We start from the raw sequence: 288,358 nt of genomic DNA, 5'->3' as shown, positions 1-288,358 counted from the left end.
ATACTTATTTACATTATTGTCCGGCCAGGTATCAAATATAAAACACCAAAGAGTATCTAACTAAGTACTACATCTCTACATCAGCTACGCCCTTAGGATAAAGTTGAAACTTTATCTCAAAAGCGCAGCTTTAGGCGGACAATCATATAAATGTTACCTGCCTAAACCTATCAGAACTTTACCTACGCACGGAATTAACAATAACACGTCCCTTACAATGGGATAGTTAACGATAACATGCGTAGTCAATGATTTAATTGTGCCATGTTGCACCACAATAACGCACGTTAGCATTAACTCGCACGCAACAAAAACCGTGCGAAAAAGATGCGTGGCGTGTTGCTAACAGCAAAGGATATTCAAAGTGAACACCCGTCCTGAAGGGATTACCTTTCAAACAAAGAAAAACTCTGTATTGACAACTTACAACTTCGCCGGACGCTAACGTGTCAGATGAAGGGATAAGTCATCGTTATCAAAGTTTCTCACCTATCGTACATAATTAAACATCTTATCCAATAATTATTTTTTAAAATTTTGGAATATTAAATAATAAATAAATCAAATATAGGGATCATAAATCTTCGGCAGAAACCATTGTGTCAAGCAAACACTCTTCGCGAGGCTATGCCCCTTATTGCGAAGTTGATCTCAACCTCAATTCACCATCCAAAAATTTTTTTTCTAAACCAAATCAGAAAATAATTTTCGGATCAGATTTACAGAGCAATGTTAAAAAATTTATAAAAATAACACAAGCTTGACCACATTGGTTATCTTCATCTTCCTTCGTACTGAAGATGAAGTAGCTCTGCCGTGGACATCATCTTATCCCTTCACCGGCAATGCTCGTACAACTCGTTCCAGGTAACATGTAATTACAAAACAAGTATTAGAAACATATACCACGGCTACAATCACAAATCTATTACCATTCCTCGACTTTCTAAAAGGACCTAGTATGTCTATACCTATCTTTTCCATCAAATGGTTTACCACTACTGGCTGTAATTGTGCAACACCTTTTACCTTCTTTCGTTCCTGACAAACCATGCAACTCTTAACATATCTTTCAACCTCCTTTTCCGCATCTTTTATAAAATATTTAGTGTAAAATTTCGTCAAAGTCTTTGCTAATCCTAAATGTCCCCCTGACCATGGGTCGTCATGTAATTCTTGTAGTATACTTGGTAATATTTGTTTCGGTACCACAATCAAATTCTTTATTTCATTAAATCTCCTCGCTTTCTTGCTCAGCACATCATTGACAAATCTGAAGCTCTTATACTCTCGTCCATCATTCTCACTGATTTTATCTGAAATTTGCCTACACCGTGCCGTGGCCCTGGTACATAAAGGACTTTAAGAAGGAACATGGCAGGTTTAGGTCAGTAAGAATCTGGCACACCCTCACACAGCATCCACAGTGGGAGGGGTCATTCTTGATTTACAAGCAGAAAAAAGGCATAGAGATAGAATAATTATCGCTGTTCTTCACTTGTTTCTCCCGGTCACGGTAGGTACTTAACTCTCCCGGAAAATCTAAGCAGGCACCATATATTATAGGAACAGCTAGTATGTACTTAAATAAATGCCTACCTACTTACCTTTATATAGGTTGTTGTCTGCAATTAAATAGAACGTGACAAAGTATCAATTACGTGCCGTATAGTTGTGCAGATATCAATTGTAACTATATCTGCTATGTGTCAACATAAGCAATAATCTAAGAATAAGTAGGTAACTTGTTTATTAAATTAACTTATATATGTATACTAGCCGTTTTCCCGCGGTTTCACCCGCGTCCCGTGGGAGCTACTGCCCGCACCGGGATAAAATGTAGCTTATGTTACTCGCAGATAATATAGCTTTCTAATGGTGAAAGAATATTTAAAATCGGTCCAGTAGTTTTTGAGTTTATCCATTACAACCAAACAAACAAACAAAGTTTTCCTCTTTATAATATTAGTATAGATGTAATTCTTATGTACAGGAACTATAGGGCAGTAAAAAATAAGGTGTGGGACCTGTAATTATGGAGAATGGCTGTGGTGCCAACCATTCTCTTTTAGGACTATTTATATTTGTGGTTAGTAGTCTTTTAGACACACTTAGGTACCTATTATTGAAATTCGTAGAATTATCCTTCTACAATTTATTTTAAACGTAGGTAAACATAACAGTTTTAAGTTACCTCTAGATTAGAGTGTTTAGAGGTGTATCTTCGCTGTCAGAAACAATTTATAAGTAGGTATTATTATATAAAAAGTGTAAAAAAATCTTGGTTCTCTTGATTTCAGTGGGACTAACCTACTGAAATCAAGATTAGCAACAACGTATTTATAGCTTTACCTTATACCTTACCATAAAAATAAATTAAATTATATCTTAACATTAAATATAGTTTTATGATATAAGAAGATGAAAAAATAAGAGTTTGCTTTTCTTCTACATTTCCAAAATCATATTTCAAGGCTCCTTCCTGATTTCCTGGTAGAGTCTAGACTAAACATTAGACAGCTCAATGCCTGCCTAGCCACGAAAGAGTTGTAACTAATTTGTAATCAAAGAGCACGTGGCCCAATTTACTCAAGGCCTTTGCGTAAGTTTCTTGTATAAACAAGCACAACATTTCTAGTTTCTAGTCTCGATATTTTTAGATATTTTGAATTTCGAAGATGTACAACCTCTCTAGCGGTAAAATAGAGGTTGCATGCAGAAAAGTCTCAGTATTTTTAAATATTTCGAATTTAGAATAGGTTCTGTAATGTTTGAAAATAGAAGCTTGTTGACTTAAATCTTCTAAACTTAAAAAAAAATGCTTCAATCTTTGTAAGGACTGTTAAGGTATCTTTGGCTCGCTGGATGTTTATTTGCAAATTTTTTTTTATTTTTTTTTTTATTTATCTTATTTCACAAGGTAACCATCTTATGTGCTAAGCCCCACAAAACCGTTACAATGGTTTGACTGTGGAATCAATGAGTATATAACTCTACTAATTGGCTACCATTACATTTTCGATGACATTACAAAAGCAATAAGGAATTGTCAAACAGCTCATTTTGTGGGAATATCGAAATCAAAATAATCCAATTGACATTTTGATTCGTAAATATAACTTATTTACATTTCATGAAAGAACCAACAAATGCTTTAGAATTCATTTATTCAAATTATGCCACTTAGATGACGGAATGTTGTAAAATGACAAATATTTATGTTTAACCAATAATGAGATCTAGCAGATAATCAAACTTTTGCATCTAGATTTGTGATTAATATTAAATACTTATTTACTTGAAATAATTTTCATACAGTTCGACAAGCTGGAATAATCTCGACGCAGAATCTGAATTGCATATGCACCGCCAAAAGCGCAAACACATGCACAGGCAAAAACGTCATCTGATGTTATTGTTCCGACTGAAGAAGAATTCCTGATCATGCAGTTTGGTAACATCGTCTGTTAAACCAAATAAGTAGGTACCTACTCACTTACGTACTTACTTTCATTCTGTCACGTTATGTTTTTATTCCGATCAACTAATTATTGAGACCTTTCTCATAGGTTTCCTTGTCTATTCATCTCCATGGGATCCACTTATAGGCGCCCTCATTTCGCTTTTAATAGAAATCACCAAAGGACTTGACTTTGACTTATGTAGTAAAAACCCGGGTACCTGTATAAAATCTAGTTTATTTTTTTATAAAACCTGTGTGACTAATTTATTGTAGCATACGCATACTTAGGTACGTAATACTTATACATAACTACACGTATTGTGGTGTCACTTAGCAACAGACAAACAACCACAGAAACCGGAGGTCTATTATTGTCTACTTACAATTTAATTAGGTAATTATCTCATTCAATATTCAAGCATTTTGTTACAATTCTGTAACAGAGTCACGCATTAAAAAATAAATGCGTCAAAGTTTTGATTTAAATCATCAAAAGTTGCGTGGACAAAATATTTCATAAAATAGAATAAGTATATATTTATTTGCTAAGTAGGTATATGTCACTAGCCGTTTTCCCGCGGTTTCACCAGCGTCCCGTGGGAACTACTTACCAACTGCCCGTACCGGGATAAAATATAGCCTATGTTACTCGCAGATAGGGCTGCCATCTCGAATTTCGCCAAACCCGGACAAACATTTAAAAAACCCGGACATTTGGCGTATATCGCATTTTTCCCCCGAACCTAATTTGTAATCCCTTTACTATTAACATATACTTAAATTCAATGAGGTGCTTCCTTACATGAAAAGTGTCCGGGTTTTCCCCGGACACTTCTTGAAACCCCGCCCGGACGGCCCCCGGACGGCCTCCAAACGAGGACAAATCCGGGGAAACCCGGACGGATGGCAGCCCTACTCGCAGATAATATAGCTTTCTAATGGTGAAAGAATATTTAAAATCGATCCAGTAGTTTTTGAGTTTGTCCATTACAACCACAACAGTGTAGCAAGTATGTCTTGTCACAGTAACAGTGTATTGTCGACGAACTAACCTTCTATATGTATATTACCAATAGGTAAATGAAATAAGTATTATTTCCCAAATATCTCTAAAATTATATCCTAATTGTACTAAATGACTCGTTTTGGCTAAAATACAATTTGCAATTTAGATTTATCAAATGGAGAACAGTGTCCAAAGGCATTCAAAGTGCGTTATTATTGCCCAAGTCACGAACAAAATAAGCAAACAATTTAGTTACAACTACGTTGCTATGGTAACAAATAATAATAGTGAGAGGTATAATTAAAAGACAGAACAGACAGGCTTTGATAGAACTAAATGGATTATCAATCTGTTTTATTTATCAAATAATTCGACAACGGCTAAAAGCCTGATTAAATGAAAAAAAAAATATAAACCGCACCGTAGGTAGCTTCCTACATCTGTTTTAAAAAAACTTTGTAGCTTTTAAAATCACTCTTAAAATCACTCTGTATCTTAAGTCAAAGTCAAGATGTTTCATGGTGTCTAATATTAATTTCCACTGAAGTCTTGAGTACCTATCAATAGTTCCTGGAACTCACGTCATGCGTATGTAATATATCGTAACATGTTAAATAATTTTAATGATTTACGTCTAGAGATGGCTTTCTGGTATCAAGAGTTTCTAACCATAAATTCCTGAACATGTTTTTACCTTAACATTACCGACAGATTTTCTTTATTATTGGAGTGTAATATGGTCCCATTTCTTGTGTTGATAAGTTAGTCGATTAGCGCTTATCTCGATTGCCAACCCGGTGTGTTACTAAGCTAATTCATATTAATTGTAGTTCCTACGCACCCTGAGACCTTGTTGGACCTATTTCAATAACAAACGATCATAATTATAACTGTTGACACAAACTAGGCTCGATAAAATACATGCATAACTATTAAATGTCTATTAGCGCATTGTGCGTACCGAGTTTAAATTAATAGCTAAATCATACATCTTGGTGTTGAATACATTACCTATATTTGTGGTCACGGGCTGTCCTGCTGGGTTGACCCAGCAGTAATTATGAGATACATAGGTACATTTACCTATAATAATATGTGGCAGTATTATAATATTTGAGCGGCTGTCAGACCTTTCTTTCTTCTATGTAACTCAGTGGCGGATTTACCAATAGGCCAAGTAGGCCAGTGCCTAGGGCGGCAGATTTAGAGGGGCGGCAAATTTTGCTAATTTTTTTACAGTTTTTTTTTGTATAATTATACGAGTACACAATCCATATATAAATAAACGATTAATAAACGCACTGTAATATATGCTTAGGTTTATGTGATCATGAATTTTAAAATATTCCAATAGCATTTCAATAAAAATAAATTGAAATCAAAATTCAAATCCGCTCGCTTCGCTTGCGGTTCCTTCATCATTTCTAGTTTATTCTGCGCTCTTTGAGTCCAATCTAACAAAAAGTTAAAGCACTGAAGTAGCAAAAACAACTGACGCTCTACGCTGAGGGTTTATAAGCTGTTCAGGAGGTGGAGGACTTTTGTGTCCCAAATAATTTCGCTTTTGTGTCCCAAAACTCAAAAAATTTCGCGCTCGCTACGCTCGCAACTTTTTCACTTTACATTGGTTTTTTTCAAACTTGTTTGAGTATTTTTGTGTTCCAAGACTCGAAAATTTCGCCTTTCACTTGACAGTTACTTTTTTCTAATTTCTTTACATATCATTGCGTCCCAAAAATCACAAATTTCGCGCTCGCTACGCTCGCGGCTTCTTCTCTTTGCAGTGGTTTTTTTTCACACTTGTTTGGGTACGTTTGTGTCCCAAAACTAAAAAATTTCGCGCTCGCTAGGCTCGCAACTTTTTCACTTTAGGCCGGTTTTATAAACTCGTTTTGGTACTTTACTGTTCTAAAACTTAAAAAATTTGCGCTCGCTGCGCTCGCGGCTTTTTTTACTTGACACTGGTTTTTATAAAACTAGCTAGCGCTTTATAACTTTGCAGTGGTAAGACTCCGGTTTCTTTATGTTAAACCTAGCAAAAAGCACCATGAATGATTTCTACACGATTTTTAAGTACTTCAATTACAATTTTAGTCCGTGATTATATTGTGTCGTGTTTTTTTGGGAAGTGCTCAATAGGTAGTCCACCCCGGGTGCCATGCCACCCGATGCGGCGTACGCCACCGATCATAGTACCCGAACGAATGAACCGATTTCATTTTTTTTTTGTATTACAGGTGTTTTACGGGCGAGTGTTCTTAGACATGTTTCATGAAAATCAATTGAGCCGTTTAAAAGTTACAGAGGTTTTACGCTTTAAAGTCGCTGTCAGAATAAACTTGTTAGGTCAACATTAAACCACAGATTATATAATAGTTACTACGTAACAGATAAATCACTCCATACAAAAAAGTCCATACCTACTGTTATAAGCACCTACAAGTTCCCCAACTACCTACAAATTCCTATCTGCGTTATAAAATGAACCTTAAAAGCTCGAGCGCTTGATTGTTATTCCAATGCGATAGCGCACAGTTCAGTGACCGCAACCGTGCCGTGGCCGTGCTTAGGGTTGCTTCTTACAATTTATTAATATTTAAGTAGGAAAACAAAGTAACGCTTATTTTAAGAGAGCCATTTTTAAAACTGAGTTTTTAAATAAAAAGTAATATCAAGAATATTTTTCTTTAGTTAACTATTGTATTGCCTACTAAAATGGAGTATGGGTATATATTACTAACTAAATATTACCTAATACGTAAGCATAGGTAAGTACTTATATAGTAAAGCTTTCGTCAAAATCAAAGGCGGTTTCCAACTATTTTTCGAGCACAAGTGCCATACCCCATATGGTACAACTCCGTCGAGTGTGTTGATACATACCTAAAATTGGTTTCTGCGTAGCGACACGCGTAATGTTCCGAGTTGTCATTAAGTTGGAACTATACCTACTTACACTCGAGATGTGTTTTGAGCTACAAAACTCACAATACAGTTCATATAACTAAGTAGGTATCTAAAGTAAAATAAGTACCTAATGATCTCTGTTGTTAAAATCATAAAGTAGAAATGTATTAATTTATAAAAAAAAATAGAATTACTAGATAAGTTCATACATATAAAATGTTTCTAAATCTTACAATAGTAGCATATAAACCAACACAACTCAAAATAATCCATCAGTTTGTGAGGTAGCTTAAAAAACCTAATAAAAACCAACAGCATAACATGCCATGAAATAAAAATAATAATATTGGAGCGCGCGCGGCGCGTGTGACTGTTGTGCGCCCTGAGCCGCGTGGGGCTACCGGTAACCCAGCGAGCGGTAGGCATTTATCGCGCGCAAGTACCGAGAGTGACAGAGCCCTGCCTGAGCCGCGTGGGGCTACCGGTAACCCAGCGAGCGGTAGGCATTTATCGCGCGCAAGTACCGAGAGTGACAGAGCCCTGCCTGAGCCGCGTGGGGCTACCGGTAACCCAGCGAGCGGTAGGCATTTATCGCGCGCAAGTACCGAGAGTGACAGAGGCCTGATTAAACTCCTCGTTACATAGCGGGTTGCAAAAATAATCTAGTAACTGACAGAAATATCACTAAGTTCACAATCATTAGGGGCGGCAAAAATTGAATGGCCTACTAGCGGCAAATTTGTAAATCCGCCACTGATGTAACTGAAGACCAAGTTTACCAACAGCAAAACTTCAATTTTCTTGCAACATGCTGCAAGTTTACATATGTTGTCAGTGAACATGGGCGTTAATATATTAGCCAATTAAACGCAGAATCACGTATTTGCATTGCTAACTATTAATACAGTGCAATCTATACCAGCACATAGATCCTATCTTAAAGCGGAAATCTAATTTGTTGTATCTATAAATTTTACGGCCAGATAATTATTTATTTTAAGTGATAGACCGATAAAATATAGATCATGTTATCTGAAGCTGGATTATTTGCATTTGATTACGAAATTAGATTTGCAACTATATCAACTAAACATTTGCAAGAAAAATTATGTTTAGCTTCCTTATTTTTTTGGGGCATAAACAAGACTGCTGACGTTATTTGGATCAATAACTAAAAAAATCCGATACTTGAATAGGTTGGTTTTTGGGCTCATTTATGCCTCGGATAGAGTTGCTCTAAAACCACCTAAGACATATTGATAAATCGATGACTATTTTTGGTTAATTTTCGTCTAAAATAATTACAAGGTTATTGTTTTCCGAGTTACAAAGGACTTTGTCACACACGTATGAACAGTTTCAGATCTATAAAAAGATCACTTGAAAATAAGGGCCCAGAACCTTTCACCATGGACAAACAACCTGGAAGATTCATCATCATCAAGTTAGTGTGATGAGAACTGATTAGTTTCAAAGAATATTCATGACGTATGCCGACAAATAGAACATAATGGAATGACATCACGAAATGTGGTACATGACGTGTCATTTGCGTTCCAGAAATGACATCTTACACCAAGAGGAAAGGATGACAACAAATCAATTAAGAATTATTGTCAACTAAGTCCCATTGCGCATAAACTTTAACTAACGTGTCGACTTCCTCTTTATTTAGGTAACACACAATAATAATACTAATTTACAAATATGAATATTTAGGGAACTGTAAACCCAAAAAAATCTCAGTACTCGTGTGTTTTCTATACGGTTCAACTGCAGCTTTAAGTAGTACCGTCATTGAATATCAGTATCAATCATGATTTCCCATTTTCACGCAATCATCACTTCCCTATGCATGCAGAGATGAAACCCTACCCGCTTAAAGCTACAAACAAATCTACTTTTTATCACACAGTCATTAAACCCGCTTAATATTAGCATTTTATCTGCACGATCTAAGGTGTTATCAATGACCAATTTAAAAATACAATTATATATCTTGCCGGAAACAAAAGTATAGACACCTGAGGTTCAATGCTATAAGAAATGCCAATTACTTGTCTTTGGGCGTTAAGAAATGGCATTTGGTCTGTGATCAGTCATTTATCTTTCTTTGCAAATACTTTTGACAGGTAAGTATTAACTTCCTAGTGTGATTCAGATGTCGTATGGATAATTTGATTGGCTGTCATACAAGGTTAAGCTGTCTAGTGTCTTCGGAGCTAGGTCATTTAGCACGTGGTTTGTGTACTCATGTTAGGTTTTGGAAATTCTTGGTACTATTGTGATTGCGAAAGTTTGTTTTGTGTGTTATGCAATAACGCAAAGACTGCTAAACCGATTGTGATGATATTAGGCATGGAGCGGAGATAGGCTTTTTTCGGGTACTAGATGCAGTTAAAGGCCGGTGCATTTAAAAATCACGTTGATCAACCAAAAAAATTGCACAGGCTTTATTCATAAAAATAAAATAAAAACAAATAAATGTCGTAGTTCGCGATAAAAGTGTTGGCACAGTTCTCCACACTGCATGATATAGAGTGCTTTCATTAACTTTCTGCATGGATGCTATACAGCAACAGCTTATATTGTGAGCTATAGCACCAATTTGTAAGGTTCCGCACATAATAACAAGGTAATTAATTGGAATTTGGAGCATACATGGGCATGACTACTATGTCAGGAGAATATGAATGGGAGGAATAATCTTCGCTCATACGTGATTGATAAAAATAAAGGATTACTTATTCATATTGATAAATTGTCGAAGATAACGGATATGAGGATGATGACGATGATAAGTTAATTCTGATTGCATTTCCTATATGATAATGCAATAATGTAATGAAATTATATTAAGACCTAAGACAAACAATACATGGTTGAAAAAAATGCCACTTTGATATCACATACAGTAAGTACCTACAAAGAACAGTATATAAATAGAACATAGCCCAGGGATCTCTGAAGTAGTGCAAGCGGCACGGGGGATGTTTTCACAGCGCTCGACGATGCAAGCCACGTGAAACAGGGAATGTAAATGAGAAAACATATACTGAGAGCTACGAATATTTTGATGTTGCTTTTTTGAAATAAGGTGAAATAAATAAAATAAAAATGACAGTTTCAAGTGTAACAAATCACACTGTAGGTGTAGGTATATTTCATTTCTTTTGTTGCCACTTAGTTAATGGCTTTTGAGATTGATAACTTTAGCTTTTTTGTATTTCACAAAGACATAGCCTTCATTTTTTTTTTATTTGAAAATTTCTTCAAATAACTAAATATCCTGAAAACAAATATTGCTTAAGTTGAAATTGCAATTACGATAGACACTGGGTTGTATGTCAACAACCACCTTAATGTTATAAATGCCCTCAACTTTGCGTCTGAATATCACCAACATCCAGCTGATCAAACCGTCATCCATCTTAAAACAGTGCATGACTCTACACGTGAGAACCTATTCTCAAACGTAGACACTCTTTAATTACCTACTCTTTAAGAACATAAAAGACTTGAAACAAACGGTGAACTCTATAACTACTTAGTTATAAACCTTTAAGGACCTTGTAAAATAGCAACAATAGCTAATGAGACGAGATTTCCTATTGAAACGCGCTTGTATCACGGAAGTTTATTGTGAGCATGTTAAGGCAGAAACATGTACGGTCTACATACAACATAATCAATCCACACAAAATTACAGAACCTTAAAATCCCTCTCCCTTACATAATGAAAATACCTGGATGTCGGAAAATTAGCTGTGGTAGAAAAGTCGCTAAGACAGCTTTGGCATTTGAGATTTTTGTGTTCAAGTATTTTGTAATTTGATTGTGTTGAAAGACCTTAGAAACACTGCCAACTTTTATTCGCCCGATAAGTAGTCGGTTTGGGCTTATAAATCAGTATGGTAATACGCACGTTATAAAGATATCCCTCTCAGACATTTAGCCGGTATCAGTCCGACTGAAAAATTTTGATAGTAATCAAGATTTTCTTAAAAAAAAAAACTGCCAGCCATCGAATAAACTGACGACTTTTAGTGTGGGTTACAAGGTTTCTAGCAGTTCATAACTTGTTATAGACTCTTACTGACTCTACCGACTTTAACATAAACGGATAGAAAATATCAATTATTATTATAGATTACAGGTGAATAATAATGAATAAGGCTAGACCGTGTAAATGCCTGAGATCAGATGAGGCATAAATCTTAAATTGACATGTTTATCCTTCCGTCTTCCGGAACAACAATACATGGTGGAACAATGTCATCTAGTTGTTTTTTTTTTATGAATTATAGAGTAATGAAATTATGGAGATTGCTTCATACATAGGGGCATTGCCTAGGTGTCTAGCCTATTCGACTGGTATCTAATCAATCAAAGTTGTACACGTGGATTATTACGGCTATTTGTATTTTAAGAAAGAAAGAAAGAAAGATAATTTATTTTTACGCAGACGCACACGTATATGTTTTCCAATTAAATCAAATACAAAAAAACAATTGTATCACTTATATTTTTATCTTATTTTAACAATTGTAAGTCAACAAATTAATAAAAATCGCATTAATTTATTCGTATTAATTCTTAAAACATAAACAACATAAATTTTTATTTAGCTTTTTTTTATTTTCTAACGGTAACCCTGAACATTCTTGGCGCGTAATCAGCATTTAAAATGTTGTTTATATTTTTTTTCTATTAAATCAATTTAAACTATTAAAATGGTGAAAAAGTGTTGCTTTTATACTTGTGAAAGTGAATCCTATGGTGGTTGCAATATATCGTTCCACAGGTAAGCTAATAATAACATTTTCGGAAATCAAACAACTAGGGTGCCCATGAATTCCTGTAATGAGTCAAAATATGGGTGATGGATTTTAAAACTGTTGTACTATTGTTATAGCTTCCCAAAAAATGTATAAAGGTGATATAAATGGCTCAGCAGTCTATATGTGAAGCAAAAATACAAAAAAAATAGTCTGCACTTCGAATCTTCCTGTTTTTATTACTGCTAATTCCCGCTAATTATTAAAAGCCTATATTAGTATTTTAATGTCACAAACTGCGTAAGTTAAAACTTCAATACCAATCTGTGTTTCATAATCTTAGCAAACTCGGATTGGTCTCATATAGCTTAATCTCATAGTTACCCTATTAGAAAGGGACAGACGGCCTCCGTACTAACTGTTTCACTCGGCTCGTTTTTTGGTTAAAGGTGCGCAGTCCTGTTTACTATATTATGTCTATGATCCTATCACATAGATTTTTATTATCTGTGGACCATACCTGTAAATGTCACTGTCACATAGATAACAATAACCATAAGATACTAAGAAGAAGAAGAAAAAAACTTATAATTAATACAATTTAAGTCATGCTTAATTTTATGGGGAGTTCTCAACACATGGTATTAAGACGATTCCAAATATATATCTTCTTTTTACTGTTATTGTTACTATAATAGAATATAAGAAATATAGGTACCTACGGTTTACGGTCGGCGTTGATGCAACACATATTATAATAGGCCAACCTAAGATCTGACCAATCGCCCGATTTTGACACATCGAATTTTACCTACTTTCAATACCTTTCGCAAACCTACAAAAAATAGAAAAGGTATAATAAAACCATTGTCTTTACTGTAATTTTATTTTATTCGTACCTCTTTGTCACAGTAGAGTGAGGTGAAAGGGGTCGGGAGCGCTTTCAACGCGATGAAAGAGCTTTCAGATAGCGAGGGATACATAGTATCACAAACATAACAGATGAAAACAAGTAATCTACTGACGCTGGCAGTTTTAAAAAGAAAATGAATTGATTTTGAAAATGAGCAGTTGAAAAAAACGTTGTAGCTTGAGAGGTAGGAAATATTCTACGAAAACTGTCAAGTTACCTATAGTAAAATTTTGAAGAATTGATAGACTTTGGGCGAGTAATTTAACGATCAAAGTAAACCGCAACATTGCAAACTGCATAGATTCATTATGGGATCTGTGTTTTAATTGACCGCTGCAGTTTCTCGTTACTGTTAAAGTTCATTGACTTTTACAACTGTCAACAATGAGCTCTGTTTCTAGACTCCAAACGCAATAATTAATTGTGTTGTCATTTATTGACAGAGAATAAACGATTGTCAATTGTTTTCGTCATTTTGGTGAATTTTTTAAAAAGACGTGTCAATGTTTACAGCAGCAATTGTTTCACGAACGCAGTTCTAGAACACATTTTCTTAAAGATTTTGACGTTGTTATTTCATGATTCAGCATGGTCATTTTACAGTCAGCTAAATGGTCATTATTTTTGTGACTTGCAAAAATAATGATTGACTTTAAACAGGCAGTTCTAATCGATTTAAACTGGAATAGGTACTTAATGTTTGTTGTCATTGCGTAATGTCCAATTAATCTCTTAACACAGAAACGATAAATTGATTTAGTTTAAATCACAAGTTCACTGCCAATCCCATCGAGATTTTTGTATATAAATTACCGGACAAACCCTCTTTCAGTAAAAACTAATTTCTCCTAGGCCATACTAGTTTGTCCTAAGCCCGATAGGATAAACTAGTTTAGCCTAGGACAAATGAGTTTGTCCTGAAATCATTTTTACCCGGTTACACAAAAAATATGTAGATAAATTATAACTGTTTCTCAATACTAGCCGAAGACAAGACAATTATGATAATTTGACTGAAAATATTTTCTTTTATTGTCTAGAAAATCGGAACACCCGTGGGAATTTTTACAGTATGGCTTCCCATTCAATTTCCTAGGATCTTTTATTCTGGCCATATTACCTGTTTTAAGACATAAGTTGTTCTTGTACTTGTATTACTGGTTTTTAGGGTTCCGTAGCCAAAATGGCAAAAACGGAACCCTTATAGTTTCGTCATGTCCGTCTGTCCGTCTGTCCGTCTGTCACAGCCGATTTACTCGGAAACTATAAGTACTACAGTGATGAAATTTGATGGGAATATGTGTTGTATGAACCGCTACAAAAATATGACACTAAATAGTAAAAAAAAGAATTGGGGGTGGGGCCCCCCATACATGTAACTGAGGGATGAAATTTTTTTTTTCGATGTACATACCCGTGTGGGGTATCAATGGAAAGGTCTTTTAAAATGATATAAAGTTTTCTAAAAAACATTTTTCTTAAAGTGAACGGTTTTTGAGATATCAGCTCTCAAAGTCGTAAAAAGTATGTCCATAAGCATGCTAATTAACTCTTTCAACGATTTTTGGTTTGATCAAAGTATCTCTTATAGTTTTTGAGATAGGTTGATTTAACTGTAATTTACGGAACCCTTCGTGCACGAGTCCGACTCGCACTTGGCCGGTTTTTTTTTTTCAAATATAAGGAAAAAATGATAAACTTTTTGGATAATTTTTGATTACGTTTTCTTTCCTTCAGTTTTCTTTAATTTAAATTTAATTAAGTTTTAATTTAATTCTAATTTCTTCAGTTTGTTCGAAAGAGATACCGCGGCCCTGGTACATAAAAGGCCTATGACGGAACACGACGGTTTTTAGTCAGTAAGAGTCTGACACTCCATCACCGCTGCTAACCCACAGCGGGAGAGGGGTCATTTGATGATTTTTGACGGCGGGGAAAAAAAAAAGTATTCCTTCAGTGTCTGAAAGTGTTGGGTGCCTTATAGTGCCCTTATAGTCACATATTATGAATCTTTAAAAAAATAAAAAATAGTACTTTATTTCAAATCTCTAATTGATCATCACTTTATTTTATTATTCTTCATTCATACCTATATTTATACCGACTTGGTTTCTTTGAATCTTAAGTAGGTATCTACCTAAATTTAGTATCTAAGTAGGTACCTATAATTACGAAGAAACCCAATTTAGTTATTATCAGACTACTTTAGTTTTGTTTTTTCTTGCGATTGTATAATTCCATGATATATAAATAGCCTGGGACTTGCCGGTATTATTTAATTGTTGTAAGAAATAATGCATAAGGAAAATTTTATTTAGGTGCGTGCGGTCCGCTGCAAAATACACCTGAATTAAAGTAACTTGTGTAACTAACAACGAGCTGGATTCACTATTAATAAATACAATGCATCATTAATAATTAATTTACTTAAATAATTATTTTACTAGAAAAATTAAGTAGCTGCCATTATGTGTCGATTGCAGTGTTCAAAAAAATGGTGAAGGATCACTATCTGGCTCAATGACTACTGTCGCTGTATTGTTATTCTTTTATCTTAATTTTTTCTACTATTATTACATGTATTTTATATATTTTATCGTTTATTGACTATTTATTTTCTATATCTTTAGTATTTATCGTACATTTATCAATTATATGTACACCCTAAACTACCCATTTTTAAACTATTCTGCAGATAAACTCCATCCAAAGGTTGTCTGGAAGAAATTGCTGATTAGCGATAAGACCGCCATTTGTACTCTTCTTTGTGTATTGTGATGTCCTGTGTTGTAAATTTTCTTTTTTCTTGGTGTACAATAAAGCATAATCTATCTATCTATCTATCTATGTATTCTTTTGTTTATTGAGAATTCTAAGTTACGAGTTTTGGTTAATTTATGTTTAATTAATATCATGTCAAATGAGTTATGATCACTATGACCCTTTTTTAACTCAGCAGTACCTAGGTACCCATAGAATATAAAGTATGTAACCTGTCAACTACGTATAGGTACGTCACTATCGACTATATATATGTCGTTACCGAAACCACAAATATAGGTGCCCGTGCCAAAGCAAAAGCACTCCACCATACCGCCTCGGTGTTCGAATCAATGAAACACCTTATTTCACTTAATTCACTGGACACTTAACTGCCATAATTAAATTAGTACAATAATACCTGCCACAGCTCAATAAAAGTTTGTTAACCCCATACCTATTCCCCGGCAAACCGCATCGTATAGGTAAGTAGGTAAAGCAAAACTTTCCGTTGCAATCAAAGATTTATGACATTTCATGTTCTGATGGAATTTTATAAATAAGAGTGGGAACTTTGTAAGTAAATAAGACGTTAACTGAACAATACCTAAGCATTCCATTAAACTTGTAAATTGCCGCTACTTCAGAATTAATGGTGATAATGATTAATTTATTGTTAATCAAAGAACAAACGACAAATCGTTAAAGGAGTTAATACAAAATAATTGTTATAGGTACGGCTAAAAAGTACAGTACCTAGGTACCGTACAAAACATCATCATCATCCTCATGTTTTTTCCACTGTTGAACAAAAGCCTCCCCTATTGATTTCCAAGGAAAAAAGGAGGTTGGTAGCGGTCTGCTTCCAATGTCTACATTTGTCAGACCATCTTCATGACTCATTTATCATCTGTCTAGCTTTTTCCCAACTATGTTGGGGTCGGCGTCCAGTCTAACCTAATGCAGCTGAGTACCAGTCAGGTACTCAGATAGGTCAGACAGTCAGTCGCTCCATTGGCAATTAGCTACATCTGGTTAGGACTGGAAGCGGTCCTGAATAATTTGGGAAAATGCTGGGCATATGAGATGACCGGTCATACAGACATACGAAGATACATAAGGATGGGGCATCATATTTCATCTTTTCCCATTTCATGAAGACCATTCTTAAAACTTTTTATACATACTTTTTCTAACAAGTACTAAGTTAGAAAAAGTATGTATAAAAAGTTTGTATTGCAATTTAAGTTTAAATTATGACACATACTTTACATTATATTTCGCAAGTTCTTATTTATTATTATTTTGTAGGTAAATAGTAAATTGTTTAATTAGATTTATATATTACAAAAGTGCAATCGCCTGCCGTTAATGTTATGTAAATTTGTAATTATTTATTCATAGCAAGCAAAGCAACAAACATGTTTAAATATAAAGCGTTTTTATTTTAATAATTTTAAATTAAATATAAATAACAATTATGTTAATACTGCACTTCGTAGATATAGTAACCCGGCAACGTTATTTATTCTAGATTAATATGTTTTTTTTTTTTTATAAAGAGCAAAGCGTTGATTATATAACGACAGTAATTCAAAATGCTACTAGTTCTAGTAGTCAGATAGTTGGATTTCATGACGTCTGTACTTCTTTACATATTCATTAAACTAACACCTCCTCTGCACCTGTCTATATTCTCATAAACGAATGTAAGTGACGTCCAGATGTGGTTCTCGAAGGAGAACAACCAGCTGTTCACAAATGTTAAATTTGCTCAGGCGCAGACGCAAGTGCACTCTCTATTCCATCATTCAATCACTCTCATAGTCTGATGACACTGCGATCCCACAAGATCGGAGGGAATCAGTCGATCGACTGGCTTAACGTCATCGTAGCGAGTCACAGGTGTAGAAAGTCTACACCACCAACTTTCAGACTCTGGTTTACGTGGTATTCTTTTTTAAATCTCCAAAGCGATATCTTCCCAGCCCTCAAATTCAATTGCAAACGTTTTAAACACTAAACCTAGGACCAGTAACTCAAAAAGTACGGAACGGATTTCCACGCGGTTTTCCTATTTAGGACAGTATTGTTCGAAACCGAGCTGTGGAAAACTGTAGTTTATAAAGTATTCAACTTTTTTATTCGCTCAGCTGTTAAGCCGAACACCAGACCACTAATTGCGATTTTTATTTTAATATTCAATTATAATTGCTGTGAAATAAATATGCTTTATGATCAAATTCAGGAACAAGCATACAACAAGCGTACTGAACAGGTATTACTAATTAGCATGTACATAGTATTATGCACAGATGTATAATGTTATCGCTGGATGAGGCACAACATTAATAAAGAATTTTATAAACAAAGTGCACCCAAAAATAAAAATATTTTAAGATATATTTATCATTAATTATATTTAAAAAATATATTTTTTTAATATTTTTAAATATATTTTTCTAACTCCACATTTTTGTGAACGTAACTCTTTTCGCTTAAAAAAACGTGTAAGTAATTAATTAAAATTAATTGAAAAAAGTAAACAAACAACCAACTAAAATCTTAAATGGAATTAAATAGATATGTATTTAAAATGGAATATATTATATCTTTATTTTGTATTAAAAGTATATTAAGTCAGAAATATATATTTAATTTATTAATAGAAACACAGTTTGCTTATTAGAAGCACAATTTCATAAGGATACTTATTTTACGGCGTAACAGACTTTTCATTAGGTATGTATGTACCTAAATATTTTTTGTAATCAAGGAAAAGACAACTTATGCCCATGAAAATCGAATTTAAATACGTATAAAAACAATAAATGTTTGAAAACGACAGTAAATTGGTACTTTTAGATAACACATATATTGAATTCTTATAATCCTAGGTCAAAATTGTAACAACATGTATTATATGTAAGTAGGTCAGATACGAATTAAAACCACGGACACTTTGTATGTACATACTTAATTAGGAAAATGCTTTTGTATTTTTCTTAAATAAATACATTTAGAATTAATATAATTTTTTAGTTTATATATCAGATAGATATCTGAAAGCAATTTAATAATTTTGTATATTTGTCGATTTTACCTAAGCTAAGGAAAGATTCCACCAAATGCAATTTTATTACACATACCTAAACACTGCATTCAGTAAAACCAGACGTGCATACTGATATGGGTGAAACCGAGAGCAAAATACTGTACCTATACATATTTCTAAGATATCTATAGACATAGGTACAGTCAGCTGCAAAAGTAGCTGATCAAATCTAAATTTTCAAAACTGCTAAACACTGTGTTCTCGATAACTTAACTCTCTTAACTCTATTCCAAGTTCAGGAGGTTAAGTAAATTTTGGCATTTGTGATGTTAAGAAATTATTATCCTTTTAGTTTTGAAAAAAAATAGTTGTTGAGCTACGTAGGTACAGTCAGCACCAAAAGTCGATGAACAGAATCAATATGACAAAACACCTGTTCACAATAAAATGCCATAAGTTATCGTCGCAACTAGGAAACAAAATAGACTGTACACCAGAAACTTACAAAAGTCGTTAAACACGAGTATTTCAAAAGTATCTGTGCACTAGTATTCCTAAAGTCGCTGTACCCCATCAATCCAAATGTCGCTGAACATCATTGTATCAAAAGTCACTAAACAGCAGTAAATACAAAATTAGGTTAACAAAGTATATTTTTAATGTTGCCGTGTGTTAATGTACCTTTGACTCTTATGTTGTTCAGCTACTTTTGGGACAGTACTTGCTTGACCTTAATAATGTATGTTAACACGTTAGTATCTATTTCAATAATTTTAATAATTATTTTGGAAATACACTCTTTTGCAAAAAAAGCGGGCACCTATACGAAATCTTAGTTTTAAGGACTTTACGTGTATTTCAAAGGGTTTTAATGATTGTAGTATGTTTCTAGCATCAAAAGGGTTAGCCAAGCATGCGTGAGAGTGTATTCTAAATTTGAATTTTGTACAATTGCTAAGAAATTGGTTAAACCTTGTTTTGGACTAATTGCTGGCAGAAAGTTCGTCGGTGTTTTGAAAAGTTTTTGAAGTGATTTTCAGAAAACGGATAATGCAGTCTTAATTAATGTACCTTTTTGTTAGATCAAAACATTTTTGAAAAACTATGCGTATTTGATAAAATTTTCACCTGCTCTAAATGGGCTATACTGATGATTGATGGCAATGTTAAGAGTTTCGGTATTTTAGTGCAAAGCGTTCTTCTATTTAGATATTATACCCACGTGTTTTAAAATATCGCTTTTTCATAATTAAACACTATTTAGAGGAGTATCAGTACATTGGGCTGCGACAAAACCAATTTAAAGTAAGCAGTGCCGATCACAACTCGTCTCCTTTCGGACTTTAACATTTTTAAAAATCTTGAAATTCTACAAAATACAGAAAATAGCGCATAGATTGTGAGCACGAGGTCTTAAGGTCTCGTAATCACTGATTTTCAAACAACCTCGTCTCTTGGGAAACTCCGTAGACCTCCGAAGATCTATGAGTCTGAGCGTTCAAATACCGTGTTTTCATCCCACTGACATTTTATTAAATAAACTTGCCTGCACCGAGATTTCCTAGCACTTTCCTGCTTAAATCATAACAATAATTGGCTATCTGCTCATTTCTTAAGAAACTTACGTTTGGTTTATACCTTTGAATTCTTGACTCCCTTTCAGCGAAATCATCGTTTAGTAACCCGACCTATGGAGTTATAGAGAGCTTCAACGCGGCAATAATTAGACTTTTTAGATAGCTTAAACCCTCTTCATCATTTTTCATGTGGTTAATTTTAACATTTATCACAAAAATTGGTATTTTGTAATGTCAAAGTACGATAGGAGACGAGTTGCGATCGGCACTGCTTACTTTAAATTGGTTTTGTCGCAGCCCAATGTACTGATACTCCTCTAAATAGTGTTTAATTATGAAAAAGCGATATTTTAAATCACGTGGGTATAATATCTAAACAGAAGAACGCTTTACACTAAAATACCGAAACTCTTAACATTGCCATCAATCATCAGTATAGCCCATTTAGAGCAGGTGAAAATTTTATCAAATACGCATAGTTTTTCAAAAATGTTTTGATCTAACAAAAAGGTACATTAATTAAGACTGCATTATCAGTTTTCTGAAAATCACTTCAAAAACTTTTCAAAACACCGACGAACTTTCTGCCAGCAATTAGTCCAAAACAAGGTTTAACCAATTTCTTAGCAATTGTACAAAATTCAAATTTAGAATACACTCTCACGCATGCTTGGCTAACCCTTTTGATGCTAGAAACATACTACAATCATTAAAACCCTTTGAAATACACGTAAAGTCCTTAAAACTAAGATTTCGCATAGGTGCCCGCTTTTTTTGCAAAAGAGTGTATTTCCAAAATAATTATTAAAATTATTGAAATAGATACTAACGTGTTAACATACATTATTAAGGTCAAGCAAGTACTGTCCCAAAAGTAGCTGAACAACATAAGAGTCAAAGGTACATTAACACACGGCAACATTAAAAATATACTTTGTTAACCTAATTTTGTATTTACTGCTGTTTAGTGACTTTTGATACAATGATGTTCAGCGACATTTGGATTGATGGTGTACAGCGACTTTAGGAATACTAGTGCACAGATACTTTTGAAATACTCGTGTTTAACGACTTTTGTAAGTTTCTGGTGTACAGTCTATTTTGTTTCCTAGTTGCGACTATAACTTATGGCATTTTATTGTGAACAGGTGTTTTGTCATATTGATTCTGTTCATCGACTTTTGGTGCTGACTGTACTTTCGATATTGAACATCCGGGGCTGCGGGATTGTTCGGAAGAGTTACCGCGGCCAGCGAACATAAAATGCCTAAGAAGGAACATGATGGGTTTTAGTCAGTAACAGCCAGTTTCTTCATCAAAAGTTAAAGCCAAAGTAAAAGTCAAAGTAATGTCTAAAGTAAAAGTAACGGTCAAATTCAATTTTTCTATTAGTTTTGCTGTCACTTTACCCTGGAAAAAACGAATTTGACCGTTACTTTTACTTTAGAAATTACTTTAACTTTAACTTTTGATGAAGAAACTGGCCGTAAGAGTCTGACACTCCCTCACGCTGCTAACCCACAGCGGCTTATTTGATGATTTCCTATAAAAAAAGATGTTGACCATACCTAGTGGTAGTTCTATTTGCATCTTACTGCGTAACTATGAATGCCTCTGTTCACATATCGATTAGTGCATTTAGCGATATGTTAACAATTGAATAATGCATGACTAACATATAACCATACTATGTCACGGTGCGCGCATAATATATGCAGATATGCTTTTCTTCTATTCATCTGATTTCTATACAGGCATCTTGGGATAAAAATATTATTTTAAATTATGCTGTAGGGAGTCCTACTTTTTTTATCAATTAAATAAGACCATCAATTATGTCCTAAAGTCAGTTAAAACTACTTTTACGGATTTGATCTCGGTTATATTAATATTTTTACACGCTTTTTATTAGCTTCACCTGTATGTTTGTAACCGACTTCTTTGGGCGCGATTTTGACCCACTTTAAACGGCCAGATTTCGTTCAAACTTTGTAGATTTATTGAGGACCGATGACAATACACTAATTTGATAAAATTATTCCATTTTTAACCGACTTCCCAAAAAGGAGGAGGTTACACATACACATCGATTACTCCGAGGTTTATAGACCGATTTACGTGATTATTTTTTTGTTCGACTCGGAATAGCTGCCAGTTGGTCCCATAGTCATCAGGTCAGGATCTGATGATGGAAACCCTGAGAAATTGAGGGCAACCTTCAAAAGTTGTAGGCATACATAGGGTAAAAACTTAACACTCAGGTGTACGCCTAAAAGCACTATTCAACTGTGAAGATTTGGAGCTGACCTGATGATGGAGACCAGAGAGGGTCGAGGGAACTCGACAACTGAATATGTAAACTACCTCGTGTTTGGGCTTAAATTATTTGTATTGACAAGACCTTTGCCACAGTGAAGGTTTGGAGCTGACCTGATGATGGAGACCAGAGAAAGTCGAGGGAACTCGACAACTGAATATGTAAACTACCTCGTGTTTGGGCTTAAATTATTTGTATTGACAAGACCTTTGCCACAGTGAAGGTTTGGAGCTGACCTGATGATGGAGACCAGAGAAAGTCGAGGGAACTCGACAACTGAATATGTAAACTACCTCGTGTTTGGGCTTAAATTATTCGTATTGACAAGACCTATGCAACAGTGAAGGTTTGGAGCTGACCTGATGATGGAGACCAGAGAAAGTCGAGGGAACTCGACAACTGAATATGTAAAATACCTCGTTTGGACTTATATTCTTTGTATTGATGAGAACTTCCCACTTGTATGGATAGTGACAACTATTCGTATCACTGAAAAGCTTTAAATAAATAACCTTTTTACAAAAAAATTAAACCGACTTCCCAAAACACTAAAAAGCAAAAAAAAAAAAATTTTAGGTGCATCGGCCTAGAAGTCGGTGGCAAAATTAACTTAGTACCATCCATTAGACACCGACTTCTAGGCTTTTCAATTTGCAAAATATGATTTTTGTTAATTTATATAATTTTCATCTATAGTCGATAAGGTAAGAAAATTAATTAAAATTTTCTAGAATTTTTCTCTACAGTTGATAAGGCAGGACTCGATGTTAATTTTTATTTCCAATAATTATCTTTAGCCGTTTTCTCCAATATTGTCAAATTTTTGTATACTAAAGAGAATTTTAATTCTACAAAACAAATAATAGTTTTAAAACAAACTAAAACGTAGAAAATAAATAATAGTTTAAAAAAACTAAAAAACACGCTTTTTATAGAAAAACCAACTAAAAAATAGACAATAAATTTTAATGAATTTAAATTAAGAAAACAGTGTTAAAAATTTCAATGAATATAAATTAATAGTGTGAATACAAAAAAAAAATATTTAAAAAAAGCGTGGGGTGCTTTTTAAGATATTATCGAAATGAAAATCACTGTACTCATATCTGTCAATAAAATATTTATAACTATTGACACCATGCACCCCACGCTTATTTTAAATTTTTTTTTTTGTATTCACACTATTAATTTATATTCATTGAAATTTTTAACACTGTTTTCTTAATTTAAATTCATTAAAATTTATTGTCTATTTTTTAGTTGGTTTTTCTATAAAAAGCGTGTTTTTTAGTTTTTTTAAACTATTATTTAATCCGGACGTTTCGGATCCTTTACAGCATCTATGGTCTGCCCGTGACCGTAAAAGTAGCTTTATTGTACCTACATATACATTTATACAAAATGTCTAATATTTGTACAGTTCTTAAATTGTTGTGGAAATTGTAGGAATGTTTAATTGTGTTAATGCACTTAACACTTATTTCTTGTAAAGAAGTAGACCTTCAAAAAAAGGTTAGAAGCGTAAATTATTGGCGATTATTTTTCTTCTATCTAGGCACCTAGACCAATACCAGCAAGAAAGCAACATGCAGCACATTTTTTAATTGGTATATTCGGTCTGAAATGACACAGAACAACTAATAAGAATTTACGTTCAACTATTTTCCAGTTACGTAAATGAAAATTAAGCAAGTATCTAGATTGGTTGGCTAGCACTTAGGTACGTTTTGTCAGCCTATAATTATAAATTAAAACATTTAACAAGCAAAAGATATTTTTACGTGAGAACTTCAATTAAGTTTATTTTGTAACAATTTGCGTGTAACGCTGCATTAAATCACAACACCGATGCAATTTTGTAATAAATCCCGCTTTGAAAATTAATAGGTATCAGAATAAATTCTATTCAATGATATTCATACGTCAACGGAATAATTACTAAAACAATGCATTTGGGTCCAAAAGGATAAGGTAAACGTACCAATACTCGTCGGATTTCGGAAATCACCGACTTTGAAGCGCCACTGTGTGTTAAATATTCAATAGAAAATGAAAATTTTTACATGACGTGATAGAGTATTTATTCGTTATTCTAAGTAATTAATGTTTTTTTAATAATTTTCATGGGTTTATGTAGTTATTAAGGCAAAAGTAAAAAAAGGGCGATTTGTACCAATAGTCGTCTGATTTGTACGGATACTCGTCAAATATTCCCAGTACTCGTCAACTTTTAATGCTAATGTAAACTCTCTGCTCTTGAACATAAGGTTCAAGTTATTTACATTTTTTTTTGTGCTTGAATTTGTTAAGCATACTTATGCCTTTTAAACATTAGGTAGATAGATAGAAAACCAAACCCCTATTTAGAATAGCAGGTCATAATCTGTTAGAAGAGCAGGTATTCAATAAAACAGATACATAGTTGCATTTTAATTAATATTCCTATCTATCAAACGCTTGGAATCACAAAATCAGTCTATAAATAAAATATATTTCGTAATGTCGTCATGTGCATATGTAGCACGAGTAAAATTATTACTATTAAAATATTTAAGAAAGAGTTTACTTATACTGTCCCCCACCTCCGGCCGGCCCCGGAGTGAAGCATGACGGGGGATAGGTCTCCCGTCTCTTGGCTTGCCTTCATTGGCCGACCAGAGTGGAGTCGCTAGAGCAGGGTTAGCAGCCCTGCTCGGAGATTAGGTGCCTCGTGGTAAGTGGCGAGTGGGCCGGTGGTGCTGGACCCACTGGGAGCGCGTGATCTGCATTTAAAGTCCGCCGCGGTATCCTCACCCTTCAGCCGCTCATGTACCTGTTGCCCTCTTGTTGCTATTCAGTGACTGATTCCCGGGGGCCCAGTAAGTGAGCTGGCGAGCCTCCACCTGCCTTTTAACATATATTTTATACATTTTCATCGGCAGGTGCCATAGTTCCTATAGTTTCCTATATCCTAATCCACTAACATCTCAATGCAATAGCCTTGTCCTTGGGTTCATTTCTATAGTATATGTATACAGGGATAATCATCGGTTCAAAATTACGATCATGCAATGACTAGGTACATACAATTTTAAATATAAAAATCTTACTTAAGATTACTCTTTACCCATCAATATCGAATACGACAAGCAAAGAAGTGACAGAGATGGAATCTATGTCTTAGTTTTAAAACTGATTTTAATATTTTTTGTGTCGAAACTAGTTGAATGACATAATTTTTATACAGTCGCTATTAAGGCACGTTAGGGAGACGCGGTACAATACGCGTGACGACATGCAGTTATTTCGAACGAAAAGCGTAGTGTAAGACAAGTCTATTTTTGCTTGCCACAAATTGTAATCCAAGCGTAGTAGAAACAAAGGCTAGTGGTAGTTGTACCCAAAGCGGTAGATGTGTATCGCGTGTCCTTAATCGAATGGCGGAGGCCTACAGCGGCCAATATATACCTAAAAAAAACACTCGTAGAAAGTGCATACTTATAGAAAACAGGGGATTTAGCCATTAAGAAACATATTAATTGAATCGAATAACATGACTGTGTACGTGCATCTAGAACCAGCAGAGTAAAATGTACCCCTAAAAAAAAGCTTAAAAGAAACGCAGTTTTATCAACAAATGTAGTCTAAACCTTAAATATGTTTGTTCTAGAGAGTTAACAATTTTGTAAAAGTCCCGATATTAGCTATTTATTCGCATTTTGTACTGTAAAACACTAACCGTCTTACCACAAAAACTTTTTAACGTCAGTTTATGCCTTGTCTAAAAAAATGTCAAATTATGACGTTGACATACGGTTCATTTTGCAGCTAAAATTTTATTAGAAAAGTGTAAAACAGGGGTTAAAGTTTTTGTAGTAAGGCCAAAAATATCCTCATTATGACGAGTTTAGGTGCAATTTTTGAGCACGTCCCAGTAGTCGTCATAATAATTCTAAAATTGACGGGTTTTGGGTCAAATGGGAGTTTTAAAGTACCAATAGTTGTCACATTAAAAAAATATATCTTCTATGTTAAAAGTATTCCAAATTGCATATTACATCGTTAGCAAATAAACTTAACTATCTAATTAAACAAAGAAACATACCACAGACCCCACTGGAGTTATGTAAATCAAAACACAAAACCACGTGCTGAGTTTCACTTTTGACAGCTGAACTTCACGAAAAAACTTTTTTGTTAGGGCACACACGTTTCGAATAACATATCTTGGACGCCATGACCGTTAAAACCCCGTATTGTCATTTCAATTGTGCAATATATTATCAACAATATGTTGACATATAAACCAGCCCATTTTAAGTTCAGTAGAAATAATAAATAAAAGTTTTTAGATTAATTGACGACTATTGGGGCATGACGACTTCACCCGCGTTTACCTTACTCGCTATTATAAGTTACTTAGTTATTTTTTTGTTAACAGACTGCTTGATTGTCTATGACTTCAATTACACTAACATTAATTATTGCTTATTGGCTTTAATTCACTTGTTTTCTAGCACTGTACTATGAGAAGGTACAAGACTTGGGGCATGATCCTTTTTCATCTTCTAAATGTCAGTAATAGTTTTGTTGTTCTAATCTACTTAAATATTCATTTGTTTCTATTTTAAAAATCAACAGCGCCTCATTTGTCGAGACATAAAATAAATAGGTGCGCAGTAAACAATTAAAGAATGACTAAGATACCATCTCAGTAATCCGATGTCTCACATTTCAGTACTTCCAGACGTATCCTGTGCACGCTAGCTTTGTTAAGATAGAACAATAGCTGAAGTGGAAAGAGGTCGCGTTCGCTTGCATACTCTGTGCAAAGTGGAGAATGAAAGGACCAAGCGCGGGGGCGCAACCATGTCTAGCTAGAACGATACGTACAGCTTTTATATAAAAGAAGCGTCGAGTTTCGCAACCATTCGAATTTGGAATCTCGGCGCGAGGGACGCTGGGACACGGAACGCACCCGTATTTGCGCGCGAAAAGTGACAGATCTAATTGTTCTATTTTTTTTTATTCACAAAAACGTTTTTAATTAATAATAATGGCTCTCACAAGTGCTAGAAATATTGTGAATTTGAAAGAAAAAGGACATTTCGAACGGGAAAATGCGAGGATCGATAAATATACGGTGAGTTTTACTGATGAAAATGAATAAAATTGTATGAAACACCCACACAACCTACTCACATTGTATATGCTAAAAAATATTTCTGAAAATTCATTGTTTCATAATTTTTCAAAACGAAGAACTACAATTGAATTCATAAACAATGAATCAGAAATTTAATTTCTCACATCTACCCCCTTTCATGTTATATTTTTGGAGCAATAATTTTTTGTTGTAACAAAGCCTATCCTTATTGAATTTTTCAACAGCACATTTTAATTCCATCATTGTAATACTGTAATTAATTAGCCCCTTGAGTATCTTTCTACAGGTTTTTTTAATCCTTCCTGGACTTGTAAAAAGTCTTGTTCATAAAAAGGTTGCATATCCAAGCAGTACAATTATCCAGTATTATTATTACAATTGTTTCGCCTTGATGTCCATTGAATTTGTCTCAAGATAATTTATCTAATATGTCTATCAATAACATAATAATTGATAACTAGGTCAGTGTTATGACTGGGCTGAAGGCATCATCAATTGTACCTCTATATAGATAAATCTGTGTTACCTACATGAGTAATTTTAATTTATTTCTTATGAAATCGTAACTATTGGCGTACCTATGTAATAAAAAATATAACCCCACAGTATCACCCACGTCCAGGGAGACTTCCCGCAACCGGGTAAAAAGTCGACTGTCTTTTGTCAGGCTCTAGACTATTTATTATCATTTAATTCGTTTCAGTAGTTTTGACGTGAAAGCGCAATAGGCAGACAATTGTTTTCCCATTTATAATATTAGATATTAGGAAAATATATTTTTTTTTTTTCATAAAATGACATTTTAATATTTATTTACGTACTTTCCTACATACTTGCATATTTTCTTTATTGTTTCATTCGGGTACGTCTAAAAACTGCACTATTTGGCGCCAGTCAAATATTTGTTCGTATGTGAATATGCAATAGACAGTTATCTATCTGGGACATTTCTTTTTATTTTTGGAACAATATTATTGGAGAATTTCCCATACTTATTACTACTTGAAATAGGTTTATTTACCGGCAAAAATAAAGCGCAACGATAATACTTATTCCATATTAACGTGTAACTTTTAATGCTTTCATATCTTAAATATTGTATAGTCTAACGAGCCATTTTTCCCCGGTTTCACCCGCCTCCCGTAGGAACAGAATTTATCAAATCGGTTCTGCAGTTTCAGAGCCTTTAGGGCACAAACAAACAAATGTAGGTAAGAACTACCAAGACTATTGCAGTAGGCCGCATATTTTATAATTTTATTTCTTAAAATTAATCTTGTTGATTTCAAACTGTTCTATGTCTTCAATATCTAAACTTTATTCAATAGTTTTACAAAATGATCTTATTATAGGGAAATATTAGAACTAAGTATCAAAATATTCATCCGCATCGCTGTCAGCTGGGATCGTGCCCAAAAGGCTGGCTGCATTGCCACGCTGGATGGCAATGCATATCCTTTGACCGAAGTATCTTGTTTATTTTCCTATTAAAACACATAATTTATTTTCTTTTTAAAATAAGTAAATTATACTTAATTGTTAATTTCATTTGTGGGTTAAGTATTTTTATTTTATCTAGGAATTAACCTTGTTGACTCATCGACGTTACAATGCATGTCTGTTAAACCGAATTTTATGCGACATCAGTATCATTGTGTAAATAATTGGAACTCAAGGATCCTTTCTTAACTTGAGAGTTGTTTAGATACACTAACATTTGAATATATTGAAGGTTTAAAAACAGGATAACAATAAATAGGTGTACTAGGTATCTATTAGAAAAAAACACACACACACGAAATCCGAATTGAAACCTCCTTGATTTTAGGAAGTCGGTTAAAAAAACTCGGAAAATTTTTGGGGCATACAAAAATTCAATGCGATCAAACCTAAATCCCCTAAAAGATTGTCAGAACCCATAAGAGTGTTATCTGACGCATAAATCAATATGGCTGACATCATAGAGTGCTTATAGCTAACAATTGGCATACATATCTTCAGCTTTCCTGAACTAGTGGCCTTGGGATGCAGATATCAACTTCGTGACAAGACAGACAATCCGCATAATTGTTTGTATGACGCCGTCTAATAAAAACGCAGTTCTTAGTACCTAGCGTCGGCAATCCGGTCCGATTTATTACCAGTTCCGGTAACAATGGAAATGTGTTAACACATTAGATTGTACATATAAGTTATTTATTTGATGAACTTGCTTAGTTACAAATGGTCCAATTACGGTGGAAGACATTTTCCAGTTTGGAGGTCCATAATTATGACAATTAAGTATGGGTACTTAGAAAATTGCTCATAAAATAAAAGCAAGACCTAACGAATAAATAACCTCTGCGTTTCAAAGCGAGAACATACATAAGAGTATTGAGATCCTGCCGGTTATAAGTCCCAACTAAATTAACAAAATGCTTTTTCAGTCTTATTGTCGTTCTAGGATATTAAAACTATTTTTCTAATTAATTATTTTTCAGAATCTGACTCCTATCTTATCGAGCATCTAGCATTTGGGTAGTCGACCCCAACATAGTTGGGGAAAAGCTAGGCAGATGGTGATTTAGGGTCATGTAGTATCGCAACCAGGTCTGTGCGTGTTCAGCTGTTCCATAAATTGATTGTACATAACATTGAGGTAACTTAGGATACTCGAGTACCTAGGTAGGCGTCTATAAGGTATAGAACTCGCCGACAGTTGTACCTACCTAAATTCATTTATTAGTCGGGACGGATAGAATCCGGTTTTGCAATGTATTGTGATCTTATAGCCCGTAGAATATAATCAAAGAATTTAGATTTGCAAATCTACATTGCAAAGGCTCTCTTGGGCTACCTTAAGTATGTAATCAAATTTATGAGAGTTTAGACAAAGTCTATAATGAATAATAAAAAAGACAAAGTTTGAACACTTTAGCGCCCTCCTTTCGCGACATGCCAATGTGCCGTACAAAAAAGACGCCGAAAGTACTACTAACTACGATATAATTCTCATTAAAAATCATCAAATAACCCCTCCCGCTGCGAGCTAGCAGCGGTGAGGGAGTGTCAGACTCTTACTGACTAAAAACCGTCGTGTTCTGTCGTAGGCCTTTTATGTACCAGGGCCGCGCTAACTCTTTCGAACAATCCCGCAGCCCCGGCAGTTCTCTTTAGAACCTGAAATAGTTTCTTTCAAACACGGCATTATATTAATAATATTGCACTTCCTGTACTTCGAAGTTGTGCAGTATTGCAAGTTAAGTCATCTGTGAATATTTAATTGACAGATTAATATAACTGAGTGCCTATACTTAGACTTATAAGTTCTGACAAACACAAGGTGTTGTTTTCTGCAATTTTTCATCAAAGAAGAATTTCCTTTTACATCTTCATGTTAGAAAAATAATAGTCCCTTGAAGTTAACCCCGTTAACCCCTTTTACTATAACAATAGGAAATCAATCAATGATGTTATCATTCATAGTTTTTAAAATCGGTCAAACCGACTTTCCAAGCATACAAATCAACAAAATTATCCTACATTAGAATAGATGTGAGCCGACACCTGCAGGAAACTATAATTTAATACTACTTACGTGATATGCTTAACGCATTCCACTTGATTTGCCATCACGGTCAAGTTTACCCCAGTAATGTAATAAAACACTAGCTTATTCAATAAGTATATAAGCTATTTCAATAGCGATTTAACGATAGAAATACTAACTTCCCATAGCCCGATAAAAAGTGACTAGCCGAGTAACCTATGTTATTCTGATAAAGTATGTTTAGTTCTTGTATACTATTTTTTTGAATTTTGTACTCTCAACATATTGCTGAAACAGTAAACATTCAAAAATTCAATTAAATATATAAAAGATAATTACGATAACTAAGTAAATATGTCAACTCAGGATTTACTTAGAGATACAGTTTTTATCCTGAAATGTTCCAAACTTATGATAATTACAACGTTTAAGCGAATCTCGGAAATAAGTGTTACTTTGGAGGCCACAGTAATAATGTACAGGATACTCTAGTATTGCTGTTAACTAAATGTTTTATGAATAAATAAATAATAAACATGCACTAATTGTATTTGTTCAGCTCGTGCAATAATATGCAACACGAGTAATCTCCCTTCCTTGAAGCGATTATCCACGAAATTAAGACATTATTTTCTATACTTTACCATTATTAACCGACTCCAAAAAAGCAAGTTCTCAGTTTGAGCTGTATATTTATGCGCGATCATCTCTCGTTTGGCTGCATCGCTTTTCGTGCGGTTTTCAGCATAGTATTTAATCAGACTTAGGAGAGTGGTTTTAGATTGACGATCGTTTTGAAGTCCGTGTTGAAGACATTTTATGTAATATATGTACGTACCTTGTATTTGTCACACATTTTACCATCAGAAAACATGCATACCAGTCTTTAAGAAAATTGTACTATCGACAACCCACCATGAGCTTATTTGCAGACTTGAACATTTCCGATATTACAACGTACCTATTTTCGTGCTTACAACTACATTGCTATAGTTCGGCCGTTCAGAGAATGCGTTCCTGACACATCGCGATTGAACTGACGACGTAACTTTGTAATGGCGTTGCAGTTACGATAAAAATTTTTTGCTGATTGTTTACCGTTTTAACAATTGATGAAATAAATTTAAAACAACATTATTATATCAATAATCAATGAATGTTATAATTTTGGTCCAAACTGAGTGTCAAATAACTTGGTAAACAATATTTTTCTAAATCTATACTGCGCAATTACAAGGTTATGTCAGCGCTTTATATTTGTAGTGCTGTGCTAAAAATAACAGGCAAGTATCGTAATCAGTTCTTTTACAGTTATACTTATATTATAAAATAAAAGATTTGTTTTTCTTTTTTAAAATTTGAAAATAATGGACTATAAGATAACTTTTATGAATTTAATACAGCTAATTTCAGCTAATTATTAAAAGCTTATATTAGTATCTTAAGGTAACAAACTGCGTAAGTTAAAACTTCAATACCAATCTGTGTTTAATAATCTTAGCAAATTCGGATTTGTCTCACATAGCTTAATCTCATAGACACCAATAAGTAAGTAGTATAATATGTGCGCAGTCCTGTTTACTATATTATGTCTATGGTTTTTATTTGATTATCCGGCTTATGTTTAATGGACTTGTAGCGACATGAAACGCATACAACCTTTTCGACTCGCAACCTTCAATAGTCATGAAGAAAAATACAATGAAGTTCAAATGTCAAATTCAAAATTTTAAATTTTCAAAATCAGATTTTCGTTGTCGCAGGCGTACACATATAAATAGGGCGCCGCCCGTATAAATAAATTATTATAACAACAAAAATAACAATAAAAGACTGACGTATTCGATTCTATATTTAAAATGTCATTTACCATGCATTCATGTTATGTAATGACAAAAAAAGCTGGCCTGAAACACATTTTATAATTGCGTGGAGCAATTTTCTCTGCGCGCGCGTCGGTGAGCGGACCTTGCCCACGTTCAATACCAAGGTCCAGAGTTCGATGATCGCTTTTTCGCTGAACAACTATTGATGTGTTTTGGTAGCTTACTGTACTTACTTAGAAGCTCTAGTTCTTTCTCTATTGTTTAGGCAGACTTACTTTAAAAAAAAAAAGGTTGTTCGTTGTAATCGAAAAGGTACACTATCAACTCTGAACATGGGCTATGTTTTATCTGGGTACGGGAAGAAGTTTCCCCGCGAACCGCGTGGAACAGCTAGTGAAAGATATAGCTTGAGTTGGTATGCATCAGGATAATATTAATGGTCGCTCGATGATAGGCCCTGAAACGAAATAACTTATATGGGAAATCAAAGAAAATATTTTGTGCTAAGGTAAAGCTGATATTAAGACCGGGTGAGAAAAATCGTAATGCTCATTTTTGTTGCATTTCTGAATAGTGAGGACAACGGCTATTGGAAAGTTATAGTTATCACTTTCCATATTTTATTAGTTTTCTGTTATCATACTACAAAAATGTTCTTAACGCAGTAAAAAGTATTCTCTTTGTTTTGTTTCTAGATATTTCGTTGCAATTGTTTAGACTTCCACGTTCGATTATTAAAATCTGAATGCCAAGTTTACACTGCGTTATGTAACAGTCGTCTCAAGGCCGATGAATTGATCGGAAGATTAATTTGCTCTTTGACTGATGCTGGGTAGATAGTGATAAATTGCAATGTTCTGCGCTTGAATTAATAAGGTAAATACTTATTAATGACATTGATTAACCCAAAAGGAAGGAAGGCTTTTAGTATCTTGCGAAAAGTATTTTCTTTAAGAATAACTTTAGAAAAAGAATAATTATTTAAATTGGTTCATGGTTTTTAGGTTTCTTTATTTATACTTATTCTAGTTATACTATCTTTTTTCGGTAACTGAACCAACAATTGATTCAAGGATCAAACATTTTTGACGAAAAAGAATTAAGTTAAAATAATTTATAAACAGAACACGCTTAGAGTATCCGCATACAAACTGTAAGTCGACGGATAGTTTTTAAGGGCTCATAAAATCAGTATGAAGATGAATGGTAGTACACACGTAACAACGGCCACGTATTAAGCTCGACCCAGACCGACCACTTTGATTGAATTCACGATTTTCTTATATATTTTTTCCAACTATCAGGCCAATGTCGGCCAACTGATTAGTCTGCATTATGCGGGTACTCTAAATCGCATTTCAGGTTCCTGTTACAGCCTTTTTTTGGTTTTTTATCGTCCCACTGCTGGGCACAGGCCTCCTCTCACACGGAGAAGGATTGAGCATTAATCACCACGCTTGCTCAATGCGGGTTGGTGATTTCAGACTATATAGTCCAGGTTTCCTCAAGATGTTTTCCTTCACCTTTTTTATCAGCCATTGGTGTCCAAGATATACTAAGAAAGTACATACAAACTTAGAAAAGTTGCATTGGTACTTGCCTGACCTGGAATCGAACCCACACCCTCATACTCGAGAGGTTGGTCCTTTACCCACTAGGCCACCACGACCACGGCATTTCAGGTTAAGTATAAATTAAAATATATGGACCAAAAAAATCTGTTAAATTACTCCAGATTTTTTGTTACAAAATAAATAAAGTTACGCGGAACCTAAATAAACAAATGTTTGTACTAGTTCTATAGCACATAGTGGCCAAAATGGCAAGTTTATGTTGATTTTAGTGTCACTTCTTACGCAAAATTTACACTCCGACCGGTATAGTAAGCTGTTTTTGTTGTTATTTTGTTTAATGGTGGCTAGTGTTCAATGCGGAAATAGGCTGTTAATTAGTGTACATTGAAAAAGTGCGGTCTAGGTAGGTTTTTTGTTAAGACATATGACACCACATTGACCACGTGTAATCGTTACGGAAGTTATACTTGCCTGTCCATTCTTCAATCATTCGTTATATAGAAATGTCTAATCATAGCCTAGATTTAGATATGCAGGAATATAATTCTAATATGAATGCTAGATTTAGAATACTAATACAGCTCTGAAGTGGAAAAAAAAGTGTTTTTTTTTGTGAATATAGTTTGAAATTATATTGAATTGTATAAGTTGTAATTTAATTATACCTAACTGAATTGTAATAGACAGCTGTGTTGCTGCCAAGTTTGTTCTTCACCACTTCTTCTTCCCAGCCATAACACTAGGAAGTGGTGAATGGGGGGCGTTTTGGGGTGCTGTCCTTTTGTAAATTTGACGTGAAAAAGTGCTAAAAACTAGCTTAGTTTCAATAAACATTTTTAACTTTGACTTTGAATATTCAAAATGCGAAAGTAACGCTGTTTGATTGCCGTGCTTCTTGCGAGATTGATTGATTGTTATATAAGTATAAATGTTTCGTACACAGGTCTACCTACATAAGTCTGAAAAAAGACTTGGGTAATTTTGGCCCTTTGTGGTTAAGGTTTCTTCGGTATGTGAGTGGAACCGCGTACGGCGGCGTAACACAGAACACAGTTTAAGTATTTTGAATATTTACCGAAAGTAGTTACAAATACGTCATATGTAGAGGTATAATAAACTGCATTTCAGTTTTAACAGGAAAACAAATCGTTGGTATGATACAATTTACGTAGGTATGCTAAACAAGTATAAAAACTTATGTTTAGTGTTCTAAAAACGAATTAAATAAGTTTGGTTCCTAATTAACCTCAGTGCTAAAAAAATTTATGGTTTATAATTTGACGTAGTAAGTGAGAACAATAAAATTTAAATTTTGATTGTGTTCTAGAATGGTGTTTTATTTTTAAGTAGGTATATAATGATTATACCTAATTTATTTTTAGAAAAAAAAAAACACTGACCCACTTTTTAAATTAATCAACAGAACTTACCTACAACATAACCTATTATTGTAGTAAATAAAGCGAAGGCATACCTACATTCTAGAGAATTTAATTATTTTGCTTAATTATTTGGTATCCTTATTAATACTTCGTGTAACTGGAGGGGGAAATTTAAATATAAAAAAAATATTTTAGATATACCTATTACCTAAGTTAACATAAGAAATGAGGCATGAGAGAAATTTAAATAAGTATAAAAAAGTATTTTGGATATACCTACTACCTATGTTGTGTACCTAAGAAATGAGGCGTGATCTTATTTATATTTCACATCTTTCCATTTGCGGTAATAACACCTCAAGGTAAAACTTGTGAATTTTAAGAACTTTTGGAGTAGGTTATAAAATGACATAAAAATCACTTTGAAGTACCTAATTAGTACCTATCGTGAGTGATATACCTACATTAAATTTAGCGATTTTTTTAACAGTTACCTATATGCTTCACCCAGTTTCACCTCTTTCCTCGATAATTGATCTCAATACTAAAACTGATACCATACTACATAAACTACCAAACAAACAAACCGCATTAAAATATAAGTAAATAGATCTATGCCAAATCCTCACTATTTCTGCTCTACATGCAAAATAAAGGCATTTCCATACTTATCGGCGCAACGTGAGCGCGTTTCGCAACGAATTGACCTTGACTTAGAAACGCATGGCGTGGCAATGACTGCGACCAAACATTAGATGTTCCGATTTGCTTGCAAGTAAGTGTAATCAGCAATCGGATTGATGTAGCGTGACATTAGATGCTCCAATTTGTTTGCAAGCAAGTGTAATAAGCAATCGGAGTATCGGATTGATGTAGTGTAGCGTGTTCAAAATTTGCGTTTACACTAGTTTTTTTTTTAGAACAATGTTAAATAAGGCTAGATAAGATTTTTTAGGCTCCAAAATTCAAGTTAATTTTGTATTTTTATGTAGGTGGGCTACGAAATTGCATTTTAGTAGAACAGTGGACTGTAAAATTTTAATTACTTAATTAAATTATGAAATAACAAGATTTATGGTCTTTGTGTACAAGAACGATGTAGAAATAAATATATTTTGAATGTTAGTAAACGAGAAAAAAACAACTAACTAAAAGTATTTCCTTCCGCTAAATTGCATTTTTTAACATCATTGCATTTAAAAAAATAAATTAGCCACGCACCTACCGAATTAATTGTTTTTAAACATACATGTTAATTGAGAAGCCTCCAATAATAATAAAAATTGTAATTGAATAAACACTTAAAACATTAAACATAGGTCTATCAATAAATGTATAAATTAATTATTCCATAATCGTTTACCTACTATATTATGATTTTATTACCTTTGCTCAGCTCGTAACTACTGATGAATAGTTTTATAATAAAACTCGTGCTATGAAAAATGTAAAAATGCATTACAAACGTTTATGAGAAATGCAGCAATCCTAATTTTATGGTAGAATATCTACCAATACGATTAAACAAAGTGAGGAGGTCAGTCACTTCATATTAAACACTAGTACTTACCTACTCAGCTGCATCCAGCTAGACTGAAAGCCGACTCCAAGATATCTGGGAAAGAATATGCAGATGACGATGGCCTACCCATACTATAGCAGATTCTGTCACGGGCATAGATAGAAGTTTAAACATTGTTCTTTATGTTCACGCTAATACATTTACCTTTCACTACAATACAATCAACAAATTCAATTAATTAAAACAACTTCGTACCTATTGTTTTTTACACGTACCACATAGAACGATAATATTTTCCTGATTGTGTCGCACGATACGGAAGTGTCGGTCCATTACACATTGTTATTATTATGTGGCTAAGATTATAAACTATTTCTAAGCCACAATTTATTAACTAGTCTATCCTTTATAAGGTGTTTCAATGGGAGTGCAGGCTTATTTCCGGGACATGTCACTGCCGCATTTCTGGTAGATCGTGATCGAAGCTGCTTCCGTGACTTTGTCAATGGTAGATCTGATATAGATAGCTAGCTTGCTGTGATTTTGCGGATCTTACCGGAACTTTATCATCTGCCTAGCCTTTTCCCAACTGTGCTAAAGTTGGCCTACAATCTCATCGGATTCAAATGAGTGTCATACTCAAAGTGTTGAATGGGAGAGCGAATGCCTCTCCGACTTCCACAGAAAAGAAGTCGGATCGCACGATACTTGGCAGGACTGATCTTGGAAAGAAATATGTAGGTATACAAAATTACCAAATAAAATTTTTGTTAAGTACATGCTTAAATAACAATACATATATATAACAATTTTTCTGGGTTGCCTGGGTAACTAGGTTGAGGAGGTCAGATAAGGCAGTCGCTCCTGTTAAAGCGCTAGTACTCAGCTGAATCCGGTTAGACTGGAAGCCGACCCCAACATAGTTGGGAAAAGGCTCGGAAGATGATGATGATGAATTTGACTGAAAACTGAGTTGTGGCCTCTGCTTCCCATGCAAAGTTAACGCAACTTTAGATTTAAGTTGAACAGTTACAGATTAATGTACCCATAATCACGAAATAGAATTGCTTTATTCATGTAGTTGCAATTCATTAGCGTCGAAACACTATTAGCAGTAAAATACGGTCTATAAACATGCACGCTGTACAATGCAATAGGTTCAAACAATGGAATCGTTTAAAAAGATTTTTTTGTACTAAGTATACTGAATCATCAATAATTTACTATGACTGTGGACGAGTTAACATTTCCTGAAGATGCCCCGTGGAGGGGCGAAATACGTGTCGAGAGTACAGTCGATTTATTATCTCGTACAATTAACGCTATATATTTTTCCGATAATTTTTTACTTATATCTGTAACTGCTTCTTGCTGGGGTGTCAAAATGTTTCTTAAAACCAAACTTCTAATTCTCCGTTTAGTAAAGGTAAGCGAGTGTACTAAACAGACAACGGACTACATATTACGGGCTATTAAGGTACAAACTGTTACTAAGTGCAACAAATAATTACGCCTTTAGCCCAGTAGGTATAATTAAGAATAAGAATAAGAATAATTTATTGTTTATAAATTACAAGCAATTGTTTTGATTCCTGAAACTTACACTAGGATTCCCTGTGTCGTAAGTTCCAGGCTCATTCGTTGTCACTTTTACAATTCATGTACAGATTTTGAGGTACTAAAGAGTTAGTTAGAGTTACAGTTATGTTATTCCATTGTCCTGCCTACTGCCGGTTAAACGGAAAATAACTGTGATTTCAATCTAATATTACGCTACAGGTTATCTGCATAATAAGATACTGGGACACCTTGGTTATTATTAACCTTTATTATAATATCGATTTATCATTCAATGCTGGAGCATTTTTGCATTGATGCATTCAGCATTATTTAAGTAGATATGTAGGTACATTTACAATGACATTGCTATTGTAGAATATTTTTACTCCCCTGAGTCCTCCAAATCTAATCTCATTGTTTTATGGCTATAGGTATGCCTAGTTTCTGTAGCAATGAATATGATCTGCCCTTATTTTATTTCCGTATCCTTTCCTAAATTAGAAAGAACCACTTCAGCGCGGCAAATTATTTGCCGACAACTGTATTAGATGAAATTTCAGTTCACTTACACATTTACTTCACATCATGATCATCCTCTTGCCCTTATCCTAATTTTATTTGGGGTCGACGCGACGTATTTACTTCTTCCACATTCTTGGATCTGCCATCACTTTACAAGTGACATTCTTTCTATAGACAATTTAAGTCATCCATCGTTTCTTTGGTCATCCCCTTCAATGAGACATTATATCGTTAATGTAATCTGTTGTTATTATCCTGTACAATCCTATTACATGATCGGATATAACTGTCAATGCGACGAAATACATCCGTTCACGAATTGCTAATTGCTATTAATACTTTAATTGCCACAACAAGGTTGTTACAGATGATTTTTAGCTGTCTATTTCATGTCTAGAAGTTAAACGGGGTTACCTATTTGGGATAAGTTATGAATAGCAAATTAAAAACGTGTTAATGCGTTGTGTGATGTGTTAACAAATGATTGTTGCGTTATATAAGTAGTTCTATGAAGATTGAGAGAAATACAATTGTATTGAGTTCTCTCTGAAGAAATATACCATCGATCGTCTTATTAACATTATTGTGAGGGCTCAGTCTTCTTCTTCCTTTCCTGTTCCCGATTTGTTCGGGGTGCGCGCAATCTGTTTTGCAGCTTCGATTGCTCTGACCACCGTCGTACTGAAATCCACTTTCTAAATTCCCTTATGCCAATAGATCTCTACAGCGCTTAATAATAAAAAATCCTACCCTAAAAACTAATCTCTTGTCCTGCAAAGATATCGATGTATTTATGTATTAGAATGACTATATGTACATATTATGTATTAGAATGACCTACCTCGGAACATTAATAAATTGCAACAATGCGTTTACAGTCGTTTATCGTGACAGTGGTCGGAATTAACTATTAATTCACAAACAAATGCATTTAAATCAATCCTTTACTAACCATAATATTATATAGGTACCTACGCAGATATTTATTTTGCTAATAGTTCACCTTAATAGCATAAAGGTGTGCACATAATGAGATATATGTTTTAGTTCTTTTAACAAACTTATAATTGCATTTCCATCGCTACAGCCTTTTCATCGTCCCACTGCTGGACACAGGCCTCCTCTCACATGGAGAAGGATTGAACGTTAATACTTACATTTCCATATATCAGATAAAAAAATATATTTTAAAACATTTAAACATTTGTTATGCCTCAAGAGACTACTGATCAAATTAAAAGGGGTACAAAGACAGTACCAGAATTTGAGAAATCACACAAGGTAGGTACGTTTCACCGGTTGCTGAAAGTTCTTCAGAGTTTTTTTAGAAACGTGGGTGAAACCGTATTGCACCTAACGTATAAAATAGATTCTGTATTATAGTAACATTTATGCCACTATGACCGCAGCTTAGTTCAGCTGCACAAAGGTTTAACATAATTTTATTACGTCTAACTAAGGCGACACAGCCGGATACAATACACTATGCAAAAGGCTGATATAATTAGTTCACAAGAATAAATATTCCTACTCATAAAACTGCACGGTAAAACCTCTAGGTTTATTCTTCTCCTAACTTCTGAAAAAAAGTTTAATAAATGTGATAAACTTTTTATGTTGGTTCATCTTTCCTGTTTTTCTATTCTTATGCAAATCCCTATTTTAATGGTTTTTAGAATGTTCATTTAAGCACGTTCACACTATCGGATTTTCCACCCTTTTTTCCCAAGCAGATCGTACCGGCCGCTGTCAAACAATTGACAACTACAGATTCGAACGATGACATGTAAAACCGACAACAGGTTTTTTTTTGTCGCCCGTAAAAAAACCGATCCGGAAATTCGATGGTGTGAAAGCACTGTAAAGCATTCAATTCAGTTGTTTGAAATAACACAACAATACCAACAAAATAAAGTTATCTAAATAATATATGAAATGAACGCCAGAATGCTTTGAAACCACATTTATTTGATAAGAGATATTTCGGTCCAGCACGTTACTTTATGCAATAAATATATTTTGGTGCACAAATCAGTGCAACTAAATATTTCAGTGTATTACAGCTTTTGCCATTCCTAGCATTGGCAGTTTACCAAAACACGTGTAGAACGGCTATTTCGTTTTAGAAATTTGTGTGAAAATAAATGTGTGTTTGATGATGCTGTTTTCAATCTCAGCTCCAGGCATACATAATAGGTTTTACATCACTTTTTATCGGGCTACTAAGGTCCTTTTTAATACCTACAATACAAACTTTTAAAAATAGGTAGGTTATTATATATTTTTTAAATCATGAAAGGATTATTTTAAAAACAATATATTTTGCTAAAAATATTAATATACTTTTATATATACTTTAACGATGAATTTGTGGATCGTAATTATAATCTAAATGTACAGATTGTACGTACTCGCCGCCCTGCAAGGCTTTCGCAACAAAACGGTCGCATTTAAACGATTTATCTATTTAAATCTAGACTCCACACCTTGACATTCCTTGGTGTGCCTACAGCTTTATAAAACAAAGTCGTAAATAAAACAATCGCTATTTATATTAAGACTGAATTCATTACTCCTTATTGACATCATACGGTGGATCTTAGGGCATATGCACACCACGTCTTTGAAACGCGCCGTCGACGCGCGTTTCGGGAACGCGCGTCGCCGGCGCGTTTTTATCCTGCAGAGCAGTTTGTTGTCGTTTGTATCGATACAAACGCGCGTTTGCATCGATACAAACGCGCGTTTGCATCGATACAAATGCGCGTTTGCATCGCTACACACGCGCGTCTGTATTTATACAGGTGTGCAAAGGTCTACAGGCTGCGCACATACGTAGATTTGACCAATTTAGGCGGCCAAAAATATTTTACAATGTATTTCGTTTTTTCTATCTTTATTTTATCATTATTTTATTATTTATTTTATTTAAGCATTGTATTTTGATAATAAGCATGTTTTATTGAAAAAAACCGTAAATATTTTTTTTTTAATGTAGAGTATCATATATTTTCATTTTAAAAGTAGTTATGATATTTTTTATTATATATTTAATGTAGTAAAAAAAAAATTAATATTTTTTTATTCCTCACTTTCTGCCTCTGATATATCAGACTCTGTGTTTGATTCAGCTGGTAGTAGCATATTTTATTGTTTCAGGGCAAAATAATCTTGTTTTGATGTTTTTTTTTTGTTGGTCACATTTCTTCAGTTTCGTATTTCTTTAGTTTTCCTTCGTTTAGTCCTCTCACTACAATCTTTAAGTGATTTAGATGGCCGCCCCGGTCGATTTCCAACACTTGTCGGGCGTTCAAATGTTCTGCTTAACCAATTCTCATTAGTTTTAAGGATTTTTTTTACAGTTTCAGTTTTTTACTTTCGTAGCTATTTTAAAATATGCAAATCTTTGTTTAAAACTGCTTATATTATCAGGTGTGTCACCCTAATAGGTCAAAAGTTAGTTTCCTAGGTAATTTAGTTTTTCTTCCAAATTAGTCAGATCTTGCTATTGTATTTTATTGTAAATATAACGTAGGGTCACTATTTTTACGCCAGAGGTACTCAAAACAAAAAAAAATGCACTTTGTGACATTTTAAAGAAAAAAGTATTTTATTTTTGTATGAGCTTCAAATCTTAAAAAGCCTGTAAGTCGGACATCCGCAGCTATCCGCAGCCAAAAAATATGTCGTAAGCTAGTTTAATATGTCAAATATCTAAAACTAAAAAAAATGTTACGCGGTCGAACGCGATAATATAACAAAATTGTGTTTAAACAAGAAAATTACTAAAAAAATATTTTGCTTACACACCCTCTTTTAAAATTAAAATAATACTATAAAAAATTAAGTGATCACACTTAAAATATATTAAAATATAATAACTGTTACCTACACAACTCGAATCCATCATAATAGTTGCTTAATATCAATTAGATAGCACAAAAATAATTTTTCTTTAATACCGTCTACCGAGATCTCTAAAAACGTATAACGTAAAATTTGCACTAAGGTCAAGTTCCAACTCCTGGTGCAAGCGCATATCGCATGTTTGGTAGGTAGATGTGGTAAATTCTTATTGCTGGGGTATTCCTCTTTCCATTTTACCCACAATTTGATGATAACCTTTATTTAAAAAAAAAAGACTTTTGGCCAGCTAAATTGCTCAAATCTACGTTAGTGCTGCGTCTAACTCGCGTGCGTATCGCGTCTGTATCGATACAAACGCGCGTCGACGGCGCGTGTAAAAAACGCGGTGTACATAGGCCCTTAAGGAACTTATTAACACACCATTTTTTCATATTTAAATAAATAAGACACAAATGTTCTCTAGTTTATTGTTATGAGATTAAAGAGAAAGAATTGATATTTTTATACCAAAGGATAAAGTAATTTCTGTAGAAAATAAATATTGTTTCCTCTTTCTAGCTTGCTGATAAACTTCCAGAGCAAGTGGCAGAGCGAGGCATTCAGAAGAAGATCGAACCCGCGTACCACATCCAGACAATCTCTCCTAAGGATAAGGAGCGTACCCTCGAGTTCCTCAGGAGGTAAGAACTGTAGAACGAAGAGTAGGAATGTAAATGCAAATATCATTGTCATCAATGTCAGCAACAATAAATAATCAAGAGAAGTTAACTTTTCTAAGAAAGAATCAATTAAAATTAAGTGAACAAATAGATAGATGATTGATGCAATAAAAACAGCAACAACTTAATCTTGTAAAAACAACAAGTATTCAGTGATAATCAGATTAATAAGTCGTATTTTTAAATAATTTTGCATCAGATTCTACGTTGCTGTTATATCATTTTTGATCGTTTGTTTGTCTATGTTGTAGTGACTTCAAAACAAGTTTCTTTCGATCAGAAAACCCGTCAATCTATAGTAATACTATACTAAGAGGAAAACTTTGTTTGTTTTGATGGTAATGGATAAACTCAAAAACTACTGGACCGATTTTAAATATTCTTTCACCATTAGAAAGCTATATTATCTGCGAGTAACATAGGTTATATTTTATCCCGGTGCGGGCAGTAGCTCCCACGGGACGCGGGTGAAACCGCGGGAAAGCGGCTACTAATAATAAAACTACCGTTTCATCTTCAGACTGGACTTTGTCCAATCTAAATAAAGCAACACCATCGTTATAAACTGCATCTGTTGACTTAATAAATGTCATTGAAGTGTCATCAAATTAAACTATGAACTGCCGCTCATTACACTAAGTATTTCATATTAGATTGATGAAAGCTGTCCTCTAACAGGGTTAGGGATGATTTATATTAGGCCGGGCCGTGTCCGGGGCGTGCCGTGTACGTGGCTCGTACGGGGCACGGATGTGAAACGTTACATACATTTTGTATGAAGCAGTTTATTCCACACCGTGCATGATCCGTGGCCCGTCCGGGCCACAAACGACGCTTGTTTTTAGAATTTCGTAAAAGCCCGGACACGGCACGGCACGGCCCGGCCTAATATATAAATCAACCCATTACGTTTTCTTCACTTAATTTTCATTCGGTGGACATCGTGAAATGTCAATTAAATTAAATTCAAAATTTTAGCAGCAATTTACTAAACTTACCGGCTATGATCCATTTGGTCTTCAGAACTCAACTGGTACTTTTCAAGTACATCATCAGATCAATCATCATCAATTTTAGTGAGTAGGTTGGTTGGGAAGGGCTAGGCCGATGATTTAGATTTACTTTTGAAAGTCACAGTCAGTTTGAATGGAGACAAAATAAATATATCGTTATAGTTCACTGCCCTTCATGATGAAACCGCAACCAGGAACTAAACTACAGAAATCTTCCAGATTCTTCTTCCGCGACGAGCCGATGAACGTAGCGGTGAAGCTAATAGAGTCTCCAACCAGTCGATGCCATGAACTAGAAGAGTATGCAGCCAGCTCGCTAGACCAAGGAGTATCGGTGGCCGCTGTCGATGACAATGGAGAATTCGTAGGAGTCATCATAAACGCACTCATTCACCGAACGGTAAGAATAATTGCTTTGAAAGAGATAGTACGAATTTTAGTATGTTGTTATTTAATTTAAGTACCAACACACATTTTATTATGTAATTTAAGTACAGCTGATCCAATTCTTGTTCCTCGAAGTACAATAACAATAGTTTTTTCAATGTTTCTATGGTCTCGTCAAATATGTTTGCCACTCCGAAGCTGGCAACAGACTTCACGATAGTCAAAATCAAACTGTGAATACTCGGATGTTGGTAGTTATTACCTTCTCATAAAGCAGTGGATGCCAGTTGCTGAAGATCGAGCAAAGTAGCGAAACTTGAGGAGGCCTTTGTCCAGAAGTGATATCTTTCGGTTAACACGACCATCCCATATCCCCAAGTGCGAACATTTCATATTTTTATTAAATAATGGGCTTGATTGATGTTACGATTAATCTGTTTCATAAGACTTATGGAGCTGCGTTCTTATTTTTTATTTGATGTCATATTGTCGTCTGCACACTGCATATTAACGAGGATTTGAGGATTGAGGACCATACCGTGCCCATGCCTTAATTGATCCTCATTGTACGATTATGGTTCGAATAATATCATGACGTTCGTGATACATTTTTAATTAGTGCAGGTGTTCCATCGTTTGTATGCTACCTTGTCAATGTTACCATTTCTGAAGGAAACGTTACCTCCGCTTTGATTTGTAGGCAATATCTATACTCTCATTTATACGTATAGCTACAACTTTTGTTATGGTTTTTTCTGGTAAAAGGCTGGATCAACCAACAGTGAAAAAAATAAACACAACTGCGTAAATTAAAAGTTTAGCTTCCATTATTGTACCTAATATATCGTAAGATCCATTAACTTACTTGTGCTTTAGAAAATAAACAAATTCAATAACAAAGTTTGTTATTTGTTTGAAATGTTACAAAACTTTTGCATCATGTTTCGTTGACGAAGGCGAACACAATGAAAGCTTACTCTCAAGGAAATCCGCTTAACAAAGTGTTTCAATATTAAATTAATGTAACAAACTTGCCCGTTGTTTTTGTTTGTTAACATTTTATGGCATATTGATAGATTAATACCATGTGCTTCTGTTTTTAAGACTATCTAAGAAAGTCTTGAGTACTTGGGAAACATTATTTTTAAAGTGTTGACGTTAATTTATCTAAACTTTAGGTCCTAGAGTATATCTCAATTTTCACAACTCCTTTCAACAATAATTTAATTCAAATTAGTACTTAAATTCGTTAATGTTTTTGCGCATGTTATGATGCAGTTATGCAGCAAAAACCAACATTTGATTTAATTTATTTACCTCTCAATTCATGTTCCCATGAAAATAAATCTTCTTGTTTCAAGGAATGATCTAGATTCCATCTAAATGCCAATTAATACCGATCCAAGGGCGAAAACGAAAGGGTTTCGCATGACAGGCAAGCACGATCTAATGACTGGGATATTTAAATAAGATTCGAATAGTCTCAGTGACATCGGTATCACGAAAAAATGCGGAAACTATCCTTTCACTTTAACCTTTGCCTACAAAGTCAATGATAGATATTTGCATAGGGCGATTAATCAGCAATATCATGAGTACGATCGAAGCTATCATAATGATTGTTAGATTTACACTGTAGTATATCAACAGACATTGTAATAGGTACTCTAGCAAACTTCATGATCTTAATAGTTACTTCTCTCAAAAAAACCGACCGAGTCGGGCTTTGCACAAAAAGGCAATTGTGTATGAAAAGGCCAAAAATCATGTTTGCTCCTTTTCAATAGGAGCCCACTAAAACATTTATTCACGGTTCATAAGGTCTGGTGGCAGACGGACGGAGTAACTGACGGACAGTGTCTTAGGAATAGGGTCCCATTTTTCCTTTGAACCGAAAACTGGCATATTTTCTTATACTAAGTGTCTTGATAATAGGGTTCCATTTTTCCCTTTGGATACGAAACCATAAAAATGGCATGTTTTATTATACCAAATTCAAATGTCACCTTTTACAACAGGACGAAGAAGAACCAGACAAAGTAGAGAGTTGCCCAAACGAGAAGTTCAGGCGCATACTTCGAGTCCTCCAGCATTTGAACGATGAAGCCCGCATTTGGGAGAAGGTTCCAGAATCCTGCAAGTCCATGCTAGAAGTGAGGATCGCGTCCACACACTCTGAGTGGCGAGGGCGACGGATTATGAAGGTCTTGGCTGAGGAGTCAGAGTGAGTAGAACAGTTCTTTTTTTAATAATTAGTAGAGGAGAAATTGGATTAGGGAGACCTTGTAACTTGTCACCCAAAAGTCAAAGTCAAATCATTTATTTCATTTAGGCCTTATGAATGTCAAAAATATAACTAAGTTTGATGATAAAGGGGTGATACTTTCACGTTAACGATTTTTCAATTGAATATTTTGTATTTATTTTGTTATTTATGCTCTGTGGTCAGGAATTCTAGCTACCTACATAAAAATGTGGTATTTCTCCAATCAAAACAGAAAACATTAGGTACTTTATTTTACTTAAAGTTTTCAATAATAGTTGAATATGTCAACTTTTTCAGACGTCTATTCTAATTTTTATGAATAGCAAAAAAATACTAAGTACCATTTTGTGCATCGGTCCCGTTACAACGTCACGAGCTTATGAACTTTTAAAACTAGGTGTAGTCTAATTGACATTTAGATTTAGATCGATTACTATCTTTAAATATATAACAAAAAATATGCATTATTGCCCACGCTGATATGCACAAAACTACCTGCTTTAATGTTGAATAAATAGACATTTAATTATCTAACGAGTAAATAAAATGCTTTTTTTATCTGAACATGAAATAAGTTGCGATAAGAAATTAGGAGATAATATTCAGTTACATACGTAATAATGATGAAAAATATTTTAATTTATGGAAATAGATTTAATTCACTTCTTGAAGTTAGCCGTGAGAAAATTCTGCTCGATTTTTTATTGAGACATTAATCTTTTCTGAAAAAGGAAATACCTACCCTGCGACTTCTGTTTTACCAAATTTCAGTTTAAAATACAGCCGCCATTTCCAGGCCACTGGATTTAAATGTCGATTCTGCTAAAGATGTCAATGATTCTAAAGCTAAATATTCTTCTCTTTTAAAAGCAAAATGTTTTTCCTCAAAATGGCGTATGTATTATAAATACATCTTATCTGTTCTTGACAGACACAAAACTTGAGTCGTCAAAATGTGTCACCGAAATTATAAGCTTCGCAACTGTCGAGAGCTCTAGAACTTTGCGTCTAACAAGTTCTTACTTATTGTTAGAACTTTGTTTCTGATATGCGCGAGTTGAACATTGAATGACAGCTTTCAAACAGCCTTTAGAAGATAATTTGGAAATTGAAACTAGAGAAAAGATATTCCTTCTATGTGACCGTAAGCTTTTTACTATCCCAATTCCTGAGGGCTGATATAAAGTGATAACGGGTTTATGTGATTTGATTACACCTGAAGGTACGAGTTTCTATATTTACGCAATGGTTTTTTTCATCCGCGCGCCATTTGGCCTAAAATTGTACTTTTCAAACCACTGTTTTTCATTACCTAATTAATGAAATACAGAAAAACGTGGCATTTTGAAAGTTAAACAAAATATATTGAGCAAAAAACCAAAGCAATTTTAGTACTTACATATATTATCTAAGTAATAATTAATTAAGTACCCGTTTTTTTAGCTTTATGTAAAGTTCAGTAGGTAGATGATTTTGACTACCAAAAAGCCTTTTTTACATGATAATTTTAATGTAATCGTTAACCCGTCGCGTCGTACTGTTTTTTATAGTTTTATATATTGCAAAGCCTTGACCAGATTTTATTGTTTTGCTAATTAAAATTATATAAGGCGCTAATAACAATGCATTTTGAAATACATAATTTAATATTTTATTCTTGTGTTTAGAATTCAGAAAATACATCCGTTGTTGTTTAGACATACTTATGTAGGTATTGAAATTAACGGACTAATAAAGAAAAAATCGCACATTAACTACTTATTCGCCCCATTCTAAGTCACATTATTTAATTCTACAACCTTAAAATGTCATTGACCACGTTTGCTGACGAAAATGTGCATTTTACAATTTTTTACGTCAAGTCAAGGAAGTTCAAAGTCTGACTGAAATAAAAATGAATTAAGAATAAAGCTGAAGAATTTATGTGCAATACTTACATATAGGTACAGGAAGGAATTTTATTCAGTGCGCAAACTTTGTCATACTTAGCCTTAAAGCTTATTCATTGCATTACACAATATAAAACTGATTCGTCCCCGTTTTTCTGTATCCTTCCCAATGTCAAATCTGTACAAATATATTGCACTCGTACATAAAATGCTCCTTTAGTTTCAAACATGCAAATAACGTTAATAGATTTATAAATAATGCCGCATAGTAACAGCATCAATTTGTTCCAGATCTATCTTACAAAAATAGACTAAAAATTGTTAAAATTATTGTAATAACCTCAATTTTGTTTTTATGATATTCAGTTGTGTTGAATTGAGCGTGCTTCACAAAAAATGCATACGTTTAGTAATCTCAGATTAACATCTAGAAGAACTAGTTCCATTCCAGTCTCATGTCTGACTCAAGGTCTGCCCGTCAAAAATGTAATATTAATTGTTTAAGATTATTCATACAAAGCTAAGTACCTTAAGTATTCATAGAGAACTTTTAAACAGCGCTTTTACATTGGTACATTTTTGTCATGTGAAGCAAAACTGTGCGTAAATGCGCGACAGATTTCAGAAAGAGCAATTTTTATTTATTTAAACATACACACTAGCATTATAGTTGTCCAATACAACAGTGGTGTCTGTCGCTTGGGTTCAAAAGTTATCTTTGCACTGGTAATTCTAATTTTGAATTGAATTGTACAAACCGAGCGATGTCGCTCGCAAAATCCTCCTGAGAAAGCGCTGTAACATTGCATGAAAAATGCCGAGACTAGGAAAAATAAACAAAACAAAATTGAGCGCAGTTTGCAGAAAACCTAGATTTTTGCCCATTGCTGCTTTATTAAATCAATTAACTACTTGTAATTCGAAAGTTGCAGAAAGCAGAATACTTAAACCCATCTTCCATAACAAACCATCTCCCATGTATTTAGAAATGAAGGTCCTGAAAATGCCCTGTATTGCTTGCTTACATAAGAATAATAATGATAGAATCGTTAAAAAAGCTTTTGCCCTACTGACACAATAAAAACAGTCGGTATAAGTAATACAATATTCTCGAAGGATCAGTAGGCGGTTGGACTGAAGTTTTTCTTACAAGCAAAAAATAAATATCTGATTGATTAAGTAATCATGTACCGGAACTCTTGTCGGTGTCGAATGAAGTTCATTTAAACTGAAAAAATATCTCAATTGATTCAGATAGATCTAATTTAAACTTTTTTGTTTAAGTGTAGGTAGGTACTCTTTTTTCCTGTACAATTTTGAATATTTACATAGTTTTCTGCCAAAGATATACTTACCTAATAATATTTTCATGGAAAGTAACCAAACCTAACGAAACGAAACAAGGTATTATATATATTATATATTAACGTTCAATTGTATTTGGGCACCTGACAACAGTTGTAAAAAACTTGAAATTGATAGTGTCATAAAAAGTGTTTCAGCTTACCTATTAAGTTATTATGAATCATACCACCTTCGTCTGCTGACCTATTGTTTTTCAAACAACTCGTTCATATTTATATCTATAAAAAATATAGACATCTGATATAACTAACAACCATAAAAGACCATTGATTAAATACTTTTTGATTAATTCTAGCAATAAAATAACGATGATTCAAACTGCAATCTCAATAACACATCATTCTAAGAAAAAAACTTAAAGGATATTATGCGGCTATTTCCAATCATTACATAGGTACGAGTATTATTGGTCAATCACAATCATAATAAAACGAGATGTTATTCATGACAGAAATAGAACAAATAAATATCAGATTTCAATAGGACTGACAATCATGAATATTTAAATTTAAATGCATATGAAGCACCTATAGAACCCCCTAAGACTGCAAACTTTTAATCGACCGGTAGTTTGATCGGGGTCTCGATCAGGGGCCCGATTCTCCTAAGTTAATAATGTCAAAATCGAATAGAAATCGAATCGCAATATGATCGCAATAGCAGTTTTAACCATATCGGGCATTCGGCTACTAATAAAAGACCAATCGTATTCGATTGACATTTGATTGGTGTGCGATTGGTCTGCTATTTTGGTAATTTTGGTCTATACGGTAGTTTGCTGTACAATCATTTTGCAATCGTAAATCATTTGCAGACAAAATGATTCATTATTGAATGACAGAAAAGGATAAAAACGTTTATTTCAAAGAAAAAATAGCGGAATGCCACATACGCTTCAATCGTAATCGAGTCGGGATCGGCAGGCCCGCCGTAAGCGGGCGTGCAGCGCGTGCACAGCACGCGGGCGGCACGTCCTAGGGGGCGGCAAATCTAGCGAGTTATCACGTAATATTTAAAAAATACAATATCTTTTTACTTATGATTTGATTTCAATATTTCCGAACACAGCAATAGCGCTAAGAACTTACTTACACTGCCAGTTTCAGTTAGGTACATCTGTTAAAAGGACATTTTCAAAATAAAAGATTCTTAACCAGTGGCGTAGCGCGCGGCAAATGCTATTTAGGGGGCGGCAAAATTAAACCAATAAAATTTCGGAAAAAGCCGCCCTAGCTTTGGTCGTCTCCTATCAATTTTGACTGTTTCACCCTTTGCATCCCCAAAAAAATTCGCGCTCGCTGCGCTCGCGGCTCCATGTCAGATTTCGCATTTTATCTTAGTTTAATTGTTGAGGCATTCAATTCCGAAAAAATATTTTTCGCGCACGTCCGTTATGGCTTTTTATGATATGTTTACTTCAAGAAAACTCTAAGGAAAAAATCGCGCTCGCTTCGCTCGCGGCTTTTGCACTTCACTTCTGTGAATTTGTGTCTTTCTGTTAATTTACAGTGGTTTTTATTTGTTTTGTGTCCTTAGACTAAAAAATTTTCGCGCTCGCTCCGCTCGCGCTTCCTTACATATGGCATGTGTCTTATAAGTTGACTTTTCAACGGGAAACCCACCAAATAGCATATTTTACTGAATTTAAACATTGTTATAGATATTTAAGTGCGTTAGTTTAAGTTAATCACAATCTTTCAACACATAGAGGCCACTTGGGTAATGATTGCACTGCATTGATGCCCTAAGCAATTGCTTAGTTTGCTTATGGGCTAACCCAGGACTGCTTAGGTTACCTACTCTGAACATTTCAAGTACTTAAATAAAAAGTTATGTGTAATGTATGTTATGTATTGCAATAGTTATTTATCTAAAAGTAGGTGGGTTTTCTGCAATCAGAGCGGTGCATGTACATATTTTTTTCTGTTGGACTGTAACATGGATATGAATGGGCGGAGGGGGGGGGGGGGTCCGGACCCCCTGTATCCGCCATATTTTTTGACAAAACGTATGTAGTCGTAGGGCGGCATAATCAGTTTTGCACGCGGGCGAACAAACAGCTAGCGGCGGGCCTGGGGATCGGATATCAGTCGAATCGAGTCGAACGTGAATCGTATGTCGCTTAAGTAAAATTAGGAGAATCGGGCCCCAGCATAGAAATCAGATCAGGTAGGTACGTATATGGTACTTTACAATGATCATCTAAGTACTGACTACGAAGTTTGGTGGGTTTCACTATTACCTTCAAATTACCTTTATTAAGTATGTGTGTGTACGAAAATTTGTAAATAAATAAACTAACTTCTAACAATCCACGAGGGTCCTTCCATTTAACATCTATCAGGAAATTGTCCATATAAAACTTCCAGAATATCATAGAACAAAACATTCCAACCAGAATCAGCTTGTCATATCTAAAAAATGTGTCGCAGACGATGAATGCCATTATAATTACGAATACAAAGAATCTATCTGTCACAGCCACATCAGTTGTAATAGGATTGTTATGAAGACGTTATATAATAGCAGTCACAAGTAATAGTTGCGTAATTTTAGCAAATTACTATTACGTAAATGAAGACATCTTGACGCATTGTCATTGAATCATAATGACTTATCCGTTTTCGTAAGGCATGTGGTGCATATAAAGATACCTACTTATTTATTCATTGATCTGTGCTCCTTATCAATGAAAGTGCAGGAAATAGTTTTCACAAACGATTTTGTTATCAATCTCAAAGTATATTCGTATGAAATCTAGAATGTATAAAATCATGGTTACGCCTGGGGTTATTACTGCTTGGCCCTTTTTAATTTTCATAGCTACTCACATAGGTAAATCAGAGAATTTCAACAAACTGACAGAGTATTTGTGAATAAACGCGGAGTATAAAACCCCAGACACTTAGCGTGACTCCTGTTTTATTTCATAAAGGTTGATGAATAAATAACCCGCCAACATATATATCGATTTAATAGATGAATTAAGTGGCTTGCAGCATAAAAAAGTAATAACATTTTATAGCGATTTAATCGGTTACGGCCCTAACCTCTATCAACGATACTGCACGCAGCAAAAGGATGCAGGAATTGAATAATATCTATATTATTTTCTAAAAGAAACCTAAATATCTACTCCAAAAATATTGAGCAAAATATATAATACAATTTTATATAAGTTTCAGTTTCATAATAAAAGAGTACCTATAGGACAAAATATCAATAATTTAAATATAAATTCATCATGCCAATCTATAGAGCAATCCAAATGTATTTATTACTTATTCGAAACAAAGCCCTTACGTTAATTCATATTTCCGGTATCTAGGTTACTTATCGACAATTAATATTTTTCAGAATTTTTTTTAGCGCAATTTATTAAGCTAATTATATTTGTAAAACATAAATCAAACATATACCTACTCTAGCAATTTATTTCTTGGAGTTCAAGGCTTACAAGCAAAGCCACGTGGACGTTTCGGTTAGTCATCGATTAACAGTAGGTAATTAATTTTAACTATTTGCTAGAGTACATTGAATTCCTTCCGGCACTAACCATTTACTTATGCGCAAAAATGTAGTTTATTACCATAAGCGTGTCCATGAATATCTATACTAGCATAGTAAAGAGCAAACATTATTTTCTTCGTTTGTAGCCAAAAGGCTCCGAAACAGCTGAATCGATTTAAAAAATTCTTTCACTGTTGGAAAGCTACACTCTTCCCAAATAACATAGGCTATATTTTATCCCGGTACGGGCAGTAGCTCCCACGGGACGCGGATGAAAAGTAAGTAATATGTATAGCCTTAAGGCGACGAATTGGTAAACAATAATTCCATAACCGGCACGCGCACCTAAGGCGCCAAAAGGGGTCGGAGCGTCTGAGCGGGGCGAGGATAACAATACGCGCGCTAGCTTATAACTAAAAGTCGTAAGCGTCAAAATGGTTTTGTAATTTTATTATTTAGAAATGATAATTTGATAAAAATTCCTTCCACAATTTTAAAGAGTATGTATATACTCAGCTACTAAAAAAGTTAAGAGGCTTAAATCGGTCCTGTTTGCCCATAATATGTGAATCTCTTTTTAAAAAGAGGTATGTTTGATATATTTTTCTCTGTTATAAAAGTTACCTAATCATGTTTTGAAGTCTAGCAAAATAAGGTTTATATCATGAACTTTCAGGTAACCAAGTTGTATTTTGATCCGTTTTGTATTTACTGAGAAAAATTTAGATCCTTGGCGCCAAAGTTTCCAATTCGTCCTCTTAATAAGCCTTATACGGGTGTTTCATAAAGATAATGTTTAGGTTTAATTGGCAGTCATACCTACTTTATGTTGTGTCTAAGTCTATCAGACTACATTTAATGCATTGTATGTGCTTTTAAATAACTCCTCAAATAAAAAGGCCTTATAAAACAAGGGTAGTTTTTATAACGTGGGTAACGAAAAACAGACAGTGTTTCAACGATTTTTCCCGCGCGACGCCCGCGAAACCCTGCAATCAATCATGTAGTTGTTAATGTACACAGATAATGCAAGTCTAACATATAATTTGTTTATCAATATAGGAAGTGTTAAATAAAGCGTTCACTAATATAGAAGGTTAATCAATAAAGCGGGTTCTATATTGCAATCTAGTAGTTTCTAATGGTTTCGATTAGTTACATTAATGCACCTGTTCACACGTACCAGGTGCGAACGAATTAATGTTAGGAATAATGCATAAGATTAACCGATTACATATTTAACATAAGTTGAATTTATCCTAATTCAGAGTTTACATCTAGGAATTCTCCCCAACGATCGACAGAAGGCGCCTAACACCTAAGAGAAATACTATTCACTCACATTCACTTCCCTCGACGAAAAGTCTAAAAACCATGAAAAAAGTCAGATTGTGTTTTACTATCTACTGAATACAGAAAAAATCAGTTTAATATGATCCGGTAACTACGCTACTAATTTAATTTCACAGTGGTAAGTATGCGTATTGGTATAATTCGTCAATTTTTAATGGAACAACATTAATTAATTGATTTATTGCACTTCAATTAACTGAAGGAAATCATAAAACAAAATAGTGCACCTTAACAAAATAATATCCATTTGAAATCAGTCATCCTTCACAAATAAAACATGACATTAAGCTTATTAATACCAGTATGTAAATGTATCCTAGTAAATACTAAACAAACAGAAACTAGATCGATTCAAACCCCGAGGCAAATTAAATAATAACAGACAAAATCCTACAATTTAATTAAGACAAAATATTCGTTTACATACTTGATACAGACCAAATTAAGTTATTAATTACATACCCATATAGGTATCTAATTATAATTGTAATTTTACCGAGTACAAGTAGTACAAGTTTGTAATGACAGGGAATATACACACAGGGACAAGATATTATATAGATATTAAATTACAGTTGCTCAGAGTAATGCCATAACCTATCAAAACAGTTGATAGGCGAAAATGGCCAGAAAGCACGAATGCATCGACAAAGTAAACGTCAGTTTTCTAGCTGTTTATTAAAATTGTTTAATGTAATTAATTTTTAAGTCCAATTTTAAAAGCACACAATTGCATTCAGAAAAACAGCCGTTAAGGTTATCAGTGAACTTAAGTCTTGACTACGTATCTCAACCATATAGCAATCTAATCTAAAGGTAATAAAATATGATCTTCGTTAAATCATCATCATGCTCGTGCAATTAATTGTTCTTAGCTGAGTCAATACATTGGTACCACATTTATTGGACATAAAATATGTCTACTTACCACATTTATTTAACGTAAAATGTTTATGTCTTTATAATGTGTTAAGTAAATCGATTGCGATAAAATAATTCTACCTTTGTTTTATGTATAAAATACATAAATGGAGTCGTTATTCAGTATGTAGTTCCTTGTATTAAACGTATTGTCAACAGCTCTACGCGTTCATTGCGCAAATTGTTGCAGCATCACAAGGACTGAATCGTCACGAGACCGTTTCATTTGTTGACTAACATGCTATGGTATCTACTTTCTGATACACTACAGCTAAGTATCTAGTAATGGCGTCTCGAAAATTAATGCAATTACTTGAAACTTTTATTTCGTAAATATCTACAAGCCAAGCCACGACATGATTTGGAACGAAAGCGCAAACAAATGAAAACACCTATTCGGCCCTTCAAAGAAGCTAGACATTTTAATATTATCATAACTGGAACAAGTAGTACCAGCTATAAATATCTGAACTAAACATGCATGTTTGTTGACAGAGCAATTGAAATAAATAGGACGCTTAAAATGATTGCGATGTAATAGTCCCTCACAGTGTTTATAAACACAACAGTTAAAAAGATTTCTTAAGCGATATACCGCATATATTGATTAATAGCATTTTCACACTAGCGGATTTTCTGCTCGGTTTTTCAGCAAGGGAAATCTGATGACTACCGGTTCAAAGGGTGATACGTGAAACCGCGCGGAAAATCCGCTGGTGTAACGGCCCTGTAAATCATGAAATCTGAAACCATAAATGAACCTAGGATTTTATCGATCAAACCTATGTCTAAAAGATCTCAACGAATAAAAATATTTTTAAAAATCTCAGTAATTTCAGTACATCGGAAAATTGAGGATTGTTCTAGATTTTGTAACGATATAAGTACAAAGTTTTGGTCCCATGAACACAACACGTGTGATATAATATTCTATTGTAAATAGTTCACAAGGAAATCGTCCCTACTAGCATGTCAAATCGCGAATAGGTTGCGACTACTTAGACGTAATTACGTGTAAGATTGCTTCCTTGACTGTTTGTGATTAAAAAATATTTTGTCGTGTTCGCTTCTACCAGGAAAAGACTAGCCAATCTAATATGTCACAAAAGCTAAACTACTATACGATGTTCTTTGTACGAATTGCCTATTATTATACTTTTATGAAAAAATATTTAAATAGGCTTATTTACGTAATTCTTATTGCATGTTACATAAAAAGTTGTATTACGATTTTTTCCACATAAAATCATGGCCGAATTGATAACCGAGTGTTTTGACCTATCAATCACTTGATACAACTAGCCCCTAGTTACAATGGACCCCGATCGCTCTTTAATTGTTCCTTTAAATGTTCCAGACGTATCGCGAAACAAAATGGCGCTGGCACCATTCGCATGGACACAACTTCGGCTTTCTCAGCCCGCGCGGCTGAAAGACTTGGATACAAGAGCGTTTACTCCATCTTGTACGCGGATATTCCCGACGGCCCGCAGCCCGAAGCCCCGCACTTCGAAGCTAGCGTCTACCTCAAAGATTTGTAAGGTAAGGAACTCTTTTGTGTTCAGGTAATAGATACCTACACACATGCCAAGTTGAGCACCCCCACGAGCAAGGAATCATCCTCAACAACGAAAAGTTAACACAATGTATTTTCTTCAGAAGTTACCCTAACCTGAAATCTCATGTATCATGTTATTTCTAATTGTTTTTGTTTACTTCGGCTTTACCACGTTATGTTTACATTATATTCAAAGCTTCATATTTTATTTTCTGTACTTAAACAATATTTTTTTCTTTTCAGACTCTGCAAGAAGAAAATTCACATCGTCAATATTTAATATTCTATGGTGTCGAGATCAATTAGATAAAAACTACTTATTCACCTTACTATGCTCGATTTTACTCAAGCACAAAAATTGTAGCAGTAGTTAAAGGTAGTATGTGTATGAAAATAATAAAATTATATAATGACATGTATAATTTGTACCTGGTAAGTTTAAGGCTCATGAAATTGTGTTTCATACTTTGACGCGTTTTTATAATGATCATAGATCGATGGAAAATAATGTAGGATCGATGAGGCAGGGTATGTAATTGCTTCGCTGTTTGAAAATATAAGAGAAACTGCACATGTATAGTAACAGATTAGAGCACAAATAATTATGTGAAAATCTTAACATCTTAAACACCATGATACAAAACTGTAACAGTAGAGCAGCATTAATTTATTTCAATTTATAAAAATCTTTTGTCTTCCAGAATTATCTTAAAGCTTTAGTTTATATTTTTACTACACGGGCATCGCAGTTCTTCATTCCATAATTGGACGTAGTTATGCAGAAACGTTCCAACCCACAAGTCACCCGAAATCGAGTTATTGAGATTGAACAGCCTAAAATTTAGCATATGGTTATCTAAACTCAATATAATTCAACAATAAAACCTCTAGTACCTTTACTAGTTAGAATAAAAAAGAATACAACTGAAACGCGTAAATGCTTATATCTCAAATTCAAGTTTAATTTGAGATATAAGCATTTACGCGTACAGTGGGTTGGAACGTTTCTGCATAACTACGTCCAATTTTAGTTGATAGATTAGTTTTGTGGTGCCTTGTAAAATATAATAGCAACGTGCTTACCTGCAATAATATTGTAACAAAAGCTTTATTCGCGTATGTAGCATGTGGTTCTCTATCCATTAACTATATTAGTTATAATGATCCTAGTACCATGTTAATAAATATTTTTTTCCAAATTATTTATTAACATGGTCAGTGATAAATACCCAGTACCTATGCAGATGCTTCTCAGGAGCTAAAAAAAACATCTAAGGCCCAATGATTCAATTAAATAATATCTGTTATTAAAAATATATATATTTAAGGAAATAGATTCTCAAATTACATATGACATAGCTACATACCTTTATTTTTTTTAGATATCTATACTGAATATTAACGCCTACTCAGAATCTATGCAACAGCTACACAGAAACGCTTAACTAAACGTAGCGTTTAATTCTTACGCAGGTCCTGTTTTTTTCTACTTTGTTGTAATAAAGAAAATATTTTAGTACCTACATGTATTAGTATTCTGCATATTTTTCTCTAAACTATAATCTCGATTACCTACGGATTATAAAGAGAAATCTATCGTATTTACTACATCTTAGCTTTTGGGTAGGAGCACTTACATGGTAGGACTTAATTATATTGCAATGCAACTCCATAGTGCGCCTACGAGTCAATATTTCGAAGTAGATCGGAATTTAGGGTCTCATTAATGTAATTAATTATAGCAGGATTTTGAAGAAAAAAAAAATGTAATTTTAAAGAATAGAATGGTGGTCTCATTGAAAAATAGAATCTCTTATAATATCGACTCTCTCTTTAATCTTCTTGCTTAGTCAAAATAAATGTATGTCTAGATTGTGATGTATTCTGTAAATATTGTATCCTATCGCAATAAATGTAAATAAATTATTTTATTTGTTTTATTTACCTCATTAGGTACACCCACCTCAATTAATTGGACATTTCCATTAAATAAGTGTTACGAAAAAATGTTAAGGAGAGCTAAAATCTCCCTAAAATTATGCCAAAGACACACGCTAGCTCATAAATACACTTAAGAATTTTATATATATATATAGTCAAGAATTATGAACATTGAACGGTATGTCGACCAGATGTCGTCGAGATAAAAAAGTTGAGACTCAGCATATGGCATCACCAGTCAACGTTGTAACTATTTCATCTGCTATGGAAGCTTAAAAGATGAATATTTTCGAAAGACAATAACTCAACTATCACAAATTGGCTTCCTTACCTATTGAAAGCAAAGCCTGAAAGGTAAATTCTACGGAGTTCAGTATTGATGACTTTTTATGTCATCTTCATCTAGCAAAGCCTCCATCGAATGTACTGAATGAGTACTTTTTCAAATAATTAAGCTCTTAAGCGTCTTTATTTCTGTATATTTAACCTTTACCTACTATCTTAATCTGTGAATAAATTAATAAATGAAAAATAAATTAAATATCCTATTCTACGTATCTGCTGAGAAAGAGAGCTAGCTTTGAAGCAAAATTGCAACCTCGAACCTCGTGACAATGTGTCAATTTATATAATTCGATACAAAATAAAAACGAATAGAAAAAGCACATTATAATCACATCATACATTCGTACAACAAAATTGTACTCCCAAAACATTGTTATGAGTCATTGGCTTAAGGTCACACCAACGGTCACGGTGTCCAAATATATTTGTTCTGTCATAGCTAGGGTTACCACCGTCTCGTATCCGCGTTACACGTGAAGAACCTCAAAAATATGTCTAGAATTTGGGAGGGGTCCGTAGAGCCAAAGCCTAATGGGTCTGCGAGATTGTTATCGAGGCTCTGTTTTCTGGTTCACAAAGGGCTCCTAAAGAACATATGTGAGTTTTTGGTGAAAAAAGGCCCCGAGTCCCAGAGGGGGAAATCATTTGATGATTGGGACCTATGCATCATCACCCGAGCCTTTTCCCAACTATATTGGAGTCGGCTTCCAGTCTAACCGGATGCAGCTGTGTACCGGTGTTTTACAAGGATCGACTGCCTGTCTGACCAACTCAACCCAGTTACCTGAGCAACCCAATACCCTTGAAGACTGGTCGTCAGACATACTGGCTTCTGACTACCCGTAACGCCTGCCAAAAATGTTCAATGACAGTCGGGATCTACTAAAACAAAATAATAAGTGATGACCCTACTCTGTGTTCAAAAGGATTAGTAAACATAGCGACGCCGAATGCCAAGTTACGGTCGTCGTGACCGATCCCCACTCTACCGGTGCATCTTAAGGCTCCTTCAATCTTTTCAATTACTTTTACTACCAGTATTTCTGCAGAAAAGTGTTCATTTCAGTTAATATTTGTTTGATTTATGAAAATTCTATTAGTTGTTTGAAAACTTCTCCGCTCCGCTCTGGCGAAGTCTAGGCTTAAGTTGTTTCATAAGAGGGATGAGAGGTAACTAATCCAACCTAGGTACGGCTAATCGTTAAGACAATGCACCATTAAAATGCAAACATGTCAGTTTGATTAAGATTACAGCTGCAATATAAATAATTCAAGATCGGTTTATTGATTAGGTCCTTAGTTTCTTGTTTAAACGCAGAATAAACATTTTAATAAAATCTACGATTGTATTTATTGGATCTGCAAGTACGTAACTACTTATTACAGGATAGGTACCTGCCTCAGTTAATTTTAGGTACTGATAAGTACCTATCGATAACTAGGTAATGTGAATAACGAGTTGAGATAAGATTAATATAATACCATTGAAAACATACACCTTACTTACCGAAAAGACATGCTTTAATTTCTTACCATATTTACGTATTATTATGCCCATGTTCAATGAGCATCGTCATCATCCTCCGAGCCTTTTCCCAACTATGTTGGGGTCGGCTTCCAGTCTAACCGGATTCAGCTGAGTACCAGTGCTTTACAAGAAGCGACTGCCTATCTGACCTCCTCAACCCAGTTACCCAGGCAACCCGATACCCCTTGGTTAGACTGGTGTCAGACTTACTGGCTTCTGACTACCCGTAACGATGAGTATCGTGTGGTCATTTAAAAATACCTTAAGCAGAATCCGCAATTTATGATATCACTATAAAAATATTACTTTCCATAATTGACCGATAAGTTAAACAAACAAACGGGCGTATACGCCTTAAATATAGTATTTTTATCTTTCACCGTTAATATGTTAATGTGTCCGCGCGACGTTCAAAACATTATCTAGCTGCGCGCACGCCGTACGCTACAACCGATTTGTTTTTACATAACAATATAATCAATTTATTCAATTTTATTACGAAGAAACACGTTTCTAAGTGCCGAGTTTTTTAATTTATTAATCTATTATTAAACTGTTAATGTTTATTTAAGTTGTTAAGTGTGTAGTGAAACAAATGTGCTGTGTTATTTATATCTCATAAGTTAAAGTTAACAGAGGTAAGTTATGAGGCTAATTAAAATCTATAGAGGTTCTATTGCTTGCATAGTTGCCATATTAATTAAACCTGCGAACGATTAATTTATAGCTACAGTGTAGGTTTGTTGATGTAATATGTATTTAGAGATATCCCAGATGTAAGTAAATGGATTAATTCAGTAGCAACTTTGTAAAAATAATGTGATTAAAATATTACCGAACGATAGGCATCCTTATCTAATCTGATTTGGACCGAATAGGTACTTGCCTTTTATAAGTATCAAGTAGGACTCTTATTACCTATAATTTATAGACATTATCTGTCTAATTAAGTACCTACCTACTTCAATAGTGTTTATGCACTTGTTGCTTTCGAATGCGGGGACTTTGCGCCCCACCCAACCATTTTTTTAATGGGATTTTATCAAACGACTCCTCCCCGCTGTGGGTTAGCAGCGTGAGGAAGTGTCAGACTCTTACTGACTAAAACCCATCATGTTCATACCATCATACTGTAACTCTTTCGTACAATCCCGCAGCTCCGTAGCCCCACCGCCCGGGGTGATATCACTTTCTGATCGTCAAAAAACGCTCTTCATCCTTAGTTCCTCCAGGAGATTTACTAAGGTACACCATAAAATTTACCTCGAATCGGAGATCCATAACCACATTTCCCTGTTGAGGCACCGACATGCAAACATCGGAAACTTTGAGAATATAGCAAATAATGATGTACTTATCGAAAACTTGTTCTTGGTAAAATCCCCAACATAGGTACTCTTGCAAAAACGCTGATTGAAGTGAGTATAAAAAGTTTCCCAGAGACTTGGAAAATGATCTACTCATCATAATCAGTGACTAAGTAGGGTAAACTGGGTACGGTTGTGCCAGGGTACGGTAGTGACAGTCGCAATTGTAACGAAACTATACGTAATACGGGGGAGGGTGTGAGGGAGAAAGACGTGGCTCACAAGCCTAAACACGTTCCCCAATATTGCGTTAGCCGGCGCAGGACGTTGACGTAAGCAGGAGCCCACATTGCTTTTCAACAATCAAAAGTAAGTATTTTTGTTCGATTTCTTTTCCTAATTACTGTTATTTTTATACATAAAGATTATCTTGTTATTTTTTTCTTTAAAAGTTGAACATTAACATTTAATTACAAGTGATTTCTTTTTACGTAAAGTATTTGGCAAAATCATGGCGATTTTTTGTTTTCAAAATGATGCGTTGGGTACGGTTGTGACAATTTTTTGGGTACGGTTGTGACGAATATCTATACATATAATAAATCTCATATTATTATTTTTTGCTTTTAGATGTCCAGAATACGTTTGTGGAAGACCGAAAGAGTGCAGTGTGATATCAAAAAATATAAAGATGCCGATGAAGAAATGAAGCAAGGGATTTCGTATGTGTAGCTCAAGCTACAAGCCTTTCTACAGCTACAAGTTTTAACACAGTAAATGTTTTTTGTTGATTGTTAAAATTATGTTTGTAAGCTTATTATGTTAAACATTTCTACAATAAAAGATATTATAGACCATTTTGATATATGTTTATGCATGTCACAACCGCCCTTGGTATGTGGCCGGTTGTGACACTTTCCCATTTTTTTTTAAATCGATCTTATGGGTAAACCATAGTATTAAGGAGCAATATATTAGTGTTTTTACGTACACAAATGTCTAAATTTCGATACAAGTTCCTTTTTTGCGAGCTAATTAGTAAAATAACAAAATTATTGGTGATCAAACGAAAATTGGCACAACTGTACCCAATCTACCCTACCTACCTAGCCTGTACAATATTAGCTCACACTATCAGGTGAGCCTCCCATAAAGTATGTCGTTTCGCAAACCACTCTTGTACTTAAGACTTGCAATTTGTTAAAGCACTCTTGCTTTCTGCATATCATTACTGCACTTTTCTGTAAGGTACCCAGTATCTACATAATATGTATATCTACTCTTGGTGGGGCTCTCAAGAACCCGTTAGTGCCAACTTTCTAACAATCGACTCTATTGAGTTGGTTGAACATTGTTTCAGACGAAATGTATTTCGTTTCTCTCGATAGTGTGTGCTATCGATCTAGTTGGCTATCATTTTTGACACAAGTAACGACTTAATTCATCATTAATGATCCCATCAGGGAATAAGTATTAAGTTTTAACAGGTAGCCTTACTTATTAAAAGTATCACATTAATTTCCAGATTGCGTGCAAAAATGGCTCAACCTGGTTATGAAATTAAACCGATTCAAGCAGCGGACACTGAAGATGTAATGAACTTGTTGAGAAAGTAAGTTGACTTCGTCAAGCCTTTTTGCGCACTTCCCCAACCATTTATATAAGCAGATGCCAAAGCAGTCTTTCATTGTTCACTCGAAAATATTTTAATAGATGGAGATAGAAAGATCACTCAGTAGTTTGGCTTCGACAGGCCCTTTTAATGATCCTCATAGTCATTACGGATATCTTCTTGAAATTCCAAGGGCCAATTTTATGTCCCTTAAGTGAAGACCAATGCAGGACGAATACCAATAAGCTCTTTATCTTATTCTAGAACATTCTTCATCGACGAACCGATGAACCTAGCTGTCGGGCTCTGCAGTGAAGGGACATGCACCGAGCTAGAGAATTACTGCAAGAAGGCCTTGCCAGGCGATGGTTGCTCCTTCAAGGCAGTTGACAAAGAAGGCAATATTGTTGGAGCTATGGTTAATGAATTTGACACTTTAACCGAGGTGGGTAACCTATACCAATGGCACCTAAAGAACTCTAAGTAACTCACTCTCAAGTAATTCACTCCATAAGCATGCATTGAATCATTGCTGGGCATAGACCTTAGCTAAAGTACAGTTTTCACCAAATAACTTTGCCTTTCCCACGGTAGCTAGTGGTAACTTCAAACTTTATGATACTTAGACAGAATGTACCAACGGACAACTTAAAGGGGACATAGATGGTTTGCCGAAGCCTCTACAAAAATGGACTAGAACCTATGTGGTTTAAGCACATTATATGTAGACTCAGTTTCAAATAGGACTGATGATGATTATGTACTATGATCCAATATCATTTCAGGGAGATAACGGCAGCGGCTACTTACAAATGGCAGAAAACTGTGCAAACCCTAAATTCAAGAAGATTCTCTACGTGTTGGCGAAGCGGGAGGAAGGTGCTAGGCTCGCGGAGAAATTCCCCAATGATGACAAACTGCTGGATGTGAAGATCGCGGCCACCGACCCTAACTGGAGGAAGCGGGGCATCATGAACGCTTTGTTGAATGAAACAGAGTAAGTGTTGAAAACCGTGCACAATCTTTGAAGCACAATTACGTAGAACTGCTGCCTTTGTTTTTTAATGTGATTTGCATAAAAACAAGTCAGTCAACACGTCAAATCTACCACAAAACTGAGTATAGTGGCAATCCGTAACCGTTTCATTATGATGTAAATTAATGTTAACACCAGCTGTCAAACAGCATATAAGTTCTGGTTAAGTACCCCGCATTGAAGGACAGTTATCTATACATATAATAAATCTGTAAAAAAACTGTGTCTGTACATTGAATATATTAAAAAAATAATAATTGGGTGGGGTTTAGAAACAGTAATGGAGCACAAATCCAAAAAAAAAATTCTGTCTGTTTGTCTGTATGTCTGTATGTCTGTATGTCTGTATGTCTGTTTGTTTGTACACGCTAATCTTCCGAACTACTGAACGGATTTCAATGATTTTTTCTTTGTTGTATCAGTATTAGGCCTGGTCAACATATAGGCTATAATTTATCTTCGAAACTTGAAGACCTGATGCAGAACTCCAACAGACCAATAAAACTATAAGAGATACAAATATGGTGCCGTGGCAAAAATTGTTTCATTTGATGAGCATTTTCAGCTGAGATTATAAATTTTAAGATCTGGAACACCTGATGTGGAACCCCAAGAGCCCAGCTTCTCTGTACCATATACAGGTATGCCGTTTTAGCAAAAGTTGTTCAATTTGATAAGCACTTTCTATTGACTTATACAAATTGAAGATCTAAAACACCTGATGTGGAACTCCAGGGGCCCAGCTAGACTATAGCATATAGAGGTATGACGTTTTAGCAAAAGTTGTTCAATCTGATAAGCACTCTCTGTTGACTTATAAAAATTGAAGATGTAAAACACCTAATGTGGAAACCCAGGAGCCCAGCTAGACTATAGCTTATAAAGATATGACGTTTTAGCAAAAGTGGTTCAATCTGATAAGCACTCTCTATTGACGTGTAAACATCGAAGATCTGGAACACCTGATGTGGAACTTCAAGAGCAATACTACACTTGAAATGTATAGAAATGAATGTTATGAAATAGGTATAGTGAATCAAAATAAGTAATTAGTCCGTCTTTTAGATAACCCTAAAATAATGGACACGCATTTTTCTTTTCTCTCTCTCACAAACAAATAATAACGAAGATACAACAACGCTTGAATTTCGTGTTAAGTCACTGCTTAGTACAAATTTTACATACCTAGACGTGGCGTCACGAGCCTCCACTCTCTAACTTTGTTGCGTTTTATCTTCATTTTTATTTTGTATATCTCTTCCAGACCTCGGGACTACAGAGTTCCAAATTTTTGGAAGGCAAACGTGGGGTCGAAGCCAACACGCTGAAGCCCTTTTGAGACAACTTTAATGAAATGGTGACACAAAACCGACGATTATCCCTTTATACACTATAGAAATGAACCCAAGGACAATCCCCGGTGGACGTCGTTAAAAAAAAGACAATCCCCGGTTCTGTGCTAAACTATTGCTAACTATGGAGGAAAACTACTTGGGCTATTTTGATGGGATGTTAGTGGATGACAATGTATTAGGTACATGTAAAAACGGCAGGTGGAGACTCGCCACCTCACTTACTGTAACCAGTCACTGAATAGCAACAAGAGGGCAATAGGGACATGAGCGGCTGAAGGGTGAGGATACCTCGGCGGACTTTAAACGCGGATTACGCGCTCCCTGTGCTTACCATGAGGCACCTACCCTCCGAGCAGGGCCACTAATCCTGCTCTAGCGACTCCACTCTGGACGGCCAAGCCAAGCCAGAGGCGTGAGACCTACCCCCGTCATGGTTCACTCCGACCGGCCGGAGATGGGGGACAGTATACTCTCCCTGGAGAACTCAGTATATATAGCCCCGCGGGGTCGCTACTCCCCGTCATCAGCCTCAGATGTCTTGCGGTGCCTATATCTCATTATTATTGTCGTTATTATCTCAAGAGCCTTTGTCCCAATTATGTTAGGGTCGACTTCCAGTCACGATGCAACTGAGTACCAGTGTTTTACAAGGAGCGACTGCCTATCTGACCTCCACAACCCGGTTACCCCTTGGTAAGACTTACTGGCTTCTGACTACCCATAACGACTGCCAAGAATGTTCAATGACAGTCGGAACCTACAGTTTAACATCCCCTCCAAATAACGGTCATTGGTATCCAAAATATACGTAGAAAGTACATACGAACTTAGAAAAGTTGCATTGGCAGGCACTTGCCAGACCTGGAATCAAAGACGCACGCTCATACTTGAGAGATTGGTTCTCTACCCACTAAACCACCACGAATTCCACTAAGTCACCACGACTTTGTCATCTATTTAATGTTTTTTTACGAAATAATACCTACGTGTAATATTTTTGCCACACACAACTTAAATGCGGTCTAATTAGAATCACTACTTTTATCCCTATGGTCACGTCTATTGCGACTATTCAGATCTTTGATTTTGCTGACCCCATAGTCGCTGGCATAAGGGACAGGATCCGCGTACGAAGTCGCGGGCAGAAGCTAGTCCAGAATAAAAATAAAAAATCCTCCTAAAAGTCAATCTATAATTTCAGGAAGCTAGCAAAGCAGCGCGGAGTTCGAATTCTCCGAATGGACACGTCCAGTGCCTACTCAGCGATGGCCGCAGAGAGGCTCGGCTTCACCTGCATGTACTCAGCACCATACAACGAGATCAAACTCGACGGTCGCCCCCTTATCGTGCCGGAACCGCCGCATGTCGACGACAGAGTCTACATCAAGATAATGTTCGATAAAAACAACTAACAACAAATGTATTGCGACTGAAAACTCTTTAGATAAGTTATTGAAACATGTGACATACCGATAAATACGTAACTGTATGTATTATGAAATTTTATTTCATCGAATTTTATATCTCGAAGTTTTTTTTACCTATTTTCCTCTTTAGAATAATCGAGTTCTTAAAACTGGCTACGTCCTATTTCTGAAGTTACTGCAGGCCTCTGTCACTCGACGTACTTGCGCGCGATAAATGCCTACCGCTCGCTGGGTTACCGGTAACCCCACGCGGCTCAGGGCTTTCAATAGTCACACGCGCCGCGCGCGCTCCAATATTATTATTTTTATTTCGTGGCATGTTATGCTGTTGGTTTTTAGTAGGTTTTTTAAGCTACCTAACAAACTGACAGATTATTTTGAGTTGTGTTGGTTTATATGCGACTATTGTAAGATTTAGAAACATTTTATATTTATGAACTTACTAGCTTTTGCCCGCGACTTCGTTCGCGTGGAATAGTGACTTCCGGCAGATTTTTGGTTTTACCCACATAGTTCCCGATCTCGCGGGATTTTTGAGAAGTTCCCGCTCCCGCAGGATTTTTGGGATTAACGCCATCTATCTACGGAGCATAGGAACAGCTCGACATTTGACCAATAGATGGCACTGTATGTCCGTAATAAATTTTATTTTTTATTTTTATTTTTTGTAATAAAAACTATCCTATGTCCTTTCTCAAGTTTCAAACTATGTCTGTACCAAATTTCACACAAATCGGTTCAGTAGTTTAGGCGTGAAGAAAAGACAGACAGACAGACAGAAAGACAGACAGACAGACAGAGTTACTTTCGCATTTATAATATTAGTTTGGATCTAGTAATTCTATTTTTTTAAGTAAATTAATACTTATCTACTTTATGTTTTTAACGACAGAGATCATTAGGTACTTATTTTACTTTAGATACCTACTTAGTCATATGAACTGTATTGTGAGTTTTGTAGCTCAAAACACATCTCGAGTGTAAGTAGGTATAGTTCTGGTCCAACTTAATGACGACTCGGAACATTACGCGTGTCGCTACGCAGAAACCAATTTTAGGTATGTATCAACACTCGACGGAGTTGTACCATATGGGTATGGCACTTGTGCTCGAAAAATAGTTGGAAACCGCCTTTGATTTTGACGAAAGCTTTACTTAAGTACTACTTACCTACCTATGCTGTAGTACTTACCTATGCTTACGTATTAGGTAATATTTAGTAATATGTACCCATACTCCATTTTATATAGTAGGCAATACAAAGTTAACTAAAGAAAAATATTCTTGATATTACTTTTTGTTTAAAAACTCAGTTTTAAAAAAGGCTATCTTAAAATAAGCGTAACTTTGTTTTCCTACTTAAATATTAATAAATTGTAAGAAGCAACCCTAAGCACGGCCACGGCACGGTTGCGGTCACTGAACTGTGCGCTATCGCATTGGAATAACAATCAAGCGCTCGAGCTTTTAAGGTGCATTTTATAACGCAGCTAGGAATTTGTAGGTAGTTGGGGAACTTGTAGGTGCTTATAACAGTAGGTATGGACTTTTTTATATGGAGTGATTTATCTGTTACGTAGTAACTATTATATAATCTGTGGTTACTGTACCAATAAAACAACGAATTTATAAAATCGATATAATTCGACTTTACGTTACATTAATCCACAAAATATTTACAGGACCAATTTAACCTTAATATGTAGTTTAATTTGACTAAAATACTCGTTGATTTCAGAGGCCAACTTTCAAAAAAAACGTCACATTCCTGGCACCATCAATTTGTTTCGTGTTCGGAATAGTTATTCTTCACAATAACATTGACATAAGTTTTTTGATAAAATTTTGTAGTGTTTCATGTCTGGTTGGGTGAGACCAATCGTCTGATGGGTGAGGATGTGGCGACTCCGATAAACCGAGTTCCGAGACTAAAGCCTCCGTCGAGTTTCTGCAACGTTATCATTACTGTAAAGAGAACTTGACAAGTTTAAATAGGGCCAACTGGAATTCAAGTACCTACCAAGAAAAAAAAACATATAAAGAGAAGAGTACTACAAAGACATTAACGTTTGGCAAGAAATGTTTCTTGGAACTACAAGGAGGATCCTAGCGCGAAACCAATTCTTTAACTAAAACTTATCCAGTCTTTACCCATCTTTTCAAACCCTTTAAATAATAAAAAAAAGATTTTCCTATTTGTATAATGAATTATCCATTGCCACCATTTTGGTTAAAGTAGCGGAAGAGTGGTAACACTGGCCGTAAGAAAATAGGTAGGTACCTAAGTATATTCATCCCTACTTTCTGACAAATATCAGCGGATAGAGGGGGCCGGAGGAGTATCAATACCATGGGCGGACTTGTGCTCGGAATTTAGTCACGGAATGACATCCAGGGGCCCGATTCTCCTAAGTTAATAATGTCAAAATCGAATAGAAATCGAATCGCAATATAATGGCAATAGCAGTTTTAACCATATCGGGCATTCTGCTAGCAATAAAAGACCAATCGTATTCGATTGACATTTGATTGGTCTGCTATTTAGGTGATTTTGGTCTATACGGTAGTTTGCTGTACAATCATTTTGCAATCGTAAATCATTTGCAGACAAAATGATTCATTATTGAAGGACAGAAAAAGATAAAAACGTATTTCAAAGAAAAAATAGCGGAATGCCACATACGCTTCAATCGTAATCGAGTCGGGATCGGATATCAGTCGAAGCGAGTCGAACGTGAATTGTATGTCGCTTAAGTAAAATTAGGAGAATCGGGCCCCAGTTTCACGAGAACTGTGCCAGTCCATAGTGACACCTCTTAAAGAAGTTAACCAGCAGCCCTTCGTTTGGACCCAATTTTGGATTTAGAATAGAATACCTACGTGCGCTTAAAAAATATATATTTTTACCGCGAACCTAATAAAAATTAACAGTAATAAATAAAGCCTAGCTTAATCGTGAAACGCAGTCTTAATTGTGTGAAATTGTTTTTTCCTGGTCTACACACGTAATACATGAGCTAATTATATGACAATTACCTATTTGTACGCAACACGGCATACTGCCTTACAAAATTCTTAGCTATCCTGAAGGTACCAGAATTTGCTCAAAATTTATTCAATACAGTAAGCAGGGGCCCGATTCTCCTAAGTTAATAATGTCAAAATCGAATAGAAATCGAATCGCAATATGATCGCAATAGCAGTTTTAACCATATCAGGCATTCTGCTACTAATAAAAGACCAATCGTATTCGATTGACATTTGATTGGTGTGCGATTGGTCTGCTATTTTGGTGATTTTGGTCAATACGGTAGTTTGCTGTTCAATCATTTTGCAATCGTAAATCATTTGCAGACAAAATGATTCATTATTGAATGACAGAAAAGGATTAAAACGTTTATTTCAAAGAAAAAATAGCGGAATGCCACATACGTTTCAATCGTAATCGAGTCGGGATTGGATATCAGTCGAATCGAGTCGAACGTGAATCGTATGTTGCTTAAGTAAAATTAGGAGAATCGGGCCCCAGACCTTGCAAAGTACGTACAACCTGTGCCGATAAAGAATGGGATTAGAAATCGCGACAGCTGTATTCAACTCTCGCTCATGTGCTATAGTGTATGAGCGAGAGGTAAATATAGCTGTCGCGATTTCTAATCCCATTCTTTATCGGCACGGGTTATATCGGGTGTGTCGTTCACAATCACATTAAATTCTATCACATATACTATATGATACTCTATGGCGAATTGTAAAAAAAATAACCTAATCCATTCAGTGGTTTAGCCACAGGAGTCATTTTTCGTTTTTATAATTTACAACATCATGTGTAAAGCAGAGATAAAGTTAGGAGTATCGAATGTTTTGATCAGTTGACAGCTGTCAGTTTTCAAGGGAGAATTACAGTTGTTTGTAATGACTGACTTTTATATGGTGTTCTAATTTTCGCACATTTTTATTCTATTTACTTTGTTTGAAAAATTCATTTTTTTTTTTTACGTATTTTTCTTTTTTCTTTGTGTTAATGGACATATATTAACCAGTATATTAACGCATTTCATTTAATGTGATTATGAACGACACACCCGATATATGGGTGGTTGAGCGGTTGGTTGTGTTTTATTAGAACCATTAAAATAATAACTTTCTATATTAATTATTCCCATAACATTATATAAGAGACTACTAATGAAAACTAATGAATAATTTCTGTATAAAATATATTGTATAGTACACAATTCGAAGTCTACAACAATTATTATGTACACGTCAATTACGGAGGTAGTTCAAACAATATCAATATAGGTACATACAGCGACATTGGTAAAAAGTCAAAAGATTTACAAAACATATAACAACTTTTACTCTATATTTACATAATGTACACTGCAGTAAAACTAATTATAATTGTACTAAATTGATAATAATTGTACTAAATTGATGATTCGATTCAAGGTACCTATTAGATTGGTTCCTGTTCTAATTTAATCATTCGCATTGAAATTGAATATCACCCCAAAGAGGCCGAATGGGGATTTCAACTGATCTTTGTTTGTCTAACCGTCAAAAACTATAATTAAATGCGTTTGTTTTATTTTTACAATATTATGATGACATTTGATTTGGGTATAGAATTATTGGACAGTTTCAATAATAATTGGCTGCCAATCGATTCTTATGTTTTTGCCACTTATACTTTGGATGACGATAGCTCTCTCCAATCCCCAATTTTTTCGAAGCTGTACTTATCCATCATCCTCCGAACCTTTTTCTCAACTATGTTGGGGTCGGCTTCCAGTCAAACCGGATTCAGCTGAGTACCAGTGCTTCAAAGCTGTACTATTTGCACAAAAAAAATATATCGAGGAGCTTGCGTATGAAAATGATTATCTAACAAAATTAATCTACATCAGGAACCAATATCAAACTCACAATAAATTACTCAGAACACTACATTTGCAAAGAGGATTTATGGACTCCTCAAGTCGCGTCAAATTTTACTAAAAGTTTACGTCAACTCTATGGTCTAATGTTCTACTTTTAAATGATAAAAGTGGAAGTAAATCACTTCTTTTCGCTCGCCAGTGCTTGTCCCAGTGACGCTGTAGCGACGGTCGGGTTCGCCGCTGTCACGATCTTGTCGAGCAAAAGGCGCGTCTGCATCTGAAATATAATTAAATGGAGGCTACAACTAGGTTCTATTTTCAAAATGCGGGTGTTCGGGGGATGAGGAACGTTACTAGCTCCGCCCTCATACGCCTTCTTCGGAATTCGTTCGTTTTTTTTAACCAAATCACCGATCAATCAGGTATAATCTTTGACCGATGTCTTAAGGAACCCGAACGCCTTACTAATTGACTAGTAGCTGATTGTTTGGTCACGCTGACAGTACGTATTTGGCCTACAAACAGGCGCCTGACCTACCTGCCTTATAGCCTCTTCGCTCATCGTTCCTTCCTCCGTGGAGAGAATTAATCGACAGCCATCCTGAACACCCACCGTGCCATTTTAGTTGATTTTACAGCCGTATGTTCAATTCAAAGGAGAATACATATATTGAAAAAGAAAATCTAGGTTTTAAAAGCGATATTAAATCACAAATATGTATAATTATGAACAAAAATATTTAGTATGAAAATACCTCGTTTCCATTAGTATGAGCGGCAGCCCGCACTCTATCCAATTCTTCTGCAAGACGTTTGGTCTTCTCTTGAGCTCGCTGTCTTTGTGCTACATACAAATTTCTGAAAACAATTAAACAAATCCTATTAAGCTATCTATACTAATATTATAAAGCTGAAGAGTTTGTTTGTTTGTTTGAACGCGCTAATCTCAGGAACTACTGGTCCGATTTGAACAATTATTTCAGTGTTAGATAGCCCATTTATCGAGGAAGGCTATAGGCTACTTTTTATCCGGGTTCGTGCAGAGGTTCCCACGGGATGCGGGTGAAACCGCTGGCAGAAGCTAGTACTTAATATACAAATCCGAGTACATAAAAGTCTATTTATAAATAGGTAACATAAGAAATAATGTTGACAACGTGTTGTTGTAGATGATGTCGCGTCGCCAAAAATAATTATTATTGCAAAATCGAAATGGATGGCGCGCAGATAGGATAGAAGCGTGTGATGCTGACGTTCTGATGTGTATAAACAACATGACTGTGCATTTGTCTATTTTTACCACTTTCACAATGATAAGCATAAATGATTTAGATGGGATTAGGTTTAGGTACGGTGACGGATAGCATTTTGGGGATGCCTTTAGAATTAGATTCTCCAATTGATAATCCACACCACCAAAAATCATGAGAAACAGGTACCGATACAAAATCACATATATAGGTACTATAGGATAAAACAATCCTCTGAGAAGTCTGTGTATTTTTGCAAAAAACTCAAAAACGTAGTATATGGAGTTTTCGTGCGAGTTTCACCAATAGAAAAAGGACTTTTAATACATATGATAAATGCAAATGATTAGGGCCCACTTTCACCAACATAACAAGCAATTCTGTTTTTCAGTTGTTTTTGGAAAACTGCTATTACGATTATGCTGTTGGTGAAATTGGGCTAAATAGGTATGTTAATAAATAATAAAAACACAAATAAAAACTGACCTTATTACAAACACTTGCAGTAATATCCCGATCAAGGCGACCCCGGTGCACATTGCTATAATAACGTAGTTGGGCAATTTCTTTATACCAGTCGACCCATACGTTGCATTTTTACTATCATTCGCATTGGACGATCTGGTTTGGGATTCATAGTAGTAGCTGTAATGTGGGTTGTTACGTAAACTGGAAATAGGAAAAACAAATAAGTTAGACTTAGGGCTGATTGTTCAATCATCAGTTAACCTCTATCTGAGGAATAAATATGGCGGTTTGACATATCTTCTATACAAAAGCTGTCAAAACTTCAAACTTATTCGTCAGATAAAAGTTATCTGGTGATTGATAAATCAGCCCTTATAATATTGAGTTATTTTGCTAAGTTATAACATGAGTTGGGATATAGTTTTATCTTTCAAATATGTATGTGAAGATAATATTTTTTTGTCGAAAAATCCAGAAGGCAGATTTGTGGCTAAAAAATTAATTGGATTTCAACCTTTTTTGATATCATGGCCTTCAAACAGAATTAGCGTAAAAGAAAATTATAAATTAAACTCTTATGATAACCTTTTACATCTATAAATGAGATAAAATAAACTTCCTTACTTATAAGGCACATGTGACCTATACACGTACGAGGCCCCACCGTGATCGGAAGTTTCTATCTCGGTCATGCTGTCATATCGAGCGCGACTACTGGGCTTGCTCAGTACATTGTACGCCTCCACAATGCGAACAAACTTCTCCTGTGCTCGTGCATCTTTATTTTTGTCAGGATGATACTGGAATATATTAGAAATAACATTAACCCATTTATAGTACAGATATATACAAAACACAATTGATTTTCTATTGTTTTATAGTAAGCGGCTTACAAGCACTTAAGGGCCAAGCTTGTCTGAATAAGTTTATATTCATGTTCATGGCATACTTGGACCTAAGAATTAATTAACATTATTCCTCATACTCATTGACAATTTCAGTCATCTACTGCATTCGCAGAAACACATTTCTAATCAGTAACCTTTTCTATGTTAAAAATATACAGTCGACTCTTGTTAATTCAAACCTGCGATATTTCAAAGTTATCACGAGTTCCCTATAAAATCTCTTTATATTTCGAACTAAATCAATACATTTTGTTGCACTTGGTAATTCGAACGAAAAAAGCATTGCTATATAACAAAAGGACGCGTTAATTCGAATTCTTAGTCGTCCAACACTCGAGAATTCAGAGTTGCAGAGAGGAAGAGGCGGAAAGATTGTAAGTCAGAGCCAGAGAGCAGTCTGAGTAGCAGCAATCTGCTTTGAAGCAGTATGACGGAGCTGTTTCAAAAGATTAATTAATTCACATTATGAATACATGTATGCATGTCGACTGTACATACATATGTAATACCATCCACTCCTTTTCCTTTCTCTCAAAGATTATCCTGGTGTTACAGTATACATTCAAACTTTTTAGAACTAAATACATTTATACATTCCAAATGTTCACCTGACTCTCTAAAATAGAATTTCTACAACATAGCCATTGGCAGCCATTGCTAGTAACTGAATGACTCTGAACTGCTTTTTATAGCTGTGAGCTAGGGTAACACTGAATGTTCTTAGCATCCAATCTAAGGTAACTTTAAACAGTAACTAATATTTTTCCCAGATTATATATTATGGGCACTTACTAACTTACTCTATTGTGCAATATTGACTTTAAAATATCACATCTGGAAAATATAATTACCTAATAGGTAGGTACTTACTTACATAGTTATCAATAACTATTTGCACTCACCTCTTTGCTCATTTGTATGAACGCTTCCTTGATATCTTTATCTGAACAATTTCTTCTCAGATTGAGTACTTCATAGTGATTTTTTCTATTTAAACTGAAAGCATATTACGCATACAAATTAGATGAGATTCCTTGATCCATAAAATGTTTCATTCTTAGAGCGAAAGTATTTTACCTGTAGCACCTCAGCAACGCCTTAATTGCTTTGATGTCATGAGGTCGTTTAAAAAAAAACATAACGATGTGCACGATTAAAATTTATCTAATATTTTGAAAGTAGTTCATGTTATTATTTTGCAATTTCCATTTTTGATCCCGACTCCGATGGAAATGTAATTGTCAAAGTTGACAGCACTGGATCACAATTGCCATAAACAAACGAAAGAAAAAATATAACAAATACGTTTTATCAGTTATAGATTTATGTTATATTTCCCTGGCTATGAATTCCTGACTATATAATATTGATTTGTTCTATCGTACCCATTTCCGCTATTAAAACTACAGACAGAACGTACAGAATCATATTTGATTTTTCAGCCTAGCAACTGCCACATGAATGTCAAATCAAATATGGCGCGCAACGCAAACATGCAAAATTGCAAACACTGTTTATTTTGTTGCAAAACAGAAATGAAAAATTAAAGCTTATGACTATTGTAACTTAAAATTAAAATTTCAGTGTGAAATATTGCTATATGATACAGGTACCTGTTAAACTTACCGTGGCTTACCTACGTTTTATGGTGTGTGAATTCTTCGGTACTGTTCGTGCTGTTTATATAGAAAGGATTAGTTCTCAAATTTTTGAGGAATTCATTACCAAACTGTGAAGAACCTTGAACAGCAATTTCTCCACAGAAAGTAAGTCAGTAAAATGTCATATAGTTCTTATATATAGGCACTTCCATAGCAAAAAGAGATCATGAAACTGTACCTACAAAGTAGTTCATAAGATAAGAACTTATTTAAAAGTCAATTATTCGCCTAAATATTTTTACATACCTACTCTCGTGCATGGCAGAGACATAGGTACCGACTTATATTATAGACCTTCCTACGCTTTAATTAGCTTGTTTATTTTTTGCTCGATACAATCAGCTAATCATTTTGTTTCGGTAATAATTAATCTGTTACCTAGTATTTACAGTATTATCATTTCTGGCGCTATCATAGTGCCACTCATTTCCACAGGGAACTGTTTTCTCCTGTGTCGTAGTCATAACGTTGTATGAACCTGCCGGGCACAAAATCAACGCACGGCACGCAAGTACGACGGCGCGGCGCGGTGACGGCGGCGGGCGGCGGTGGCGTCAAGCGGCAAGCCGGCGGCGTTCAGTGTACGCGCGTCAAATAACGCGAGTGGTCGTACGGTCATGCGAGAAGCGGCTGGCAGAATGGCCGAGCTCGAGTTCGAAGCGCCTCTCGCGCAAATCGAGGAGGCAGATGACTGCCTTTCTACTGCTGACTACCCACAAAAAACCATTAATGGTAACGACATTCGTCTTAACAACATAAAAAATATCAAAAGTGAAATGGTCAAAATGAAAACTGACTCCAACAAAATAAATGATAACGAGGAACCTAAACCGGTGAAGTGCAAACAGGACAATATGCAAAACGGTGAAGGAGATAATTTTACGGAGACTTTCTCCGGTTCTCTTGAAGATTTGGTGAACACTTTTGATGAGAAAATCACCAAGTGTTTCGGCAACTACGAGGAGAGCGTGGAGAAGCTGGCACCAGTACAGGTTCGGACCCAGGAGGAGATCATGAACGAATGCCAGTGAGTACCAATTACCATCCTACTAATTAGAGCATGCAATTAGGAATTATGGTATCATATGTGAGATCATCTGCTTCAAATATTTTCCAAACATTGAGTATATATCTTTGTTTTAATAAACATGCTGATAGTGAGAAGCCGGCAGGAAAAACCTTTCAAGAAATATAAAATTGATTATCTAAAGAAAAAAGAAAATATAAACAAAAAGGGCGGGCTTTGCGCATGGCATTTATGGCAGAAGGATCGATCAATGTTTTGGGGCGAGGGTGCGCAGGGGGTGCGTGCCGGAGTGGCCGCGATGACGCATCGCACTCCTGCCCCCTCACCCTCTTTGTTTCCTACCCAAACTTAAGGGAGGCGAAACGACACGCGACCGTAACAAGATTGAATTTATACTAAACGAACTTAATTACCTTACTTATTAGCATTATGCATAATACCTGTTAAATACATCTCTTATGTTTATCGTTGTATCAAGTTACACTACGTGCTATATATGCATCCATAAAGGTATATCAACATATCTACATGATATCTCAAACATCAATCACAAAGAGCGTAAAGAATTTTCCCGAGCATCTGCGTTTTATATTCTCATGACTCGAGTCTGAAGATAATAGTAAAAGTCTCTCACATAGCCTATTGTTTATAGCGAAAATGAAAAAGCTTTTTCTATTCAGCCTGCTGGATCCCTTTGAACAGTATGAGAGTCTGATGAGTTTCAATTATTCATTTCATTGTTGCGTTTTTTCTGTCTTTTGTTTTAATCATTTCTTATGTGAGACCATTGTACATATATCGAATACGGTGACGATCACACAGGCCATGATTTCATTATCTAATTAAATAAAACAATGGCTACGAAAGAAACCATTTTCTCCTGTCAACTGATTCCTCATAACTTCCAACTAAATCTGTTTTACAGTCTTTTTGCAAACACAATATTTTTATGTGTCAAGCTAAATCTTTTGGAGTTGATCCAGATGACCCAAATGCCAGAAGGCCGGAGAACACGTAAAATTTAAATGGGAACAATTCGCAAACTGCTCTTAAGAGGTGGGCTGAATTACTGTTTATTGATAACCTGGTCTAATCAGATGATATTAAAATATTCAAGAGTGTTTTGTACTTATACCCAGATAACCCAGAAAAATCATAGTAGCTGAAATAAGACTGTACCTAAACATAATTTTTGCGAATCGGAAAATCAAACTAACAGACCGAGACTTATTATTTTATAGCTACGGAGCAATGAAGGTACCTAGGGACAGTGCATTCTCCGTTAGATCTTAACACTTGTTGCATTCTTACCTATATTTTTAAGCAATAAAGGAATCTTGACAAACCGATAGTACCTTCACAACTGATTATTAAAAAAAAAAACTTACAAAATTTTCTGTCGGGGGTTAAAAAGGTAGTAAGCTGCGGTGACAGGTGTTTGCATTGATTCTGCCGTGATTCGACCGCAAGTGGCCGCAGATGTCTGCCCACCTTGCGTTTTGGACACAATAAAGGAACACCTTGTTCGAGTTTTTTTGAATAACATATGGCGTGCTTATTCAAATCAGGTCTTGCTTCCTTTTGGATAGGTCCTTCAATGTAGTTTATTTATCCTAAATTCAATACAGTCCGAATCTTTGAAGATTTCGTTTCCAAAAGTTGGGTAGTTAAGTTCTGCTTTACAAACACCAGCACTTTTAAAAAGTGGAAACCCTTTTGTGTACCTGCGCCGAACCCTGGCGAATAGCGGTCATGTTTTTTTCGGACTAATAGCTCATTACATTATGAATCTTCATTGACATTCATTACTATGCTCGTGAGTCCCGCTGTGAGTGTCCAGATCCGAAATTAATGGTGTAACAATTGATTATATCGTTTAAAATTACTTTTCTAAAATAATGTAGACGAAAATGAAGGAATTGAATATTAAAAGCAAATGTTTTTACTAATACATGTTCAATTCACATAATTAAAAAAGATTTCTTGCAACTGAAATTTTACTTTAATTAAGCTGTTTTGAGACCTTATTTACAAGCTTTTCTCTTTTCGTAATCGATATAAACTCTCACGCGCATAATAATGCAGCCAATATTATTGAAACCGTTTAAAATTCTGTCAGACTTCTTATTCATGACGAATCGTAAACATCTTCGTATCGACAGTGGCACACGACGCACGTCCGTCTCGAAAACTCGTCGTTTGGAATACTAAACAAGTTATGACTTAGATTGGACCCCTTTTATATCCTTTAATCTGCCTTCATAATTGCAAAATTACTAGGCAAATAAGAGAAAATGTCTTGCAATCTTCCAATCAAAGGCTCATTGCTTTCGATTGGTTATGTAATTGCATCGTTATGTATGGCATGATTAATGAATACAATAAGTGCATTGCGTGTGTAACCTGTGACCTTACGCACATTTGCGTGCACGAAAAAGGTTTCTTAACCGCAACCTGTTTGGAGCACCCCGACTCAGTTTCCAAACTGACTTTAGTTTGCGTGTCTATCTTAATCGTAAGCGGTTAATTGAAGTGGCCTTCCCAGAGCAGGCTTTCTAAAAAATAACAGCGTTTTAATAACTAATGTGCATTTAATACAGCAAGATATGTATTTAATAACAAGAATTTGTAGGAAACTCATGTTACAAACTTGGAAGTCGTATCATAACACGTCTCTTGGTACAGAAATATCATTCGCAAGTCAAAAATAAAACTAATACCAATGTACTCCAGATGTTTCAAACTTGTGTTAGTTAATATCATAACCAAAACATTCAACTGTCGTTATGTTTGCAAAATGCGTCACCATTTGCAATTTTATCTACTCTTCCCCAGAGGAAATGTGGCCTAGATCTAGCGATGGAAACATTGAATTAGCATACGGTCTGTCTACTGTAAGCCGCCTGCTATTTACATACGACGACACTTTGCCGCAAATTAGCTCCACAAACTGTCTCCAAGTTTCTTTACGTACCAGTAGAAGTTCATAAGGTATAGAAGTTGAGTAACTAAATATCAGCTACTCATTTGTATGATGACGTAAGGCTTTTATTTTATAGGTAGAAGTAGAAAGTAAATATAGTTTAGGCGTACATAATTTTCTTTCATTCTTTCTGTTTACGTTTTGTAATGAAAATTCAATTTGTTGTGCGTACTCGGAAATATTTATAAATACAGCAATAATATTAAAACCTAGTTTCTCAGGGCACCCACACATACGGGCACAAGGCCAATGACCTGCAATTCGCAACTACCCACATAAAGCGAGCGCCCCTTGTAACATCGCAGTTAGAAGAGGAAAAGCCCCTCCTTGATAATCTATAAAGGCATTTAGAATGATTAATCGTGTAATCCATATTTTAACAACAAAATCCTTTTTAAAATGCACGTTATTAGAAAGTCAAACATGATTTCTCACCTCATGTTATCCAGGTATATCCAAATGTTTCCAAACCAACTACACCATAAAATGTAAACTTTATTTGAGCCGCTCTCTGTGTTCTTTGAACGTTAGTTTTAATTGGTGCACAGTTTATTGTCAACCAGTTCTTTATGTGCTTTTTATAGTTTTGAGAGAAGTAAGGTGTATCCATTAAAGAGTCGCGGTGGTTGGCGCCGTCCCCAGAGTTCATCATTAATGTGTTAGGAAATTATCTTAGTAGCGTCATCTTGAAATGATTTCATAAGTATATTTTAAGGTCGTCTTCATTAATCTACCCGTATAAAGCACACGTGGTACATCATCAATCACATGTTCAGCAAACAAGCTGAGAGCCCATCTGGCCATCTATAAAGACAAATGATACTTCGTCAGAGTGGACATTAGCTATGAATATTAATTGCATCTTCAAAGTTAGTCTAATTTGGTTGCAAGACTGTTCTATTATTTGAAGATCTAGTTATGCCTTTAATTCATTTATAGCACATTTTTAGCAGACTGACTTCCTCAACAGTTGACAATAATCATAGTTATCAAGTTTTTAACATGAATTTTATATAATATATTTAATTCATGATTCAAAGTATACGCACGTGGGCGAACAACTAAGGTCTGCATTTTATAGAAGTTACATGGCACCTCTGATAAATGCTCGAAGAAATCTGCTTTCAAATGACTGGCATGATGATTATCTTGGTCTTAGGCTTGTTATGAAATAACCTTATGTAATTAAAACACATGGTCTTGCTACTGAAGCATATTTTACATCATCGCTTCATATTGTGACGTCAGGGCTTGTTGTCTTTAAAGCATATGCGAACGTTGCAAAAAATATTGTTCCACGGCACAGATTTACCACATCGTGAAGATTTTTATGAGGTCGTCTATAAAAATCCATTTATCTATTAATGACTATGTTGCAATACTAAGTGATTACAAGCGCACAACTTAAACAGTTCTTGTTTGTGTATACCCATCCATATCCTTGACAATGGCTTCATTAGCAAGTAATACAGCCACAAAAACACTAGCAGGCGTAGGCAGTACAATTACACGGTCGAGTAAACCAGGTGCAACGACCATAGCTTTCAGCGTAGTGATTTTGAATACAATACCATAATTGGCCACTTGTTAATGGATGGGTTCGAAGTAACAATGCAAATTCGACCGATTCATTTGTCACGAGTTTTTATTGATAGCTTTAGTACTTTTACTTGCGTAAATCAGTCATTGTTACCAGAGAGTACCTAAGTAAGTCATACATGATAATACTATACAAGTACATGACTTATAGGAAATTGATACCAAAAACAGAGCTCGGAATAGATTATTATAAAAAATCATAGTTGAGTGTCAAAACAATCATCAGCTGATTAATATTAACAACAGATGCTAGTTTGTCATTGTTGTGCGTACATTATTATAAAAGCGAACATTTAAAATCAAGTGACTCACCCATGACATAGCAAAAATGAAATTTGAAATTGTATAATAATTTAATCGCCAGTCATCAATTAAATTGATGAAGTAAACTCTTATGTGGAGAAAGGAATCCAGATTGTTTAAATTAATTATTACGAGTACCTAAGTAGAGTTGGAACATACACGATTACGTAAGAATGTAAATTACCACGCTCCAACACATATTATAAGGACCATGATATAATTTTTCTTTCCCAAAGTAAGGTAAGAAACTACGCTTCACAGCCATATAATAAAAAGTCTGTAGACCTGTTCTATCCTCCAGCACTCAGTACCAATTATGACGTAATGTCTCCTATGTGCCTACGCGCATATATAAACCATATTCTACAATGCCTACACTGTACTATATTATCAGGCAAACCAGAGTTTCGCCGTATGACGCATCCCAGGCCATATGTCGCAGTTTCCTTGAATTCGCCAACGCAATACAACACCTCACAATATGGCTGTTTCGTGCAGATTTGATTGCCGTTCAGCTATTTATATAATCGATACAAGTGCTGAAATGGAGGTCTTACTGACACCGACTTTCTTGCCTTCGAGCCATGTGCTCCCTTTCCAATCCATTTCTTGATCAAAAGCAATGTCATCTGAAATCCATATCTAATGAGCAGGAGATACTTTTCATATTTCATAAAACCTATCCCATGGTTTAATATACTTATTTTGTAACTGTCACAAAGTCTTTCTTGAATAATTAGCTCAATATTTTAGGCGTCAGCGTCGTATTCACTGCAACGCGCTCGTCTCTAATTTAACACAATATGCACGACGGTACCGGTGTTCATTTCAATACGCTGACCTTCCATCAATTTAAAATAGATTATACTACTGTCTGCTCACACTCACACGGCCCACGTTGTTGTTTTGAGGTGATCTCACGTAGTATTGGAGTAGAAATTTTGCCTACCTGCATTTTGTATAAATATATAAGACATTTAGGGAATCTTCGGAAAAATAAACGAATGTGTTGCTCTGAAAAAACATAGTTTTATTTTAACATAAATTATCACTTTTTTAAGCACTATAACAATAGAAATTACAAATTACCTGAAAAAACATAGAAACGACATTAAAAGTTTATTGTTCACTGCCGATTCCTCTTCCTATTATATTATTTAGTTTAAATTATTTACGTTACGTTTACTTAGTCTCGCCATATTTCCAAACCACCCGTCTGCTTTATTCACAGTACCGCCATCTAAAGATAATGTAGGTAAAACAGGAACTGTTTTACCCACAGACATAGCTTAAAGAAGTTTTAATTTCCTTACAAATATTTATCAGCACATGTTTAAAGACTTGAGCAGTCATGAAGGAAACAAGGAAACTATTTCGATATTTCTATAAACAAAATCTGAAAACGCTTTAACTAAATAAAGGTATTTTAATGAAAATAACTTTTCGGTAATTAAAATTGCATTATGAAAGTTCTCTGTTTTCTCTTCGATAATGGGACGATGAGTCCATGTAGAAAATTGATTGATGATGATTACTAGGATGCAGTGCCCACACGGTAGTTTTTCGCACAATTCCCATTATACTGGTCCCAATAAACCGTTGCATTATGGCAATAATACTGTTATAACAGCCTGGCATCACGAATAATCACGATGGCTTAGCCACAGTAAGTTATAGAAAATGACTAAGTCTTCCCTCGCCAGATAAATAATAAAGGTACCTACCACATAACACCTTAAGAACAAAAAACTAAAATACTTTCTGAAGTTTTAACAACACAGTGCTTCTCGTGCACGAATACCAATAAAAATTGTTTATACACCGGGTGTGTTTTTAAAATCCCTTCAATTCGGAATGGTTCTTTTCCATTGCGGTGGATTACTTCACACTATTGAACGTTGTTTATAAATATAGCCCTCGCCTTAAGATTATTTTCGCGAGATTCACGTCATCCGGTCCTGGATTGTTTGTATGACTCCGTGTATGACTAAACTGTAACTCATTACCGGTCATACCAGTGAGTAATGAGTTTGGGGAATTATTAGCAGCGCAATAAAAATTGGAATTCCGAATAAGTACTGATTTCAGGAGCAATTAAATCGCAAGCATCAGCAATTCAGCATACATCAATACATTTGGCGTAGGTATCAATTTTATTTACTTATATCTTGACATAGACGGCATAATAAGAATAAACTGTGACGATGCGATACACCCGAGACGAGACACGTAACCTTGCCAAAACAAGCTCTTTCAAGGACGGGCCCTGTCGTCGTTCCATCCGGACCTCTTCAAACTCCCCCACCTCGCTTCCATCCGCTCTCCTTGAGACCCGCGTTATACGCATGCTCCTAACCAGACATATAAATACTCTACCTATACACATACAGGTTATAGACACGCACAAAGACTTCAATACAATCTTCAAAGACGCATGATTTATAGCACAGCTGTTAAACTCCAAGTGTAACTTATTCCATCCATGACATAGGGTACGATTTGAAACGCCTATCGATTTATGTATCGCGACAGTCCGCTTCATCCTCGGCTCGTAAGAACGGTCACGCATAGTTGCCTATCCCTTTTACTCTTGAGACCCAAAGTACTCGAGAGTTCGTCTCCTCTTATGAGTTGTAAAGATAAAGGTGCTTTTGAGACAGCAGGACACTGCCAACAGTTTCTGTCTCACACACGGCTTTGAGGTAGTTGAGGATAAATCAGAATGGCGTCATGTACTTACAAGGTACATTTTCTAATTATAGTGTAGGTACCTACTGGTAGTTGTGTGTAAAATAAAACCACATTTTGACATAGCAGCAAGCTTGCCGCACTAAAACTGGCCACGCTAATCACGTCTTCCCTGAAATAGTCTGGAATTTCCTTGCGGCGCGATCAATACCAATGTCAGTACACGCTATTTTTAATTTACTTGCACATTGAATCATAATAAAGGAATAATATGAAGTAGGTATAATGGAAAAACAGGACACCTATTTTTTATTCTAACCATGTGTCATCGTATCAATTGTGAATATCCTTCAAATAAGTTGCTATTAAGTAACTAGAACTAGCATGACATAGCACAGCACTATAATAGCCAAAACAACAAAAATGTCCTAAATTCAATATAGCTTCTGAACACGAGGAGCCACTTTTTGAATTTACATTTATAGTAACGAATTTCCTACGTCGACGAACGTTGTGACTATTATATCCGCCGCAGTTCCACTGGATACATAATTTGAATACCTCACGACGACCGAGGATATTTTCGTGCTTACAACATGTTAGCGGTTGACGTTCCCGACAAATTGAGCATTTAAGGTGTTCAAAAGGTTAAGATTTAAAGTTAGCTGTATTAGGTGCTAAAGAAAGTCAGGTCGAGTCGCTCGAACTGGATTGTAGTACATTCTCCGACGGCGGACGACGACCGGTTTAACCGGCGCGAATCCTGGCGCTAACACTACCCATATACCGACCATTACGTTCAAGAAATCAAGATAAAACAGTTAGGTGTTACCTAGCTACGATACCTATATACTTTGTTAACTACAAACGCATTTATATTAATTGCAACACTTGCAATATTGTTGGAAACGGAGCAGAATATTTATGTAACTCGTACGATAAGGTCAGGAACAATTTATTTATACAACACGTGTGAACAAAGCAATTCATATTTTTGAAGAAAGCAAATGGCGTAATCTTAGTCACCTGAAAGAAATATTGTCGGTCAGGTGTTGTAATTTCCTCCCGTCTTCCACATCCACACATCAGAAGGAAATATGAAATACGATTTATATAAAAAAAAAAAAAACATAATCATTTTGTTGCGTCAGCGGACATTTCTGGTTTGAAATGGACGTCTTATATTGTGGAGCGGTGGGCCAACTCATCGTACGTCTTCACTAATGACTATTTTATAATGGTAATAGTGGTTTGATTGACGATGATATTCTTGCGTAATAGGACCATCAGTTTTCTCCGTTCATTGTAATAGTTCAATTTAATGCGCCTTTAGGGATCACAAATCTAGGACAGCATTGTCTACGCTGATGTAATACATAATAATAAATCCCATTGAGTAGTAGCGTGTAGCCAATGAAACACTGCAACTAAACCTGGTACTTATCACATGCGTTGGTGAAGCCTCTGAAGTGCTCTAGTCTGCCGTCATAGGTACCTACGCACTGATTGGAGCTCACATGACTTCATACTATACTTACTACAATGCTTTTGCGATAGCATTATAGAATGTGAATTGATTTATTTTATGATAGAATTTAAATCAATCTACATAGTAGTAGATCACAAAACAAACAAGATAAAACCGACAGTAGACATGATTATTCTGTCTATTAGATCAGTCACAAGTTTACTAGACCAAAGAAAGATTACAAACGGAACATTAACGTTCAGGAAATCCTAATTGGTAATTGTTTATCATGAAGCCAATACGATTCCAAAATAGATCTGCAATTTCAGAATGATCAGATCAAACGCAGGAAAATAATCAGTATGCCAGACATTCGCCTGTATCGTACATTTCAGCTAATTTAAGTTCGTTTCCAATGAAGTAGTTAACATATCAGTAAATAACATGATGATGTTTATAGTTTTTATACGGATGCCTCTGAGTTGCGAGAATTACTAGAGTACCGTGCATAAAAGTAAAGTCAAGAGTTGTGCAATAGGTGCTTGAAGCAGAAATCTTTAAAAATATTTTTAGCCTTTTCATAGCCCTAGTTTGTAGAGATCTGAGCCTTCCAGACAATACGTGCTCTGGTGGAGTACCGGTCTATTGTTTTTTTGCCCATATTGAACCAGATATAAAACGATACAAGCAGAAGGGTTTTAAATCTGGAATTGTGATACTTTCGAACTGAAAGCGAAAAGGAATATAAAAATAAGGCAAAACGAAATTGTTTTTGGAGAAATCAACAAGACCTTAAATCGCCAAGTGTTCGTGACATTGTGCGATACAAACGCTAGATCCAACATAGTTATATTATGAATGTGTCTTTAAACAACTTTCGTTTTGGTCGATAAATCTGCCTCAGCGTGGCGGGTATTTGATAGATGTTCGTCACGTCAGTCAACACGTGGAGGATTATATAGTACCTAAACAATAGAGAGAGTAAAACAAAGATGAATTGCTATTCATAGAATAAAATAGAAAGATTTTTGTATAACCACAAACAAGCAAAAAAAAGCGAAAGGTCGGTAGGTAACATACCTACCTAGGCTAACTATTATGTATTCTGATTACGCAATACTGAAATAATTCCCACGCGCATCATTTTACATATTTCTGCATAAACTTCCAATTACCTTTTCTGACAATTAGATAAAGAATTACGAGGTTGTTGCTCCCATCACCTTAGCGATAAAAGCCTGCATTTCTAGTTCCATTTCCTTTGTTCGCTAAGCGATAACGATATCTCTTGCTAAAACGACATAATCTCAATGAATACTGCAATTTTAAAGCAAATAAATAATTCTAGTTTCATTGTGTTTGACGTGACTTTATGCATTAGCCGTCTTACCACAAAAACTTTTAAACGTCAGTTTATGCCTTGTCTAAAAAAATGTCAAATTATGACGTTGACATATGGTTCATTTTGCAGCCAAAATTTTATTAGACAAGTGTAAAACAGGGTTTAAAGTTTTTGTAGTAAGGCCCTAAACATTTAAACGGGTTTTATAAGTGGATTTTCGTTTACGGAAACTCGGAAGCTAAACTAACAAAGTTGCTAAACGATAGAGAAATGACGGGCTACAAAAAATGAACAAAACACAAATTGATAGATTCCCCTCATAAAGTTTAACGATTGTACGAAAAACACTAACCAAAAGAAGAGACTTCAGTAGGATTAAGGTACGTGTCTTAAAACTAAACAAGCAATTTGTTAGTGAATGTTTATAGATAAGATTTCAAAATGTTCACTAATGAATAACAAATATGAGGCGCGCCAAGGGCGGTACTCCTACACACTCGATATCGCGTCCATACAGCAGATAAAAGCAAGCGCTGCGCACACGCACGCATATTTAAATGCACGATCGATGTTCCACCGACTTGACGCAACTATGAATGTCAATCAATAGTCCATTGATACACTGCAACCTCATTATAAACAAAGCTACAAGTGATTTTGTTTATTTGGTGCTTGTTGAACCGATTGAACTTTGTAACTGTGCTTTTTAAAAAATTCAGGAAAGTACATTTTTGTGTCGTCTCAAACGAAACAAAAGCTAGTTACCTAATAACCTCTCAGTAAAACTTCATAGGTTCCTTTCTTACGCTGATTTATTAAATAGTAAAGACGTTTACATTTTACTCAGCATAAACGAAGCTTCGAGTTATGTCAATGCATTGTTCAGCAAAATTGACATTGCTATGGGAATTGCAAATCTTCGCTGGTTTCCTTCAGTAAAATACGACTTTGAGATTGTCAGTCTTGGCGTATTCAGCTTTCAAATTCATTTTGTAATTTATGACTGTCTGTTTTAATGTTTAGGAAACTGTGGCAACAAAGTAGTTAATGATGTTGACAATAACATTTTCAGTGCCTAGTTTACGAGCACTTACAGGCGTACCTAGATACTGTAGGTACTAACCTTCAGAAGCATCGACCCCATTTTGTTTATGTGCCTCGCTTTAATCAAGGTAATTCATTCGCTGTTAGACATTATTAAAGGTTTTATTACATATTGATATTGTTTATGGATTTGAATGGCCCAGGGTTCCAGAGGGCCCACTTAAAATAAACGGTGTAAATAACACAGATTATAATCATCATCATGTCAGGCTGGTGCCGTTCACTGTTGAAAGTAGGCCTCCTCCGAAGATTCGCTCTCGCACGTGATGTAACGAAAATTCTTAGATAGGTAAATCAGGTATTCACATAGAATTTGGATTGATTTAACCTCAGTTTGAATATTTTAGATCTTAATCTTCTTTGAAACTCACTCACATTGTACCTACCTACAAGCACATCAACTTCAAAGTAATATCTATAAGTGCCTAATACTTATAGGTAGGTATATATGTGAAGGTTTATCTAGTCTGCCTCCTATAGGTAACCTCACCTTAACTTTCAAGTATTTAAAATTAGTTTGCAAAGTAAACTGAACTAGGAAACATCTATAGTTCCCGGCACGTAACTTGGCAAGAATCGTGAGATGAAAACAAGTCCTATTTTTTTCAAGCAGACATAATCGCCACTAAAGGATGTCAATAACCATAGAATAATGCACAAGCAATAACAGGGACCAGTTTTTTGTATAATTTAGTGCACTATGTGCGAGCTCAAACTTATTAAAGGTCCCAAATCCTTGCCAAGTATACCTAATTGCAATGCGAATAGAAACCTTATGAAAACATATTTCTAGCGCAGAAACACATGCAAATGTTGTGAATCGTTCTGGTTTCATACCTGGAAATGAAAGCGCTTTACAAGAAACTGTAGCTTTTGTTACAAGAACTGAAAGGTACATTTTCGTGTGACATGAAATATGTAGTTAGGTACTGTAATACTTGGAAAATGGACTGCATGCGATTAACATAATAGCGACAATTTCCCTTAGTGGAGTCAAGTCATGAACGATAAGGCAATATGACACCATTCTCATAAACAATGAATACTAGAACTTACTAAATCAGAAATTCTGAACTGTGCTTTGTAATATTCATCCAACGTATTTAGGACCAATAAAGGCGATGTTGCACTTAATAGCCATCTTCTACGCGTACCCATCCATATTGCGCGGCGTCGTGTCGGCGACCTATATAATTATACAAATCAGGCCACTTACGTAACTAGGGATTGTCCTTCTTCGACACAGATAACAGAACAATAACTGCGCTTTGACATGAACAGAAAAGAGGAGGTAAAATTCACTAGGTTTACCTGAAATACCTAGTGCGTGGGTGCGTCAGAACCGAGGCTGGAAAAGGGGGTTAATTACACTAAGTATCTATACATTTTGCGTGTGTACTAAGTGGGCAGGGCTAATTTGGGGTGGAATGGCTATCAATATCCCAATGGATAAACTGAGTCACGCCTGTTGTTTCTTATTGATTTGCGGATATTAAGTGGGGTTTATATTGTGCTTTTAGTTTGTCAAGTGATCTCATCGGAACATTGAAGCCTTCGATACCAAGACTTGAATTATTTTGTACTAATGTCATACTAAATATTTGTACAACATCCGTTGCGAACATTTAATAGCCGTTTGACCTACAGCTGAGTCGCTAAGTATAAATCTTGCATAGATCTGTGTACACAGTATGACCTTGCGTAGGAGTTGAAGAGTGATGTATTTGAGTTATTTGTCAATATAGGCTATAAGGAATATGTATAAACAAAGCCAAGGACATATAAGCTGCATATTGTTTGTTAAACCCGTGCCAAGAACTCCCATCGTTCATACAAAAGGTCAAATATGCAGTTGAAAATTCTTCATTGTGGTCTTAACACATTCCATCGTTGCGTCGTCCATTTCGGGTTTAAGCATGGACACAACACTGACTGTTTGTTCTATCGTTTAACATAGACGCTTCCATTGTCAAGAAAGGGATATTGCATTGCGTCTTTACAATGGAATATTCAAGAAGTTCTAAAATATGTACTAAACAAAAAGAATCAAGAAAAGACTATCCTAATACAGGAAAATGAAAGTCAATAATGCTTGAGCATAAGCAGCTTGCTACACGTGAACATAGATAACTACCGTATGTAGGGACCTAACACTTGTGAAAACAAAACAATAGAGCTTCTAGCAATTGTCTAGAAATCGTTGTCTTCCTCAGAATAGAAGAAAACCAGTCCAAAAGTGCTCTTACGCATTTGTCATGGCGCGAATGAAAGCCACCTTATATATTCTGTCAACTCGAACATTACCCAACGTAAGTAAACTTGATGGCTATATATCGTGATGGTCGATTTGTAAGGCACCAAAGGCCATATGCTAATGCGTTACTCTTGTCTCTTTAAGTGGACAAGTTGATGTGCCCACGCTAACTGCTTCCAACTTACCGACACTCTTACTTTCTATTTGTACGGACGAGCATACTAATTACTAGACAGTATCGAGACTGTCTAGCTATCCTTCTGGCTTAGTCACAGAAAGCTTAAAATGTTTTTAAATACCTTTTAACAAAACAAACACGTCGTGTTACCAGTACCCGTGTGATTTATTAGAAGATTAAATTACCTTTCTAAAGTATAACCCATATCGATGAATCTCCAGCCAGTGTTTGTAGAGATATTTTCACTACATCATCCAATTAAATCATCTTATATACGCCTCTAAATTTTTTTAAAATAAACCTAAAGAGCTCTCGTATCATGATCATTAATCACGTTAAGACTTCTATTCAACCAAGAAACTTAAATTAACGCTTCCTTATACTTAAATAATGCAACATGAACAAAAAAACTGTTAGGTACTCTGAGAACACGCTTAATAAAGCACTTCTTAAATATGTTTGTAACTAACGTTACTCTTCTAAAATTAAAAATCGAACCCATATATTTTTCGTCCGTGACTTTAACACCTAGCCATTAAGGTTACGCCTCCGACTTATTTTTAAACTTTTTTTTATGAAGGAAGTGGGCAATAAGGTTAGTCTGGCCACTACCTGCTCCCCGGATCCACAGAACCTCACACCTGCTTTCCACAAAAAAAAATGTAAACATTCTATTTTGGGAATCAATACACTGACTTACCAGATAGTGAATTGTAAATTATTACTTCGATGTCTTGCTTTCTAGTACAAGGTACGTTTTATAGCTTTCAAAATGACGTTTACAAAGATGCACGTTCCGTATTTTATTGCTAAAATAACTAGATCAACACAATTTGAAGAAGTTTATTCGCTACTTCTTAGTAATATTGTAGAAAGAAATATTGGAATTTTAATATCATCGGCAGATATTAAGATTGCATGCCTACAGGGAGATTCTATTCGCGTCGGCCCCATTCACACTTCTCGGTTAGTGACATCGCCAAGCAAAATTAAAAAATATTCTCGTGGACGTGTGGAGGTACTTATATAAAGTTCTAAATTTAAATGGCGTCTCGGGAGAGACGCCATTATGCCACTCGGTTTTTTATTACGTTGACACCATTTTACAAAGTTACAAAAGTGCATGCCTGACTGCCAAATTAATATCGTAAAGTGCGGAGTGTTATTTCTAAACTATTTTTAAGAGTTGTGATAAAAACGTGGGGATTAGATAAGTATCTCGCTGTTGATTGTCGATGGCACGTTATCTATACTAATATTATAAAGCTGAAGAGTTTGTTTGTTTGAACGCGCTAATCTCAGGAACTACTGGTTCGATTTGAAAATTTATTTCAGTGTTAGATAGCCCATTTATCGAGGAAGGCTATAGGCTACTTTTTATCTCGGTACGGGAAGTAGTTCCCACGGGATGCGGGTGAAACCGCTGGCAGAAGCTAGTTAAGAATAATCTCGATAAAACTGGTGACCGGATTACCTACGCCGTAACTGCAAAATTATCGTTTATTTCATTACTAATTAATTTCAGTAGTCATCAAAACCACTATGATTTATCTTAAGTAATGAAATAATAATACTACGGTTGGGTCAAGCGCATACCTTGGGATATGTTACCTTACATAGCTGTATACTTGACCCAAACACAACACAATAAAACCTGAGATATCATATCCGACTTGAGTCGTAAAACAAGGCGGGTCTTCATCAAAATTCACTTGTACTTATACCGTAGTGCTTTTGTCTGTTGTGATTACCTTTTGTTTTATTTTTTTTCGTCTTCATGGAATTGTTCGTCGGAACATGTTGCCCTACTTCGCCTTTCCAGCCATTGGTGCTTTACTCCGTATTGATCGTAATCTACTTAGGAGCCTACTTTGATTGAGCAGCTTCTGGAAATCAACCATTAAGTAAGCAGTTCTATTGCAACATGCCAACGGAATTGTGTTTATATTGTGTAGGAAAGTTCGTTAACCTTACTTTTAACAGATTCCGTTTTCTTAAGTTTAAAAATTTTACTTGTAAAAAAGCCAGGTTTGAAACTCATCCAAACATGCAATGGAATAGAAAGCAGATACCAAATAAAACCCCACAACAATGAAACCAGTGACCTAACTAAAACTGCAGCAACGATTTATCACAAATGGCAACCCTGTTCGGCGCCCATCGGTCGGGGTTAGTGGGGTGAACGGGCTGCGGTCGCTGGGACGGATCAATATCGCATCGTACTCCATATTCGGTGTGTAGCCTTCGCCGTGCAACTTTACAATAGGCTGTTGCGGTTTTCTTTTACCTGTTTATGTCTATGTCTTCAAGATTTTAGAGAGAACCCAAAGTCGGTCCTGCGGAGATTTTTAGCAAGAGTTCTTAATTTTATACGTTCGATATATTTCTATAATACCTTTGCTGTTTAGGTACTCAAGACGAGGAAAACACTTATATAGACTGAACACTGTAGGTACTTAATGTTACTGCGATTCCAGATTACAAAGCTGTTTATAACGCCCTTTCAATTAGGAGTTAAATGCAATAAGATTAACGCTCTCCCATTGACAATTAATTGTATAATTAAAGAGTAGAGCCGTCGGCCTGACGTCTACGACCAGTAATGAATTACAGTAATTTGTCATAAACTCTTCAAGCCCGTCTATGAGCCTTATATTTAGATAAAAATCGTAACGTGATATTAGACACGCGAGATCGTAGGTACAGTCTTTTGTTTTTGAACTTTGAATAGAAGAGCCCTCATTTCTTTGTTGGGATTCTAAAAATGTCAAAAATATCCGTGTGCCTACCTGCTGGACATTTTCGTGGAATTGCTTTTTGTAACTTGACACTTAAAGTGCTTAAATCACTCACAGAATGACGTCCGGATCAAATTCAATGCAACAGAGACATTCTTAAAATATTGTTAAAATACGAGTACTTTGAAACAGGTGATGCATATATCAACTGGAAATATTGAATTCTTTACCATTCTCAAAATACAATACAGCTTATAAAATCATTAGAAAACGCCAAAGGTTGCGTTTACTAAAGGGCAGGAAGGTATTTAATAATGAAACATTGCCCTTAGGGAAACTCGTGTTGACAATAGGTTATTTATTACTTCAGAATGTCAACAGCGGTGATGAAAGAGAAACGCTAAACCTATCCAAATAAGATGCTACTTGCATTGGGAATTATGTTACGTGGGAGTACAATAAAAAACCTCGACTAAACCATACAATTCTCAGCTATTTATTGTCGATTGTTCATCAATAAACGGTAAGTTTGTTTACCAACAATTTTTATAATGATGATTGAAGAAAGTTTCTATAATGAGTGTTCCGTTCCGAGATCGGTATTCCACGCATCACAATTACTGGGAGCTTGCACAAGGCCTTCTTGATCGCCCAGCCCTCAATGTCAATCAGTCATCCAATCAGAAACTCCGAGTCATTTTCTTTTCAATCGAAGTAGGTCGCTTCACAAAGCATAGGAAAGTAGGGATGTTTCTTGATGAGAAAAATATGTTTTTATGCTATGTTGATACATTCGCGATTCTCTTCTTGACAATACTCAAGCATGGGTGATCATATTTTATTATGTAGGTAAATGCGTAATAGGTACGTTATTCCACAACAATACGCACATTTTTTGAGACAACTCCAATATATTTTTTTCCAAATGAGTGTATGTATGTGACCTGTGACTCGCTGACGATAAAAATATCATGCGCTATGTAGAATAGATATGTGAACTTAACCTCATTCTTTCTTATCTCTCCCCGGATGACTGCGAATGCCATTTTAACACAGTCACAATGTTATTGATGTAGACTTGTAGAACGAAGTAGGTATAAAGATTGAATACTGATAAATTGAAATATATTACTAAACTATTAAATACAATAATAATGATTAATCTGACAAGAAGCTACTAATCACTAGTACTAAATGCATAATCATGCCATATTCTCATTCAAAATCAAAGCTACCTCAAAAAATAAAAGTAAGATTATACGTGACCACCTCTGTGTTAGCCGCCTGTCCTTATTCGTTCAGACAAGGAATCTTGGACTAAAATCCAGCCGCGCAGGATTTCTCAGAACCAATGAAACTTAGCTGCGAGCGATCAAACACAGTCTGGAATATTTTTTGTTACGCTACTTTCCTGTTTCTGATTGGATCTGAATTTTCGATTTTGGGAGTATAAAAAGGATTTTATGTAAGAAATATCTACTTACAAAGCTTCCCAAATTCATTAGTATAAATTGGGATGGATAGGTACGCAGGTGAACGATAAAAATTACAAATTCTGTCTGTAAATATACATCGTCTATAATTAGCTCATATCCAAAGGCTTCTAAAAATACATGACATCAGCTGATGTGTAAGAAGCCCACAACAAGATGTTATTATTGATTCAGTCGACATAATCACCTTCACTGCTTCGTTTAAGTATGCAAATGATATGGCAGACATACAATATTAATGTAGGTACAAGTGTAGGAGATAGTCGGGGAGCCATTTTCTTTTATTTTCGTTATATGGCAGCCTTAAATAAGTCTTATAGTGTTGTGAGTTTCATAATATGTCCGTCGCGTTAGACCTGTGCGGATTCCACACATTACGGAAGTTAAATAAATTCGGAAACATTTGCTGATTTACGAAGAATACATTGCAGTGCATGACATGAAACTTAGTGTTTTTTTACCGGAATAAGCAAATACTTGTGTGTTTGTACCAGTTCAATAAATTGTTGAAAACGGGAACTATAATTCTGATGCAGCATTTCACCGAGTGATTGGCAATAATTCATCAAGTTTTACCTACTTTCATTTCATGTAAGTGAGGAATTGTTCAAAGAAAATGTACAGCTATAAAATGATGTTTAAAAAATAATTTTATATTAAGTTCTGCCTCGGTGGCTGTCTCCCGGACACTCGAAGTCACCAGTGCGTACGCAACACACCATAATCATCGATGCACGCTCGATTGGACTGTAAAATAAGAAAGCCGATTCTGAGAAATCGATATTAAAATAATATTACCCTGCAGTTATTAATCGGCTGATTGACTTTGAAGGGCTTCACCTTCCTCAAAAATTATTCTTGTCTGCAGATACTTGATACAGAAATTCTTACCGGACTACCTAGACGTCTAAAATTTTGAAATTGCCTTATTGTAGTTTGTTTCCATTCGAGCGATATACTAAACGTTTTTCCTCAATGGACTGCGTTGTTATGGTTGTTACGTAGAAACCAGGACTTTCTATGTGTCACATTAAATAAGGAAGGAGGAAATATTTATTACCTAATAAACTGCACATTGGTTCACGTATCAATCCATTAAAACACATATTTCAGCTTGCCTATTTCATAATGCTTCTTTATTATCCTTCTTTGAACCTCACGTTATACTGAACATTCTATTCTTCGCGTCTATACAAGTAATAGCTTAATCATCTCAAAATTCTTTCACCATCCCAAATCATTCAATGAAATCCGTTAGGTGCCCATAATCCGGAACATAGTAAAACACTTCACACGATCATTATAACATTTCTAATACTTTAATCAACTAAATACAGTTGTATAACTACTGTTACCTTGCACATTTTATTTTTAAAGCGCAGTTTCTGTTTCGTCTATTGTTGTTTTTTTCACATCAGAAATGACTATGGCGCCATTTTTTACTGCCTTACCTAAGCTAGCCTTATAAGGATGTGAGGTCATGTTTAATTCAGCCTACGCCACGATTACTGGCTAGATAAGCTTTTTAGTAATTAAATACTTGTCCTATAAGGCCAACTATGCTATATTTGAACCTACGTAAAGAATATTCTGTTAAGTTCTTGTAAGTGTTTGCATACATAAGAATATGGAAACAATACCTACTTATAATAATAGCTTTTTTTGTCATGTACGACACCACACAAACCAGGACCAGCCAAATCAAGTAAACATTTCCAATTTAAATATGAATTATAAAGAGAAATCTGATACTCAAACGATAACGTCATCGACAGCGACGACTCGACACACAGACATCATAATGTTCAATTTATTCATGAATAAAATGATGCAAATTGAGAACCTCGATTCCCAATGACATATCAGTTTCTCCAATTCCCTCCAAATGACTTCTAATAAAACAATAAGGAACTACCGTAAAGTATTGCTACATCATTGACATGACTAGTCTGAATTTTACATTTCCACTGATGCGAATTGATAAACGTATATTTCTTCAGGTCATTGAACAATTTTTTGTACTTTATGTAACCAATTAAATTGAATTGATACGTCCTTGTGAGAGTGACGTGAGAATGTAATAGCTGTGAACAATTTAATTGTTATAACACGCTTGATATAGCTAGCTTTATGATCCGTTTATGATTCCCTTGGTTTGGCAGTCATTTGTAATTAAACCTTAATAGACCTCATCTGTAATGTTCTACTACATGCTTATTTAAATTATAATTGTTTATTAAGACTGTTGTCTGGATTATAAAGTAATTTAAATTAGAAATAAGAAAAGCTCGATAACAATCTCCCATCAACTCGTTCAAAGAACGACAATCAATTTGTAACTTAATACGTAGTAATTCAATACTAAGATATCTGTTACTTTTCATCGCAGCTAAATAAAGTGCAGATAATATCGCAGTCAACAAAGCATGTAATTCCTACATGCAACGGCGAGTCGTATTCAAATCATATTTGCTAATATGAAAAGTAAACTGAGCTTAACGGTACTTACCATATTAAGGAGTATGGTGAAACCGTTCGGGCCAGTGGACCGGCCATTTTGGATCACGTTTAGCGACCTCTCATGCATGGTAGACTTTTTTGGTGGATTCTAAGACCTAAATTGTCACATGTGTATGCCTACGCTGGAGTAAGCAGTGAGTCACACCATCAGACTTGTCATCCATTTAATGAATGACGGAGTTGACAAGGGAAAATAGTTAAACATTGTAACTCATCTTTTATAGCAACCAGAATGTCGTCATATTGTGTGGTTTTACTATACCTTGTTGGCATCATAACCAGCCACAATGCTTGGGAAAAATAAACATTCGAATAACGGTTTTTTTACAGTAAATATTATCAAAACAAAACAACTATGCGATGCAGTTTTCAAAACAAGAAAACAATTTGTTTGTTACACGAACAATTTGAAATGCATTAAATCCGACTACCGGCTTTAAGACAGTAAATAAACAATAAGTTTCGAATAATCCCTTCACTGTAGAGACAATAACGACTGAAGACGAAACATTCTACAGAACCATCAATTACACTTACAGAATAAATATTTACAGTACGAATGTTTGTCTTCGTTCAAACATTGCTGTAATCTCTTTGGATAACTGGAAATGTCATTCCAAAGTTAAGCAAAAGATTGTGTTGTTGCCACACGTGATATTGATGTGACAAACATGCAAAATGTCATCGATGGGTGTCGTTTCAATCAGCACAGGCGGCCATATGGTCTGACAGTCTGACGCAATGCTAACGACCGCACCAGACCTCATGCTGTTGACATGATTTGGTCTCGTTCTAACCGAATACGCCTCCGCATATTAGCTAGACATAACAAAAAATGTTATAACAGCTGACATCATTGAAAAGCTTAGTAAGAAACAAAGAGAAATGATCCCGTTAGCTTAATGTACGCACGTGCACCTCTTGACTTTTCTGTTCAAGATAACGTTATAGAAAGAGTTACATAACTATTTCGTTTATATTTTTTAATGGAAATGCGAGGACATTATTTACTTAACAAAGACTTGTCACAGAGCAGATGTCGATCTAGGTTAGGTGACCAAATAAGTCAACCAGATAAGACTATAAACAATGTAGGTAAGTGAGTCCCCAAGGTTTCCGTCCAGATTCATCTATGTGTAAGTTAGAATAAAATTTAAGTAACCGAGTATCCTCCTTTTCTCCTGCATCCTCAATTTCTCACACGTAAGAAAAATCCACACAAATAAACAATTTTGATTTACAAAGACATATATCGTATTCCTTCAATCGTATAGGCTGCTTCTTTGTAAACTCAAAATAATTACCAAGACCCCCAAGAATAGTGTGTTGCCTAGTTCGTATTTAGGTGCTCTACTCATTGCTAGACCATCTGGTGTGAAGCCGAGAATAGCAACTAGTTCTTCAAAGAGTTTTTATTAGACTAGCTCAGTGGGTGTTGATAGTCATTGTTGCTTTCCAATGTGCACTTGTTTTGATTGCATTATGTTATTTTTAGATCAGATGCTTTCTGACGTTATTAGATTATTTCTAGACGGACTTTTAGTTGTTGGATTTCTTTTTGTACCCTGTGGGTCAGTCCATTCTAAAAAAGCTAGATGATCTATAGTTTGGAAGCAACGCCATTACTCACTAGGAAGTCATACAATTGTACCAAGTTCTGATCAACTGCATGCAGTACTTATACATAATATAAAGTGACACATTCCTCAATTGAGCGGTAGCGTGCCGCGAGATCTCAAATTAGCGCCAATTTATGCCTCCGGGCTGAGTCACGGGTGCGGCTAGGTGTTCATACCAGTGTCATCCTCAACATTGGAAATATTATCAACAGTTCGACGTCTCGACAAGCAGTTTTAGTTTTGAGACTTTTCATTGTTTATGCTACTCTTTTCAATTGTTTAATCCAACGGAAACCTCGATGCGGTTCAATTACTCTCAAAATAACTGATCGCATTTAAAAAGCGAAACTCCTCTACAGTTTGTAAAACAATCAGACGCACAGCTTTCAAGTCTAAAAATTGTTCAATCAACCTTCAGCTTTTACTATCCATGAAAACGATCAAAGAGAATCGTGATTATAAATTGAGAGATTCCATCTAAAGAAATTGGACCATAAGACCAGAGCTTATAATGATAAAACTACGATTCGGTGTAGATACAATTACCTTGTTGGCGAATAATTGGGAACTGACGCAATAGAGCTCTTCCCAGAGTCGCCGTCGGGAACTCAGGATGTCGGGGAATTAGCTGGAGCTCCACGAATTCAACTGTGTGACTTTTGTGAGATAAGGTGTAGAAGGACACCAGTGATTTCTTATCGCAATTTAAAGTTCAAAGTGCATCTGACATACCTACTTAGTTGTTCTATCAGCTTCTTTGTTACTTTCGCACTGTTATCAAAATGTTGCAATAATTTTATCAGTTCTCTGGTGTCACTGCAGAATATCTCGAATTAAATGGCATTTTGACATCTTATGACTTAACACATCATTAGTGTGTACGATTATAATTCTCGTAAAACTTGAATAAACAAAGACACTGAACCTTCACACGAGAATTCTATCCCATAACATAGTAATGATCTGACGACTATAACGTTTTATTGTTTAATTGTAGAAGATGGTATAATCTTTTGAAGTTTATAGGCGTTACTAATTCAGTAGAATATCCGTTTCCAAAGCCCTTTTAATCCTCTAACGAAGCACGAACAACCGAACAGTTACATTAATCATTATGGCTTTAGATAATATCACGGGCCACGGCATTTGTAGTTACTTAAATGTACCTCCAAATAAGTGGCCTTACCGAAATATATTGTCGGTTTATCGTTGCCCCTTTTAGGGATTATACAATTTATGTGTTTGTACCTGAAGGATACACGCATTCCTTTATAAGAAAGTTGATCATATCTGATTTAAGACTCAGTGCACTTAATTTATGCTCTTTTTTTCCAGAATGTGGTGGACGATAACTGGGAACTTCGGGAACATTCTTCCTATTGACTGGACTAAATCGTTCTCCAGGAAGATGCATATCCCTACATTGAACCTTAACGAAAAGAAGGTAAGAACATTTATGGTCACTTTATATTTCCTCTACTTCCAAAAAAAGTCCCACTAAGTACCAGCCACCGAAGATTTCTGGCACAAAAAACATCTGGTCATTGTTGCATTCTTACAATAATTCAGACGGGCAATTAAGCAGAATTAAATCTTTCTTATAAACTAAAAGTTAAAACCGCATAACTAAATTGCACCACCACTTTTATAAATCCAAGTAAGATAACTCCACAAGATTCTACTGCTTTATTCAACTTTTTTGTAACATAAGATGAGCCAGTAAAAAACTCTGCGAATAACGTTATGCATTGTCTCGTGGGAATATTAACTCTTTTGGCGTATCATTATAATGTAATGTTCATCAAACAACAATGGATGTTCCAGTTTTTGATGAGTTTTCGCTGTTTTTGCTTCATGCAACTCCGGCGTGTGGAATTTCACACCTTGCGGCTGGTGCGATATTTAATTTGAATGGCTAATGTACAATATGATATGTTTTACATGTAATTCCGTGTTTGAATCTTTTTTCAACGTAATAAAAAAACCACCTTACCCCCTTCGTAATAAGACTGTATATCCCAAACTAATACCCGACTGTCTCCTTGTCCAGAGTTCAATGACACCTGACGACGAGATCCACAGCTCGGAAGACGAAGCCGTGGCTTCAGACCTGGATATGCACGCGCTCATCCTGGGCGGCTTGCACCAGGATCACGAGTGCCCTGTCAAGACTGCTGATGAGGTAAGATAGACGATTATAGGTCTTGTTGTGAGGTCCATAAGTTATAGATTACTGTAAATGTAGCTGATCTCTTAACGCATCTTGATCGTCACCATCAATTAGACTTGACGACGTAATTTCAGTAATGGTCCACCTTATAATTATCTTTATAACTACATTAGAATTTTAACATTTTCTGGACCATTTAACTTGGAATCCAGGTACCAAATCCTACATTCTTCAGGAAATAATTTACCTACATTTGAAGCAATTATCACCAATTAAGAATCTAGACTTGAATTCTTAGTTATAGCTTCAACGTTTCTTGGAATGCAGGTGATCCAGGAGATTGATGACATGATGCAAGACACCCCTTCATCCGAAGGCGACATTATTGAGTACAACGAGGCTTTGGAGAAAGGGAAGGAGGTACTTAGCGCGCCGCTCTATGAAGATAGTAAGTACTACCTATATCTATATCAATTTTTTAAAGAGATTCCTGAATCTCCTGCTGTCCTAGCCACTTTGAGCATATTGAAAAGGGTAATTTTGTTTTAGAAGTAGAAGAATTTAGACAGTGCTTAAGCCTAGTCTTTCTTAAAACAAGGTTAATTTAAGTCCTCATAAATCTTCAGAATTATAACAGCAAAAAAATTCTAAGGCCTCAGAAGTTATGAACAAAACACGCCTAATGATTTAAACGTACGAAGGTCACAGCAAATATTGTCAATTGGACGTAAACATCCCGAGCATGAATCATGTTCGCAGTCTGCTAGGAACATTAATGTGTGGACGTCATACATACACATATAGAACTGAAAACTCCAGCCTAACACTAATTAAAAAGTGTAAAAATAGCCTAGCTTTTAAAATACGTAAAGTATAATTTGTTTGCACCGAGCGATGACAAGACTAGAGTAGACGAAGATGCATAAAAAGCAACACTGAAAAATTCTTATGTCTACGTTTTTCCTTACGTAAACGTGTATAAAAATAAACAATTCTTTTTTAAGCACATCAAAACGCTTTTTAGTAAAATTATAAATAGGTCCGTTGTTAAATTATAAGTCGGTAAAACTATCAACAGCGCACACGTTTTTTTTTGTAGCCAGTTATAATATAAACAGGTTTGAAATTAAATATAATCGTAAACAGACTGTTCAAAATATCTAGAATTCTAGACTTTATCTTGTGAGAACCGAACCGGTTTGCCGTTATTACCCTAAATGGAGATGGTTGGCGTTTTTGTACGTAATGACATAATTGATTTCGAAGCAATTTGTAACTTTTTGTCATTGTAAAAGGAATTGATGAATATAAAGTCTGAATACAAGGCGCCAGGATACGTTAGTTTTCTGTAATCTACTATAAAACGTACCTATTCATCAAATATAACGTATATGTACATCAAATATAACGTATACACCAAATATAACGTATACACCAAATATAACGTATACAACAAATATAACGTATACATCAAATATAACGTATACACCAAATATAACGTATACATCAAATATAACGTATACATCAAATATAACGTATACACCAAATATAACGTATATGTACATCAAATATAACGTATACACTAAATATAACGTATACACCAAATATAACGTATACATCAAATATAACGTATACACCAAATAAAACGTATACACCAAATAAAACGTATACACCAAATAAAAGGTATACACCAAATATAACGTATACATCAAATATTATAACGTATACATCAGTACATATTTTTGGTATAAGTAAATAATAATTCCTGATGCCATTTACACATCAATTTACCTACTTCCCCGGATTCTGGCGTCAATTATAGTAGTATCTACGTCATGGTTCCACCGAGCTAAAAACTGGACCCGTGAGAATCTTTCGACAAAGATAGCAATTATATAAGTCGGTGACATAATGCTCGGTAATAACAACAATTCTAGTTGACAAATAACTGTAATAATGTTTACTGAACATTGCCTTTGTGCTTCTGATTTATCCCAAACTTTACGTAACTAAATCAGAAACTGCTTGCTTGACTGAAGGGCTTTTGTTTTGTTTTGGCATTATTAAGCCAAATTATTTTTGAAAGCAGTCATTTTGAGGAATAAAAAACATAAGTTATCATCAATGAAAATGTTCATTCCATTCACGATGTGGTCTGATGCATCTCTTGAAAGAAACAAAGTGGAATGTAACTAAATGACACCTACTAAACGTTGAAATTATTTAAAAATTAAAACAAAATCAAACTTTCAGTTCAAGAAAGTAACACTGTGCATTTGTAAACTACTAAGTGTACAAATTCAGTGTGAAAGTAAATCAAAAACTGTTGAATAAAGCTCGCAATATTCATCATTCAACGTGGACGTACAATCAAGACCACTACCGATGCCAGCCGCCGAATCGCCGATTCTTTCGCTTGAGTACATTCACCCCTGCGCTCGCGATTAATTTGGCGCATCACTTTGTTTTCTCAACCTCGAACGTATAACTACAAACGTTTATATTTACCGTACAATATTAATTAATCAGATTAAAGATAAGATATCTTTTATAACCCAATTACAAACTATAAAATGAATCACGGTCTAGCAAAATGCATTTAAAACCACTGATTAATGCTTTTCTGGTCGGAATGAGTACGGTAGTAAACATTAGTATGTCTAGTAAATCTTATAGAAGAACAACAGATGTGAACTATTTCCGATCTTATTGTATACTAGCTGTTTCCCCGCGGTTTCACACGCGTCCCGTGGAATCATCTTCCCATACCTGGACAAAGTACAGCCTATGTTATTCGGGGATAGCGTAGTTTCGGACCTTTTAGGGTAAAAATAGTGGGTGTAGAGAACTAATAAACAAAAAATTATTCCTCTTTGTTATATTAGTATACATCTCCGAGTATCTACATTATATCTGCTATGCTTCTAATACAAAAACTATGCTTTTACATAAAGACAACATCTAATAATGAATTCGCGTCGGGTACCAGACGGCTGTATCAATGTCTGAAATTCTATTAACTATACCGAATGGAAAGATAATCATGTTTTCTCCGACGTGATCTAGATACAAATACTTACCTATGTTTAGTTCACAACCTTTACGGCTTTGAACTTTAATGGCCTTGCTACAAAAACTTAAACCCCTGTTTTACACTTGTCTAAAAAAGTTTTGGCTGCAAAATGAACCATATGTCAACGTCATAATTTAACATTTTTTTAGACAAGGCATAAACTGACGTTTAAAAGTTTTTGTGGTAAGACGGTAAGTCTCCAAGTGTTCCTTAAGTGAAAGCTCCTCATTTCAAATTATGAAACAGCATAAAGTAAAAGCAATACAATTAATTTGAGTAATACAAAGTACATAGTTATGAAAGATCTGAAGAATAATTTAACTCTAAAGCTAAATCTTGATATAAATTCTGTTCTTGTAAATTTTTGGCGACATATCCAATTTGGCCTAAACTTTCCTTCGTTTTAAAACTGTCGCTTACTTTACAACTTCTAGCGACCCGCCCCAGCTTCGCACGGGATTACCAGTATTTGCCCACTAATTAATGGATGTTATTATACATATAAACCTTCCTCTTTAAACACTATCTGATAAAAAAAACCGCATGAAAATCGGTTGAAAGAAAAAGCGACTTTGTTTTACACTATGTAGTGATGAAGATTACCCACTTAATTTATAACATTATCATTTCAGAATTGCGCACCTACTCGCTTGCTCAACTGAACGAGATATTTATGGAGTTAGAAGTTCTTATTCGCGAGTTCTCCGAAACCCTGATCGCCGAGTTGGCTCTTCGCGACGAATTGGAATACGAGAAGGAACTCAAGAATACCTTTATATCGCTGCTGCTGGCTGTTCAGAATAAGAGACGCCAGTATCATATTGAGAAGAAGAAGAGGCCGCAGCCACCGAGGTCGCCTAATTTGAATGGCAGCCATTCTGAGTCGAAGGTAAGCTATGATATACTTTAGTAAAGTTACATACACGTTGTACGTATGATAGGTTCATGACCTTTGCAATCAATTTTTAGTGCGTATAACTCCGATATTGAGAAGGGAAAATAGTTGTGGCATATTTTGAAAATGTATCGATAATTATGGAATACCTCTCTTCTTTTCCGAACCTAAACACAACTGTAGATTTTTTTAATAGAAGACAAAAAGGTTAAAATATGTATTGTTTATAGAATAATTTCTTATTATTGATGTCACTAAAGCTAAACAAACAGTGAAAGTCCCTTGTAACGGATTGTTGAACCACAATTCCGCCCACTGTCCGCGATAACTTAACTAACTGAAACGAATCAATTATTATTTGTTACTTGACTTTCCTCCATTCTATACTTATTTGTCACTAGAATTGTCTACAAATAATGTTGGTACATTAATTCTTTGATTTCATAACGGCCTCAATTCACTATAATGCCAATTTCCGAGAATTAAAATTAATAAATATGTAGGTAACTAATTTTAAGTTGGTTAATATAATAAGTTTTAATTTTTATATCTTATTACATTTTTGAGTAAAAAAAAATGTGTAGGTTGAATGTTAATATTAATAATGCTAATAATTTCAATTTTGAGCTTTTTGTCATCTGTCATCTCATATAAAAATAGTACCTACCTAGCTATTTCATACCTTAAAAACTAAAGTAATTTGTAATACTAATATTTTTCTGTGAAATGAATAATGTAATTCTGTATGTTTCAGTATTTGACCACGGTGATACCATTCCACCTAGACAACGGACCTCCGGACAACCAGTCCCTTCAAGTGCTCATTAAGAGTGAGTACATTAATTAAAACCTATTGTGAAATACAATTTCTAATCGCTACTCGACTAATAACAATAGATTAAAATCGATTAATTTCACCTATAGATTATGGAGGTATTTCGTTCAAAATTTTCCTCCTTTTCAACATTTACTTACCTGATAACTTAGCTCATTTTTAGTATAAACTTGTGACATGCGTTTAATTTTTCTTTCATTGGTGCAATCGTAAACATACTATTGTAATCCACATATTTAAGTATTAATTTAACGCTATATTAATCTACCTACTCATTGACACAAAATTGTAAAAATAATTTTAAAATCCTAACATATTTTCTCTCCGTTCCAGTTCTGAAGGCGATCAACGAGGACAGTCCCACCGTCCCCACGCTACTAACAGACTACATCCTCAAGGTCCTGTGTCCAACATAAACACAACACAACACAACAACACTAGCCAATTGAACATCAACACTACTGAACACATTCAACATTTCAACATTAGCACCCATGGAGAAATAAATGTTTAGCAGAGATGTCATAACGCAAAATCTAATGTCGAAAATCTAATCGGATGTCATAATGAAAAAAAAATGACAAACATCGTTGATAAATGTCTCAAAGAACCTGAACGCCTTGTTAATTCATCCGTAACTGATCGTTATGGTCATACCCACCGTACGTATTTGACCTAGAAGGCGACTCCACTTTTCAATTTTGAATAAATGGCATCTCTGCTCATATTTCCTTACTCCGTGTTCGCACCACACTACGACTGGTTCTAGGCCATATCATTGTCTACACATACTTTTGTTCACTTAGAATAAATTTATTCAAATTAAATAGGTGTTATTCATAGCACTCTAATTAGACGATTAAAGGTGCAGTAATAGGGATGTTGATTATAATTCAAATATGTAGAAAAATATAATTTTTGTAGTCCGTCTTTCAGATTTGAAAAACCACACCCGAACTGCATTGTATCTTCTTAAATTTTATTATTTGGCTAAGTAAAAAAATACCTGTCCCATATTGTTTTCTAATTTAAAAGACACACTATGTAATTATACTTTTTCTTAGTCAACAGACCTATTCTATAATTCGATCAATATTAAAATCGCGTGACTGCTTATAAAAGGCGAATTAGATATTAAATTGACACTAATATTTACATCATAATTATTCGCTCAGAATTACTATAATTGATATTAAAGCACCTTTATCGGAATCTAAAATCACATTTCAAATAGAATAAATTATTCGATAAATAAAAATATTAATTATATTAAATACTCATCTTGTATATGCATTACCTAAAGTATAGAAAGCACATTTTACAGGACAATTGATATCCAATTATTATTATTTGCAATATTATTTCGGATTATACGCGAAACCTTTTCAGTCAAAAATGTTGTTGTTCTGTTGAAATGTTCAAGTCTTTGCCATAACAACAATTCTTTTGGTGGTTGATTCCAAGAGTTAAATATATATTCAACTATATGTCTTTATTTGCATAAATGAACTGTGATATCATTAAGATAGTTTAATTAATGCCTCCTTTTAAGATTTACGTAAATATTTGTTATTTTTAATACCTATCTCTCGAACATAAAAATTACCTATATATTTATTTTAGAATGTACTGTCATATTTCATCAATTGTCGCCGGCAGAATGTGAATTCGAATGTAAATATTTTAAAATTATATATGTAAAATTGAAAAGTGGAATTGTCCCCTCAAATTAGATGTTTAGTTAATATACATTAAGGTATCTAGGTTCGCAGAAGAGGCTTGTAAATAGTGTTTAAATATCAGCTTCTAGAATTTGTAGTTTTAACAATTATTTTAACTATTGACCTTAACTCGTCATTTTTATTGTAAGAACATCGAATTTTGTTTCAATTTTATTTTAGCTTTCTAGTAATAGTGTGCCCGAAATAAACCAGCTAATAATGATTTTTAGTGAATAAATTAATCATGAAATTTGCAGTAGGCTATAACATTGTTAGATATAAGTTGTATCTCTAGTCTCAACATGTATTAGTCATAAATTTGTTATTACTTTGAAACACGATGGCAGGGAGCTTGGATGTTCATTAAAGTGTAATAAATAATCGCATGATATTAAGAATGTAAAATAACGATTGTTGTAATTTATAATACATTTTATTGTATGTGAATCGGTTTGCGAAATTATTTACGGCGAATGCTTCTGTCGCACATTTTAATTATGAATAGTAAAATCACCTACTTGTTGTGCATAATAAAAAAAAAGAATGAATGGATTGGATATGGTACTCGATGAGATTTGTGCATTGAAAGAAAAACTAAACCTAGCACCACTTTACAGTTGTTTTATTTGAAACAAAATAGTGGCAACACTAATTCTTACCATAGATATAAAATGGAGGGAGAGTAACTACAACAAAGTTACAGACGTATGGGTATTCAAGAAGGAGATGAATTGACCACACGGCTTGTAAGTAGTTGTCATTTTATAAAATGTTGATATCTATTTGCGATTTTCAATAACTAATTCTCTCTCTTCAGACTGCTCAATTGCATAAGTAAAATAAGTCCATTATCTATGGTAGGGATTATAAAAGTAACTACAAAAAAGCGATATAAAATTATAGATGTTTTCTTCACAACTGTAATGTGGTAAACTTTTTCAATATTTGAAATCCAATATTATGAATGGCTATGTATTGTTTCAAAGCTATGTATTGTTAAGCAAGATATAAATGTTGCCATCATTGTATGTGTCTGACTGGCTTGTGAAAAGAATATACCTTAGTTTCGTGAACACACACATTGTAAGTACCTGGTCGAAATAAAGGAGCTTGAATGATATGAGGTTTTAATTCACATTGATCACCCGAATATTTGATTTTAGATTTTAGCACAAAAAATATATATGAAGCACAATCATTATATATCTGTCACAAGTGAAATATAAAATAAGTTAGTATAGTAAAAAGTGTGAATACAGTAAATATTGTGCATACCTCAATTAACAACAGGAAATAGGCAAAGATTTATTATGACTATCAGAGAGAATCACGAATCAGAGAATTACGCCGATACAATCGAAAAGAGATATTGACAGCCAATCACGACACTCTATCAATCTGTCAACCGCGGGCCGCGCCCTGTGGTGGCCGGAGATCAACGCATAGAAAGGTATGTAGTTTTTAATAAACTAACACTTATCTGTTTTACCCGGTTTTACTCTCGGCGGATTTGAGAAAACTGACACTAGGGCGATTGTTAGGTGATTAAAACCTGCAGCTCACACGATAAGAAGAACGACGAGAACCTTGAGGGCAACGATCGTCGTCTTTTACTTGTAATGGAAATTCATCCCAATAATGGGAAGGGATATTGAATCTCAGGTCTTGAGAAAACCGTCTCCCTTCACCATTTGCTTCCGATGGAATGAAGGTGCTCAAGTACAAAAAAAGGTTTTCCCCGTTAAGGAAAAAACCCTTTTTTAATTCTGTGACTTAAGTCGACAGGTAGCTAATCCGTTTATAAGGTTTGATCGATGTTTTGTTTTTACCTAAACTTAGTAAGTACTTATTAACTTTATCACAATCGCGTAAAAACCGTCTTTAAAACTAATCCTACTGCGGCGGCGTAAGTAATCAGTGGTGACGGTCCTATTACCAAACCCTATTAATTACGATATTAACGTACGCCATAGAAACTGTGTTGCTTAAGCAGTTGCTTTATTTTTATCTGAAAAACTACCCCGTCAAGTAATAAACCCAAATAAAATGACAAGAATACTTGCATAGTGAAACTCTAAAAACTTTGATTTATTTTTATCCGGATGTGGGAATTATGCAGATTTTCATTCTTTTATCATGGCTCAGACAATCTTCACTACCGTTTCGATCATATCTATCTACAGGGGGGGATATTGTACGCACTGATGCATGTGTTGCGATAGAATGCGATTGCTTGTTTTGATCATATATATATTGTATAACGATTATCGCAAGTAATCAAAGGCGATCAATCTTAAGATCCTGACAAAATAACGTAAGCAATATTAGAAAATAGTTGAATAAGGTTTATGAAGCAAAATCAGTCAAGATTTGCCGGATCTGATAAAATCATTTCGTAAAATTATCGATGGATAAAGACAAAGCAATAAATCATAGACAAGATTGCACCCTAATTTATCAATTAAGTAGTGTAATTAAAAATTCATGAATATCTTTGTTTTGTTGTAAAATTTACAGTATTTTTACAAATGTTTTTGTTTAAATAAATAATTGTCTCTCAAGTCTCAGAAGGTCATTACGCTCCGCTGGACAGACACAGATGCATCCTGTATGTTCCCGCATCTGTCTTCTCATAGTCCGATGGGACAGCAATCCCATACAACCTGAGAACGATCAGACACACAACCGATATTTACGTGCTCTCCGATGCACGGGTATTTCACCGCCAACCAGGCTGCTTTCCGATCAGAAATACTACGTTATGTGCGCAAAGTTTCTAAAAGAAGTAAATAAACTTGCACTATCTGAAACGTTTACCCGAAGGACTGCAAAAATTCAATGACGTGTGTAGTTATATAGGAAAAAATTATAAAAGCTTGTAAATAAAAAAATGTATAATATATTTTCAGACTCATATTGTTTACAGGTACTGCTGGATGAAACTGGTGAAGCTGGTGACACGGGCGAAGGCAGAAGGGAATCCGAGTTGGCAGCCGAGACCTGCCACGAAGGAACTGATACCAATCTGAAATAAAAACAAAAAATAAAATTATTAACACATAACTACCTACCTACTATAAAGATAATGACAATTAGTTATGAAAGGTAAGTTTAAGTTTGAAATAACAGTTCAATTGAATTTAAGACCAATGTCATAGACTCGAAATTTAAGACCAAAAGAATATAGAATACTTCTGTTTCCAAAGATTTTTATCGAACTTACCAAAGTGGGAACTCCATTGCGGTTGAGGACCAAAGGACCGCCGGAGTCTCCGCCGCAGATGCCAACGCCACCAGCACCGTTGGTGCAGATCGTACTCTGCTGAACAAACACGCTGCCGAAGACAGCCTGGCACTGAGCCACGCTGATCACTTGGAGGTTCACGTGACTAACGATGGTAGATGCTCCGGCTTGCTCTGTGGAATAAATAGAAATATAATAAAGAGTTTAGGCTTTAAAGAAGACTTAAGTGACGTTACTCCTTAATTATATCTTGTTTTTCGTTTTTCCGTAAAGGTCACTTACGGTCGCTAGTTCTGCCAAAGCCAGCAGCAACAGCCCAGTTGCCAATGAACTGATCCCACAGATCCCAACCAGAAGGCAGGCTGATAGGCTGAATGTTATCTGAAAATATTAAAACGTATAGCATATTCCATTATACATAGAGTAGGTATAAATCTTGCTGCTAATTACTGCTTCACAGAAGATAAGGTGAGATAGTTTATCGTACTCAAATATAGTTTGAAATCAATCTATCTGATTAAAAATCGATTTAAGGTAAATGGATTGTTGAAATTTTGAGAGTTAAAAAATATATCTAATAAAAGTTATTGGCCCTCTAGTTGTGGCGTAACAGATTTTCGAAGATATGGGTATACTCACTGTTGGGGAATACGCTGGTAGGCAACAAGATCATAGCGATGTCGTTGTTGAGGGTGGAAGCCACATACTGCGGGTGCATGATAACATTGCTGGTGGCGATGCGGGTACCGCCAGTGAATAGCATGTTCGAGCCGAGGATGACGAGGAACTGCCACGCTTGGTTTCTGCCATCGGTCCAGCAATGAGCGGCAGTTACCAAACTTCTAGTGGATACGAGTGTTGATCCGCACACCGAGTTTCCTGATACGCCGACCAAACTGATCAGTAATCCAGCCTGCGTAGAAATTATTGAAACTTGGTTTTAATTTGAATACGTTTTTGTTCATAGCACTCTATATTTCATGAAAGGTTGAAAGGTTCCATCGGATACCAAAGAAACTAGAGCAATATGCGGCGGTGCCTTGTCAGATTCAGTTATCAACTTATATACAGAAAGGGAACAAATTTAATAGCTGTTTTGCCGAATGGCTTTCGAAAATTGTAGTCAGATCTTTATTAAATGATGTAAGAAGTATTTTGGTCGACATTACAATTTGTGAGACTTACGAAGTAAGGGTGAGCGTTAGCGGGAGCAATAGCACCTCCTACAATCCTCTCGTCTTGCGCTGCCTCTGCTAAACGTTTCTCTTCATTTGCCTTAATCCATTCAGCAGTTGGGATACCGACATCCTGGTGGTAACCAGACTTTACTTCCACAAAAGCTGACGCCGAAGCCAATAGCCCCAAACCCAACAAAATTACAGCACGCATTATATAAAAATGTGTTCCTTTAGTCAGCGAAGAGTTTCGACGTCTTATTTATACCTTTTGCTTTTTAATCTCATCTAATCATTCGTAATTAAATTGTAGACGCCGATTAATTTTATCAGTATGATGAGAGTGTTATTCACAGTAATTATTTTTTCCTTTATTGTCCAACATATTTGTATACTTACTGTTGTAACAATGCCTAATTGAAACTGTCTGAGTAATATATCAAATATAGCGACCGCAAACAAGCAGACTGCGAAAGGCTTAGCAAGAGTACCAACAAAACATACTACTATGCTTCTTATCGGCACCAAGAATAGGTACCTATCTGGCCAGTGAACCATCCTTATTCAAGCATGGCAAATGGATGGCAATCAATCGAAGTACATCCTTTCTCCAACCACGTGTTGTCAATTAATGATGACAAAATTAATAAATACAATCAGATTATCAGTTGCTTATCAAAATCAAAAAGGTTTTATTTCGTTATTACACGATTTTACAGTGTTATACAGTGGGTGGCGTCTCCTTTTAGTTTTAGTACCTACTTTATAAAAATACTTAATAACTGGTTTTTCTTAGTTCTGAATCCTCCTTCTTACATCTAGATTAGACAATAGGTTCTTGTTTCTGAGAGATCCTCAGGCATATAAATGCAATATTGTCCCATAGCTCATTCACTTCTTTGAAAGCTACGTGTAAATTGTTAAAATCTTCCCTCTTGTAATCAAGCGAGTAAAACTGAAGATACGCAGCGAACCGAGTTACGAGGATCACAGTCACCGTTTACGTACACATTACATAGTGCTAGTAAGAAGGACTTGGATCGTTATATTGTATAAATATTTTCTAATCGAATTGGGTTGCACTGAGATGGTTGGGCCCAGCTGGGCTCAGCTTACAGGCTTGTTACCACGTCCGTTCAAAATATTTATTTTTGTAATTTTGTAGAAAGTAACTACCTTAAATAGTAAATGGTGTTACTTACATATATATAAATATAACAAACAAAAAATCGTGTCTCACTAGAACTTCATAGTTAGATCTCTTTGCCTTGACTCTTTGGATTTGGCTGTGCATTAATCAGTCAGCTTGCTCGAGATTAAAACACAAACTTGGTAGGAAATTAAATTCGTTTATAATCAGTCTATCAATAATTACATGTACTGTTGGATAAAACTCATGAAGCTGGTGACACGTGCGAAGCCAGAAGGATATCCAAGTTGACAGCCGGTGATCGCGACAAACGAGCTCACGCCGATCTGAAATAATGATACAACATCACAATTAAGTATATCTGCGAGATAGTTGTAAAAATATTTTGATATCGTTCACTTTATTAGCTTGAGCAGCATTTCTCAAAGCTTCCTTTAAGATCCATAGTCCCTAAATTACTCATTGATTGGCTCACCAAAGTGGGAACACCATTGCGGTTAACGACGAGCGGACCGCCAGAGTCTCCGCCGCAAATTCCCACACCACCAATACCGCTGGTGCAGAGGGTGCTTGGAATAACGATGCCACCGAGGAAAGAATTCTGGCACACACTCGTGCTGATCACTTGCAAGCTCACGTGGCTCACTATCTGAGACGCGGCCAGTTGTTCTGCAAAAGAAATCATTTTAATGAAGAATATTTTGTCAAAATCAAAAATCTAAATCAAAATGTTGTTATTCCAAATAGGCCTTTGCAGGCTCCTATGAAACGTCGCACTATTTGCACGGTTCCAAACAGTTGATCTCATGGAGAATGTCAGACTGTTTATTTCTTCAGATGTCTGAAGGTTAGGTTTGGCTTTCAAGTTTAATTAATTTGTTCCTGGAGCTCGTTTTCTCAAACTCCTACACTAAATATTATAGCCGCGAAATTCGCACTTTCACGCTAAATCTAACTGATATTCTAAAGCTAGAGAAAGGACATAAGCTTCTTTTCATACATATGGGAGTGTGAAGCAGTTCCCTCGCTACGTGTTTGGAATGCGGGTAAATTGCTCATATATTTTACTCACGGTCGCTAGTTCTGCCGAAGCCAGCAGCAACAGCCCAGTTGCCGACGAACTGATCCCAAAGGTCCCAACCAGAAGGCAGGCTAACTGGCTGAATGCTTCCTGAAAATTAATACTTTTTGAGTAATAACAACCGATCAGATAGGGATTATCTGATAAATTGACAAAATCACTGGGGACTTCTAATCCGAATATCAAAAATACATAAATCATATTAGGTAGCATCAAAACAGGTAAAACAGTTATTAAGATTCGTAGGGAATTTTGGGGCATTAGGAATAGGTAACTTGTTCATTATACCCACCGGTAAACCATACGCTAGAAGGCAACAATATCATGGCAATATCGTTGTGGAGGGTGGAGGGCACATACTGCGGATGCATGATGACATTGCTGGTGGCGATGCGGGTGCCGCCGAAGAACAGGTTGTTAGAGCCGAGGATGACGAGGAACTGCCACGCTTGGTTGGAGCGGTCGCGCCAGCAGTGAGCTGCGGTCACCAAACGGTTGGAGGAGAGGAGCGAAGAACCGCAAACTGAGTTACCAGACTGGCCCACCAAACTGATCAACAATCCAGCCTGCACAGAAGCAATAAGGATAATAATAATGGCATGTTCGCCGATAGTCGGCCACGGTTGGCACGGGCCAAATAGTGTAAGCAAAGCCTAGTGGGGCCCACCAGGGCCAAATCCTGCCGGAGCTGCGGGATTGTTCGAAAGAGTTCCCGCGGCCCTGTTACATAAAAGGCTTAAGAAGGAACTTGGTGGATTTTAGTCAGAGAGTCGGACACTCCCTTCAACTGTGGGTGCAGGGTGTCATTTAATGATTTCCTATCAAAATAAAAGACTGACATCAGCGTGCTCTCCGATGCACGGGTACATCAATCACCAGCTTTCAGACTGCTTTATCAAAGACATCTAGATCAACCCGGCAGCACATAATTAAGACTAATTATTAATGAACCCTTTTTTGCACAGATTATTTTCTTAGGATTTTTTAACAATTTTGACTCCATCAAGTTACTCACGAAGTACGGGTGAGCGTTGACTGGAGCAATAGCACCTCCCACAACCCTTCCGCCTCGTGCTGTCTCTGCCATAAGTCTTTCTTCATTTTCCTTGATCTTCGCAGCAGCAGGGATACCGATATCCTTGTGGTAATCAGAATTCACTTCCACAAACGCCGAAGCTGAAGCCAAGAGGCCCAAGCCCAATAACAATAGAGCACGCATTATGGATTTTTTTTTATTGTGAAGAAGTTTAATTGATTTCGTATATATACCCTCTGCTATTATCTCATCTTATCAACATGATACAATTAGGAACAACGATGAATTTATCAAGATTGGGTTTGTTGTGTGTTTTCCCACCCTGTTGTGCAAATCCTGCTAAGTTTTTCTCATGACTCATAGCGTATCAGCTGTGAGGAAAAGCTAATGATAAATCCTTATTATTTTTATTAGTCGTACATATATTACAAATGTGAAAGGTTGTGAGAATGTGTGGATGTACCTCTATATTTGCGATTCTTTCACGCAACGGCTGGACCGATTTAGTTGAAATTTGGTATGTAGATAGCTGATGCCCTTGATTATATAACACATCGGCATTTTACATAATATGAAGACGGAAATAATTCTTGCAACACTCATGCAGCTTTCAATATACACCGTGACTTTTTAGTCGTCTTACAACGGCAGCCCACTTCATGTATCCAATGACTAGTAAACGTTCATATAAAAAAAAAATATATTTATAAGATTTGAATAATTTAAAAATAAAAATTAATTCATTACTATGATGCATGACGTAGATTATAAGAACACCCTGTTGTGAGCGCTGCCCGAATCTTGTATCAATGGAGCGCGGCGCATTGGGAAGGTACCTACTTCCTACCGTTTGATACGTAAACAATTTTTTTTTAGTATTTTTCTTTGCACCTAATATCTTAATTAAGTAAGGCTATAAAATTAATAATCGTGTCTAGTGGTATTTTATGTCGGATAGATTGAGTAGACCAGCTTTGTAAGACGATTAAAAAGTCACGGTGTATTTCGTAACATTATACAGGTGCATAGGCAAATATCAGTATACCTAAGAACAGATTGAGGAAATTGATATTCAAAATTACCAATCCTTTTTTATCACACTAATCCTCGATTATGACGACCTCGATGGCGTAATGGTTACCATGCCGGACTGCCGGACCTGAGGTCCCGGGTTCGATTCCCGGTTCGGTCGACATTTGTGTGATGAGCATGCTTGTTGGCCGTGGTCTGGGTGTTATCCTAACTAATATTATAAATGAGAAAGTAACTCTGTCTGTCTGTCTTTCTGTCTGTCTGTCTGTCTGTCTTTTCTACACGCCTAAACTACTGAATCGATTTGTGTGAAATTTGGTACATATTATATAGTTTGAAACTTGAGAAAGGACATAGGATAGTTTTTATTACAAAAAAATATAAAAATAAAATTTATTCCGGACATATAGCGCCACCTATTGGTCAAACCAAAAATCTACCGGAAGTTACTATTCCACGCGAAAGAAGTCGCGGGCAAAAGCTAGTAATATGTATTTATAACTATGTATATGTTATGGACCAAGTGATAAATTGAGCAGTATACATAATGCCCGGTCATTATGAAAAATGCCCAATATGAGAGCGCAATTTGATAATAATTATTCAAATAATCAAATTGACCGGGCACTATACATATTGCCCGTGACCTTTTGGGCAAAGTAATACAAGCAAAGTAATAACATATTTATATTCATTTTTTATTGTTATTGCCATTTAATTTAAAATAAACTAAATATTAAACCACTTAAATAATCAGCCTCATGATTTGGATTAATTATGAAGGACTTCTGCCTTAAAAATCCACTAGTTTTTGCATTTAAAAGTTAAGGAAAGTCATATTTAAAGGGTGCTTATTAAACAGGCTCCTTTTTAATATAATTATTCGCCCCGAATAATGTATGTTGCCTTCTTAATTACTAAGTCAGCCACAATTAACGAGCATCTAAATAATACTATCTCAGCCACTCGTTATCTTCTAAGTAAACCGCTCTAAATACAACTCCGCATGATGGTTATTTTTTAGCATCTAAATTTGTAGCATGCATTCTAACAGTAAACTTCTAAAATACTATTAAATGACATCATAAAATTTATTTATTTAGCTTCTAATTTTTTAACTCAGTACGTTTAAAATGTAAGCAAGCAACATGCAGCAAGCATGGCTTCTGTCACGGCTCCGGTGCTGCGGGGCTCCGGCGGTCCCATGCGAGCTTATCGTCGCAGATGGTTTTCACGCTCACCGCCGCAGCTTCGGCTTGCTGGCCGGCTCAGCCGGCCAGCCTCAGCCGCGTCGGCGAGCGTTAAAACTACCTGCGCCTCAGCTCGCAGGCCGCCTCGCCCCTCCACACTTACGCGGTTTTGAATTGCACTCTAGGGGTAGGACAGACAAGACTACGTGGAGTCGGTTTTGCAGCGATACGTTTTCGTCACATCATCCTCCGAGCCTTTTTCCCAAACTATGTTGGGGTCGGCTTCCAGTCTAACCGGATGTAGCTGAGTACCAGTCCTTTACAAGGAACGACTGCCCTATCTGACCTCCTCAACCCAGTTACCCGGGCAACTGTTACGTGGGATACGTTTTCGTCACTAACTTCAATTTTTTGCTTTATTATCAAATTGCCCGTGCAATGTGATAAATAATGAAGTTAAGATAGTTATTAATCACTTGGCCCGATAAAGCTAGACATTATTCATAATGCTCGGGCATTATTAATAATGCCCGAATTAATCACATGGTCCATAACATATATATGTAGCTATATGTAGTTTATCAGTTGTGTTAGCACCCATAACACAAGCTAATAAATAGCTTACCATGGGGCTAACCGACCGTGTGTAAAGGTGTCGTGATATTTATTTATTTATATTTATTTATAAATCCATACTAATATAATAAAGCTAAAGAGATTGTTTATTTGATTTAATTAATGTGACGGTACAACATCGACAGCAATAAGAAACGATTGGTCGGTTATTTTATTATGCAATGTCAGTTCTAAATAATTGAGCAGTCCAATAAATGAATGACCCGTTGATTTGACGGAACGAGCAGTTCGATAAATAGTTCGGCAGATCATAGGGAGCAGTGACACCCGAAATCTAAAGGCAAATCTGCCATTATTATACAAAAAAAATATTCTAGGTATGTACTTAGAAAATTCTATGTTATTTAAATAAGAGTGCTTGCGAATATTATACATGGTTAGTTTTTATTTATATCGCATAAAATGGCTATAAATAAGGCTAAAATCGTCGGGGAACTTTTTAACTAGGACCAACGATTCGTCTACAAATGAATATTGAAAGTCAGTTTTCCACTTTACCCCGACTTGGTTGTAGTAGATTATTAGGTTTTTCTATACCAATATTATAAAGAGGAAAACTTTGTTTGTTTGTTTGTTTGGTTGTAATGAATTGGCTCAAAAACTACTGGACCGTTTTTAAAAATTCTTTCACCATTCGAAAACTATATTATCCACGAGTAACATAGGCTATATTTTATCCCGGTACGGGCAGTAGTTACCACGGGACGCGGGTGAAACCGCGGGAAAACGGCTAGTACTTTATAAAACACCCAAAAAAAGATCGAGAAGGCCCGTCGATTTACTTTAGAGGCCTTCAGTCAAAGCAAAAACCATTTATTTTTTTTACTATTCAAGTACTCTTTTCTTATTTTATTTTACCACCTTATCTATACTAATATTATAAAGCTGAAGAGTTTGTTTGTTTGTTTGTTTGAACACTCTAATCTCAGGAACTACTGGTCCGCTTTAAACAAGTCTTTCGGTGTTAGATAGCCCATTTATCGAGGAAGGCTATAGGCTTTTTATATAGATATATATATAATATATATATGTATACTTTTTACCCGGATAAAAAGTATATATATATTGAAGTATATATATATATATACGTGCAGAGGTTCCCACGGGATGCGGGTGAAACCGCTGGCAGAAGCTAGTACAGTATATCTACCAGAAAGAGAAGGAAAACTCGCCTACATTCAAACCGTAACTACTTCTCCACCGGTAGATTCCAATTTTTCCAATCCGAACTCTTCCACCGGTAGATTCCAATTTTTCCAATCACCGCAACGCCGCTGTGCAATTTTGTGTGAAATTAATCAATCAACCAAACCGCTCCATCATTAAAACTGCATAAATATTTAGTGTATTAGTGTAGCCGGCACACAAGAACTAGCAGTGGGTGATAGTGTACCTAACCTACGCGTAGGGAAAACAGCACCGCAGGCCTGCATCAACGTTCGACTCCACCATCCAGCAAATGTAAGTTCCTTTTCCTTCACCAATTACCGAGCTTCTCTCATATTGTGTCCCGGTTCGCCTATACACTGACCAATTTGTTTTTCCGCACCGGTTACGGTCCTTTGGTATAGCCATACTGTGGTCTACCAACCACCACACCACGTCGATTATTTAGATTTTTTTATTTTTCGATTAGATTATTTTTTCACTGATCCATTTCACTATTTCTTACTCATTTTTGTTTCCTTTACTGCTTAGTTTTAACTGCTGAACTAGTTATTGAACGTGCCAGTTATAATTTTTAACTTACCAAAACTGCTGTTTATAAGTGCCCCTTCAAATCAGTGCCGAAAACAAATCATCATGTTGCCGTTGTAGGTGTAGTTAAGGTTAGTTAAGGTGAAATTGAAAAAGGAAAATAAAAAAGTCCGTATACCTACCAAAATTTTATTTTAGAAAGCAGGTTAACTTGCAGATATAATATTTTTTTTAAATGTATAATTCGCAATCAGCCTAATATGAATTACATGTACTGTTGGATAAAATTGATGAAGCTGGTGACTCGCGCGAAGGCAGAAGGATGTCCGAGTTGGCAGCCGGCTCTGGCTACGAAGGAACTGATACCGATCTGAAAAAGAGACATCACATTCCAATTAAACATTCTAAAAATATTGACTTTGTATTTCGGTTCTTCAAACCATGCAGATAGAACTGTTACTCACTTCGTCCCAGCAAAAACACCTAGGAAATTGTGAAGGGTTTTTGGTGACTGTCTTTTGTAAAATTTGACATCAAAAGTACAGATTTTAACCCTTATTTACAGTTTTTATCCCATATCTTTATCAGACTACCATTCACAGCCTTTGATGACACAGGCTTTTAGTAGATATACAATATAGTATAGGATAATATGTGTATCTACTCTACTTGGCGGGCACTACCAGATTATGCATTATTGTTTTTACTCACCAAAGTGGGAACACCATTGCGGTAAAGGGTGAGGGGGCCGCCAGAATCTCCGCCGCAAACGCCAACACCGCCATTACCATTCGTGCAGATAGTGCTCTGCTGAACAAACACATTGCCGAAGGACAGCTGACATTGGAAGACACTGATCACTTGCAAGCTCACGTGGCTTACGATCTGAGACGCGGCGACTTGCTCTGCGGGAAGAAAAACAATTAAATGTTAAATGTTTTCATACCTCATAAATAAAAAGGGTGCTATCTGACCAGATAACTTCAAGTTAAGGTTACTTCCTTAAGCATTTTTACTTCAAGAATTTAAATAAATAACTCACGGTCGCTAGTCCTGCCGAAGCCAGCAGCAACAGCCCAGTTGCCGACGAACTGATCCCATAGGTCCCAACCAGAAGGCAGGCCGATTGGCTGAATGTTACCTGAAAATACATAACAAATAAATTTTAAAGAAGCACAATATAATGGAGTCTGAATCTGCGTAGCCATCATCATCCAGCTGATCACATTAAATCTCAATTACATTTGGGAATTGAATCGCACTGAAGACAAGACGTAAAATAATATAGGGCATATTATTTTATATAGAGGCACGAGACCTCTATACGTAAGGAGAGCTTTGCTCAAGTAATTTGCTGTCCCTACTAGACCACACTTTTTAAAATTATCTATAGATTTTATTGTTTTGCAATTAGGTTGACGATAACACTCTTACGCTTTTTTAAAGGAGCAGTAAAATCATGTTCTACTTGTATGACATTAAGGGAAAAAAAGAGTGACATTTGGGTCATACTCACTGGTGAACCACACGCTAGTCGGCAACAGGATCATGGCAATATCATTGTTGAGCGTGGAGGGCACATACTGCGGATGCATGATGACATTGGTGGTGGCGATGCGGGTACCGCCGGAGTACAAATGGTTGGAGCCCAGGATGACGAGGAACTGCCACGCTTGGTTAACTCCATCGGTCCAGCAGTGAGCAGCCGTGACCAAACGGTTGGCGGATAGAAGCGAAGAACCGCAGACTGAGTTACCAGACTGGCCCACCAAACTGATCAACAATCCAGCCTGCACAGAAACAATAATTATAACAATAATGCATCCTAGCCTATTGTCGGCCTCAGCGGCTGTTCTCATATCTCAGTCCGCTGTGCAGAGAATATGAAGGTGCACAAACATTTGAGCAGACAAGTGGATTGCCTATTGCTTCACTGTTATGAGACTGATGCCCATTTTCACCAACAAATACCTAAATTAAGGGATCCCCTAAGAGCATTTACGGAACACTTAATAAGAATTTCGTTTTCACCAAAGTTTAGGTATCCCTTATCCATAGTTATTTATGTCAAAATAGGCTAGTTTCCTAAAAAATAATAATTAGTCCGTCTTGTAGATTGTCCAAAATTAAGCGATACGTATTTTTTCTTTTTTAAATTGGATCAGAACTTGTTAAGATATAGCGTGTTAAAGTTGAGTGTGACGTCACAAGTTGCTACAATTTTCAGGACACTGTGGCGTAAAAGGCCCCCACTCCTAATTTTTGAAGTGTATTATCTTTGTCATTTTATGTTTAATTAAAAAAAGAAAAAATACGTATCCAATATTTTTTGATTATCTAAAAAGCGGACCAAATATTATTTCATTATTTCGACCCTGGACACTACCCTATTGGGAGAGCCCTTATTCTAAGTGGCACTTAGATTAAGAGATTGTTGGTGAAAATGGGCATCAGTCCCTCTGCCCGATAGGACATAACATATCGCGGCTAGAGAATCATCAAGCGCAGGACCGACTCATAGGGTATTCTTGAACTACGGAAGTAGCTTCTGTATTGAAGTTTAATGCAGTCCTTATTATACATATAGGTAGATATAAACGATATTGTCCCAAAACTCGATTTAGTAAAAGAAAAATGTTTTATCATATTTACCAAACTACTTCATCGGAATTTCTTATTATGAACATTGATTTATTTCACGGTATACAGCTTAAAAACGTCATCAACTTTAATGATTCTAAATCAACCTAAGTTGTTTGTTACTCACGAAGTATGGGTGTGCGTTAGCCGGAGCGATAGCACCTCCTACAATCCTTTCGTCTCGTGCTGCCTCTGCCAAAAGCCTTTCTTCATTTTCCTTGATCTTCGCAGCAGTGGGGATTCCGATTTCCTGGTGGTAGCCAGTGTTCACTTCCACTAAAGCTGAGGCCGTAGCCAACAACCCCAAGCCCAACAATAATATAACACGCATTATGAAAAAACTATTTTATATTGTGAAGTAGTTAAATTGGTGACTTATATACCTTCTGTTTACTATCTCATCTAATCAAGCTTAATTAAATGGCAGATTAATTTTATCATGACGGTGGAATTGTAATCGATGTTGTACATTTTGTTAATTGTAGTATTATTGTAATAGTCTTAACTGCGGCTGCTCTCAAATTTATTGCAAAGGCGTCTGTTCGCATGAGGAAATGGAAAAAAATCGGCAAAATCATCAGACATGTCATTAAAGAAAAATGTTGGGTTTTGTTCTTTTCGAAAGCTTTTTAGGTACAACCAAAGGAATAACCATACATTGTTATGGGTTTACACTCGGAATAACTTTACTCCACGTTTATTAATAAGATGAATAATGTTAAAACACAATAATATTTCCCTGTTTGCGACCGCAGATGTTTAGATGGGTACATAACTTTATTGAAGCTTAAGGTTAATATCACAATAGTATAATTTGTTCACAAGTGTTGGCTGATGAAACTGTGGAAGCTGGTCACCCGGGCGAAGCCTGATGGATTGCCACCTTGGCAGTTATTCCTCTCAGTGAAGGAGCTCACACCAATCTGTCGATACAAATTAAAAAATATGATAAATTGAAACATGACGATCCTTTCAACAATCGGAAAAAAATTGCCTATGCTTCGAAAACCTCGTAAAAAATGGATGGGCTGATATTTGGACGTCAAAAATCTCACCACAGGATGTTACACGTGATAAAGTTATTTGGACACTAGAAATGTACAGGTAATTAATACAGATTCAGTTCGATCCATAAATATTCTTACCAAGAGATGTCCCTGTTGGGTATAAAGAGTGAGTGGACCACCAGAATCGCCACCACAAATGCCGACTCCTCCAAGCCCGTTGGTGCAGAGGGTACTGGACTTCACGAAGCTAGTCGTATAGACAGCTGCGCAGGCAGTATTGCTAATCACCTGCAAAGCTACGTGGCTGACAGTCGTTGAAGCAACTTGTTGGTCTGAAATATTTAATACATTATTCACCAGATAATATAACTCTCCGTTGGTCACTCGGTCTTCATTTAATTTCTAATCTACAGAGATTAGAAATTAAATGCGAATATCAGCGAACTTGTCTCTTTTTAACAAAATTATTTTCTACCTATCGTGTGTGCCTTGTGTGTGGATTTAAGGAGCGTTCGAGTTCTTCAAAATGCCCTGACATGAAACTTAGATATAATGCCTGTACTTACGGTCTGTAGTTTTCCCAAAGCCAGCAGCGACTGCCCATCTTCCTACAAACGGATCAGAGAGCTCTGCAAAGCTCGGCAGGAGAATAGGTTAGATGTTTGCTGGAAATGTAATGTACTTTTAGAACTTAAAGCACGTGCAAATCATTTAAACATTTCAATAAGTAGATATTTTTCTCACCATTGTGCATAATACTGTATGGCAAGTATATCATAGCGACGTCATTTTCCAACGACTTAACATGGTACTGCGGGTGTACTATGACATGGCTGGTGGGTATGCGAGTGCCTCCGAACCCCAGCGAATTGGAGCCAAGTACCACGAGGAACTGCCACGCCTGCCGCTGGCCGTCGAACCAGCAGAGAGCGGCTGTCACCAGCCGGTTGTGGGACACCAGCGAGGAACCACATACTGAATTTAGGCCACCGATTAAACTGATCAGCAACCCTCCCTAAAAAATAATAGAAGATGTTGCATAAACATGATTTATTATTGGTGTAATATCTCTTACAAAACAAATGAAACTCACAAAGAAAGGATATGCGTTAGCGGGAGCCAAAGCACCCCGACAATCCTCTCGTCTTCATGATTTTTAACTAAAATTGATGTAATGATGATAATGTTTATTAAACGCTCCTTTTTCCTATTTTATTTATACTGGAAAATGACTGAGATCTCAAAATTTTACAAATACCTACCTAGTGAGTATGTAAGTCAGTATTGCGGTAACAAGTGATATTGATCAGTAGTTCATATCACCAGTTTTCATATTTAGACGCGTTTTTGTAGTCCTGATCAACGTTATCTACAAGAAATGAGGTACAGGAGAAGGTTGAATGTGACTAATGTAGGTAGTCTTGTAAAAAATTTTAGAGTCTGAGGATGAAGTTAGAAGTTATCAGATTTTTTTCCGTTTGAATAAAAGCCTAGTCGATAAATAAATTGATCCATTCGGTCGGCAGTGCAGGTTGTGTCTCGAATTTTGTCCCTTTCCTCTTTGTACCTTTCAATTCATTGATAAATGACACAAGTCACCCATTATACATTAAGTATGATTTATTTGTGCCTCCAAGAATTGTATCAATCGTGTTCCATTATCATGTCGATGAAGCAGCTGATACCAAAGTAATATGTCAAGCTTTTAACAACTTACACGCTAATACTTATTATCAATTATGTTTTGTGAATGCATAATGTCATTGCAATGCAGGTTATCAGCCTTACTATCGTCCAATTGCTGGGCTTCCTCTCAAAAAGTTCTCTTTCTGACAGGAGACATGAGGAGGATTGAATTACTTACATAATATTAAAGGGATGAAATGGTGGCAGGCTACGGGAACAATTTGTGAACTCACCATATCCGACAAGAACTTCTAGTGAAGATCTTACTATAAGACCACGGACCACGGTCCACAGTTTTGGTGAATGAATGAAAGTCTATTACATGCAGTAGAGATGCGAATACTAAGAAGAAATGAAAAAGAAATAAGAAGAATGTGTGGTGTTACGCGAATGGTTAGTAGAGTATGGAATGAGTAGGTATATAAGAATGGAACTGGTAGCCATCAAAAAACTATGTGGAAATCGATTTAAGGTTCTGTTCTCAACCAACAATATGTTGACTCCAACTAAATAATGTGTGCATAGAGAGAAAGAAGGACAGGGTCCACATTTATTGATAATAATGTAATGATACAAAATGATGATCAGATCGAACAATTTACTTCTTATAACACAAATAATACACAAACGGCCTGATATAATCATACGTCACTAAATTAATCGTAGATAACGAATTGTTAAATTATCAAAAACATATTACAATATGACAATATTTAAGTTTAATTTTTGTGCAGGATTGAGAAATAAGTACCTATATAATACGTGTACAAGTGACATCAGACCACATGAAACTTAAGTATATCTCAGGTACAGATACTTAATGTTCTGTTTTTGTTATTAAATTGTATTAAGTTTTCTGAACCTACTTATGATGGAAACTTAGCTATAATAGTATTAGTAAAGAAAGAAAAATGCTTTAAAATAAAAATAACACTAAATATAAATGATGTTGAGCATGTTTGTTGGCCGTGGTCTGGGTGTTACAATATGTATTTATAACTATGTATATATGTAGCTATATGTAGTTTATCAGTTGTGTTAGCACCCATAACACAAGTTAATTAATAACTTACCATGGGGCTAACCGACCGTGTGTGAAAAGGTGTCCCGACATTATTTATTTATTTATTTATTTATTTTATTTTATGTTCGAAATCAGCGGTACCTATCATAAAAAAAACTGCTACCATCACAAATTAACTTGTTATATAAAGTAGTTAATACTCAGTGTAATGTTAAAAGTGTGTACGTATGTTTTTGGATGTGACTGCAGTATCTAAAATTTTTTAATTAACTTATACAAGAGTCAATATCAATAAATGTGGAACACATTGCCGGATTTTCCGATCGGAGCGGCATCGGTCGGTTCGTACGGCATTGCAAATCACCAAACATCGGGCTAGCCTTTTCCCAACTATGTTGGGGTTGGCTTCTAGTCTAATAGCAAAAACGGTATCCCTCGAAGAATCAAGTGAAAAAGCTGTAATCATTGAGTCTCAGTAAGTATAGTTGTTCAATTACCGAAATCTGTTATTGTTACAGCCTTTTTATCGTCCCTCTGCTGGGCTCAAGCCTCCTCTCACACGGAGAAGGATTGAGCGATAATCACCACGCTTGCTCAATGCGGGTTGGTGATTTCAGACTTTAAAGTCTAGCTTTCCTCGAGATGTTTATCTCGACCTTATAATATGAAAAATCGTTGTAAAATTGCCTTTCAACTTAGAACTTGTTTATTTATAATGCTATAATTATTGATAAATCAGAATTTTATACGTATTGATATGGTTTTATCATAATCCATTTAAACCTTGACAAATCAGTGCCAAATCTCGTAAGTCAGCAATTACTATCGATAAAGCACCTAATATCGCGTGAGTTGTGGTTTATACATACGAGGTAGATAGCGAAATTAACTTTGATAATATGAACATTAATACACACTGTCACCCGACTAAAAAGTCTGCACATTTATAAAGATATAACTTGTTATATAGATATATAAGAGTTGTAAATACTCAGTGATGATTACTTACCTAAACCTGCCGTTTCATTTTTCTCGAATTCAAACCTTATTTCTCATAGTTCATTCATTATAGTGGTTTAGGACACTGGGTGCATTCGGATAAAAGTTAACTGAATGACTTCCGGTAAAAGTCATAATATAAAGCTATCATCCGGATGTGTTCTTTGTTCTCAAAGCACATCATAGCTCCAAATACAATATTCATCATTCTTTTATTATCTGTCAGTTTTTATCGCCTTTTTATTTATTTATCACAGACACTTATTATTTTTAATAAAAATACCAACCTAATGTTAATTACACATATGGTTAATTTTATGAATAAATATGAAAGGCAAGAAGTATTTGACAGAACCAAATTTCATGGCTGAGATTTGTTTCATTTTGATATTAATTGGATTCGAACCTGTACACTCGTAGAGGACGTTGGGAAACATGCTTTACACTCGTACCGTACCTGTGCTCCTGTGCTCCAAGGATGATACTTCAGAAATCGCCACTCCAATGAGAAACATATATACCTATAGGTACCTACTTAGATTAATGTAATTTGGGTTAATGCTAATAATAAGCAAGTTGATACAAGCCTAATAACGGATTAACGTTGGGTTTCCCTAATCACAATAAATAAGATATCAATTATTTATAAAATAAATAATGCTGTTTACTTAGTTGATGAATAAGCTAATTGATTTATTTGACAAAGCAAAGGTTGAAAGTCCAACATGAAAAATATTTTCAAGGCTCGGGGATCAAAGTCATGCTAACTGGTTGTTCAGGGTGTTACCAATTATAATAATATACGCGGTACTAGTCGTCATTCCCTGATTATTTTTGTAGGTATAACCTAAGTGTTGTAAGATTTAATTTAGATATCATTGTACTGAATTAAATGATTGATAGTCTATGAATTCCGTTTATGGCAAACATTCACATGTTCATAAAATGATAAATAAATATCAGTGACGGTGTCATTTTCATTCATAAATGAAGTATCGGGCTGAAAATGCCTGAAGCTGTATCCAATTTAAGTATTGTAAAGTAAGGCTTGGTGACTGACTAAAGCTGAAGGATCTTTTTCCAAAGGGTAATTAAAAAAAAAGTATTGACAACTTGAATAAATGTATTTACACGCAAATATAAAAGAAACAAAGAATGATGTATCTAAATAATTTCAATTCCAGTGACTTGGTTGATCCAGTCGAGGTATCTCTGCACCCTGGTGAACACAGAGGGCCGGTTATCATTGCACCCGTCGGCACTGATGAATGACGTCACGCCCACCTTGCAACAAAAGAAAGAAATCAGATGACGTTTTAGTAAGTTTATTTTTCAAATGCATGTATTATCTAGAATCAGATTTTTTGCAAAAACGGAAACTTCTCTTTATTTAATAGAAAAAGAGATTGTCCAGACAGGATCAATCATTGTGGCGGGAATTTGGGAGGTTCGATCCAAATCCAAAGAACACCATTTGGACTTTGGATTCTATAGGAATAAGTACTTACCAAAATATCCACTTCGGTTGCGTTGTAAAATATCGTCATAGGACCTCCATTGTCACCCTGTAACATGCATAGCCTTTTAAATAGATAAAACGTTTACGCATCCATCCATTTTTGGCGAGTGAATCCAATCATACAATATGAAGTTTCTGTCGCCTCTGGGCGTTTTTTTAGCCATCTCCTTTCAGTCGGAAAACACCTACCTACATGGAGCTTTTTAAAGTTATTCGTACACCGTATCATTTTAAATTCTAGATGACTTTTACCATATCCTTCGCAAAAGATACCATACCCTTGGCTTTCTTGAACGGGTGAGTATCATTTGAAAGGTCGATTTCTCCTTACGATTCTTTGGAAAAGTGAACCTGAGTGGGCCAAGGCCTTCTTGATCGATTGTACCTAGCTCTAGCGTGTCCTCACCTTGCACGTGCCTGCACTTCCATAGAAGGTACACACAGTGGTGTCCGGGAGCTGGTTAAAATAGTAGCCGTTGCAGAAATTATCTGTTACCACCGTCATGAACTTCTGCCGAAGTGTGGGCGATACAAAGTTCACTCCTGAAAATATTAGCTTATTGGTACCTTTACGAAAATAACAAAGAAGACGATTTTTTTTAAACAATGATAAGTACTGCTTTATGACATAAATGCTTCAGTTTCGATTTTATTTCTTTAGCAGCAAATGGTATACTTAGGCAATACAGGTTTTTGGAGTAGTTAAGGGTTTTCTGGACATAGACATAGTTGAAATAAATTATGCTTTTATTAAAAATATTAAACACAAACCTTGCGCAGCAATGCCCCACCCTGAGATGGTAGCTCCGGCGCCGGCGAAGTTGAATAATGAAATGTTGCGGTACGGCAGCTGGATCGTATTTATCATGTCTGGAAATGTGAACATTCATTTATTATTTTTAGTGCCTAAATGAGGTAAAATTCATATATTGTACCTACACATATGGGAATGGCTTGCATTGTAAGTATCCATCGGCACTAAATAAAAGTCAAGTTACGTTAAAAATGTGTAGGTACTCTTTCCTCTTAAATTATAATGACGGAGACACACACCTGATATAACTCCTAACATTAATCGATTAGGCATGTGTGGTGTTTCATACAGGCTTTAATAATTATTTATTTTCTTACAGGTGAAACAATACTTAGATACAATGAGGTCAGTATATAGGTACGTAGTGTAGGTTAGGTAGCTCGTGCTTTCTTCATAAGAAACAGACATTTCCAAATCAAACAGAGGCATTTATTGTTTTCTCCATAACTCAGTGAGAAGCTGTACCTTGGGGTCTATGCACACCACGTTTTTTTAACGCGCCGTCGACGCGCGTTTTAGCGATACCTACAGACGCGATACGCACGCTAGTCAGGACTGCTCTGCAGGATAAAAACGCGCCGTCGACGCGCGTTTTGGGAACGCGTTTTAAAAAACGTGGTGTGCATAGGCCCTTACTTTCACCCTGGAATTCAAATTCTCTTACCAGAAAGTTGCACGACATTAGCGAGCCTCAACAGTGCGATGTCATTGGAGAACGAGTTAGGGTTGTACTCGGGGTGTATCACTAACTCCGCCACGTTGACGATGCGGCGCCCGTTCTCGTAGCGATCGTATAGAGAATGGGCGCCAAGAATCGCCTGCAACCAGAAACTAGTATAAAAGTCTGAGGGCCAATCTGTTTTTACTTGACGGACGTCAGTGGTTTCTTTTAGGCCCAAGTTCCCGGACAAATAACCGTCAGTTTTCATAAAATAATTGATTCAAGTTAATTTTCAATTTCATGTTTCTAATTTTATTAAAATAGTTGTTCTAAGAAAAACGGACGTTTGTTTTTAGTGAACTTGGGCCTCAAAATGGCTGATGTATGTACCTACTTTCAGGCCATGTAGAATTGTGGATGACTAGGTTGACTTGATTTTTTTCAACGATTAACAGTCTACATAAAATTCAAGGCCATCGTTTGACCTTGCTACGATCAATACTTCATCTGATGTTAACTCTCTCCAAGAAGTCACACTCCGTTTTCGACAAGAACCAATCAATTTATCCCTGACAGTGACCCATTATTACCTGTACATGGTTGACTTCCTCGCCATCATGGAAGCAGCAGTGAGCCGCGGTCACCACCCACTCCTGGCTGATGAGAGCGCCCCCGCAGAAGCCCAGCTCTCCTGTCGTGCCCACGCGAGAGTACAGGGCCACCTACAGTGTATGCAGTCTTGCTGAGAACTCAACAATGGACCCTTTGGTAATATACTTGCAAAAGTAATTCAGGTAGGTGTATCAAACAAGTTTTTTTTTAAATAAAGATGATAAAAATCATTGTTTGTACCTAACGAATGTACCAAATATGTATTATGCATTGTGGATAAGTTGTATTGAGGAATATATCTTTCGAAGTATCCCAATCAGTTATTGTTGTCAAGACATGAATTTGATACAATTTGCAATAGTCAGTATGTTTTGTTGAAGAGATTGCATGTGCATGAGAATAGTGCTACATAATACAAACCTCGATTTATTGTCTCGCGGAATTAACACTAAATATTTTTCCTAACATTTAAAAAGATATATTTTTAAACATCAACTCGAAAATATGTGTTTATTTTTTGCTGACGGTCAAAGTCTGACAGATTTACCTGAAAAGGCCTACTATTCTGCTCTGAGATCTCTCCGCCCACAATCCTGGCTGTGCTCTTGGAACATAGGTCACCATCACACTTGCTACCACTCGCACTCAACGCCAAGAGAGGCAACGCACTTATAAACACAGCCAACATTATTATTTAATTTTCACAGAACAAAATACTACACTATGATACTTGGTACATGAACGTGAGAAAATGCTACATTTTATCTCTTGAATGACAAATTTGGAGTACGAGGGAAGAATTTGACAGGTGATATCAATATCTTGATAACAGATATGATAACAGTCATTTTTGAGACCTCGTCTCACCTCTTAGAATGACGCGGTACTTGTTAATAAAATTGTATTTGATAATCCAAACTAAAGGTGCTTGTAATACCTGCCGGGGCTGCGGGTTGTTCGAAAGAGATACCGCGGCCCTGGCACTTAAAAAGGCCTATGACGGAACACAACGGTTTTTAGTTAGTAACAGTCTGACACTCCCTCGCCGCTGCTAACCTACAGCGGGAGGGGATGAGGATGAGGATGAGGATCATTTGATGATTTTTGACGCGTCGTTAAAAAAAAGTGCTTATAATAAAAGAAAACCCAGATTCTTTGAAAACATCATTTATTTTATATTCTCATCAATAAAGTTCTTTAAAATAAAATAAGTATAAACATAGGTTTACGAAACATGCAGTGATCAATGTGGCAGTAGTTCGACGACACAACGGACATCTTGCGAACACCACCACACTCGCCAAATATACAATAACCATAACACGAATAGAACTAAAAATGTGTGTACGTAATATTATGAAATGTGAAATTTAGTTATAATTACTTATAAAAATTAATTATTATTTGTGAAATTGGCAGTAAAAATAATCATTACAAAATTAATGTTCATAATAGAAATACGTCATTTCATAGAAGCACTTATGAGGCGATCAAGCATACTTACAACTTGGATTACTATATGACAGCTGGTCGCCGGCGCCCGCTCTCTACGCAGTACCGAGTTACCGACTATACTATCATCTACTCGCCCCTCGCTAACAACGACAATCTAAGGAAATCTGATAATATTTACTTTAAATGCGGCATTTGTAAGCGGACAGCGGCGACCAACAGTCGAAGAGAAGACACTTTATAATGGAAATTAAATCTAATACAATTTATGTACGTAGCTTACGTTACATTATGTCGAATTGCTCCAAACGTAGCAAAGCTGTCGATACAATTAGTAAAACATCAATCCACTGGGAAATCGTCTATTGAATGTAAATGCGGTTACAATCTTCCGTCGTCTAGCTAAGTTAAACATTATCAAATGCGATAGTCAAATTCCGTCGATTGGTATTACATTGGTCATAGATTAAAACTCTTTTTAATTATTTAAATTTGAATCATTAGTAAATCGCACGACATACATTTCTAGTTCAACTGAATTTACATTACACTAGCTCCATTTTCAATATAAATAATTAAAATATATATATTCTCAATCTGAATTTAAACACTAAAATCATCTATGTATAAATAGCGACGCATTTAGAATTTTATAATAATAATATGTATTTAATTTAATCATAATCGTTTCATATCATAACAATTACACTTTCGAGGGGTGGGATCGTACATACCTGGATAAAATCTACTATAATATCTTCAATCTTCGATACGAATATCGAACAATAAATACGGTTTACGAGGGCGAACGATCGAACACTCAGATACCGAACAGTCTCAAATAACGTTTCGTACGCAACAAAAAAATAATATTAATAATAATAACATGGACCGTATCGACGGTCGATAGTGCCGCGAGTCGACAATATTTCGTCATTAGCAAAGCTTACAGCTGCAAGCGTCGTGAGAAATGCGCGGCGGCCGTCGGCACCGCGTGCCTCACGTGCGCCACGCGTGCGCCACACGCGAGCGACGCGTCGGCCACGCGTCGCGCACTGCACGCGGCGCGAGGCCGCCCCGCAGCGTAATGAGGAAACTGGCGCCCGCACCCACACGCTCCTCAACTGTTTAGCTGTGGACATAACACACGTTACTCAATTACTTTATACATTTACTTCGATTAACTGACAGTCACACAACAAAGAAAAATCTTAAGACCCAGAAAGCATTACAGCGGTTTCACACCAGCGGATAATCCACTCAGTTTTACAAAACAGCGCCAGTGTGATACCGCTTAAAAGATCAGCCATTCAGTACTGTATTTTTACAACAGCTTTGATTAAAAAAGCGCAAAGTTAGTCATTGATGACATGAAGCAGGTGTCAGTTATATCGTTCGCGAAATGAAATGGAGTATAAAAATAATAACTGTTAGTGTTTAGCCGTTTGTGTCAGTCAAAATGGCGGGTAAGATAAGTGTTACCAAGTCAATATTTTAGTGTCAACAATATGTCGTTAATTGTGTCTGATTAATAAAGAGATAAGCCCCCCACTACACCATCCACAAAACAAAATGAACATCATTATGGAGTGATAGTTTTTATATTGAAAATTACTGACGAGACACACAATTAAAGATTCACCAAAAAGGTTGAATTGAACAATGAAAAAATTCCAAGGACCACAAAAAAGTAGTAAATTAATAAGTGATCTATTTGTTGTTAGACATAGAATGGCATTTGAGACCATTTTCCCCAAAACTCTTTAACTAAAACCCTATATACCCGCATGCAAGTCATCTAAGGTGCATATATGAAGGCGACAACATTAAATGCCACTCTTCTGGACGCCATGCCCACCCTAGTTGAGAAAAAATACGATTTAGAAGTTCCATGGAAGATTTCGAACAAGAATATTATAAAGAAGATAAAGTGTGTACAATTTTCCTTGGTCTGTACAGTAAACTTTCTTTTCGGGACTAAATCGGTTGTTTGATTTTTAAAGGTTGGTCTGAACCTAACTTGGGAATTAGATAAAAAGTGTAGGCTAATAAAATAGTCTTCAGTCTTCTTCAATTGTTTAAAGCAGTTGCAAAGAAGAAAAGTGTACCTAATGGCCTATGGACATTGAGGACGGCATAGCAGAGTAGCTTTAGAATATTATTTTGCCTCAAGACATTCAAATCTATCTCGGCGGAATACAATATAAATTCAAACATTTTTAGTTGACGCCGTAGCATTGAAAAGTATTTCAATAGCATGACGTCGATGCAAAACATAGTGGCGTAAATGCTATACTGTCAATCTCTAATCGCAAAACAATCGATAGATAAGTTATAGAAAAGAAATCAGTGTAGTTCTGCTATCCCCGGTGTCCATAGGCCATTAATACGAAGCGAAGGCAAGAGACAGAGTTCCTGTAACCCACGACGAGCCCAAGACGAGCGGAGATGTCATAATGTGGGTAGGTCAGGCGCTTTCTTGTAGATCAAATTTCTACCGTAGGCAGGACCAAAACGATCAGTTATGAGTCAACTAAGGTTATTTGAGACATCTGTCAACGATATTTGATTTGTTTAAAAAATTTCTCGGGTCCAAAGAAGGCGTATAAGAGCGAAAACAATAATGTTCCTCGTGCCCCGCTCACCAACATTTTGGCACGTGACTTTTCCGTTATGGCACCTCCGCTAGTTTTTTCCTCCGTGCTGTAAGGGGATTAGTGTATGTGGTACACACGTGCACGCTACGGGGCGTATAGCTGAGAGAGGAGGGTGACTGACTTTTTCTTGAGCGTGAAGAAGGAGCGGCGCTTGGGCTCGGTGTTGGCGGGCGCCGGCAGCGTGTGCGAGCGCGGCGCCGGCGCCGCCGCCCGCGCGCGCAGCCCGTCCAGCCACCACGCCATCTCCGCCTCGTCGTGCGCCTGCAGCAGGAACTCCGCGCCGCTGCTCAGTCTACGGGAACACGTCAAAAAGCTCATTTAGCAAGTCATCATACAAGCTCATTTAGGAAAAGGGCAACATTTCTTCGACCTAAGCGTCCTTTACAAAAATACTTAAGACTTAAAATTAGTTTTATTAACACAATACTTTATAAGGTTACATAAAGTAAAATTAATCACTTTTCAAAGAATAGTACAAAGTCTCCATCCATCCTACCTTTTTGAAAAGAAGTTATGCACCACAAAATGTGACTCTGACATTGTAACTAAAGATCCATAATTTTTACCCAACTTTCAAGAAAGCTTATGTTTTTGGCACATCCAAATATTTTATTTCAATTTTCTGAATATCAATAGTATTTTATATCTTAACCTACTGTTAGTATTAAATTAAAAACAAACAAAATCTACAGGTATAAATGTAATGATAATAAACTAATTTACCATTAAAAGATCAATTCAATGATAAGTTGGCTTTTTTGGATAAATTTGTTTGTACACTTAAAATTTTATATTTCTTTCTTTAATATTTTTAAATTTAGAAACGTCAAATACATATTAGAAGAACATACCTGAGACGGAAAACGTGCTTCTTCTTAGTGTAGTTGGCGGCGACTTCAACGACGGCGCCGTTGAGGTCGAGAGGCGCCTCGCCGCGCCAGTGCGCGTCGGGCGCCGCCTTGTATGCCTTCTGGTCCTTGTAGAACGACATGCGCCCGTCCTTCGCCACCACATACACTTTGTCCCATGATCTATGAACGCAAATATTTCACCATTGATTAAATTCACCATGTTTTTTTTTTTTTATTGAGACCCAAGTTCAATGACAGCAACAACAAACATATTTCCACAAACGTGAACATCCGAAAAAGTTTGAAATTTGAACGTGGATATTTAAAGTAAACAGTTGTTTCTTTAATGTAAGCTGAGGTTGATGTCATCGATGAATTTGGGCCCGATGTAAATATCAGTTTATTCATATTTTTTCTTTACAATCTGTACATTGACGATGTAATCTTTGGAAGTACAATTCATTGCCGTGAATTTAATTATTATAGGTAAAACATGTTGTAATAATTGTTGGGTAAAGATAAATTGGGTGTAAAATAGCTCTTGTAAAAATTGTTGGAATTAGATAAATTGGGTAACGTTATTAAATAGGTAACGTTATTTACCTGTTGGAAGCTCGTTTGGCGGCGGACTCCCACTCGTGTTTGCGCACCAACGTCCCCTCTACGCCTTCGTCTTCACTCGCGGGACTAGCGCCCTCTGTACACAAGAACAACTTCGTACACGCATTCAACACAACATATATTATGCCAACAGATCAGCTCACTTTTATATCGAGATTTTTTTACTAAAAGTTTTTTTTTTTTCATTATTTGGCGTCGATTAAAAAGTGAACTCATCCAGAAGGCGCGACTTAAAATCTAACATCTAATATTGCTCCTATAAATTTCGTCGTTCTAAAAAGTGATAGGTTTGATACACAGGCGTCATGTCCGAACAATTTAGAATAAAAGCCACGAATATACAGTGGTTTCATTGCGTATATTGGAGAGTAAAATAAAACATGCGCGTCACAATCACAGCAGCACAAACAAAGCTCTTCGCGAAAACACATCGTAAGACAAAAAGGGGATGGACGGTCGTGGACGGACTTTACGGATAACACTAATCAATTTTGTTTATCGGATTTATAAATAATTTAAGTGATTTCTACTACGGTCGTGGTCATCTAAATCTCAAGGGGCATTTGTTATGAGCGATTAAGGGGACTTCATAAAATTTTACCAATTAAACTACTACAGTAATAAATCCTTTGTCTCATATCAACTCTACTTGCTACACCCTTTTTCAAAAAAAGCATACCTTGCCTGATACATTGATTATAACCTGTGCCTAAACAAACTGAAACATCTATCGATATTCATATGTCAGTTAAAAGAGCGCAGAGTCCGTCCATCACCGTCCCCTACCACGGATACCTTCGTCGTCGCTATGATGAGTTCCGGATAGCAGTTTCTTCGCCGTGCGCCATCGGAAACTCCTGAAGGGCGACTTGCTTCGTGACCGCGACTTCACCTTACCGGAACTAGACGGCGTGGCCGGCGTCGAGCTCGTGCCGGGAGCTGTCCACGCCAGACAGGGACGGGTGGGTACCGGGGATAGTGCAACGTTACGAACAAGGGCCGTGACAAGGATTCATCGGGTAGGGCATTACATTTTACCGCAACAAAGGATCGCAAATTCAGGTGATCGGGACGAGGAAGAAACAAAAAAAAACAAAAATAATTCAAAGCAACATAAAAACAAAATTGCGACGCAGCAAAAACAAAAGCTTTTCATGCTAAAATTGTAAAAGTTCGTATTCTCTAAACCTGACACAGAGTAGTAGGTAAATAACAAAAACACAGATGTTATCATGCAGTCCAAGGTACACATACACTGTACAATACATGTTAAGGTACCGTATCGCCATTACATAACAGCGGGTTAAGAGTTTCATTTACATTCACGGGCATGATTCAAATTTCATTTCAGGTAAGAAAAAAGAACTTAGGATTTTTTTATAACTAAAGAATTTTGTTATTGGAACCGTAAAACTGTAAAACAAGTGATAATGAAATTGAAACCATGCCGCATTGACATTAGAGTGTATGTTAAGTCTACGATACTCACTGGACAGGCGTGCAGGTTTGGCGGGCGTCTGTTTAGACGTGGAGGGTCGGGGCGGGGAGTCGGGCTCGGTGGCGGGAGCCGCGGCCGGGGCGGGGGACGAGGCGGGGGACGCCTCGCGCAACTCTGCATGCGTTACATCTACGTGCCAGTTACGTCTACACACTACGTGCTCACATGCTTACGTTACGTATCACTACATGCTACATTACTACAATTCCGTACACGTAAATCATTTTAAATTGTAATTTGAGAAGCAATATTGCTTGTATACTTAAAAACGTGTACGCAATTGTATATAAATATAGACATACATGCTACACATACGAGTTACCTATATTACTTCTACTTTCCAAGTATTACTTATTAATAAAGGATAGTCGACATTCCGGTTAACATACCCTGCCTAATTTCCCTGGGTTTCAATTTATTTTCTTTTGCTTTGTAATGAGAAAGCATTAGGTTCTCCCTTTTAAGCAATTAATGGTAAACCATAGCCCCGTGTTAGTGATAAAAAGTGATGACTATTAAAAAGACTAGTGTACATATGTACAGATTAAAGTTGTATATACTTACTTGATACATTTATTTATAAATATAAGCTATTAGACAAAGCGGATGCATAATATATAGAAGCAAGACAGTGAAGCTAGTAAGTTTACAGTGTTATACCTACCTTGGTTGGAGTCAGCTCCGTTTGTACAAGAATACAGAAAGCAACGGACACGACTTAAAGATATATAATAATAATACATTTCTGGCGTAAATTGTATGAGGCAGCTTCTCTACTAGCTGGTGTTATCGTCATCTTTATCGTTTTGAACATATTACATCAAGCAATTTAGAAAATATACCATTGAAGATTTTTTTAATACGAAATGTTTATAGAAGATGAAAACAACACCACACTAGTAGAGATACTAAATGAAATGACAAGTCCTCATTAAATGAAACAGAGATAGCACAGAACAGACATGGAGACAAGAGTATCAAACCATCACCGTGATTAGCTGTATGACGTCACAATAATAGTATAAAATATATATACGATACCATCAAAATGTAGACAAAAATATGTTACATATTCTAGAAATATGATCATGAACGAAGATTTAAAATATCGGGGTATAAAACGATATTTAAATTATGTGCCTTCCACATAGTCAAGTGCGTGTATTTCCTATTAAAAAGGTTTTAAACCCCGACTGATGATTGAGATGATCAATGATAACAGTAGTTTAAATGGTGAACTGACAGAAAGTAAACCATCACCATAAAACGAGACTGTGTAATGTGAAGAATAAAATTGAAAATCGTGCAATAAAAAGAAAACTGTGCTTAAACCCCAACTACGGTTTACGTAAAAATAACCTACAAAAATTAAACCTATTACGAAAGAAAATACTTTAATAAGTACATAATAAAAAAAAGCTTTCAAGCTAATAAAATTAATCACAGTTAATTAACTAACGTCCCAAGTGGTTCTAAGTATTCGAGCGCAGTGTAACCCGACAGAATTGCAGAGTACACCCATTTGAAACTACCGTAGAAGCACATGCCAAGAGCCGGGTATAGTTTAACAACGGTAGGTTTATAATAAGCGCTCTTGTTACCTGGCTGGGAATGCGGTCGCTCTTGGGCCTTCTCAGCCGCTTTAGTGGATGTTCTCCTTACGACTACGCGTGTGCATGTGTGGACAACACATCGGTAAGTAACGGCCCAGTGACACACGCGGTATTCCATCGACTAACCGAACCGGAATTATCCAACTCACTTCTTATTTCAACTTTATTTTGAAGCGGTTTTGTTAGTCGACTGAATAAGCGATCAAAAAGGGCATAAAGAAATTCACACGTCAAGCGGCAAGCATTGCCGTAAGCCTTCGTTGGCTGTAGTGCGAAATGTGCTTAATCTCTTTATAAGTACTTAAAATCAATAGTCCTACACTTTATTTTGAACAGTAATTCTCATCATAATTACTATTTGTAAGTGTTATTGCAATATGCAAGCAGCATTCACCGTTATGGTGAAAGTTAGTGGAAATTTCAAATATCGTATCATACTGAACAGTTTACGTTATGATTGGACAGTGCTAGAAGAAGACATTACACATGCGTGCTTACATTGCAATCTGTGAGACGAAGTGATGCTATCTTTTATAGAAATTAATGTTCTTTTCCTTGTTTTGACTTGGCAGTCATTTATAAATGTCGAAACTTGGAAATAAAGGCCGACTACTATTTAGAATTTTTTGTAACTTAGCTTATAATATGAATTTATCATCATATTCATTATTAAAATTAAACCAATCAGAAAAATCGTCTCTGAACAACAATTAAAGTATAAAATCCCGATCAAAAACAAAACTACAACATCACGTTAAACCAACAGATATAAATTAGAGAAAAAATTTCAACCCGAAATTTAAAAAAAAATGCATTTTGATCGGCATTCTACACTTTTTTTATGTCATCATTGAAATAAGATCAAGTCTATCCTCGAATATGATGGCCAAGTTCACCGGCAACACAAACATTGTCGGTGTAAATAGGCCTGACTACGTAATAGCTAGGTAGTTGATCTGCAACTGACCTTGAGGTTGTTGTTCCTGCGGCGTCTGCGCGCGGTCGACGGCGTCCTGCGCGGCGGCGGCGGCGGCCGCGGCCTCGGCGGCTTCTCTCTCGCGCTGCTCGCGTTCTGCGGCCTCCGCGGCCTCCTGCCTTCGCTTCCTCTCCTTCACTTCGAACTGCACAACGAGCGATAGAATCAGTATACGTAACAAAGCTCTTTAGTGTATATATTTAGTTGTTTAGTGCTGGGCTTTAGTAAGTGTGTAGCAAAAGGTTTTCTTTAGCGTTCTTTTGTTTTTTTATTGTGGCCATCTTCAAGACTTACTATATTTATTCCTGAATTAAAACTTGCTTAAGGGAATAATTTAAGTTAAAACATCAGGTAAGTAGAAACAGTGAGTTTTGCCCTGAAGAAAATCATGCAAAAGGTATGTCATGCGGAAACGATTCATGCAGTCAGCGCTCAAGCGTAAGTACATGCAATACCAACACCAAACTTACACTATCCAAGTAGTTATAGTACCATGCACCGTCAGGGAACAACAGATTACGGGTCTGGGACAGTAGGAGTAAGGACGAACTCAGTGGTATACTCTTAACTTCCTTCCCAAGGTCGTTAATAGCTTTCGAACTACTCGTCAAGCCAGGCAGAGACAAAACCGCAACCTCACCCTTTATATCCGACTCGGGTTTAACCTTCTTCGACCACTTCCTAATAAACCGCTTCAAACTAGATTTTGAGGAACTATTACTTTTGTGACGCAGCAAAGAGACGTTTGGATATACGTTTAGGTATGACAGACGCTCCCACAATATTAAGTCTACGCAAGCCAAGTATTCGTTAGCCTTCTCCACTTGATCGGGGAACTCGAAGAAAACGGAACTATATATTTCGGGTGACGTCGGCGACATTAGAGGAGAATTGGGCACACTGTCCTCAGATATTGTTGATAGACTATTGTGATTTTTGGCCATAGACACCGACCAGAGATAGGAGTCGTTTTTACTTTGGTTGTTAGCGTAATTAATGTTTAATACTCGAGCTTTAATTTTATCGGGAATGTTAAATTTGTTGCTATCTGTAATGATTTCTTCGACTATCTGGCTGACGGGTCGTTCGTTTTTCTTTATTTGGATAGTTAGGGGGTCGTGTGAGCGGGTAGTGGGTGGGGGTTCGTAGGTAAAGTCGGATTCGTCACATTTATCCCAAGGCTGTGCACTAGGCCACATGGAAGATTCACGTTGTTCAAGCTAGTAGTGGATGAGAAAAAATAAATTAGAAATAAAGTGCAAAAAAAATAAAAATAGAAAAGTAGTTAAAGGAGTGCAAAATATACAAACACCAAAGTCATAAAGTCGTGCATTTAAAAGGTGACATTTACATTGATCAAATATTAGTTTGATATCGAATTATGATGCAAACATTTTTTGTTCAATTATTAGGTACTTTGATGACCAGTTGAAACGTGCAAGCACTGTAAATAAACAAAGCAAACTTGTGAGAAAAAACAATCAATTTTTGATCAATATAACATGTATAAAAAGTTTAAATGAGTGCATTTTTTAATTCCACAACTTTTATCTGAAGGTATTAATTAAGAGTTTGCAAAAACGAGTACACTAAACCACTAAAATCAAACTAAGTAAACTGCATACGAACAAACAATAACACCAGCATGCCCCAAGCTGTCAAGTAGGTAGATTGCAAACTTAATGGCGGCTCGGTGCGCAGATATCAATGGGCGACGGAGATGTGAGAGATATGAGTCATATGCGTGTATGTACACGGAAATTAGCTGCGAGCCGCCATTAAATATGGCGAGAACACGAAGTAAGGAAAGATGAGCGGAGATGCCATAATGCAGGTCAGATGCCTCCTAGGTCAAATTCGTACTGTGAGCATGACCAAAACGATCACTTTACAGTTTCACTTTACACTTTTCACTTTAAACTTTACACGGCGATTTACAGTTATGGCACCTCTGCTAGTCATTTTGTTCTCCGAGAACTATACAAATCTACTTGTATAGTAATACATAGTAGTAATATCTTTATAGTAATATGTAGTAGTAATATATATTACATATAATACATAAGAGTATCGAAGGAGAAAACATGCTGCGCCGACCCCAAATAAAATTGGGATAAGGGCAGGAGGATGATAGTGATAGTTATACATACGGTAGTGAGCCTCTGTAGTGCAGAGAATCGGTCTTCTTGTGCGGCGGCGGATTTCTCGAAGGCTTCGTGCTTCTTTATGAGTGATTCCACTTCGTCGATGGTGTGACCGAGTTCCTGAGACATGAGGTACGGCTCCTGGGCTATCAGCCACGCTTCGGCGACGGCCGCGTCGCGGGCAAACTGGTACACCTCCAGAACTGTGGTCATTGAAGCAGGGGTGAGAAAAACGATTTGGATGCATCGATACTTTTGTTCGAAGATTTTATCGATATCTTTTAAATTAATAAGTGTTTTCTTAGAAAAAAAAACGCGAAATAAGAATTGAATATTCAACCTTAGCATATTTTATCTCTACCTACTGAAAAACATTTCTTTACAAAAGAACTATCTTCCTTTTTTTGGATTTACTTTGTGTACATAAATTGCTATACATATTACATATTGATATTATTATTTATTTTTCCATATTGATTCTAGACTGTAAAATGTACCTGTATAACCTGTGTACCTGTATTAAGCAAATATACTTACTAAGCTGCAGATTCTCCCAGCGTTCTTCCCAGCGGCGTAACAAGGCATTGCGCTGGTTGGTCAGCTGAAGTAATTTCTCCTTGATGTCGGCGGACGCATAGTGCTGTCTGGCTAACAGTTCGCGACCCAGAGAGATGCACGCTGAGAAGTTATCTTCGCGAGTGTCGATCTCCGCTTTGAGAGACTGGTGGTTGTTCATTAGCAGTTCTACGCCGCTGACGTCACTGGGAAACGATGTAGGATGTTTAATAAGAGTCTTTTTAGAAGTTTTATGAATATGATTGAAATATTTTTTCAAATCCTGCGTGTGTTTGTTAAAATGAAGGGTTCGTAAAATTCAAAGATATGTCATTATTTATTTAGGGGGCACGATCTAAGAAGTTAAGCACATTACATTATTTTTCCTTCAGACATACTCAATCTTCAATAATAATAACATCTTCACAATGGTAATTAATAACATAAAAACAATTAATCACAAGCTGCGACTGCACAGTGAACTGCAGAGTTCTATGGACGCGCATATACGAACCGCTAGTGCGGTTGCAATTGATTCGGGCGGTAGCATCGCAGCTTAAAGCTGTCACCCCTGATTGCTTCAAGCGGGCCGTGTATTGCCAACCTAACTGTATACATTTTACAATAAACAAATGACGGTAACTAACCGTGGCTTCTCTCCAGTATTCATCTGCCTGACCACATCATCCATCCACAAGGTCAAGGTCCTGACTTGGTTGAGGAACCGGTAGAGATGGTCCGCGTCCTCCAGCTTGGCGGTGCGGGCGGCGCAGGCGGCGGACAGCGCGGCCCAGGCGCCGCGCACCTCCTCCTCGCGCCGCGTGATCTCCGCGGCCTTCTCGCCCGCGTACATCGCGCCCAGGCGGCCGCATTCGCTGCGGATGGCCTCCACCTGGACATTGGGTGTCATATTTTAGAGTATTTGGGTGAGATAGGCACGTGGAAATTATTGGTCTAGCAAAAATATTGACAACTGGATGCTGGATACTCTTAGGTATGATCAGAATCAATAATCATTTATTCAAACTTGGCTTCCAAACAGCACTTTCGAACGTCATAAAAATGAAGGCAGCCCAGTAAAATGCATTTTCAAAATAACAACAAAAATATAGCGTCCTAAATTTTTTTTCCATTCTGTGATATCACAAGAGTCTATAATTCCTAAATGTTAATTTCTCAATACGTTACCTTTAAGCATTTTTTTTTACCTATAAAAAAACGTATGTAAGTTCAGCATGTATGTAATATTCAGTAAGTATACCTGCTGGTGCAGAGTGCTGAGGTCCTGCATGAAGTTGTGGTGCTTGCGCTGCAAGGCGCCGACGCTGATGGCGTCGCGGCCGAGCTCGTCGCTGACGCCGCGAGCCTTCTCGTTCACGCGCTGCAGCGTGTCCTTGCAGTCGTGGAAGTACTTGTGCAGCTCGCGGGAGGCCGCCAACATCTACATAAAAATCATAATTGAGTGGTAATTAATAAAGAGGATCTAAGTAATTATGACGCGGTTGGACAGATCACAGGTTAACCTGCGGCTGGCAATATCGGTCGGGTGGCGAGTTCTGGCCTCAAAAAGCATCTTTTCTTTTCTCGTTCAAATAGCCAAACTGTTGTATCCGGTTATATCTGGTTACATTGGATACATACTCCACTATTGATCAGTTGAAAATCTATGCACATGATGATAATAGTTCCTTTTATAATAACGGGGAATGTTGATCAATCATTGGCCATTTTCATTGGCATTTGGCAGAGGGAGGGATAATCAATCATCCGAATAAACTGAAAACGTATCAATATAGACAAACGTTAACGACATAAACAGGTGTCTAATATTTGCTTATCGTTTTAGTGTGAGTTACCTGTGTCCTGGTCTCGATGAGCTCGAGCAGGTCCTGCCAGGTCTCCTTGAGCCCCTCCTTCCACTGCGCGATGGTGGCGTTGTCGGAGTGGCCCATGGCGATCATCTGGTCGGCGATGCGCTCGGCCGTGGCCACGCGCTCCGAGCCCACGGCTTGTGTCTCGCGGGCGAACTCCTTGAAGCGCTCCCAGAGCAGCTGCGATACAAAGTGTTACATGTTGCTGTTATTCTCCGCGAGAATTGCAAGAAAAATTAAGTTGCTGATTTTATAATTTACTTTACTTGTCTCATATTTTTCTTCAACTCAGACTCAACATTACATTACATTCAATGTTAATATTTGCTTTGTCAAAAAAACGTTCAGTACAAAAGTTGAACCGATTAAATATGAACAAAGTTGAGTTGGCAGTCAAGAGACTATTTAGACCAATTTTAACCTCTCATACAAGCTGAAAACGTATGGTAAAGAAAAGAATTAGACTATGTACGACGTATTCATATTAGAATATTTATCATGACAACTCCACTCCCAAAAATCATCTCAAAATAACACAGAAATAATATTTTTCAAAAAACTTACCGTAACATGATCGTAATCCTGTCCCAACTCCTGGGAGCTGGCTACAAGCTCCCTCTCAGTGATCCATTGTTCCAGGTCATCGACCTCCCTGGACAGCTGGAAGAGTCGCAGCGCCTCGTCGAGCTTGGCGCGACGTTCGCCCGCCAAGTCCTTCAGACCAGCGTACAGTTTGTCCACTTGAGATTGCTTGACGGAGATCTGCTCGCTGTAGGGTTAGAAATAGGAATGGAGTTACTCAGGAGTACATAATGTTGTGTGTATAAGACTGTTTCTGGGGGCTACGGGATTGTTCGAAAGAGTTACCGAGGCCCTGGTACATAAAAGGCCTACAAAGAACGTGATTAGTCAGTAAGAGTCTGACACTCCCTCACGCTGCTAACTTACAGCGGGAGGAGTCATTTGATGATTTCCCATAAAAAGACCGTTTTTGCGGACAGATTAGATATAATTTTGCAAGAGACAGCACTTTTGTATGTTAATGTTTAGTCGAATTAATTTAATTCAGAACATTTACATTCCTGTGCTTTCTAAAAGTACCTGCAAGTTTTTTTACAACGCTATTAAAGAATTACAGAAGGACTATGTTCAACTGTGATAAAAATTTTAGAAATTCGTTTAATACATATAAATATTTTAAAATTTAAATACATTTATGTGAACTAAATAAATTCGGAAAACCATACGTGTACCATGAATAAAATTGTACATAAGAAACAAATAACGTACCTAAGCGGATGTTCATCAGCAGTCAAATGTCTGACAATCTCTCCAAGCTGTCGGATAGTATGCGCATAGTCATCGACAGCCTGCTCCAAGATCTCATGTTTCTTCATCAGGTTCTGCGCAGAGATCTCGTCCTTGCCCCGGTCTTCCACCATCATGTATAACTCCTGTTCACTCATCCAGGCTTCAGCTTCGTTGGCGTCGAATAGGTATTGCTGCGCCTTCTCCCATTGGGACAGTTTGTTCTTGCGTTCATCGATGGCATCTGTTGAATAACATACATTATATCATAGTTTTTTTTGCATTCTATATTGAACATTAGGTGGAGAATATAAAATATTTGTCACAATTATGGACCCTGATGGGCACAGGAAAGTAGTTAGAAAAGGAAAGCGTTTAATGTAAGATAGTACCTATATTAATGAGAAGAATGTTTAGAAATATATGTTCTATTAGATATCGCTCGACTGTTCGGCAATGAGCAACGTAACGCTAACTTTGGTATAGGTTTCCCGCGGTTTTACAAGCTTCCCAGATAACCTACTTTCAGGACCCAGATCTAAGTACCGAACTTCATCTTAATAGTATCAGCCGTACGATGTAGGAATGACAGTAAAGAAGTAATGGTATGTTCGCTCACCCTTCAGTTCTCGCCACCTCGCGGTAAGTTCGTCAATAAGCTGTTTGAACTCGGGCGTATCCTCGTGTCCCTCATCAATCAACTTCTGTCCGTTAGAGATGACAGTCAGGATCCTGGGCTCGTGGTTGTCAGTCTCAGTTTTCAGCGACTGGTTCTTCTTCTGCAACATCTGCACGTTGAACAGAGAGTTGCCGTAGTCGGTGCTGGTAGCTAGAGGCATCTTCTCGTGCACCCATAGTTTCTCATCTTCAACGTCACGGCGGAATTGGAAGGCTTCCTTCTTCTTAGCCAGGTGACGCTGGCGGTCCAACAACGGTGCCTTCAACTGCTCGAACCTCTGTTCCACTGACTTCTTCTTCTCCTTGATCTCGTCCATCTTGTCTGGGACGGTCTTCTGCAAGTATTCAGCCTGAGTCTCCAGTTCGGTGACCTGTTTGGCTTTAACGGCCATCTGTGTCTCGATCATCTGTTGCTTCTGCATGAGAATGTTCACAGATGCCAGATCAGTGCCGGTGTCGGTGTTCTCGATTTGTTTCTCGAGTTCGTTCATCCACGAGTCGATATCGTCGCAGGTTTGGTGCAGAAGAACCTCGCGGTTGGCGTCGAATAGGCGTTCTCCCTTCTCCTTGGTTGTGGTTTGTAGGTTTTCGAACTGATCTTGCAGTTCGCTCATCTTTGGCGAGATGATTTCGACGAATTCGGGTTTCTGCTTCATGAGTTCCTCGGCAGCGTTCTGTACGGCGAACAGGCGTTCCTTGTTAGCCGCGATCTCTGCTTCGAAGGCTTGATGGCGGGTCCACTTGGAGTGGATGGTCTTGGCGGAGCGGTAGGTGTCGTCCTGCGCGGTGACGTTCTTCTCCTGCACCCACTCGGCAAGCTCGTCGCAGTCCTGCAGGAACTGGTGCAGCTGCAGCTGGTCCTGCAGCTTCTCCATCTGCTGCAGCGCCTTCTCGCGGTTGGCGTTGCGGCGGGCGTCGATGTTGTCGGCCTTGCGCTGTATCTTGTCGGCGTCGAAGTGCCGCTCCTCCACGAGGCGGTTGGCGAACTGCACCACGGAGTTGATCTTGTCGTCGTTGGCCTCCATGGTGGTGAGGAAGGCTTCGTGCTCCTTGATCATGTTCTCAGCGTGCTCCAGGTTGGCGGGCGGCTCCACCTTGCAATTACAATTGAGAGTTCTTATTGTGTTGCGTTATTAAGTACATACTAAAACATACTTGTTTATATATTTCTTTCACATTTAAATATATTATTTTTTTTACAAGAGCTGTTTTTATGTGTTTTACGAAGCCGGAAAGGGCAAAAAAGCATACCCTTTTCCTTGAACGTCTTATAATCGTAATGTTAAGGTTACCTTAGCCAGGCGATGTTCCTGGTGGGACAGCAACACCTCAGCCTGCCTGGCATCACGCTGCAACAGTTGCAGCTCGAGGCTCTGCGTCAGCAACTGTTGCCGGTTCTCCCACATCTGCTGCAACTCGGCCCAGCCCTCGCGCAACGCCTTCAGGCGCTCGCGTAGGAACATGTACTGAGGATCGTCTTGTGTTGATGGCTCCTGTACAAATGAGTTACAGTTTAATAACAAGTATAAAGTTTAATATTCTCCATGTTATATGTAACAGTTTAATAATAAGCATTGAATTGTAATGGTTAATTTAGCAAATTAATCAATTTAATTGGGACCCAAAACTAGTAAATTATCACAACACCAGCTCTGACAACCGAAAAGTTTAAAATCGGTTTAAAATGGTGGTGGCAAGATGGTTATCTTACAATGTATGAATATGCAAAATGATTGCAAAACATTTAAATATCAAACTGAATCGAAATTGTTAGATATCTGATTTTAATTTATACTGGTAATCTTCGACAAAATAATTACAAATAAATATTTTTATAATGTCCTGCTTTTTGCTTGTACACTAAATGCATTACTTACGGCAGTAATCTTCTCTCCGTACTCCATCATCTTGGCGTATTCGTCCTTGTAGTTGTCAATCTCTTCCTTGATGGTCTGGTGCTGAGACAGAAGCTTCTCTGCCTCCGCCAAGTTGGACGGCGTATCTGTAAACAAATTGTTTATATTACTTTAAAAGTTTATAACAAACTAGCTTTCGCCTGTGGATTCACGAAGGAACTACCCTCCGTACCCGGATGACAATAAGAAGTATCGTATGTACGCTACGATAACTCTTTGTAAGACTAATACAGCAGCTTGCAAAGAGTTTAATTACATAAACTACTTTCCTATATTTTTATTGGATACTATTTATTTTAATTTATGACTACAACATTTTCGGAAATAGAAATTTGATAAATAAATATTTTATAACAAAGAACAATGTCAGGTTTCGGCCTTACGTTACTACAACAATTTAAATATAAAATACTAACTTCTTATAAAATATTTCATTGTTATCTAGAACTTTTCCAAAAAAAAAATCATTTTAATAAGTAATTCTGACATTAAACTACACAAAAAACTGTAAGAATTTTCACTGTACATGAAATATTTTTATTGAGCCTAAGTTACTATGGACGTTTGACATTGTTCTTTTAAAATTTATTATAAAATATTTTTTATGGGATAACCGTAAGTTATTTTTAAGATTATATGGCTTGACATAGCAGTACTGACCTTCTGAAGCGACATCGGTCTGTGTCTTGGTGAGCCAGGCCTGGAAGTGATCCACGGAGCGCAGGAAGCGGTGCAGGTCGCCGGCCTCTTCCAGTTTCGCATCACGCTCTTTGAGCTGGAGAAATGAAACACAATTATTATGAATGTTTTAGGGAAATTAACCTAAAGGATCAGCAATTTGAATTCAGAACAAAGTCTGTATTTTAAGTGGTATTCACAACCCTCTTTTTTATTTACGCAAATGTTAATGACTTTTATGAGTTATCAAATACTTTAGCTAATTTATCAGAAGTTAGGTTTTTATTTTAAATAAAAAAAAAACAATAGACCTTCCATCAACGAGGTCAGACAAAGAAATATGCAAGGAGCAATCATACTGCGCCCACCCTGTGTAGGAAATTTTATGAAAATGTAGGTAAACGTACCATTTGCGTAAGTTGTTCCCAGTTCTCAGTGATCATGGTGACACGGTCGCGGATGAGCTGAGCCTCCTCGGGATGGTCGCCTTCGATGGCGCTGGCTTCACTCTCCAGGGACGAGATGCGAGCCTGGATGGCGGCTAAGTCACGCTCCATGCCAGATAGACGACGTTGTAGAGTCATCACACCTGAAAATGAATGAAAATTAATAACTTTGAAATAAAGAACTAAAGTTTTAAAGCTAAAACTTGATAACGGTCCGCAACTAAGGGTGCATCTACGCGGTGCAAGTAAGTAGCTTACGCATGTTGAGGCTCACGCGCAGGTTACATGCATTTATAAACGTGCGGGTTCAGCGACTCGCGCATGTACCGAAGCAAAATACCCACCCGCGTGCTCTTGTCACTTGCGCATGTTAACTTGCTCCAGCTACATGCACCGTGTAGATGCACCCTAAATTCCGAGTCTAAAAACATGCATGTGGCCCCTAGGTATACACCCACCACAGGTATGATAAAGTGTATTAATTACCAAAAATATTCACGACCGAAAATGCAGTAATTACGTGTAAAAGATTTTCAACATCACTAAAACTTGTAAACAAAAAACAAATGCTAATTACTGCTATAAATACACAACAGTACTCTGAAAAGTTCTTCATAAGACTGTTGATAAAACATATTTATTTTTCTTGTGTTTGTAACCACAAATCATCTAGGAAACTAAAGTATCTTGTCAAGTCAGGATCGTGTTACATTACACGACTATTATTGGTCCTTCATTCAGGATCAGCGTTAACTTATGTAATAAATACCTCTATGTATAAATGTGTGAATATTATCGTCCACATAGAATGAGGTTTCTTATAAGTTTAAAGTAAGTATCTATGTGTGAAAAATTGGCCAGCAGTGAAAAAACATGACCTTTTTGAAATAAAATAGTGAGATCTTGTAATTTTATTTTTTGCAATGTAGATGTTTTACTTGGATACTTTTCTATTTTATTAATTACATAAGTTTTGTGTTTTTTTATATGTAACATTTAGCAGTATATATGTAACACTAGCTTCTGCCAGCGGTTTCACCCGCATCCCGTGGGAACCTCTGCACGAACCCGGATAAAAAGTAGCCTATAGCCTTTCGATAAATGGGCTATCTAACACTGAAAGAATTTTTCAAATCGGACCAGTAGTTCCTGAGATTAGCGCGTTCAAACAAACAAACAAACTCTTCAGCTTTATAATATTTGTATAGATTACCGTTGAGATCCATCTCCAAGTTGTCGGTCTGCTGAAGGATCCTCTTCTTGTCTTCGATCCAGGAGACGGTCTCGCGACACTCGATGTGGAATGTCTGCACTCCTTGGGCCGACTTAAGGTCGTCCTTCTTAGATTCCGCCTGGATTATCGAACAAAAAATATGTTAATAACGTAAAATCGTTTGAAATTGTGTGTTATGTATTACAAATACATGTTTTTTTTTTTCTAAAAAATATTGAGCCGAGAGTAAATGTATTTTTTTTTTTTGGTAGTCGATTCAGAATGCAAAGCGGAATCAGATTTTTGGTCTTCAGGTGAAAATAAATTTCAAGTAGTCTAGAAGTTATGTTTTCGATGTAAATGAATAACCAATTTTATGCCGTCCAATAACGTACCGGTGTATATAGGTGCTGTATATTTTAGATACCAATACTTATTGGCGACTCGCAAATAACTTCCGAGCACAGTTACACGCAAATTATACACTTCCACCATCCTACCTTACAATGTTTTCTGTTCAACTCATATTCGAGGTGTCATAAAGTTAAGCAAGGCATTTCAATAATGGTCAGGGGATATCTGAAAATCGGGACTGTGCTCAGTACGGCTTATACTGAGCCATACATATATACCCCTTGCCAGTCTGTTACTTTTTTGTATATCTACTTTGTGTCCCTTAACAATGTACGTACGTGTGGTTAAGTAAGTGGTTAGCATGTACCTTCTCCCTGAGCGCACTCCAGGCGGCGTTGAGCGCGGCCTGGCGCTGCTGTATGCGCGCGGCCTGCGGGTGCTCCACGTGGATGAGCTGCCGCGCCAGCTGGTTGACGACGGCTACTCGAGATGCATTCGCGTTCATTTCTTTGTCGAAACCGTCGTATCTGTAGAAAGGGTACATGTTAGAGGTACAATATAAAGCATTAAGAATATTAATGTCAGTTTTCTTGTAACAACTGGTTACTATGAATTTTCACGTTCAATTTTCAAAGTAAATAGTTGTCTTCAAGAAAATGGTAGTTTATGATGTCTGTGTTTGGGAATATAAAACAGAGACTTTCTGTCGATTATATAGTTACGTTTTCGCGTCAAAATGGCTGAAACGTTGTAATTGTCTACGAAAAATTACTTAATATTTTGCACCAATTACATATTTCAACTATTTTCCCCAAATCAACAGTATAAAACAAAGTCGCTTTTTTTGTCCTTATATCCCTATTCTCTTTGTACACTTATATCTTCAAAACTACACAACCGAATTCCATGCATTTTTTTTTTTAGATTGAAGAGGAAGGTTTATATCTATAATAACATCCACTAAATAGTGCAGAAAAATTATTACCACTGCAAAGCCGAGGCGGGTCACAAGTAATCAATAACACAAACCTATGCTTCATAATCTCAACATCATCGATATCTTTAGGCGGCAGCATGGTGTCGAGCATGCGGTCCTTCTCTGCGATCCACTGGTCGGCGGCGTCGGCCTCAGCCAGCAGCTTGAACAGCGACAGCGCGTCGAGCAGGCGCTGCTTGCGGAGCCGCGCTAGCTCGGCCAGCTCGCCGTGCCGAGCGTCCACCGCGCCCAGGCGAGCGACCACTTCCGCGCTCGAAGCGTCGGACGGACTTAGTTCGGCCGCCTGGTGAAAAAAAATATTTGTCAACTAACTGCAGTTATTTATAAATAGACATCGGATTATATGCATTTGCATGTTTGCATATGCAAATGCATATTATGCTATTATTTTAGCGTTATTGCATATTTTGGTACTTTTTCATTGATAGTGCTTATTTCAGTCAGTTTGACAGTTCAGAAGCCATTGCAATTAATTCAAGCCAGCAGGCATTTGAGGATTCTTCAATTAAACAAAATATTGCTCTTATTGCAACACACTTTAGCAATATACCCGATGCCATTGAGAGACTAGAAACTAAAAACCTTCCTCTGTGCAAGTCCTTGGAAATATTAGACAAAATGATTGAACAGAGTAACGCCCTTCCGAATTCACTTTCAGAAAATGTTCGTGGCAAATTAAATGCTGTTTTGTATAAAAACCCAAGTCTCGAAGCAATAAAAAAAGTTAACGCATTTATCAATGGCAGCGGACAAACTCTACCTGAAGAGGTCTCGGCAGAAATGGCCAAATTTCAAGTTCTGTCCGGTAACGTCAGTTGACGTCGAAAGGTCATTTTCAGCCTATAAATTAATTTTAAGTGACAAACGTCAAAAATTGGCGGCAGAAAACCTTGAAAATTAGTAATTGTATATTGTCACAAGAATTACAACTAATAGTACCTCTATGTATATTTAAATATATGTTCTGAAAATAAAAGTTAATTTTAATAGTGGTTTTTTAATTGTGCATATTTTGTGCATATTTCGCTCTTTTTTAGTGCATATTTGCATGCATATTTTGGCATTTTGATAGTGCATATAATCCGATGTCTATTTATAAAAATAAAAATAAATTTATTAAAAACACATAGTTCAACATGTACAAATACAAATAGCTCATTGTAATGGCAGTAAATAAATCTTAAAAAATAAAATAATCATAGGAGTTCACTTAATCTAGCTAGACTAATACATAATAAATACGAGAAAGACTGTCTAAATCTAATAATCTAATTTATGAAGCTCTGTTTGAACTTGTTAGCGCCTGTTTTACAAAAACTCATTGGTATTAACTATTATCGGTAGCAAGGAGATTTTTGCAACTGTTTGCCACTCGAACATAGACCATGGTTAAAGTGATTACACCAGCAAATATTTCATATGATATTATTTTTTTTTAAAAGAAGATTCAAACTAAGAGCTGTTTACTTTCGATGGAATAAAAAAAATGTTTTTTACTATCTGTCTTATAAACTACTAGCCGCTTTCCCGTGGTTTCATCAGAGTCCCGTGAGATGTACTGCCCATACCGGGAGAAAATATAGCTTACTCACAGGTTATGTAACTTTCTAATGGTGAAATAATTTTAATCATAGGTCCAGTAGTTTATGAATTTATCCATTACAAACAAACAAATTCCTCTTTATGATATTACAAGGTACAAAGTAATGTTAGCATAGCGTACCTGTTGTTTGAGCTGCTGAATAACGTTGGCGTAGTTCTTGAGCTCGTCGGTAACGTCCTTGTGTTTCTTCAACAAGCTCTGCACTTGAGCCTCATCGACGCCAGTGTCCTCAGATGATACCAATCTGAACATCGAAATACGAATTTATTAGTATTATTGTTTTAAAGCAATTTCAAGTTTGGCTGTTGCTATAGCGTTAAAATTCTGCTTATTAGTGTGCTTTGCAGAAAGGAGTTCCATATCAATAATTATATTGCGCGCTAGTCATGTATTGTCATCAGAACTCAGAGTGTGGGCAAAATTACATCCTAGTCGAAGACCGGGAGGGGGTCAAATTAAGATTCTAAGATTTTTAAGATTTTTATATACATAGTTACAAGTGAAGCTGATTTTTCACTGGTAAAAGTATTGATGGTCTTACCTAAGCGTATCCAGCATCCAGTTGTCGATATCGTCAGCGTCGGCGAACAGTTGGTGGTAACGCACGGCGGCGTCCAGGCGGTTCTTGCGTAGAGACACCATGTCCAACAGGTGGTTCCATTGAGATAGGATGTCGCGGAGACGGTCCTGTTTACAAACAAATAAATATTATAGTTTTACTTAAAAAATAGACTTTGTTAACTTCTACTGGAATATCGAAATGAACTGTTAAATCGATCCCTATTATTATCTAACATAATTCGTTAGTACTGTAAGAAAACCAATGTAGCGTAATTCTTCGTTCTTTGGGATTAATGTTCTAGATTCTTGTTGGATATTCCCTAAGAATTGCGTACTTTTACAAAAAATGGTTATACAAAAATTCATAAATAAAATAAAAAAAAAAGATGCTTTTTAGAATTGTACAACTGGTTTGATATTTCACAAGAGCTCGTAAAAGACTTTTTGAGGTAAATCAAGTACATAATTTATTTTGGTAGTTGTGACAATATTTAGTAGCGGGATTAGATAGCTAGATAGACTGGAAATCTACCTCGTCCATCTTCTTGATAAAAATGTGTAGTTATCTTCACTAGATTAACGACTATTCTCTGTCAGCAACATTGCCATAGACCGAACCAAGTTATTTCTAGTACATACCTGGATCCTATCAGCGCCGAAGTGTCCTTGAGAGATGAGTTCGTCTCCCACAGCGGCCACACTCATCAGCTGCGGTTCGTGAGCTTGCACGTCTGCCTCCAACGCCTTATGTTTGGATATTAGCAGGTACACTGGAAAACAAATATTATTTTTATATACAGAATTACAGTATAGTATAAAACAAAGTTGCTTTCTCTGTCCCTATATCGCTATGTATGCCTTAATCTTTAAAACTACGCAACGGATTTTGATGCATTTTTTTAATAGATAGAGTAATTGAAGAGGAAGATTTATGTGTATAATAACATTTTTGTTCTTCTGTAGTATATTTAGTATCAGTATTGCACCCGTGCAAAGCCGGGACCGGTCGCTAGTTTATTATATTAAACGATGTTCTGTGAAGTATTAGGGGTTAAAGTATGAAATTGCCGTTTTATTCTAGTAGGTTTTTGAATTGCCATAGAGTCTTCATGGTTTGAGGTTTTCGAATGAAACTTTTTTCACATGGTTTCTGTGATGTTCTTCTTTTTAAAAATGTGAAACATTTGATTATCGATGTTCAATTGTTTTTGTTATTCAACTTAAACAAGAAAGATGGATACTGCAAAAAGAGTAACTTTTGAATATGAGTTCCGACGCGGAAGTTAACGGCAGAAACAGCCCGCAATATCAATGCTGCATTTGAAGAGGTGTCTACTAATGAACGCACCGTGGGATTTTGGATCAAACGCTTTCGTGGTGGAAACTTCGACTTCAAGAACGAGCCACGAGGAAGACCGCCTGACAGGTGATTAACGAGGAATTAAGAGAGACGGTGAACGCCGATCCTAGTCAAACTACCCAGATACCCAGCCGAACACCGAATAATGTTGCAAATATGAGCAGTAAAACAGCCACGACTCATGAATCGACCTTCACCGTTACTGCTCCATGACAACGCGAGACCTCATACAGCAAGAGAAACCGTTTTAACTCTTCAGGAACTGCAGTTGGAAACTATTCTTCTTCCTCCATATTCGCCAGACCTTGCTCTAACGGACGACCATTTTTTTTGTGATTTGGACAATTATCTGCGTGACAATAAGTTTTCTTCCCAGGAGGCAGAACAAAATTCTTTCACACAGTTTGTGCAGTCTAGATCCTCAGAGTTCTATCGTACAGGCATAAATGACCTTCCTATTAGATGGCCGCAATGTATAGATAATAATGGCAACTATTTTGATTAAATCAGTTTGTTAAAAAATAAAATTTAAAGAAGACGGATCACAATCCATACAAAATTGCCCCACGTCCTATAACAATGTGACGTATCTCAAAAAAAAGATAAAAATGTTTAAAAAAATATGGCATACACTCTAATTCATTTTTTTTACACCTTCATACGAAAAAAATGCTTTAAAAATTGTTCAGACGCTGTTATGAAAACATCGTTCATAGGACTATTTATAGACTATTTTATTAAATTATTTTTTTTGTTTGATAGGGTATACCTCACAGGTGGTCTCATAATCATCAGGTCAGGATCTGATGATGGAAACCCTGAGAAATCCAGGGCAACTTTTGAAAGTTGTAGGCATGCGCAGGATAAAAACTTGACTATAAGGTGTGTGTCTTATAACAATATGCAACAGTAAAGGTTTGGAGCTGACCTGATGATGGAGACGAAAGAAGGTCGAGGGAACTCGACAACCGAATATGTAAACTAGCTCGTGTTTGGGCTCATATTATTTGTATTGATAAGAACTTTCCACTTATGCGGATAGTGACAACTGTGCTTGTCACTGAAAAGCCAAAAATAAAAAAAAAAACTTCCAAAAACACTGAAAAGCAAAAAAACTAGTCTTAAGAACATCGGCCTAGAAGTCGGTGGGGAAATAAACTTAGGTACATCCATTAGACACCGACTTCTGAGGTAGTTTAAATATTTTGTTGTCGAGTTCCCTCGACCTTCTTTCATCTCCATCATCAGGTCAGCTCCAAACCTTTACTGTTGCATATTGTTATAAGACATACACCTTATAGTCAAGTTTTTATTTTGCGCATGCCTACAACTTTCAAAAGTTGCCCTGGATTTCTCAGGGTTTCCATCATCAGATCCTGACCCGATGATTATGGGACCACCTGTGAGGTATACCCTATCAAACAAAAAAATAATTTAATAAAATAGTCCATAAATAGTCCTATGAACGATGTTTTCATAACAGCGCCTGAACAATTTTTAAAGCATTTTTTTCGTATGAAGGTGTAAAAAAAATAAATTAGAGAGTATGCCATATTTTTTTAAACATTTTTATCTTTTTTTTGAGATACGTCACATTGTTATAGGACGTGGGGCAATTTTGATCCATCTTTTTTAGATAAGATTTAATTAAGATTTCGATTTTCAGTACAAATCGGCAATTTCATACTTTAACCCCTATTATTTGTCTCTGCGGTTTTATAAGCCCTCAAAGAATCATGTTGCATCAAACCTTATAGAAGGCGAGAACTACAAAGATCACTCTACTTTTTACCATACATACCGGTAGTAAGATCATGTCCGATGTCATCAACGGAGACGATCTGCTCCTTCTCCTTGATCCAGTTCTCTTCATCAGCCATGTCCCAGTAGAACTGCCACAGCTTACGGCTGTCTTCCAGACGCTTTCTGTTTTAACAACAAATAATATTGTTATAATACTAAATAAGTGATGATAGGTTAGAAATAAAGAAATTATTTATATTTTAATATCATAATAACACTTTATAAGTATTGGTACTACTACTATTGTCATTAGGAAAACATATAGGGGTACAAGAAAGTTATTAATGCCTGGTGCTGAGCATATTTGCCAGACATAGAGTCAGGACATCAGGCCGCCTGTCTACAAAAGCGCAGAGAAGCTGCATTGTGGAGTCATCTCCTGTGCCTTTTACCAAAAATTTTAAGTAGTATTTTATGACATTGTCAAAGAATTTAGGCAATGCTATTAGCCAGGATTTCTCCGTTTGCTTCCGTGGACAGACAGCCTTATGTCTTAATTCTATGTTCCTGTTAAACTGCATACAAAAAAGTATGTTACCTGCGTTCAACAGCAAGATGCACCAACTCTGCGTAAGCATTCTCGAGCTGTTGAATACGTTCCACCGTGATGGCGGGGTCGCAGGGACGGTAACCGCCCTCTTCTTGTTCCAGGAAGCGCTGAGATTGACCCACTACCACCTGTGGGATTAACGTTTATTTTTAACCGACTTCAAAAAAGGAGAATTAAATATAGCAATAATGATACATGTAAATAAAATTGAAGAAACAGAGTGATCCACATTAGGAAAGCGCTAGGCAGATAATAATTGGCTTAAAAACGAAGTGGACACATCCAATATAGTAATTTCCTTATAAATGCTTATGGATTTAATCTATTCTGCCAGTACTATATAGTTCAGTTTGACACCTGTAATGCGTTCGTGATTCAAACGTATATGTTTTTCATTGGCTGTCACAATGATGACGTGATATTCCGCGGCTATGATTGGTCGTTGCTCACCTTAACCCTCTCGCCGAGCACGTTGATGTCGGCCTCGACGAGAGCGTGCTTCTGCAGTAGATCTTCGACGCCCATCAGATGCTTTCCGTAGTCGTCTGTTAGGAGACGCATCTTGATCTCTTCCATGGAGTCCAGGATGTATAGCATCTCCTGTTTATCGATATTGGTATATTAATATAAAAAAAAAAACAATTAATTGAGTTAATTGTATTTTGAAGACGGGTCAAATCAGCGGGGTTCCCTGCTTATCAAACGACTTCCCCGAACGAGAAAGTTCTCAGTTCGGATATAAAATTTGTTTTCAAAGATCGTTTTTTCCGATTTCTCTTCTTTTTTGACCATTACGGGTCTAATGTTTTCAATCCGCTAAAATCCAAGTGCTGGCAGACGTGTAGTGGTGCAGCCCAGACCTGGAAGTTCTGCTGCAGCTGCAGCGAGAGCTCGAGGCGGGCGCGGCGGGCGCGGAGCAGCTCGAGCAGGTAGGCCCACAGCCGCAGCACGTTGTCACGCCGCGCCGAAACACGTTCCATGTCGTGGTACCTGGAAACAACATTCACAATTTTTATTACAATGTTTTAGTTAAAATTAAAATAATGTGTTATTTAAATATTTAAAAATTGATAACATGTCTAAAAAATAAACAAAAACCCACCTTTCACCCTGCAACTCTGAGCACACAGCCACAACAGCTTGCACTCGCTCTTCATACGCGAAGATATCTGTCTCAATAGCTTCATGTTTCTTAGCGGCCGCCTCCACTGCTGCGAGATCGAAACCGAAGTTGTCCTGGCTGACCAAGCGCTGGTTCTCTGACAGCCATGTCTCTCGCATCTGGGCTTTGCGGTTGAATCTGTTGGGAGAGGATTATTGCTAGTTCTGTCTTGATATGTATTATGTAGTAGGTACTAATATTAATTTTTTTGTAAGAGTTAGAGTGAACTATGTTAGATGTATGAACCCTACTTATCATTTGGACTGTAAAAAAAAACTTAAATAGAAATAGTAAACATTATTCCAAATGTAAATTGTGTAATGTAAGCTGCCATATATGATAAGTAACTTGACAACATCTTTTATTGATGCAACCAGACATAAATCTTTAAAAATCTGTGTGTCAGAACCAAAATACATAATAAAAATCATCTCCCGAGCCTTTTCCCAACTATGTTGAGGTCGGCTTTTAGTCCCACAGGATGTAGCTGAGTGTTTTTTGGAGTACATAATTGTAAATTTTGGATTGTTACATACCTAGCAGCAAGCTGTTCAAGTTTCTCCTGTCTGATCAGTTCCTCCCTGAGAGCCAGTTCCCTCTCGTGCTCGGACTTCTCGAGCCTCTCCCAGGCGCGGTTGATGTCGTGTATCATCTTGCCCTCACGCGGCGTGTACGGCTTCTGATTGGCCGCTCGCATACGCGACTGTAGCGTGAAAAGTAGCACTTCTAAGTTGCCTTTTTCGACGAACCTGTCGGGGAAAATTGGAAATGTTATTGTTGCTTTATGGTTTTGATGGTACTGGTTTTAATGCTGTTGTCAGCTGCACAATAAATAAAGAGTTAGGTTAATAATCAGTTTGCAATATTGTGCAAAGGTTTACAATTATTTATTGCTTATTGTTTTTGAAGAATCCGAATGTCAGATGTCAGTAGGCTAAGTTATAGTGTATTGTTTTGGTACTTACTTAGGTGGTTTCTCGACAGTGCGGTAGTTAGCGAACTGTATGAGTTGCTGACGTACGCCCTCCAGAGAGTTCGCGAATGTTCGGTCGCCGAGCGCTTCGATCGTTCGCTCGATCCATTGCAGGAGATCGCTGGAACAAAAAGTTTCAATTTAATACCCAGTTGAGGTAGAATAAGCTTTACCTGTGGATCTGAGAACACGATTAATTTCTTCTGACTTCCCAAAAAGAGTCTATTTCGGGACTGATGGAAACTTTCAAAAGAGTTCTCCATCTTCATGATGGTAAAAACAAATCGCAAATTATTAAGTCCTATATATCAGACTTATGAGATCAATAATGCTATTTACTTAACACATCTATGAAACTATAGTCACTTCACTAAAATCTGTATCAGAACATTGTGGTATATCAGGAATCCTTTTTAATGGACAGCTGTGTTGCTGGGAAGTTTATTCTTCACCACTTCTTCTTCCCAGCCAATACACTAAGAAGTGGTGACAGAGGGGCGTTTTTTGGGTGCTGTCCTTTTGTAATTTTGTACACAAAATAGTGCTAAACAGTAGCCCAGTTTCAATAAACGTTTTAGACTTTGACTTTCTGGCCACGTACCTGGTAAGCGACTCATACTCCTGCATCATTTTGTCGTTCTCCATAGCAATGCCGACCACCTTGCCGATCCTCTTGCCTTGCACCGTCTCCTGCTTCATCTTGCTGAAGTAGTGGTAGTACGTCACCACGTATGTGATGATTGACTTCTCATCGGGGTGGTCGACAGCGATGTCTGGAAAACAAAAATAAAGGCATAATAAATAAAATATAAAAATAACTGTAAAAGTTCATATCGATCATTAATGATAGTTACACATTTGTAGGAAACAAGAGGTCTAAAGTTTGTCGGACGAGATATAGATTATAAACGGAATACACCTAATACAAGAGTCAGGGCCTATATCATGTGAGCTTATCAACTTATTGCTATATTTCTCACAAGTATTTCATTATGATGTATTCTTTTGATTGAAAGAAAACAGTGAAAACTAATCAAAAAGCCTCTGATGAGGTTCCCGTCAGAGCTAAGGCTTCTGCGATTTTTTACGTATCCAACCATATTTTGGCACGTTTCAACCAATCTGCGTGCTTTAGCTCACCTTCAGCATCCAAAAGCTTGGTAAGTCCAAGTTTCTCTTCAGCGACATTGAAAGCATTGTTCAGGTTATGCATAGGATTGCTTCTATGCAACTTGTCGAACTGAATGAGGTCGGGCCTGTGTTTGTGTATGATGGCGTTGAAGGCCAACCCGTCGCGCCAAGATGTCGTGAAGTTGCGTACATTGACGTTGTTATAGCCTGCCGTCTTCATTTGACACCACAGCAGTAAAGCGTCCTTAGCGGACTTTGTCTCTTTGTTGTCGGTTTCTTCAATTGTGATGTCTTGGATCTGTTGCAGATAAATATTAAATTATCATGAGGCTTATTTATTAGAAAAAAAAGTTTATTCAATTTAGGCTATATCTGCCTATGTAAATGGTTTGTAGCTACAAAATCAAAGCAAGTAAATTAATGTTATTTTCATATAATTAAGTACCTAACTAATATTATGTACAATTTACATCTTCTTTCCCTATACTCATATCTGTTAAATTGTTTTAAACGCAAAAATATCCTCATCGCAGTGGCCTATTGAATAGGGATAATAAACAAGTAATCGACTGTGAATAATTTAATACAACATTCCATCGTACTATTGAATCCATTGAAATATAGATTCACGCCATAAAGTCAACATTATGGTGTTCTATGAATGTGAAACTAAACAATTGACTAAGGTGATCACATGATTGACATCACTGTGCGAAGATACACCAATGTTCGAAAAATTGCTGATAGAGGCCTAACTCCTCTATCGACAAGTCGATTCCGCATTAGAAGCTCTTCTGCAAAGCTGAGTATACCCAGAACTTTATATAAAAAAAAATAAATGAGTATGGCAGACTTACCTGGAAGCGCAAAATGATGGTCCAAATAAGACCGAGACTGAGCCTCGGGTTGCCGTCGACGATGTCGTGGGATCCCATATTCTCCAAGTGCACTCGTTGTTCACGCAAGAACTGCAGCGCTTTATCCACATTCTCCAAGCAGTGGATACGCATCTTGCCTTTGGTTGGACGAGGCTGCAATTGAAAAAAAAAATACTTTTAATATTTACGGTTCGGCGGCAATTTGAGGAGGTCTATTCTCAACAAGTTGAATAAATAGATTTACAAATTTTGTCTATAGAAAAGGAGAATCTGTTACAATTTCTAAATGATCCGAATCCGAGGATCACCATCAGACATGGAAATAGAAGGAGGATTTTAATCAGCCCTTCATATATTCCTGCGTCGTTTCCTTTATACTATCCATACGATGCGATGTTTTACAAGTACCTACCTACATAAAATGGAAACTGAGTACCTACTACCATAACAGTTTATCTGCAGGCTGGGTGAACGTCTTCGTTATGGGATTTGGGCTTGTATGGGACAGTGAGCGCGTGACTTCAAGCAATTTACCTATCAGACAGACTCAAACGAAGTCGCATTAAATGATGAAAGCCGACAGGCGCGTGAAGTTTGTCACGACAGCTTCGATACAATATCGTTAATCATGGGGCATTGCTTTCCTGTCATGTAGTAGTTTCTTTTTTTTCTAGAGAAGCATTGATCGTCAAAAAACATGTTACTATAAATGACATGGACAAATCATAAATTCTCACGTAATCACGTTATAACAAACATGAAAACTTTGAAAGAAGTTAGTAAATTCACACTAAAATATGTTACAGACTTCCAAGACCAGCCTAGGACGTCTGCAAAGGTTGTAAATAACGAAACAGTGGTCCATAAACAATGCAGTATACTTTACACAGAGCATGAACAAGTACAAGAATTCCAAATTCATTTTTGCTTCGTCGCGTCGCCAAAGTCGGGATAAAGTCCGGTTCTACAGGTCGATGCTGGCTATTGTTTGCTTTTTATGCGACTAACGTATAAGAACTTGAATTTAAGCATTGTCTATGTATACTATAGTGACAAAAACACTAAGGCTATTCTGTTAACGGATGATTTATTTCTAAATTTAATTTATTTGAAATGACGAGCAAAACAATGGCATTTTAAGTAAAGCCTCTTCAGTCATTTGTAGAAAGTTTTTGTTGTATAAATACAATAAATCGTTTCCAGAGAAGATAATTATTGAAACTGTTTTATTGGCATTAAGAAATAGTGAAAGATTTTCCCAGGCGATGACCTTTGATGGTCGTACGATATTGTAAAGAAATGGCGAAGTAAATATGGACATAAACAGAAGTAGTTTAACGGCTCTGTACCAGTTTTCTACTTTCATTGTAGGTTTACGCAGCCCGTAAGATGGGTTTAATGAGGACATGAAAAGGTCGTAAATAGATCCAGCTAGCTTGCTTTTATGGTCAATTTTATAATAAGCGTTAATGAAGTTGGGAGTTAGAACTGCCTTCAAAAGTTCTTCGTGCAAACTGTACATTAATATCATGTAGTTTTTATGTATTGACTATTGAAAATACCACATTCCAACACAAAGGTATATACCTACTTCGTTTCATGTACCATAGAAGACATTTTGTTAACACAATTTGCTCATAGAAAGCACAATAGGTTAAAGAGTACAGTACTTGAGGTACAGAAGATTTAGATTTGAGTATAGTGGGAGTAATGGCACCAATTAAGCCTCGTTAACGTTAGTACTGCCAACAACTTTGAATAATGCGAAGGCGAACCTTTGACAGTCTTTATAAGATTATTTAAATGTTTAGTTTCATAAAGCGAAGAATCTAGCAGATTTTATGTTAGGGAGGACTACTTGAATGTTTTAAATTAACTACCCAGCTTTCTTATTAAGATGCAAACAAATGTGATCATTATGCAAGTGTTCTAGTATGTACAGGAAAGGGACTAGGCAACTGTTACCAGCATCCGTGTACGGCTAAACGTGCTAAATAAGGCTCAAATGACTCTAACGCAATTAGCACGAATGGATAGTTCGTAATCCTCGTACCTACTTAGATTTTGCAAGGAAATGTTATGATGCAGATGAATATTAGGTTGAGGTGCTTCTCGGAAAATGCTTGTTTTTGAGCTGAATAAGGTATTTTAGCATAAGATGCAGTGTAAGATACCCACCAATCTCTCTCCAGAGAGCACTTCGAGCAATTTGATAAGCTGCTTGCCGTCCCTCATGTCTACGTACAGGTCGCCGATACGGCACCCGACGCGAACCAAGTGAGAGTTCACCCATTTTTGAAAAGTTTTCTTCTGTACACTTTCTCGTTCGTCTGTCAACAAATAACATTAGTTAGCGAATAGATAAATTCAATATCAGTCACGTCGGCCCTAAAACAGTGCCTTGGGGAACTCTTAAAATATACATTATGAAGATTGAACACGACGAAAATTACATTATTTAGGTTCTAACAATGTCTGAAACAGTACAAAAGTCTTACCAAAAGAACTCAAACAAAGCTTAGACTAATCTTAATTAGAATTTACTGAAAAACGGACCTGAATACCAAAAATAATGGACATAGTAAAATGTCATACAAATTATAAGGAAAACGATAAAAACAAAGTAGGGAATGTTAACACATTAACCGCCAGTGGGGTCGACCGCGCCACGGCGACCAGAGTTCTGGCTTCGTGGTCTTCGGCAGTGGAGGGCCCTGCCCGTCCGGGGCAGCCGACGACATCGTAATAACTCACACGACAATACTTCGATAAGGTGTTGGGTTCGGAATATAATATGTGTAATTCGAGATGTGGATCAGATTGCTATTCGCACGCTTCAGAGCGGAAAGACCAGCCCTAGATGTGCAGGGTGTTGTACTGGAATATCCATTTATCCATATTATTTTAATTGAATAACACAAAATTCAGGGTACCACATTAACTAGTTTAATCAACGAACTGTTATATAGTTAGGTGATTTGGAATAAAAGGTCCAATTTCCAAATATTAGGTATATTAGAATTTTCTGCAGTAAAACACAAATGAGTACATAAAACGTCACTGGTAAATGTCACTGCATGAGAGATACACTGGATAAGATAAAGTCACTGGATGAGAAAGTCACTGGATGAGAGAGTCACTGGATGAGAGAGTCACTGGATGAGAGAGTCACTGGATGAGAGAGTCACTGGATGAAAGAGTCACTGGATGAGAGAGTCACTGGATGAACGACTGGTTAGATCGGATTATTAATTAGTACTGCCCGCTGTCTCACGGGATGACAAACATCGCGCTGGGTGGTCTCTCACACATGCTTAAAGTGCATACAGTGTATAACAGCCCCCGAGGGTAAGACTAAACTTCACCTGAAGAGTGAAGTTTACGTTTATGATGTCCGGATTTTAGGTGCAGGAATTTCAGTAGAGTCGGCAATTTCTAAAGGTTCCTCATTTTTATCAATATTCTTCTTGTTTTTCTTATCTGTCATACGGTGACATTTGCCTGATCTGATACACTTATACAAGCTGTTGATTTGCATCCGTGCCATATTCAAGGAGGTAATTATGCTAATGATTCTCGACCCAAATCAATAAAAAAATTGGTACGTAATTTTTTTTCTTTAATTTTTTTTCGGATTTCCGTAAATGTCATCTAGCCTTATTTAAACTCTGCGCGTATGTTACTGGCGTTAAAACCGTGCTGCACCCTCACACAAACGCAAACACAAAGCATACGCAACGATCACTCATAAATTTCATTCATAAAATTGGATTACTTTGGAAATACCACGACATTACAATGACAAAAAAAGCAGTGCATATTAGTTATTTCCCATCTACTGTAATTCCAATCGATTATTTACGTATTGTATGTCCTCCTCCTGAACTATGGCACAAATGCAAATCAACACCTTGTATAATAAGTATAGGGTTAAGATTAAAACTACGATACTAATTAAAATAGTAGTATAACAATAATATTCACTGTATAAAACTATATGTGGTTTTTCAGTTATTCTGTCTAAACCTTTTATAATAAGGCTTGTTGCTTTAGTATGTTCTGCCATAACAGAATCAAGATTAACATTTTTTAAATTCAATTTTGGAATATTTTGTTTAAGTTTATTGAATGTTACATTATTACAGCATGAATCGTTTATCAAATTAAAATTTGAGTTTATTTGTTGCATTCTAATAATTTTAGTAACCTTTGGAATTAACCTTAACTCTTTATAATATGCTATACAATGTCTCGGGATACTCAGTATACCTGTGCCTGAAATAGTTGTTTCTGTGTTACTTAGATTGTGACAGTCAATTAACAATTTGGAAGGTTTGTTTATTACATATATCCACTTATTATTATTCAATCTTTGCCAAATTTCATAATTACCTTGTAAGAATTTGGTTTCACATTGATTCGGCACACAAATTAGGGCCTTTGAAATTATTTCCGATTCGCAGATCGGAGTTACGGAACTAGAATAAGTATCTAATGTTTCACATATATAATACGAGCTATATAAAACTTTACAATTAGTTAAACTATCTAGCTTACAATAAGACGATAAATCCTTAGTTATTCCTAAATATTTAGTAGAGGGCACTATTGTAGAAAACGTGTTATTTGTGAGTGTTACAGGAAATGGGATACAATTATATAAGTTAAAATCTTTGGCTGTTACAAGGGGAACCCTCAAAACAAAAACAATTTTATCATCTTTAAAGTAACAAGCAATTTCAGATACATTAATTAATAGGTAAATATTTTCTAAAGATAGACTAACAGGAAATTGATTATAGTCAGCCAGAAATCTATAATTTTCAGCCAATTCGGAAAATAATTGCTTAGGGGTGATAATAGAAGGAAATAAAATATTTGATTTACTAAACATAATGCCATTAATAATATCTTCTAACTTAAAGGACAGTGCTAATAAACTTCCCTCTAACATGTTTACAATTTCATTTAATTTAGCTCGTAACAACAAGTTACCTGATAACGAAGTTACATTCAACAAATGACGCGACAATAATTCAACAGCACTATTTAAACGTTGTTCATTTATAGTAATATTTTTTGTAATTTCTTTAATGGAAGACAGAGTTGAAGTGGTAATTAGAATATTTTCTTTTATCAATCTAGACAATTGGGTTCGATCCTTTTCGACAGTTTGAATAGCATTGCTGTATCTTATGGCGTCTTCTTCATCCATTACACCAAAAAGGTGTTTGAACACTGTACCGATACCACCAAACCAGGCTGATCTTTTAGATCGATTATCAATCAAATAAGAAATTGATTCAAAATCGCGTAATATGTCTTGGTACCGAGTAGATAAAGGTTGGAGCAAGTTCAGACATTCGATATCAGTAAACAACTTACTTTGTTTACATAAGCGCTTGGAGGAGTCTATCACACCGTACAGATTGTTAATATGTGGTCGTATAAAAGAAATATCAGAAGGTATAATAACGCTAAGATAACCATCTATTATTTTTAGAGAACCAACAGGGTCGAAGTATATACCGGGGCTATTCACAGTGGGTTGGATGAAGGGTTCTTGTGCCAGGGATAGTGAACTGTAATAAAACATTAAGTACATTATAATAATATTCTAAATAAGACTTGAAGGTTTTAACACTAAGACATTAAGTTACGGTTCACAACGACGGGCAAGTTTAACTTCGTCATAATGATGAGTCACGTGACGTCTGTTTATGAGCAACGTTAGGTTATTTTTACCGTTTATTTTTACAACTTTGTAAGGACCTTTCCATATGGGAGATAAGGCCTTACGCAGCCTGAGATGGTTCTTTAAATAAACAAAATCGCCAACATGATACTTTACAGGACGAGTGCGGGTATCGTAATAAGCTTTGGAAGACTCTTTGGACTTTGTTATGTTTTCAATTGCCTTATCTCTTGCATATTTAAGACGATGTTGTAACATTCTAACATAGTCTGGATAAGTGACGTGTGGGACTGGTTCATATATGGAATTAGGTATGTATGGTTTGTGGCCAAAGATCAATTCATATGGTGAAAAATTAGTTGTTGTATGAATTGCTGTATTATATGCCAACATAGCAGTGTATACATATCTAGCCCAATTATTTTGATTTTCGGAAACATAAGATTTTAAATATTCTTTAAGAGTAGAGTGGCTGCGCTCTAAAGCACCTTGAGTCTGAGGGTGGTATGCGGAAGAAAACAATTGCTTTATTTTTAAGAAGGAACAGGTCATTTTGAATAGTTGCGCTGTGAAATTGGTACCCTGATCTGTTAGTATAGTCTTAGGAATGCCAAACAAGGATATGAAATGAACTAGGCATTCGCTGGTCTCTTCAGCAGTGGCATTTTTAATAGGATAAGCTACAGAATACTTTGTTAAATCGTCTTGAAGAGTGAGTATGTATTTAAGGTTTCCTGGACTTGAATCTGGAAGCGGGCCAACAATATCAAGGGATAATCTTTCAAAAGGCGCTGTGGACGTAGTTGTAATCTGCATGGGTGCCCTGTTTGTTTTTCGTAAGGCTTTATTTTGTTGACATAAAACACAAGTCTTGACGTAATTTTCTATGTCTCTGCGCATTTCTTTCCAGTAATACTGTTCTCTAATTTTATTGTACATCCGGGTGGATCCAAGATGTCCTGCGACAGGGATATCGTGGTTTTCTCTAAGAATTTTATTTATTTCACTAGGGCTCGGATAATATATCTTATTACAATAAATATGGACTTGTATTCCAGTATTATTAAACAGATACGTTAGCATATTATAGATTTTGACATAAACGTGCCTATCAAAAGGATTTTTAAAATCGGTTATACTTATTTGAGTTATAGAATCATTATTGGATACTAAGTGATTCCTAAGGTTTTGTAAGGACTCGAATATTTCGCCGTAAGTGCAGGTGTCAAAATGGTGCACTTTGGTGAACAAGAAATAATAAATTTTATTATTATCTGAAAATGATTTATATGAATATAGAGTTCTTTCAGAGTTAAAAATCGTTTCAGAGTTTTCTACGTTTGACAAGACATCTTGAACATAGGGTATGGAGTCGTCTAGATCTAATGATGTGGGAATTATTAGAATTTTATTTTTGCTTTTTAATAAACTATCGTTGTGTTCAACTATTATAGTGTTATACTGTGCGGTTAGAGAAGTTTTTAAGAATTTTGAATATGTTTCATCAAGATAAGGTATTGCATTTCTGTGATTACTAGTAGAGGGTTGAAGAGGGGAAGGCGTACAGTCCAGTGAACTAGGGTCCGTTAATTCACCTTTAGGGTCATTTTGATTTATAGGGTTCACAGGATAACGAGAGAGGGCGTCAGCTGCGGAATTTAGTTTGCCTTTTCGATAGATAATTTCATACTCGAACTCTTCAAGTTGAAGACGCCAACGTTGTAATTTACTACTAGGATCAGTATGATTAAACAGCCATTTTAATGGCCGATGGTCGGTTATTATATAAAATTTTCGGCCAAATAGGTAAGGTCTGAAAGTTTTACAACCCCAAACTATAGCAAAAAGTTCTTTCTCAGTAGTGCTATAGTTTGTCTCGTTTTTATTCAAGGTTCTGGATGCATAAGCTATAGGATGGTCCTTACCTACTGGGCCTTGAGAGAGTATTGCTGATATGGCATAATTGGATGCATCACAAGTAAGTGTAAAAGGTTTTGTAAAGTCTGGGTATATGAGGACAGGAGCAGTGACTAGTTTATTTTTAAGGGTCTCAAAGGCCAATTGCTGTTCGTTGGACCAAATAAAAGAATTATCTTTTTTGAGAAGAAGTGTAAGGGGTTTTGATAATTTTGAAAACTCGGGAATAAAACGTCTGTAGTAGGATATTAGACCTAAAAAGGATTTTATGTCTTTTGGACATTTTGGAATTGGAAAGTCTTGAACAGATTTAACTTTATTAGGATCTGGTTTTACACCGTTTTCGGTAATAATATGTCCAAGGTAGCCTACTTCTTTCCGTAAGAATTCGCATTTATCAGCTTGTAATTTTAGATTAAAGTCACGGAGTTTTTGGAAAACAGCGGTCAAATTATTTATATGTTGCATTAAATCATAAGAATATATTACTATATCGTCTAAATAAACGAAACACCTTTCACCTTGAAGGCCCGTCAAGACATTGTTCATTAAGCGTTGGAAAGTTGATGGTGCATTTTTCAGACCAAACGGCATTCTTGTAAATTCAAAGTGTCCTTGGGGAACATTAAATGCGGTTTTACAGGCGTCTTGGGGAGCCATTTTGATCTGATGAAATCCTGAAACGAGGTCAAGAGTTGAGAAATATTTGGAATTTCCTAATTGATCTAAAATTTCGACAATATTAGGAATGGGGTAGGTTTCTCCAATCGTATTATCATTTAATTTCCTATAATCAATGACAATACGCCATTTTTTCTGGCCCGATGCATCAATTTTTTTTGGAACTACCCATATTGGAGAAGACCAAGGTGAAACAGAAGGTTGGATTATTTTCTGATCTAACATCTTTTGAATTTGTGAGTTAACTTCTTGTTTGTGTATTTCAGGAAAACGGTAGGACTTAACATTAATTGGGTGATCTGATGAAGTTCGAATTTCATGTTGAATGGCGTCAGTTGACGTCAGCTGATCGCCTGGTAAGTGAAATATATCGGAATATCTTGAACATACTTCATAAAGGGCTTCAACTTCTTCAGAATTTAGGTGGGAGACGCGGAGGAGTTTGAGAACTTCTTGAGTTCTATTCAAGCAAGATTTATTTGAATTATTTGGTTGGAAAGGGTCGTGATCGACGGGGTGTAAGGTAAGTTGAAGATTCGACTTCAGCGTAATAGGTTCCTCAGAAGCGTTCAAAATTGTGAGGTTTATCCTATTGTTTTCTTTAACTTTAACTAAACAGTTTGCTATAAAAAGAGTATCACTGATATGTTGATCTAGGATAAGACCTTCTTTTAATTCAGGGTTCGTGACCGTACATTCTACAATCATTTCTGAACGAGCCGGAATATGATAAGTAGGGTCAGTTAAGTTTAATTTTATTTTATTATTTTCTAGGTGAAGTATTTGCTGATTATAATCAATAAAGCATTGAAAACGGGTAAATAAATCATTTCCTATAATACCGTCATAGTTAAGATGAATATTTTCAACAACATGGAAATTGAAAGAAATTGACTCTTTCCCAAATATAAGACTTAGATCAAAACTGCCTAAGGTTGGTACTGTATCTTCAGTATTATCTATGCCCTTTAATTTAATTATGTTGTTTTTTAGGGTAAGATTAGAATAAGATTGGATGGAAGATTTTCGGATGAGACAAACAGAAGACCCGGTATCGACAAGTAACGTAAGTGGTTTGTTGGAAACACATGTCTGGACAATAACATGAGGTAAGGATACTTTAGTAGGTTTGCAGGATATTTCATATATTACATTATCTTTATTAAGGACACTTGCTTGGGGCTGGTTACCCTTGTGGTCCTTGGATATAGAAGATTGGACGCTTATTTGGGGCTGGCTACCCTTGTGGTCCTTGGATATAGGGGAGGTGTCGTTGTTATTAATGGGTCTAGCAGAAAATTGTGATTTGGGTCTCACGAGACACCTCCGTGAGCCCATTATTCGTTTAAATCATTATTATTTGAGTAGTCATGACTATAGTGTTTGATTTCATCTTCGTCATTTACGTTTGGGTGATTTTCGGGATTATATTCAGTATGATCTTTGATCATGTAATTTACATGAGCGGGTCCCGGTTTTGGGTAGTTTTGACTTGAGGCTGGCTGTGCCGTTTGTGGAACCTTAAATCTATTATTGTTATACTCACGTTTTTTACAGACTTCAAGAGTATGACCTTGAGCTTTACAGTAGCGACAGAACAACCCTTGATAATTTTGAGCCATAGGTCTATGCGATTGAGGTTTAGTGTTTACATTGTTTATAGCAGGTCTAAAGGTATAGTGTGGTTTTTGGACATAGTTAGATACTTGAGAATTTCGTTTGTATAGCGAATTTAATATTTTTTCTTCGGAAATGGCTAAGTTTATAGCTTCATTGAGGTTAGAAGGGTTTTTACCACGGACTAAGTTTGAGATGTTAGATTTAAGGCCAAGTAAGAAAGTATGAAGAGCCAGTTCTTCCATAGCTGCTGTACGACCCGCTAGTTCTGATTTTTTCTTATTAGATAAGGTCACTTCAGTTAATAATTTAGAGAGGCATGTTTCAACGCGCAATGAAAATTGATGAACTTGTTCGCTGGTTTGTTGACGACATTCCTGCAAATCGGTTAAAAGATGAGAATAATGCTTCCTTTCGCCAAATTGTGTCTTTAAAAACTCACGCAATTGATCCCACGATTCGTATTCTTTTATAGATACAGCAGTTTCAGCTTTACCTTCTAGTTGAGAAAGGATATATTTGAATAATATTTTTTTTGTTCTGCCGTAGCTAATTCAAATGCATTATCACAATTATTTATGAATGAATTTAATTTGTCACGTGAGCCATCAAAAGTTTTTATGAATTTAAATAATGTACTTATTTGGATAGTTTCACCCTTTTCTTGTTTCAATTGCGGATTTGTAGCCATGTTTATAGCAAATATTTAATTTAATAAAGTGAAGGTAATTTTATTTAATAAAGAGTAATATATAGTACGGTGTAACAGGCGGCCACCTAAGTCGCTGTCTGTTATTCGCAAAACTCTGTGTCAGCAGTTGCTATGTGGTATCGGTATGCAGGTGTGCGATGAGCGACGAAGCTTCTTAGAATTGACAATAATAACTGTGAGAAAGTTATGTTAAATAATATGTTGTAATAAAAGTGACAATAATGTAAATGTTATAATTTTGAAATTTAATAGTTGTTCAAACGAGGTGATGGAAGTTTCACTCGGATCACGAAGTTTCACTCGGATCACGCACTTGCACTTGCACTATAACCACTTTATAAATCACTTTATAGTTACTTACAGGAACGCGAAGAAAATGTACAGGAACATGGTTTTCTTTGCAGGAACGGCCACGACGAGCACTTTCACGATCAGAGAAGTATGCTTGGAGACGAACCAGGGATACCTTGTATCCCGCTACGCTGCCACCAGATTTGTTATATAGTTAGGTGATTTGGAATAAAAGGTCCAATTTCCAAATATTAGGTATATTAGAATTTTCTGCAGTAAAACACAAATGAGTACATAAAACGTCACTGGTAAATGTCACTGCATGAGAGATACACTGGATAAGATAAAGTCACTGGATGAGAAAGTCACTGGATGAGAGAGTCACTGGATGAGAGAGTCACTGGATGAGAGAGTCACTGGATGAGAGAGTCACTGGATGAAAGAGTCACTGGATGAGAGAGTCACTGGATGAACGACTGGTTAGATCGGATTATTAATTAGTACTGCCCGCTGTCTCACGGGATGACAAACATCGCGCTGGGTGGTCTCTCACACATGCTTAAAGTGCATACAGTGTATAACAGAACGTGTGACAATGATGACTCAATAAATCAACAGTTTTAAACATAAGCAGAAAGTTATATTTTTTTTATTTTTTCGTACAATATGTAAGCTGGATAAATCTGAAAGGTATTAAATGATTTCTGTATTTCGTACAACAAAATGTTGAATTTATTTAAATGGATCCATGAGGAAAAACTCCTAGAAAACTATTATTTTAACTGAGTACTGTATGGGTATTTAAAACATCAATATCCCAAAAATTAATATCATATTCCAGTAAAATAACACCACCACTTATCTGACAATCGATGAAGCAGTAATAAAAATCCAATTTGTTCAAAATGTTGAAATCCAAAATGGGCACGACACTGTGAAGCACTTTGATAACACAACACTACAAACCTCTGAGTTCTATCACGACCTTGTCATAATAAACTTCTAAACCGGGCACTTCAATATCTACTCCTTTTTTTATCAGCTCGTATCCCTCGGTGGATGTCATGTCGCCAGCGACAGGCGGCGACTGAACCAACGCACCAGGCAAAATACGAGAAGAATTAGAGCGACAAAATTCAACTACCACTGGACAAGGATATTCGATACCAATGCGCCAGATGTCGACAACTCAGGGCAGGTTTTAATTTATTAGCACATTCGTTACACTATTGACAGATAGTGTTGCTACACGTTTGTGTTCACAACTGAAAATGTATGACACATAATCAATTTTTTAACAATATATTACCCAGGTTACGGCTAAAACGGTAAATTGTGATTGGTTCAACGAGAAGATTTGGTTGAAGTAACAGATAACGGTTTACATCGAAGATAAGCCGTGATGTATCGAAAAATAACCGACAGTCGATGAAAAGTTGCTTTTACCAAGACTAATATACCCCCCTAAACAAGTTCAAATCTGACCAATTGTTGGACACCTCATATTTTATACGGAAAAACGGATGCTGTTGTGGTTTGCGAAGTTTGATAAGCTGTATGGTGTTATAAACTGTGGATGATACAATCAGAATATTAAATACCTAAAATAAAATCATGTCAAGGGTACGACCTCTGAAACATTATTATCTAACATCCTACATTTTCAGATTAATCTGTTTGCATTCCACAGGTCACTGAACTGTTTTCTCAAATGTGACAAACATGGTTAGATTATGACATCGTTTTGTTTGCCTGACATAAATTGCTATCGCTAGGTACATTAGATGTAATTTCTGCAAGCATTTCATAGCTATCAGTTCCAATCTTATCGATAAATGTACTGACACATATTCCACTAAGAACGTCTGCTTGACTTGTTAATTCATTTCTATGTTACTAAATGAATTCATAATTATATCAACATCATTTAGTTGGAACGTAGTGGAAATTGCCATTATTGTTAGAAAATCTAAGCTATCTAAGTCCATTGCTGTCTCAAGGCCCATTATTTTTTTCCTTCGGGCACAGCACAAGAATGAAAAGAGTACCATTATGCGCAGGCTAAAAGCCGGGTAGACAAAGGTTTGGCACGCCACGTGAGCTGGAAGATTTCTACTGTTAAGTTCAACACCTACGCAAAGCGATGGGTTGGATGAAAGGCCACCTTTGCTATTCATAGCCGGGAACGACACAAAAAGGTTTGTTTGAAGGTAGTTTTGCTTTTACGGGTATCGTAAGTTTTTGGCTATACATTATTCGATTTTTGGTGAAATAACACGGATTCGTATTTGTATATGAAATAGATAGGCACCAATACATCAGTTGGCTGTTTGACCCTTGACAACAAACCTGAAGGGATGTTTATAAACATGGATTTTTTCTGCAAGAATCTAGGGATGATATCTTTGCTAGACCTCAGACAATAAGAACGAATAAAAAAATCAATCACCTGCTAACGCCTTAATGCGCGATCGTTCGAATAGCCTCGACGACGAATTGCCGCCATCGTACTCGAACTCGTCGATGATCTCCTGGCCGTGGCCGATGGACGGGTCCCAGCGGGACACCGATATGTCGGTCGTCATCGCGACCAACCTCTACCTCGCCGCCACGCTCAACTATCTGAAACCAACAAAATACAGCTATTAACATATTATAAAATTATAAAAAGTCATTTATTCAAAGTAGGCTGAAAGTCAGCACTTTTGGAAGGTCGAATTTACAAAAGACACCAACCAAAACGCCCGCCCTTCACCACTTCCCATGTGTCTTTGCTGGGAAGAAGAACTTATCAATCCCATGTGCAGCAAATATTTTAGAATGTTTAGGAATATAATAGCCTTTTGCTTTGCTTTAAATCTACTTCAGGTAGACCAAGCTATTTCGGACGTCGGATATGCTTTATTTTGATTTTGTTTGGCATTTCATTCTTACGTTTGGTTGGTTGAGGTAAAAATATACATTATTACCGATTAAACACCCTGAGTCAGTGACGATGTCAACCATCGGTGCGCAAGGGTTGATTTTGCGGTCAGTAAGTTGGCTAGCGTTCATGAGCTTACATCCTACACATGAAAACTTGAGAGGTACAGGATGCCTTATAGTTAGTGTCCTATTTGTCAGCTAAATAATTCAGCAAGCACTTCTTAGTCAAGAACATGATCATCAGTGGTCCTCCCGCCATTCAATTGTTTTAAAAGACACATATCTTTATTTTTACTTTGATATTTTCACACATTACGGGAGATCGTGATAACGAAAACGGATTCTGAATGCAGACAAATGAACCTTGAACTGTAAACCAGTATTTAAAAAACGAATGCTTTAATTCTGTTGCATCATTGTTTATTATAATGCAACCCAAAATAACACCGGCTATTTGTAGGAACATTTATTTCTGAATAATTTCGAAGTCCTTGAGAATCATGGGGTTTCACTTCGAAATAACGTAAGACTAATTTCAATTAGGCAACCATTAATTACATTACCTTGAATTTTGAAATTAACAGCCATAGAGGTAACCAGTAACGGCTACACAATTTCGTCAAACATACCAGTCGTCAACAAATCGAATACACAGTACAAAGACGGAGTGCTGTATAATATTTTTGTTATTTCAAATGACATCACGCTGCCGGCCGGCGATAAGATTAGATAACTGCTTCCAAGACTAATAGCCACACCTAAGTAACTTCACCAGTCGATGTGACATTTAATACGAATTAGAGCAAACACAAGCCAAGTTGTGTTCTAAAGATGAAACGGTTTTAGTCTAGCTTCCTTACCTAAGCCTAGAACGATTTCGTCAGCACAGAATACGGTACTTAGATAAACAATGACAATTTTAACACAATACAACTAAATGGCCGCAAAAGTTACTTTTGTTAGCGCACAGAAGTGTGAGGAATTTGCATCAGGACAGGTTTCCAAATTAAAGCGTTCGTTATACAACAGGATCAATAATGTGAGGTTGCGTAACTTCTGACTCATTTATACTCCAACGCGGAATCCGCAACTATTCATATTTCTCGTACGTGAATAGCCTCTTCATGTACCAGCTTTGTAAATTGCTGTTCATGGATTATATTACTCACAGAGGTTACAATTACATGTTAACCTTGACAAATTGGAGATAATTTGACCGCTTCTAGTTTTTATTCGTCATAATTATTGTCGATAGCGGTGTCTGAATAACATGGATATATGATACGGTTGCGATAGACTGTTCAATGGTCAAGAAACGTAGCGTGAAATTAAAGCCGTTAATAAAGTAATAACTGACAGGTATAAAAAGGAGACCAATGCCGGTATTAACAGTTTATGTTTACTCGTAAAGCCAGTCATTGATTTGTTCACGTTATTTGGTGGAATGGTATAATTCAGTTGGGCAGTGAGGTTGACCTTCTTGCATAATGGCTCGGCTAACGAAGGTCCCTCAAACTGACTACCACAATAGAAATCTGTGTCGTTGGTATCCACGTGAATTACGTAGGCCCAAGCCTCTTAGTGTTATCATAAGAGCACTCTTATCTCACAAGTATTACGAGCAAGGATACAGTTAAGTGTTAATGAGAAATAAACAGCTGTCTGCGAAGATTACAGAGCGTTGCTAAAACTTCAGAATTCACTTCAAAAATCCCTCGATGTCAATAAATTGGTACTCTCATCGTCATTTGACAATGTTTAATGAACTTTTACGGTCCCTGATCACAAGAGTAATAATAGAATTTAATAAATAGAGATACAAATAAACTTTGCATCTTATGTTCTCAACTATATAACAACGTATTTGGCACAGACGTCACTTAGACAAAACAAAAGCCAACAATTCACACAAGTTTTTGTTATAAACGCAACTGACAATAAACAATGGTACAGCCACAATCTAACAGTGAAATCCGTCAAGATTCTGGGACATGGGCAAAAACACTAAGTAAATACCCTCGTGAAACTGTAATCTCAATTCAAATTAGAAAAGTTAAATTCTCAGACTTCAAACAGTTAAGCTTAATCATTGATTTAAAATTACATACAGTAAACATTGAAATAGCATGCAAATCAAATATCATTGTTGCGATGTTTCCGAGAAAAAGCTGTGCAGTTGTTCCACAGGGTATCAATAACAATATACCATTACAACATAACTGCTTGGGGTGTTCGCACTTTCCATCACGTAGCGGATCCGTCACGAAGTCCTATTTACATAATTAGCATTCTATTTATAACTAACACCCATTCTCATGACGCTATTTACCTACATACAGTTAATAAGGACGATTAGATGCGAAACATTTACATCAGAGATTCAAGGAGAAACTAAATGAAGACCCAGGAGTGTAGAGCTGGGCAGTTTACAGAGTTTTTATCAAGTCACAATCTCGAAAAATACTAAAAAAGAAAGTCGTGGTAGCCTAGTGGGCAAAGAACCAACCTCTCGAGTATGAGGGCGCGGGTTCGATTCCAGGTCAGGCAAGTACCAATGCAACTTTTCTAAGTTTGTATGTACGAGGGCGGGTCAATAAGTCCGTGACTTTTGGAATAAAACACAGATTTTTGATAAATAAATCATTTTATTTTTCAACGTAGTCCCCCTTGAGCTCTATACACTTTGTCCAACGCTTCTCCAATTTTTTTATCCCTTCCAAAAATTAGAATTTGTCGAGGTCCTCAAAATAGGCCCTTGTTTGCGAGATGACTTCATCATTGGAGTCAAATCTTTTTCCACCAAGCCATTTCTTCAGGTTTGGGAACAAGAAGTAGTCACTCGGAGCCAAATCTGGAGAATAGGACGGATGAGGGAGCAATTCATAGCCGAATTCATGGATTTTTGCCATGGCAACTGCACATGTGTACTTGCATTGTCTTGGTGGAAAAAAACTTTTTTCTTGGCCAAATGATTTCGGTTTTTTTCAAATCGTATTTGAAGCGGTAGGTAATAAGGTGGCATAATATTCCCCATTGATTGTTCTTCCCTTTTGAAGGTAGTCAATGTGGATTATCCCGCGTGCATCCCAAAAAACAGTCGCCATAACTTTATTGGCTGACAAACTCACCTTGGCCTTCTTTGGTGCCGATTCACCCTTAGAAACCCACTGTTTTGACTGTTGTTTGGTCTCTGGTGTGTTGTGATGGATCCATGTTTCGTCCACTGTTACAAAACGGCGCAAAAACTCCTCCATATTGCGATCAAACAACGCCAAACCTTCCTGTGAAGTTGTTACACGATTGCGTTTGTGGTCGACTGTGAGCAAACGCGGCACCCATCTTGCGGAAAGCTTTCTCATGCCCAAGTGATCATTCAAAATTGAAACCATTGAGCCATGCGAGATCCCTACGGCTTCCACAATCTCTTGCACTTTCAATCTTCGGTCGGCCAACACCATACCGTGGATTTTTTCGATTGTTTCGGGTGAAGAGACTTCAACTGGGCGTCCAGGGCGTTCGGCATCTTCAGTGCTTATACGGCCACAACGAAATTCAGTAAACCACTTTTTTACGATTGAAATCAATGGTGCAGAGTCCCCATAGTATTTATCAAGCTTAGCCTTGGTTTCGGTAATGGTTTTTTTTCGCAAAAAATAATGCTTAATGAGCACACGAAATTCACTTTGTTCCATTGTTTCTTCAGATTACTGGGTAGTCTGATAAAGATAGCTGTCAAACACAATCTAACTGACGCAGCAAGTTCAAATTTTGTCAGGAGTCACCTCATAGATGCCTGTTAACACGAGTAGTGTTGCTTTTTCAGTAAAGAGGTCAGAAATTCAAAAAGTCACGGACTTATTGACCCGCCCTCGTACTTTCTAAGTATATCTTAGACACCAATGACTGTGTTGCGGATGGCACGTTAAACTGTAGGTCCCGGCTGTCATTGAACATCGTTGGCAGTCGTTACGGGTAGTCAGAAGCCAGTAAGTCTGACACCAGTCTAACCAAGGGGTATCGGGTTGCCCGGGTAACTGGGTTGAGGAGGTCAGATAGGCAGTCGCTTCTTGTAAAGCACTGGTACTCAGCTGAATCCGGTTAGACTGGAAGCCGACCCCAACATAGTTTGGGAAAAAGGCTCGGAGGATGAATCTCGAAAAATACTACTGTTTAAAACCCTGTCGAAATATAGAAGCTTGTGGAAAATTAAATTAACAAGCCAGTACAGTCCTTCAAACTTCTAACTTCAAACATCAAGATTACAATGCCAGTAGAGATGAAATCTGCGAAATCATACAACTCATAGGAAACCGGTTATTTTTTGTAATTTAATTGTAATGGGAGAAGTATATATTAAAGACATTTATAGAGGCACATTTCTGAAGGCATCCACTACATACCTAGTCATGACTGCAGACACATACTTAGCTGTTTTGACGAGTTACCTTTCATCGCCTGATTAGTGAAAACACAATTTCTAAAAAGTTGGAATAATGTTGTGCAAGGAACTGACACCAGATAAAGAGTTTGCTGTTTTCATATCACTGACGTAATTTAAGTCTTGGCTTAGTTTCCCATAAAAACAACAGACAATTCAATGGACCTGTAATAATTTTACTGTGTGAACGTAACATGTTCATGACTTCATCATCCGTTTTATTATATTATGTAGGAAATTGTGTAGTTTTATTTTTTCTTATAATCTCTTCCCTGACGCGCTTTCGCCTTGTTTCATAAATATAAATGTAGCTGGTTCAATTGAATGATTCCGAACCATAATGGCAGACGAGTGTCACGCGTGATTGACGAACGATTATGATTGCCTTCAAACATTCATTCAATTGAACGATTACTGTGGACTCTGCGAGTTGGAAACTCTGTTTTGCATATTTTGTTCGGTAATCTGTACTGTACACAATGCATTTTTCCAGTGGGCATTTTTTCGAGAAATATTTACTAAATCTCGTTTTGAAATACCGTTTTGGGAACCAAATCTTCAGTTCACTTCTCATTCCGACAAAACTTAGAAACTGGTTGTAGTATTTGTGTAAACTTAGATTAAGCTATGGCACGAATCAAAGACGCTAAGCTTAAGTAGAACAAAGCAAGTGTATCCAATAGGCTAGCCAGCGCGGTCGTTGACCTCTGGTAGCAGACATGGCGTCGTCGATACACCATAGCACACCATAGCTTGCCATTACAGACATGGCATAGACTCAGTATACTGCGGTTATACAGATAGAAGGATTGTTTAATTTTACCGATTTATTCTCGAGTCACACGGCCTAAGTTTTCGATGTACTATGAACAAGTAGTGACTTCTCACACAGGATATTGAAACAATCGGTTAAGTTTCAAACAACAATTCTATAATCACATACCACAGAATATAGGCAATAAGTACTCTATAATTATGTTAACCTTTGATATTCAGTCGGTCCTCGGCGATTTAGGGCGTTGTCTACCCTTGAACTCGTCTACACATCTAAAGTATAGAACGATTATGAACCCAGCCTTAAAGGTCGGAGACGTAGCACGTTTCAGCAAATTACTTGGAAGTAGAAAATAGAGTCAACAGAAACGTACGTTATTTTCCTCTAGATTGGATTACAACATCGAATGGTATTGGTCGTTTAAAGATATTACCGACTGGAAGGTCAACTTTCCCGAACTGAATTCTGCTGATTTGTATTTTGATAACAAAGTGGAGTAATCGGATAAATGATGAAAGAGAGTTCATCACAAGAATCCATAAAGGCATGAAGGTTTCACATAAAACATTGTATTTAGTCGGACAGATTTAAGCCATGTATTCACTGGGAAACAATGTTTCAGATACACAGTTTCTGAAACATCACGTAGATGTTTACAGCAACAATGTTTCGGAAACTGCCGTCTACACCGTCAGATGTTTACAATATGTCGCCCGAGGAAGTAGTGTTGTTGTGTGGTGCCTACATTTATTTGCATAAGTCCATTTCTAGTAAAAAGAAAAAGAAAAGAGAAATTACTTGCTATGAAGACATTTATTTGGCGTTTATAAACAAATGAAACACGCGTCCACTTTTGTATCCATATGTTGCGCAACTGATTTGTGTTTCTGTGCTCCCCGCCCGTGGCGGGGAGCACAGAAACATTCGATAAACACGTAGTGTTTACAGAAACAAAATTATATGTTTCTGAAACAAAATTATTTGTTTCAGAAACACGTAGATTTTGTTTCTGAAACAGTGTTTATAAACAATTGTTTCTCAGTGAATACATGGCTTAAAATGAGGACTCTATAAAATTACTTTAGCATCCCAAACGGAACCCCCGCTTTCTGCAAATTTTGCAAAAAATGTTTCATAATGAGGTCTCAAGTAGGCTGTCTAGTTTCTTATCTTGAGTCATAAAGAGCGTGACAAAATGGCGAGACGTTGAGACAGTAACTAATAGTCCAGGTACTGGCATCGACCCTCCCCAATGTTTGCTGCGTCTGGTAAACGACTAGACGACACGCAATCTGCACTGCTAGGGGACACGCAGTGCCGTCATACATTCATAAGTGGACGGACCGCTTTGGGCGGCGGATATCCTAATTCCTGTGTCAGTTTGGAATAGCAAGTCTTCCACTAAATTGGTTGTCGTCGTTTTAATGTTTGCTATTATAAAAAGTTTAGAATAATAGAGGTAGAATTTACTCATAGGTAAAGTAACGTAGTCTTTACTGGTTACCTTTCCGATGATTTATTACTGCGCAAGAAGTTTTTAACATAGTGCTTGGTAACTTATTAAATTTCTACAAAACCTTGCATGTTTTAATACTATCAGGTTAGTGTCAGCCCTGTTAGCTTGTTTAACGATATCTTACATTAATTAATCATTACGTTTGACCACAATGCCCATTTTTATCGATGTACGGTAAAATCACATGTGGCCATTTATACTCTTCAAAAACTTGTGTCATTGATAATATCCAATAAATTAACCCGTAATACTTTAAAGTTACGACTTCCTACAACACTAACAAAGTAAAAATTTCTGAAATAGCACGCACTTGTAAGTTACAAGTAAATTACGTGTATGCTCGCGTTACGCTATTTCACGTTTACTCTTGTATTATGTAAAGCGTGGTAACAGCTAGAATACCGTTAGTGCACTAGAAACGACCGGCTCATTAAGTTACTCCCAAGCAAGAAAGCCATTGAATGAATATAAAATGAAGGCGCTTTATCAATATTCTAAAGATAATAGTGAAAGGAAAATTTCAAATCATATCTAGTCCAAATGTGTCTACTATTAAATTTTACGGAAACCAATTCATTCAATGACCTGTGAATAAACATTATTATTAAAAATTATGCTAAAAGCTACTAATCCAAAATCCAAACAGCTTTAGTACGTATATTGAGCAATCTTCCCACCATAGCACACACAGATCAAAACTCATTCATAATTATGTGCATTCATTTTCATTTCCCATTTTACAACCGCAGGAAGCGTTGCGATTTCTATCAATTCCATTCCGTTAAAAAACGTAGCTTTTATTCTGCAGTCGATAAAGTTTATTTTTGATCAACCTCACATAACTGTTCATTTTTATGTACGGATGTATTTACGGTCCGTCACAGTCACAGTAGGACGATTGCGGATCGCGTACAACCTACTACTTTGTGCTGCATTTCTAACCGCAGTCGACTCTTTTGTTTGTTTTTTTAATCAACCTTCAGTTTTATTTCAACGCTCATTACTTGGTTTGTTTTTAATTCCCACTCTGCTGAGAACACACTGTTATTTTTACTTCGGCATTCTCAATCTAAAACGTTATCGTGGTGATACCAAAAACCTTAAAATAACATTTACACGTACACTGTTAAATTCTTACATCAATAATCTCATGATGATAAATTATTAAAGTAAATACGTTATGAAATCAAATCTAGTAGCGAAACGATTATGATTCCACCTTCGTATGTATGCTGACATCACAACTGTCTCTAAATTTAGAGCCATTAACTCAGCAAAAGTGGACTCGATATAAAAATCAACAATTCGGCGAAAAGAAGAACACGTATATCGCATGCTGATCAGGGAAAATCATTCGAAACTTTATGACTTCAAAAGTATGATTGTTGTGAAAAGCTTTTTCTATGAAACTACTAAAACAACTGATATACCATCATCTGAAATCAGAATCTTTTCAAAGCAGACAAGGTTTGTAGTATTTTGCTATTCGGGTGTATTTGCAAACCTCCTGAAAGGTAATGTAGGTCTTGATCATGCGGCCTGGAACCGGTAAAGCGGACGGACCAGCTAACAGGCACTTCCCATGCTGGTGGCGGTGCGCGGACGAATCCATTAACCCAAATATAGAACCGCGCCCGAAGCCGAGTCGCGTGAGTTACACTCACAACTGTGTTAACTAATGAATTACAAAAATATAATGTAGCTTTAATATTTTTGCAGCAAATATGTCACAAGCCAAAATAGTGTACATGGCATTTCCGCGAGGTAGACGAGTCCTTATTTTGAACACATGTTTTGGCTCAAGAACTCACACTGGACGATCAATACATGGTTGCCTTAAATGTAAAGTTGCTTGTAACCTGTACGACGGTTTAGGTAACGTCGAGTGTGCAAAACCTATAATATCCATCTTGTGGTAGTTTATATTTTACCAATATTTAACTTATGAAACACAGCTAAAGATAAACCAAGCCAGTAAAGCTATGCCCGGCTGTTCACAACTCACGGCTAATTAGCTGTCGTAATCAAAACGCTCCCTCATGTGAAAACGTTCCCCCTCCGAAACTAACCTGTTTATAATAATAAACAAAACCATCACTGACACAAAACATTACTACACCGCAGAAACAAAAGGATATCCGGTCCACATCATGGTACCTGCACTAGGTGCTAATAGAGAATGTTTTAATTGTATGTATGTGAATCAGATTTCTAATTTGAGTGATGAAAACGGATTCAGAACCTATAAATAAAGAGCAAAATCATTTCGTCTGTTGAAAAACATGCAATGTTGACGTTGAAGGGAAATAAATCCAATCATATTAATGCATGGACTAATCGAAGGCCAAGCAAATAGGGCACCAAGTAGTATCTATAGGCAGACTAAACACAGTGTTAAGTGAAAATATCGATCAATCGGGACTGGGATGTCCCATGCTGGGGTGGAGGGTGACTCGGCATTTCGCCCAAACGTCACTGACCGGACATTGGAAAGCACGTATCTGCAGATAGATCGCTACGAAAATTGCTTACTTATTTATAGACTGCGTGTTTAGAAATATGAGTTTTGGTGGAATTTGATCGGGGCCAATCGTCTCGGTTTTATGATCTGGTCTCGGTTTATCGCGTTTATTGTTCATAATAATAATGGAGAAGTGATTGAGAGACTTTACAGATTTCACATTATCCAATTAATTTTCTTTTTATCCTGGCTAACAGTTGTTTTATTAAGAGCCCAATTTTCTACTTATAAAATTTTGACAGTACATCGTGATTGCACCATCACCTCTAGGCAAGATAGGAGTCAATGAGTTTATAGAGTGTGGGAGTCGCCACTGAACTTTGTAGAGTAGGATACGTCTAATTTGTGAGTTGGCAACCACGAATGTGTTCTGTAATAACAACGTTATTTGTTTACGAGTCCCAGGGGCATTTTGAACTTTTTAGATCATATTTGTTTTTATTTTGTCGGTAACACAAGTCCAACTTTCCAAGTCATTGGAAAAAAGTTTAATTACCTGTCCCCTCGTTTGAACTCAATGAAACATTTTTACCTATCAAATGGCAGCCTATGAAAGAATAAAATCATTCTTAGAAGAGCCCATAGTCAAGAATTAAAAGTGTAATTTGTATTAATTGTGACATAATTTAGAAAGACCAATCGAACATTAAAGAGCCTGACCAATATTGTTTAGACATTGTTCTAAATAAACTACAAGCGTCAGAAGTCTACAGTCATGCAGAACGAATCATCTTCAAGTAGATGAGAATGTATGACGGTCGAAATCTTTATTTCTGACGTGAGAAGTATTATTGGCAATGAAGTAGTCCTTGTAGTTAGATAAAATGTTTCGAATAGATAAGTGTTAAGTTTTGCAGGTCAATTTGGCTAGAAAACACAATCATAGATGGTAATGGTATGACATAAGCGTGGTGACGTCACCCCGGGCGTCGTCGGCAACTGCGGCGAAGGCCGGCTCTGTTGTTTGTGCGCGACCGACCGGTTTTATGGCAACACATGCACTACACGCTACCATCTAATCCACCACTACGAATACGAATGTTACACGCGATATGTCTACATAGCTGTAAGTCAAAGCACTTAAAAAAGTAAAATCATACACTTAATACGCTACAGAGGAGACTGCTTCCTTACTTAATTTTGAGCTCTACGAAGTCATGCTTAAGTTCTTTATTAATTTTTATTTTGCTCATGACTCTCGGCACAATATGCACTTGCCACGCCTACATGCAAGAGGTTAGCCTCGGTGGAGCGATGACGCTATCGCCTATTTAGGTCAATATAACTCGGAGCGACCATAAAAATAATTATAAACAGACGGCAGAATCAACCACTTGGACAATGTCCTGAACTAGATTCGTAACTTTTATGAGAATTACAATTTGTCATCAGATGAATTTAGACATGTATTATTTAAGAAGTTAGAAAGATGGTCATTGAAACCGCCCCAAACCTCACATTCCGATACCTTGCCAAAACCCATATTGAATTATTTATAAAACGTAAGAGTAAGATATAGTTATGCCATATCATAAATTAGAAAAGCAATCTTAGCTATTCGATTGTTGACTAATCAATTTTAATTGAACTAATGGACGATCTCGGATGGGTGGTCGGTCTGGCTTCGGGTCATCTTGTAGATCAGGTTACATGAGGAGTCAAAATATCGACTAAAACGACCCAGCATAATTTCTAGTTAATTTTGACTTTATTTGGATGACAACAACTTCTGCTTTGAATAATATTATTAGTAATTCCATTTTTATCAACCTTCCTACTACCATGGAGACAATTTTTAACATCAGCACTCGTTCTTATTATCTGATGTCATTGGTCTGTACAATCGAGTTCGCCTTATTGTGGCTACAATTGGGACAAATGAATGCACTGTGAGATTCCTCAGGAGTTGCTGTTGAAAACAGTGGCATCATTAAAATCAACGGCACTTTTATCCATTCTGAGAAAAGAAAATAGGTAACCATTGTATGGTAGCCGTTCGTTCGTGTTAATAATGCACTATGAATTATTCACAAGCCATGACTTTGCAATGAAATTCTTTGTGCAAATGCACGTGAGCACACTTTCCATAATATTCATATACCGGTAGAGAAATCTGTATTCAATACCATATTTTCTTCACAAACGTTCAAAGGATTGCTTAATCTTGGCCCACAAAGTCCAAAAATATGCCGTGGCAAGAATTTGTTGAGGATATGATAGCGAGCCAGTAATAAAAATGATTTTATCACAAAGCTTGTAGAAAGCACTGTGAAGTGCAAGCTTTTGTACCGTTATGTTTTGTATTATGTAGACCACATTAAATGACAATTATATATAGTTGTTGTATTTGAATTGTGGTTAATGTCTCCAAGATGTAATGCAGTTTTAGCAGCTGATAATATGTTGGATGAAAATATCTACCAGAAAATATATGTAATAGATAATACCTAGCACATGAACATTTATGATCTGTCAAATAAAACGATGAGGAAAATATTGTTCAAGGGATTTTTTAAAGAAAGAATTGAACTTACAGCGGATTACATCAATGTATGTCAAGCTCGTTTCGACGATTGCAATTCGGAGTAGGAAGTTGAAAGCTGAGAGCTATGAGTACTTCCATTGTTTCAGAAAAATAAAGCCTGTGTTCATAACTGCTAGTTATCTATGTAAAATAGCCACACAGGCGCGATTTTTAAAATGGTGACGAGTGATGCAACGCAGAATAAATTAACGACGGAACAGCACAATGCACCATAACCATGGAACATTATAAACTCAAACGTTCAAGTGGAATATGATGTATTTATTGGCAGCATGTGGAATAGAACCTTGATTATAAGAAAATTTTCTTAGACACAACCTCCGACAATTATTATGTCGTTGCAAGGCTTCTATGCTGTTTCCTCTTATAAAATCGTTATCTTTCTTTCATGTTATTTTAATGGTGTATCCTCAAATGGTATTACATCATAGTCCATTCATGAGTATTTTATAATGTCCCCAAAGAGCAACATGGTTAACAATCCGACTTGATTGCATCAAATTGATGTTCAACAGCCGACAGATTGTTCCGGTGAATCAACTTTGTACTCCCATTCAGTTTTCATGACAGTTCGAGTTTTTTGGTTGTAAATAATAAAGTTGTAGAACTTTTCATTACAAAAACCAGGTATTATCATTCATCAAACAGCGTAACACACACTACTATGTTTCATATTATAATGTAATAACAAGAAAAAAATTAACGAAAAACAAGGTTTGAAATCCCCCTTTCTCTAACGGATAATGGCATTTTTTTGAACTAGAAATTATCTCATTCAATTTCTGGTGTTAATAAAACCGAAATTAGGAACTTACTGTCGCAATGAACAGTATTAGGGATGGATTTAAACAAAGAAATGCGTTTGTAGACGAACAGATTGGCAAGTCTTCATTCGTGTACAAACGTAACCGGTTCTGCCGGTCAGTTTGAAAGCTATATCTAATTCTGATTGCTAACTGCAAAATAACGTTTCTATGAGCTTTTCATTCTCTGCTGTTACTATCCTTAATTGTCACTTTGGGCTGTGTACGTGGCTTACGAGAATCAAATCATTGAGGTAGGCAATCGCAAAATCGATTCGATTGTATGTAAATCTGTAGTTTTATAATAGATACCATCAAGGTATCTAATATCGAGTAATAAGGCCAGATAAATCGATTGCATAAGAAAGGGGAAAAATATTGGAATAAACTCAGAACAAGTTTACGCAGCTCTTCGGGTACTGGGTAGCTCATGCAACATACGCGTGCTAGTGTAGTGTGTACGTATGTTCAGAAAGCGGTTGTTACGTGAGTCGGCGAGTGCAAGACATGGACTGGATTCGAGGTCGACGACCCCGGTAGAGCGGGACTCAGGACTCTACTGCCGGAATATTAAACGCGATTTTCAATTGCTTCAATCTCTTAATTTAAGAGTATCGTATTTTTATGGATGGTAATACAAGTAGAGGATCTTACGGGTTCGCGGTAAAATTGCAAAATTGGAGGGTTTTTTATTGGAACAGAAGCAACAACAAACACAATAAAAACTGATAATACGTAAGAAAGTAGATACACGTCAAACAAATAGTTTGGTAGTAATAAACTTGAAACCGAGTCGAATAAAATAATAAACAAAGAAGCAAGCACAATGGGGAACTGTTGACAGAAAGAGTAGAAAGCTTGTGGTAGCGTGCCCCTTTTGTTAGTACCATTAACGCATTTGGTACTCAACCGTGAAAGGGCCTCGGATTTCGACCATTTGTAATTTCGGTTGAGAATCGAGATGCAATCAAATGTGAAGGGAAGGTATTTTTTACAATTTAGATGTCGTAACCAGTTCGAGGCACGTAACAATTTTAGCTAAAATAACATTTGCTACATTTTTTATCTCGTAGGTAAGTTAAAATGTGTTTTATTCAACAAGAGCTGAATGCTAAAGCAACATCTGTAAAATAATTGATAAATAAATTATTCTTACCTAATCGTAGTACTATTTAATCTGGCAAGCACCTAAATACTTCAATGGCAGGGGAAATCCCCCTATAAAGTACTTTCCCTCCCTACAATCGCTGTCATTTAAATTGTATTTATTTATGACTTTCTATCTGTTCATCGATAGAAAACTGAACTCTTTCTAAAGTATTCATTGATTAACGGATACCTTTGTCCAGTAGTTCACGGCTCGATTCTCTACGTACTGGCCATAACTCGCTAAATTTAGATTTCTATAAAAGTGCTGTTGGATTCCACAGAAACCGTAGCTTTGTGTTCGGGAGAACGTTTTGAAGATATAACTGTAATTTATCGTATGCATAACTTATATCCATGATGTTGTCTGGCTTTGAAACGCATTTACTTATATTGTTAATGAGTCACAATATTGCTGTCACGTTCAAGGTTTTATTGTGTCATCAGAAGCTAAGACTTACCTGTAAACAATAAGTATATCTAAGAATAGCCATAAACAATGATAGTTTATAGCCAAATTCTAATCATTTATCATCTAATGATCATTGGAGTACAATTAATTAGTGATTAACTTGAACAATCATTTCGTAAGAATTCAAAAAAATAGGAATCATCAATTCTGTCAACCTGTTTGAAATGACTTCATTTCATTTTCTTAGCGGCCAATTAGGTCTTAATTTCTAAAGTTATTAAGGACGCTTGCTCGGTTTCTCGCAAATATCAATGTTTTTTAGGTACCATTTTGACACATAAGCAGTTACAATTTTCACAATATTATGGTATTAAATGAAAGGTAATTTATTCATCTCCACGTTAAATGCATTATAATTACACAGTCCCATACTTTTTTTTTACACAATTTCGTTTTCACCGCCGGAAGAATCATAAAAAAGTACAAAAAAAGGGGTCTGAATAAGTACGTGTAACCCTAATGTGGAGTTTATTTATAACTTCCAATAATAAAACAATCACAGCTAATGTATTTTTCTACACGTTCAGCTATTTTTTTTTTGACATACATAAACCACTTTATAATTTACAATAAATTATAAAATCACTCTCAAATTTCTTCATACATTTTTTCGCTATGCGCACGTCTCGGACCGTCATTCCGCGCTCAGACGCGCTCATGGACGCATGGGTGTATCGCTTTGTCGGAAAAAAATAAATACGTAAAATCTAAAATAAAGAGTGTAACGATTTGTGTACTGGGACTGAAATACGTTGATACTTTTTCGGATCAAAACAAAAGTAAGTACGGCCATCATGTTGTATCATGGCCGTACTTACGTACGTACTTATTTTTAGAATTGTATAGATAATAGATACCTATTAAAATGACAGTAATATTTTTTTTAATTCCAAATGGCGGGCACATTTTTTTTAATAATTTGATATTATGAGTAATCAATTAAAAGATTTTTGGGGGTTGTGATTTTGAAAATGTGTATTTATTTCATGATGGCGAACTTTTTTTTATGAAATAGTAAATTTTTTTACAGATGCCACGGCCAAAAAAATTTGGATATAGACCAAAAAAAATGTTGGAGTTTACCCAACTACGGTAAAGCCAAAGAAGAGTTATGATTTTGACAGGCTTTGTATGTATGTATGTGTGTATGTTCATAATTTATGTTATATAAATTAATGTTTTTAAAATTCATAATGATGGAAACACGACAAATGAGACACGACAACCGTTTTTAATAGTCTGCATCAGGACCGCCGTCACAAATCACCGATCCTCTCGAAATACATATAGAGAGTTGCTACCTAATTGCTACCAGCTACCATTAGTTGCTACCAATTGCTACCCTCGTGGTTTTGAAGATATTCAGCATCCTACGGTGACAGCCATTCTGATATTTTTTGACTTTTGAAAATGCACCTCAGAGGGTTTTATAATAAACAAAAAAAGCAAATGGTATTACCAAATTCAGGGCCAGTTACGAGTAACTGGTCAAAACCAATGCGTATTTGCCGTATGGACTGGCAATGTCAAAATTAAATATGCATTTGTGGAACGAAACGACCAGTTCTGGAAGGAAAACATGGAAGGACATTTAGTTAAATTCTACAACACCTGTTTACTTCCAGAACTGGTTGACCCACGATACACTAGCCTTAGGGACCATAGTTTACATTCAAGAAAAATATTGACTGTTAAAAATAATTCTTAAAAATATGTTAATTTTGTCATTTTGTTTTTATATTTTTTTGGTTGTTTACTGTTTTTATTTTTTACATTTTAATTTCTCGCAACGGTTTTTATTTTCATCCAAAATACTTATGTATAGAGGGGTTACTTAGTGCTGAATCCCCCAGTACTCATATAATCCGATGACAAACACATCACACAAAATTTAAATATCATATCAATAAGCGTGAAACCCTTTACAAACACTAAGTTACAACTAGTTACAGTCGAAAAAAAATAATATAATATAAAAAATCTTGCAAGTATCAAATTTCGTTGAGTGATGTACAAAATCTGGCCAACAATGGCTTCTATGTGTGTGTGAGCGCAATGTCGTTGTGTTGCCGCTAGTTTACCTAAAATTGAGCGAGTGAGAAATGTAAAAGCGTCCTTAATAGAACGTCCAAATAATTCTTTTAACCATCATGTCGCAGAGATGGTCGTTTTTGGGTCAATTAAAAGGTCACATGACAAACTGGGGGAGATAACTGTATGCGCCACTTGACATGATAAAACAAACGAAATATAAAAGTACCTACCGTTCAACTCCTTAACCTTGGAAATCAGCACACTTACGTAACTCATGTGCATTGAAAGTTTAAATAAGTAACAAAATCTTACAGCTTCGATCAAAGAATTCTTTCGATATGCGAATTTCACAGATAACTCGAACTAAACAGTCACGTTAGGAATTTATAATTAGGATCTAATCGTCTTCGGCTAATCGTCGAAATAGACGTTCATTTAACCGTTCTATGAAGTGAGCGGAGTAAAATAAATTTTGCGGCGAAGTAGCCGATCATCGTGCAAATTTAGATGTCCGCCACCCACAGGTTGGAACAAACATCAATAAACTAAGACGAAAAATATCAGATTCAATGTAAACTTAAAAGGGTGCTGATGAATGGTCACCGATTGAGAACAGGTCTACGATGACCTCATCTATTATTTTTTGTCATTAGCAGATGTAGTCAACAACGATGCATTCTGTATTATCATGGCAAGCATTCCTCGTCTACTGAGTCATTACGGCCTTTAGAAAACTGTTTTGTGTAGCTTCAACAGAAAGGCGTGGCATAAGCCCTTTTGCAGCATTTTGATATTATCAGTTTCTTTTATTTAAAATAAAACTGCAGAAAGAATATCTCCTTGTCCTTACATACTAACACAATGTTTGAGTTAGCAATGACATCATAACAAACACGATAAATTAGTGCCTTAACGAATGATATCATACGATGTAACATTGTGACCGCTAGAATGGTGCTAAGACTTATCTTTAAATGCATAGTTCTAGGATCAGCTCGGCACGAATAATTTGAAGGTCGACGTAGAAAACGGGAGATTTGATTGTACGAAATTTAGACGCTCCTTAAAAAAAGTTGGGAATTCACGCGAAAATTCTTAAAAGTACATGGATGATTGAAATTTTTGTTGAGTCTGGTGTATACCACGATACATTATAATCCTGACATAAAACAGTATCGGACAGTTGATTCAGTACGTCTGCGCGAGTGACCTCGATGACGACAGGGGGCGGGGCGCAACCGCTCTGCAAATAACGACAGATTTCTGAACGCACCCGGCAAAATTCCGTCTGGAGACTCCGTCTAGATAAAACGACACCTAAGTCTTGCATGCATGTTAAGTGCAGGTCAAGAGGTTGAAGCGCTTATTAGGCACTGTGGAAGATATCAAACTAATTGCTGGAATCAACTAACTACTAGTTTAAAGTATGTGATGCCCCCAGTCTTGACATAATCCTAAATAGGTCAAGATATTTTGACGACGAAAAGGATTTCATCTTCTGTAATGAAATGAGCATTTTCTACCGCACAAATAGTAAACTGGTATCATTATAGCGTACTCTTTTCAGAGTCAGACGTCTTTTTAAGTTGCCACTTCGTCTACGAGTAACATCGGCATAATAAATGATTAAAAACATGTTGCTTCTTGTAGAAGAAAATGTTATCGGATATCGATATCTTTTCAGGTTGGCGATAAAAATTAATTCGGAGCAATTTCTAGATTGTACATATTTGGTAATAGGTACGATGGCATAATTCTCATTTATTTATAAACCTTTCAAATCAATAACCCAGAATATATGTACAAAAAGTCACAGTGAGCAGGTACATGACATCACAACGTAAACCTCACTATATATTGATCTTCCAACAAGTAACACAGACACTAAACACCGGAAACCTGTAACCCTAAATGGGACGGAGGCCCCATTCATTAAAATTTGCAAATACACATACCAATAGCTAGCGAGGACTATCTCATCTCCGTACGCTTATCCAAACGTACAAATCCACAACACTGAGGTTCTATAAAATTCGAACACACGGGCACGGAACTTGGGATCGACACAGCACACAAGCGCGTCGCGACTTCAACTCGACAGAGTGAGCTGTGGGCCGGAATATCGATCCAACTCCTGGCGCCGGCGGGCCGCATATCCCTAGTGCACGCACGCCCCTCCCCGCCGGCTTGCCACCCCTGTGTAAAACACCCTTTATAACGGGGATTCTAATGGACTACTACATTAATAAAAACACTCGATGAAAATATTTTCGATGGAAGTGTATGCCTGTTTCAATCAACAATACTAAATTTTCATTAGTTGTATAGTCCCAGGAAATTGAAATGTTATCAAAGAATAAATTATCACAAAGCCGGGTAAATCTGTGTTAAGATGGGAACACTGGAATAACCCCTCCCACTTCCAGAGTGGCAGACCGACCTTGTGGGACGCGCCACGCAAACCCCGTTACCCCCTGTAGTTGCTGACACAGGAAATTTCTTCATATAGAAATTAAATTGAAAGGATTTGCCACAGAGAATAATTGTAATTATCCTTTGCGGATCGAAGGTCTATGACATTGCTGTGGCTTAAATCGTAAGGTTTTGACTCATTCATACTTTCAGTAAGGGGAACATTGACATGTTTGTTGCGGTAAAGACGTCGATATGGGTCAGAATAATACAAAAAGAAAAACTGATGTTGTGGTGGGCGTCGATCTGTCGAATTTAGATTCTTTGATCATAAATGGTTGATTGAATGACCCACTGATCACAGTATGTACAATGTTTGATTTTCAGCAATGATGTCAACTGCATAGTTGCATTATCATCGTTCTTTAGCTTATCAGGAAATGCGTCATCGTCTTTTCGCCTGATACTCCAAATAATTTGGTATACAGCCCGTTGCAATGCGGTATTCGGCATTGTTAATTTTGAGAAGCAAATAGCGATATAAGTAGCTATCTGACAGCTATTTAAAACGCTGTGAATGGCATTGTAAATTTTATGCTACAGTATTACAATGTCGATGCTGATGTAACTGAAGACTCACGAGACGTGCCTTAACTGAAAACTTCTGAAGTCACGTTTTGAATGAAAATATGGGTATTTGGTATCTGAATAAGGCGGAGTACATATTTTTGGCAAAACTCTAGACTTCTCATACATTTTTTCATGATTCCTTTATGGATATTGCATGGTCGTGTAGGATTTATGCAGTTGCCGGATGGGAATCGTGTCGTTCAATTGAGCCATGAACATAATTCTGTTTCATGATTTTCTATTGACCTGCTTCTGATTTGACTTTGGATGCATTTAGCACAGATTTCGGTCAACAAAAATTGAGAGAACCCCATAACTAAGCAATGCAAGCAGTACATATATGGATCTACATGACGCGATCTTTATTAGTCGGCCTTGGGATGATAAGGGGAATAAGTGGCTTCATCAGCCAAAATAAGAGTTTAGCAATATTGTGTTTGAGATTTTAAACGGTACAGTAAGACCACCTCTTTATTATCAATCATCAGATTCAAAATAAATGTAACAGAAAATTCCACTTTACACATGCATTTACCATCATGCATATGGCTGCAAGGACAGACATTTCTCAACAGATGTTTCATTTGAATGTTTATCAAAGATGTTTTGTTCCATGCTCCTATTCTAATGAATAACAGATAGTATTAGGTCCTTCACTAACTGTTAGTAGTTGTTTATAGTCCTATCAGTCATTACTGGCTCATAATGAGGATCATTGTCTTGCTAGCCTTTTCCCAGCTTTTTTTGTCGCCGGTTTTCTTTCAAATTCGACGCAGCTGAGTACCAGTGCTTTACATGACGCCTATCTCACACCCTTTCAGAAAAGGGCATCAGAGTAAAACTGTAAAATACAGTAAAACTGGCTGTCAGATTTTTCAACTTCTGACCGATTGTTCTGTAACAATTGTCAAAGATGTATGTAGAGATGGCAAAAGGGGATCCCCAATTTAATGTAGATTCACAAACACGTGACGACTCCTAAAGTAACTCCTATTTCATAATGAGATGTTCCTCACATTATGTAGTAAAGTCACATGGCTTTGAAGATCAAAGTTCTGTTGAATCACACACAGCTGCAGGCATTTTGCTCCCTTCTTGGGCATGTCTGTACATTTTTGTATCCTCATACAAAACTGGCTGTTACTAATCTCCTACTAAAAATGCTGTTTGGTCCTTTTTGTAAGATAATGAGCAATGAATTACAAGGTAATATTTACCTCATAAGCATGTTTGATTGCTCTTAACATTTGACCTTGAAGAATTACACAATGGTTGCTTCAGTAATTTTGCTTACCTACAATGTACTGAGCAATCAATCACCCAATGAAGTACTTTTTGCTGCATTGTCATTTATATAATGCAAAAATAAGGTCTTTAAGCAGAAATGACTACTTACAAAAGTTATAATTCTGTATACCTCTGCGTGTAGACTTCAAAGAAAACTATCTACTTATAACACTTTCCAAATATAGAACTCATGAAAGAGCCTCTGAGGTGCACATGTATTTTATGATAAGATTGACATTTTATAATAGCATTGAAATGAATGCGAAACAAAATTTGTTTGCCGAACATTTAATCTACCTAGGAAGTATAATGAATATTAAATTATTGATTCTCAGATTTATATTAAGCAGTGATTCAACACACACATAACTAAGAGACCAATACTCAATAGAAAACACTTGAATGCCTAGTAACACATACGGTCACGCCCCACTTGCATTGCCACACTGATAACATAATGGCTGAAGATAAATAATTACTTGTACACTCCACCTGTTCACTTACTATAGCTTTTATATCTTACACAGGATTATGTAATAAGTACTTAAGTAATTGGTTACTTTCCTCCCCACTCAGAGACATTTAATGGTTACTTAAGCCATTCCTTAGTAAAGGATTTGTATGACATTCCGTCACTAACAAGTGACTTAAGTAATCATTATATGTTTCTGAGTGGGGACGTTTATAATATAACCAGATTTCAATTAGGGAACTATGATGTCCCGCAATCAGGTAAAAGTATCCCAACCTAGGTTTGTAGGTTAGCACCGGACTATGAGCTAAACTTCTTGTCAGCCAGTTCAGCATGAAAGTGTTACTAACAATCTTGCCTTGCATTCTTAATATTATTGTTTTTTTTTTTTTAATATAGAATGAAATACATGGAGATCTTTTCCTGAAAGGCATTACCTATTTCTTGGTTATAAAAAAAGGCAACCACAGTCAAAAACAAAAAAGAGGTATAGAAGGAGTTGTGCCAAATATTTACATGTGCAAATTAAAGTAGATTATGCAAACTTTAAATGGGGCGGAGTTGTTTGATTGGACATTGATCAGTGTTTACCAATACTTAATGTAGATCCAATTTCAAATCAATCATGATATGAATGTCTGACTTCAAATGTTGGACTGGAATTTTTATATTTACATTGCACATTATTTCACTTGTAAGTTTTATATATTTTTTTGCTGTGCCCTACAAGGTCCACAACATTGTGGAATGCAAATAAATAATATGAATGAATGTCTCATTTTAATACTTTTAGGTTTTTAATTTTTGTTTTAATCAAAAATTCCATAAAAGGACAATGCTATTCTTTGTATGGAAGTTGGGCTCAAGAGTTGCCCACAGTAACTGCATAGTGTATTATATTCCATAGGCTTATAATAGGTCCCAGACCGAAATATTTCGAAATCTATCCCAGGAGTCCTGAGAAAAACTGGTTTGACTCTTATTCAATATTACGAAAAATATGCTACGAACTCTTAACTATTCCACTTTTATTACCTTAATTGAAATGCATTTTAATATTAATCGACAAATACGAGGTATTGAACGAGATTTTTTTTTACCGACTTCAAAAAATGGAGGAGTTTCTCAGTTCGTTTGTATTCTTTTTACGTAAGTACGTGCATAACACCGTCGTTTACCAACCGATTTAAACAATAATTTTATTATTTGAAAGGATTTACTTTCCAAATGGTTCCTTTGTTATTCGGTCCAGGGTCTGGTGATAGAAACCTTAAAACAATAGGGAACTCTCGGAAATTGTAAGCACATATCGAATAAAAACTTGTCATTCTGGTATATGTCTCCGACACCACAAAACAGTTTAGGTTAAGACCTGACCTGACGATGGAGACGACAGTGAGACGAGGGAACTCCTCAACGGTATCTATTTACTACCTCCCGTTCGAGCTTATTTTATTCGTCTTGATAAGATTTTTCCATTGCCGTTACGGATATTAATTGCATGACGCTACACGAACTTAGGTCTGATTGTGGTAGATAGAGACTGAAAAGCAAGAGAAACAACAATTACCTTTAAACGTCTATTTCTGTTTTTTTATCCTGTTAACAGTGAAAGAAACCACTAACTATCTGAATGTTATTTCAAGAAAAGAGGTTGTTAGGTTTGCGGCTGCTTAAAATGGCTTGCTAACAATGGCTGGCTAACATTAGAACCGGTTTTTCTCGGGACCTCTGGACCGATTTCAAAAATATTTGGATTCCGTCTTAAGAGTGAAGTAAAGAACCTATTTTAAGCATTCCCACTACTGGGCAAATGGCTTGGGCTTTATAAAGTGACTGTTCAAGTTGAACATTAGGACCGGTTTTTCTCGGGACCTCTGGGACCGATTTCCAAAATATTTGGATTTCGTATTAACAGTGAAGTAAAGAACCTATTCTAACCATTCCCGCTACTGGGCAAATGGCTTGGGCTTTATAAAGTGACTGTTCAAGTTTGACATTAGGACCGGTTTTTCTCGGGACCTCTGGGACCGATTTCCAAAATATTTGGATTTCGTATTAACAGTGAAGTAAAGAACCTATTCTAACCATTCCTGCTACTGGGCAAATGGCTTGGGCTTTATAAAATGATTGTTCAAGTTTGACATTAGGACCGGTTTTTCTCGGGACCTCTGGGACCGATTTCCAAAATATTTGGATTTCGTATTAACAGTGAAGTAAAAAACCTATTCTAACCATTCCCACTTCTGGGCAAATGGCTTGGGCTTAATAAAGTGACTGTTCAAGTTTAACATTAGAACCAGTTTTTCTCGGGATCTCTGGAACCGATTTCAAAAATATTTGGATTCCATCTTAAGAGTGAAGTAAAGAACCTATTTTAACCATTCCCACTACTGGGCAAATGGCTTGGGCTTTATAAAGTGACTGTTCAAGTTGAACATTAGGACCGGTTTTTCTCGTGACCTCTGGGACCGATTTCCAAAATATTTGGATTTCGTATTAACAGTGAAGTAAAGAACCTATTCTAACCATTCCCACTACTGGGCAAATGGCTTGGGCTTCATAAAGTGACTGTTCAAGTTTAACATGAGAACCGGTTTTTCTCGGAACCTCTGGCACCGATTTCCAAAATATTTGGATTTCATGTTAATAGTGCAGTAAAGAACCTATTTCGACCACTTTCACTACTGGGCAAATGGCTCAGGCTTTGTTAAGTGACTATCTATGAAGAACATTTGAACCGGTTTTTTTCGGGACCTCTTGGACCGATTTCAAAAATATTTGGATTTCGTGTTCAGAGTGCACTATGGAACCAGCTGAAACTACTCCCACTGCTGGGCAAACTTTGAGCCCAGACCCTGGCATTGTCCTTTGTGTGCATTCCAAAACTTTTTACATATCAGTAAGTAGATACAAAGTTTGTAATCCTGTCTCAGATATTTACTGATAATATATGCAACAAATCAGCCATGCTTAAAAAAGAAATGCAACTATCAACGGATTCCAGAAACTTAATGATAAGATTTACTTTAAGAACATTCTAATCAAGTTTGATAAAAAATATGATAAAATACTTGTCATAAAAACTTATAGGGACCTTTTTTAACTTTTTACAGATAACTTTTAAATATATTTATGCATCTTTGGTATTAACATATACATTTTATCTGGCTTCAACATAATGGTAATGACAATTACGGCCAAGATTCTGAAGACAAAAATTGGTTGTGAATTTATGTTAATCTTTGCAATTCAATGTTTGTTCCAAAATAAAACCTGGTACAGTTCCCTGAAACTCTAAATTACTGGAGATGTGGAAATATGAAGTACTCATGTGGGTACTTTATTTATTAGAGAAATAAATGCCATTAAAACTTAAATATTTAATTATTAGTTAAATAATATTTGAAAAAATGTTTGGTTGTTTTTTTTTTGTTGGTTGGTTGTCTGGTATAACTCCAGTGCCTCAGGCGCTCTGGCGCGTCAAGCGGCGTTCATTCAAGGCGTTACCCAAATGAAACAAGATACCGGGAACGAAATACTACTACTTAAGCCAATTGAAAGCAATTAGAGAAAGAAACCAAGCCCCAAATTTTCAATAAAGAAGCATATCTATCTCGTATAGTAACAATCAACAATGATCTATCGTAAATAGTTTAGAAGAAAGTACAAAATACGAAAAGTAAGACCAAAGTGCACAGAGCAATCCAAAATTCGGGCACGTATGACGTCCGACCCACTATTTTTTCAAAACGGAATCTAATCAGTTTTATGAAATAACTCTTTTACATACCTTCTATTATTGGTCCAGGAATGCTTTTCCACCCCTGTTATACACATAAATCGTCGACACACACTAAATATCACTTTGGATGCGGGACCGTAGCCAATCGTACCCAACTCAACCCACAGCACATACACTTATTAAACAGTCATAAAACCAACATTCAGAATAAATATCATAACACTTGTGATTTAAATTTTATATATAATCGCTATTCATGTAGAATTCGGTGAAATATCATCCGTGACTGCGAGTACGAACACGGCATCGAAGGCGAAGCGAAAGACCGACCGCGAAAAGCATCCACCTTCGCGCTGCTCATCTCATAGATTAAATTTATTTCAGTTGCGACTAGGAGTAGCAAGACAATAACGGACCGAATAATACCTACTTTTACAACTTTACAAGTTTTTATTTTATTTATTTACACCCCTGATAAACGGAATGGTCATATCAAAAGTTTGAAAATATTATCAATTTTCAGTATTGCACTCAATATTCCAGGTAACATTAACGTAAGAGTTTTTGACTTTAATTTGGATGGACTTTCATATACCAGATATTCCTATAAAATTTTTGTATTAACTCTATTAACGTTAGTGTTTATTAATTAAAAAATCGAAAACACAATAGTAACAACATTTAAGCAAATAGGTAGAAAATACCACGTATGTACTATTTGGTTAGTCGTGTCTATTATCTTCGCTTTTCTTAATACTCTTTGCCGAGAATGACATCATCTACGAGTTTAAAAAGCGACGTCCAATTTCATTAGGTTGTTAAGTTTTGTCTATGGTTTAGGTGTAAATCAGTTCATATTTATATATCTTTTTAATTACTGAATTACAATTAATCATGAGAAATAGCATTATTGTGGTGCTTTTATTAAGATGTGTTAAAAATATTTTATTAATTATAAAAAATAAAGCTTTTAAGGAGGACATCACTAGATTCATAGACAATTGAACTATCTAGAAATGGTTTGTCAGTTGTCATTTTTTAAACTTGAGTGGCGGCAAAAGCCTATGAAGTAACTATTTAATTGTTTTGCTGTGGAGTGCTCACGAAGTGCTCGGAATTTATTTTAACCTTGTAGAAGAGTTTGATATATAAAGTGATATGAATGTTATGAGATCTTTATCAATACGAGAGTGTACAATAACAACAATAAATTGTAGCAAGGAAAGGAGTTCATTCCTAATGTAGGTTTGTTCACTTTAATATTAATTAATAAATTTTGAAGTAAGTACCTTCTGTTGCCCAACTGTAGATCTACTGACTACTAGGACTTTTCACAGTTTGTTTAGAATAATAGCGCTGAATTCCATGGAAATGTTTGCAGGTGAACAGACTGCATACTACCTGGGCAGGGTTTCATTTTGATAAATGCTTTACATTTTACGCACTCACATTAGTATATTTGTTCTATATACATAAGTAATACTTTAGCTACCTCATAAAGTAATCAAGTAAGGTTTCTTCTTCTTCGAATACTTTTATTTTTAGGACTCAGGACACAAACTAAAAATATCTCTATTTTTGGCCTATGAGCGGTTTTATAAGTCCTTCAAAAAAGGTTCCCCAATAGTAACTAAATTAAAACACAAGATTAAATTCATTTATAGTTTTAATACAAAATGTAAAAACATATAAAAATTTCATCCAAATATGATAAACAAAATATTGTTATCACTTCATCACAATTATTGTCACATTCATAATTTTGAATGTCCTTATACTAATAGAGTAATACTAGTTGCTAATTTTCGAGGAAGTGCTAATGAATATAAATTAAAAAGAGTTATCCTCAGATGCAATGCAATACCAGATATAACTAAGCTAAAACAATTTTAAATTGATGATTTTGAGTAAGTAGGTATATAGTACAATTATTTATTGACAAAATAAGAACTATATACGTAGCTGGTAATATTTTGCATCCACATAAATTCAAAAGCACCGCCTCAAACGACAAAACAGTCGGATAATATTACTAAAAAATAAATAGCTCATTACTAACTATGAAGTTAGAAATAGTTAGGTCCTGTAGGTACTTGAAAGCTATCTTTTATCAATCAAATAGAGAAAGTACATATGTAAGAATAACGTAAGTAACATACAGTATCTGTTCCCTTATTCTTGCACATTAGTACTTTTTCTTCAAATTGCAACTTTTCAATATAAGCCTCATTTTGCAAACTCAAGGTCTGTATTTTTATTGAATTAAATAAGAAAATTTGCTGTAGGTAAAGCTAACTTGATAAATCATTTATAGAATTCCCATATTTTTTTTCCAAACTAATGTAGGTAGTAATATTCATAGTTAATTATGTTGTTTATGGCCATTTTATTGTTATTATTATATACGTACTACCTAAGCAAAACTGATCTGATTAGATTTCTCTAACCTGAATCAACAATGAGTAAATCGCGAGTTGAGATTGCATAAAGGATAACAACTGATACCATTTTAGTAATACCTATCAATTGAAATGCTTCACAACCCTTTCGGAACAACAGATAAAAAAAACTTCTGCATTTCATTAAATCCACTGAAACGAAAAAGACTTTGCCTCTCTAAAATCGAACATGCTGTATCCTCAGTAAAGCAACTTTAGTAGGCATGATTATCAGAAACCACCTCATTGAAGATATCCTTTTCAACGGAAAGTCACTTCATTATATTACATGTTAACGTACTTCCCGCCTACGAGCTTCATGTCAAAAAGCTCTAGAATATGGCCAGTTGTTGCTGGACGATGAGTGGTGGTCTAGATATGGACTGTCAGTTAGAAGAAGTTTACTCCCGCTAAGGCCAGAACTCGAACTCTCGCTTGAAGAAAACATGCTCTTGCTTCCTGTGTAGAAGGACAGAGACGTATGCAAAGGCTCTCTGCCCAGGCGGCGTCTAGCTCTCACTAATGAAATGAAAGCCACGGCGATTGCACACAGGAATATCAGCCCTAGAACGCAAAAAGCGAGTGCCATTTTTCCTGGTGATAAGCAGATAGTCTTGTCTCCGGGTGAAAAGCCTCTGACAAATTCATCTTCTTCTGATTCAATTCTTCTTGATCCTGTAAAGAAAAAAGAACTGTTTATTAAAAGATCACCGTGTGTATCAATAGATACTTAAGTAGATGTTGAAAAAGTTTCGACATATTATTATAAACATACGTCAAATCTTACCTCTTATGGATGCTTCATCTTCTAATTCAATGTTAGGTGCATGTACTTCTATACTGTTGTATACCTCCAATCGGTCAATTACTATGCCTTTAGCATCTTTATCTAGTCGAGCCTTTCTAAGCAATCCATCTCTGGTTTGCTGTGGTTTTTGCAAGGCTTTGCAATCCACCGGTGGGCACTGTCCCTTACACAGCTCGATACCACATGTCAGATGTAGCTTAGCTCTATCAGGGAATTTGAAAGCAGCAAATGTAGTAATAGCATGTTGATATGTCATAATATTTTTAAACATGTTGTCAGGGTCTGCTTTTTCCAGTTTGATGTTGGTTTTCTGATCAATATTTTTCTGTAGGTTAACAGGTTCCAAGTCTGAGAAGTCTATTTCGGCGCTTTTGTGTTTGTGATGGTGGATTGATGGTTTGTTGAAAATCGTCTCATCGATAGGACAGCCAGCCTCGTCCAGTAATTTTTGGGATGCTTCTCCTAAGCCGTCGTGGGCGACGCAATTTGTCACACGGAGTCCTACGCCCACTGCAAAATTAAGATGAACAATGAACATATTATGTCATCTACAATACAATTTTCCAATTAAATTATATCAAGATCCGTCATTGTTATTGTATCAGTTGGTGGGAGAATTACTGTTATTTCAATTAGTTACCTATTTCGAAGGTTCCGATTCTTCCTTTTTTTTTGTTTTTAAAGTAGCTCAGCTAAACCGCCACAATGGCTAACTTTTTAAACTTCTAACTAAGGACGTTAAGTTAATCCTAATTCACTCCGCCATAACATTGCTCAAACCCTGAGCTAGGCGTTCTACTTAAAAAGTATTGGTAATTAATGTCTTACCAGGCAATGTGCACTGTATAAGCAATCTTGTGGGTTGTCCGACTTCAACGGTAGCAGGTTCTGCAGCAGACACGGCAGGTGCGAGCTCCATCCAGGCTCGTGCGGCCGCCATCAGCCACTCTCGTTGTTCTATTTCTGCCGCATTTGCGAACCCTTGACGGTTGCGGCCAGTTCTGTTGACACGTGGAACGAGGAGATGGTTATTCTAATGTTTGTATTCTAATTTTAATATAAGTATGTTCCTACTTATAATGAAAAGTTATCTTGATCGTCAGACTCGATACAAAATACGGATTTTTGCTATTGACTAGCAGCACAATCCGTGCCTTATAGCTGAACCAACGCTCTAGTCACTCCATAATTTAAATGTTAAAGTGGTAAAAAGAAAAAAAAATGCTTGTTGTAGGCGATCGAGCACTTTAATAAAATTATGCGCATGAGGTCATTTGCTCGTTCGCTACAGGACATGTGCCTACTATACTAATTTATCTGAATTTACCTCGTTTTCTTCGCCTCCCTGGTAGTCATTTCGCGTAATTTATTGTTTATAACCGTCTCTAAGGCTGAGCTGTTGATGCGTACCGCTCGAGGTTGCAATTTACATCTGGAACATAAAACATTAAACGTTTACACAATGTTTAGGAACTATTTAATAACTAAATTATGAAACAGGATCTCATTATTATGTGAGCTTTTTGGGTTACACATACTCTGAGATGGTCACTTCTATTCTTGGCGTAATTCAAAGTAGCGTGGTCCAAAGGGGCTTTATCGTAAAAAGAAATCGCAATGCATAATTTTGCACATTTTACGCGCACCAAGTGCATCTTTTAGCATTAAATGAGCTAACATGAAACCAAAGCGATCTTATCTGGCTTTGCAATTATTATCTATCTACCAGTTGACGCATACCACATGGAACTAGATTTTCTAATGTCCTTGCACCTTGCGTGTACAGCTTCGACTGCTATGACAAATCTGGTTATGTAAGGTTTTTGCTCCTATTATGTTATGCGTGTTTTGACTTCACGTTTTTCTCTATAACGAGACTAAACTGTGCGTCAAAGAGATTTTACCTTTTTTTAAGGTTTGTTAGTAATGTAGCTAACACAGATGAAATATGCGAATACAAGTCAGAAACATACTATTCCACTTAAATTCACATTCACTACTTAGTTTTCGTATTGCTTTTTCTGTTCCCTTAAAAACAGGAGTTTTTTGATGATAGATCAATACTTTGTTGGTTTCCTCACCTAACAAGCAGTTCTTGATCTGAAGACTGCTGCAGTTGTTTGTCCATTTGCACGACCAGCTCGACGTTGTAGTACAAATCCTCTTCATCATCGGGCTCCTCAACTGTAGTGTTCATGGTCGAAGTTCTCACGCCGCACGCGTTCGATGGTAGATTTAGAGTAATCTTGTTCTGATGGTTCCCTGTAACATTGCAGAAGATTTCTCGTTGTTACACACTGCATGCATAAATTAATGCTTAGTTAGCAAGTTTGCCCATTCCGCAAATAGGAATAGACATAGCGATGTGGATTTATAAAAATAAAATACATAGATCAGAATTATCATTAATTAACACTTTCACAATTAGCCGTGTCCCGACGGATTTTCACGTTCCCGGATAACTGTTAGAAACCACGATAATAGTAACTTGAAGCATCGACTACCGTAATTGAAATAAAAGGTTTTATTACCTTGAACACGACACTCCCTCGAAAAGTCTTTACTGAAGACAAGGCCTTTAAATGGCTGTGCCATCTCTAAGTGTACAGTCATCGATGCCTTGTTGCAGATTGTGGATACGCTGGACACCCTATTTGGGAAAATCTGTTGCCCTAGGGTGGGTGATGCCAGCCATACCAGCAGTATCGCACGCCACATCTTGGCGCACCCTGTAAACATTAAAAAATTGGCTTTAGTTAGACCCCAACAACCAACAAATTAATTAGGCTCATTTAAATAGAAAAGGAACACCTCGTTTTCGGGGATGAAATATGTTTTATAGCTCTTAAATCATGAAACTAGACACACGTAGGTGTAGCAACAGGTACCTAGGCGCATTATACTCGAGATACTATGTTGTTTAAGTATAATCGAATACATCCAGTTTTAGAATTTATGTGAAAAATTGTTATAGTTACTCGTACGTCGGTCGTCGTAATGTTATATCATGCGGGCATTTTCATTACGTAATAAAGTTCATAGAACTTGAATCTAAAGTACAGCGTTCTAATAATAAAATACGAAGGTGTTTGCGAGGACTAGACGGGCTAGATCTGAGGTGCCAGTAGTAGTATCTAGCCGAGTTGATCGACAATTTGCGGTCAATACCGCGGTTACAGCGGCGGATATGAAAGCAATTTGAGACAATCAATACTTTATAAAATTGGAGCTTTGGATTTGTTTTGGATGTTTTAAATGGGGAATTTCATAAATATTATAGGTACAGATATCTACCCATATATTAATAAAAACTACAAAGCCAGACACTAGTGGCAATATGCTAAAAAGTAGGCAGGAATGCGTAATAGACAGGTCCACTTAAACCTTCACATATTTCCTACAACCCCTGACACTAATAAGTTACCGGACAACTCGGAAAAGGCTCGTTTCGTTGAGGGCGTTGAACGAGCCGAGAGATTCTAAGCATAATCTTAGCTCGTGATATATTGAAAGGGGCGCTAAATATATTTGAAAAAGCGAGCCATTGTGTTTCGCTATCGAGGCGGTAAACATAGGATGTATAGTTAATTCTTCCTATTAATCTACAAAATCTCGAGATACATTTATAGTATTGTTAGAAATATACGGTTATATTTCCGCTCTCTGTCAGCAATCTCTGATGGTACCATTAGATACAAATCGTTTGAAACACAATTAAATTGTTTATACTTACGGGAGACTGAATTAGGTCTTTACGATCTATGTCGAGCGATTTTGGGCGAGATAAAAAAGTCACTTTCGCATGTCGTGCTGATTTCTCAAATTAGTTAACGTTTAGCGTTATTCTTTGATCTTCAATGATAGGTGAATCTGGGTTCTAACAAAACTCTCATCACAACACCTAAAATATGCTGACCAGAAATTAAACATGATAAACCTAGTTGGTGACAGAAAACACGAATAGGTTTGTAACTATTACACTAGTTTACAGTACATTTGTTGCCGGGATTTTTTAAGCTGTTGTTGACTACTCATATTTAACCATATTTGAAACTATTAGTAGTTTTTTTTTATCAGCTCTAGTTTTTGAGATACAGCTAAGTGCGGTTTAAAGAGAAAAAACGTGTATTTACCTTAAAGAATATTTGTTTAAAAATTATATTAATTGTTAAGTTCCAAAAAACTTGACTTTAAAGCTCTTCTCTTATGTGTAGACTTTGGGAAATGGCGTATCAGAGACCAGCAATAGTCAGACATCATTTAAATCCCAGAAACCCTGATAACGTTCTTCCATGACACGTTAATCTTGATGCATAGGTACGTTCTCCCTGCTCTTCGCTCATATCTCCTAAATTTTCCGGAAATCTGTCCAGATGACTGAAGAGGAAGTGAGTTTATGCTCAAATTGCATCCCATATCTCTTAATTGTAAGAGCAGGTCTTCGACAAGTTCAACATAATTTTCATTATAATTTTTCAAAATTCAATATAATTTTTATTCTCTGAAAGTTCAGGTGAATGCTGCACTGGACGCTGAACACATGTACTACTTCGGTTTTGCCATTTAGCTCGATTTTTGGTGTTTAAGCTGTTTATGTTCACGCTACAAAAGTAAGAGTCGTCGAGATGATTTTTCGATTATTTCCAAATAGTTCGTGTTTTAAGTTTAAAAGTACTTCTTTTACCACTTTTCCATAATCTTAAGTATTCAACGCACGATTTACAAACACGATCAGGAGCCCAAGATTTGTCATTTTTATCCAACAACATTCCAAAATATAAAAAATAAGTATTTTTAAGCGTCTCTGATGACATTTCTACTCTTCTCAAACACATATTTTCCACATAAGTAACAAACATGGTTTGGATTGTTCAAACAACGCCTCCTTGAACTACTCATGTTGTAAAAACTTCACATATTTGTATAATTACACTAAAATACGTACTTTAGCGACTGAAAAAGGTTCAGAAAAGAGAAAGTCAATAACAAGTAAAGTCGAGCTACAAAAAAATTTTTGCGGGTGTAATTAATAAAAACTAAACATAAGTGAATGTTACCAACCATTAAATCCACGGCAACAGGCAAAAAGTTTGATTTTGTAAACTAGTGTTATTAGTTATAGCAAATAGATCTACGTGATTATTGCCATTAACTTAAAAATAAAGACTACCTCTCTTCTCCAAAGATTGCACATTCTTAAGAAACAATATTGATAATAGGTACCTAGCTGGTGGTTTACGCTGCTCTTACAATTTACATAATTTTGTTAATACTACATTACACAGGATGGGATATATAAATTACACAGCGGACAAGGTTTACATTCAATGTAATTGGAGTACCTACATACAAGTTTCTTTGAATAGTTTTAGTTCCACGATTATGTAATTATAGTGCACTTTTGAGTTTTAATTTTTTCACGCATAGACACTGCTCAAAACTCGCTATATCTTTGTCAGCATCCATAATTAAGATACGTATGATGAATAATTTATAATAATATAATTAGCAGAAACACTCGTTGTGTTTCACGTGGGCATGCGCTTCTGTTTACAGTTATCCAACTCTCAGGTTTATCACAAACAAAAACAATTACATAAACAGCTATGTGGCGTTGCGTAATTGACAATTAGTGGGCAATTACAACTGTATAAGAATGTGGGACCGTGGTCGGTGGGATCTCATCCTGGTCTGCAACGTCGCACGTGTGAAAATAAGGGTCATTCACAAGAATTAAATAATACCGAATTATTCTGTTGACGTAATCTGTGGTAAGATGATAAAAACTAGATCTTCGTTTCGCATTCGCTTGTTTTTATAGTTACGAGCAACCGTCTCAATAAGAGCATCGAAATATGGAAAGATTTACTTACGTACGTAGTTAGAGTACCTATTCAAAATTAGTTTAGAGTACCTATTCAAAATTTTTGAGTTTTTAATAGGTTGCCTATAAGATCTGGGTAACAAACCACTTAAAAGAGAGAGTGCTTGAGACACTTTCTTCCTAAAATTATTATAAAACGAAATCTAAATTGTATGAAGGCCGTAAAATCATTTTGCGCTGATGGACACAACACACGACTACAGATGAAATAGATAAAATTATCAATTGAAGTGAAAGCAATTTTTATCGAGCGTGAGATCTGGTTTGGTGCACGGATAATTTTATCAGATTCGCCTTTCCAGTGACGAATAACTTTGCCAAATATGTACTAGACATTTCGTCGGTTCATGTTGTCTTATTTTGTCTAAACCGTGTTTTGTTATAACATAAAATAGAAGAGTAGATTTAAATCAAGAAATAAAACTTGGTAGTAAGCAAAAGGCTTGTAAAGCTCGCAAGTGCAAAACAATGCAAAATTATCAGAAGTATGTACCTACTTGAATGTGTTTTCTGTGGTCATTTTGCCTATAGAATTCCTGATTTTTTCTTCTATACTTATATCCAAACCTAGAAACCTAGATCAAGACAGCTTATGTACCAATAACGCACCCAATGTTTTAATGTCTACTTCTTTATTAAAACCGAGCTAATCTAATCAAGATCCTTTCGTGCCTTACCAAAACAACAAAACTACAAACATCCAAATAAGACAGTAAGCAATATACAATTATAGTCACGCACTGTCATTCCCCATATCATGAGAACTTACATAACGGGACACACAAGTTGTAATAATCTATTTCTCAGTCGCTACGCCTATTTCATTCCCATCTTCAGCTACATTCAAAGATGGCCACACTAGGTGCGAATACTATTGTAATATGAATTTAACAAACGTTAAGACGAAATGTAATAACTTGTCAGAAGATAATGGTGTTCATAATTTGCTCCCTATCATCATTATTCGTGGAAGTTCGTCGACATCGGCAACCAATTTTTTTGAGACATTATGATCAATTTTCTTAGATGGGAACGCGAGTTGGTGCGTAAATGATTTTAATGTTAGATTAAATTACCTCGTTGTTGGATATTTTTTAGATACAAAAGTTTTGTTATGTACGATCATCGAATATAATTTGCTACACATATTTATTTTATAATAACTGCATCAGTTAATAACTATGCTAAAGGCAAGTGGATATGACACATCTTGGGTTCTTAAAATATGTATAATCCTTTGTAAGGGTTTATTGCCTAGACAAGTATCTACCTATGAACCTATTCAACGTACCGAAGAAAGGCAATTTAGTTTCCAATCAGCAAAATTATCTGTTTCATCTATGAACATAAACATAGGAAGCAACATCTACAGTTGAGTTGCCTGTTGGTCAAGGATTCATGACTCAATTGATTGTTGTTCTTGATACAGCTATAGCGGTAACTTCCATCTGTAAGAGGAAAAATTACGTGATAATGAGCGAATCAAGTGCTTGGTCCGAATTGATTTCCCGCGCACCGCTGCGCTGGGTACCACGACTCCGCTTCGGAAGCCAGCCCGTTATGTTATTGTCGATGAGAACGAATTATACAATGATCTTTATGGATATTAGAAAATATCCCGTAATAGATACCTAGGTGCTGTGTTGAGTTATTAAATATTTACCTTCATTTAAATGTCGGTTGGAGTTTACGCTTGAGAGACTTTACCGTTGTCATTATTGATGTACTTACCTTGCCAAATATGATAAATACCATATTCGGCAAAGTAGCTGAAGAAAACCCATTCTAATCAAAATAAAAAGCTGCTGCGAACACACAATTTTAGAACCGTTTCAGACAAACCAATCTAAAATTAAGAAAAAAAATTGTAGGAACCAAACAGTAGTTTATTGTATCGAAAGTAAATGGGCTTCACCTGTAAAAACCAACATTTTACCGTTACAATTAAGGCTAAATCCGCTTTATGTGACTTCATTACTTTATTGCTTTCTTTTAACATTGTTAAAATGAATGGTCACCGTCTATTATTTTTATTAATGTCGTTTAAGACAGGAAAAAGTAATGTGTAACACAAAAATGTACCGAATGGTGACACAAAACGGAGACAAACGTTATACATTATGTCGACTGTGTCATTAGCCAAAATGCTCGAAATTTTATGTGCCGTTACAAAAACTGTCCCTGTCTTTGACTTGAATACAACAACTTTTTATAAATCATTGTGAATTTGAACAGGTGAATGTAAAGCTGCGGCTACATAGAGATTCGACTCTATGGTTAATCCAAATAATTTCAGAAACAAAATGAATGTCTGGAAACCTTTTCACACAATGAAAAGGTATTATCAAAATGTTTTGCTCTATAATGAGTCTTCATTAAATAATCTGATCCCTCATTTCTTTGATGAATTTGCAATTTAGTTTAACACAGCATTAACTTAGGTAAAAATTATATTTGATCTAGTTACTTACTCAATTATCATTTTAGTATAATACTACTAAATACCGAAAAATAAACTCCAATGTAAAGTGCGGTTACTGTCTAAGTAGGAACAAGAGAATCGCTCGGTAAAAGTAGTTTATTCACCAAAACGTGGTTGAGAATAACAACAAAAACTTAACAGTTTCAAAGCACTTTTTCTAGTTATCCCCATTAGTTTTCTTCTCAACAATCTCGTAAGATTAATTCCCGTTAATCTCTACTCACTCGTCAACACACCCATTTTTAGAGATAACCTTAACCTACCCTTTGTACCTAAAAAAAAACATTTCAAATTAATTATGTACCTAAGTGCCTACCTACATATATTCGGCTTATGAAGGTGAATGTCATACAAATAGCCAATATTGAAAATCTTGTAAAAAGATTATGCAACTGACCCCCAATAAATCTGAGCTTGACCTGAGGTTACTTAGATGGATCGCGTGACTCAGGTAGGAACACCTAGGTATAGCGATAAAGTAAGGCCTGAGGACCATAATGGTCTATAGTGACTGAGTACTAAGTTCTTCGCCCACACGCCCTCGTTAAACTGTTTTGAATGTTGTGCGGTGCAACAGGGCTTTTATTTAGACGCTTATTCCATTTTTGTTATTCCTAGAAAGCTGTATGAAGGACGTCAAAAATAAGATTTCAAACACTAATTAGATCTGTCACAATGATATTAGAATTTCTATCGTCGTCTTTAATTTTTGCATTTAGGATAAAGCTCCACTGATTTCCACAAATCGTAGAGGCCATTCACAAAAATAAATGCGTAGATGAGCACATCAGATGGCCTTTATACATAATTTTGATATAATAACGAACATAAATATTTATGAAGCTGTTAGGAGTAGGTTGGTAAGTAATTGATTAACATTTTATGTGCTCAAAGTGGCTGATAATAAGCTTAGAATTCCAATAAAATGTCTCTATTTAGAAAGATAGGAATAAAGTCATTTGAAAAGAAGAAATGAGTATTTCAACCATTCATAGGCAGATTAATCACTATTTTCTTTCATTACGTTTGTTTTAATCGTATAACATAGCTGTGTGATGTTCCCACCGCCATTGTGCCGAGGTTTCCTCTAGTGGAAATTAATCGATGAGTTTCACCGTATTGTTACAAGTCGAGGTATGGTTTACTTAGCCGCGTAGGTTTGCAGGAGGCGCTAATTATTATGACTTAAGTTGCTTTATGAGTAATTACGAGGAAAAGGTTTACTTATCGATAATTATGACGTTAACACGCAAAAGTCTATCTTTCTGCCTAGTTTAACTTGATAACATCTAGTTGGCATAAAGCAAGTGCAGTGTTAAGAGCGAGTGGGAAAGTTACTTTAAGAATAAGAAGGTAACTTGGTAGTAATGACTGAGGTACCTATATTCTTAGGTTGTTAGGTCCCAAGACTAAAACTGTCCTATTTTATGTCTTAGGATATTGCTCTGGTTTTCTAATAACTTAACATACAGCTATCAAGTTTAAGACCGGCAAAATTTTAATTGGAGTAAACAACTATCTTTTCGCTGGGCTAGACATTGCACTTACGAAGCCTTATGTAATATCATTAATTTTATTTATGGCCGCTTAACCCGTTTTAAATTGTGAGCTCTAATTAGATATGATGTTGCTTATTATTTCAGACTTGTTTTTTTCCAAAATTGGTCACGTAATATAATTGTGTGGAGTTACTAGAGAGGAGGTAACATATCTCCATAAGTACCATGCGTCTAACCATGTTCACAATGACAAACGCTACTGTGGTAGCTTATTTCAATCCAAATCACAAGGGTAACCCAAATATTTTGACAACACAGTAAATATGTTACAGTAAAACCTATTAACATAGCAACTGGTACGCAAAGACCGCCGTGGTACGCTACAGTTACCGTGTCGTTCCGTTATACGCCAGCAACATATAACGATACGATGTAAACGACGCCAACCGGGAATGCGGATAAACGGAACGTGTATAAAAGCAGTACCATTTTATCTCCTTAACTTTTGTTTTCAGTTAATTTAGGTTCACAGAGCTTTGTGCGCATATAATTAATTAAGTCTGCAAAAAAAATTAAAATGATGCTGAGATTAAAAATTGGACTCAACAACCTGAGATTAACCAAGTACCTAGGTATATTCTAGTATAGTATATTTACCAAAAATCCAGTATGTTTAACATTTTGCTGTAAAACTTCTTCGATCGATTAACACAATTATCAAGAGATTTATGGACTTAAGTATAAAGCTGCCGAAGTGTGTGTTTAAAATCAGTTAACGATTGATCAAACACGATGATTGATTTATTAAAAGCCACATTATGTCATTCATTGGTGTCAACAAGTAGGCATTTATTTGTAAAGTTTGAATAAGCATGGACTCCCGTTAAAACATTTGCAGTAATATCAATATTTATTGGCGGTTGTATGTAATGTGTTTACTATTACGGTATACGTATTCCCACATGAGAGCAGCTCAGTCTAACTGCATAAGCAGCGGTACTAGCTATAAACTTAGTTGCACATTAGGGTTCGGACACGTCGTGGCTTCTGACGTCAGTAGGCTTATATGCCATCGGTCATCAGCATTGTGGTAGACACCATTGATGACTGCCGCATGAATCTAGACAAATCACGAGAAAACGGAAATAATGCAGATTATTACAGATACCCTTAAAACAACTAGTCCAAAAAAGTAATACAATTTCAGATTCTTAATTACCTACAGATACCAATTATCAAGCAAAAAAAACAATGCTTCCAAGAGTCAAACCTTCCTGAGTACTTTGTTTTTTGCAGACACTGCAATTCATAGTTTGATAAAAACATGCTAACAATTTGATGCAAGCGATACTTGTTGGGCAATTTCGAGAGGACACTTCAATTGAAGGCCAAATAGGCGCCATGATAAGTGGCTAGATGGGTCATCGTACGGAGAAATCGATTACAAGTGAAAGAAAATTGGATTTTTCATTAGGTTTTCGAAACATAACGGTCAGTGGGTCGTCTTAAGGGAACCCTTCGTGGCAGTCCCATTGACGTCTCATGAAAAACATATGGGCTGTGGCGTCGGCATACACAAAGGCAATAATTGTTAAGTATTTCTCTTCTTTCAGACAAGTTCTATTTCTATTAAGTACCGCTTTATTAATGACAATCTCACCACAACATTTTCATGCACCCAATATGCTGGCTAGACGAGATCGTGAAGGACGTCTCAGGAGGAAGGTCTCAAGTACTTAATACAAACTCTAACCAATCTGCATGCCATGAAAATCTCTAACTTCACAAACTATAACAAAATTAAAACAAAATCGGCAATGGTTGATAAGTTGAAAATGACACTCGATACTCCTTCGAAACTATAATTTGATACCAATTGTTTTTTAAACCATGTAAAAAATCCTGAGTCATATTGCCAAGTTTAACCAAGTTACGCTACTTCCTAGAAGCTTAGCGAAATACCGATATCTACAATGCTCATTATTTAATTCACTGCTAAATATTGAGGTTTTATCAAGTAACTTTATATTATTTTGAAGGTGAGGTTACATTTTGATGTAACTACCGTCAGAGCGAGACAGATCACATGTGAACTTGGTGGAACGCTTTCACTCTCGCGCCTCAGATGTTATCTAACTGTTGTGCACTGAAGGTTGGAAGATGTCACCCATACTCTATTTAAACTTATTGTTGTTTAATTTGAGTCGGGCTATTCAAGTTATGTGTGGTCTTAAATGTCCGGACAGAAAGCAAACAGCTGATAGCATTCATGCATGTTCATCTTAAGTTCTTAGTCGAGTATTTTGTCTGACAGGTAATTGAATTTACCAAGACAAGGGACTATTTGGGTCTGGTTGACGAATTAGTTTTCCTATCAAATCTTTTGCCCTTTTTGCGATACGGGCCTTCGTGACTCACGAGAAGAACGAGATTTCAGGAGCTCACGATTCCTGAAATCTTGTTCGTCTGTCGAAGTTACTAAATTCTTCTTTTATGAATGGTGTTTAATTAAGTGATAAATGCATTTGCTATTGTGTTTCATGTTATCAACTCTCAGTAATTAACTCAGGTCACACGTGCCGAACTTATTAGTTTAATCGACATTGTTGCATCGTCAATGGCAGATTTTTTGATGACCTTCGATTAACCTCACGGATTATCTTTTAGCAGCCCCTGCAATGGGTTAAATGGTTGGACAAAACCGCTTTCTGCACCATTGTTTGTGGAAGAATCGATTCTTTAAATTTGCAAAATTAAGAGTCCATTGTCCGATGTACCGAATTGTTGGCTAAGCATGGCTAAAACCAAACCCAATCAATATAGTTTTTTAAATAGTTTTATTGAGGTACTACTTCAGTGTTGTAGCTTACACATAATATTTTACACACTTTAGGACAGACGTGATTACGTCATATGTTAGTAGGTACCTTGTGTTCGATCTCTCATAATAAGGAGAATGTCCAGTGAAAGGATATATTGCGTGCATGTTCCGGATCTTGTCAAACCCTTTCCAATTATTATGCAAACAAAGGTTTACGTGAAAGATTTTTTGTAATAAAATGTGTAGGAGTAAAGTTTCAGGTAGGTACCTGTTACAAGTACAGTTACGAATTAAGTATATTTATTAATGCGTCTATACATAGATGATGATGACTATTTATGATTATGTCTATGAGAACAACCAGCAATGTGCTCCCTCAATTTACCTAAATATAAGACACTAAAGCAGAGAAATGTTCTAGGCAAAAGTTACACAGCGTCGTGGTACCTGGATTTTAGATAAGGACAAAAATGTGTACATACTGTGAACAGCTAAAATACACTGTTATTTGATACTTATACATATTTTAATCGGGTACGTATTTTGTGGTTGGGCATGCGGCCAGTCTCAGAACTCTACACAATTCGTGACCATTCCATTTCCTTACACCGTAAAAGTAACTAGGTATGCCGAGTTCGCCAGAAATGTAGGTACTCGTTTTGTCTTTCATCCTTATTTGGGCACCTGGCTAATACTCTTGTCTCTAATCTTCTTAATGAATCTCCCAAACTCCTAACTACAGATGTATTAAACAAATAGAATCGAATATTATATTCAGAGCCGTTTATTGGTATTATTTTAATGGCTGAGGACCCATTTCCTCTCATTAGTCAGAACGGAAATCGTTTTTTGCATAACTTTGTATTCATTTGACTACTCTAACCAACAAAGACGTCAAGCTTAAAATAAAGTTCTTAAATCGTCGAATAATTTTGTCGAAAGTTTTTAAGGGTTGTCGCAACATTTTTTAAAATAAAAATACCTAACATTCTATTTGTAATGAAGAACACATAATTTATCAAACAAAATCCGATGTACATTTTTATGTAGGTACAGCTTGGCAAAAAAGAGTGACGCGGTGACAGTTGGAACTAAAAATCAAAATCAAATAAAAATTGTTAACATCGTTAATACTGGACATTGAAGTGTCCCATTGACATCGCCTACTTAGGATTGAATATCTCCAAAAATAACAAATATCAAAATCTGTGAGTCGTAGTATTCTGGGTTGCCACAGGTGCGATAGTGCTGACCTCATTTATTCCACACTCTTTTTTGCCAAGCTGTATCACATTACAACGACTAGTGATTTACGCAACTCGATGTCACATTTCAAAAATACCAATAAAACGAATCGATTTTACGCTAGCATAATGTATGATACCTGTCAGCTAGCAACAAAAAGGCTATATAGTCATCAGTAATCACCAAAGTGGAAAAATGGCGCTTATATTCAGTTGATCTTTAACCCAACACGTAGTCGTTACGGCTTGACGTGGTTCTAAGTGGGCTTGTGCATAAAAAATATTGGAGGCTTGTAATGGGGTTAATTGTCGGTAGGAGAAAAGAAAAATATGTTAAGAGAACCAAGTAAAAATGGACTTTTATATTTTTTTGTGGAAAGACATTCGTTAGCACAATAGTGCGTTAACGTACAAAATGTGCATTATTTTTATGCACATTTTTAGTTCTTACAAAATCATTGTAATTTTCTGAGATTCCTGGGACATTGTCAATCAGATTTTTAGTAAATTTTCAAAATTATTTTAATGAAACAATTTTAAGTTTTCTACCAACCCTATAGCCTTAATAAGACCGTCCCGCTAACTTACTTCACTCCCCATTCTTATCACGTATCAATGCGGCACATCTACTTCAACTCGTACTTTGCATTTTAATCAGGACTTTTATACTACTGATATAAAGTTGAAATTGCTATATCAAGTTGTTTAGATAGTGTATCGATTGATATGGCTACCGCATAGTCGACCTGCGCCTGTGACCTACAGAACCTTGACTCGTGAGTTTGGTGAAAGTCGGGAAAGGTAGGAAGTACTCCGATTCTGGATCAAGTGCTTAGCACCATACTATTGGGAGTAGAATAGATAGAAAGCGTACATACCAAAGTTCTGTATCAGGAGATAGTAGCATTAACTACTTACCAACATTATTTTTGTGCTGCAATCAATTTGTGATAGACATGGACAAAAAGTGCAACTCCTAAATTGTAGTAGATATTTTCATTAGTAGGCTTTGCGATTAAAAAAATAGGTAAAAGTCGCTTTACCTGTTAAAATAGAATAACACATAAAATATGAAGAGTTCCCTGGTTTTTGACCAATACGTCTAATACAGAAGTTACATTCATAATAAACAATAACTGGATCATTTTTATTAATTATATGCCTACCTTTTAATCCTATAGTGTTGTAATTAAAAAATATAAGTATTTAAAGTTACAATACTTAGGTATTGTTACAACAAAATATTAATTAACTTAGTACCGTTAAGTTATGAACTACTGCAATAAAGTTAGGTAATAAAGAGAGCAATTTATTAGTCTGTGACTGTAGGTAGTTCTAATAATACTGAGTAGGCAATTAAGAATAAATAATTGATGAGGACTGTAATTACGAAACAAAAAGAACAGGTAGGTCTTTGATTATAATATACACGTGTGTAGTTGGTATTAGCGAAATCCATTTAACTCTTAGGACAATATACCTATTTATATAGCTAGATGAAAATTTATTGTAACTGAATAAAATCTAATAGAAATGTTGTTAGTTAAGTTCTCTAACCTACCTATACCTAGGTACAAAATAATCTCTAAAGAATTTAATTAAGGTAAAGCCATAGATAGATATTGGAGATCTCTCTGGGCAAAACAAAATCTTTTAAAGAAGACATGAAATTCCGGTGGGTTTAGAAATTGCATTAGGACTGGGCCAAAGTACTGAAGCGACAAGTTAAGAAATGGCATCATGAGTTTAAAAGATTTAGTTATCCCGACCCTATGATCCATCAATTCACTCAAAAGCATCTCTCATCCAAAATCCCCTACCTAAACAACTTAACAAAAATTAGTAGCGTGAAGTAAAGCAATTGGACCTTTATGTAGGGCAGTCCGTTAGTTGGCCGTGACCGTGGTGCCACAGTGGCAGTACGATGACTTGTTTATCACCGCCACCTCAGTTAACGCTTGCCTACGAATACTGTTGACCTTTATGACGTTCGCTGGCTGCATACTGCCTGAGTAATGTGACGTAATTGGGTTCTATAGTGTTGTGACGTCACGATTTTTAATAGGCTTGGGATTTGGGTTTTATGTTGGGGATTTAAAAAACTGTACTTCAGATTCATCAGTTGATTAAGTTGTATTTTTGTTGAAGGGGTTAAGAGTTCTTCCTTATTTAAAGAAAACTAAATAAGGACCTATTCTCAAGATTAATTCACTAATTATACAGTCGGTAGATAATATTTTGAGTGGCTTCTGGGAACACCAGTTCTGGTTACAAATCTCAGTTACAAGATTAACTGATTAACAGAAGTATCTCTGGTAATTAGTTAGTATTAATATCGAAAGTTATAAAATTAATTAAGTACCACATCTAAGAACGGCACCAAGAAATAAATAGAATATCAACAAAACGTTTAATTTCTATACTTAGCTTCGGCTAACTCTTTGAAGAGTTTTATGTGAGATGTAATTTCCTTTAAATGTTATTGCTTTCCATCAAGTTCTACTTGTATAGGCATCACATTCGAATTAAGTTTAATAGTTCATTCTAATTTAATTAAGAACATCATGTGTTATTGCTCAACCATCTCAGCCATCTCTGCTTGAAAAACTTGTGAAGGTATAAAAGGTATAATAGGTGTCTGCCTATAGCAAAAATGAAAACCACACAACTGAAGGGAAACATGAATAATAGGCACACAATTTCCGAACGACGACGGGAATTCCTAAACGAGTTTTGCATGTTGTGCAACCAGCAATTTCCTAGTTTGAACAACTTCAAACAAGAGGTGTACAAGCGTTTATGTTAATCCACAAGCGTCCATTCCGTTAGCACTCCGTCTCTTTGGAAGGTACTGAAACCGTTATTCGTGCGGTACTGATGGGAATGAACAGTGGCTAATTCTGGGAAACTAGAAAAGAAGTCATTTGGGTGGCTTTAGCTAGGTCACGACGCGACAGATAACGATCGAAGGATCAGCGTGACTATGGTAGGTAATTTAAAAATTACCAGAAAGTTTCTAGCTTAGAAAACCTTTAACGGTCCTTAATTTCGATCTATATTGCAACTTTTTCTCAAAGTGCCTCCAGCTTCCGGGGAAAAGGAAAGAGCCCTATGTAAAAGCAACATAATTTACAGTTCCTATGAAAATAGACGTTAATATGATGTAACAACTACAGCCTCATGAACCCTTGAGGAATTAATTGTTATTTATTTACTCATTGAGGTAACAATCCTAATTTGACACGGACACGTTCTTACGATACTAAGTACATTCTTCGTAAACACTTTTCAAGAACATCTGGTAAAGATTTTTTAAAGCATCACGAGACATCTAGGTTTTGTAAACAATAATTTTACAACGATAACTGATTGGCCCCGGAAGAGATGGCGTGACGATCTGGACGCCTACAACCCAAACTGGTGGGAGAACTCTAAGGATCGAGAGGTGTGGAGACGTGATGGGGAGGCCTTTGCCCAGCAGTGGGACAATAAAGGCTAAGAACAAAAAAAAAATGATTGTAATTGTTTTCTCCAACTTGTGGACATAGGCACATCAACATAAAAAAATAATATATTACCTAACGCTGCTAATATATTCAAATATGAACATTGCAGTCCAAGATATGCATGAACTATGGTTTTTCGCGCGGCTAAATGTCAGCATATTCCGAGGTCTGAAGGGTAAGAACCGTTACTCCGGCCTCGCGGAAGATCACGCTCCGAGTTAATTTGATACCGGCACTAGACCGGTCTGCAGTAATATTGTACAATGTTCGTAGTAAATAAATATTATATCTGCTTAGGAAATAAGGTAATCTTATATAACTGATGTTTTAATTGCAGGATGTGTGGTGGGTTATTATTGTTTGCTGGTGATAAAATATTTCAATTCATGAAGCTTGGCCGTTGGTCTTTAAAGTTCGCTTGTTTACGTGGATTAGCATCAGAACTCTACCCAACTAAACAATTTGAGACTTCAAAACGACTCCAAAAAACCCGAGCATTATGCCATCATAAGCAGCTTTTCTTGCAAAATTATGAACGCTACTATACATAGCTACCTGCCAAGAAGCTTATCTATTGAAATGTTAAAGTAGAAGTACACAAAGCCCTTAGATTAGATACCTAACTGGAATACTGTTTTAAGTGCACCTACGTACACTAAATACCTTAAGTGCCGGCAGAGAGAAAAGAGGAAATTGGAACAGTAACTGTACCTTCTTCATTAACACGAGAACGGGAATAGTTGAGACCAAGCCATAACTTAATTAGTGATTGTCCAACAAACGGACATACAGGTACTGTAAATATAGCAATTAACGAAACCGTAAATCAATGAGAGAAATAGCTTCCGAAGTGTGTCCATTTCTTAATATGATTCTTTAATAACGATTATATATTTTAATAGACTATAAACCCAGAAAACTTCCGTACCTTCAATTATTTATTCAAAAACCGGCATTAATTACCTAATTAATTATTGAATATTAATTGATCCAAATAATATCCTACGTAACGTCTTTCAAAGGCCTATTTTACTAGAAAGTTATATCTAAATTCGAAAACAAAACACAGCCTAGATAATCTTCCGAGAAATGTTGTTGTTCACTGTTCACGCAAAATCTATTCACTTGGTTTTCAATACAGGCCATTAAACTCTTTCTTATGTGATCGCATGCGCATGATACAACAAGCGGAAGAACAAAGTCGCGGTGTAGCGAACTTGCAAACCCTATACATAGTCAGGTGCAATCAACCTTAAACTCATTGTTCTAACTGCTCCGCCAATATACATAGACCTGTACCCCCGCCCCCGTACCCACAAACACAAGGTGCAACAAGGGGAGGTACTGGATTTTCCGAGCTCCAGCTACATTTGCCGATTGTCGGTGGATGCACGAAGCCAGATAGTAAATAAATCGGAACGAAAGGTTTACGTTGGCGTTATAATAATGGGTTATTGAATAGATCGTGCGATAAACACTTGTTTGCGAGTTTAATGCAATTTTTTATCACAATGTATTTGTTATTGCGAATGCAAGAGGGTTAGTTTTTATCCAACATTTCTCATTGGACAACTTCATAAGCATCGTGCATAACTAATCTAATTAGGTATTCATAGCTTAAGCATTTTCTGTTCTGTGGCTCAAGCCTTAACAGCAAAGACCACAATTAACAAATAGCCACTTGAAATCTACACTAGTATCAGTTTTTTAGTTAATTAAAAACACTGAAGCACTTCCAACTTAGAATAACAGCACACCGGCCACGGTACATAAAAAAGAGATTCAAATTAATCAAGAACCGTGAAAGCATTCCGACAAAAAGACGATCCTTGTTCAAGAACTAAGAGCTTGTCTGGAATGCGACGGTCATGCACACAATAGGTAAAAACACGGCGTATTTTAATGGGTGCTTACTGTAGGGTATCGGTAAGATGCCAGCTAGGGGTACTAGCGGCTGTCGCATACCATGCTGCGATGCGGCGACATACCGCGGGCCTCTGCGCGGCACCTAATGGGATCACCGTTACACCAAGCGGGAGCGATGCATTTCGATTCGCTTCTAGGAAATGTTGATGTGCTTCACTGGCCGCGATTTTTTGTGGATTCGCAGCATTCGAAAGATAATTATGTTGTTTGTGCCGTAAATGTGGAATAGCACAATAATTGCAAATCAATTTTCCGTCCACTGCGGCGTTGCCGAACTTCAAAATGTTCAATCCATTATTATAACAGTCCGAGCGTTCCTCTGGACTGTGCAAATAAATAAAATTGATACCAACACAAACCATTTGGTACAGTGAAATCAAGTTCTTATCGCTACATAATTTACTAATTAATTACTACTTTCATAGGTCCCTAATCGGATGCATATCAAAACAGTTCCAATAAAATGATTGGGTTGGGTGGTTACACATTTTTATCAATAAATTAATAAATATATTTGGTTAATTAATTCCCTGTTAAGCTTTTAGCTCATTACATGGAACGGAAGCATCAATTTTATACCGGTGCGGTCGTCGAAATTAATTAATAAAGTATGACGCGTTTTCCCTGATTTTTATTATCCGAGGAGCATACGTAAAATGTTTAAACCAACTAACTGGTCTCTTCAATCTCGTCTCTTTAATTACCATACTTAAATCGATCGAGTACCTACTAAAATTATTGAACTTTTTTTCAGTGAAATTATCGAGTTCCTCTTTATCGGATATACACGCAAATATTTATCTATCCAGCCAGAAACATTTGATAATAATGTCGATACCTATCAATTTATCATCTATTAGATAACATTGCGTGTATCATTACCTACCTCAGTAGCTATTCAGAACCAGTTATCCTATTAACTGCAGAATATAATTGATTAAAACAATTAAATTGTATTAGAAAAAAGAAGTTCTAATCCCAGTGTCCTCCTTGCTTCCGACCTTGTCTCATAAGCAACACGCAACGAATGCAACTTCACTTACAACAATGTAATGTAAACTTTATGCGTATGTAAATAAGGGTGATGTAATGGCGTAGTGTTATATCTTGTTGCGCAACATGCGAAAGTGCGCATCCGACCGGAGCCGAATGTTGAGCGCATAACACATCTCTATTTCAATGGCATTACGTACTTATTTTTTACTTACCTTTGTTTATGCTTGAATATGTGTTTTAATTTAATTGCATCAAAATTAAAAGTTTATTTAATGCGGGTTTTCGATACTTTTTCTGCCGCCAGGCGGCGCTCCGTATGCGTCAGGTCCAAACAGCTGTCAAATAGTATGGAATTGTAGGGTCCGAACTTATTGTTTATTGAAATTCTGTTATATTGGAAGTGTTATTGATTTTATTATGGACTACGGTCAGAATAAGGTTTCCGAACTAAAAATTGAGCTAAGAGAGAGGGTGCAAAAGTCACTGGTACTAAGGAAAAGCTTGTTGAAAAATTTGTTAACACAATATGATTTAGTTTTTTTTTATTTACTCAACCTCAATAGTAAAACAATAATGCAGTGCTTTAATTATAAAATAAAAAAAAACACTAAAATCGTTCACTATTCATAGTAAAGATAAGCACTTTGACAGTTACCTGGACCTGACGACTCGGTGCTGCCACCTCGTGGACGCCATTTTAGAAAACCCTCATTGATAGTCCCATCTTAAAATACCTACTTGTCTATGTTATAGGTACCTATTTGATAGATTGTGTTACCTCTATTGACAATGGTTACATTAGCTAACTTATTCCTATTCCTAAACGATATTTTGCTATTTTCTTTGTCTGTTTTTTCAATTCCTTGTTCTGTTTTCATTGCTTCCATTCATGTTATGAGACCTCTTTAGGCAGGTGTTTTTAAACCAGGAGTATCTATGCTAAACAGAACTCAAAATAGGCGCAATATTAATTTTCTTATTATAATTAATGTAAAAGTAAATAAATACCAAGCCCGAGTATAAACACCCATAAAAGAAAACAACACTAGAACCACTTGATTCAAACCAACGGATTTTATGAATAGATAATTACTATTATCGCTTGTGAGAAAAACGAACGAGATGTTAATTATAAGAATCTTGAGAACTTAAGATGAAAGACAGTGGTTGTAAGATGCAGTGAATCTCCTATGCCTGTGTTAAACTAAGTTGTATACATTCATAAAAAATAGTGGGATTTCGAAAATCCTACCAACTTCGCGAGTAGCGGACTCTATAGAGCAAGCAAACTTTTCGAGGCACGGTCAAGTGTCTATACATACACAACTACATAGCTTTTGACACCGTGACATTTCACTGATTGTAAGTGGCCAGCGGCCACCAATAGTGTAGGTACCATTTTGAGCACATTTCAAGAGGTAGATCATTGATATTTATTATGAAACCGTTTGTGTGTTTCTGTGGTATTGTTCTGCAACGTACCTATCGTATTTCCCTATTTAGTTCTCTAGGTTTGCTAGATGTGATAAACTTATTTAAACTTGCTTTTCACTGAATCTCTTGGACCTTTGGATTTAAGAAATGCCATAGGTATATGTATGTCTAGATAAAAGAACAAAGTAACTTTCAACTTGTTTTTCGCGATAGGTACATAGTGCGAGAAGCACCCATCCTCAAAAACTATTAGTTTATTGGTAGATAAAAAGATTCAAGTCAGATACTTGGCAAACGATAGTAAGTACCTACAATATAACATCAAGGTTCTAATGTGCTTTCTACGGAAAAGATTAACATGAGATTGTCGCTACGATTCGTTATTCAGTAGTGACAGGTGACGACTGCTTCGAATGCATTTAAAAACAAAACATTTAGAATGTGATCGACAGGAAAGTGACATCTGCATAACATCGTACGCGGAATGAGAGGACCATCTCACGTAATATAGGATTGAAATTCAACAAGAACACTAGAAAGCAATCTTTATTTACGTATTCTTTTGTTCGATTTCGTTAAATAAATCGTTCACGTAACTGTTTTACTGAAGTACCAAGTTTTAGGCATTACAAAATGTGCTAGACAAGTGATGTTTACTTTTTGTTAGCTGTAAATAAAGGAAGCTCATTTAAATGTGTTATGTAAGTTGTTATGGCACATATGCTTGCCTCAATACATAATCGGCTTGTATTACCACGTGTTTTTCGAAAATATGGACATTTAAATGATGATTAATCATACGGCTCTTGGCCTACTGATTTGGTTTTATTAGAAAACGATGTTAATTAAGTGAGATCGATGTTTTGCTAGTCTTCTTAAAGAAGTAGAAATCTCCTCTTTTGAAAGCCTGGATAGAAGCTTGCCCACTTTATATAATCTAAATCATAATTGTATACAGTACAGCTACAATACAATACATTGTTTTTCTTGGGTAACGTGACTTATAAATTGAACATTAGGTATAATTCTAGTCTAGTGCGTCTAACGCGACCTTAATAAAGCAAAACCGCAAAATGGATTAGGTATTAGCAAATGTGTATTTGTAAAAGAACAATATATTTCTTCTCCTATGCTAATGACTGTTACTAATGTCGCATTATGTATACATTGTATGTCGAATTAGCAAAACTAATCGCTACCGTGCAGATTGACGCCCCTGAACTCATTTCAGGTTTTGTGCATAATTCGACTCGTGCGCCGAAAAAGCAGACGCAACGTCTTCCTCATTAACATAAACATTGCATTTGCAGACGGCCTTACATTATTAACTAAAGTTTGTCTTCACTTTCAATACATTGTTAGTATTACTTAATTTTAAAGCGACGGACAGTTTCTTGACCTACAAGTGTTTTTAAAAACTTTTGTTTGGGATGTATGGTCTTATTTATCAGTGACGTCTTAGTGGTGGATTTTGTAATACAAACAATGAACATATAGCACAATGGTACCGATGGTGTGTTAGGTTGTACACACAATGGCTGAAGGTGGACTAGTCGCCGGATCTGTTGCAAGACATTATCGGTTCATGCTCCATCGTTTGACCTGATTACCTAACGTTAGCCTAATTCTATCTGCTAATTATATAAGTGCAGTTAATCATGCAGCCATATCGACAATACTTGCTCAATTCATATTGTATGTAAACTAGCGGTTTCCTGCGGTTGCGGTCGCTTCCTGAGGGAACTAGTTCATGCACTTGGGTGGAATATCTTGTCTTCTACCCGAGCTACATATATTTAACCACCGACCGAACTTAATAAGGTATCTATTTTTAATTTGGGTACTTAATGTGTCTGCGCACATAAGACGCAGGCCATCTTTCAGCAGATGACGCTAGATGCGTCATGGCTCCAACGAATAGAAAGGAGGATGTAACTAAGAAGAACATTAACATACAAGAAGCGCTTGCCAAAAAGAGGAATAAAATAATATCGACACTGAAATTTCGAATTTCCTGAACTACAGCACAAAATGTTATAAACCACCGACCACAATTTTTTGACGCTTTTTAGTTCATCTCTAGATTGCAGAAATCTCATTACCGTGAAAGTTTTGTGAAAAATAAAAGAAGACAGGAAGATATTAATAACAACATATTCTAGGAATATAAAGACTGCTTTCCCAGCAAGATCTCTTTCGGACCATAGAGCACAGCCTATCTACCGGGCTTCAGCAAAAAAATACATGGTAGCATTTCATGGTAGATTATCTGAGGAAGAATGGTAATATGTAGATAAATTAGGCCGATAATGTGGGTAGTCTCACGGCTCCGGGATAATATAAGGCTTATACAAAGTGGTGGGCGGATAAGAACTATCAGGTTGGGCTGGAAATAACTTTCCTGTCCTAGAATGTGAGAAAGGTACTTGGACTTGCCCTGATGGGCAATTAAATAGAGTTTAGGTAGGTAACATCCTCATGTATTCCAACCGCACGAGTATCTGGTATTTTGTAGAACACATTTTTATTTGGACTTTTTTTTTTTTTGCAATGCACGAACCTACAAATGTTACGTAGGTACCTATTTCTATTTTTTTTTAAACATCGCATCGCCTATATTTTTCGGAGTTTCCGGAGGCTGTTGAGGATCTTGAATACATAACTGTTTAATTTAGCACATGTGTTAATTTACTTATCTTAAACAATATATGGTACGTAAAACAATAGTAGGTATAAGAAGGAAGCAGCGAAGATAAATTACTATTTCCCGACCTATTGTTTACTTTAGTTAGTGGCTCTAATGTAGTTTGCGCAATCGGCTACCGACCAATTACCTACATAGCGATTACTAAAAATGTATTATTCATTTCGGTAAATAACTCTTAAAAAAAACCTAATTGAATACGGAAATGGCGGCCACCATCGGTCTACCACTATCGTTGGTAACTTAGGTCCACTTGAAATTTTGATGCAGTTTCATAGCACGTGCGTGACAGTATGTCAACTTAATTTTATGTATATAGAAGACGGAGTAAAAACGATCATTAGTATGTTTCCTATGTTTCCTTTTCCTGTATCTGGCGGTGGTGTGGTGCATAATAAACGGTGAACCATTACCCTCGCTGGCGGAACGGAACGAATACTCTCTACTCGCCAGTTGCCACTGCGCCATTACGTACCTCAGATTTACCGGTATAGGTAATGTCTATTGCTGACCGGTCAACTCCTCTCAGTCGTGTTATTTTAATACCTACTCTTTGCTTTAATGCAGGAAATGCTATAAAACTGTGGAACTAAGACAATTAGTGTTGGCTATGTTGCGTTAAATGTATTCATGATAATTGTGGTAACAAAGAATTTTTCATACATATACATACTTACATATACAGTACTATGACGTACTTATTATGTAGCTATATTTCTGTGATTATGAAATAAGTAGTTAGATGGGTAATACCAAAGAATGTGGAATGGTTTTGAATTTTTCACATTTTAAGTTTGTTAGTAAGCCAGGTATTTCTTAATTAATCACGGATATAACAAACCTAATTATGATTAGATTCAGTAATTTTACTCTAGTGCCGATACGGAAGCTCGCAGCTGCTTGCGATTAGGTATCAAATTTAACGGACCTTTTGAATTTGACCTCTAAATGTTTATAAACAAAACACGACCAGGTGTTAACAGCGTTCATTACATCGTCAATCTCGATTCGTAATCTCGGACCGTTTCAAATGAGCCAGGGATTCAGTGGATTTCCGTGAAATGTACGCGCGATAAAAAGCTTCGAGATTTGAATCAACTGCCGGGGCTGTTCCGTGCGCCGGCGCATAGCAGAAGCAGACCATTAGCCGTGGCCGATTGCAAGTGTTCGAGGTTCATTTAAATGCACCCGTGATGATTACGTGACTGTTTACTGAAGTTATGTATTTTAACATGATGTAAATTGTAATGATGTAGGCAGATTTGTAACCTATTGAGCTCTTATTTCCGTTGCTGGAGCATGCAGGGAAAAGAAAAAGCGGGCTTTACAAGGAACATTAACTCTTCGTGAAAGTGAGGAATGGCATAAAAAATTCTGAGGTGTTTACCTAGTCACATAGTTTCCTTAGAGCTAAAGCTTAAACTGGCACTATGTTCACTAACACATACTATTCACATATTATTCACATTACTTACCTATAAGTAAAATACCTAAATGTCTAACCTTCCAAGAATCTTACAAGTCTAAACTTAGCTAATGTAACATAACGTAAAACTAAGTTTATGACCATTGCACTATGCTCAATAAGCAATTTGCGACCAGGATGCCGTCCAAGCATTGTACCTCTATACTATGGCATGCAGAAATAAAGAGCTTGTAACTTAGAACATAAGTGCTAAATATTCTAAGCCTCAAGATATTATTGCACCTTGCACTTCAAATTAGAATCTAGTCATTAAAATAGCATTTAAAGCCTTTTGGCTGAGACGCCGCATTCAATGTGTAGGTTGCTTCGTCACTAATAATTATGGGAACTCTAAGATGGAATGTTCATGTTTATTACGTTATTAAAAGAGATAGTAGTCAATTGCCACCATAGATATTGATGCCGACCATAAAATAGTCACTCCTTATGTGAACTAAGGAACAAAATGCTTGGGTAGGTACCTACCTAGGTACGCTTTGCATATATCTGATTCTCACGGATAAACGCTGTGAATTATTTTAGCAGTTTTATTAGGCTTTCTTTTAATGATAATAAAGCTAAGATAATATAAGATATTCTAACTTGATCTAGACACCTAAGTGCGAGGTGTAAAACTTCTGACTAGTCTCGGAGAAAACTGACAATTCCATTGTTTGCTGTGTTCCGGGAACTTTGTTAATTTTGTTTTATTAATTTGAGCTTGCATAATTGCTTTAATAATTTCTATTTGTGCATTTCTTTCTAATTTTTGAAATAGGTAAGTATACCGTAGTTAGTGATTATGTGCATGTAAAGGTCGGTTTTATAGGAAATTTAAATAATGAATTAGGCCTTACAAATCGTAGGTATCCAGTAGGTATTCGTAAGTCGTGGCAAAGGAATAAAAGAAAAACGCCTGAAAAGCTTCTTCTTTCTCTAGTAGACTTTAGACAAAAACCAAAGACGAATTTAAACATTTTTATTGTTTCTAACTGCAGAAGGGACAATCACCTCGTTCATGGTTGGTTGGATTTGCTTAACACCTTTGTAGTGCAATATCATCGGGCACTGCTAGAGACGAGAGGTTACTTATAAATCATATTCAACACCCAAGTAACACAGAAGCGCTGTATATTAGCTGAATCACTGTCCACAACAGAGTCTAAAGCTGTACAAGCCTGCTGAATAAGAGCATTAGAGGCGGTATCTCAGCTGATATAACTCTGATTTGGGCACAAATTAAACAGCTGTTAGCTGAATAACTGTAAGTAATTGCGTTATATTAGCATTATTTGAGCATTAATAAAGGTAACAGTCGCCCCAAGAGCTGAACATTGACTGACTATTAGAGTATGTGTTACCTTTTGTACAGCAAAATTGTCGATTAATAGAGTCGTTGTTACCTATTATTCAGCACAAAGTACACGCCAGGATATTTTTGACGCTGCTATTGGACTTCAAGTGCCAATTGTGAATTATTTTTAACCAACGGTCCTTTATAATTATATTATTTTGATAAGTAGTTTGTTTGTGGCGTGACTTTTGTGGTGAAAAAAGGAAAAATATTGTTTTCGGTAAGTAAAACTTTGCTTTATCCTGCATGTGCATAAAATTCTAATGGGAAAGAGAGTTTATTGTCAAATACTATATGAATATATACGATAATTTTTACGCGCTCTCAAAATATCATTGTTTACTTAAAAAGTATTAGTTAAATATGTTAATGATATATTATTAAAAAAAAAACTTTTTATTTTACATTTTTGATTTGACAATAAGCTGTTTACGTATAAAATCATTACATTTTCTATTCAAATATAGTTATTATTTTCGTTGGTTAAACAAAGATAAATTGTTCGTAATTATATTATATTACATAGAATATAACCTGAAAATGGCAGACAAGCAATGTGCACTGTATTAATCACAATTAAATGATATGGGCTGTTTATGTATTCACTCATGGTACATAAATTAGTAATGAACTGATACAGCTAGTTCTTGTGTAAAACAAGTCAGCCACAGATTCATATATAGCTTGATAGTGGGTAACATGTACGCAAATTTTGAAGGTAATCAAACAGTATAAACCACTCAACTCTGCATGAATTTTAGGGATCCGTGGATATATTTTACAAAATTATACATCTGGTAGGTATGTCTACCTACCCTTATACATTATTTGGTTACCTACATCATCTTGAGACCATTCATTAGATACATTATGGTGGTAATATTATTTTTTTGATTAGCATGTCGTACCTACATATTTCTAAGTAGGCATCTATTAAGTTTAAAGTGCAAAAAGAGTTAAAGATTTCACGACCAATGTAAAAATAATTATAAACTTTGTAACCTTTTAAAAGCTCGGGCTTTGAAACAGTGTGGTCATTGGGAAATTAAAAACTTAGTTACCTACCTACAGTCCGCGCGCGATCTAAGTGCAGTCGGGGTATGAGGCGCGGGAGCACCTCCCCCGCCGTCGACGCACCTCGCCTCGCTATTAAGCCAGTCATTGTATCGTCTCGACGCGCGACGGTTCGCAGTCGGATGTGTGTAGCGGATTAAACCATACGTTATCGTAATTCGTGCACAGACGTATTCTATCGATAGTAACGTGTCTAGGTCTAGTTGGTACGTCCTATTTTTATTTTGCACGGAGCTTTTGGGCCAGTTCATGGTAGATACGTTAAAAGTAAATTAGGTGCTTATCCAATTAACAATCGTTTTTATTTTCAGAGACATGTCTTTTAAAATTGTACAGACAATTGAGTACGGTGTACAAAAACTGACCGTCGTTCCCACGCTGTGGGAATCGAACGGTATTGTCCGCTGGCCACCAAAGACCGTTAAATTTGCGTCAAAATTAATAAAAGACGGAAATTCAAGACCAGGGCCAGAGTGGAGCTCATTTAAATGCGTGCTGAAAAGAAATTGTATCCCGACTTTCGAAGAAGCGAACAAAGAATTATATCAAATGGAGCTTAATACGGATACTGACTACGACAACGATAACTGTGGCGTGCCGGGGACGTCTCATCCCGATCTTGCAACCAATGATGAAATAGATTTTGACGCAATGGCACAAAATTTGGCACATATGGTAAGATTTTTTATTGATATGTCATTAAAAGTATGTTGGTGTAGTGTATGTAGATATGAATATATGATTTGTCTCAAGCCAGGCCTCTGTCACTCGACGTACTTGCGCGCGATAAATGCCTACCGCTCGCTGGGTTACCGGTAGCCCCACGCGGCTCAGGGCGCACAACAGTCACACGCGCCGCGCGCGTTCCAATATTTATTATTTTCATTTCGTGGCCTGTTGTGCTGTTGGTTTTTATTAGGTTTTTTAAGCTACCTAAAAAACTGATGGATTATTTTGAGTTGTGTTCGTTTATTTGCGACTATTGTAAGCAAAAAATATGGGTATTTAGAAACATTTTATATGTATGAACTTATTTAGTAATTCTATTTTTTTTTTTATAAATTAATACTTATCTACTTTATGATTTTAACAACAGATCATTAGGTATCGGCACGGATATTGAGCCCTGACCTTCACCTGCGCAGAAGCGATTTATTGGTTTATTGCCTTATGTGTACAGTGCGCAAAGCGATCCCCACTCTTCCGCCGAGTTCTCAATATCCATGCCGATAACTATATGTATCAGTAATGACGACTCGGAACATTACGCGTGTCGCAGAAACCAATTTTAGGTATGTTCCAATTAAAATTATTATTACTTACTCTCTTCATTTTCCAGGACAATTCGCAACCGTCAGCAAGCGACAGCACATTAACGGCAACCGTACTACAGCAAGACACAATTCAAGTAATTACCACGGGAGATATACACTCCATGCTTGCAAATCAAGCCGCAATGTTAGAGAAACTAAACATAGTTGTGGCAAATCAAAAAAAAATTGCACTTAAGCTGGCTTCTTTAGCAGTCCAATTAGAGGAAACAAAAGAAAGACCAGTAAGTGTTGCATTGCTACAAGACCAATTAGGATCGGAAGAAAATGAAAGTTTTTCAATAACGCCCATTGAAAACCAGCAGCAAATGGAAATGTTGGAAGCGAATCTAGCTGATAAGGCCCAAAAAAAGAAGTTTTCCAAAACTTTATCATTGCTGTGCTCATCTACAGTGGGTGGCGGTACAACGTGCGCATACAAGCTACTGGATGTAATTTTCTCCAGAGATTTTCTTTGCCAGTGTTCATGGTCCGGTGGTAGCAAGGGAGAAATTTCTAAAATTCCTCTTAAAAATTACAAAAACTTTAGGAAATTTTTCTTTGAAATTGTCAATTCTTGGGACTCGAAGTTTACCGACGATGACGCAGAAAAGTTTTTGAAGCTAGTCGTGAGGAATGCTGCAAAACGTAAAGCAATGAAAGGGTTACGCCAATCAACAAAACGAACCCGCAAGAGTAGAAATTGTGGAAATGATGTAAAATACGGAGAAAAATTACAAGACAGTGCCAGTAAAGATAGAGAAGAACTTCAAACTGGTGAAGAAGATGTTGCTACTGTGAGTAGCGGTGTATAACGGGTATCTCCAACTATCTCGCGTTGTATCTTTTTTAAGATATTTTTGTGATTAAGAAAATGTTAATTTTACTTTCTAGTTTGAGAAAAATAGAAGTTACTAGTGATTGGCTCTTACTTGCCCTTTAAATATGAATAAATAGGTGTTACAGACGACTTTGTGACTTTGTTTGATCTTTTATATTATGTGGAATGAACACAAACAATAAATAAAAGGACAAAATAATCCATACCTCAAGCGTTTTATTTTCTTACATTGTATGTATTAATGGAATGAAGAAGTTATAATCTCCATGGGGAATACAAACTAATTTGCATTTAACTTCTTTGGGATCTAAAACAACCGTAGAAGTATCTCCAATTCGTAAGCTTTTGTATATACCAAGACGAGATGATTTAATAGGATGTTCAAAAACATCCTCTTGGCTATTTAACCGGTAACCTACTAAGGTGACAATGTTAAGTTCTTCAACAATTGAATTTACTTCGAAAATGTAATTATGCACTGTTAATAAATATTTGTCTACTGCTTTTAAAGATAATCTAAAATCTTGATAATTTAAAATGGGCATGTCTTTTTTACTCTTTGAAACAAAGGGATAGGTAACATTCTTCTTCATCTCTAGGTCAGTATTATTTCCACTGTTATCACTATCTTCAATTAACCTTTTCGCCACTTGTGACAGTGGATTTTTACCAACTCTGAGCATTTGCTTTATCATATGTAATTTGTTCTCAAATGGATACGCGTTAAAAGTATGTAGTGCTCCGTAGATTTTAACTTCAGAAGTAACGTGCAGTAAATTGTGGACATTACTTGTTACATATGCCGCTCCGTAGAAATCTTTAAAATGTTCAACATAATGTCTCAAAAGTTTTTCTGCCACAGGTAATAAATAATGGTAAGCTTCACTGGAACAAATGGTTATTCCGCAGTAGAACATCAAAAAGTGTAAAAACGCGTTTGATGGCAATACATCACGCAGAATAACTAAGCTAAGGTAGTAAAAGAAAGATCTGAATTCCGATGCTTTCCAATACGCTAAGACATCAAGGTTTCGCACTGAACGGTGTATTTCAAATGGTAATTTACATTTGTTTAAAAAATTCGTTACTGTCTCAATGTCAGTGGCACGCCATTTTGTGATGTATTTTCCAAAATTTCCATCACGCCAACCTATAAGCATTCTTTTCATGATCCCTAAATCGATAAGGTGTAGTGAGTCGCTGACTGGGACGTCCTTTACCATATCAATTGGTAGTCTTAGCAATGGTGAGTCAGTTCTATGGTGCGCACCATAAGCTTTCTTCCGGAACCCATCATCAGTTTTATCGGCACATTTGGTGTCAGGAAAGACAACGGTATGTGAAGTGTGTGAATACTCTCCAACTGTTACACATTTCAGACAACCATGCTTCCCGTTGAAATTACAAACACCTGTAACAGATAGAGAAATAGGTAGGTATAATACTTATAATATGTTGGCAAATATGATAAAATTCGACTGACTGATGTGTAAGTAGAAGTAGTCATATAAGTACCTTTTATATAAGCTCTGGCAGGTGAGTCGCAAATAAAACACCTTATCTTAATTGTGAATCTTCTTCCAGAATTCTGAAGATAAATGCCTTCCCGAAGTAATGTTTCCATTTCATTGATAAAATCTTCCAAATAAGCGTTCAAATTTTTCGGTTTCCCTGTTCCAAAATAAATGCCAATAACAAATGGCCTAAAGCAAGGATTCTCGAACACGTTGCAAAGTATAGGCCAAAATTCTTTTTTAGAACTTTTAAAAATTGGTAAGCCATCCATGTTTATATTCAACGAAATTGTTTCTGGAGCCTCTTCCCAACAGAGCAATATTTTTCGCAAAGGTATTAATATTCCATTGTGCCAGTATTCACCTCCATCGATTTTTTTTAAGGTGACTTGTCTGGGTGTAGCTAAAATAGTCCGGGGGTCAAAAGGTAATGTATTTGGAATAAATTCATTGATAATTTTTGACAGATCACCTAAAGCTGTGTGTGTTATATTTTTTTTAATAGCCCATTTTCTTATATTTTCACGAAAAATTTCTTTTTTATCGTAATCACTACATAAACTGTCACTGTCTGTACTTGCAGAATCGTTTGATCTGTCTGCACATCTATATTCAGTGTCGGTACTGCACGATACGTAACTACTATCTTCTAACATTCGCTGTATACTTGCAGAGCTTTGTCCATCCAAATCTGCACATCTGCTTCTTTTAACACTAACATTATCGGATACGGAACCCTCCCGTTCTAAAATTCCATTCGCTCTTGAACCATTATTCACCAAACTTGCAGCTTGTTCAGTATACGCTGTGTCACCTGTATCTGTGTTTAGAATCCTCAAGTATTCTGCATTAATTTTTCGGCGTATTCCGCCAGTTCTTCGTTTGTATTTCCACATATCACAATATCGTAATGCTGGGAGCGGTTACCTGATAGTTAACCTGATACCTGATAGCTAAATAAGATATTGAAGAGTTCTTCAGTGAACTCTTCAAGATCTTATTTAACTCCATTAGTAGATTAATTGCCAACGTTAGTACGAGTCGTCAGCTCTAACAGGGATTATGGGTTACATATGAGCTAATTTATAACAGTTTTCTGTAGTTTAGCATTATATAAGTTCACCCATAATGATCATATGGGCTATAAAAGTGCTATTATAAGATTGCGTGTAATAAGCAGACTAACGATATTAAAGTACAACTATGTTCAGCAAGACGCATTATATCATTGTTAATTAAAGTCACAGAAGAACTAAGTACATAATAGTAGCTCACATGTTGTTTCTTAAAATGCAAGCGGTCTAAGGGTACACTTCTGGCTTTCAATTCAGAATATAGCTTAGCTTCAGTCCATAAAAATGCTTAATTGCAGCTAACAGTACTATTTAATACTAAAAACTGCATAACACTGAACTGTATACCCATATTAATGCTTGCAACATTAGACTGTTGTCTCTGTGACGCATAATAGCGAGAATATACAGGTGAAAGCGTACAATTTAGCTGTTGCAGTTCGAGTGTACTGTAGTAATCGTTTATAAATGCTAAAGTTACCGATGTTACTTTTTCTGACATCTTATAATGCAGTTTTGTGCTTATTGGGCAGTCTGTCCGTACGTCATACAGATAAACAGCAGTCCCTTCACAAACCAGTGATTAGCTGATTTATTGCTGGCCAGTATAGAAATATATTTTTTAAAGCGGGTAATGGACTAACATATTCTTCTTTTCTAACTTTTAATTGTCTATGGTCACCCGAATTGCCTTCATATTGGCATAATTAGATGTCGTAGTTTAGGAGTCTCTCTAGATTCTAGTGAATGTTAAAAATGTTGGTATTTAGTTCAGCTGTGTATCATATAAACTTTCTGGTTATTTATTTTTCTCTAAATTCATACGCGCCTTTAGTCAATCATGGAGATTTTTTTACTCACGAATGAGCAGCGTAGCGTAACAGAGTAAAATTGATAAAATTGAAAAGCTTAGGTACCTACCTATCTATTATATTTATAGACTCGCAAAAAAATTACAATTCAATACTATGTAACTTTCGCCAAAGTTTGTTTATGATATTGAATTCTTTTGAATTCAGACCCTTCTCATTTTTTAGTTTTTATTTTTTTGCTGCCAAGACGTGAAAAAAAAGTGAGACCGTAGACATTTTATCTCGTTACATGCCAACTAAAACATCGCGAGACTAATTGAAAAATTAACTAATTAAAAAAAAAAAACAATAAGAAATAAGTAGGTGAATTGAGGTAGGTAATCAATAAAGTTTAAATCAAGTAAATGTGGACTGAAGAAGCATATAGGGGTTTAGTAATGTATTTATAATCTAAGTCAGAGCTATTCTCGTAGGTTCCCGAGATAGCTAAGCTGTTAAACCGTAAAAGGGCCGCGCTGCCCACTTCACTTTTACCTACTGGGTAGATACTTTTTTTCAAGTAATAACATGGCATGTCAATAAAATGCAAGTTCGCGTTCGTACACTATCGCTACATTTATTTTATTTTTATGGCAATCTATGGCTAGTGGATCTTCAAGACCTGTCTATCTTAGCATAGGCACTCATTTTTCATAATATAACGCTAGTAGACTCATTGTAAATCATTCAGTCTTCTTTAATTAAAGTAACGAGTTGGTAGTTCCATAAAGATTTATTACATGCATAAAAATATATCTGTGATCCACCAGAGCAGAAGTTCTAGGTACTTAGGTACCTTGGCAACGAGCCTGTAGATACAGAAAATGCTAACGAATGCAAATAAATTATACTATCAACTATTGGTAAAAGCCGGTTGCAAATGACTTTATCTCAGCAACAATTAATATTGATGGGATGTTACCGGATGATTAATGTATGAGAGTGATAACATTCTTACAAGTTTATGAGGAATGTCTGAGAACCTGTGACGAGTATTACGTACTAATGCATCATTGCATCTGAAGATGCAGCATTACAACGTAGGTACTAAATTCAATATAATAAAAAAAATAACGTTACACCTTCCTACTTTTTTGTTAAGTTCAATCTTATTCAAAAAAAAAAAGATCATTAAAAAGATTTCAGATTTTAATTGAATTTAGAATCCGCAGTCCTAGTATTTTTTATACTCGCTCGTAACAAGAAAGTTACTGTTTTTTAAATTTTTTTTTGGGTAGTACACCAAGGATTATAAAATAAAATAGACAAACGATGTTCCAGAAGGTCTAAATACTAAACATGTTCCTCAACATCTAAGGCGCAAAGTATAGCAATCCTGTTTTACTTACCACTACTTATGTTATTACAGCTGAATCCCTTGCTTCCACATCGACGTTAGAAGTAGCACAACACAATATTATTTTTAAATAATATTTATATCTGTTATAATTTCATTAGTTCACGCAGTTTAATTTATAATGTCGATCATTTTACGCGCGCGCGTTTTGTTTCTTGTACGCGGGAAAGTGCGACGCAACGGCTAGCGCTCGGCGCGCACCTCTATGAACTGAATGTTTTCTTTCAAATTCAAACTCCCCCCATCTTATAGCGGCAATGCTTCGACCATCGACCATAGCTTATAAGCTCTCAGCCACCTGCCAAGCATACGGAAACTATTCTAACAGTTCTAGGATCACGGAATAATACAACAAACCTTTTATAAAAAAAAAACACTTTATTTATTTCTTAACTACAGTTGACAATAATCATTTAATAGCATAGACACAGTTACAAATATAACTTAATAAAACACTAGGAAGATGTCTTAACTACATTTAATTAACTGTTTGTAATAAATATAACGATAACATAATATTTATTTTGTTTATACCCAAAAATTTAACATTAATTTTGAATTAGCACTACAATAATTTCTTACTGTTTTTACAGGAAGGTTTTACTACACTAAATGAACAAACAAGTTGATATTAAACGCACAGTAACTTGTCCTACAATTCAATTAATTTACGAAGTATACAATTTAATTCTGCTATTTTTATTAGATTATTAATTATTAATAAAGTAAGTACCTCATTAAATGTATCAAGAAATGAAGAAATAAACTAAGAAATATATATGTATAGAAAGAGGCATGGGTCAGATAAGAAAAAGTATGAAATTAGATATACGTAAAGGATAAAAATACATTAGTAGAATTATTTTCTATCCACGTGACTTGTAAATTAAAATATAACAGAAAAATATGCATAAATACATAGAAAATTTCAGTCAAATATTGGCCTAAATTCGACAATGTTTTTATAATTCAGTCAATAAAGGTCACTCAGGTATCACAAAAGTATATAAATTGTTATAACTCGTAGATTCATACGTAAATAATATCTAAGTGGTTTTGTTGGCTTTCGATTAAATAAATAAAAAAAAATATTATAATAAAAAAATAACATAAAGCTTTGTGACTAAAGTAAAAAGTACCTTTTAAATTTTGATATGTCTTTTAAAGTCTAAATAGCTACCAAATAAAGATCTTTTAATCATATTGTTATGCTGACGATACAGGGATGTAAACCTAGACATACATATATGAAAAAGAAGAATAATTTAAATGACTAAGTACAACTGTACAGTAAAAGCCTGGGATTTTTTTTTTCCGAAATCGCAGTTTGATCGAAAAAGCGGCGGTATCCGGAATAATCTAATCCATGTATTTATATAGCTATCCGTAATTTAAAACTTCAGTGAATTAAAGTATGTACGTAAGGCCAAAACGGAGAAAAATAAACTTTTTACAAGTACCTACAATATCGTAGTTCTTTTGAGAGAATGATAATTAATTATACCCGCTGAAAATAATTAATTATCGGTATCGCTAACGAAATCAGTTGGAATCGAAAAATTGCAATTGGGCTATGGTAACTTATTCTATGGTGTCAGTGGTATTTTTTTCTTTGATGGTAATTTGGAAAAAATCGTGTCGCCTGAGTTAATACAAATATTATACATATTTATATATTATACCGAATGTAGTCGTCATTATACCGTCCATGTAGTTTCACCGTCTTCGTTACCAGCCGGTGCTCCGTCTTGCTGTATCAGGTTTTCACTGACAAAAGGTAAAAACTGGACAATAGGTTTTATTCAAAAGATAATAGGTCTTACATTGCTATGTTGCAAATAAGTAATATTCATAGCAATATTGACCCAAGCTTTATCCCTTTGTGACCTTATATTAAAGCTTCAATTTTGATATTTCCGAAATTCAACAAAACCACTTAGACTGAAGCAATTTGCTAACAATCAATGAAATAATTACGTCTCCTCAATGTTAGGGTTTTCGGAGAAGAGCTGGTGGTCGTTGTAGGTCCTCAGATACTTCTTGGTGACGAGGTACAGCATGAGACCCCATTTCATCATCATGAAAGACCAGACGAGACGAATGATAATGCTGGTCTTAATTGGCATAACATCTGTAAGAAAGTATAATCGTTATTATCGGCACAATAAATGCTAAAGTACGAAAATTTCGCATTAGAGCGCAATATTCTGAGGACTTTTTTTAAATGAGCGTTATTTTATTTACTGCTGTGCCTCATTACTCAGGAGCCGCTTGTTAAGGTTAGCTTTCATAGTGCGTATCGAGGTTATAAGCTGACCTATGCTGTAGTCTAATAAGAAAAGGCGGCCTTGATCTATAGGAAGTTGCGACAATATGGTTTATTATATGTGGGGTAAAGGGGACTACTGGGGATCACCTCGTTTTTCGTAATTCATATAGAAAATTAAGTCCCTAACTCCTTGTGTAACGTAATGGATGGAGATCAGATTCATTTTTCTTATCGAAATTGTACTGATTGTTTGTATTTCCTTGTGTTTATAACAAAAAAAAATATTCAAATCACGTCTATTTGTATATTTTTGTAGCATTTGTATGTGCATGGATACCCGCATGTTAAAGATAAGTAGATAACGTAATACATGAATTGTCTTAAAAAGCATTTCAGCAATTAACGTAAAAGGGACAGAACTGAATCAATTAGTTTTTGTCATTGAAACAAAGTTGTACTTGTAAACAAGTTCAAGAGTCAACAATTAATGTTGTGGTACCATATTTGTGAAAAAAACAAACCCCAACACTTGTTTAAAAATTCAAAGTATTGTTATTAATTTATAGTAATTAAAAATCTGTATTTCTATACTGTTTTAAGTGTGAATATTGATAAGGCGATGAGTAATTATCAGTGTGTAGTCTTATCGAATTATTATGAATAAACATTTTGCAACATATTATAAACAGTTACTAGTTTTATTTCAGCTTATATCAACAAAATTATGCATTTCATATAAACATAATCATCTTTCCTCAGTACATCCAATATTTTTTTGTTTTATGCTTATTCATTGACTGCCTATTTTATGCAATTGATTGAATTTATTATCAAACTCATATCAGTGATTCATAAAGTTATCAATGCCTCTAAAAATAACTATGCTATCTGTACTAGAATGTAGTTAAAACAACAATTACAGAATTATGAATTTACTTTAGAAGACTTGACAAAAACTACAAGACCAATTTGAAAAATTCCTTACTATTATAAAGCTATATTGTCTTAGATTAACAGCAAGGCTATACTTTGGTCTAGTCCAGAAACGAATTCATGTTGAAGCCATGAGAAATACACACAGTAATAGTCCATATGAATAGGCACTTTACTAAAAGTAAACTATCTTGACAAGACATTTTACCTAAAATATGTGTTACCGTTAAAATGATTCAATTGAATAAGTAATTGTTATAGTTGCATTTACATAACATTTCATGATTAGGCTGAGTTTTCAAATAAAGACATCAAGATTGCTTTTCTTAAGCTAAGTTCCTACTCATATGGAGTACACACCCATTTCTATACGTACCAGCTTTGTAATAGATCTCCAGGAACAAGTAAAAGAGTGTCAAAGCACTTCCGGAGACGAACCCTACAATGCCAAAGTCTCCAATGTATTGTAATGCCTTTCTTGAGAAGTTGACGTGCAGTGACTCTTTCAGGTAGTGGCAATGTAGCATCAGGGCTAAAGATGCATGGATACCTGGAAAAGACAGTTTTGAGAACTTTTAATCTAAGGTTATTTATTCATGGCACAAGGGAGGTCGCACCAGGAGGCGGCCGACATAATGACGCGCGGGGTTGCGACAGTCATCGAGAGGATCCAGCTGCTGGGCCTGGAGGTGGCCTTGCACAAATCCGAGGCCATGTGCTTTCATGGGCTTCGGAACGCGCCACCTTCAGGCTCCCAGGTCACGGTGGGGGGGGTTACCATCGGCGTCGAGAGGGCGATGAAGTACCTAGGACTCGTCCTCGACGGCCGGTGGAACTTCGTCGAACATTTCCGACGTTTGGGCCCCAAACTGGAGAAGACAGGTGCTGCCTTCAAGCGGCTCCTGCCCAACCTGGGAGGCCCAAACGCCCCCTGCCGTAAACTCTACGCGGGAGTCTTGCGGTCCATGGCCCTTTACGGGGCCCCGGTATGGGCACGTTCGGTACGGCCGCGGGCTGTACACTACCTGAACGTGCCCCAAAGGGTGATAGCCATTAGGCTAATCCGGGGGTACCGCACGATTTCCCGCGAAGCAGCTGGCCTACTTGCTGGACTGCCACCGTGGGATCTGGAGGCGAGGGTCTTCTTGCGCCTGTACGACTGGCGCGAGGAGGCTCAGCGCCGGGGAGAAACCCCGTTGCCGCGGCAAGTTGTCGCGCAGCGGGCGGAGCTCCGGCGCGATCTCATGGTGGCCTGGAGGGAGCGACTGTCGCAACCCAGTGCAGGGCACGCCACCATCGTGGCGGTAAGTCCCCTCTTTGAGGAGTGGCTCGGGAGGAGTCACGGCGCCCTCACGTACCGCATGACGCAGGTCCTCACCGGACACGGTTGTTTCGGGAGGTACCTGCACCGCATCGGTCGTGAGGAGGCGCCCGGGTGTCACCATTGTGCGGACAGCCCCGAGGACACGGTGGACCACACAGTCCAGGTGTGCCCCGCATGGGAAGGGCACCGCCGGGTCCTCGTCGAGGCTTTGGGCGGCGGCGACCTCTCGCGTCCGGCCCTGGTTCAGGCCATGGTCCGGGGCGAGAGGGAATGGGATGCCGTCGCCTCCTTCTGCGAAGCGGTCATGCTCGAGAAGGAGGAGGCGGAACGCCAGAGAGTTCGCACCTCTCATCCCGGCCGCCGCGCTGGACCAGGTAGACACCATGGGCGCCGGGTGTCGCGAGATGACTCCCGGCCACCGTAGGCGTGGGTCTGTGGGCGGTGAGTTCGGGTGGCTCATCGTCCCTCTGTCTTTCTAGACGACAGACCCGTGTCGACGGCGCGCGTTGTTCCACGCGCTCCTCAAAGAGATGTCAGCAACCCCAGCGGGGCCCAGCAGGGCCAAGGCCTGCCGGGGCTGCGGGTTGTTCGAAAGAGATACCGCGGCCCTGGTACATAAAAGGCCTATGACGGAACACGACGATTTTAGTCAGTAAGAGTCTGACACTCCCTCACCGCTGCTAACCCACAGCGGGAGGGGTCATTTGATGATTTTACGTCGCTAAAAAAAAAAAAAAAAAAAAAAAAAAAAAAAAAGGTTATTTATTCATTTGTTATTGTTGAGGGTAGTTCCGGTTTCAGGGTGTTCTGTAGTGAGCATGTTCTATTAATTCAATGTAGGTACTTCTGTTAATGTTATTGTACCTAATTGTCCATAGTTTACTTATCAGATCAATTAATTACAATTTAAGGAAAATAAACAGGCATTTAAAACAATTTGTAGATAAGGTACTGGACAGAAGTGTATTGAGGAAAATTTTGTGTACAATCTTTAGCTAATTCAATGATGATGGCTCAATTTTGTCACAGAAGCGACAGTGGGTAAAAAACGACTCGAGGCCAATCGAAAGCCTGTCGCAACTATTTCGTGCGTGAAACTTGTTTCATTATGCCGATACAATCTTCTGCGTTAAGATGTTACTTTTACTCATATTTACGTACATGACATGTTACTCTTCGCTTCACTTACCAGATAGTAGCGCCCACATTCCGGCTTCTATGTTTGCATAAACAATGCAGAAACATATAAATGCAGACAAGCCTAGAAAGGCTCCTATAGCACTTAGTGCTATATGAATTTTAACACGCAGCATGTTTATTGAAACCTCCAGACGACTTCAATTACCAAATAATATTTTCGTTTTGGAAACAAAGAGAGATCGCAGTAACGTTACATTTATTTACGAATACAGCTGTAAAACTGTGATTAGTGTGATTTCAGTATTGTCAATCACCTGTCAAAAAATCCCCGAAGTTACTAAACTAGTGAGGTCCTTACAATCTTTAGCAACCGATGCGATATTGGCCCGACACAAGAAAAATATTGAGCAAAAAATATTAAGTACGAACAAAACTCAACCTCGTCAAGATGAACGACGACAAACCTACGACTGAAAATATTGTAATGCATGTTATTTTTTATTTTCGTCCGACTTCTAAGAAAAGAGTATATAATACAGACGATTACCGTGCCAGTATCAAGTGTAGGAATTTGCTTTAGTAGAGTGAATGGCCAACACTATTATTTAGTCAAGGTTGACAGAAAATTGTGTGACTGTCAAATCTTTTCTATTGTTCTGTCAGTCGCGTTCCATTTACCGATGTTACATCGCTTCTTTAGCATATTTAGAAGACTATCTTTGTTACTCCCATTGAAAAAACTATCTATCACTTTCTTATTTCAAAATAAAAATATTTGGTTAGCAGATTCCAAAATCTAAAACAAAATATTTATTTTTTAATGATGATAATAAATTAGTTGCTGGAAAATACCTCTAGGCTTTAGGGGTAGTCTCTATGTAGCACTAGAGTATAAATTTACGAGTGAAAGCTGGTCCTTAGCAGTTTTATTTTTATTTCGAAGTATTTAATAGTTAGTAAACATGAGTCGTGTGAGTCAAGCTCAGATGAAGAAGCTGCTGGACCTGCTGAGTGAGGATGGGGTCCTGGTGGACGGCAGGGTCATGTACACAAACACCAACAAGCAGAACTTCTGGAAGCGAATCGCGATGCAGCTGAACGCCGTCGAGGGTGGAGTTTATAAGAACACTTGGAAGTGGTGTAAAGTACGTTTATTATTTTTATGACTTGAACCTACGTAGGTTGACTTTCGCTATTAAGAACCCAGATTTTCCATAGTTACATATTGCAAGGCTCAACTCAAATTCATCCTCTGAGCCTTTTTGACAACTATGTCGGGATTATAATAATAATCAGGTGCCATAGTTCCCGTAGTTTCCCCATTCCTAGTCCATTAGCATCCCATCACAATAGCCCAAGTAGTTTTCATCCACAGTTAGCAATAGTTTAGCACAGAACCGGGGATTACCCTTGGGTACATTTCTATAGTGTATACAGGGATAATCGCCGGTTCTGTGTCACCATTTCATTAAAGTTGTCTCAAAAGGGCTTCAGCGTGTTGGCTTCGGCCCCACGTTCGCCTCCCAAAAATCCGGGACTCTATAGTCCCAAGGTCTGGAAGACACATACATTTATAATAATAAAGTCTTTATTTCAGATCAATATCCATACATAGTTACAAAATAATTAAGATTCATACCCGCACAAAAAAGATTACAGAACTTGAGCACGTATAAATGCCTTCAGGATGTTTGAGTCCTGCTTTTCCGCAATAACCTGTAGGATGCTGTTGGTGCTGGTCCTGACTCTGCTCAGTAATGATGCAAGCCGCTTGCGTATTATAGCATGGAAGCCGTCTACCTTGGCTTCCGCAAACATACCGGAGGCACTGCAGAAACGGGGCAACCCCAACAACATCCTAAATCCGTTGTTATATTGGACATGTAGGGCATTGAGCGTTCTCTGTGTATATCTGAACCACAGGCTGCGCATGTAGAAAGTCTGGCAGTAGGCTTTAAAAAGTGTGACTTTAACTTGTTCACTACAACGCACAAACCTGCGGGCCAGCATGTTACTTCGAACCACCAATGCCCTACATTCCCTTTCCATGTCAACTTTTTCCTCAAGGTCCTCAGTAACGTAATATCCAAGATATTTGAACTTGTCAACCCGCTTTAGTTCAATGCCATTTAGCTTTATTGTGGGCACATTTAGTGTACATTTACCGGGGGCCTTGAAGACCATGTACTCACTCTTCTTAGCATTGTACATCAAACCATGTTGAATGCTATATGCTTCACATATTGGGAGCAACTGCCTCATTGCACTTACAGTTGGGGTCAGCAGCACCATGTCGTCCGCGTAACTAAAGTTGTTCATACAAATGTTGTCAATCCAGCATCCCACTCGAGTGCTGCTGAGCCCAACTGTAAGCTCATTAACGTACAGGTTGAAGAGCTTAGGAGAACTTAAACCACCTTGCCTCACCCCACACTCGAACCTGTATGTGTCTGAGAAGGTGTTTGCCCACCTTACATAATTATTCTGGTTTTGGTACCAGAACTGAAAAATTCTTTGCACCTGTGTAGGCACGCCAGTTTTCTTGAGTTTCTCCCACAACACGTCATACGACACAAGGTCGAATGCCTTGGAGAGGTCAAGAAAGCATGCATACACAGTGTGCTTCAGACTCAGAATTGCGCTTTCAGTGGAAAGTCCCGCGCGAAAACCAAACTGAGCGTCATGAATATTGAGATGTTTATCAAGTTCTGAGTCGAGCACACTGTCCAACACCTTGGCTAAAATTGTAGCCAATGAAATCGGTCGGTAATTGTTCTTATCAGACAAATCTCCAGTTTTATTCTTTACAATTGGTACCACGATGGTTTTCATAAGATCCATAGGCAAGTACGAGTGATTCAGACACAAAGTATAAAACATTGCGAGCACACGTGGTAAATGAACACCAGCATGTTTTAAATGCTCGATACTGAGTCCATCGTGACCCGGTGACTTGCCCCTAGACATGCTACTCACAATTTGTCGAACTTGTTTAGCAGAAACCCTATACAAATCACCAGTCACGGTGGACCCAGGATCTGCAGATGAGGGACCCAGTGTAGACTTAGTGGTAAAATGTTTTCTAAACAGTTCCACTATATCTCTGCTATCACTCGCACCTCCCACGCTCACTGGAAGGCCAGTCTTATGGTTGGCTTCCAGTCTAACCGAGCGGATGTAGCTGAGTACCAGTGCTTTACAAGGAGTGACTGCCCTGAACCCAGTTACCCGGGCTCAATTCAAATATTGCATAAATAGTATAGTATATACTGAAATAAAATTAAAATGTGAGCATACCAATTTCAGATGTGGGCCGATTGGAAGAACAAGACAAAGAAGAAAGCCAATATATTGCTCTGCAGAAAGACTTATGGCATGGAACAACCCACACCTACATTGACTGATTTAGAACTTAGACTCCTAAAGATGATCAACTACCCCATTGCTGATAAGGAAGATGCCATGACTTTGGAAATGGTAATAAAGAATAATAGCCCGGTCAAAATAGACATAAAAGTAGTGGTCAAATAACAAAAATTCCCACAAAGCTGATTTTTGGTGGAGAGCTAGATTTGATCATTATAAATAAAATACTAAAAGTCCCCATCGATCCCATGTGTGCGTCAAAAGTTATTTGAGGTCAAATGTCAAAAATTTGGTTTTTTGATTTTTTTTCGAAAACGGTAAGTTTTATCAAAAAAAGACATCAGACCAAAGTTGTAGATCTTTAAATTTTCTACAAAAATGGCATTAACAGTTTTCTCCTAAATCTTACCATTCCCGAGATATCGCGATTCAAAGAGTCACACTACACATGATACGCACATATAAGCCACGAATATACGACGGCTGCCTTTAAGTTGTGTCGTTTGAAGTAAGTATAGACAATCTAATAGGTTAATATCATTTATTGTTTTTCAAAGAATTCTCCGCGATATTTAATGCACTTTTGCATGCATTAAACCCAGTTCTTGAAATATTTATTCCATTCTGAAGTGGGGGTAGTCAAATTGGCCGATTTGTATGAGTCAACAGCTTTTTCAGGTGTGCTGAAACGTTTACCACGAAAACTTTACTTAATTTTGGCCGGGAATGTAAAACAATCGTAATGCCCACGGATCCATGTCACGGTATGTTACATGTTGGTCTGCGACAATTAACTGCCGCATAGCCTCGATATTATCTTGGGTCATATCGGGTTTTGAATTACCTTCACGTGGCTTGTCGCTAAGGCTAGATTGCCCACTTTTAAATCCTAAATATCAGCGTACTGCAGTCCTAAGGCATGGTTCTGCATCACTAAACACAGAACAAAATTTTTGAAACCGCTGAAGTCGCGACAATCCGCTTTTAAAGTTGTAGAAAATTATCGCACGCTAATTTTCCTTCGACATTTCCATTTTTATCCAGAAGACTGGGGTTGGATATTGATACATAATATCTTTACCCTATTAAAACTTTACTCCCACCTGCTCCAGAAAAACTCCTGACATTATTTTTTGCAATTGCAAAAATGATTGTAGTATCAAATGGCTTGTGTTTAAACACCACCCAAAAAAGTACCTATTTTACTACCAAAAAAATTCTAAACGGTTACCAAAATGGATAAATGGTCACCAAATAACGTTTCCAAAAATATTATTAGGTAAAACCATTTTTTCGTATTATTGACTACTAAAAAAATATATGGACGCCTTTAAAATACACTTTAGACCAAATATTATATATTGTCACTACTTAGATGTTACCAATTATGTAATACCATGACTCCTAATTTGATCATTTTTGTTAGACTAAAAAAGCTAACGATCGCTAGAATATTTCCCAAATACCAATTAATATACTGGGGTTCCCAAACGTACGTCGCTTATTTATTGTTATATGAATTTGTGTGTAACTCAGTAGTAAAATGTAAGCACGAAACATGTAGCAAGCATGGCTTCTGTCACGGCTCCGGCACTGCGGGGCTCCGGCGGTCCCATGCGAGCTTATCGTCGCAGATGGTTTTCACGCTCACCACCGCAGCTTCGGCTTGCTGGCTGGCCGGCAGGCCGGCCAGCCTCAGCCGCGGCGGCGAGCCTTAAAAACTACCTGCGCCTCAGCTCGCAGGCCGCCTCGCCCCTCTGCGCCTACGCGGCTTTGAATTGCACTCTAGGGGTAGGGCAGACAAGACTACGTGGAGTCGGTTTTGTAGCGATTCGTTTTCGTCACTAACTTTGATTTTGGTAGTAATATTAATCTTTTAGTTGGATAGAATTTGGTGACCATTAATCCATTTTGGAAACCAAAAATAATATTTGTGCGAGATTTGCGATTTTTCTGATGTTATTTTATTTTTTTTGGATCATAATATTATATACTTTAGTGCCCTTTTAATAATGTCAATTTATTTTTTTTGGAGTTGTTTATTTTATTTGGTGCCTCAGCTTAGAGTCTTAAAAATATTTTTGGTGATCGCCTAAATTATACCCGTATCAAATCATCCTCCGAGTCCTTTTCCCAACTATGTTCGGGTCGGCTTCCAGTTTGACCGGATGTAGCTAAGTACCAGTCCTTTACAAGGAGCGACTGCCCTATCTGACCCCCTGAACCCAGTTACCCGGGCAACCCAATACCCCTTGGTTAGACTGGTGTCAGACTTACTGGCTTCTGACTACCCATAACGACTGCCAAGGATGTTCAATGACAGCCAGAACCTACAGTTTAACGTGCCATCAGAAACACAGTCATTGTTGCCAAGATATGCTTAGAAAGTACATACAAACTTAGAAAAGTTGCATTGGTACTTGTCTGACCTGGAATCGAACCCACTCATACTTGAGAGGTTGGTTCTTTACCCACTAGGCCACCACGAGTTTTTATATGAATCTGATAAATCTAAAACAATCACAATAATAGTTAATCCAATAGTTAATATCAATAATGACATCATGTTAGAACTTGACGGCAATTATTCCCTTAAACTATCCTAAAATTGTCATGACAGTTAGTGGCCTACAGGGGAAACCACGATAAAAAAAACGCGCCGAGTACACTTCCTCACAGGTGGCGTGGAAAACTGTGCATGTCATGTATGGAATATACTTTGAAGCGCGATATCTCAGGAATGGTAACATTTAGGTCAGGAGAAAACTGTTAATGCCATTTTGGTAGAAAAATTTATAATCTACAATTTTGGTCTGATGTATTTTTTTGATAAAACTTACCGTTTTCGAAAAAAACACAAAAAACCAAAAATGTTGACATTTGACCTCGAATAACTTTTGACGCACACATGGGATCGATGGGGACATTAAGTATTTTATTTATAATGATCAAATCTAGCTCTCCACCAAAAATCAGCTTTGTGGGAATTTTTGTTATTTCAAATGTCTATTTTGACCGGGCTATAAGAGCCATGTATTTATTAGCATGTTGTTGTATAAGTTGCTTTGTATTGTACAGCTGGGGAAAGCTATTTCAGACACCAATAAAAGTTGACTTTTAACTATGTAGTTTTCCCTAAATTTTTTAAGAGCTTGTTCTAAAGTTAAAGTTATAAACTTGACACCAAGTCGAACATAATTTAAAACTGAAAATAAAAAAGCCATCATCAATCTAAAATTTAATTCTTCAATTTATAGGTAGTAAGTAAAGAAGAGGTAGCAGAGCCCGTGGATGAATTTCAGGCTCAATTCTTAAACCATGAGTATGGGGATGAAGGAAAAACATCATCAGATGAGGATGAAGAAAAGGAGGAATTAGGCTGCTATGATCCAGTTGAAAGTAAATTCTGTGATGTAGATGATATTATGCAAGGTATATCATTATTTATAACTAGCTCTTTTTCCATGGTTTTAGTAGTTTCTTGTGTGAACTGCTGCTGAATAAAATATAGTCTACTCGGGAATAATAGAGCTCCCTAATTTTTTTTTTAATTATTGGTCTGCTGCCTATAACACATAACAAAAAAATTGCCACTTCATTATTTAAGTACAGCGTTTTGAAAACAAATATATTTTCTTTTTATTTCAGATGAAAAATTAGAAGAAGAAAACCAAGAGGAAGAGTCTTCAGATTCCCAAAAAGTTAATTTAATAGGTAATAAATATTACACACTTTGGATATATACCTAAAGCTCTCCTTCAATGTTAAAACAAGATCATTATGACAATTTTAATCTATGATCGGTTTTGAAAAATGCTTTGTTAGTTTCAGAAAAAGTATACAAAAAAAGAAAAGTCTCTTTAGAAGAATATAAAGTTAGAACAACATTAAAAATTGAAAAGGAAAGAGTGCAGCAGAAGAGTGAAGAATTAAGGCTGAGAGCAATAGAATTAAAATTAAAAGGAGAAGAATTAAGACTGAAAGAGATTGAGATGACCAAAATTAACTATATGACAACCATTGAAGAGGAGAAACTCAAGTGCTTTAGAGATATCTCATCATCCTTAAGAGAGTAAGATACTTACCGCAATATAACTAATCTATGATAGATAAATTATTTTGGAACTAAGATCCTTGCCGCGGCGTTTGTGAGTTAGCGTCAAGACTTGAAAAAAATTAGGGACTAATTAATTTAAGAGCAATGTTGGTCCTAGTAGTGTGAATAGTTCGGCATTTTAAGATCCCAAGTATCAATGGGAAACTTCATTCCTCTTTGTAAAAATCATACTTTTTAATTTGTCTTTATAAAAATTATTTTTATTTTTTCAGATTAACGGAAAGAACCAGACACAGCAACTCACGCTACCACAATGTTATTTAGTTATTGTCAGAAACAAAAAAAAAATGTTGTAAAAAATACTAAATATTGTAATATGAATTATATTTTCTAGTAATGAAAACAGTTTTTATTATTAAATATCCTATAAAATTTAACAGAAAACAACCCCATTGCACTTATAAATATAACTATGTAATAAAGCTATTTTAACATTAGATTTTATTAAGTTTTAACAAATATATATTTTTTTCAACATAAATGGTTTTATAACCGTAATATAATCCAACAAAAGATGATAGTGCCTCTTATTTAACGCGATCAAGTTGACCAAGTTTTTACGAGAGATTGGCGAAATAGTCGCACATCGGCTGGTCAGATAAACGCACTTACTCTCTTGCTTAGTCAGTGCAGGAAAAATATAAAAGACAAAAAGTGATTGCCTTGCCATCCATGGACAACTTTCAACAGTAAATCCATCTGACATTAAATTTAAAGTAATTGATATGTTTTTAGTCCTTCAAGTGTATCTTTTTCTTATTAAATAAAGATACTATATACTAATATAAGCTCTGACAATAATGGACTTGAAGAGACTTAAACAATTCTATGACTGAAACCCCAATCACATAATAACAAAATATCTAATATATTTGATACCTATAACAATACCTCTTTAACACACTATCAAGGGTTAGCACATAATTAAAACGCAGAAGCTATGTCTCAACTTCAATAGAAAAATCAACCTTTCATAAATTCAAAAATAAATTATTTCAACTTCTTTGTAAAACAATTTTCAAGTACCTACCCAAAATGGATATATAATTCGAAAACAAAAATAGAATTAAAATGGTTACATCATTATATGCCAGTGCCAACCCTACTCTGCTAAACTTAAAACAAAATTAATTTAGTTTTAAACTTTTAGTAATTTTATATAATTTGGTCTCAATTTGCTTAATGTGATGGCATCTAGTTCTGATATCCTATGGATACGCAGGTGGCTCTTCATGTTGCCTCTCTGGGCATATCCTCGGCCACATATGGGGCACTTAAAAGGTGTCTCCCCAGTATGTAACCTCATGTGTTCCTTTAAATAATCTTCATGATAGAAACTGGTATTACAGACTGTACACTCAGCCGGTCTTTGACCTGAAAACAAGGCCATAAATATTTTCATTTTTCTATAAAATTACAGCAGGGATATAAACAAAAATAAATTCAGTAGCTACCTGTATGTACAGATCTCTCATGAATAATTGTAGACTTAGCACATTTATATGTTTTATCACAGAATTTGCATGTATACACTTTCTTGGGACGTGCCAGCTTGTCATGCACATTTCTGAAGTGACTTGTTAATTCTCCTTTAAATGCAAAACCTATGCCACATGATGAGCAAATGAATTCTCTATGGGTCTCATGTTTCCTTTTTATGTGCCTATTTAAATAATAATTTGAGGCACAAATTCTTGGACATTTGGGGCATTTAACAGGAGTCTTAAAGTGTACTTTTTTCTTGTGACACAATAGTCGATCATTGTTTCTAAACACATCTCCACAAAGATCGCATAGTTTTTCTGTTGTAGAAGGCTTTACATGTGGTAATTTTATTTTAGTCTGTGGTCGGGGTTTTGGTTCTATGGCATCATTATTACCTAATTTCTTTAATGTTGTTTGACCTATCTTCATGCTGAAAATAAAAGCATATAGCAATGTTTGTAGATAAGAATACAAAAGCAGGCCTGAGTAGCTATGTCTGGACTGAAAAATTATTAGAATTTATGTCATAGCTTTAGACAGTAGAAGATAATTCGAATATATTACCACCATCTATCTCCATTCCATGAAAAGTTTCCTTCTAATATAGAAGATGCTATCTTGTTTGTTTTACTTCCAGTTTGAGATTTGGTTTTCCGAGTTCTCTTCTCTTTCTTAATAGGTTCCTTTTTTATTTTCTTACTTATTGCTAATGGTAATGTGTCTTCATAATCATCAAAAGCATCATCATAGAGGTTCTCTGATTCAGCCTTTATTCCTTTTATATCTATTTCTACTTCAGTCATAGAGTCATTTCTATGATCCTGAAATTCTTCTTTTTTTACAATTAGTAGACCACTTTCTAATATTTTACATGACTCCCTAAACCTATTAATAAATTGACATAAAGTTTCTAATGTAGTATTGCACGTTGTACATATATGACGTGGTAATCCTGCAATGTCTTCAATCTGAAATGTACATAAAACAGTCTATTATCAAGAGCAGATATATCACTTGTTTATTTCATATAGTTGAGTTAAATACAAACCTTTTCACATTGTAAACAAAGGGATAGTTTCGAATGTATATTATCTCCTAATGATGACTTCTCGAATATAGGCAGTGTGGCTCCATGCTGAAGACATATTCGACACAAACTTGTTGAACCTGCATCGTCCATTGTGGCATTAATTAGATTCAAATAAGAATCCTACAGAAAGTGCGACTTCCTATAAGTTTCCAATTATCGGAAACGGCAATATGTCCATTTTAAATACCCCTAAGCTTGTTTATTTACGAAAATTCTTATTTGTTGATGACTGACATTCCAATGCACTCGCAGTTTGACGTTTTAATGTTTTTATATATTTGACAGGCCGGGTTTCGCGTGAGGTCGTTTAATTTAGTTTATTTGTTTCTTTTAATATTAATTAAAGAATTTTGAAGATAGATGAAATAAGATACTCTTAATAAAAAATTCTGAATGTTTGTTTTTAATTTAGCATAAAATTCAGGATAACGTATTTTATTCATTTGTAAAATCGACTCGATCAAATTGCCATTTTCATTGAGCGCGATCACAAGACCACGCATAGACAATATTTTATCACTTGTCTTCTGTCATCAGGTGATTTAGGTTTGGAAGTGAAAAAGTCCTGAAATTGGGATAAAACGCCAAATATTTTCCTAAATCAATATGTCTGGAAAAGATAGATTAGCGATTTTCCCTTCTCGTGGGTAAGTTTTGTTAATAATAATGTTGTAAAGTCCATTTACATATGTGTAAACTTTTGCGTTTCATTTACGGCTGGCTCACGATGTAATTTGTCCTGGTTCCAGTGCTCAGATGTTGATAAAGGGCCGTCTGGCTGGTGCACAGAAAGGCCATGGTCTCCTGAAGAAGAAGGCTGACGCCCTCCAAGTGAGGTTCCGTATGATTCTGAGCAAAATTATTGAGGTAATTGATTTTTCTTATACTGTTAATTATTTGTTAAGTTTACTGCATTGCAAGATGATTAATGATGTTTATCATATTATTTTATAAAGCAATATCATTATTTGATATATTTTAATTTAATTTCACTTTATATGATATATCTTTTTTATGTGATGATGTTTTTACATAATCTATACACTATATACATTAGATTTGATAATTACACCCTATTGATAAACTTGTATTGGAGTGTATTTACTAATTAACAATATCATTTTGTTGTAACTTGCAGACAAAGACCCTTATGGGTGAAGTAATGAAAGAAGCTGCATTCTCATTGGCTGAAGCTAAGTTTACTACCGGAGACTTCAACCAGGTGGTTCTGCAGAACGTTACCAAGGCTCAAATTAAGATCCGCTCAAAGAAAGACAATGTTGCTGGTGAGTCACAGTTTGTACTTTAAATTTGGAATCCAAGGAATAAATGGAGCCAGGAGTTTCTTTGCAGAAATCTGCTTGTATGCTGTTAATTATAAAACAATAGAAAATCAATGGTGTCTTGTGTATGTAAGAAAATATATTGAGGGTTAATCCTGCAAGACCGACAAGACAACGTACAGGACACTTGGAGGCAGGATGTAGTCCTAATCTCTTGATCCTTGCTGTTTGTGCATATTCATGAGATAAGTTTTACAATCTGCATCCAAGCTTCCATTTATTTTCTCACCATTTTCTTGCAATTTTATTTGGAATCCAGCCAGTATTGTAGCAATTCCGTTCATTGACCTAAATAAAAAAGGTTGCATTGCACAGGTTTCAAGCCTTGGCTGTTGGAATGAATACTAGAAGCAATGTTTTTCCATCTTTGATCTGAAAAAGCTGACTTGGCTATAATGGTGAAATGTGATTAATTGTTTTTTTTAATATTAAAGTCAGTATTTTAAGTAAATAGTTTTACAAATACTTGAATGTAGGTGTAGTGTTATAACTGAGTTCTCAACAAGTAGAGTATTTTTTGTTAGAATTTTATTATTTTTTGTGCAGAAATTAACTTCATTTACTTATGTTGTACCCAATAAGAATAATGTAAAGCTGGTTTGTTAACAGTAGAATTATTAAGATTGTTGATTCTCCCACTGTTTTGGGGTGATAAAATTAACCTCAATCTTTTATTTAATTATTTTACACAAAAAACTTAGATCAGTAATCAATTGAGACATAATCTAAGTTCAAAATAGATCCTAACCCTCAAACGCTCTGATTCAAGGTGTAACCCTCCCAATTTTCGAGTCATACCAAGACGGTACTGATACATATGAGCTGGCCGGTCTGGCCCGAGGTGGTCAGCAACTCACCAAGCTGAAGAAGAACTTCCAGAGTGCTGTCAAACTGCTGGTTGAATTGGCTTCCCTGCAGACAGCCTTCGTGACCCTTGATGAGGTCATTAAGATCACCAACAGGCGTGTCAACGCTATTGAGCATGGTAAGTGATTTTTTTTTTAAACAAAATAGTACCAGCAGTACCTTACTACCTGTAATATACTTAAGTATAATAATACTACTGTTGGTACTGCTAGTAATCGTAACTTATATAGGGATTATAGAAATAGAAACATTCATGGAGTTATTACAAAATGGTCAGTTTTATGAAAACTCTTAATTTGATCTTAACTTTAGTGTTTAATCCTGACCCCAAAAGATGCCATAAAACATGTGAGTGAAACAAAGGTTGACTATTCAACAAGTGAATAATAGGAATATTGGAGTCTTGAAAATTTCATACATTGGTACCTAAACAAAACTTAGGCAAACTTCACCAATCAGCTATAGACCAGTGGTTTTTCTTTATATTGGCACTTTGCAGAGCTCATCAACATTACTTTCCAACTTTACAATTGCAGTAATTATCCCGCGATTGGAGCGCACACTCGCTTACATCATCTCTGAGTTGGATGAGCTGGAGCGTGAGGAGTTCTACCGGCTTAAGAAGATCCAGGACAAGAAGAAGATTATCAAGGATAAGGCGGAGGCGGTAAGTTATACTATACGCCACCGTTTTGAGGCCCATTTTTTTGTAGCGCTCCCGATAACAATTACATTAAGGTGAGTATAGACTACAACATTTTCTGGAACATTTCTGTGTAATGTAACCTTTCTAGCGAATGGTACAATACAGGTAAAAGCTCAGTCTCCAAAGCATTTTCATGTAATGTAACGTTCGTGCGAATGCTCGGCATTATGTTACAGGTAAATGCTCACAGCGAGTGTGCATTTACCAACATTTCGTTGTACCTTGCGCTCTTTCTTTTTGTGCGCATCACCCGCACTTGGCTCGACGAAATGTTACATCAATACGCTCGACGAAAAGTTACACCAATATTCGCTCGTTGGTTTGTAACAAACAGGCGAGCGTGCTCGATGTTTTGTTCGTAAAAGGACGATACACTAGAACAGTGGTTCTTAACCTTTTTGGCATGAGGGACCACTTTACCAAAAGTTTGTCTTGCCGGGGACCACCCCATTGGTTTACCTAAATTGAGGGTTCTTTGATAAAGAATATAAGCACACTTTATAATTAGCACTCATTTCTTTATTATTTAGCTAAAAACAAAAATTTACAGAGTTTAATGTAATGCGATTTTTGTGGTAAATAATTGTCTATATTAGTTTCCAAAAGCGCGAGCGAAGCGACCGCGAAATTTTTTTCGGACTCGAACAAAAATTACGTAAAACGCGGCCCAAACGTACTTAACTTTTTGTTTGTTGACAAATGCAAATACAAGGGCACATAGTTTCTGAATACGCGATCGAAGCGAGCGCGAAATTTCAATTATTTTTTAAGACTCAAAGCCAAAATTACTTAAAATGTAGGTAGCCCAAAAATATTTTTCTGTTAGACAAGTAAGATGGATATCTTATATACGTCCATTCGAAAACCCCTGTTGGCATAGATAATTCGTTAAAAATAAAGTTAGACAACGTATAGCAACGTCGCGAAGCAATGCTTCGCGGACCACTTGGAATGCCTCCAGGGATCACCAGTGGTCCGCGGACCACCGGTTAAGAACCACTGCACTAGAACATGTCCTAGAGCGGCTCGTTGATCTGTTACAAGTAAATGTTGTAGTCTATACTCACCTTTAGACAATTTGCGCGACCATGGAAGAGTTACCTATAAAATCATGCTTTAGATGTTTGCCATTGCTCCACTCACTCACTCACTCTGGAGGAAATAAAGAATTCCTTATTATTTACTGACAGTATCGTGTTGATTGGTTAATAAATCACATCATTCTCAGAAGTGTTTTAATAAAGCTTATCCCCATAAGCTTTATTAAATACTTCACAGAAAAAAAAAATCACGGTATTTATTTGATATGACGTTGTCTTGTTGATGTAATCTAACCAAATAAATAAATTATTTGTATTGAATAAATAAAAATTAGTTTAAAATATGATTTAGCTTATCTCTTGGCGCGTTCGGTCCGTCGATGGAAACATCTTGTGATGACGAGTACTTCCGTGTTTCGGATTACGATACACACCAAGGGTTGTCATTTGAACTTAGTTGGCAGTCGTTACGTTGGGTACACAGAACCCAGAGCGTCTGACAAGCAGTCCTACTAAGGGATATTGCCGGGTTACTGGGTTAAGGAGGTCAGATAGGCATCCGTTTAGTCTGGAAGTCGACTCTAACTCAGTTGGAAAAATGCTAGGCAGATGATGATGTGCTTAAATGAAGAGGCCCATAATCTACTGGCATATTTTGGAAAAGCCAACTATCTCTTGGTTGATTTGAATTTGACTTGATTGATTAGAATTCTGCTTACATAACTTGAAACGTAACCTGTTAATAAATACGGTTCTGTAAAGGTTAGCCTTTAGGGACAAAACCTCCCTCTATGATATAATCGTATGCCTAAAATATACATTATGTAACCTCCTAACGGATCATTTTGCTTAGCGACAGTGTTGAAGATTCATTGAACTTAATCTAGCTAAAGCAACTCCCAATTTAGAACTTATTTACTTAACTTATACAAACTTGAAGCTGAAATCATCAAAATAGTTACGGCCAGTTTCTTCATCAAAAGTAAAAGTAATGTCTAAAGTAAAAGTAACGATCAAATTCGTTTTTTCAAGGCTAAAGTGACAGCAAAACTAATAGAAAAATTGAATTTGACCGTTACTTTTACTTTAGACATTACTTTGACTTTTACTTTGGCTTTAACTTTTGATGAAGAAACTGGCTGTTAATAACTTTCTAGTAAACCTGGTTCATTCCTAAGAATTAACTCGTTTCTGCCAGCAGTTTCACCCTTGTCCCTTGGGAACTACTCCTCGCACCTAATAAAAAATTAAATAGCCTTTCTCGATAAACGGTCCAGTAGTTTCTGAAATTAGCTTGATTAAACAAACTCTTCAGCCGGACAGCGGTGTTTAAAAATGCTCTACATGGTATCTTAATTAAACAAATACTTTAAAACGCTATTTTGTTACTTACAGCACAAACAGGCGATGTTGGCTGCCGGTAAGGACCTGGCTGACTCTGCGAACTTGCTCGACGAAGGCGATGAAGACCTCTTGTTCTAAGGCCTAGGCCTCCAATGTAGACACTCATATATCTAGCCAGTTGTTAGTAGCGTGCAGTCAAGGCCTATCAAAAATCTAAGTCAAAAATCTTTGACCAATTCTGCCCCATCAGGAACTTTTGATGCTACCCATGCCACGCATCCCTCCTCAGTTTCCAAACTTGACTGCATGAATAAAATGATATTACAGTGTTCATTACCTACGTTGTAAATACAGTATTGTTGTATCACTGTTAAATATTAACTATGTGCTGTTAAATCTTTACGTCACCTACTATTGCGGTTTAAAACGGCTATTTATTATTAAGATTGGCTGTTTGCTTAGGCGTTTGTTGTATGTAAGCATTCCACCACATTTTGATTTTGTTTTTATTTTTCAAAGCTTTTTGAAACGCTGTATGTAGCATAAAATCAGTATAAGTACACCTATTAAGTATTTATGGTTTTTGAATTGTTGTTTGGTAACTAACTTAACGAAATATATTTTAAGTAAGCAATCAATCATGTAAATACAAGTTTGTGAAGCGAAATATATTATTATTATTATTGAGCCTGAGAGTTTTATTTCTATTTCATCTCTCGTGAAATCAACACAGGCATATTACTGGCGAGCCAATACCTGTGCCGGGTGCGCAAGAATGTTTTAGCGATACCCGTGTCTTTAATAAAAGGTACCTAATTGGAGGCAAATCTAGGTGGGGTTTATCCGGTAAGAGACCGGCACATCCCTGGACCGACCCTAGGTGAAGTATAGTCCATGAGGATTTTCCCTTTGTTAAAAAAAGGACAGATAATGACAATCGACGTAATTTATCCGAGAAGGTCCATTTGATCCTCTTTTTACAGCACACCAACTTAGAAATGTACAAATATGGAACATCTCAACCAGAGGTCAGACAACAGTCGTGTCTACCTATTTAAGTACCTATACATTGTGAAAGAAATGAATTCCTAGTCCGCTAAGGAAACCTAGGGAGATATTTCGTTGGTTATACTAATTGTGGCCATGAAATACAAAATTGCATTATCAAATGAATCTTGTCACAAGTGACACATGCGATGAAATGCAAAAGGAAAAACATATCAATTGACAATCAAGTTTAATGAACACTGACTTATAATAGTAAATACATATTTAATATAATACTCAGTTGTTACTTGACGAGAAGTACATAAAGATTTCAAACGACACACTTTTACAAAGATTTTTTTTAGCGCTTCTTGCTTGCTAGGAAATATTTATTACCGCGTTTTTCTAATAGGCCGAAGTCAACAGCGCATCTCATGATAGTTCCTATAGACTTGCCAGTCTTTTTAGGATCATCTATCACTTTGTAATGTTTCTTCAAGAAGTTGATCACTCTTCGCGACGTCAAGCCGTTCCGTGAAGGCAGGTGGTGGAAGGCCCAGAGTACGATGGCCGCTGGATTAGACTTCCGCAGGCCTGACTTGATCCTACTGTAGTTATGGCTGTCCCTCTGTGACGACTCCGAGTTCGATGAACAGTATGTGTAGGACGATACACTGCTGCACACCGATAAAGATTTTGCATACTTCATTGTTGGTAGGTACCTAATACGATTACGACGGTCATACAAAATAATTTCGAGGTTTTACTTATTTTTTTTACGTTTTAGTGAGAATTCTAATATCCGACAAATTGCAAAATTGACATAAACATTTAATCAAAATCACAGACAAATCCATCGATAAGGCATCGATCGAAGGAGGTTGGATGCACGATTTATGACTGGTCAAAGAAGAGCTAAAAAGCTTCTTTTACCAGAAATATCAAACTGTATTATCCATTTTTTTTATATTATCGCAGATAAGTCAGCTACGCCGTAACTAGATGGAACGTTGTAGCAGACGCTTCTGCAAAGTTTATTTAAATGAATGAATGTCTGATAAATGTTTTAATTTCACTGCCTGACAAATGGGGAAGCCCCGAGCTGCGACATGCGTAATGGTGATCGCAGTTGATCGGAGATATGCTGATACCCATAATATTTCAATTTGTTTTATTATTATTCTAACTCTAGATATACACAAAAAAATCTCGAAATAAATGAACAAAGAGCAACTTTCGCTTATTCGTAGTCCCAAAATTCGCGCGCCACGAATTCGAACCTATGAGCACGTGCGGCGAACGATTTCGTATGTTGGTAATAACATGCAAACGGCCTAGGGTAGATTACAGGTAAACAGGCCTAGGCATGTGCTGCTGAAATAATCCGTTTCAGATGATCGTGTAAAAGGAATGATAATTGAGTTGTAGGTACTGCATCCAACGGTCCTATTCATAATACCAAGGGCTTCTAAAATGAAAACCACGACTTTATAGGCATGTAAATACGTATAGCCTTCAACGCTTTCCAAGATGCTAAATCTAAACAGAAGCACACTTGCACCGCAATAAAAATGACCAGTAACCTGACAAAGCCCAGCAAGTAATTAACGATTAGTTAAGCATATAAATTATCTAATTCCCAACGGAGTGAGGTCCTCGCTTAGTCGTCCAACCGATCGGTGGAGAAGTCGTCCGATAGTCGGAGCGCCGCAGAGGGGCTACGAAAGGCACATATCCGGTAACCGGGGCTGAATTATTGCAACTTCATTTACTATGACGCTCTAGCGTATTTTGTGAGATGAATGTAGAACACGCTTTTGTGCTGTATGGGTATGTTTACATATAATGTGACGTCACTATGTAGTATTTTAATAGAGATATAAGTCATTAGAATTGGAGTAATTTAGCCGTGTTTTCCAGTTTATTACGCTGATTAAGTAGCGCCTAAGTATGGCAGTGCACAACGTACGGCGAAGTTGCAATATGTGGAGGACGCTTTGTGTAACTTCCTTTGTTTCGTAAGATCTTTGTCCACACGCATGCACGGTGTTCCTACTCATACATGCAATTAAAGGATGTTTTTCTCATAACATCCTACCTTAAGCATATATTTGTGGCACTATCTTACCAAATATTAAAGTAGGAGTTACGTTCTATCGATTTCAGAGATATAGGTAAGCATTTCCGTGCAAACAGGTAGATAGGTAGTCTATGAAATATCTATTTCCAGATAGCGAACGAGATTTACTTTTTGAATAGTAGGTAGGTAGGTGGAATCCATTTAAATTGGATCTCGTAAATATTTTGCGAAATTGCTGAACAGGTAAGTTGGGTACAATACTAGTAAGATGGCATTTACGCAATGTTATACGAATTGATCAAACGTCTTTTGTTTCTAGGCGTGACGAAGTGATTAAATTCGATGAATGTTTTTCCTTTCATAGTGAAACGGGAGGGGGAAGGGTGGCTATGGTATTGACAGGTATACGACGGGATTTTGGTTGCAGTCCAATCCCATGGAATTGTTTGACCATGTAAATATTTATATTTTATTAAATGTCCAGTCATGTAAGAAAAAATACTTGTGAAGTGCGCTGCATTAAAATGAAAATTGAAAACTTAGCATTTATGAATAAAAAGTATCAGCTTCAGTTATTAAGAATAACCTATTCTGTACAAAATAACTACATTTTAACTAAGTATCAGAGTATTTTGAACGACGATTTTTTAACATGCTGCTTTGATTGAATCCGAACAGGGATAACGGTTTGTTTTTCACTTTTTAAATGGGTTCGATACAGATATTGCAGTTTACTATTAATTTTTTTTCGTCTGTATTCTAGCTCGATTCGAGCCTCTGTATGTTTTTTAGTTATTTATTGGTACATCACAAAGTAAAATATTATAAAAGCTAATTAAGGCATGAAACAACAAAACAATGGTTATATGAAATTATCTATACAACGACATAATTTACCTTTGTGCAAAAGTGTGGATTTATGGCTATTTTAATGACTATTGTGTTCCCATATCACTGAAATTGTTTGCCTTAAATTAAGAAAGCGAACATGTCGTAATATCACTAAGACACTTCGTACACTCATTTATTAAGAGACACCAAGAACACACCGTTCAATGCAATATACCTACAGAATAATTTAATCATAGGCATGTTCTCTCAAAACGTAATTCCAGACTGCAATCATCCCAGATGCTCTAGATTCGTATGAAAACTTGTCATTCCATGGAAGGGTTCACACTAAAAGGGTCTCCATATAATACGAATGGCGTAAAACTAGTCGTAAACAGTAAACACTCTGCACCGCGAGTAATGGTAAGGTCATAGTGAAAATTTCTCGTGAACGAAGATGTTTCGTGGTAAAGGAATATTTCCAGTAGAGGGGTGTGGGCGAGGGGTAGCGGCGAGGCGGGGGGAGGGACGCGAGGGTGGATGTTTGGAGTGTTGTTCCCTGTAAACGTCAAGAGCGATCACCGTCGGAATGAAACTGAAGATAGATTTGAGGTAAAACCCGGGTAAAAACCAGATATAATCGGTAATGACCAGTTTTTGTCGCCTCAAACTGACTTGCTTACATAAATCTTCCTAAAATGATCAGTGTAAGTTATTAAGTACGTGTAAAGTTGCTGCGGCTAAGAATCAGACATCAACAATAGTTCGGGCTCATCAAATTATGATTTGTGATAATTTTTTAAGTTAAAAAAATATCCGTAAAGCTTCAGTTTTTCAGTTGAGTTAAGTACTTATAAATAGGATAGGGCTATGCTATCATTGTAACTCAATGCCTAATGCTTTTATGAGTGTGTAAACAGACAGAATTTTATGAATGGTAAGTAGGCACCTAAGTATTCTATTTGAAAAGAATGAAAGAAAGTTAATATGTATGTGGTTAAGCAACTCTATTTTTACAAAACGACCCGGCTGAATGAAACTGAAACCGAGTTGAACGAAAAAAAAATTACGTCATTTGTCAAACAATTTTATTATTATATTTACTAATAAATTGTTTTATTTAAAATTGATTAGGTCTGTAAGTTCTTACACGTTATGCAACATTTTCAGAATATGAATTTCTTGCGCTACTTGTACAGTTTTATTGCAATAAATGGCGTCCTAAAAAATAATATCGCTTACAATTTAGAAAGTTTTCAGCTTTAGTCCCATGACTCCTGAGTCTGATCAAATATTTATATGATACGGTTTTTGTAGTCGGTTAACTTATCGGTTTTGTGAAGATCTAAAAACAAATATTTAAATTCATTCAGATAATAATAATATTCTCAAGAATGGCGTTTTGCACAACTAATAATTCTTTAGTGACTCGATTCCATTTTCGTAAATAAAGAAGAAAGTAGGTACCTAGTTTTTAGGCACTTATAAATCTACGCATTGCTGGCAGCAAAGAAAAGTTATGATAATATTTTAACTGACTTTGAAGTTGTATGAATTTAGAAGTACCTACACATAATTATCTAATTAATCTACATAGGTACAAACACTAAATAAAAGTTTTCTAAAAGCGAGATACTCAATAAGAATCTCAGTTGTAGCTGCCATTTTGAAAAGATATGTCACAAAGCTTTATCATGCATTTAACCGGATTTTTATCCGTATGAAAAAGAATAGGTGTCTAGCTGAAAATAATTCTCCGATTATCCGGATGAAATAAATAAGTTAGCGTTCACATGACGAGGGTTGGCGAAAAACTCTGTTTTTGTCTGGCACGCCCTTTACTTACATGGGCGTTGTTTGTACGTGTGCGTGTATGGGCAATTTATACATGTCTATTCATATTGCTGTATCTACAATATCTGATAACCTAGCGTTGGCTATGTGCGGCCACAATTTCGAAGCTCCCATTTAATAACTGACACAGATACCCTAAATTAGGTAATGGATTCAATAAACCAAGTCAAATTGGGCGCAAACAAAGCTTGCGTTATCCGCATCGGATCGTCAAGCAAATTCAGTTTTTCTGTAGGGTAACGTCGTCCGGGTTCCTATTGTTCGAGGTGTTCAATAAATAGCGATAGGGTCGCCCCCTAGCCCCTATAGAATGGGCCCCAATACTATCCCTTAGAGGAGAACAGACGTATAACTACATCGTCTACATCAGTCAGGCCATTTTCTCAAGTTCGACGGTAATTTAACATTCTTCTAAATGTGCGACAAAAGACAACTTTACTTTCCTGTGTTTGGGGGCGATGTCTAGACAATAGGCCAACTAATCGAACATTAAAATATTATTGTGATTACTGATAGTAAGTAGATACAGTAATCAGCTCCCTGATGCTAATTAGTGTGCTAATGTATTTATTTCTTGGATTTTTGGATATTTTTTTTTTATCTTGATGTTTTGTGATGCAGTGCAAACATATTTCAAGTGACTACATTTTACTTATGTGTCAGTCTTTCTAAACCTCAATATCCGAGATTTAATGTAAATCCATAACTTACTCAGCTGTCGTCTGAAAAGTTTCTCTTATTTGCGACCGAAATTGACTTATTGTTTTAATAAATTAGTCATTTCTCGTAGCTGAGGTCTCAGCTAAGTTTGATGGTGAGCCGACATTGATTGTTGCTATTCAAATAATTGAAATAATGTACTGAAACATCATAATTTCATTATACGACTTCTGAAGGTTCTGCAGCTTTCTAGAATTCAAGAGCTTTAACCTTTTTCAGAGCCTGAGTAGGTACGCCTTACCTGCCTGACTATTCATCCTTCGTCCGTCTTTTGTCACCTGTTCGAAATGAAAACTTAAGATTTTTCTTTGATATAAAACTTAGATTATTGTTCAAGTTTTGCCAAAAAGAATTAAGTACGTATGACTGGTTTACCCAATACTTTGTTTATTTTAGTTTCAAATTACAACTATTTATATAAACGAATACCTAGGTACTCGCTTTTCACCACTCGTGCTCTTATAGGGTCCCACCTAAGTCGATTCCTCATCCCAATCAGTTTTTACTTAGAAAAACAGGCCCCAAAGCTAATAGTTAGATAAGCTAAAAGTTGTATGAAGCTGTTCAGTGAATAGCAGTTATTCAGTTACTCTATTAAGTATTTTAAGTTCTATGGAACTTATTCTTGGGCAGCTGCGTTCGCTCAATAGACCTTTCTGGCTTGGCGCGTCGTAACGTCCGCGGGAGCCATGCTTATTCAATATAGCTATAGCAGAGAATATCATTTAATGTGCTTAAGATAACGGTTATGATTGATTTTTGACATGTAATGAAAAGGTTTTCAGTTGTTGTTTTATATTTTCTGTGCAATATGTCTAGCGAGGCAGTGTTTTGTTAGAAGATCCACATATGTATAAAATCATTCTGTGCATCATACTTGATCACCGAACACGAAGCTTAGGTACACTTTTTTTATAAGTACGTAACAGATGCCAAAGCTAAAATGAGCTCACATAATAATGTAGGTAAATCTTAGCTATGAAAGAAGCGCTCACGGCCTTTCAGATAAACCTCAAAGATTCTCTCTACGTTAAATAGGAGCATTCAAAGCAAATTCACAAAGATTACAAGATAATTTAGCGTAAAGCTCCTCGGCTGTCATAAAAAAGCAACACGTTCTTGGTCCAATGACAATACATTTTGTACCGTGTTCGTCGACGATGCTCAACACACGCCGCTCGTTCAGAAAATGAAGCTGCGATCTGTTGGCCGATTTATCGGATGACTTGTTGCCCGATAAGTCGTCGGTCTCGCCGCACCACAACACGGCTTCGAGGAAATATCTTGTAAGGGTTTTAGGTTAACTAATTTGTTTGATTATGTGAGTTTCTGTTTCATTTTGTGTCGCGTATCGTGGAAGGTATCGCGATGGAATGGAGTCAATTTGCTTAATATGAGGCTTTTACTGAGCCCTAGATAAGTAAGTATGTACAGTTACGTAGGTTGACACCCACTGAGAAACTTAAAAAAATAAGAATAAAAATCGGATTCAATGTGATGGCATGGCAACAAAGTTCCACTATGCCAATTTTATAAGAGACGATGATGACAAAGAAAGATTCAATGTTATTTTTTATTTCGATGAAGCATGTTTATTTTTTAACAGTATTTTAAAGTTAATAAAAAACATAATGCCGAACAAAAATAAAAAAAAATGCCATTATGAATAAACGAATTCAAAGCTTCCGCTATTTGCTACTAGATGGCGTTAGGTGTTTGCGGGTCAAAACGATACTACAATATTTATAAAGTAAAGCATTTTATATCTGATTCTTTTGTGTTGGGCATAAAGTTAATTTATTTACTGTATTACTTTTCAAGCTTTTTTTAAATAAATATATAAGCACCAATAGAAAAGAATACCAGAACTTCTTATAATTGCTTTCTAAAAAAAAGGTTTATGAACTTTAACATCTCCATTATTCGTGTTTCGCTACTTTTTTATAGTCCCGATATGGATCGGGTGTATTTTTCATCGGTAGGTGGGGTCAGCAAATTACTCTCAGGGGCTCTTACACTTTCCAAAATAAAATGTTTGATCACATGAGTCGAGTGTAAACAGTGGAAAAGTTGTGCGTCCGTACGTAATTAACGTGTGTTTATCTGATATTATTTTTGTAAAGGGAATATTTGGGCTGATCCTTCGTATGTATGTAGGTTTCATATGTACATAAGTAAAGGTGCCTATATAACATGTCTTTATTTTTTATTAATTACTAGCCGTTTTCCCGCGGTTTTACCCGCGTCCCGTGGTAACTACTGCCCGTACCGGGATAAAATATAGCCTATGTTACTCGTGGATAATGTAGCTTTCGAATGGTGAAAGAATTTTTAAAAACGGTCCAGTAGTTTTTGAGCCTATTCATTACAACCAAACAAACAAACAAAGTTTTCCTCTTTATAATATTAGTATAGATAGTAGGTATACTATAGATAGTTAATGCATCTGCGTAAAATTAGGTTGACAGTGTGCTGGAAATAACTTCTACAACGCTAATTTCTTAATATAAGCAAATCGTGAATCATCATCATCATCATCATGTCAGCCATAGGACGTCCACTGTTGAACATAGGCCTCTTCCTTAGATCTCCACAGATACCGAATAGCTGAAAATATTTAGTGTTTTTTTTTTTTATACAAGCCACGATAAAGACGTAACAAAATATAAATCAAGCATGAAACTTATATATTTTTTCCTATTAATTTTATCACAATAAAACATTTAAGTATCTACTTAAAATAAGCCAACTATTAATAGACAAAGAGTTTACACTTTACCCGAAATTCAAACTTTAAACCATAAAGCAATACTAATTACTTTTTCATACGAAATAGAATTTAATGCCAAGCACTAATCTCTTCGTACAACTTGTAAGACACGGGAAAACTCAGCTTATTGTAAGCGGCTGAGAAATCTGTCTAGCAGTGCAGTATTACAATATCTTAAACCCTTATTAGGTAACGGATGAACTACCTCCTCGAACGGCTGTGCTGAGGATAGTTCAACGAAATCTTTCAAATAAATTGACCTATTTAAAGTAATATTATGCTTAGATAGAGTTTGTTTGTTTGAACGTGCTTAGCTTAGGAACTACTGAACCGTTTTGAGAAATTCTTTCAGTGCTAGATAACCCGTAGGTTTATGTATAGCGAAAGGCTACTTTATGTCCGCTACTTTATGTCCGAGTGCGCGGAATAGTTCCCACAGAATGAAATCAGTTAGCGAAAGCCAGTACTAAATAATTACTTTATCTTATCACCGACTATCATAAAATGTGATTAATTCAGTAGTTCCCATAAGAAAGCTAAGTGCCCAGTTTATCAAATGTCGATTATTGTAATCGGTTTAAGGTATTGTTTTCAGAAATTTCCAACTAAGTCTAACGCCCCGGGCGAAACCTAGTTTCTGTTAAATCATTAGTTAAACGCCCATTGAATAATTCTTAGAAAGTAATACCTACCGACTGTCTTTTATCGATATTTTATTTCCTACATTCTTGTTCATAAAAAATGTTTAATCCACATTTTCACATTTATCGCTGTTTAGTACGTACACAATGTGTGTTAGTAATTATGAAACCCCTCAGTGGACATAACATAGTGGCCCATATCCGGCATTGTACCCTCCCCGGGCATAATTTCATTATCTCTCGCCATCACTGGAGTGACGTCACTTGCCATATTTCACACAATTTACACCAAAACTGAGAAAAATTGACATGTCACGGTATAGACCGTTTCGTCGTTTAAGTATTTAAAGCGAACCTTATGTAATTAAAATGGGGACAACGTACAATGTATTTTATGTTATGCAGGATAAGGTTGAATATTTATTATAGGGCCTCCTGTGTCCCTTTCCAGTCAGGTAATAATAAAATAAGAGATTACATCTTTGCGTAAGCAACAATAGGGCTCCCTGTTATTTTACTAGGGTGGTTTCGTTACACGAAACTCAACCTTTTACCTATTGGAACAGGATATAATTTAGTTTGTGTTTAGATGAATTTGATTATAACAAAGTTGGATTGCTGTGATAGGTATTGGGTTGTTTTTAAACCGTTTAAGCAGTGTCGGCCACCTGTTAACTATGACTGTTGCACTTCAAACTTAATGTCTATAATTAGGAGCTGGGAAGACTTGTAAGTACCATGTTAGTAAGTAAGCACTTATGTTTAAATGTTTTTGATTAGCAATTATACAAGCTGTTGATTTGCATCCGTGCCATAGTCAAGGACGTAATTATGCTAATGATTCTCGACCCAAAACAACAAAAAAATTGGTAAGTATGTAATATTTTTTTTATTTTTTTTTTCCCAATTCCGAAAACTGTCATCTAGCCGTATTTAAACTTGGCGCGTGTGGTATTGGCCTTAAAACCGTGCTGCGCACTCACACAAACGCAAACACAAAGAATACGCAACGATTATTCATAAATTTCATTCATAAAATTGGATTACTTCTGAAATACTACGACATTACAATGACAAAAAAAGCAGTGCATATTAGGTATTTCCCGTCTAAGTACTGTAATTCCAATCGATTATTTACGTATTTTATGTCCTCCTCCTGAATTATGGCACAAATGCAAATCAACACCTTGTATTATCGAATATAGATCTATTTAGCTAGTTCTGATCCAGTAGTTTTTGTTGGGGCCCTTTACATAACTCGGATAAAGTGCTATAAAGTTTCCATAATCCAAGATCAAGCTTTAATCTAACTTAATTTGTCAAAAATTAAGTTTTACAAATGAGAGTCCGAAAATAGGTATGTCTATTGGGAATTAATGAATGTTAGTCCTGAAATAATCCTTATAAGAGTTACTATTTTACCCCTAGATCTTGCTGGAATATAAATAATAAGGTAAGGATAATTTATAAGGTACATATCAATAGTATCATTGATAATGGTGAACCTATGAATAAATAATGTATTAAATAAACGTTTTTAATTGGAAGAAACATGTCACTTAATGTTCATTAATACGTAGAAGATCTAGGTAATCGATGATTACAATCGTATCTTGGATATTGCTAACATTTTATTTCTATAAATCTACTGTAAGTAATTAGTATCGTTCTAGAATTCGCCTTGTTTAGTTTCGTTCATTGCATATTCATTTTTTAATTGCAGGCAATTTGTAAACCTTGTTGGAAAATTTCATTTTTTTTTTCTACGACATTACAAATAAACGTTACATCTTATCAAAGTTCTCGCTCGAAAACCTAAAGAATAAAGATAATTATGCCATTCACGATGACCTATTAAACGCGACGAAACAAGTTCAAACGGTAACCAAATAAAAAATATAACTAAGAAACGGATACGTCCCAAGAATGCACGGCGATAGTGACGTGACTCATCCCATCAGTGACCACCACGAAGCCATGACAGGACCCACTCAATTAGACCCAAAAATAAACGAAAATCACCCTTATTACCAACACATAAAGATCTCCACAAGTGTCAAACTTCCCAAGTCTGTGTTTAGACTGAAACAACGTTACATTTGCCGCCACGGAACTCAATTTAGAGCAAGCTCAAAGTATATTACGCGGTGCGATAAAGCCGCAGAGATGGTTCGAATAAATTTGATCAAAAAACGACGGCAAATATAAAATTGTACTATAACATAAGTTTAGACTACATTCCGACCGTAATGGTAAGCAGTGGCGTAGGTATTGTTCACAACGTGGCTTCTAAGCGTTTATAAATTAACAATTAGGCTTACTACATTTTGGTGGTAGTGGAGTGCCATTTCTAAATAAATTAGACCATTGCGGCGATCTAGGGCAAGTGGGACGCCTAAAGAAAGTGAAGGACATACTTGCCAACTAAATGTCAGGAGTCTAGTCATTATAATTTTTGCCTTTCAAATCCTAGGTACAAGACCTCTTTATGCATATTTTGTGCGGCGACGTAACTATAATAACTTCGCTACTTTGAATACCATATTTCTGGAATGGTTCAGGTTTTACGTGAAACTGAAAAGTAAGTTATCTTGTTAGTACTTTTCATAGATGTAATATAATAAACAAGATTGCGCACGCTCGAAATATATATTTACGAAATTGAACTCTATTCCAACGCAATAAGGTACTAAATTTGTTGCATAATACACAGAGGCAAATCCGAGCCGAGAGGGATAGTTAGAACGGAGGCCGTTTGTCTCTTTCTAACACCTTGCCAGCATAAAAAAATGTTGTGATCAACAGTTTTGTGTTCCCAAAAAAACAATTGAATCACATATATTTTTATCTTATTTTAACAATTGTAAGTCACCAAATTAATAAAAATCGCATTAATTTATTATACGAATAAATTATTTATATAAATTATTATTCTTAAAACATAAACAACATAATTTTTTATTTATTTATTTATTTATTTATTTTTTTTTTCTAGCGGTAACCCTGAACATTCTTAGCGCATAATCAGCATTCAAAATTTTGTTTATATTTTTTGTATTAAATCAATTTAAACTATTTAAATGGTGAAAAAGTGTTGCGATTATACTTGTAAAAGTGAATCCTATGGTGGTTGCAATATATCGTTCCACAGGTTAGCTAATAATAACATTTTCGTAAACCAAACAACTAGGGTGCCCATGAATTCTTGTAATGAGTGAAAATATGGGTGATGGATTTTAAAACTGTTGTACTATTGCTATAGCTTCCCAAAAAATGAAGAAAGGCGACATAAATGGCTCAGCAGTCTATATATGAAGTAGAAATACAAAAAAAACAGTCTTCACTTCGAATCTTCCTGCTTTTATACTGCTCATTCCCGCTAATTATTAAAAGCCTTTATAAGTATCTTAAGGTCACAAACTGTGTAAGTTAAAACTTCAATACCAATCTACGTTAAATAAATCTTAGCAAATTCGGATTTGTCTCACATAGCTTAATCTCATAGTCACCCTATTAGAAAGGGAGACAGCAGACAGCCTCCGTACTAACTGTTTCACTCGGCTCGTTTTTTGGGTTTATATGCGCAGTCCTGTTTACTAATATTATGTCTATGGTACTTTTCTACATATTTTTTAGTTTTAAATATAATTGTAATTTCAAGTTCCTAATTCAAATATTTGAAATTGAAATATCTTTTTTATTTGTGCCATATTGAACGTAAACAAAAAGTTTTTAGTTAATATTGTTCAGTCACGATTTTGTCCTTATGTGTTAATAGTGCTCGTGTACTAAATTAGATGAGCTCGGCAGATGGCCAAACCTTGCCTTTTTTGGTTTGATTTAGGTCAATAATGCAATTAACTATAAATATGTAATTATGGATTAAAGATGGAAAGACAGAATGTTATGTTGTAATTAGAGGAAATATTTCTGATAACTAGTTATAAAAAAATGGTATTAAAGTAAATATATAATTTTAATTATACAAGGTGATCCTACGTAGCGAGCGTACGTATGTAAATTAATATTAATTAATTTAACTGCTGTATGTCAGTTTAAAGATCGATTATTTGGGTTTACTTGATTAAGATATCACATAATTATGTATGCGACATAGTAACTAAGTACCTATGTAGGATACTAAGCAACATAGGTACCTTATTTCAATACCGTTTAAAAATTACGATCAAGCTAAAGTTATCATCTGTGAAGAAGTTTTACATTAGCAAGTTGCTGGTTGCAAAATACACCATAAACAAATAAAAACGTAGTAGGTTCATATTGTTTCTGAGTATCTGAATGAGGCGGTAGGGAAAAGGGCCCCCTTTGTTGGATCCCCCTATAGGCCCCAGTACGGTTTACAGATAATTGTTTCGATTCCCAGTGCTAAGAAATCAATAGTGTACCATAATGTACAGGAAATGGTCGTTTTGGTGGTGAATAAAAATTATAATTGCATTTATGACGCCTGAAACACAGGTTGTACCTAATTCAGGCAAACTTAATAATACTGTCTTATATTTAAGAAAATTGTTGTTATAAAAGCATGAAGCAAAATTAAGCATAAAATAATAAACGATTTATTAATTATTTATCAGCATGTCTTCCAAATATCCAGAGTATTAGAGTCTTACATAATTAATTAACAATTCCCCATAGAAGTATTTTTTTAAGCAAAAATTTCTTAAACCTTATGAAATAACTAAAATAGGTAAGTAATGAAATTTAAAACTTCTAAATCAGACGAATATTTGACTAAAAATATCCGATATGATGTAAAAAAAGCATTTACCAAAAAGGCATACATTAGTAACTGTTTAAAAAATAGTATATCTAAATATATTTAAAAATTAAAAATATTTAAATTCACAAGGTATTTAATGAACATTGTATCTCCGTAATAAATCCTTAGCAGGTCATTGGGCGTGGCGATATGAATACATTGTCGCGTTACATCGCACGCTTGACGCTTCATGAATTATACCAATTTGCATTGATACCGCGGTACAAAACATATACATACACAGTATAATATCTTTGTACACACATGTTTTTATAAGAAAGCAATGTGACGATAAAAGTTTTTATTTGATGTCTTTCCGATTTTTATGAAAATTTTGGATAAAATCAAATTCATACTAATTCAATAAAGAGGAAATATTTTATGTGTGTTTGTATCCTAAACGCTCAAAAACTGCTGAACCGATATGAAAATTTTTTTCAAGAGAGAGAAAGCAATACTGTTCCCAAGTAACATAGGCTATATTTTGTACAAGTACGGGCAGAAGTTCCCCCGGGATGCGTGCGAAACCGCCTGAAAACAGCTATTGTTACCATAAACATTCAAATAAAACGTGTTAAGTCGATTAAACCCCCAAGACTAAACAGTATATTTAATCGTAATGCCATAATTATGTAGTCACTTACATAATACGCAATACAAATTGTTGTCCAGTCCCGGATCAACTGCGGCTCACGTAGATCTAATATGGGCACGGCTGGCTCTGCCCTAATTCCGTATTGCGCTACCGAGTTAATTGATCGGCAAGAATTATTCGATTTTAAACTCGATTAAAAATCGAGCGATTCGAGATTAGCGGTGCGTGTATCGTTCGAATTTTGAAAGAACAAATAGTGCTTGAGCTTTGTATGAAGTATTGTGCCGTGCCTAAGCTTTTTTTATTAAATGTGTGAGCCTTTGTTAGACCATATAGTTATTGGGGTTGGATTGTATGAGATTTATTGTGGAATAAACCTCTCCATACGTATACAAGTCAATGTTTTTTGTAACATACCTATATGATTTGACAAGTAAGGGTAAAATGGAAATAAAAGTATGAATGATGAGCAATGAAATCTCTTAGATTACGTAGGTGGGGTATGCCAAAATCTTAATAAAAATACCTCAATGAAATCTATCTTTTCCTCCTGAATTCAGTCAAAAAATACGAGCAACAAAGTAATGATGATACCCGTACATATTTCCTCTCACATTGTCTAAAATATCAAAGCAATTTCTACAAATAAGGCGTTTATCGATCTGTCGAGTGCCCTTGGAGAACGATTTTATCTTCTTTGATCGAGTTCTCGATTTATTCGATTGCTAGATGTGTCATGCAGTGTCACTCGTCTCGATAGGTCCCTGCAGCCCCGGATCTAGGGGGGGGCAAACCGGGGCCTGTGCCCCGGGCGGCAAATTTAGGGGGCGGCAAAACTCACACTTCACAGACCAATGGATAACTAATTTTGACCACGGAAAAATTAACGGTTAAATAAAAATAGCACAAGTACAGCCATTTCATGGCCATATCAACTTGACCGATACCCTGAGCGCCGAGTGAGACATGCTGCATGACTGCACGAACATTTATTATTCACGAGGCGAAGTTTTAGCAAACTAAAAAATTTTTTGCGATCATCTATGAGCCAGGAATATCGCATATTTATTTTTATTTTAAATCCTACATTACAGATTACTGTAATAGTTACCTACAGCGCCATATTAACCTATGGTGCAAGGTGTGCGAATAACCCGGGCGCCTCGGTCTCAGGGGCGCCCCGGGACGCCCCACCACCAGGAATTTTGGATGAAATTACACCCGTTTGATAAGGAAGTTCCACATTGTATCACGATACTGACAAGCGAAGTTTCTAAAAAAGTCGCCTTCGCTTTGTTTGATTGATCATTTTGATTATTTTTTACTTTTAACATCCTCCAACTAAGTAAAAAAATTCTCGCTCGCTACGCTCGCGGTTAAATGACAATGTATGTCCTGTTTTTCTGACTGTTTATTATTTTTATTGACTCGGTCGTCGGTCATTGATTCGGTCTCTAATCACGTTTTCTTTTTATTTGTACGTAATTCCCAGTTTAATTTGTGAGTCTTGTCAGTGTACTTGATCAGGTAATTTTGTGTCATAGGCTCAAAAAATTTCGCGCTCGCTTCGCTCGCGAAATATTATACATACATTGCCTTGATAACTTCGTAAGTCAAGTCCACGCTGTCTTACCTTTTATAAGTCAAATGTAGAAAGGATGTTTTTTATGGAGTCCTCAAAACCACAAAAAGTTTGCGCTTCCGACTGCTTGTTACTTTACAGCGCTTTTGAAAAATTTATTAACTTTTTGTGTCCCAAAATTGAAAAATTTGCGCGCTCGCTTCGCTCGCGCTACTTTTCACATTTACATTGATCTGTCTCGACTTTCATAACTTAAACCTGGCCAACAGTTTGAGCCTACAATGAATTGGACACATTTTTTAAGTCCTTTACCTACCAAAAAAGTGCACTTCATTCGAACGTTCTTATTTATATTCCTTGTAACTACTGTAAGTACTTCAATACATAGTTGGCGCTCGGGTGATGATTGCACCCAAGCGCTACATGAGCTAGAGACGGCCCTGCCTGCCTACATATTGATAGCTATATAATATTATATAGATGATAAAGGTGAAACTAAACATAAGTAGGTAGGCGGGGCGGCATTTTTCAGTTTTTGCCCCGCCTAATAAAAATTGAAGATCCGGGGCTGGGTCCCTGCTGCACTGCGATCATCTTCTCTCGGCTGCTTTACTTGATACTTTACTACTCGTAGTACAAGAACTTTACTAGCTCGTCGTGTCAGCCGAAAAACGTCCATTGCTGCATAAAGGCCTCCCCCAAAGTTCACCAATTTGCTCGATCTTCAGCAACCCGTATCCACTGCTTCCACTGTTACTGCTCAGCACCTATAAATGACAGCCTGATGTTAATCACCTTCAAACCTCCCTTAAAAACTGGGCTTTTAAATGCAAAAACAATTTTATAAATCTGACTAGTAATTTCAGAGATAAATGCTTTTAAACAAACAACCATTTCTTCAGCTTTTTAAGTAAGTATTGATAGATAACTAGAGATAGCAGTCGTGTTGCTATATGTAAGCTATCCTGTTATTGCCATAGAGTGCCGGTTTGCACATTAACACGCCATGATACGAGCTCATGAGCTATTCTCAACTACTTTCAAGCAGCTTTACAATGTAAGCTCATCTAAACATAGTCTGTGGTGTACTTGTAGTAGCTATAAATACTAGCGTGCCAGTTGGTTGCGCGTCGCTTACGACCTTTTTAGCGTTTCGATGGCACTTCATTTACTTTAAAATCGATTGTTTTTCCAGACTTATTTCTGTAGTTAGGTATTTCTGACTTCACAAGCTTTCTAAAATCTAATTTTTATGGGTTTTTCATTTAATTTTTCCGTCATTTCCATTTGCTTTCAGATTCAGTATTCATTAGTTATAAATTTTTATACCGACACATACCTGTATCATCTGGTTAACTCGTCCAATGCACAACATTAGCATTAAATTGATTATAACATCTCATTCTCCAGGTCATAAGACAGTCTTCAGCGGCATAAGTTACTAAATCTATTCATGAATAATAAACTGACTGGCGTTGAACAAGGCTTACGTTCCGTTAGACGCGATTTCACTCACTGCCATTTATCGCACTAACTTTACAATGCGAGTAAAAAATCTTTTATCTATAAAAGTTTTCACTTGGATAAGTTTAGGGCAATGTGGGTTTTGGAAGCTCTAATTTCTTATATAGTTGTAGCTGTGATTTACGTTTTTCTATTCTTCATTTAGTAGTAATTTTGTCTACATTTCGCGGCCAAAACAACGATTTAGATGTTCAATGTAGTTTCTATAAAATACTAAGAACGGGAAAACAACATTTCTTCAGAATGCGAACGAATTAAGTAGACCAAGAAGGAAGAAGACTTTTTGTAATTTATAACAATAAAAGACTCGGATACACAGATCTGTTGTAGATAATATGACCTACAAACGATTTATTCCTATGGGAATACCAATTACTAAAAAGCAGCTAGTAGGTAAATGAAAAACCACCCGAAAGCAGTACCTAAGTAATAAGTAGGCAACATATACCAACCTGTATGTGTATAGTACTTACTTACCTACATAACTACGTATTTATAAGACTTTTTCTAACTGTTCTGTTGAAAGGATCACTCGGATCGCTGGCTGAGTTACCTAGTGAGAGAAGTCAGGGTATTATAGAGGTCATTGCTTTATACATTCGTAAAGCAACGGTAGTGACTTGTCGGTGATTTATCTGATCTTTGGCTGGTATTTACTGGTCCTTACATTTCCTGTAGTTCTGTTTATTTTAAGGATTTTTGGGAATCAGTACTGTAGTTTGAGGATTTTCAGATACCTACCTGCGTGACTTTTCAGACGTGAAAATGAAAGCTGTAATGTTAGCGAAAGAAGATATTGAGAAAACTTTCTTAAAATATCGCCCATAGCTAATAGTGGTCACTTATTATGCCTACTCTATGTGCAAAGAGGTTATAACGATCTTAATTATCTTCTTCTTCATAAATTGTTGGGAGTTCTGCTCACCTAGAACTGACCACTAATATATGTCACGACAAAATGCAACAACAAACCTAAGTATATGCATTGAACACAATTGTTATAAATAGTTGCAATACAATATTTATTCTACGTTCGTTTGCCTATTCTTATGCTAATAGCTGGTTTGTGCATAACTAGCAATGTAAAGAATACTAATATTGCAATTAATTTGCATATACCGACTTCGCCTACTTGCGGTTTTGGTTCTAACAATTTCTGTGCGAATATATTCGGGAAGTTAGGTGAGGCTATTTCATATAGACCGTGGAGAGATAGACTGTCAAAGGAATTATTTTAATGTGATTGTTGTGCACATGAATTACTTAAGTCTCACAGTTATGACCAAAATAAAAGTTTATACAAAATAATACCCTTGAAGTTAAAAAAGGGCTGAAAAATGTTTCTTAACCAATAAATGGATATCAAGCCGGGAACAAAGCTGTTTGTGTCTCGACTCTCGTACTAAGGGTGCACACCCTACACATGTACTTACGTAGGTTGAAACAAGCTATCCGATAGTCTTGAAGCTGCGTTACGGTCCTTTCCAAAATTTAATCTATCTGTAGATTTGATTACTAGAGAATAAAATTTGACATTAGCCCCATACAAGTGATGTGAAATTCATATGTAGGAAGCAATACTTACTTCTGATAGCTAGAATATTGCGAAATAATCATACGTAGGTTTAATCAAGCTTGAAGCCGCCTTGTTCGATTAATACATCGTGATAAAATATTAATTATTTTAATCTCCAAACTTAAACTGTTCTACAGTTTTATATTAATGAAACACTTACAATAATATTTAATGAGAAGCATAACGTTAATGATATCTGTGGCCTGCGTGTCAGACAACCTTGTACAGAAACGGTATAGTAAGGGCAAAGTTCTAACTGTTCTGTCGTCTGTTCGTTGCCCCGAAACTACAATATACTAATGATATTCTAGGTACGATAAGTATCTAGCCTTCTAGGCCTTTTTACTTAATCTTTAACAAAGAAAGTTTAATTTTTATGGCAATACGCAATATTTTATAGCTGTTACCTGATTAAAGATAGAGAAAAGGATTTTTCTAGAACTTAATAATATTATTTCTAACGCCCGCTTCGTGCCTATCCTTTTATTTTGAGAGGTAGGTAACTTACACGTGTATCTATTATTTTTTAAGTAGGTAAGTAGTTACTAACTGTTTCACACGGTTTCACCCGCGTCCTGGTGGACCTTCTTCCCGTACCCGGACAAAGTATGGCGTCGGCAGCGGCTAATTGGCAGCGATCGCGCGATGGCGCGATGCGTTTTTCATCTAAGACGTCGTCCTAATTGACAGCGATTGTACGATGACACGATGCGTTCTCGTCGTTCGATGAGTTCAAACATACAGATTTCATTAGAGTGTCCTATTTGAACCTCGCAAGTGAGATAGTGAGATCGTGAGATGAAAAACGCATCGCGCCATCGTGCGATCGCTGCCAATTAGGACGACGCCTATCGCTTATGTTCCTGTCTGCTTTCTACTAGTGACAGAACTTTTCAAATCCGTTGAGTAGTTTCGGGTACAAACAAATGTTTCCTTTTGACTATCTATCTATCTTCCGAGCCTTTTTCCCAATCATGTTGGGGTCGGCTTCCAGTCTAACCGGATTCAGCTGAGTACCAGTGCTTTACAAGAAGCGACTGCCTATCTGACCTCCTCAACCCAGTTACCCAGGCAACCCGATACCCCTTGGTTAGACTGGTGTCAGACTTACTGGCTTCTGACTACCCGTAACGACTGCCAAGGATGTTCAATGACAGCCGGGACCTACAGTTTAACGTGCCATCCGAAACACAGTCAATGGTGTCTCTAAGATATACTTAGAAAGTACATACAAACTTAGAAAAGTTGCATTGGTACTTGCCTGACCAGGGATCGAACCCGCGCCCTCATACTTGAGAGGTTGGTTTTTTACCCACTAGGCCACCACGACTTGACACACTTCCTTTTGACTATATCTGTTTTAATGTAAATAGTAACCTTTACATACCAGCTACACATATAATTACGTCTTAATTAAATAATTCTAAAGCCGAGCCATGTTTTACGAACCTGTCATTAGCTGATCGCAAAGCTAATTCGGTCAATTGCTTTTCAATACGTGACATTTGATTAACACTAGTAATTAAACACCTACTTAAATTATAGCGGCGTCTAATGATTAAATCACTTGATTTTAATGTAATTTTATATATAAATTCATGTTTAACTATCTCTAGTAATTTACTTGTTACTACGCCATTCGTTGCGAGGGATGAGAGGAAAACATTTTTTTCAGCCGGTAAAGTTACATTATTTTATAAGTGTTGACGAAACCGCATATATTATTTATTGTAAAAATAACCAGCATAAACTCAATGTAAAACTATACGTAAATCATGAACAATTTAAACTGGCTACCAAACTCGCATTACAAATATTAGCTCCAATTTTCGTGGCCAATACGCCAACACGCAAAGGTTTGTCATGACGCCAGCGTTCCCACGCACTTCCACAATATTCGCCAGTCTTTGTTATTGGTTTGTTGTTACAGCAAGGCGTAGAAGTTATCGAGACTATAGACAAACTTCCCCTCGGGTATTTAGCCCTTATAAAACCGAGCTCCGTCAGTACAATTGTCAGATCAATAGTCGAATTATATAGAACGTTACTTTACACGCAATTTGACGACGACGAAAGGTTAAAAGGTGTCAACTCAGTTTCCATGAACAAAACGCCTAAGGTTGTCTCTGGCTCGAGTTTTACGACAATGACGTAGATTCTTATGACTCTTGAAATTAATTTCTATCAGAATCGTGTCTTGTTTTGTTTCACTTTCTGTAATAACTTCAGAGAGTGACTGAAACGTCTGTGTTCAGCGATAGATAGGTATCTTTCTTATTTCAACTAGCATAATTTTTCATTTGCATAATTTTTATTAAAATTATTCAACCAATATTGTCAAGTCGCTAGCCTAGTCTGTACTTATATTAGAAAGAGGACAAATGTAAGTTGGTTTGTAATGGATAAGCTCAAAAATTACTGGAACAATTTTTTTTTTTTTATTGTTCTTAGAGAAGGCTTACAGACTAATAACATTATCGTATTTTAACTTAAACTACATAGTCAGATTGCTAATTACAAGCCTTCACAGATACATTATACAAACTATCGATTGCCTAACTATTGTTATATACATATAAGAGTTATAAAGGAAAAAAAAAGAAAAATCAATAATCTAATATAATAAGTTTGAGAGCCGCTATTAAGAGTTAAAGAATGATGTCTAACTGTATTTAGAACATTATTTCAACATTAGAAAGCTAAATACATTATCTGCAAGTAAAATAGGTACATAGGCTATTTTATCCTGGTAAGGTCAGTAATTCCCACAAGATGCGGGTGAAACCGCGGGGAAACGGCTAGTACAACATGTGTTAAGACACATTTTCACAGGTATCTTTTCGTCATGATAGGAGCATGTCTCTTGTGACCATTTGGCACGGGTTCATATGTTCGCATATCGTTGAGGGCCAACATATCGGAATGCTAGAGCGATCACGTCGTTAGCCCATTGGCTGGCTATTGTCACATTCTATCAATTGCCTTGTATACGGCGGATACACTAGTTATAATTGCATGACCTGTTCTCGGGATGTATTGTTTCCATAAGTGATAAATCGCCAAATATACCAATGGAATAAGAGATGTTATTAATATTTCAAAATATGTAGAGTGAAAATTAGTGGTTTCACGGTCAGTTTTAGAATAATCTAAAAAAACTTCTGGACATATTAAATAATGAAATGGTTAAATAACGGTAGATATAATATGAAATACTTCAACAGAATTATCTCGCTCAATAAGCCAGTCATGACACCGGCCTACGTTGTAAAATATTTAAACTCCTACGCTAAAACGTAACGAACTGTGATTAGGCCCTCTGACCTTTGTCTAAAGAACTCCACAACAACAATATCTCGACGAAAACTTTGCAATAATGAACATTGTAAATAAATCTTATGGCGGCTGCCCGCGAAACGATACTAATCAAGACTAAAGAAAAGTACTTGGCAGAATAGCGCGGTGCCTTTGCCGGGATTGGGAACCGAGACTTTTAAGCACGCCTATTTTATTTAATCTGTGGATTATGAATGTAGTGAAAAAGTGGCCTGTCAATGGAGCTAGCGAGATTGAATGGGTTGTAAACAAAGTTGAGCTTTTTATGTTTGGGGTTTTAGCTTAACTTTAGGTAAAGTGGAATTACAACTTTACTAGAGAAATTGAGATAAGTATGGTACCTATACAAGTTTTTGTTATTGCGGTAAAAGCAAAACGCATCAGTTTAGAGATTGAACAATATAAACACAGGCAATAAAAAGTCACTGAAACAAATAAACCAAACGTTGTTATCTCAAAAACAATATTTCACTGAATTTATTCAGATTTTTACTTCGCAGCCACTTGGTAATCTCGTCAACTTTCTAACTTCCGTCCCCAGTGTTTAAAAACACATTATCTTCTGACCCTTGATAAAATTTAATCTTGGGAGGATCAATATTGACGATTAGACACACGGTGCGGAATCATGCCCCCATGGTTGTGTCAGTGAACTCGCTGCATCTATGGTGCACATAGCCGACACTTAGATGTGGGGACACTATCGACGAACTATTTAGAAACGTTTTTGTTATGGGAGCTCGGGTGCCCACAATTTGGGAACTTAATCCGATTCGAGTGAAGACGTTAAGACTTAAGTCGCTATGTGTATTTCAATTTATACTGCTGACTTATCTACTACTTGACAAATTATAACAAATGAAGCAGCTTTTAATTCCTATTGATCGTTGTTAACAACTTTTTTGTTGACAGTTTACTCGCTTGATTTACAAATTATTATGAATTACATTTACATTTTAATTATTTTGAGCCCCATTTTGTTGATGTTGTTAAGCATCAAATTAAAGTCCTTCCAAACAATACATTTTTAATACGAAAGAATGGATTTCAGAATCCGAGTGTATATTTAATTTGGAACAATATTCTTTACTTCAAGTTAAGCAATGTTGAATTAATTAATCTTTCTTATAATAACATTTCAAGCGCAAAACTTTGTAAAAGGAAGCAAAGCCGTCCCGGGGAGTACTAACCTTTTAAATAATATCGTGATTTCAAATGATATGAATATAATGAGTTTAATATTCCTTCTAAATTTAAGAGTGTAATTTAAAATGGCGTGAAGGGCGTATTCAAAAGTTAGGAGCTCTAATATCCTGAATAAAAAATCGAAGAGATGTTCCTAATAAATTCGCATGATAATGGCGA

The 288,358-nt window shown here is 36.2% G+C and overlaps 16 protein-coding genes and 1 pseudogene across 33 annotated transcripts; 6 read left to right on the top strand and 11 right to left on the bottom strand.

Annotated features, from left to right (window-relative positions):
• Positions 1 to 27,695: 27,695 nt before the first annotated feature.
• On the top strand, positions 27,696 to 59,460 carry LOC124636289 (arylalkylamine N-acetyltransferase 1-like). The gene is made up of 6 exons (XM_047172324.1): positions 27,696 to 27,898; positions 44,266 to 44,387; positions 45,659 to 45,839; positions 47,845 to 48,050; positions 58,488 to 58,672; positions 58,932 to 59,460. Exons 1-5 carry the CDS (start codon positions 27,812 to 27,814, stop codon positions 58,669 to 58,671), a joined length of 780 nt encoding a protein of 259 aa, XP_047028280.1. The 5' UTR covers positions 27,696 to 27,811; the 3' UTR covers position 58,672; positions 58,932 to 59,460.
• A 3,434-nt stretch (positions 59,461 to 62,894) lies between these two features.
• LOC124636290 (arylalkylamine N-acetyltransferase 1-like) lies at positions 62,895 to 69,333 on the top strand. Its single transcript, XM_047172325.1, has 5 exons — positions 62,895 to 63,140; positions 65,335 to 65,421; positions 65,686 to 65,866; positions 66,207 to 66,418; positions 69,014 to 69,333. The coding sequence occupies exons 2-5, from the start codon at positions 65,348 to 65,350 to the stop codon at positions 69,222 to 69,224; spliced, it is 678 nt and encodes a 225-aa protein (XP_047028281.1). The 5' UTR covers positions 62,895 to 63,140; positions 65,335 to 65,347; the 3' UTR covers positions 69,225 to 69,333.
• Positions 69,334 to 70,864: 1,531 nt separating this feature from the next.
• Positions 70,865 to 78,043, bottom strand: LOC124636439 (dnaJ-like protein 60). Of its 3 annotated transcripts, none has more exons than XM_047172531.1 (6): positions 77,829 to 78,043; positions 77,654 to 77,747; positions 76,468 to 76,643; positions 75,862 to 76,044; positions 74,881 to 74,983; positions 70,865 to 71,187 (listed from the first exon to the last, which is right to left on the bottom strand). In XM_047172531.1, exons 1-6 carry the CDS (start codon positions 77,888 to 77,890, stop codon positions 71,095 to 71,097), a joined length of 711 nt encoding a protein of 236 aa, XP_047028487.1. In that variant the 5' UTR covers positions 77,891 to 78,043; the 3' UTR covers positions 70,865 to 71,094. The 3 variants fall into 3 exon arrangements, with proteins under 3 accessions (XP_047028487.1, XP_047028488.1, XP_047028486.1); XM_047172532.1 differs by having other exon boundaries at positions 70,865 to 71,204; positions 77,829 to 78,040; XM_047172530.1 differs by lacking the exon at positions 70,865 to 71,187 and adding an exon at positions 73,443 to 74,402 and having other exon boundaries at positions 77,829 to 78,037.
• Positions 78,044 to 78,975: 932 nt separating this feature from the next.
• On the top strand, positions 78,976 to 111,540 carry LOC124636344 (fasciculation and elongation protein zeta-2). The gene is made up of 7 exons (XM_047172411.1): positions 78,976 to 79,439; positions 103,064 to 103,172; positions 103,779 to 103,910; positions 104,226 to 104,346; positions 107,604 to 107,860; positions 108,621 to 108,696; positions 109,035 to 111,540. Exons 1-7 carry the CDS (start codon positions 79,030 to 79,032, stop codon positions 109,115 to 109,117), a joined length of 1,188 nt encoding a protein of 395 aa, XP_047028367.1. The 5' UTR covers positions 78,976 to 79,029; the 3' UTR covers positions 109,118 to 111,540.
• Positions 111,541 to 113,301: 1,761 nt separating this feature from the next.
• LOC124636224 (brachyurin-like) lies at positions 113,302 to 115,100 on the bottom strand. The gene is made up of 5 exons (XM_047172197.1): positions 114,852 to 115,100; positions 114,306 to 114,579; positions 113,949 to 114,047; positions 113,646 to 113,839; positions 113,302 to 113,447 (listed from the first exon to the last, which is right to left on the bottom strand). The coding sequence occupies exons 1-5, from the start codon at positions 115,053 to 115,055 to the stop codon at positions 113,343 to 113,345; spliced, it is 876 nt and encodes a 291-aa protein (XP_047028153.1). The 5' UTR covers positions 115,056 to 115,100; the 3' UTR covers positions 113,302 to 113,342.
• Positions 115,101 to 116,170: 1,070 nt separating this feature from the next.
• On the bottom strand, positions 116,171 to 118,323 carry LOC124636226 (collagenase-like). The gene is made up of 5 exons (XM_047172199.1): positions 118,088 to 118,323; positions 117,365 to 117,638; positions 117,064 to 117,162; positions 116,467 to 116,660; positions 116,171 to 116,317 (listed from the first exon to the last, which is right to left on the bottom strand). The coding sequence occupies exons 1-5, from the start codon at positions 118,289 to 118,291 to the stop codon at positions 116,213 to 116,215; spliced, it is 876 nt and encodes a 291-aa protein (XP_047028155.1). The 5' UTR covers positions 118,292 to 118,323; the 3' UTR covers positions 116,171 to 116,212.
• A 4,516-nt stretch (positions 118,324 to 122,839) lies between these two features.
• Positions 122,840 to 125,677, bottom strand: LOC124636225 (brachyurin-like). Its single transcript, XM_047172198.1, has 5 exons — positions 125,432 to 125,677; positions 124,181 to 124,454; positions 123,707 to 123,805; positions 123,376 to 123,569; positions 122,840 to 123,034 (listed from the first exon to the last, which is right to left on the bottom strand). Exons 1-5 carry the CDS (start codon positions 125,633 to 125,635, stop codon positions 122,930 to 122,932), a joined length of 876 nt encoding a protein of 291 aa, XP_047028154.1. The 5' UTR covers positions 125,636 to 125,677; the 3' UTR covers positions 122,840 to 122,929.
• A 293-nt stretch (positions 125,678 to 125,970) lies between these two features.
• LOC124636639 lies at positions 125,971 to 129,487 on the bottom strand (annotated as a pseudogene).
• A 1,638-nt stretch (positions 129,488 to 131,125) lies between these two features.
• On the bottom strand, positions 131,126 to 134,415 carry LOC124636227 (brachyurin-like). 2 transcript variants are annotated; one of them, XM_047172200.1, is made up of 7 exons: positions 134,174 to 134,411; positions 133,605 to 133,736; positions 133,018 to 133,171; positions 132,311 to 132,409; positions 131,946 to 132,082; positions 131,529 to 131,585; positions 131,126 to 131,304 (listed from the first exon to the last, which is right to left on the bottom strand). In XM_047172200.1, the coding sequence occupies exons 1-7, from the start codon at positions 134,312 to 134,314 to the stop codon at positions 131,185 to 131,187; spliced, it is 840 nt and encodes a 279-aa protein (XP_047028156.1). In that variant the 5' UTR covers positions 134,315 to 134,411; the 3' UTR covers positions 131,126 to 131,184. The 2 variants fall into 2 exon arrangements, with proteins under 2 accessions (XP_047028156.1, XP_047028157.1); XM_047172201.1 differs by lacking the exon at positions 131,529 to 131,585 and having other exon boundaries at positions 134,174 to 134,415.
• A 362-nt stretch (positions 134,416 to 134,777) lies between these two features.
• On the bottom strand, positions 134,778 to 204,457 carry LOC124636264 (spectrin beta chain). Of its 14 annotated transcripts, none has more exons than XM_047172267.1 (39): positions 204,158 to 204,457; positions 178,838 to 179,010; positions 167,654 to 167,805; positions 165,455 to 165,628; positions 164,607 to 164,895; positions 164,068 to 164,239; positions 163,459 to 163,587; positions 163,030 to 163,242; positions 162,434 to 162,631; positions 162,192 to 162,321; positions 161,782 to 161,931; positions 161,320 to 161,459; positions 160,780 to 160,904; positions 158,258 to 158,388; positions 157,599 to 157,744; positions 157,178 to 157,301; positions 155,487 to 155,737; positions 154,825 to 154,984; positions 154,104 to 154,242; positions 152,852 to 153,033; positions 152,427 to 152,541; positions 151,728 to 151,852; positions 151,143 to 151,343; positions 149,792 to 150,944; positions 149,155 to 149,416; positions 148,429 to 148,633; positions 147,850 to 148,044; positions 147,255 to 147,434; positions 146,641 to 146,885; positions 145,976 to 146,199; positions 145,445 to 145,641; positions 143,286 to 143,439; positions 142,307 to 142,369; positions 140,697 to 140,834; positions 140,003 to 140,146; positions 139,190 to 139,283; positions 138,587 to 138,766; positions 137,813 to 138,027; positions 134,778 to 136,210 (listed from the first exon to the last, which is right to left on the bottom strand). In XM_047172267.1, the coding sequence occupies exons 2-38, from the start codon at positions 178,971 to 178,973 to the stop codon at positions 137,820 to 137,822; spliced, it is 7,224 nt and encodes a 2,407-aa protein (XP_047028223.1). In that variant the 5' UTR covers positions 178,974 to 179,010; positions 204,158 to 204,457; the 3' UTR covers positions 134,778 to 136,210; positions 137,813 to 137,819. The 14 variants fall into 14 exon arrangements, 13 of the variants coding, with proteins under 13 accessions (XP_047028223.1, XP_047028225.1, XP_047028226.1 ...); XM_047172269.1 differs by having other exon boundaries at positions 140,697 to 140,819; XM_047172270.1 differs by having other exon boundaries at positions 137,857 to 138,027; positions 204,158 to 204,456.
• On the bottom strand, positions 143,388 to 145,398 carry LOC124636265. Its single transcript, XM_047172281.1, has one exon. It carries the CDS (start codon positions 144,491 to 144,493, stop codon positions 143,720 to 143,722), a length of 774 nt encoding a protein of 257 aa, XP_047028237.1. The 5' UTR covers positions 144,494 to 145,398; the 3' UTR covers positions 143,388 to 143,719.
• A 1,562-nt stretch (positions 204,458 to 206,019) lies between the features above and the next one.
• Positions 206,020 to 242,893, bottom strand: LOC124636599. Of its 2 annotated transcripts, none has more exons than XM_047172758.1 (7): positions 242,683 to 242,893; positions 209,887 to 210,084; positions 209,437 to 209,617; positions 208,683 to 208,787; positions 208,184 to 208,356; positions 207,335 to 207,865; positions 206,020 to 207,222 (listed from the first exon to the last, which is right to left on the bottom strand). In XM_047172758.1, the coding sequence occupies exons 2-7, from the start codon at positions 210,071 to 210,073 to the stop codon at positions 206,870 to 206,872; spliced, it is 1,530 nt and encodes a 509-aa protein (XP_047028714.1). In that variant the 5' UTR covers positions 210,074 to 210,084; positions 242,683 to 242,893; the 3' UTR covers positions 206,020 to 206,869. The 2 variants fall into 2 exon arrangements, with proteins under 2 accessions (XP_047028714.1, XP_047028715.1); XM_047172759.1 differs by lacking the exon at positions 242,683 to 242,893 and adding an exon at positions 214,531 to 214,665.
• On the top strand, positions 235,639 to 238,100 carry LOC124636601. Its single transcript, XM_047172762.1, has 2 exons — positions 235,639 to 236,419; positions 237,084 to 238,100. The coding sequence occupies exons 1-2, from the start codon at positions 236,060 to 236,062 to the stop codon at positions 237,867 to 237,869; spliced, it is 1,146 nt and encodes a 381-aa protein (XP_047028718.1). The 5' UTR covers positions 235,639 to 236,059; the 3' UTR covers positions 237,870 to 238,100.
• A 155-nt stretch (positions 242,894 to 243,048) lies between the features above and the next one.
• LOC124636604 (heme transporter hrg1-B-like) lies at positions 243,049 to 248,674 on the bottom strand. The gene is made up of 4 exons (XM_047172766.1): positions 248,406 to 248,674; positions 246,269 to 246,442; positions 244,668 to 244,821; positions 243,049 to 244,457 (listed from the first exon to the last, which is right to left on the bottom strand). The coding sequence occupies exons 1-4, from the start codon at positions 248,527 to 248,529 to the stop codon at positions 244,388 to 244,390; spliced, it is 522 nt and encodes a 173-aa protein (XP_047028722.1). The 5' UTR covers positions 248,530 to 248,674; the 3' UTR covers positions 243,049 to 244,387.
• A 433-nt stretch (positions 248,675 to 249,107) lies between these two features.
• On the top strand, positions 249,108 to 256,182 carry LOC124636602. Its single transcript, XM_047172763.1, has 6 exons — positions 249,108 to 249,501; positions 251,663 to 251,833; positions 254,980 to 255,154; positions 255,371 to 255,436; positions 255,548 to 255,794; positions 256,052 to 256,182. The coding sequence occupies exons 1-6, from the start codon at positions 249,319 to 249,321 to the stop codon at positions 256,101 to 256,103; spliced, it is 894 nt and encodes a 297-aa protein (XP_047028719.1). The 5' UTR covers positions 249,108 to 249,318; the 3' UTR covers positions 256,104 to 256,182.
• On the bottom strand, positions 256,133 to 258,686 carry LOC124636600 (zinc finger protein 211-like). Its single transcript, XM_047172760.1, has 4 exons — positions 258,373 to 258,686; positions 257,889 to 258,292; positions 257,294 to 257,754; positions 256,133 to 257,213 (listed from the first exon to the last, which is right to left on the bottom strand). Exons 1-4 carry the CDS (start codon positions 258,502 to 258,504, stop codon positions 256,978 to 256,980), a joined length of 1,233 nt encoding a protein of 410 aa, XP_047028716.1. The 5' UTR covers positions 258,505 to 258,686; the 3' UTR covers positions 256,133 to 256,977.
• A 215-nt stretch (positions 258,687 to 258,901) lies between these two features.
• Positions 258,902 to 264,401, top strand: LOC124636603 (V-type proton ATPase subunit D). The gene is made up of 6 exons (XM_047172764.1): positions 258,902 to 259,061; positions 259,164 to 259,281; positions 259,553 to 259,700; positions 260,527 to 260,742; positions 261,161 to 261,291; positions 263,766 to 264,401. The coding sequence occupies exons 1-6, from the start codon at positions 259,021 to 259,023 to the stop codon at positions 263,850 to 263,852; spliced, it is 741 nt and encodes a 246-aa protein (XP_047028720.1). The 5' UTR covers positions 258,902 to 259,020; the 3' UTR covers positions 263,853 to 264,401.
• The last annotated feature ends 23,957 nt before the right edge of the window (positions 264,402 to 288,358 follow it).

Source organism: Helicoverpa zea, chromosome 14, assembly GCF_022581195.2.
Source record: "Helicoverpa zea isolate HzStark_Cry1AcR chromosome 14, ilHelZeax1.1, whole genome shotgun sequence".
NCBI classification, from domain to species: domain Eukaryota; kingdom Metazoa; phylum Arthropoda; class Insecta; order Lepidoptera; family Noctuidae; genus Helicoverpa; species Helicoverpa zea.
Note: the sequence above shows the minus strand (reverse complement) of the source record. Positions and strands in the feature narration are given on the sequence as shown.

What these genes read in the sequence shown, in the direction of transcription:
- LOC124636289 (XM_047172324.1), top strand. Translation starts at nt 27,812, where the DNA reads ATGGCTCTCACAAGTGCTAGAAATATTGTGAATTTGAAAGAAAAAGGA. An exon ending in ACGCACTCATTCACCGAACG is followed by an intron (nt 45,840 to 47,844) that starts GTAAGAATAATT and finishes CTTTTACAACAG; the next exon opens with GACGAAGAAGAACCAGACAA. An exon ending in GTCTTGGCTGAGGAGTCAGA is followed by an intron (nt 48,051 to 58,487) that starts GTGAGTAGAACA and finishes TAAATGTTCCAG; the next exon opens with ACGTATCGCGAAACAAAATG.
- LOC124636290 (XM_047172325.1), top strand. Translation starts at nt 65,348, where the DNA reads ATGGCTCAACCTGGTTATGAAATTAAACCGATTCAAGCAGCGGACACT. An exon ending in AATTTGACACTTTAACCGAG is followed by an intron (nt 65,867 to 66,206) that starts GTGGGTAACCTA and finishes ATATCATTTCAG; the next exon opens with GGAGATAACGGCAGCGGCTA. An exon ending in GCTTTGTTGAATGAAACAGA is followed by an intron (nt 66,419 to 69,013) that starts GTAAGTGTTGAA and finishes CTATAATTTCAG; the next exon opens with GAAGCTAGCAAAGCAGCGCG.
- LOC124636439 (XM_047172530.1), bottom strand. Translation starts at nt 77,890, where the DNA reads ATGTTTTTTTTTAAACGACCTCATGACATCAAAGCAATTAAGGCGTTG. An exon ending in CTGCAAGTGTTTGTAATAAG is followed by an intron (nt 74,984 to 75,861) that starts GTCAGTTTTTAT and finishes AATTGTTTTCAG; the next exon opens with AAATTTGTATGTAGCACAAA. An exon ending in CTCATACTAATGGAAACGAG is followed by an intron (nt 74,403 to 74,880) that starts GTATTTTCATAC and finishes ATTATATTTCAG; the next exon opens with ATGCAGACGCGCCTTTTGCT.
- LOC124636344 (XM_047172411.1), top strand. Translation starts at nt 79,030, where the DNA reads ATGCGAGAAGCGGCTGGCAGAATGGCCGAGCTCGAGTTCGAAGCGCCT. An exon ending in GAGATCATGAACGAATGCCA is followed by an intron (nt 79,440 to 103,063) that starts GTGAGTACCAAT and finishes CTTTTTTTCCAG; the next exon opens with AATGTGGTGGACGATAACTG. An exon ending in TGAACCTTAACGAAAAGAAG is followed by an intron (nt 103,173 to 103,778) that starts GTAAGAACATTT and finishes CTCCTTGTCCAG; the next exon opens with AGTTCAATGACACCTGACGA.
- LOC124636224 (XM_047172197.1), bottom strand. Translation starts at nt 115,055, where the DNA reads ATGCGTGCTGTAATTTTGTTGGGTTTGGGGCTATTGGCTTCGGCGTCA. An exon ending in CTAACGCTCACCCTTACTTC is followed by an intron (nt 114,580 to 114,851) that starts GTAAGTCTCACA and finishes ATTTCTACGCAG; the next exon opens with GCTGGATTACTGATCAGTTT. An exon ending in GCAATGGAGTTCCCACTTTG is followed by an intron (nt 113,448 to 113,645) that starts GTAAGTTCGATA and finishes TTTTTATTTCAG; the next exon opens with ATTGGTATCAGTTCCTTCGT.
- LOC124636226 (XM_047172199.1), bottom strand. Translation starts at nt 118,291, where the DNA reads ATGCGTGCTCTATTGTTATTGGGCTTGGGCCTCTTGGCTTCAGCTTCG. An exon ending in TCAACGCTCACCCGTACTTC is followed by an intron (nt 117,639 to 118,087) that starts GTGAGTAACTTG and finishes GCTTCTGTGCAG; the next exon opens with GCTGGATTGTTGATCAGTTT. An exon ending in CTTCGGCAGAACTAGCGACC is followed by an intron (nt 116,661 to 117,063) that starts GTGAGTAAAATA and finishes TTTCTTTTGCAG; the next exon opens with AACAACTGGCCGCGTCTCAG.
- LOC124636225 (XM_047172198.1), bottom strand. Translation starts at nt 125,635, where the DNA reads ATGCGTGTTATATTATTGTTGGGCTTGGGGTTGTTGGCTACGGCCTCA. An exon ending in CTAACGCACACCCATACTTC is followed by an intron (nt 124,455 to 125,431) that starts GTGAGTAACAAA and finishes GTTTCTGTGCAG; the next exon opens with GCTGGATTGTTGATCAGTTT. An exon ending in GACTAGCGTGTGGTTCACCA is followed by an intron (nt 123,806 to 124,180) that starts GTGAGTATGACC and finishes ATGTATTTTCAG; the next exon opens with GTAACATTCAGCCAATCGGC.
- LOC124636227 (XM_047172200.1), bottom strand. Translation starts at nt 134,314, where the DNA reads ATGTTGGCTGTGTTTATAAGTGCGTTGCCTCTCTTGGCGTTGAGTGCG. An exon ending in AGAATAGTAGGCCTTTTCAG is followed by an intron (nt 133,737 to 134,173) that starts GTAAATCTGTCA and finishes CATACACTGTAG; the next exon opens with GTGGCCCTGTACTCTCGCGT. An exon ending in AGGAAGTCAACCATGTACAG is followed by an intron (nt 133,172 to 133,604) that starts GTAATAATGGGT and finishes TTCTGGTTGCAG; the next exon opens with GCGATTCTTGGCGCCCATTC.
- LOC124636265 (XM_047172281.1), bottom strand. Translation starts at nt 144,493, where the DNA reads ATGTGGCCTAGTGCACAGCCTTGGGATAAATGTGACGAATCCGACTTT.
- LOC124636264 (XM_047172267.1), bottom strand. Translation starts at nt 178,973, where the DNA reads ATGACGACCGACATATCGGTGTCCCGCTGGGACCCGTCCATCGGCCAC. An exon ending in CTTGAACAGCTTGCTGCTAG is followed by an intron (nt 162,632 to 163,029) that starts GTATGTAACAAT and finishes CTCTCCCAACAG; the next exon opens with ATTCAACCGCAAAGCCCAGA. An exon ending in GGGAACAACTTACGCAAATG is followed by an intron (nt 152,542 to 152,851) that starts GTACGTTTACCT and finishes TCATTTCTCCAG; the next exon opens with CTCAAAGAGCGTGATGCGAA.
- LOC124636599 (XM_047172758.1), bottom strand. Translation starts at nt 210,073, where the DNA reads ATGTGGCGTGCGATACTGCTGGTATGGCTGGCATCACCCACCCTAGGG. An exon ending in GAGGGAGTGTCGTGTTCAAG is followed by an intron (nt 209,618 to 209,886) that starts GTAATAAAACCT and finishes GCAATGTTACAG; the next exon opens with GGAACCATCAGAACAAGATT. An exon ending in AGGGAGGCGAAGAAAACGAG is followed by an intron (nt 208,357 to 208,682) that starts GTAAATTCAGAT and finishes ACGTGTCAACAG; the next exon opens with AACTGGCCGCAACCGTCAAG.
- LOC124636601 (XM_047172762.1), top strand. Translation starts at nt 236,060, where the DNA reads ATGTCTTTTAAAATTGTACAGACAATTGAGTACGGTGTACAAAAACTG. An exon ending in CACAAAATTTGGCACATATG is followed by an intron (nt 236,420 to 237,083) that starts GTAAGATTTTTT and finishes TTCATTTTCCAG; the next exon opens with GACAATTCGCAACCGTCAGC.
- LOC124636604 (XM_047172766.1), bottom strand. Translation starts at nt 248,529, where the DNA reads ATGCTGCGTGTTAAAATTCATATAGCACTAAGTGCTATAGGAGCCTTT. An exon ending in AATGTGGGCGCTACTATCTG is followed by an intron (nt 246,443 to 248,405) that starts GTAAGTGAAGCG and finishes TGTCTTTTCCAG; the next exon opens with GTATCCATGCATCTTTAGCC. An exon ending in GGAGATCTATTACAAAGCTG is followed by an intron (nt 244,822 to 246,268) that starts GTACGTATAGAA and finishes ACTTTCTTACAG; the next exon opens with ATGTTATGCCAATTAAGACC.
- LOC124636602 (XM_047172763.1), top strand. Translation starts at nt 249,319, where the DNA reads ATGAGTCGTGTGAGTCAAGCTCAGATGAAGAAGCTGCTGGACCTGCTG. An exon ending in ACACTTGGAAGTGGTGTAAA is followed by an intron (nt 249,502 to 251,662) that starts GTACGTTTATTA and finishes TACCAATTTCAG; the next exon opens with ATGTGGGCCGATTGGAAGAA. An exon ending in TGTAGATGATATTATGCAAG is followed by an intron (nt 255,155 to 255,370) that starts GTATATCATTAT and finishes TTTTTATTTCAG; the next exon opens with ATGAAAAATTAGAAGAAGAA.
- LOC124636600 (XM_047172760.1), bottom strand. Translation starts at nt 258,504, where the DNA reads ATGGACGATGCAGGTTCAACAAGTTTGTGTCGAATATGTCTTCAGCAT. An exon ending in TTTGTTTACAATGTGAAAAG is followed by an intron (nt 258,293 to 258,372) that starts GTTTGTATTTAA and finishes TGTACATTTCAG; the next exon opens with ATTGAAGACATTGCAGGATT. An exon ending in TGGAATGGAGATAGATGGTG is followed by an intron (nt 257,755 to 257,888) that starts GTAATATATTCG and finishes TTTTATTTTCAG; the next exon opens with CATGAAGATAGGTCAAACAA.
- LOC124636603 (XM_047172764.1), top strand. Translation starts at nt 259,021, where the DNA reads ATGTCTGGAAAAGATAGATTAGCGATTTTCCCTTCTCGTGG. An exon ending in TTCTGAGCAAAATTATTGAG is followed by an intron (nt 259,282 to 259,552) that starts GTAATTGATTTT and finishes TGTAACTTGCAG; the next exon opens with ACAAAGACCCTTATGGGTGA. An exon ending in TCAAGGATAAGGCGGAGGCG is followed by an intron (nt 261,292 to 263,765) that starts GTAAGTTATACT and finishes TGTTACTTACAG; the next exon opens with CACAAACAGGCGATGTTGGC.